Consider the following 288358-nt stretch of genomic DNA (forward strand, 5'->3'; position numbering starts at 1 on the left):
TATAAAATTAGGAACTGGATATAACAGACTGGAACCGTTCAGATGCAAAGTACCTGGGAGCTCAGCACTGAGCTGTAACTTCAGCAAGAAGTGACTTTGTACTGGCAATAGAGGCCAGTCTGGAAATAGAATTTATAGGGATGGATTCCCAGGGATTGGATGCTGCAATCAGTTGGTCTGGGAGCAGCGCTCTGAATGGATGTTTAGGAGGGAACTATACGTTTCATCTACACCTTGGTCTATTAGCATCCATAATCTTTTTCCTATGGACAAACACAACGGTCCCATTAGTGACTTTATTTTTGTGTAGGAGGGACTAACGAGTCATTCTATCAACCACAGTGGTATTGTGACACAATATATATCATTGTTAGTGGCTTATCATGTTATTCTGGACATTTACCTTGTAGTAACAGTATGCTGGAAACATATCATTGTGTTTTATCGTGTATTAAAAAGTGAGTTATTTATTACACTTGTTTGATTTTATGTATGTTTGTGCAGCGCTCTCCATCTAACTTTTTCTAATTTTTACTGTTGGGATGATTGGCAATATTCCCAGGTGGCAAGCGGCAGCCTACATTACATATATATATTTCACCTGATTAGTGACTGCTTGGCGCCTGATATATTGTATTTGCTTATCAACTCTGACATGCAGCCTGTGTGCCATCATGCTGGGAAGACAGGCTGTGAGCAAGAGACTACAGAGAGCTATCTCCATGCTTAGTAACAGGACACTGAGCAGACTGGATAGGAACAGCACAGACAGATGACAGCATCAGCCAGGAGCGATGTGCAGCGTGAATGGACCTTTTTGCTATCCTAGACAAGTACCGGATTGGTAAGAAAGTGGTTTTAATAGTCATGAGTGTGACAAATATTTTACAATAAACCCCTGGACTCCTGATTGAGTTCAAGCCAAAAGAATGTGCTTAATTACTAGAGATGAATGGTTCGGTTTTGAATTGGTTCTTTTGGTGAAATTAGCGGAAGTTGGGTTTTATCTTATTGGCTACTCAAAAAAATGAGAGTCGGATAGCCAATAAGGTGCTGTTTTTAAGATCTAAACATAACTGAGTTAAACAGAACTGCTCATCTCTAGTTATTACAGGGCCCCAGTTTCTCCAGCTCCAAGTGGTTGACTAACAGAATGTCATGTGCGAGACAACAATTGCAAAGTATATATTTCTGTTGGCCCAGAATTTCATTGGTGACTGCAACATATCTTCTCTCCCTGTGTTGTCTGCTTGGAGATATTGTTCCTCTAAGTCCTCCTTCTAGGGAGGAGTACATACAATGAGGGTTTCTAAAGTCATCCCTGTTTACTACCTCCAGGTGACTAGAGGATTATTTTTCTACTGTATCAGCATTACTTCTCCAGAATGTGGCCTTGCTAGTGGACACCTTCTGTGTTTGGCTGCACCAGCCCTCATTTGCAAAACATTTGTCAATTCCTGTCTCAGCTCATCTCCAAGCACAATGTATATGGAGAGTCATTACCTGACCCCCTCCTATATGTACTATAGTTGTGATGATATTCTTAAACCAGCAAATTGGTCTATCTGATAACACCAGTCATGATCACCTTTGCCACATATTTTCATTGGTATTTAACAAATCCCGGCTTCACCTAGTTAATGAAGCCCCTAAATTTCCAATTTAACACCAATACTGACTGCACTTGGTCCAGCTGGTTTCACGGGGTTGGCTGTTGATGCTCAGCTTCAAATGGCAACTCATCATGTCCAGACTCTTCAAGGCCAATTCAAATTTTCTGCAACTGGAACTACTGCATTTTTGTTATTCTGGCCTCTGGCACTAAGGGCCTGATTCAGCATTGCAAGTCTGTGCAATGCTGAATGCAGATTCTGATAATAGGGAATCTGTGCATGCGCATAATCCGATCTGCGAATGTTCACAACAGGTCCTGTGTGATCGCACGTAGACTCTTCTATGCCTCTGCCTGATTGACAGGCAGAAGCATTTAAGGGGCGGTGCGGGGGCAGGGACGGCTGGAGTTCCAGGAAATGGGGGCATGGCGGTCCTGTTTTCCGGGAGTAGCAAGGCCAGGTATAGCATCTATGGATGCGTTATCCTGGCCTCGCAAGCTGGCCAGCCTGAGTAAGCCTCAGCGATTGACGGTCGTGATGGTGAACCCAGCCTGAGACCTCGGTCTCAGTGCTGGGATCATAAATGCAGCAGGGGGTTTCATACACCTTCTGCTGCATTTGCATATTAGCAAAGATGGAATTACAGAGCTGCTTGCGTGCAGTTTTGCAATTTCGTCTGAAGTTGAATCACTCCCTTAGTCTCAAATCTGGGGGAAGCTGCATGTGGTCACTAGCATACAAATTACAAAGCAATGCCATTGATCTTCAAACACTATGTTGAGAGCCTGGGTAAAGTTCTAAACCATGGAGTATGGTGGCCATTATGGTTAGTCCTGCAACAGGTACTCTGAGCATCTTATACTTTAAGATGTGAATTGGATGTGCTTTGGTAGATAAATTGGTTAACCGAAAAATCCCAGAATGTTCTTGCATAGTGGTCGTCTGACCAAACTAAAACTCCCACATGTCAGCTGAACGTTTAAATTGTTCTAGAACTATTAAAAAACCTAGATCTGTTCCTAATTCACTGCTCCCATTCCACTGGCTTATCAAGTGAGATTGTGCTGCAATGTGAGGACAAAGGATCTGATTCTGAGTTGGGAATAAAGTAAGAAAGAGCAGGAAACTGTGCACCTTAGTAAAACCATTTTGTGCTACAGATAGCGCAAATTTAAAATGTGCGGAGGGATTTAGATTTGAGCGAAATGTGTCCAAACTGACATCTAAATTACAGTGATAACATAAACCTGTCAAGCATTTATAGGCTACATGCAACAGAAGCCAGTATTTATCCCACATGCAAAAACAATGTATGTATTTACACCCCATTGCTATATGGTTTGTCCAGGTACATTGAACCAAATTAAGAGATATATGCAAACCCAATGGTTTACGTACATCTCCAATGCTTTTCAGTCTGCGCATGCACAGGATCTGTACTGCATATGTGCACATCTCTATCTGCGACGATGGATGCAGTGGCCCCTAAGCCATTTGGGTTAGCATAGAAGTAGCGGTGATGACCAGCATTCCAAAGAATGGGGCGTGTAGCCCCATTTGAAGCAGCTTCAGTGGGCCCAGCAGAGTTGTTCAGATGACCGATGTTTACGCAGATAATCTGATGATGCATCCATGGGTGCAGCAGAGGATCACAAAAACATGCAGTCATTGTCTTTCAGCTACAGATGACTAATGCTGCTTTTACGTATTTGGACGCAGCTGCTGTGCATTTAGGTCCATCTCAGAATCAGGCACACAGCTACTTTGTCTGTCTTGCTTTATTCCCAAATCAGAATCAGGCCCTTTGTCCTCACACTGCAGCACAATCTCACTTGAGGAGTCAGTGGAATGGGATCAGTGATTTTGGAACAGATCTAGGTTTCAAAATCCATCTAATTCCTTTCCTTATCCATGGTCCTGAAATAGCTCTGACAGTTTCCAAGGTGATTGCAAACATTGGGCCTGATTCATCATGGATCGCAACTGTAACAGCGACACAGATCAGTCAATGGTGCGTACTGTGCATGCGTATGCACCACAGTGCGCATACGTGAATTAGCATTGCGATCACACTGCGATCACTCACACAATAATAGCCATAGCAGAGTGAGTGGCGGGAGGTCAGCGATTGGGGGTGGTGACATGGGAGTGGTCGAAGACACGCAGGTGTGCCTGTCCGTTTGAACACTGTTGCATGAGTGGGCATAAATTAGCCACTGCAATGGCATACACAGCTTCAATACTCACTGCGTGCAACAAGGTTAGCAATTACTAAGTAAAGTCAGGGCTGCTGTAATTCTGCATGAGGGGCCGATGTTACTCAATGTTCCTAATGTATACACAAGACTGCAAGGTATTATGGATGTGAGATAGCAGTAGTGGGTGGTAGTGGGCGTCTCTATGCTGGCGGTGCAATGGCTTTGAAATTGCATTCGTTAGCATATTTTCGCAGCAGACCTCTGTGTGTAATCACAGCTGTGATCTGTAGTAATCCAGGCCCATTGTGTCATGAATGTCTGTGTTATAGATCCATATTGGGACCCTTGGGTCTAGATAAAGCAGGAGTGAATCTGAAACTGGGAACTTTGATAAGCCATCTGCTCATCTAAGAAGAGTAGCACTGGCAGGAGGAAAAGAACCTAAATACCAGGATCTGGATTAGACTACTTAATTGGAACCCCCAACTATAGGAATCTGGAACCATTTGTGGGTAGCTCAACCCTGGAACCTGAATCCAGGAACTCAGAGTTGAATCCCACTACTGGGAACTTTAAAACATATAGCCAATGGAAAGTCAGATCCAAAGTAAGCTAAAACTGGAAATAGGAACTCAGGACTAAGGGCCTGATTCAGAGCCGCTCGTATGCGGCCGCTCGTTCGCTCCGAGCGATGTTTGCCCAACTGCGCATGCGTACGGATCGTTATACGCATGCGCGAACCAGTCAGTGCGGTCGAAATTCATGTGCTCACAAAATAGTGAATGCCTGATAATATGAGTGACAGGAGTAGGCGTATGTGGGTGTTAACGGGGGAAGGTGCTTGAAAATGGGGAGTGGAGATCCGAACGCAGGCGTGCTTAAAGGTCAAAACGGGCATTTTATGGGTGTGCATAATTAAAACAGCAGCGTCATTGACCACGTCACTGAGTTATTTTATAGCCAGAACTGCTCGCAAAATTGTGGTAGCAAAAACCAACCTCAAGAATAGCGAGCAGTTCATACCCTGGTCGATGTACTCGATTAATCTAATAAATAGCGGACATGACGTAGGATGCGAGCGGCCAGGGGGTGTATTTTTAAAAAAAACGACCGCAAGTTTTGTTCGCTCGTTCAGACCTAGAGGCGTGAGCAAAGAGCGAACGGTTGATTTGAATAGCCACCCCTATTTTCTGAGCGAGCGCTAATTGAGGTCCTAAGAGCAGAAATGAGGGGCATAGTACTGAGAGCTGGCTACAGGCACACAGACTTGAAAACTAGACAGAACTGAAAATGGAACACAGAACTGGAAATGGAACCTGAAACTCAGTGTCAGCCCTGGCTACCAGACATTTAGAATACAGAGACTAGTCACCTATCACCAATAGTGTGCTAGTAGATGGACCTATTACTTGAGCCACTTGATATAAGCAGAGCACTTGCTGAGAAACAGGCCCATTGGAGAATGCAAAGTTCTTGCTGAGAAAAAGGCAACAAATGTAAACAGAGCACTAGCTGAGAAATAGGCAATTAGTGGACAACAATAATTAAAACCACCGGACAAGGTTACCCGTGTGTGCGGTGTAACCTAACGTACACTTCGTATGAGCTTAATCACAGGTTCCTATGATTAAGCTGTACGAAACGTACATTAGGTTACCCTGCACATGTGGGTTAGCGTACAGTGGTTTTAATTATTGCTGTCTACTCCAATACCTCCACATCTAGCCATAACGAGTGTGATATATGGATACTTGTGATATCTATTAACAACACACATGGGGAGTCCCCAGTGAGAAACAGCACACAGTGCATTTGAGTCAATGTATCCAATGATGTATCCAATGTGTATTTAGGACAACATTATTGAACAGCAAGCAAACCCAAATTAACACATGGTCTAATTATGCCAGATTAGACCTTGTGAATATTAATTACTTACATTGAGCCTCTGATTTGGGTGTAATAAATCATACACGTTGTGGGCCAAATGTAATAGGGTGCATGTTTTTTGAGCGAGGCAAACTCACACATTCTCGCACATTAAGAATGTGCTACTTTGTCCTGCAACTTGCAAATTTAGTAGAGTTTTAGGGTTGCGTTTTGACTTGCATGCGAGTTAAAACTGCAGGAAAACTCACACATTGTATTGCAACTTTCATTACTACAGGTGCGGGTTACACAGCAGCATGCACAGATCAGTGAGATCAGTACATGCCTATATGTTAAATAACCTATTAAAAGTGTAAATTAAAAAACAACAATGTGGGGTTCCCCCCCCCTAATTGCTTATCCAGCACTGGGATTTTCTTAGCCGGTCCTGATTGTTAAAATATGCAGGCTGGTTCCCTGTAGGCTCAGTGACCTGTCCTGGTTGTGGAAGTATATGGAAATTTCCACAACCAGCACTGGATTCTTTATAGTAAAGATGTAATGCCGCAGCCATGGGACCCTTTCACGGGGTTCCCCAGCCAAAGCATTCATCACCTGACCATTAGTAAGCCCGGGCCAGGGGATCCCTGGAGAGGTGGGGATCCTGCCATAAAAGAGGTTCCCCCTCTCCAGGGCACCCAAGGCCTGGGCTGAGAATCCAGGGTTATTCCTGACACCCATGGGTGGTGGGTGCCGGGTTGATTGTGTAAAAAAATAGATTCAATAACATTGTTTTTTACAGTAGAACTAGAGGTCCCAGCAAGCCTCCTTCACATGCTGGTACTTGGAGAACCACAAGTACCAGTATTCGGGGCATTAAGGGCCTGCTGGTATTTCAAGTTCACCAGTAAAATAAATATTAATATAAACAGGACACAAACATGAAGGTTTTATTACTTAATTTCACATGCACTCACTCATTCACTCACACTCCCACATACTCACCTACAATCCCTGTAGCCCACTCATGTCCTTTTCTATGTGTAGCATCCATGTAACCTGTTAAAAAAATGCCACACTCACCTATTCCTAGTGTAGAGCACGTCCTCTTCAATCCAAGTATGTATCCTAGGGATTAAAAATGTGTCAACACATACACTTCCTCTGAGCAAATGAGGGCGACCCAGGTGACTCCTGTCATTAGAGGAGCCGGCAGCCAACCAGCGGGCAGGCTGTCTGTCAAACTTTCTCCCATAGACTTCAAATACTGCAGGCATCAGTATTTCAACCATTTGGAATTCCTGTGCCGGGATTTCATCCCCCAGCATTCTGTGTGACGGGATCGCATACCCAACCCATTAATGGACCCCTAAATCTTTACGAGGAACCATTGCAAGGTGGTACAGGTTTCACAGCCAAGAGCCCATAAGTCACAACCCTGTAGATGTCCCCCCTTTATGTGACTTGCTTAAAAAAGGATGTGTGTACTAAAAGTGAGATACAGATACTGTACATGGAGAGTGGTCAGAATAAGCATTGTGGACCTTATTCAGAGTCGGTCGCAAGCGCTGATGCGCTCGTAATCGACTCAATGTTTAGTCCTGCGCACACGCAGCGGCCACACTGCGCATGCGCAAGCCCCGGAGCGACAGAGAAACTTTGTCGCTCCGGAGCTCATTACCAAAGGGGAGGCTGTTGATGTTGATCAACAGCTTGCCCCGTTTGGTAGGCGGGCCGGGGGGGTGGTTTCCAAAACGGAGGCGTTCCTTAACGAACGCCTACAATTTTGTGGGCGGTCCGCACTGACATCATCAGTGATGTCAGTGGGGAGCTTCCTGCTCCATCAGAGCAGAAAGCTCCCTGGGGCTTACGAGTGCCCAGATCCAACCTTAGGGTCTGGTCGTAAGCCCCGATGGTCGCTATGGTGATCACCATTGCGACCATCAACCTGGTCGGTCATTAAGCTGTGGGTGGTAACCCACAGCTTAACGATCGACAAGGAGGAGGACGTTCAGGATGCAAGCGGCCGCCCTGATTCAGTGCGACCGCTTGCAACTAACGACTGCCTCTGAATGAGGTCCTAAGTCAGAAACACAAGAACTAGTTTAGAATAGTATACAAGCAAGTGGTCATTGTCACAGGTACAGATCAAGAAATGAGGTAGCTATCCATAGTTTTGGTCACTGACACACTATCATAGTCAGGAACAAGCAATGGTCTTGTACTCAGAATGGTGTATATATAGGGAGAATGGATAGGTAGATGCTGGAGCAAAGAAATCTACGTAATACTGGTACAGGGTTGTGCACAGACTAGCTATTTATAGGCTGTGGGGGGTTGAATTTGGTTGCACAAAGCACTGACCCATCAAGTGATAGAAAGGACAAACTACTTCAGAAGTAATATGCCTACCCCTAAGGTTTCTCCCAAAGAAACAAGATGGAGAGGCCAATGACTTCAGAAGATGAGGCAGTTCTTAAAGGTAAGGGGTGAAGTGGTTGGACATCTGGATGTGACAGTTCTCATCCTCTAAGCGTAGACACCAAACACCCCAAAAGGGCTTGTTGTGAAGTTCCTTGTGAAATTGAGGATATGTGAAGGGTGATAATCTGAATTCTTTACTTAAGACTGCTCTTCAGGGCTGAAACTCTTCCAGTCAACTAGGAAATAAAGGCCCTCATTCAGAGCCGCTCGCTAGCGGCCGTACGCTCATTCCGAGCGATGTTCGCACATCTGCGCATGCGTACGGTTTTTAGTACGCATGCGCGAACCAGTCAGTGCGGCCGAAAATCGTTTGTACGCTATATAGCGAGTGCCTGCTATTTTGAGTGACAGAATGAGGCGTATGTGGGTGGTAACAGGGGAAGGTGCTTGTAAACGGGGGAGTGGAATTCGAACGCAGGCGTGCTTAAAGGTCAAAACGGGCGTTTTAAGGGAGTTCATAATAATACAGCAGCGTCATTGACCACGTCACTTGGTTTTTTTTAACTCAGAACTGCTCGCAAAATAGCGGTTGAAAAAACCAACCACAAGAATAGCAAGCAGTTCATGCGCTGTTCGATGTACTCGATTAATCTAATAAATAGCGGACATGACGTATGGTGCGAGCGGCCAGGGGGCGTTTTTAACAAATAAACGAGCGTATGTTTTGCACGCTCGTTCAGACTTAGAGGTGTGAACAGACTGCAATTTGCGAACGGATCATTTGAATAGCCACCCCTTATTTTTGAACGAACGACCGCAAATAGCGAACGGCTCTGAATCAGGCCCAAAGACCACTTATTGAAATCTTGCACTCAAAGATATTGTTGCCTTTCTATTCCTGTTGTTGTTGCATCAGGAGTGGAGATGATGAGAGGAAGCAAATCGATTAATAATCACTTGTTTTAATAATCAGCCATACAATATATTATTGAATCATAAAGAAACAGGCATATCCAAACAAGTGAGAACTCACAATCATAAAATTCAAATGTCAGACTACAAATTTTAAGCTGAGTATGGCAAATTGAGAGCCAAACTGTATTTCCAACAAGTCCATATAGAAGGTAGGAAGGATTTTTTTGTTGGTTACAAGCTCACCGCCTAGTTAGCCTAGTTAGCCTAATGCTTGGGTTTAAGAGGACAGTGAGTGGAAGCAATGATGGGACCAGTAAGGAGTATCCCTTAATGAACTGTCTTTCTCTTGATCATTTTGTAAGCTAGATCATCACAAATAATATACGAGGGTGAGTCAAAAATTATCCGCACTCTGGCTGTAGAATTTATTTTAATCAACTTTCAGAAAAGACAAACACATTATTTTTCAACATAATCTCTTTGCTTTCAATACACATGTACATCTGTCAACAAGCTTTCGTATTCCCTCATTAAAAATATTTTAGGCTTAGCTGCGAGCCACGAATGCACCGCTGTCTTCACCTCTTCATTAGTCGTGAATCTTCGTCCTCTTAGGGCTTCTTTCAGTGGACCAAACAGGTGATAGCCTGATGGAGCAAGATCAGGAATATAGGGAGGATGCATGCTCAATGTTCTCATGAGTCATGGATGTGGACGGGTGTCCGGCTCCTTCTCCATGGCTGACACTTGTGCAACCTTCTTTGAACTTCTCTATCCATTCATACACACTTCTTCACAAAACACTTTCTCCATACTGTGCACAAATTTTTCAATAAATATCGGCACCAGGCACAAAAAACAATTCACCGCACGCTGCTCTTTTGTGCAAATCACAAGCTGGGCAGCCATTTTTTCTTGCACTGCAGTCAGAAATGAACTGAGGTAAAACATGTTCAAACCTGCACAGCAGTGACTGGGAAGACAGGGAAACAGTAACCTAGTACGGAAAGCATTGATAAGACAGTGCAGCCAACAGAAGTTTTAATATAACTGGAGTGCAGATAAATGGCCATATTCAATTACAGGCAAAAACCTGTTATCAGCGATAATTTATGGCCGATGACGTCATTTTCGCCTATTTTAATTATCCCTGTACTCAATTACAAAGACTTTTTGCTGGTGCGAAAAATCTTTGTAAAAAAATGGGGATAACGTTTCACCACAGAATAGGTAGCGAATAAAAGTGCGGAATTGGGGTTTAGGGGTGCAGGCTTAAAAAAATAGCCTGCACCCCTGGGAAGGTCCCCTGAAATAAATGTGTGTTAAAAAAAAGTTTTAAAAATAAATCGGAACACCCCAAAAAAATATTTAACATTTTGGGGTTAAAAAAAAAATAGGGAACACCCTTCTAAAATAGCTAAATTAAATCCAGAGGGGTTCCAAAGTATGCGGCTGATAGCGGCAGGTGCGTTTTTGAAGAATTAAAAAAAAATATTTTAGGGACTTAAAAATATGCTTGCACCCATTTTCAAGTACCCCAAATTTGATGGCCATAGTTATTTTTCCCCAAAAAAATTGCTAAATGCTCTTCTTCATCACCTTCTTCAAATCCACATTTATGCAGCTGCGGCGGCTATTTAAACACCTCAACTCCCTACAGCAGGCAAAAAGGGGGGTACCCATAGTGATTTCCCATATCTGGACATCTTTAGGGGGGTCCCAGTAACATTTCCTGAAAATTCCCTAATTTTTTCAATACTTACCTTTCCGCCGGCTCCCGTTTTTGCTGATTCCTGATTGAATACGGGGATAAAGCGGGCACGCGCCCGATACTTTATCCCTGTCAAAACATCCGATGTGGAGCGAAAAGTGCAGCACAGACTTTTCGCTCCAAATTGAATACCCCCCCAATGTTAAACTCACCCTGTATAATCCAAGTACGGAACAGATGTCTCGTAGTATAGATAACTACCTTGAAAAGGAGTAAGAGGCTCCGACTGGAGAAGAAGTGTTCAGAATAAAATCAATTTCAAGAAGTAAAAAGTATGTCCTTAAGCTGTTATATATATTGTTTATGTGGTTTATGCAATTTGTCTGTCTGCACTATTATCACAAGATTGAATGGCATTGCAATATTTGTATCACTTTCTAAATCTCCAGCTTCAGCCACCCAATGTCTATCTTGCCCATTGTGTCTCTCCAGCTCCAGCCCCCAGTGCCTTTTCAGCCCCCCAGAGTCTCTGCAGCTCCTTTCCGTCTCGCCAACCCCCCAGGTATTCTACAGATCCAGACAGCCCCCCTCTGTATCCCAGCCCAGACTGCCTCTGCAGCTGCAGCCACCCAGTGTCTCTACAGAACCCTAGTGTATCTCCAGCTCCAGTCCCCTTCTGTCTCTGAGCACCAGCCCTCCAGGGTCTCTCCAGCTTTAACCAGTCTCCTTCCGTCTATCCCACCGTGCAATGTCTCTTCTGCTCCCTTCTGTCTCTCCAGCCCAGAGGGTCTCTCCAACTCTAGCCCCTGCATCCCTCCTGTTCAGCCCATAGTGATTTATCATCTACTTCTGTGTCTTCTGGAAGCTTCTCTTCGTGCCATTGCTCCTCTTCCTTTCAGCTGGGTGGCATGACATCATGACATCACATGAGCTATGCCACAATAACAAAAAACTTGATTGCACCGGCCAGCATATCAGGCAGCAGCAGGTTCCCAGACCCCGTACATGCCTATTTCCTGCTGATCACTGTAGCCACAACATGCTTGGAAACAGGGAGAAAAAGTGGTGGTATGTCATAGCACTATATACTGCCCCCCTTCGAGCACTGCTTTCCACCTCCTGGACATTTATGTTTGATGATTTATGTTGTAAATACCATTCCATGTAGTGTATCAGTACTAGAAGTCTTTAAAGTATTCATTTAAACGTAACCATTATATCTTATATGCAATTTTACACTATAATTTATATAGGTATTATTACTGTTTCTTATATTATTTTTATCCTGTCTATATTTGAATGTACTACAGACATGTCCTCTTGCATATTTGCTGCTTACGCGGCAAATCGTACCATGCATGGCATGAGGTGTGCGCCCCCATGCGGATACGCACACTGCGTTCGCACCCGCGACTCCATAGGATGACATGGTGTGATCGCAGTGCACGGCAAAGCATACGCTGCTGTGGTTAATCACATGGTGAGATGCGTGCACACGTTTGTGACAAGATTGGCAAGGCTGTAAGAGGACACATCTGTATTTATATGCCTATTATATATTATATTTTATTTTGTACCAGACCTATGGTAAATTGCAATTTTTACATCAACATACTGTATCCATAGTGTCGTATGCACTATGCAGAATTTGGGTTGGGTATGATATGTTTACAGTCATAATGTTGGCTTTGACCATATTGACATTCATCATGATGACCACCCCTGGCCAACCAGTTAGAGGCCAACCAGTTAGAGGCAAAAAATATCTGTAGACAAGATAAAGCGTCGATAGCTGTCACAAGGTGATGCCCTATTTTTGTGCACATGCATTTGGTATGACATTTGCAGGAGCATGACCTTGTGTCATACCCTCATTTTTAGTCAACCTGTGGGCAAGCCCAGCACATTGAACATAAACAATTTAAATAAACTTCCCAATAAACATATTTTTTTTTAGCTTTTTACTTTGCCATAATGTTTTATTAGAGGGACTTTTAAAAATCCTTGTTTTCAATAATTTTTGCCCCTTATGCAAAGCCCCCTGTATTAGTGCCCATTATGCAGTGCTTCCTGTAGTAGTGCCCCTTATGCAATGCCCCCTGTAGTGGTGCCCATTATGCAGTGCTTCTTGTAGTAGTGCCCCTTATGCAATGCCCCCTGTAGTAGTGCCCATTATGCAGTGCTTCCTGTAGTAGTGCCCCTTATGCAATGCCCCCTGTAGTAGTGCCCATTATGCAGTGCTTCCTGTAGTAGTGCCCCTTATGCAATGCCCCCTGTAGTAGTGCCCATTATGCAGTGCTCCCTGTAGTGATCCCCTTATGCAATGCCCCCTGTGTAGTGCCCATTATGCAGTGCTTCCTGTAGTAGTGCCCCTTATGCAATGCCCCCTGTAGTAGTACCCATTATGCAGTGCTCCCTGTAGTAGCTCCCCTTATGCAATGCCCCCTGTAGTAGTGTCCATTATGCAGTGCTTCCTGTAGTAGTGCCCCTTATGCAATGCCCCCTGTAGTAGTGCCAATTATGCAGTACACCCTGTAGTAGTGCCAATTATGCGGTGCTTCCTGTAGTAGTGCCTCTTATGCAATGCCCCCTGTAGTAGTGCCCATTATGCAGTGCTTCCTGTAGTACTGTCTCTTATGCAATGCCCCCTGTAGTAGTGCCCATTATGCAGTGCTTCCTGTAGTAGTGCCCCTTATGCAATGCCCCCTGTAGTAGTGCCCATTATGCAGTGCTTCCTGTAGTAGTGCCCCTTATGCAATGCCCCCTGTAGTAGTGCCCATTATGCAGTGCTTCCTGTAGTAGTGCCCCTTATGCAATGCCCCCTGTAGTAGTGCCCATTATGCAGTGCTCCCTGTAGTGTTCCCCTTATGCAATGCCCCCTGTGTAGTGCCCATTATGCAGTGCTTCCTGTAGTAGTGCCCCTTATGCAATGCCCCTTGTAGTAGTGCCCATTATGCAGTGCTCCCTGTAGTAGCTCCCCTTATGCAATGCCCCCTGTAGTAGTGTCCATTATGCAGTGCTTCCTGTAGTAGTGCCCCTTATGCAATGCCCCCTGTAGTAGTGCCCATTATGCAGTACACCCTGTAGTAGTGCCCATTATGCGGTGCTTCCTGTAGTAGTGCCTCTTATGCAATGCCCCCTGTAGTAGTGCCCATTATGCAGTGCTTCCTGTAGTACTGTCCCTTATGCAATGCCCCCTGTAGTAGTGCCCCTTATGCAATGCCCCCTGTAGTAGTGCCCCTTATGCAATGCCCCCTGTAGAAGTGCCCATTATGCGGTGCTTCCTCTAGTAGTAGTGCCCCTTATGCAATGCCCCCTGTAGTAGTGCCCATTATGCAGTGCTTCCTGTAATACTGTCCCTTATGCAATGCTCCCTGTAGTAGTGCCCCTAATGAAGTGCGCCCTGTAGTAGTGTCCATTATGCAATGCCCCCTGTAGTAGAGCCCCTTATGCAATGCCCCCTGTAGTAGTGCCCATTATGCAGTGCTCCCTGTAGTAGTGCCCCTTATGCAATGCACCCTGTAGTAGTGCACATTATGCAGTGCTTCCTGTAGTAGTGCCCCTTATGCAATGTCACCTGTAGTAGTGCCCATTATGCAGTGCTCCCTGTAGTAGTGCCTCTTATGCAATGCCCCCTGTAGTAGTGCACATTATGCAGTGCTTCCTGTAGTTGTGCCCCTTATGCAATGTCACCTGTAGTAGTGCCCATTATGCAGTGCTCCCTGTAGTAGTGCCCCTTATGCAATGCCCCCTGTAGTAGTGTCCATTATGCAGTGATTCCTGTAGCAGTACCCCATATGCAATGCCCCCTGTAGTAGTGCCAATTATGCGGTGCTTCCTGTTGTAGTGCCCCTTATGCAATGCCCCCTGTAGTAGTGCCCATTATGCAGTACACCCTGTAGTAGTGCCCATTATGTGGTATTTCCTGTAGTAGTGCCCCTTATGCAATGCCCCCTTTAGTAGTGCCGATTATGCATTACTTTCGGTAGTACTGTCCCTTATGCAATGCCCCCTGCACTATTGCCCCTTATGCAGTGTCCCTTGTAGTAGTGTCCATTATGCAGTTGCTGTCACAAGGCCATGCCCCATTTTTGTGCGCATGCATTTGGTATGACATTTGCAGGAGCATGACCTTGTGTCATACCCTCATTTTTAGTCAAGCTGTGGGCAAGCCCAGCACATTTAACATAAACAATTTACATAAACTTCCCAATATACATATTTTTTTTTACCTTTTTACTTTGCCATAATGTTTTATTAGTGGGACTTTTAAAAATCCTTGTTTTCAATAATTTTTGCCCCTTATGCAATGCCCCCTGTAGTAGTGCCCCCTATGCAATGCCCCCTGTAGTAGTGCCCCTAATGCAGTGCCCCCTGTAGTAGTGCCCCTTATGCAATGTCCCCTGTAGTAGTGCCCATTATGCAGTGCCCTCAGTAGTAGTGCCCCTTATGCAATGCCCCCTGTAGTAGTGCCCCTTATGCAATGCCCCCTGTAGTAGGGCCCCTTATGCAGTGCCCCCTGTAGTAGTGTCCATTATGCAGTTGCTGTCACAAGGCCACGCCCCATTTTTGTGCGCATTCATTTGGTATGACATTTGCAGGAGCATGACCTTGTGTCATACCCTCATTTTTCGTCAAGCTGTGGGCAAGCCACCCAGCACATTGAACATAAACAATTTACATAAACTTCCCAATATACATATTTTTTTTTACCTTTTTACTTTGCCATAATTTTTAATTAAAGGGACTTTTAAAAATCCTTTTTTTCAATAATTTTTGCCCCTTATGCAATCCCCCCTGTAGTAGTGCCCCTTATGCAGTGCCCCCTGTAGTAGTATCCATTATGCAATGCCCCCCTGTAGTAGTGCCCATTATGCAGTGCTCCCTGTAGTAGTGTCCATTATGCAGTGCTCCCTGTAGTAGTGTCCATTATGCAGTGCTTCCTGTAGTAGTGCCCATTAAGCAGTGCTCCCTGTAGTAGTGTCCATTATGCAGTGCTCCCTGTAGTAGTGTCCATTATGCAGTGCTTCCTGTAGTAGTGACCCTTATGCTGTGCCCCCTGTAGTAGTGTCCATTATGCAGTGCTCCCTGTAGTAGTGTCCATTATGCAATGCCCCCAGTAGTAGTGCCCCTTATGCAATGCCCCCTTTAGTAGTGTCCATTATGCAGTGCTCCCTGTAGTAGTGCCCCTTATGCAGTGCCCCCTGTAGTAGTGTCCATTATGCAGTACTTCCTGTAGTAGTGACGCTTATGCAATGCCCCCTGTAGTAGTGTCCATTATGCAGTGCTCCCTGTAGTAGTGTCCATTATGCAATTCCCCCTGTAGTAGTGTCCATTATGCAGTGCTTCCTGTAGTAGTGCCCCTTATGAAATGCCCCATCTAGTAGTGCCCACTATGCAGTGCTCCCTGTAGTAGTGCGACTTAAGCAGTGCCTCCTGTAGTAGTGTCCATTACGCAGTGCTTCCGGTTAGTATTGCCCCTTAAGCAATGCCCCCTGTAGTATTGCCCCCTTATGCAATGCCCCCTGTAGTAGTGTCTATTATGCTGTGCTTCCTGTAGTAGTGCCCCTTATGCAATGCCCCCTGTAGTAGTGCCCATTATGCAGTGCTCCCTGTATTAGTGCCCCTTATGCAATGCCCCCTGTAGTAGTGCCCATTATGCAGTGCTCCCTGTAGTAGTGTCCCTTATGCAATGCCCCATGTAGTAGTGCCCCTTATGCAGTGCCCCTGTAATAGTGCCACTTGTGCAATGCCCCCTGTAGTAGGGCCCCTTATGCAGTGCCCCCTGTAGTCGTGTCCATTATGCAGTTGCTGTCACCAGGCCACGCCCCATTTTTGTGCGCATGCATTTGGTATGACATTTGCAGGAGCATGACCTTGTGTCATACCCTCATTTTTAGTCAAGCTGTGGGCAAGCCACCCAGCACATTGAACATAAACAATTTACATAAACTTCCCAATATACATATTTTTTTTTACCTTTTTACTTTGCCATAATTTTTAATTAGAGGGACTTTTAAAAATCCTTTTTTTCAATAATTTTTGCCCCTTATGCAATCCCCCCTGTAGTAGTGCCCCTTATGCAGTGCCCCCTGTAGTAGTATCCATTATGCAATGCCCCCTGTAGTAGTGCCCATTATGCAGTGCTCCCTGTAGTATTGTCCATTATGCAGTGCTCCCTGTAGTAGTGTCCATTATGCAATGCACCCTGTAGTAGTGTCCATTATGCAGTGCTTCCTGTAGTAGTGCCCCTTATGAAATGCCCCCTGTAGTAGTGCCCACTATGCAGTGCTCCCTGTAGTATTGCCCCTTAAGCAATACCCCCTGTAGTATTGCCCCTTATGCAATGCCCCCTGTAGTAGTGTCTATTATGCAGTGCTTCCTGTAGTAGTGCCCCTTATGCAATGCCCCCTGTAGTAGTGCCCATTATGCAGTGCTCCCTGTAGTAGTGACCCTTATGCAATGCCCCCTGTAGTAGTGCCCATTATGCTGTGCTCCCTGTAGTAGTGTCCCTTATGCAATGCCCCCTGTAGTAGTGCCCCTTATGCAGTGCCCCCTGCAATAGTGCCACTTGTGCAATGCCCCCTGTAGTAGTGCCCCTTATGCAGTGCCCCCTGTAGTAGTGTCCATTATGCAGTGCTTCCTGTAGTCATGCCCCTTATTCAATGACCCCTGTAGTAGTGCCCATTATGCAGTGCTCCCTGTAGTAGTGCCCCTTATGCAATGACCCCTGTAGTAGTGCCCATTATGCAGTGCTTCCTGTAGTATTGCCCCTTATGCAATGCCCCCTGTAGTAGTGTCCATTATGCGGTGCTTCCTGTAGTATTGCCCCTTATGCAATGCCCCCTGTAGTAGTGTCCATTAAGCAGTGCTTCCTGTAGTATTGCCCCTTATGCAATGCCCCCTGTAGTAGTGCCCATTATGCAGTGCTCCCTGTAGTAGTGCCCCTTATGCAGTGCCCCCTGTAGTAGTGCCCATTATGCAGTGCTTCCTGTAGTATTGCCCCTTATGCAATGCCCCCTGTAGTAGTGTCCATTATGCAGTGCTTCCTGTAGTAGTGCCCCTTATGCAATGCCCCCTGTAGTATTGCCGCTTATGCAGTGCTCCCTGTAGTAGTGCCCCTTATGCAATGCCCCCTGTAGTAGTGCCCATTATGCAGTGCTCCCTGTAGTAGTGCCCCTTATGCAATGCCCCCTGTAGTAGTGCCCCTTATGCAGTGCCCCCTGTAGTAGTGCCCCTTATGCAATGCCCCCTGTAGTAGTGTCCATTATGCAGTGCTTCCTGTAGTAGTGCCCCTTATGCAATGACCCCTGTAGTAGTGCCCCTTATGCAATGCCCCCTGAAGTAGTGTCCATTATGCAGTGCTTCCTGTAGTAGTGCCCCTTATGCAATGCCCCCTGTAGTAGTGTCCATTATGCAGTGCTTCCTGTAGTAGTGCCACTTATGCAGTTCTTCCTGTAGTAGTGTCCATTATGCAGTGCTTCCTGTAGTAGTGCCCCTTATGCAATGACCCCTGTAGTAGTGCCCATTATGCAGTGCTTCCTGTAGTATTGCCCATTATGCAATGCCCCCTGTAGTAGTGCCCCTTATGCAATGCCCCCTGTAGTAGTGTCCATTATGCAGTGCTTCCTGTAGTAGTGCCCCTTATGCAATGCCCCCTGTAGTAGTGTCCATTATGCAGTGCTTCCTGTAGTAGTGCCCCTTATGCAGTTCTTCCTGTAGAAGTGTTCCATACGCAGCTCATTGGAATTTCATGGTCCTTGCCAGAAGGTGGCCACTAAGTCTTCGTTATTCCAGCTTAATTCTGAAGCTAGTGTCCGAAATTGGGGCCTGATTCAGAGCCGCTCGTAAGCGGCCGCTCGTTCGCTCCGAGCGATGTTTGCCCAACTGCGCATGCGTACGGATCGTTATACGCATGCGCGAACCAGTCAGTGCGGTCGAAATTCATGTGCTCGCAAAATAGCGAATGCCTGATAATTTGAGTGACAGAAAGAGGCGTATGTGGGTGGTAACAGGGGAAGGTTCTTGAAAACGGGGAGTGGAGATCCGATCGCAGGCGTGCTTAAAGGTCAAAACGGGTGTTTTATGGGTGTGCATAATTAAAACAGCAGCGTCATTGAGCACGTCACTGGGTTATTTTATAGCCAGAACTGCTCGCAAAATTGTGGTAGCAAAAACCAACCACAAGAATAGCGAGCAGCTCATACCCTGGTCGATGTACTCGATTAATCTAATAAATAGCGGACATGACGTAGGATGCGAGCGGCCAGGGGGCGTAGTTTCCCAAAAAACGACCGCAAGTTTTGTTCGCTCGTTCAGACCTAGAGGCGTGAACAGACCACGAAGAGCGAACGGTTCATTTGAATAGCCACCCCTATTTTTTGAACGAACGACCGCAAATAGTGATCGGCTCTGAATCAGGCCCTTGGACAGCAGGCATGTTTCCTGTAGTTAGTTTGGCCCATTTAATATGTTCCTAGAACTTAAACCAAAACTGAAAGAACAAGTTGTGCAGAGATATGATATATGTACTAGAAATAGAGATATGATATATGTACTAAAAATAGAGATGTGTGCAGACCCCCATGTTTTGGTTCTAATTCATCATCATGTTCTGGTTTTCATTCTGGCAAAACCACCCTCGTTTTGGTTTGGATTCAGTTTTGGTTCAGTTTTGTATACCTTAAAATTGGAAAAAAAATCGATAAAACAGTCTATAAAAACAGTTAAAAATCATGTAATTTGGAACTGTTTACATACAGTCCAAAACCCAAGATTGTTTTTTAAATCCGAGTTCCTACCTGACAGCAGATCCAAGCCAGGACTCGGTTCCACTCGGAACTCCAAAGTGATTCAGAACTGGGACTTGATTCGACTTAAACTCATGTGTTCATATTTCAGGAAAACCAAATAGCATATCTCTAATTAGAAACTATGGATGTGCGCCGACCCCCATGTTTTAGTTTTGTTTTCAGTTTTGGATCTGTATCTCCTTCGCGTTTTGGATCTGGATCTGGTTTTGCAAACCCACCCTTTGTGTGTTTTGGTTTTGGTTTTGGTATTGGATCTGGATCTTTTTTTAAAAAATGATAAAAACAGGTAAAACCACATAATTTGGGCCTCTTTTTGTTCCTACAGTATTATTAACGTTAATAAAATGTATTCCCAGTCATTTGCAGTAAATTTTGACCACCTCACAGCTCACAATATTGATTTTTTCATCTAGGTTAGGCCTAGACGCATAATGCTAGCTGGCTGACTAAACTAAGAGACAGCAGTGGGCGGCACCAGGGCTGCCATCAGAAATTGTGGGGCCCGGGACTGACTAAATAGGCAGGGCCCCTGAGCCCCCATGCCACACCTTCCTCCCTGGGGTCTCCTGCCCCTACCACGCTACCTTTTTCCCTGGATTATTAAATCTGTACCAGTGCTCCTCTGCCTGGCCTTTTTTTCCCACTTCCCTTTTCCCTGGTTTATTAAATTAATGATTTACTTACCTTTTCTCCATGAAGAAGGCTCAGAGTCCTTTCTTCTGGCTTCTTCTCCGGCAGTCCCTGGAGCTGCTCGTCTCGTGCTGCAGCTCCTTCGACTTCTCCCTTTCAGCGGCGCACGTGACATCATGACATCACACGCGCCAACTACAAGATAAACTTTATTGATTACTGGTGGACCTCAGAGCGGCATGCAGGTAATAGCGGCCAGAGGCAGCCAGCCTCCTTTTTAGTGCGGGCCGTGTCGGCGCGGGCAGTAGCAGTGGCCCACATCTTTCACTCAAGGGGGAAGTTTAGGGTTGAATGCTGTGCAGCAGCAGTAGGAGCGGACGGGCCCCCCCCCCCTGGTCTGCCAGTCTCCGGGCCCGGGACTCCAGTGCCAGCAGGCCCCCCCTGATGGCGGCCCTGGGCGGCACTAACATGTCGCCATTTTTAAAAAATAAAAAGGGGCATACAGTAGATGCTGAGTGTGGCCCTTATAATTCCTGGACATTCATAAACAATCAAATTCAAAATGTCAGGCAGCAATGCCCCAAACAGCACATAATGCAGAGAAGAGAGGTGCAAGATGAAATTGTCCTTGGTCCCTCTCACCAACCCATAAGTTTTATATGAAACAGGACAATCACAGTTTAACAAAGCAATCATTTCAGCGATAGGGACTGCCAATTGTGGCTGAAAGCGATTGATGACACAGGCAGCACTAGGTTGCTGCTGTCTGATAATAAGTGTGGCTAACGCACACGCACACACAGAAAAAAAATACACTTTTTATTATATAGAACCACTCTGAAATAGGCGGCACTCGGAGACTTGTAATCCAGTGAAAAATAGGTGTGTTTATTTCAACGTTTCGGGGAATGTATCCCTGTCTTTAGGATACACATAAGTGCACAACAAATAAATGAAACCTTAAATAGGCTTACCTCCCTCACTCCCTCTGGTCGCCGCAGCCACCGCCCGCAGGAAACCACGATCTCCACTTCTGGAATCTGAACCTCCGCTCCAACCAGAAGTGATGTCACAGGGATCCAACAGCGGTAGCCAATGTGACACTGTGAACAAAACATAAACAAACACAGTGTGATGCTCTGTGAACTACTAAATACTACTAAATACAGCTGGTTTACTACTCTAAGACAAAATAATATACTCCCAAAATACACCCCTGACTGAGGCAGCAGCGATTGACGACACAGGCAGCATGCTACCAACCCAGATGGACACAGCACAGCAGCCCAGATGGACACAGCACTAGCCCAGATGGACACAGCAGACAGCACCAGCACTACACTACCCACCTTCCATGTTCACTCTCCACAGCCTCAGTGAAATTGCGCTGCCACGGGGACTCCCTATATAGCAGACATGTGAGGTTTTGCCTCGGTTTGAGATCCGGGGCCGGTGGGGGAACCGAACGCACGTTTGGTTCACGCCCCGGATCTCTAAATTCGGATGGGTTCGGATCTCTGAAATCTGAACCCACTCATCTCTATTAGAAACATAGGTAGCTTTAATTTTTATGATATATTTATTTATTTATTTTATTTTAAACAGACAACCTGTCTCAAGTCTCCCCTATTGCCATTATTGGTAGATTCAGTAGACATAGCAGCAATGGATAAATCCACGAAACATCTCTCTGGCCTTTCCTACCTTTCCTTATAAGATTACTATAGTAACGTAATTCATTATCCTTTTATCAATGTGTAAGCCTAGGCTTCCATGTCAAACTGTGAACAACCTTGGACAGGAATCAGGTGGCGAGGAAACAACTACAATTAATCAGATGTGCCCTGACCCTTATGTGTTGGTTTTGGTTTTGGATCTGGATCTCCCCTGGTTTTGGATCTGGATTGGTTTTGCCAAAACCTCACCTCCTTCGGTTTTGGTTTTGGATCTGGATTTTTTCTTAAAATATCATAGAAACAGCTAAAATCACATAAAATGGGCCTTTTTTGTTCCTACAGTATTATTAACCTCAATAACATTTATTTCCACTTGTTTCCAGTCAATTTTGACGACCTCACAGCTCACAATATTGATTTTTTTAATATAGTTTAGGCCCAAAATTTGCATAGCAAGATAGCTGGCTGACTAAACTAAGCTGCAGCAGTGGGCGGCACAAACACATGGCAATTTAACTTCAAACATGGCACATCAGGAAACACTTTTATTATTCAAGAGAGGCCTGAGGGAGTTGGAGTATGTATGTAGTTGAAGGCAGGGCAGGGACAGGAATGGTTGATTGGTAGTAAATGTAATTTTGTTTTTTGATTCTGAAGAAAATTTATGAGGGAGAAGGGAAGGGGAGGAGGCATTTACAAAAAAAATGTGATACATTCACATAAGTTCTTGCCATAGACAAATCCTTGAGCATGGCTGCTGCTGCTGGGAGTTGATTTTCTCATCCCAGAAGGGGACCAGGAAGAGTGCTTTCCAAAAACAAACAATTGACTTAAATAATCCTTTGCAAACCTTCTATAAAAGCATTTCTGAACCTGTACAGGGACATAAAAAAAACATAGTTAGTTAGTGGCCTTAAAGTGCCACTTAACCAGCACAGATATGTGGACAAGCGTAAGATCTATGATTTAAGGCAGGGGTAGCCAACCCTGATCCTTGAGAGCTACCAACAGCGCAGGTCTCCTCACAGAATCACAACTAAAATAATTAACTCCACCTGTGGATCTTTCTAAATGTTTTGGTGAGTAATGAATGCACCTGTGCACCAGCTAGGTTGTCTGGAAAATGTGAGCTTTCGAGGACTGAGGTTGGCTACCCTTGATATAAGGCCTTACGTTGTGTCTTTCTTGAGAATCATACACCTGCTTTTGTGGCTAGGAGTAGAATTTCATCCAAAAGGGGACTATGAAGAGTGCTTCCAAAAACAATTGACTTAAATAATCCTTTGCAAACCTTTTGTAAAGGCATTTCCCAACCTGTACAGGGACATAAAATAAATCGTTAGTTAGTGGCCTTCAAACTGCCGTTGTTCCCACTGTCCACTTAACCATATCAGATATATGAACAAGCAGAACAGAGCATTAAATGCAACATTTCAGATTTAAGGTTTAAGTCTTACATTCTGTCTTTCTTGGGAATGCCTTCTTGAGCGCCATGCCTGCTTGCTGGGAGTGGATTTTTTTCATCCCAGAGGGGACCAGGAACAGGAAGCATGATTTCCAAAAATAAAAAGCAATTGCCTTAAATAATCCTTTGCACACCTTCTGTTCTATAAAGCAATTTCCCAACCTGTACAGGTACATTAAAAAAACAGAGTTAGTTAGTGGCCTTCAAATTGATGTTGTTATCACTGTCCACTTAACCATATTACTTAGATATATGAACCAGCGGAACAGAGCATTAAATGCAACATTTCAGTTTAAGGTTTAGGTCTTACGTTGTGTCTGGAGATCATTTAGAAAGCAGAAAAAGAGCTCCACCACAAGCGGCAGATGACTAAACTCACACACAAAAGTTTAATAGAAATAGATACAACACCAGATCAGATGTTTACCCTGGAGGATCTGTCTGATTCATCATGGTGCCCCGAAGACCAAGATTGTGCAAATTCTGTCAAAATAGAGACTGACACCACAGCTAAACATAAGAGTCACCTTCTCTACGTGAATTGTCTCATTTGCATGGGGAAAACCCAACCCTCAGATGTGATGAGTCTCAGCCAGTGGACAACATTGAAATCACCATTAAAAAGTCACAATGGAAGACTACAGTGTGGAGAATATTTCTTCACAGTCAGGAGAGGCCTCAGAGAACATGAAAAAAGATGCTCTAGGTGCTGAACTTTAAGGGATTTCTCCATCATGTTCTGCAGTGTAGAAAGGTTTCATTCACGTTTTCTATAAAGCAGTTCAAAGTTACAGCCTTCAAAGTGTCTGGCTATAACACCCACCTTTGCCAAGAATTACCAAAGATTATCACAAGCAAAGGATTCATCTGTCTGGAATCTGTTTGGGAATTCATGGATCATATCTGGCCTGAATGCACTAAGACATCCAGTGATTCTGTATTCTGTAGCTGGCTTTATTCCTACCTGAATCGCAACCTGATATACGGAATAGTGAGCACAGACAACATGGAGGCCTTTGTTATTACACTTCCTGCATGCCAACCAATACCTCCCAGAGTACACCCACTGGGGGGACCAGGTCTTGATAATGACCACTCCCATCTGTTGCTAGGCCTTCTTCTTTCAAACCATCCATCATGAACTTCCTATTTAAAAAGGATGAGCAGGGTACAGAAAGAGGAGCTAGATGTTCCTGATGATATTTTTTTTTCATCTATAGTAGATGATGTGGAGAGAGAAGAGCTTCAGATGTTGGAACAGGGGCTCCCACCTATTTGGCTTCCCTCCAGAGAGCAGAGCTCTGTTCCTCAGGAAGTGTCTATGCCTGGGCTGATAGGTAGTCTCTGTCTGTTGGTAAACAACCTTCAGAAGATGGCAACCCAAAATAACAACAAAAATAATAATGTGTCCACTGATAATCAGCCTGATACCTTAACAGCAACATACCCCATATGGCCAGCTCATAACATGACACCCAGTTTGCAGCCTCCTCTTCCTTATTACACTAATCCAGCCGCCATGGTTGATCAATTTTTGGCCTTCTACATTCTAACATCATAATAACACACTAAGCTTATAATCTTTGCTTTTGTTTATGTTTTTTGAATAGAACAGTTTCAGAATTTAGGATGTCCACTCTATATAGGTTTGTAAATAAATATAGGCTTTAGTTTTTTAGAGAATATAACCTTATAAGCTGTTAGGACAGTGTTGGCTAACCTTGACACTCCAGCTGTTATGGAACTACATAACCCAGCATGCACTGCTACAGTTTTGCTATTAGGGCATGCTAAAACTGTGGCAGGGCATGCTGGGATATATAGTTCTACAACAGCTGGAGTGTCAAGGTTAGCCAACACTGTGTTAGGATAACATTTCTGCTATGTTTAAGATTAAAAAAAAAACTTTTTGTAACCCAATAACTTAATGAAAATAAAGTTTTCATTGCAATATTCATGTTTGCTTTATTTTTAAAAAAGAGATTTTACTATTACTGGTTTTGTTTACAAAATGCAATAAAAATATTTATCAAAATTAAAAAAAAAAAAAAATAATTGTTTTTATTTTTTCACTGATGGTGTGGCTAACACGCACACAGAATTTTTTTTTTTTCACACTGGGGATGAACCCCTGAAAGAGGCAGCAGCCCCTTGACAGACAACAGCACAGCACCCATGCGCAGCTACACCGATGACAGTGACAGCCAGGTGTGGCTGACAAGCACACAAAAAAAAATATTTATTTTTTGGGCAGCAGCCATGACAGACAGCAGCACAGTACCCCTGCGCAGCTACACCGATGACAGTGACAGCAAGGTGTGGCTGACACACACACAAAAAAATGTGTTTATTCATTTTTTGGGCAGCAGCCCTTGACAGGCAGCAGCACAGCACCCCTGTGCAGCTATGCCAATGACAGTGACAGCCAGGTATGGCTGACACACACACAAAAAAAATGTTTATTTATTTTTTGGGCAGCAGCACTTGACAGACAACAGCACAGCACCCCTGCGCAGCTACGCCGATGACAGTGACAGCCAGGTGTAACTGACACGCACACAAAAAAAAATGTTTATTTATTTTTTGGGCAGCAGCCCTTGAAAGACAGCAGCACAGTACCCCTGCGCACCTACACTGATGATAGGTGTGGCTAACATGCCACACGACAAAAACTGTTTATATATTTTATTTTTAACACTGGAGTGAACCCCTGAAAGAGGCAGCAGCCCCTTAACAGACAGCTGCACAGCACCCCTGCACTGATAACAGCTGTGGCTAACACTAATTTTTTTTATTTTTTTCACACTGGGGGTGGGTGAAGAGCACCCCTGAAGGACAGAGCACCCCCTGGGCAACACAGCAGTACAGCCAGCCAGCCCCTATGGACAGGACAACAGCCAGTCCCTATGGACAGGACAATGACAGCCAGCCAGCCCCTATGGACACGACAACAGCCAGCCCCTCTATAGACAACAGCCAGCCACCCCCTCTATAGACAACAGCCAGCCACCCCCTCTATAGACAACAACCAGCCAGCTCTTATGGACAACAGTAGCCAGCCCCTATGCAGAGCATCAGTGTGCAATTAATATTATAAATATAACAAGTAAACAACAGCACAGCACTGGTCCCAGCTCCCTCCCACTTCACTTTCCACAGCTGGAATAAAAGATGGCGGTGATCGCGGGACCTTTATAGAATCCAAAACCCACGAGATTCCGACAGCGGGATGATGTTTTGCCTCGTTTTCAGATCCGAGTCAGGCGGGAAAACCCGAGTCGACTCGTATCTGCCCCGATCCCAGAAGTTCGGGTGGGTTCGGTTTTCAGGGAACCGAACCCACTCATCTCTATTAATCATACAACTTGTTAACCACTGACACTTAATTACAGGCCATGGTTGGGTACAGGGTAATGTCTGTAATCTTTAAAAATCTATATTTTTAATATACTGTACATAAAATACTAAATATTATTCAACAACTAAAATGTAACTTGTGTAGCATATAAAAAACCAGCACCCACAGTTTTGGACAAATTGTCTAAACAGACTAGTAATGTATAGCATCAGTTTCATAGTATAAAAAAAGATGAATCTCTCTCCAGTGTTATAATTGATCTTAAAATAAATGGAGTAACATTGCTTTATTTATTGTATATTCAGCTAATGTATGTGATTTGCATTTACAGAAAAAAACGTTGGGATCTTCAGTGTCTTTTTTTGGTGTAGAGCGTAGGCAAGTACAAACAGTTTATCAATAATCACCATTTGTCATTGCAGGAGCACCTTTGTTTAGCAGGTGACTCTTAATAGGGGACTTATTTAGACATGATGGTTGTGCTGTCTGCCACTGTATTGATATTTTATGCAAAGCAATGGATTATCTAAATGGAGATCTACCTGAGTAATTCAGTTGTAAACTGTGACCGCTGTTCCTATCCCATTATGTGTTGAATAAACATTTTTTTTTCTACAGACCTGCATTCAATTTATATTATGTCCCATGAACTGAATGGAGAAATATGTGTTTTGGTTCTGGTTTAAATCGTCATTGTGTTTTGGTTTCGGTTTTGACAAAACCACCCTCAAGTGTTTTGTTTTGGATTTGGTTTTGGTTTTGAATTTCTTTCAAAATTGATAAAAATAGCTAACATCATGTAACTTGGAACTGTGGGCCTGATTCAGAGCCGGACGCTCTGACCAGAGTGCTCGCTCTGAATCAGGGCCCTCCTACCTAAGAATGGAGCGACCTCCTGGCCGCTCGCATAGCTGTGGGTGACCACCCACAGCTTATGCGAGCGGCCAAAAAGATGGTCGCGATGGTCAAGACCATCGCGACCATCGGGCTTGCGACTAGACCACGCGGTAGGGTCTCGCTGCCGCAAGCCCAGGAGCGCTTTTGGCTCTATCAGAGCAAAAAAAAAGCACTCCCACTGACATTACAAAAGGAGATCTATTGCGCACTGGACTAGTAGGAAGGTACGAGGTAGAGCTGCACTTTAAAAAAGGGTGTCTAACCTTTTGAGTATCACGAAATATACAAATCAAATAAATGCGCTCTATACCACTCCTGAATAATGAATATAAATGACTACATAACATGCATATGTAGGTGGGACTGTAAAGAATACCAAGTCAGCTAATATCAAAAAACTGTGTTTACTAAGTATTAATCATACATGAAGGATATTAAGACAATAGCAAATGATCAAAATACTGTAACAAATACCAATGGAAGCAACCAACTATACACATACAGGTGTATGTATACAGTGTGATCAGTAAATCATAAAAGTTAAGAGGTGTATACCTCTCTGGTAAATAAGTCTCACAATAGGGAATGGTGGAAATATTGATATCAGTGCTGCGGGGACCTGGAGATAGTCCAGCCGGATAGGGTAGATACGTGAATGGATGGGTATAGCTGGTGAGGCATCCTGCACAGCAAAGTCAGTGGACAGTGGCGTGTGAAGAAAGAAGGGATGCCCGGGGTGATGTTCTGGGGTAAGTAGTACGGATACTACCTGGATGGCAGTGGGAGGTGCAGAACACTGACCACTAGGTCCGACCCGCGGACTCGCCGGAGGGCACCGGGCTTCCCCGTGATCACTGGCGTGTCTCGTCGGGAGGGACCTGCTGGTGCTCGCAGGGGTGAAAGACCAGGGACGGCTCGAACTCACCTTCTCCTGCCTCTACTCTTACCCCTTCTCCAGGACTCCGCTCTTACCCCTGCCGGCTCGATGTTCTCTGGGTTCCTCCTCTCTCGTCAGGTGTGCTGTGATCTTCTCTTACTCTGTGTCCTTGCGGCTTGTGTCGGGCTGACACTGTACTATTGCTGATGATCTCCAGTCCTCGCTAACGTAGTCAATGAAAATATGTTGATGGTGCCAACCTCTTTCGACCCGCAAAGGGTCTTCTTCCAGGCAATTCTTTACAGTCCCACCTACATATGCATGTTATGTAGTCATTTATATTCATTATTCAGGAGTGGTATAGAGTGCATTTATTTGATTTGTATATTTCGTGATACTCCCACTGACATCACTAGTGATGTCATTGGGGCCAGCCCCAGACGGTAGGCGTTCCCATGGGAACGCCTCCGTCTGGGCAGCAATGCCACCGGCACGCCCACCAAAGGGGGCGTGCTGTCACTCACCATCGACAGCACGCCCCCTTTGGTGCGAGACCCATAGCGACAGCTTGGCTGTCACTATGCGGGTCTCGCGCATGCGCACGACAGAGCTCCCTCCGTCGTGCGCTTGCGCACTAGGACACCATCGACACGCTTGCGAGCGCTCAGCGCTCACGAGCGGGTCTGAATTAGGCCCTGTGTTTGTTCCTATAGTATTAATAACATCAATAACATTTATAACATTTATTTCCCATCAATACAAGTCAATTTTGACCACCTCACAGCACCTGAAATCAGGAGGGAGGCACCTAAATGCAATCCAAAATACACAAGATCCAGTTTTTAGATCCAAGTTTTGAACTTGCGATAAGACTCGGTTCGGAATCGGTATGCGTTCAAATCCCAATGCCAGAAGACCGGCCAGAGAAGATCCCGATGGGGTAGGCAATTAAACTATTCCTAACCCTCTCCCACCCTAACCCTAACCCTCCCTTAGGGGTGCCTAACCCGAACCTTCCCCCCTAGTGCCTAAACCTAACCCCCCCTCCCCGCACCCTAAACCTAACCCTCCCGGGGGGTGCCTAAACCTAACCTCCCTCCGGGGGTGCCTAACTCACCCTCCTTTCCCCTAGCCTAACCCTCCCAGGAAGGTGCCTAACCCTAATCTACCCCCTAGTGCCTAAACCTAACCCCCCTCCCCACACCCTAAACCTAACCTTCTAAGGGGGGTGCCTAACCCTAACCTCCCCTCGGGAGTGCCTAACCCTAACTCTCCCTTCCCCTAACCTATCCCCCCCGCGCAGCTGTGCATTCCCGGCGCCTGGCTTGCCTTCGTTCGGTATACAAGGCGCCATGATCCCGACGTAGGGATAATGATAGGAGTCGGGATTTCGATGCTTAGCATTGACAGTCGGGAAGACGGCGGTCGGCATTTCGACCACTGGCTTCCTGACTACATACCCTTGGTTCTACTCAGAACTCCAAAGTATTTCGAGTAGGACTATAATAAACAAATATACCTAATCACTCTATATGCAGACTGTTTGTAGCAGCTTATCAATACATTATATTGAGTTTTATTAAATATTTTTAGATGTATATTAGATGTATTTTAAAACCCAAACAGTACCATATTTAAACATCTACCAGAGATCCTCTCCCATTCATTTGCCTCCTACCTTACATCTAGTCAGGGTGGGACTGGCCCACATGGGTACATAGGAAATCCTTGGTGGGCCCCACTGCCTAAAGGCTCACCCCCTCCTCTTGGGGTGAGGCTCCAAACTGTACACTCAAATTGTACATTGTTACTCTATTAGAGAGTTAGTTATCAGGTCCACTGATAAACATGGACACTTGGTTTGCTTCTTTAGAAACTACGCCAAAAGATTCACCTTCCTGCCAATCAAAGTGGGTTTTCACGACACAATCCTTTTCCCTCCTCTTTTTGGTTGTGGGCTTTAACATAATGAACACAGGGCCTGATTCAGACCCGCTCGCGAGTGCTGAGCGCTCGCAAGCGGGTCGATGGTGCCCTAGTGCGCATGCGCACGATGGAGGGAGCTCCGTCGTGCGCATGCGCGAGACCCGGATAGCGGCAGTCAAGCTGTTGCTCCGGGTCTCGCACCAAAGGGGGCGTGCTATCGATAGTGAGTGACAGCACGCCCCTTTGGTGGGCGTGCCGGGGGCATGGCTGCCAGACGGAGGCGTTCCCATGGGAACGCCTGCCGTCTGGGACAGGCCCAACTGACATCACTAGTGATGTCAGTAGGAGTGATTTTGGCTCTGATAGAGCCAAAATCACTCCAGGGCTTGCGGTCACCGAGACCCTACCGCAGGGTCTCGTCGCAAGCCCGATGGTCGCGATGGTCTTGACCATCGCGACCATCATCATGGACGCTCGCATAAGCTGTGGGTGGTAACCCACAGCTATGCGAGCGTCCAGGAGGACGCACCAAAAAAAACAAAACGCCCTGATTCAGAGCGGGCGCTCATTCAGAGCGTCCGGCTCTGAATCAGGCCCACAGCTCCTGCCAGTGATTGGAATGGCATTCTAGCTCTGCATTCATTCACTAACCTACAACTAACTCATCCCAGTAGACAATTTGCACAAAGGCAGGTACTTCGCCTTTATAACACATTATACAGTTTTATATATATATATATATATATATATATATATATTAGGCGAGCCTGCACATCCCTAATATATATATATGTAGTGCATTAATGTTATATGTGCTTAGATATTATAAATATGTTACACTATACTGCATTTCCATGGCTGTGGTGTATTAACTATATTGCATTGCTGTGATCAAACTGGTACATTATCATGCATGCACTATCAGTATTTACTATATACTGTATACAGTATATTTATAAATGGGCCAAGATAATGCACTCTCTAATAGGGATGTACGGTTTGGTTTTCCTGAAATATGAACCCACATGAACTTAGGGGTTCTCAGTCGAATCGATTCCCAGTTTGGAATACATTTTTGGTTCCTATTAGAAAACAAGTCCTGACTTGGGTTTGCTGTCAATTTGGAACTCAGATTTACAAACTGAACTCGGATTTTGGATTGCATGTAAACAGGTCCAAATTACATGATTTTAGCTGTTTTTATTGATTTTTATTGATTTTTAAGGTATCCAAAACCAAACCAAAACCGAATCGGAAACTAAACAGTTGAGGGTGGTTTTGCCAATACCAAAACACAATGATGAATTAGAACCAAAACCAAAATACAGGGGTCCGCGCACATCTCTACTCTCTAATGGTTAGCCAAACCTCTGTGGTGGCTGGCCACACCACCACTGCTGGTTGACCCTTAAACATTGGCTCTGACCACAACATTACTCTGGTCTGCCCCTCATGCCTTAGTCCAACACTGCATGCCGTATTTAAAGAAATTGCTGCAAAAGTACTTTAGATAAAGAGAAAAGTCAATATGGTGTGTGGAGAACAACAAATCTCACCTATCATAAGCAGGGCTGGCTCAAGGCAAATTCGACCAGTGCGGTTTAACAGGGGTGCTACCCCATCCAACCATCCCGATTTCAAGGGAACAGTCCCGTTTTTCGGGCACTGCCCTGCTGTTCCACACGTGGGCCGAAGTGTCCCGCAGGCGGTTGGGAGGTTGGGCATCCAGGACCCTTGAGAAGCTGAATGGATGCTCATGCAACAGAGGGCAGGGAGAGGGCTGGGGGCAGCCCAGCTACTGAAGGACAGCTGAGTTCTCCCCCAGCCTGAAGTTAAATGGGAGGCGTGCCTTATGGGCACACCCCCAAATATGTAGTTAAGGGGGTGTGGCATATGGCAATCAGGTCACGTTCCCTTTCGGACGCGTGCAAGGTTACCGGGCGTCACTGTCCAGAACATGCACAGGGTACGGCAACATCTGAAACCAGAGCCGGATTAAGGTCTGTGGGGGCCCCTGGGAAACAAACATGTGGAGGCCCCTATTAAATATGGACAAAATGGGGATATGCACAATGGGGACCGTGTCGCTCGCAAGTGGTATATTGACAAACAGCAATAAGCTAAGCTTAGCGCTGTTTGTTAAATACGGAAAGGAGGAAATTTAGTGAGTGATATAACCTCTTTAGCACTGTCTCCCCAGAGAAATCAAACTTCAAGCACACACAAGGAAAAAACACACATATGGGCACCCACATGAAATATTACTCACCAATTGCACAATCTTATCAACATTACACTGCACATAGTGCCCCTGATTCACATTACACCACATAGTACTAGTGCTCCTTATTCATGTTATGACACACAGTAGTGCCCCTTTTACACAATGCCCACAGTAGTAGTACCCCTAATACACATAATGCCCACAGTAGTAGTGCCTCTTACACAATGCCCTCAGCAGTAGTGCCCCTTATGCAGTGTCCCAGTAGTGGTAGTGCCCCTTATGCAGTGCCCACAGTAGTGGTGCCCCTTATGCAATTCCTATAGTAGCGGTGCCCCTTATGCAGTGCCCCCAGTAGTGGTAGTGCCCCTTATGCAGTACCCCCAGTAGTGTTGCCCCTTTTGTAGTGCCCCAGTAGTTGTAGTGCCCCTTATGCAGTGTCCCCAGTAGTGACAGTGCCCCCAGTAGTGGTGCCTCTTATGCAGTTCTCCAATAGCAGTGCCCCTTTATGCAGTGCCCCCAGTAGTAGTGCCCCCAGGAGTGGTACCCCTTATGCAGTGCCTCCTATGCAATGACCCATTAGTAGTGCCTCCAGTAGTCATGCTCCCTGTAGTAATGCCCCCAGTAGTCATGCACCCTGTGGTAGGGCCCCCAATAGTAATGCCCCCTGTAGTAGTGCCACCTGTATAAATTCACCAATTAGTAATTCCCCCAGTAGTAGAGCCCCCAATAGTAATGGCCCCTGAGTAATACCCCCAGTAGTAGTGCCCCCAATAGTAATACCTCCCGAGTATTGCCCACAGTAGTAGTGCCCGCTATAATGAAGCCACTTGCACACACACAAAAAATAAATAAATACTTACTTACCTTAAGCACCGCTCCCGAGACCGCTGCTGTCTTGTCTGCCTGGCTGCTCCTCTTAACTATGGGAGAGACGTCATGATGTCTCTCCCTTAGTGCACTGCGGGAGCTTGAAGCCGGACCTCAGGAGTGAGCTCCTGCCTTCGGCTCCGGCTGCCGCTGTGGGGAGGGGGCCGGGCGCCCACTGGTAATAAAACCTCATCACTGAAAACCACGCGCCACGTAAATTAAAAAAAAAGAAAAGTCACTTACCTGTCCGGGTCTCCGCGGCTCCCGGCAGCCTCCCCTCTCTCTTCTTACTGGAGAGGGGGCTGCTGGGAGTCCCGGGGGCTGATGGGAGGAGCAAGGGCTGCTGGGAGATGTAGTTCTCCCAGCGCCCATTCCGGGGGGGCCACACACACCGCACCGGGTGTCACATACACACACTCATGCACTCATACACACACACACATACCACACAGTCACTCATACACACTTACATACACCACACACACTGACATACTCACCGCTGCTGCTGAAGAGCCGGCTCCCGACGCTGGATGCAGAAGAAGATGAGAAGACAGCGCTTCGGAAGGTGAGTAATTAAGGACTAATTAAGCTAATTGGATACTTCCAATTGCTTAATTAGTCCTTTGGGGAGGGGAGGGGTTGTCAGAGCAAGTACACGTGATTTTTCCTAAGAATATTGATTTCTGGAAAAATCCTGCTTGCTCAGGAGGTGCGCAAAAAAGAACCTCCCGGTGTGTGTTTTTATAAAAAACATGCACCTAATAGAATAGCAAAAAACCCGCACCTGCAGGAAATACCTCGCAGGTGCGGGTTTTTGGCTTTTCTCGCAGCCTTTTGAATATGCCCCATAGTATGAGATGTAAAAGATACAAAAAAAACTGTGTACTCCATGTGGTGAAGTGATGCAATCAATTTGCTGGAATTTACTCCCCTTAGCCAGGAAAGAAGCAAACTTAAACTAAAGTTTTCAGTAAGGACCTCACAGGAGACAAATATTCATCCGCAAAAGGTATTCGAAAAAGAAACATAATTAGCTTTGATTTCCGCCATGGCCCTAACTTTGTGGAGTTTGTATATTCTCCCTGTGCTTGCATCAATTTCTTCCAGCTACTCCAGTTACCTCCTACACTCAAAAAATATACTAGTAAGTTAATTGTCTCCCAACAAAATGTAACCCGTGTGTGTTTGTGTGTGAGCATGTGGTAGGGAATATAGATTGTAAGCTCCACTGAAGCATGGACTGATATGAATGAATGAATGAATGAATGAATGAATGAATGAATGAATGAATGAATGAATGACCAGTGGTGTTGGTTTATTGAGAGATAGTAGGTACAGCCGTACTAATTGTTACATGCACACAAGTAATATAACGGACCTTGAGCAGAGTGCTATACAGTTCACTAGCCAGTGAGTGTGTGCTGCAAATGGGAAGCGGTGCATGGATGCTGGAACAACTTTAAATGCAGGTATTCACCAGGTCTCTCATAGGAGCCACATAAAAGACTTCTGTCTCTCACCATGTCAATCTACACACTATGGTCCCTGCACATGTTCAGTAGTAATCATGGCAGAAATCTTGGGACAGGACATGAAGCCTCCCTGGAGAACTGGAATTTTCACAGTAGCGCACTCCTCTTTCAACAATATTAAGCGGATTGTGTAACATATATGTTTTATCTGACTAGTCTTGAAGATGCGTATTGTCTATGTTCCTGCCTCTCTTACCATGTGCTGTCACAGCCTTTGCATCTCTTTTCAGCCTCCTAAGGGCAGCACAGATGGTGTAATGGTTAGCATTACTGCTTCACAGCACTGAGGTTATGGGTTAGATTCCCACTATGGCCCTAACTGTGTGGAGTTTGAATGTTCTCCCTGTGCTTGCATGGGTTTCCTTCAGGTACTTCGGTTACCAGCTCCCACACTCCAAACATATGTTGGTAGGTTAATTGGCTCCCAACAAAAATTAACCCTAGTGTGTATGTGTGTGACCATGTGATAGAGAACATAGATTGTAATCTCCATTAGGGCAGGGACTGATATAAATGAATGGCCTGAGCTGCTACAGTAGATAAATAACCAGTAATAATAATAATACTTAGTTGCTGTTTTTCACACTTTCCACTTTTGTCTATTGTGCCTTCCATCAGCTCACACTGTGCTCTTCTATCAGCTTTGTGTTTTTCTATTTGCAGCACCAACAAAGGTTAGTTACGCTCTCTTGCTTTGGTCTGTACAATGGTCTATGCATATAGCCTAATAATTTACTAGGCAAGATGGGGTCTTTGCATGGTACAGTAGCAATGTATTGCTCTGGATGGTTATCCGATTGGAGCTTTCCCATGACTAATGCTTTACTTGCAGATATGCTCCTCTCCATGCAGCAAGATGCTACATTAGTGTTTAATTGCACTAACAACATGTGAATGGTGTAAAAGGCAGTGGAATTGGGTAAGTTAGCTGGTATTACCTGATTTGCCATTGGTGTGCAAATACACAAGAAAAAATGATAATTTGATGAGGTAAATGAGATAAGATCTTCAGCAAGTTTGAGTGACCCATTGCGTCATCCCCCTGCCATTGTGTTTCTGAAGGGGAAAGATGTATCAAACTTTATAAAAAGGTCAGTTGGAAAAGTAGCGCATAGCAACCAAACAGCTTCTAGCTATCATTACAAGTACATTCTATAAAATGATAACTACAGAAGTATCCACATTTACCTATCCTCAAATTGTAGCAAGTAGCCCAGTTTGGCACTCCACATGCTCTGTGACTAAGCCACGGCATGCATCCCGCCACACATTTCTTCACAAAACATTCAAAGCCATTGCAAGGTTTCCTGGCACCCAAGTCAGAACTTCAGCCTACTGCCCCTCCCCCAATCCCCACTTTCCAGACCCTTGATGCTTACACTCACCTGAGTTCATATGACGCTGCTCAGAGGCTCACTGCTGTTCGTAGGTCTCCTGCTGGTGCCAGCGCTGCCCGAAGAACTGCGGGGACAGAGGAGATAAAGGGGAAAGTTGTGCAGCCACGAGTTCATCCGCGTGGGCATCTTAAAGTGCAGGGGGTCCCGTGGAAGCAGCTGTCCCCGGAGCAGGAGCGAAGGTACCAGGGGAGGACAACAGGTCACATGGGAGGACATGACCTACACAAGCTGTCCCACAGATGTCCCCTCTAGACAATTGGAAGAGACAGGGGCGGATAGGCAGTAGTCAATGGAGGAACGGAATGGATCTCAGAGATCTGTTGTTGCCATCACTGGGTGCCATATATGGTAATAAATGAGAGTATTTGGTGTAGCTGATAAAGTTGATGTCTGAAAATAGAACTAATATGTATTTCTCCCAGGCAGCCTCAGCGGGCCGTACATTCTGGTCCTTGCACCCTTAGGCAGCTGCCTAAAGCTGCCTAAAGGAAGCACCATCCCTAAAAACGTGTAGTTTTTGCTACACTAATGTGACAAAATTACAATGCACTGGTACCCTAGATCAGGGTGGGGAAATTTTTTTCTGCTTAGGGCCATTTTTTGATATATATAACATTATTTGTGGGCCCAATGCAGGCCATGCCCCTCTCCATGTGAGCAGTAAGGGCAGCGGTGTGACCGTCTGAAGTGTCCTAAGGATGTTCCAGAAGGCACTTCTGCATAGATTCTTGCTGCAGATGAGGCTATCAGAAAAAAAGCTCTGAGGGCCAGACCAAATGATTCCACGGGCCTTATACAGCCCCTGGGCTTCAGATTTCTCTTCCCGGCCCTAGATACTGGTGCTGGCATTACATGTATAAGCTATTGGCGACTCTGACACAAACCTTGGTAAGAAGGCAGAGGGAGGACACAAGTTTTCAGTGAAATACATTGTACCATGCATCATTGTGTTTAATCTGGGACTTTATACCAATTCCTCTGAAGCAAAAGTACTAATCTTATGTACGAAGGACATTATAAGTGTCTTTGTATGCTGCTACAATGCTAATAAGATGCTAACTTCAGGAAACAGTACGAAAATCCAGGAAACGCTACCTGTGTCGGAGAGTCTAAGTTGTGCCAAGTTTCTCATGCCATATAGCACTTGTCCTCTTTGGAAGCTTTGATACATTTCCTCCTCTCCACTGTAAAGCATATTTCTTGCCTTTTCCCAGACTCCTGTCTTTGCTGCTTGGCTCATGTCTGTCCACTTCTTTTCCTAAATGTCCTCTTCTCTTAAATCAGCTTCTTTTATGCCTAATGCAGAGCTTCCCAAACAAGGTCCTCAAGGCTCCCGAACAGTACAGGTGACTTAATTAGTACCTCAGTCAATTTGATTTAACACCTGTGCTCAACCAAGGTTATCTCTAAAACCTGTACTGTTGGGGAGCCTTGAGGACTGTGTTTGTGAACCTCTGACCTAATGTCTGCCCACTGAATGTCTCATGTCTACTCATTTTTTAGTCCTAAGCCCCCTCCCCTTCTTGCTCCATAGAAGTACTCTGCCTTTTATCTTGCGTTTTTCTCATATCTTCCCCCTTTTCTTCTGCAATGCTACCAGTGGTGGCTCCAGAGGTGGGGCTGCAGTGCAGTCCAAAATTCAAATAGGGGAGCCACATCAACTGCCAGTGAGTACTTGCCGGTGAGGTTTGGCAGCATTTGGGGTGACAGTTGGTGTGGCTCCCCTATTAGAATTTTGGACTACGCTGCAGCCCCACCTCTGGAGCTGCCACTGAATGCTACCATCCCCTTATGCTCTATGGTCTTTCTTCTACCTTTGCCATGTGCAAGTGGGGCTAATTCATAGCATCAGTGCCAGTGTAGTGTTGTCCTTTATATTGGAGCATATATAGATTGTTTTCTGTATGAAAGCTTGCAATATGAACAGTTCAGGCAAACTGGTATCAAACTTATTACTAGCTATAGAGTGTATTGTAAAGTCGGATTATTAACTACCCTGAAATTCACAATAGTTTGGTTATTTATTTATAGCAAACACATTTTACAGGACTGCAGTTACAAGCAAATTCCCATTTGAACCCTGCAGCATGTATTTTTTATAGTAGCGATTTAGTTTAGCATTAAGGTAGGACAGACTCTTATAGGATATGGTGTTTTGTAGAAACATAAATATATGAATTGTGCTCACAAATGCTAAAAAAGCAAAATAAGATACAATATACCTCTCTGTGTAATAATAAAGCATGGCTTGTTAAGACATATAAACATGGTAGCACAGCCTACACTGACAATGCAAATCATGGAGACATACAAGCAAAAGCATATTTGCATGTAAACAAATAAGGGAAAAAGTCATTTTGGACACACTACAAGCTGTAAAAATGTCCCTTTCTTTCCACCTTTGTACTAAACGATGTGAACAGACTCTATTCACATTTTATTCCATCCTTGGGTGCTGAGGAGATCCATGCTGAAGGCTAACCAGTGCTTTAAACAGCAGGACCAACAGCTGAGCACAAACAACATGGAGGCAGGTTAGTGTGAAATACATGCGGTAACCATATAAGTGTTTGCAATGTGTGTGTACGTGTATACTGCTATTCCTATACACTAAAATGCATGCCTGTGTATTATGCTGATTCTAGTTTATTTTATATGTGGTCACAAAAGAAAATATTATGTAATGCAAATATCACGGTTTGCGCAGACATAACTAATGCTCTGTGTGACAAATCGATGTAGTATGTTGCATATGATCTAAGACACCTGTAGCCTCCAGGGCCTGCTGACACTGACAGGCCAATTTTGTTTAAACTAATTGACAGCAATACCTTAGAGCAGTTCTTCAGCCTGCCATCGCCGAGTTTCCTCTCAGTTTCAAAACCGTGAGAAAATATGTATAGATAACGCATGAAACCAACTAATGCCGGAGGTGAAGACAATGACTACATTTTAATTTGTAATGTTACATATTGCAATAATGACTGGTACATAATTGTTATATGAATGTTAGAGAATACAAGTATCAGTGGATGTTATTGCTTAGAGGAATTCATCTAATTGTTTAATCCAGTATGCATGGGATTAGGGAAATTATTATTATAACATAGTAGTAATAATAATTATTATACTGAATTGTGTAGAACATCTTAATGTTCTGCATATAATAAGCTTAGAGATTTAAAGATATGAAATGTAGGTGGAGAATATATTTTGAGAGTGGGAGAGTTGTTACCTTTCTTTGAATTTCGGAACAATTCAGAAGAGACTCAAGGCCTGGTTCAGAGATGGAAGCAAAGGCGATTACGTACACATATATCGATCATTTGTTTGCCATTGCGTATGCGTATAAGCCACACTCAGCGTGCCCAGTGATCACATTGTGATTACGGACACACAGGGGAATCCATCGCTAAGTGAGCGACTGGTTGTCAGCTTTTGGGGGTGGAAAAGGGGGGTGGTCAATAAAACGCAGGCGTGTTTGATTGTTTAAAAGTGGTCAGGTGAGGCAGGGGAGGCAGAGCCTTTCCTGTCATACTTAGGTATACTCCACAGTTTTGACTATAAAAATGTTAAGAAAAATATAAAGAAAATATTATAAATATCTTCTTTCTTTATTCTAATTGTTTTTATAGTTAAAACTCTGTAGTAAAAAGTGTATGGCAGGTGAGGCACTGCCTCACCTGTCTACCTTTTCCGCACATCCCTGATCAAAACGCACCAAATTTCCATCACTATATACTGCTGCACCTTTGTGTAATCAGGTTTCATATATGTATCTATAAATCTGGCTCTGATACTAGCCAGTGCCTCCCCAGCCATTTACTTTACCGCACATCATTGGTTGCATGGGCATGCATAAATTAGCTCTTGCGATCTCCTATGCAGCATGAAAGCCCTCTGCGTGTCAGGAGAGCTGCCGAGTCTGCGGCTGATCAGACCTGCTGCAAGGGCAAGATGGCCGCTCGATGTGCATCGATGTTACCAATATTTCCGCAGGAAAGCGACGTCATACACACATGAGAAGGCAGCGGTGGGCGTCCCATGTTCAGATAGGCTTTGTAACTATTAGCATATTTTCACAGCTACATCGCATATGAGGTCCCATAATTCTTTCAAAAAGTCCATCTCGGACTTTAGGTCAGTGTAGCTGCAAATGTCAGCATACATATATTTCAAAGCATATGTTTTACCACCTTTCATTTTTTAGCTGTCAAGCCTAAAAGAATAGACAATCAGTGGAAAGCATTTAGGGGGCGATTCAAATGTTTTGCCGGCGGATTTTTTTTAAGACTCTTGACGGAGAAATTCAATTGTTGTTCCGTCAGGGCAAGATAGCCGCCGGCGCTGGCATTTCTGCTCGCACCCTCAGGAGGGTGCGAGCAGAAATGTGTGAGAAACCCCCTGGTTAGGGCGCGCTAACCGCAGTTAGGGCGCCCTAACCAGAACTTAAGACAGGTTTAGCCATTTTACACGGCTAAACCTGGGAAGAAGAGGGCGATAATTAATGAGCGCCCAGAACAATTGAATCGCCCCCTTAGAGTCTGATAGAAATTGGAGTTGCTCTCGGTATATTCAAAGCACCTGCCACTATGAGGAACATTGCAATGTCAGCTCCACTAATATGTTGTAATTTAATGTAAAATATCAGGTTATCACCATTATAAAGGCTTCTTCAGTAAAGTTTTATCTAGTGTAACTTTAAATGTAAGAACCTGTTCTGTGGTTTTACATATTTATTTTTTCGTTGTTTTTGCTGTTGTTCTTTAGCCATTTGTTAGGTATACTTAAATAATTGCAAAATAAATTGTTTTTATGTGTCAATTTGATCATGAAAAAATGTATATGCTTTATTCTCACAAGTAATAATGCATATGATCATCAGTTCATGGTTTTGGTATATACTGTAGTGTGAGTTGGTCAATAAGTGCCATCTATAAATAGAATAAAAGGTCTATCATCAGATTCTATGATAAATTGGAAATTTGAGCTGCTTGACTTTAAAGGGAAAAAGTATGTAAATTGCAAAGTGACATGGATTATGTAATATACTGCTATGTAACAGAAAAAAAAATACATAAGAATGAAAATAAAACATCTTAATGATGAGGAAACAAATATTTAACAGATTGAGAAAAGGGGGGTAAAATAAAATGTGAGACAACTTCAGAATATGGGCCTGTGGTGTATGCACTGCTGATGTCAAACTAATGGGTACACACTGGACGATGGGTATCGGGACAATACTTCGGCCTGTCCGACCGATATATCGTGCCGTGGGTACACATCAGATCGATGTAATGAAGGGCGGAACAATCACTAACGTTCATTAACATGCATGGAGCCGCATGCGATATTAACAGGTTTCATATGTAGTACAGTACATCAAACCTGACGACATTGCAAGCGACCACTGATATCACGCATACACGCTGCACGATATTGGCCAAATCATAACAACATCGTCCTAGCATGTACCAGGCATTAGTGGAGCAATTTTTTGCTACTGTGCATGCATTGTTGCAGTTATAATTGCATGTGCATACAGGGAGAAGTGTATTGAAAATGTAGTGAGTTGACAGGGAGCGCATGTATGCAGATGGTCCATCTTTTGGGCGCGTTATGGGAGTGTGGCGGACAGTTAGGAGCTGATTGACTGGTACTTTATCTCTCTCCACTTTATCTCCATCAAATTCTTAGTAAATAGACTCCACAGTCTGTTAAGTGACATTTAAGAGCCGATTGGTTGGTACTTTATCTCCCTCCACAGCTTGGTACATAGACCCCATAGGTGCGTGACTACTTAGAAGTATTGACTCTTATGTAATAGCGAAATGCATTATTTAAAGATGATGTAAAGGAGAGATTAAAACAATGGACATTATCTTTTGTGTTTATGGTTCCTTTAGCCATACTTGTCGATAATCCTGGAAATTTCAAGGGCCAAATGTAATAGGGTTAGAGTCAGGGCCGTATCTATAATGGGTGCAGGGTGTGATGTGCACACGGGGTCCCCGGGTCCAGAGGGGCCCCGCAAAGCACACCCTGCACCCATATTTTCCAAAACTCACCTGTCCGTGGTCCCGATTCGGGTATCACCGCTGCACAGAACACCGTAAAATGGTCACCGCTGCCATTTTTCCGGTGTTCTGCGCATGCGCAGTAGTCTCTGGGCACACTCTAGTGCCCAGAGTCTACTGACTCTGCAGTGGACGGCCAGATGCAATAGTCAGCTGCCAGCTGCCGGGGAGAGAGGAGGGGGCCTGGCACAGGGAATGCACATGGGACACCTCCTCTCTTAAGACACCCCTGGTTAGAGGTTAGAAAATATGAGAGTTTAGCAGTAAACTGTCACACTATTACATTGCTTAAGTTGAATTTTATTCAAATGGGAAAATATCTTGATGAGAGTTTAAATCGTGACAGTTTCTTGAATCTGAAAAACATGTGAGTTTTCATGTTCTCAGACTCTATTACATTCGCTGAGTTTTAAAAGTGTGTCTCTTCACATGGAAAGTATATCCTCCTATGTATCATCCTCCTGATATGGAAATATACTTGAAGTGGAATGAGTGTGATGGCACAAACGCCATATTCACGTTGAGTTCTGCCCCTGGCATCTCTGTATGGCCGCACTTCAAGGAGATTGTCAGACTCTTTGGAGTCTGGGAGATAACCATTATTTGGTCTCCTGGAAACTCTATGCAACTCCATAAAGAGATCTCAAAAACAAATCTATACAGTATAATTACATTTTGCAGGGGGTTTTTTAAAGTTATGTACAGTATAGCTGCAATGACCATGAATTACAGAAATTATGTTATAGTTTATATTTATATCATATTTGTACTTATTCTCAACAGTGATATTCTCCTTATTTTGATCAGTAAGAAAAGCTATGAAGCATATCTTTTGAGTGTCACTTCCCGTTTTAGACGGTTGATGCAAATAACTCATACATTTAAACTAGCATGTCAAGGATATGATCTTTTAATAAAGACTTTCATCAAAGACAATCTTCAAAGACAATTCACTGGATACAAAGGTTTTGCATGGAGCATAAACAAGGAAAGTCTATTTTGCAGCCCATTATTACTGAAGAGTGTTGTAGGTAGCTGCCACAGATGCACCTACCTCTTGCTCCAGTTTTCTCCAGATAGCTCAGTCTCAGCTCTGTAGGTAGAAAGGGTGAGAAGGGGCTCATGAGCTTGAAAGTTTGACAACAATGTTAGCTGTTGGACATTACAAGTGTAACAATGCATTTTACCTCATGGTTGTTAAATAAAATGGCCACCAGACTATTTATTTGTTGAATTAATGAAACAATCTTCATTTACATCTGGTCGGGTCTAAAAGAATTGCCCATTAGTGACACCTGTACCATATCTCTATCTGATACGATCACTATCCAAAGAATGGTGGAGGATTATTTTCATGACACCGTACAAATAGACATGTCACAGAGTCCCTTCGAGTACTGGAAGGAAAAAAGGCAATTTGGGGGCCCTTTTACAAATTGGCTTTGCATTACTTAAGCTGCCCACACTCCATTGTGTACAGTACTCGGAGAGAGTTTTCAGCACAGCCGGGAACCTTGTGAGTGAATAGCGTAGGAGGCTAAAATGTGGAAAATATTATATTAATCAAAATGAACTGGAAATTCCATGAGGAAGATCTTTCCCGGAAATTACATCACAGTACAGAGACTTCTGTAATGGTGGATTCCAGCGGTAATTAATTAATATTGTGTGAGGATAATGTGCACACTGATGAGGGTGAGAATGGAAATGATGGTGACATCTCGCCACTGTACAGCTGTAGCCTTAAGCCAATTGGTAGCTTGTTTAGTGGGGGCCCAAACAAACCAAGCACTTCAGCCACAAAAGTGTCAGTCCCTGTCGCTGAAGTGCTTGGCTTGTTAATGTGTGCATGTCCTTTTAAATATCCAACATAAGGGTGGGTGGGAGGGCCCAAGGACAATTCCATATTGCATTACCTTTCATTTCTGCTACTGCTGTGTGGCAATGTTTCGTAGATGTGCTTTAAACAGCGGTGTCATGGCTGCTGCTCTGTCGCTTAGCAACCAGCCAGCTCACTGCAGCCTTTGGCCAATAATGGTAAAAACAATTTTTTGAGCTGTGAGGTGCTCTAAATTGGCTGTAAATTACTGAAAATTAATGTTATTGAGGTTAATAATACTCTAGGAACATAAAAAGCCCAAATTATGTGATTTTAGCTTTATTTGTCAATCTTTGTAAAAATCTAAATCCAAATACAAAGCCAGTCATGGCGGTTTGGCAAATACAAAGTCGGACGACGAATCAGGGCCAAATCCAAATGCAGTAAAAATGGTCCGGCGCACTTCTCTAATTGCAATTTTTAAGTGTGTATAAAGTTTAATTTAAAAACACAGTGAAGTGGACATGAATAAACATGAAAATAAATCAGCAGATAGAGAAAAATGAAAGAGTATTGTAATTGCTCACCTTAAAACTACAATAGTAGGGAGATAGAATGCTACTAGCACTGGACAGGTTTTGCAAGCAAAATGTGGGGGAGATGCAGAAATAAATATAGCCTTGTAGGGGGAATGAAAGGGTAGTCCGCTGCTATCTGATGGGTAAAAGTAACTTTTTAATGCCCCCACAGTGGCCCCTTACTCATTGTCACTGAGGTCTCCTGTTGTAGTTACAAACAACAAGGTCCTTTTTATACATAATTAATGTATGGGCCACACCTGTGTGGTTGATATTGCTTCCGGTATGCTTCCGGCCCCTTACTTGCCCAGGTGTTATTTTTGCCTACTTTCAGTACATATAATAGTAACTTATAGTCAATGTATTTTTGAAACGGGTGCTAAAATCAATTATTTGATAATTTGATAAAAGGTCTTGAGCAACCTGAACTGTTGTTTATTGCTTTATGAAACGTAATGTTTATTCCACACTTATTGGATGGTTGTTTACAAAGTGACCAGTTTACCAAATCTGCCCAAAACACTGTAAGTTTGCATGTTGTGGGGGCTGGGCTGGTGCTGGGGCAATGACATTTTCACACTTTTATTTATACTAGTCACTCACTTTATATTACAAAAAAGTACAGAATAATAATAGTTTATTTGATCAACTCAATCCCGGGTATGCCTGAAATCCCGGGGTTGAGATTTTTTCAGTCCCGAATACCGGGATTGAAAGAATGAGGTGGCATTGGCTTCCCTAATCCCCACATACTGTACCTCTAAAGCCACATACTGCTCTCTCTTCTTCCATCATGGGGCAAAGGTGTTTCTTCTACAAATATCTAGTCAATTATATATAATAAAATCAAATGCTCAAAATCAAATAAAAAAATCAAAAGATACCCAATGTTAGATCTGACTCATGGAGATTTTACTATACATTGCGTATCTATTCCATCTCCCTCAAAATGTAGACAGTCAAGGCTTAGACAATCAAAATGTTGACTGATAAAAATTTCGACATGGCCAAAATGTCGACATAGGCACAAAGTCAACAGGATTGTTAAAATGTAGACACAGTCAAAAAGGCAACAATAAATAAATGTCATTAGTCAAAATGTCGACAAGGTCAAAATGTAGACAGTAAGAATGTCGACAGTCATAAGGTCAACAACCAAAATGTCGACATGGCCAAAATATCGACAACCAAAAAGTCAACATGGACATAAGGTTGATAATTAAAATGTAGACACAGTTAAAATGACGACAGTTGTAAGTTCAACAACTAAATGTCGACAGGGTCAAAATGTAGACAGTTAAAAGGTTGGCAATCATAATAAAATAACACAACCACTGCTAAAAGCAAGTGGCTCCTTCAAGCAAGTGGCTGCTAAAAGCTGGCCTGTGGTTCAGATGCTGCTAAAATTTAACTAATTTTGCTGCTCCTAGCCTGGCGGCTCTCACAGGTATCTGAGCCATTGGTTTTTAGCAGCACCTGAGTAGCAGGCAAGCTTTTAGCAACCACTGGCTTTTAGCAGTGGCTATGTTATTTTATAAGGACTGTTGACATTTTGACCGTGTTAACATTTTGGTGTCAACCTTATTATTTGTCTATATTTTCAATGTCGATATTTTTACTGTGTCTAAATTTTTACTGTCGATATTTTGCCCTGTCAACATTCCAACTTGTCTATATATTAATTGTCTATATTATGTACATGTCTACATTATGTCCCTGTCAACATTTTGACAGTCTAGATATTGATTGCTGACATATAGTCCATGTCAACCCTTTGGTTGTCTAAATACTGTACCTGTCAACATTATGATGTCTTTATTTGAATGTCTACATTTTGCATAACTAATATACAGTACCAAACCCTCTCCAAGATGCCGTAGTTTTCTGTCATGGCAATCTAACATACCACCTTGGCCATGTTTTGTTCTTCCCTTTGTTAAGGGGCACATTTTATTTACTTGCACTTCACCCACATCTACTATCTCTGCAAGGTCACTTACTGCTCTGTCTTTTCATTAATGGAGGAAAATCTAATTCTAATAAAATATGTAATCACTACCAAATCAACAATCCAATGTATACTCAAATCAAACATCTTTCTCAAAACATTTGACTTCTGAGCTCACAAAACAATAAATCAATCTATCAATCACATTTTAAATCAATCAATCATCTTCACAAATCAATTATCTTTCTCAAACTATTTGACATCTACTCTTTCAATCAATCAATAAATGTATTAACCTGTTTTCCTATCTGCCACTGCTATACCACTTTCATAGATGTCATATCTTGTGTTAGTGGTGCTAGTCGCTCTGTCACTAATTTTAGACAGCCAGCTTTCAGCGGCATTTGGACAATATTGGTGAAAAAAATTGACATTTGTGCGGTACTGTAGATGTAGACAATGATTTTAATACTAATGGAACAAAGAAATCTTGAAATTATGTTATTTTATCTGCTTTTCCCATTTTTTAATGAAATCCAAAATTTAAACCAAAACACACAAGGCTTTTGTTTGGCAAAACCAAAACCAATACAAAAACACTGAATTTGTTATAGAACGGAAATCAAAGTCGAATCCAAAACATGCTTTATCAAATATCTATTCCATAGTAAAAGCCATACAATAAAAATCAAAAGATTCATATTGTGGGAGAATATGCTATTTACAATCCAAATAGGGTTTCTAGAGCTGGGAGTCCCTATTGGTGAGAAATGGAGGTGGAAAGTGATTTCACTAAACACTGATCCCTACTGCACTTCATTCCATCATAAATCCTAGTAACATACACTATTGTAGTAGGATTTCTACTGCAACCTTCCTGTATATAATCTTGTCTGTTAAATATCACCACTCCATGGGGGGGAATTTAATTAGCCGTGGTAACTTACAGCAGGCTGTGATCCCCTGAGGCTATCCAATTAGCCCTGAAGTCAGCCTGCAGGCTGCAGTTAACGTGTATTTCTTTTTGGGTTTCAGCAGACCCGAAAAGAATTACATGATAATTAGCCTGCTATTGGATGTAAACAGTGGGTTAACACATAGGTACGGGAGCTTTTGCTGGATTCTATGTATTAATGCCCAATAACAGAACATCTATTGGGAGAGAAAAAAGGGCTGTAATTGAAAAGCCCCAGGCGTTAAAGCCAGAGGCTACCACCTTTTTTCATCATCAATACATTATGGGAGCTAATTGAATTATCTTCTATGCCTCTCATATTGTGATGAGATTAGTATACTTAAAGCACATAATGTCAGCTCCTTTGATTTGCTCAAAATTATATAGCATACAGCACTGTATAAATTCCTAAATTATGATTCCACAGACATCTGTAGCATAAAGACACTAATTATCTTAGATCAGTAAAACATTTCAGTTATGAAAAATAACCTCAGACTTATATTTCAAGTAGACAAAATTATTTATCCTTTGATGTGATTTCATTGTGAGTGAATCATTGATTTTTATATCACAGCTTCCCAATATGACTACAAAACAATAAACATATAACTAAATATCTTCATTTTCAACTAGTTACGATTTTATTTTAGTTGTTTGTTTAAAAGATAAAAATGTGAAATAGTGAGTCTTGTTTAAATATAAGTTAGAAATCCTTAAGTGAATGCTGGTCTCTCCTGCCACTAATATTCTTTGGTATGGGAACTCCCAAGTCATCTACTGTATATTGTGTTTTCTCAATTATTTTCTTTTCACCATCCTGTTTTAGAGATGTCCAATTGTGGCATGCTCCATTTGGGACAGAATGGTGGCAATACACTATGTACAGTGCAGCATATATGGTAAAACTATCTCAATATAATATAATGATTATAAACAAAATTAGTGCCCCCCCCAAAAAAAAAACCCACATATTTAATGGAGTGATGCAACAAGTGGTCATATTTTCCAATGTAGATAATTACTGCCACCAAATATGTTAAAGGCTGCAACTACTGTGACAAATTGTGGTATCTTTGATTGATATTTTTCCGTGCATAGTACCTTGGCTTGAATGAGGATAGACTGATGTCTGTATATTATCAAATGTACTGTAGGTGGCCTACACGGATTGTAGATATTTCTGTAGGAGCAAATGTAGAAATCTTCATTGGATGAGGGACCTTCTTATCCAAGGAAAATGTTTGCAAATTGGGAAAAGTTTTTAAATGACCCCTGATGTAGAATAATTTAACTAGTATCTGGAATATACAGTACATTTGATAAACCTAGCTAAATAAGGTTCTTCATGCCGTTTCTAAAGTAGAGGTTCTATGTGAAGGTCTCAGTTATTTTGCTTAAACAGTATTAACGCCTATGCATCAGAGTGACCATTGTTTTGTATTTATTTTAAAAAAGTAAAGACAAACAATTACTTTAAAAAATTTGCCCTAGAGATCGGATAATAAATAATTCACATTTCAAATCAAATTATCCCCTCTCCTTCTAATCGTTTTTCAATGATCATTGCATTTCTTCTTCATAGGTTATATTTAAATGCAAAATTATTGCTCTTCCATATTGTCTTCTGTTTTTTGAATAATACTGAATTGTCAAATGTCTAAAATATTTTTTTATCTCTAAATTAAATATATTTACAGATGGACATTATGTTCTTTAATATACTATTTTGTTATTGTGCCCCTTTCTCTCCTTTTTTCCATTCTGTACCCTGCCCAACTCCGGAGTATATACTGTATGCCCCTTTGGGGTGCGAGGAGAAATGAATGAAAATATTGATCAGAGTGCCTTCACTCATCTGTTCACACCCTCCGAACTGAGATGAACAGAATTGCTTCCTCAGAATATAGAGGGATAATGAGTATCCCTTGCTCCTCATCATACTTAGCTACATGAGAACCAATTTGCTACTTAAAAATAACATAATCCTCATTTGTCTGTCTGCATTTAAAATGCAAATTGCACCAGTACTGTATGTTTAAAGTGATTTTTATTGTTGCTATTGGCCAGGATATCAGTGTTGTATTTAGTAAGCAGTACAATTTTTTTATTTCACAATTAACACTACATGGAGGGACAACAAGAAAAGGTTTGGTGATGTAAAATGGATACACAAGTATTCATTGCAAATCAATAGGTAGTTTTATTACGTAAACTGAAGGCAGGTCAGTTCAGTATATAGTTATCACTGTGTTAGGCTACGAATATGTTTAATTGACAAAATATATATTTTTAAGTGAGTATTTACAGTTTTATGCAGTTTGTAACCTGCTAACAATCCCAAAAAATTAGGAAAAATACCACATTCACTAGTACATAACTTTATAAGCAAATTATAATTTTCCTTTAACTACTTATAGGCTAATATCTATTTCCAAAAATATTCCCCAAATTGTTGATTTATTAAGTAATCATATTATGGAAATAATAGCTACTGTATTTAAACCAGAATCAGTATCATTTTTTTTTACAAATTTTCAGATTTGTACAATTATGCTGAATGAAGTTTAAATACAATGGTGTCAAAAGTTTTTACCCCCTTCCTGATTTCTTCTATATTTTTTCATATTTGTCACATTTATTTGTTTCAGATCTTCAAACAAGACTGAATATAATTACAAAATCAAGTTATAGTATCCTGTGCTGTCTCAATAAAGCTGCAGAGGTCTAACTTGATAAAGGTACCCAAACCTTGTACATACATACACATACAAAAGATAAGAAGGGCCAAACAGCGCTTCACTTAACATTCAGATGATAATACTGTATGGGTGTGACTTTACATATCAATCCTATATAAAGGAGAAAATACAATTCAATTACATTTATGGACAAAGTCTTTCTGGAAAATCCAAATCCTTATGAGAAATTCTCTCTCCTTCTGGTCATTAGCCCACAGTAGGTGGTAGCATTACCTCAAAAAAGTGGAAAAAAACAAATGCACCAATAGTGCATTATAATAAGATTTATTAGGATGCTTACAAGTCTGCACCACAAACTTCCAATATTGTAAAAGCTTAACATACATAAAATCCTATATAGGCTTTGACCTAAATCAATTACCCTAAAGTGTCCAGAATAGGATCCAGTATCAGCACTTTTCCCATACCAGGGAAACAAGAAAAGGCACAGTGGAAACTCCCAATGTATACCACAGCCAGGCAGTAGGGATGAGGTCTTCAACTTCAAACCAACATGTTTCACATATGTTCCTTTGTGAGGTGTGACACTTGTTTTATTTTCTCTTTTTTGAGGTACTGCTAGCACCTACTGTGGGTTAATGACCAGGAGTAGAGAGAATTTCTCATAAGGATTTGGAGTTTCCAGAAGGAATTTATCTGTATATTGTATTAAAATGTGGGACTATGTTTTCTCCTTCATTTAGGATTGATGTGTAATGTTACCCCCATACATTATTATTATTATCTAAAAGTCAAGTAGAGCACTGTTTGGACCTTCTTATCTTTTGTATATGTTTAAAACTGAATAAGAAACAAAGGCAAACTAAGTAGGTAAAAAATACACTTTTTAATTGATTATTTAATTTATTGTAGGAAAAAAAATTCCAACACAAATATACCCTATGTGAAAAATTAATTGACCCCTAAACCTAATAACTGGTTGGCCACTATTAGCAGAACAACTGCAGCCAAACATTTCCAATTCCTGGAGGTAAGTCTTTCACAGTGCAGTAGTGGAATTTTGTCCATTTCTTCTTTGCAGAATTGCTTTAATACAAACACATTGGAGGGCATTAACTGCCTGTTTAAGGTCCTGCCACAGCATCTCAAATGGATTTAAGTCAGGACTTTCACAAGGCCACTCCAAAACCTTAATTGTGTTTCTTTTTAGCCATTCAGGAGTGGACTTGTTCTTGTGCTTCAGATCATTGTCTTGCTGCATAAACCAATTGTGCATTACCTTCAGATCATGGAATGATGACCAGACATTCTCTATCAGAATTTTCCGGTAGAGAGCAGAGTTCATGATTCCATCAATTATGGCAAGTCATACAGGTCCAGAAGCAGTGAGGCATCCCCACGCCATCACACTACCACCAACATTTGTGACTGTTGGTATGATGTTCTTTTTGTGGAATGCTGTAATAGCATACGCCAGATTTAACTGGATCCTTGTCTTCCATAAAGTTCCATTTTTGACTTGTCAGTTCACAAAATATTAACCTAAAAGGCTTGGGGGTTGTCAGGCTTGGGGGCTGTTACCACCCACAGCTTAGCGACCGACCTGGTTGATGGTCGCGATGGTGAACACCATCGCGACCATCGTGGCTTGCGACGAGACCCTAAGGTTGGGTCTCGGTAACCGCAAGCCCCAGGGAGCTTCCTGCTCTGATTGAGCAGGAAGCTCCCCACTGACATCACTGATGATGTCAGTGCGGCCGCCCACAAAACAGCAGGTGTTCCTTAAGGAACATCTCCATTTGTGAAACCACCCCCCACCCCGCCTACAAAATGGAGCGAGATGTCGATCAACATTGACAGCCGCCCCTTTTCTAGAGAGCTCCGGGGCTTGCGCATGCACAGTATGGCCGCTGCGCGTGCCCATCGGCGATTGCGACCGGGTCTGAATGAGACCCAATATTTGACTTGTTTTTGTAAGTATTAGTAAATGTGTGATATAGCCCCAGAAACGCAAATCAATTTTGATCAATTTTGATTGATTTTAAAGTGATCAAAATCAATTTTAGTAAATATACCAATAAGAGTTAAATTCTTAATAATCTAGATTGTGTTTATTATCCTCCTACTAGAAATTAGCAAAATTGCACAAAATTATGTGTTAAAAACGTTTTTCTGTATACCAAGCCGACAGGTGTGAAGTTCTTGCAAAGTAAAAATTCCTTTCAAACTTTACCGCTCCATAAAATTCTATTCCGCACAGTTATTGTTCACAAAATATACTGGGAATTTAATCACCAGTTCTTCTGCTGTGAGGTTTGGTTGAATTACGTCAAATTCTATTTGTGAAACGTGCAAAATTCTTTCAACAAATATGGAATTAGGTTCAAATGTTGTGAAACAGTTTTAGAAAATTGTGCTCACCTCTCATCCCTTTTTTTGTCTTTCTTATCATCAGCTTTGTGCTGAAAGCCATACACTGTTTTTTAATTTAAAATGGCTGCCATCAGGTCAAGACAAAGTCACCTAGTGAAGTAGGTGGCTAAAACAATTAATCATTGGAGCCTAAACAATGACCCACATTCTTTTGCATCCCAACTTCCATTCTACTTTCAAACTCTCTCTGGAAGTGACTGTTCATGACAGCATCCCATCTGCATTGTGTTACACTTTCACAACTTTGAGAACACCAATGTGCTACATACTTCTACATTTGATGGATCTCTATATGTTAGTGTAACTATTACTACAGAATAGCATACCTGGGAACTTCACAAGCCACTAACTATTCTAATTACTTCTCAAAACTGTAAGGCAAAGCACAAATTCTGTTTTGAAATGTTGTGCATCTATTTTTGCACGCATGCACTTGATTTTACAAGATGAACATAAAGAGCCAGATGCTGACTTGTATGTACAGAATACTAGGGATGTGCAGGCTCGGATTAGTTCGGATTTTCCTGCCAAGTTCGGATTTTTCCCGCCAAAAATCTGGTCTCAGAAAGAGGCAAAACGTCATCTTTCATGGACAAACATCATGTTTCATGGACTTTTGTCCAGGAATGATTGTCCAGGAAGGTTGCAGGGTGGTTTCCGAAATGTTGCACCCCAAAACCCTAATTCTGCACTTTTTTTCGCCACCCATTCCTTGGTGATACGTTTCCACAGGATCGAATGCAATATACTTTTCGCACCGGCGAAAAGTTTTCAAATTGAATACGGTGAAAAAGTCAAACTGGCGAAAATGACGTCATCTGATCGAAAACCTTACAGAAACTGCATTTTCGCTCCATATTGAATACCCCTATGTGTGTACAATACAGTATGTGACTATGAGGTCTATGGAGATATTTTAGCTTTTGTTTCTTGGTGCAGAATATTTAATATTAGCTTCAGATAATTTATACGCAGCATTAATAAAATTATCTCCACTGCCCACAATGATATATCTATATAGAGAGGTCTTGATAAGATATGACTATCTCAACTTTTATTTGTTTAATATTTAAATGTATTTCTTTATAAATATTTAAGGGCAGACATATCATTTATACATAGTCTGGACACCCCATAAGTATAAGGAGGTGAATTAAAGGTTAAGTTTTAAATCAATTCTAAATCATTAATCGATTGCAGTAGATTTAATCAATTACAAAGGAGTGCCCCAAAAAGGAATTATCTGCTTAATTAGCTCTTGGTAATTGAATCCCCTACTGAGTACCTAGCAATCTATTCCTGGGTGCATTGCCAGCCACTTGATTATCTAGGGCCACCAGTACCCAAATAAAACACATATTTTATATGTGTACGGTATATAATTTTTCTATAAGTTGGTATTTTTAGCGAATAACATACTTTCCTATACATTTTAAGTCTGGTGCAGGGTCGTCCTATATTCACTGGCTCTTTCTTCTTGCCGACATATGTTTTCTTGCTTATATGTCTAGTTTGTTATTAATAAATTGACTACTGTATGGTTGTGCATTAATGGGATGTTCGACTGGCGCTGAGTTTCATATAAGATAAGATCCAATCAGATATGCAGCCATGAACAGCAGCGGCTTTCCAACAGAGCTCCTCAGATTAACGATAGAGAAAGAATAAGTTGGTTCCAGCGCTTTCTTAGAATCTAAAAACTGTCTTGATATTCCCATCATATAAAAAAGGAAAAACAATATATAGTGTGAACCTGCAAGAATAAATTGTGAATCAAAGATAGGAATCACACTCACCCTATTCAAGTGAGTGTATCGCCTTGGACCTAATAGTGGTCCTACGGTGGTTGCCGATTGCAACGATGGTATCACAGATGGTTTATCTTGATTTCTTCAAATGGTCAAATGAATAAAGACATAGAATACACTTCCATAGTGCAGATCAATGCGTTCCAAAACCAGTACAATTTTGTACTCACCTATTATAGTGTTTCATATGAGCTTTGGACATTCATTTGTATAGACCACGAGGTCCATCTGTTTTCCCCCAACCAGGGTAACAAAAAGCTCACAATAATGTTTGAAGAATATATAATGCATATAAAATATATATTTTTTTATTTCTTCAAAGATATTCTTTTCTTTTTTTTAAAAAAGTTGGAGAATTAAGATGTGTACATATAGTAAAAAATGGTAGTTTGCAAGTAATAAGTGACCATAAAAACACATCAAATATATTAAAAACATATAGACTTATGAAATAAAAATCTTAATTTTTTTAAAATAAAAATAGAATTATATTAAGAAGAAGTGGAGAGTACCAGACATAATATTTTTTTACTATATGTACACATCCTAATGTTGCTGTGTGTTGGGCTGCAGTGGGAGACTGCTCGCTGCTGCTGAGCAGCAGCAGTAGTCTCCTCTGTCTGTGGGGTGGAGCGATCCCATTGATTGCGCCCCCCGTGGATTTGCAGAGCACAACCTCACACCCAAGAGTGGTATATCTATCTACTGTCACTGTAAGACTGGTTCATTTTGGAAAGAAACTGTGTTGTACAGTGAATTGTACTGGCAGGAAATGCTTAATGCCCCTTCAGAGTCAGGACTGGCATATATACGCACTGTTTGCTGTGCTGGATTCTGAAGTGGCTGCTCAGGTAAGTCCTGTTCAAGTTCTTTGAATAGATCACCATTGTATCAATCTTTGGTGAGGACGGAGGTCAGGTCCTTTGAGTGATGAAGTAATTTTGGCATTTATTTACATTTTTTTGGTAGAAATGTGTATTTCAGTGACACACTGATATGAACGTCTGTCAGTGAGGCAGTTATGTGCTGCTTTTCTTTCAGCAGTGTCTCTGTGAAAGATGTTATAGTTTACACTTGTGGAGTGATACAGCTGTGGCTTTTGTGATGAGGTTTTGATAACAGTGGGAAGTAGATGAGGCGTTGGGTGGGCAATAATTGGGAAATTATGTACGGTCATGTGATCTAGTGTGTCTAATCATGTTGGTGGGATCTGTCTCAATATACCACACAATTTAATAAACCTATTTAAATAATGTAAACTGTATAGTGGATAAAATAATTGGAAGCAAGCACAATAGCTCAAAAATTGAGATAAAGGATCTTTTGCATTTACTAACTGAGTGAACTGTTGCCTTTCCATAACTTACATTGATCCCTAATCCTAACTGGTCTTCTTGAACACCTGGTCATCCTGCGTCTGGCTGTTGTAGTTTAGCCACTGGGAAGCTATCAAAAGATAATCTTCAAGAAACCGCCAATTGCAGAGGGACCTCCCGACTCTTCCCAGCCCTTTTGCAAACCAGTACCCTCACCCAGTGTCTACCGTGCAGCCGATCACTGCTGAATGGGCTGAATGGCAGGACCCCCCATCAGGCGACTGTAGATAAGAACAGCCAATAGGGAAATGTAAATCTAGCAGCCTCCACCCCCCCCCCCTCCAATGTATGCCATCTCAACATCGCAGTTTTACATTTCCTTTGGTGGCTGTTCCTCTCTGCAGCCATTGGTGAAATGTATAGCTGCAAAGTCTTAATGGTCCGATCATCAATGGTCCAATATACCATTGATTGATATTAAATCAATATTAATGTTAAGTGTCTCCAAAAAATACAGTTTCTTAATAAAATTGTGTTGGTTAAGTTATAAATAGATGTTCTTGACCTAATTCAGTCATAACCCAGCTGACTTTTAATGTAATTGCATATAAACAGCCACAAACATCTGACGAGAGGGCTGTCTAGCACTTTTCAATAACACAAAAGGGTTAATTTAATTCAGTTTCTTCTTTTTTTTTCATTAACATTTTGTGTCACGTACTGTATGTGGATGTCATTCTTCTAGTGTGTACCACTGTTTTAAAGAGTCCATCCATCTCATAAATGCTGTATATACTTGGAGACTATTGGGTAGCATACTGTACTAAAAGTTGATTTATAGAAACAGTGATAAAGTTTATCTGTAAATGCTACAAAAATACCTTTTTTTCACTAAATTGAAATGCAACTTGACTGATTTGTTTGCAGTTTTCAAATGTTGGGGAAAAAACTTATCACTAGATATTGCATCATAATAAACATACATTTTTCAGAGATATTGTACAGAATACAATCTATGGAAGATGAATACTTTAAACTGAATGGTTTCAGACACTTGACAAAATTTACAAAGCGGCGGATTCTAAGCCCCGGCGGTTTGGTGTCAGTTTGACGGCGGGTTTTATTCTGTTCTAAATGACAGCCCTGTTCTATTCTATTCTAAAATGTGTTTTGATGGCAGTTTTGCAGCGGTTTTGGCCTTAGTAAATCTGCAGATAGCAAAACCACCGCCTAACCGCATTTAAAACACATTTTAGAATAGAATAGAATAGAACAGGGCTGTCATTTAAAAACCGCTGCAAAACTTCCACCAAACCCCCGGGGTTTAGAACAGAATAGAGCCCGCCGTCAAACTGCCATCAAACGCCGGGGTTTAGAAGCCGCCACTTAGGAAATTTTGCCCTCTGGATTAATTCACAGCCAAAGGACTGACCCGGGAGTCCACACGTGCATGCACGGCCATCAGGAAGCGCATGCGCGAGCTGTCGGTGACCCTGGGAGGAATCCTATAGGATCCCTCTTGAGGAATCAGCAAAAGAAACCCATAGGCTTCTATTATGCAATGTCATCTATAGATAGAGTTGCCTAATTGGTAGAAGTTCCAGAAAGTTTCGCTTTCCGGAGCTTGATACATATGGGAAATGTAGTCAAACATTCGAAAACTGCAGTTTTCAGAGTTTTGACCACATTTTGCCATTAGTACATACTGCCCTCTGCATGTACAAGTGCTGAATTGAACGAATACATTCATTTCAAAGACGTGTATTATTATCAAACCTTAATGTACCAATCAATCTTCTTCTAACTGTCATCTTACAGGCTGTGTTTAAGAAATGATATGGAAAATGTACTAAGCCTTGCAGCGTGATAAATTGGAGAGAGATAAAGTACCAACCAATCAGCTCCTAACCAGGGGCGTTTCTATAATGGGTGCAGGGTGTGCGGTGCACACGGGCCCCCTTGTACAAGGGGGCCCCGCAATGCCCACCCTGCACCCATATTATCTAAAACTTAACTCTCCGAGGTCCTGCATCATGTGTCTCTTGTGCGCTGCTCAAAACGCTGGAAAATGGCATCCGCACCATTTCCCCGGCGATCTGCACATGCTGCGATAGCTGCCCAGCCACGTTAGTCAGCTGCCGGCCGCTGTGGAGACAGGAGGGGGCCTAGGAAATGGGAATGCACACAGGACCCTCCTCTCTTAAGATGCCCCTGTTCCTAATTGCCATTTTTCAAACACAGCCTGTAAAGTAACAGTTTAGAGATAATTGATTGGTACTTTGGGATATATGTACTAAGGCTTAATACAAAGCCTTTGAGAGAGATAAAGTGGACAGAGCTAAAGTACCAACCAATCAGCTCCTGTCACTTTACAGACAGGAGCTGACTGGTTGTTACTTTATCTGTCTCCAAGGTTTGGTCCATCTCCCCCACAGTTAGAAGTTGATTAGTTGGTAAGTTATCTCTCTCCACTTCATCTCTCCCCAAGGGTGATACATCTCCCCCATGTAGTTTTACTAGTCAAACGTGCTAGTGCTAGTTATAGATAGAATAGCCTGACATATCTTTCTGATGTTGTCAGATTAATTCAACTGGTCTTGAATGTCTCATTTAATTGTGTATTCCCACATATCTACAGATTAAGAAATATTTCATTAAGTTATTAAATCATTTGTTAGCACTTTATTCATTCTCAATATTAAATCTTACTACTATTTTATTAATGTAATTGCAGTGGCAGTTTAATCACAGTGTTAGCAAATTAATTACCCACTACAGTACTTCTGGATCTATTGATGTGATAAAAAAGCCATTTAATGCTGCTGGGAATGACAGACAAATGGAATAACAAAAGAAAGATTTTTTTGAATCATTGCTTCAAAGATTACAAAGATTACAGATTCAAAATGTCTTGTTTTGTTTCCTTTTTTTATTAGATCTCTCATATGTGGAGTTATGACATATATGACATATGATAATGTTATTCTGTTCTGTATATGAAGCAGTATTACTACAAAGCATCTTACTACAAATAGTAACAACAACAAAGTGGCTGATTCACAGTTGGGAACAAAGTAACAAAAGAGGAGCAACTTTGCACCTGGAGAAAACATGTTGCAAGGGATGCAAATATTTATACATTGCTGTACTTGGCCAATGCTTGTACTCTCCTTCTATTGTCTGTCGCACATCTCTCAGCGTAAACAGGATTAAGCGCAGAATGCATCTGAGTCTACATAGGCAAATATGCGTAAGAATCTTCTGCACACATGTGCTGTACAGAAAAAGCTCACTTTACTCCAAAAATACACAATTACGCCCAAATCTACATCAAATTCTCAGACCTAACATTAACCACTTAGCTGGATAATATTTTTTCCAAAAATGTCCCCAAAATGGTTGATTTATCTTATTATTAAAATATTTAAATAATAGCTATTCAGCCTCCATTTATTAACAAATATGCAGAGTTTATAATAATTTCTATAATCATTTAAAAAATCGACTATTATGGGGATATTTTTGGAAAATATAGTTTTATACAGTTCAAAAATGAGCCGCCAGCAGCAGGGGTGGGTATTCCTGAGGATCATCCACCACTACTGCCTGGGAGAGGGGGAAAGACCGGGGGGAGGCATGGCTGCAGTTAGCCTAGACTGGTGGGCAATCCTACTATGATCGCCGATCACAGCTGCCAATGATTGTGGCCAGTGGAAAGGAGGGAAGCCGTAGCCCCTTTTACAGGAAGATTGTCTTCCATTCAGTCGTGGGTGGGTTTCAAGGAAAAAGGTGGTGTGCTGGCCAGCAGAACATCAGAAGGCAAAGCTTTTCTACTAGGCCCTTCCCCCCAACACAACAGCATCCCTGGTACAATTTCCAGCAAATTAAACTATGTGAGGTTTGCCATCAAGACCTATAACCATAAACAACTTTCCATTAGATATATCTCATACATTTTGATGATTGACTTCTGCTCAGGAGGGCTGGAGATGCAGGATCCTGGTGCCAGTGCTTGGTGTCATTGTCTTGTCTGACTTAATTATGTACACATCAATGAGGTGCAAATAAATCCGCTTTGTATTCTCGATACAGACATTATCATTGGTGCTGGGAGCAGTTCAGATGCTATATTAACCAAGTGCACTGAGCACCAGGCTGCCAGATAATTGTGTGCTTGTATCTAGTGTCTAGCATTACTCCTTGTTTCCAATGCTGTTCTGTGTACCAAACCTTCGGATGGCCATGAGTTCCAGTTCTCCATAGTTTGCATATTTCCTGCACCTATGCCATTAACTCTGTGTGTGCTCAATATACAGATTTTATTTCAAGAAATCACTAATACCCCTTTCAGACATACTGAGATTCCCGGGAATTTGGTCTGAAAGGTACCTACCGGGAACACGTTCCCAGGTAGCCGACCCTCCAATTGACCAGGGAATTTCCTGGGAGTTAAGTCCCGGGTAATTACCCTGATATATCTGAATGGTGCTACCCGGGAATTTACTCCTGGGCTGCAACAAGCAGCTTTTACATTGAGTAGGCAGCACAGAGTGTCCTATAGGACGCTGAGCGCTGCAGCTTACCACCCCCCGCGCCGGTGGCTGTGTCACTAGATCAAGTCAACAACCTTGGCCGAGTCCTTAGGCACAAAGAACCCCAGCCGGAAGCTGGGGACACCCGCCAGCGCTGGAGACCGCCAATGGGTCTCGGCCGCCCGCACTCCTGCTGGACCACCAGGGCAAATAGGTAATAAAACAAATAATTTAATAATTACATAAAAAAATGACTGCATTGTGATTGGCATTTTGATGACATCATCAGTGGCAGCCGGAGAGGGAATAGGCTAGGAGGGGCAGACAGAAGAGGAGAGACAGGAAATCTGAAAAACCCGGCTTATGTCTGAAAGGGGTCTACCTGGGAATTTCCCGGGTAGACGCTGTAGTGTGAAAGGGGGGTCTCGACCAAATACCCAGGATTTTGCACAGGAGAAATTCCCGATTCTGAGTGGGAAATTTCCCGGGTCGTATGTCTGAAAGGAACTGGAATGTCTCTGTCATGACTACCTGGTTTGCCAGATCCTTGGCTTCTGACCAGACCTCTATTACAATCCGCTTCCTGGCATTAATGCTTTGTGTTACTTTCAGCTCTACATCACATATTTTACTGAAAACGTTATACAATTTTTGCTGCCAATGTCCTAACTATCTATCTTTAGCTCTTCTTCTGTGACACTTTCACCAACAGACGTTTTGCTTTGCCACAGAGCTGCAAACTCTGTGCTAACACACAATTGCAAACACAACAAAAATGTGAATCACCCATGTGCTCTCCAGCTTACATAGAGTACTTCTCTTCTGCATCCATGCATCGGTATGCTTCTCTCTTTCCCTATAATATCAGTACTTCAAGTAGAAAAACCTACACCCCTTCAAGATGCATTGCTAAGCCTTAATGCTTGCTAATAGTGGTGTTTTATTATATATGTGCTTTCTCAAAAATATTAACATTCTATATAATGTACATGCAGAAATATATACTGTCTAGCCTGTGTATTGATAGAACTGACATTACTACTGTACAACCTTTCTTATTTAACCAGTATTTTTTTCCAAGATGGGATGGGAGTATTCCTGACACCCATGTTCCCCACAACTTAGTGCTTGTTACTGTAGCAACAATGTACACAGCTATATATCAGCTATATATCAGATAAACAAACGTAACACCTCCTGTTTTTGTCATGCCAATAATTTAAAGCCAAGGAAATATTTAATGCCAAGGCTAACATAATGCTGTAACCTCCTAGTTCTAAATGTATTCAGATAACTATGTAATATGAGCATCTTTTTACTGTTCCTCTAGGCATTAATCAATTCTATTATTTATTGTGAGATCCAACAAATGCTGTAACTGTTCTGTACAAACATGAATTTTACATTCCTGACGATTATGCTACATAAGCAAACACACTAGTGTTGATAATTTGTAGCTCCTTTATTCTGCTGTTAACTGCATTTGCAAGAAATGTTGCTCTTTCTTAACAATGTGCTACATGTTCTTATCCATGTTTGTTGAGCTATAGGGATGCAGCCAACTTGTTTTTAAAAATAATTTAAATATGCCTACTAATATGTACAACTGGGTGTAGGTGAATTTGTGATGTCACACTCAGGGGCATAACTAGATATTTGAAGGCCCCATAGCTAACGTGGATGGCAGTCAAAAGATTGGCAATGAAAAGGGCGACAGTGTCTCGGTAGACAGGCAATAGTTCGACAGATACAAAAGGTTGTCATGGATGAAGAGCGACAGGTACATGGTCAAAAGGTCGACATTGCAATGGTCAACACATAAATGATGGACATATATTTGGAAGGACATACCGGAGGGCTAGGTTTAGGCTCTAGAATAGATGGTTAGGGTTAGGCACTTACCCCGATGGTGAGGGTTAGACACCAGAAGAGAGGGTTAGGGTGAAAATTAGAATTATAAATAAAAATGTGTCAACCATTTTTGTGTTGAGCATTTCAATGTCGACCTTTTGACCATGTTGACCTTTTGTACCTGATAAAATAAACAAAATGCAATTGAGTGCTTGAATGTGTGTATATGTATTATGATATAATTGTTACAAATATGTTAAAATCCTGTTCCTGTTAGGAATAAACCTCTCCTCATACACCAATAGTTTATAGCTCTTTTTTTGAACATATGGTGTGGAGTAGAGATGTCCGTAGGCAACCAGGTGATTGCGGGAAAACACAGCAAATACTGTCCCTAGTCTTACCCTAAAGTGGTCCCTCCGGGGGCTGTAATCAGCTGTTTTGGACAAGTAGTAGCAGTATGAATGTCAGCAATACTTATGTAACCCCATATACAGATGCTCTTCACTTAACGACCAAGATCCATACCTACGACTTGGTCATTAAACAAGTGGTCAATAAGCGAGGAACCACAGTGGCTGACCGGGAAGCAGCAGGGCCCATGTAGAGGGGGACCCACCTCTTCTGAGAGCATGCTGTACCCCCATCCATCTTATCCTCGCCAAAGCCATGCCTTTACCCTCACTGCAAGCAGGGTCATTTGTGTGTTCCGCACCACAGCCACGCCTCCCAGGGTCTGTCCTAGAATGTTCTTTTTAGTTTTTTTGTATCCTGCAACTATTTTGGAACTGCAGTGCATACCACAGTTAGTTGTTGACTTGTTTCCAGCTGGTCGGAGCGTGGGTCAAAAGTCCAAATGATCGATAAGCAGGTAGGTTATTAAGTGAGGAGCATCTGTACTGTTCTCCCTGCTAACCCAAGATTTCTAACAAAAAGTTTTTTACTGATTGAAAAACAACCATGAAAAAAAGGAACCAAAGGATTTCACTACTGCTCTAACTGCACAGGATGTAGACATCAGACTGGATATACAAGACTTATTTAGGAATTTACATAAAATAAAACCAAGCAATCCTTTCCTATTAAAGAGGAAATATCCTGCGAGACAGAGGGAGCAGTATATTTAATTGAATGCCCATGTGGCATCCAGTATGTCGGCCAAACGAAACTTAAAATTAAGACCCGTATATCAGAACATATATACAACATTTAAAAAGGGATGACTACTCATGGTCTTTCAGAACATTTCTGAAAATATCATAACCAAAATCCAAAGGGTCTGAGGTTCATTGGGATTCAGAAATTGGAAAGAAATTGTAGAGGAGAAAACAAAGTAAAAACCCTGAAAAATATGGAAACAAAATGGATCTATTTATTAAACACCCTGGAACCACACAATTTGAATATCGATATAGAACTTAAAGTTTTTTTATAATCCCTTTTCTCTCTCTTTTTCAAATTTTTATATATGATCTACACACTGCAATTACATCATATTTCCCAAAACATATTTTTCTGTATTTTATTTATTTAAACTTTGAAAGCTTTAATTTAATATATATATTTTTTTAAAGAAGCAAATGCTTCCCACCATTTTAGACAGTACTTCTTGTTTTTAACTTCCTGTTTGAATAAAAGTTTTTTAGTAAAATACCCCCTAAAGGGACACTAACAAATATCCTTGACAAAGCACCCATGTGTGTGAAACGCGTTGGTTAAAGAGCGGAGGCATCATCTCTATTAGAGACATCAAGCAAATTTACCCAGAGCTGCGACATTACATCTACTTAGTGTCTGACATCCTTATCGGGAATCACGGACATGAAGTATACTGGAGCAGAGCCGGAGAAACAACATGGGACACTGCCAGGCTCCTACACCGCATCTACCAAAGCAAGGACCGGACGTGGTCTAGTGGTAAGTGCTCAGTATATGAGTATTCTGCCAGCCCAGCTTCCACCACCTTCTCAACAAAAGAGCTTAAACATTTTATTTTGAAGTATATATATTTAATGCTTTCAATTTTAATTTTCTTTGCATTTTATTTTATGTATATTTCCTAGCGCCTGTCTGATATAATTTACATATACTTTAAATGTAGTAAACGGGCTGCTTCTCTCCCCCCTTTCCCACAAGCGCAGACAGTTGTTCTTTTATATACCTGTATATAACATTTATTAGCCTTCATTGAGAATATACCAATGAAAGTTCATGGGCTATACCACAGGTTCTCAAATTCAGTCCTCTGGACCCCAAACTCAGTCCTCTGGACCCCAAACAGCGCATGTTTTCCAGGTCTCCTCACAGAATCACAAGTGAAATAATTAGCTCCACCTGTGAATCTTTTAAAATGTGTCAGTGAGTAATGAATACACCTGTGCTCCTTCTCGGTGACCTGAAAAACGTGACCTGTGTGAGGTCCTGAGGACCAAGTTTGAGAACCACTGGGCTATACCAAGAAAGAATAAGCACTTTTATGATACCATCTATGATAAACACAATATATTTAGATATATGAATATGTATTAAATATGAATTGTAAGTGTGGATAGTGTGATTATTTACTAACCTTATATATTAAGGCATGTTTACAAATTAATAAAAATGGAAACTACTACTAGAATTACCTTTGTGTACTGTAACAGCATGTTTAATTCATTTTTGTAGATTCGTTCATCCTGCATTTATTTGTTCTCTTTAAGACATATTGTCAGGAGCTATGTTCTGAACAGTAGACAAATAGCAGTTTTTTAAACAAAGGTAACACTCACTAGCTTTCAAGCTGATTACAAATCGTTAGGCCAAGTTGTAGCTTGTCTGTGAATTCGCTGACAAAACCCATTGTCAGAAAACAATTTAATCCGCTAATGGATCAAGGCAAAAAAAAAAAAATGACCAGAAAGGGACGTTATTATCAAAGTAACATTTCTCAAAAATATTTATAGTCAGTAAAGTTTGCATTGTATTGGGCGTGTGCAAACATTTTAAAATCTCCTTTTGTTTCCATGATATACAAATATGGAATTGGTGTTTGCTGTTCTGTTGTATTGTTTCTTTATCCTGTTACAAAATGTCTAAAGCATAGTAAAGCCAAAGAGATATCCTAATAATGGAAGGTATATCCTACTGGAAAACACTTTCATTCATGAAGATAGTTTGCCATTCACTGCCAAAGTTTCTTCCAATGTTTAGAGACACAATGCAGGAAGCCTCTTAGTGTTATTCGGAGGATCTTCACCAAACAAAACTACAGCTGACAAAATGAAATTGTATGATACTTTATAACCTTTTTACAAAAGGTTTATTTGTTTCCATACCCACACACAGCAGCTGCAGCTTCTATGCTATAGTATCCTAAGCCTTTGTAAAAAGACTACTATTAATTATTTTTTATTGCGCATCCCCAAGGCAAAACATTCTTGAATATGTTTAAAATGGGACAAGTTTATGTGATTTTTACACCACAATATATTATTACTGCAAATGTGACTTGAATTTGAAATGTTTGCCTTTGCGTTCCATCACAGACTTGGATTTAATTGGAAATGATTGAACCCCGTGTTTTGGTTTTGGTTCTAATTCATCATCATGTTTTGGGTTTGGCAAAACATCCCTCAAGTGTTTTGGTTCAGAATCAGTTTTGATTCGGTTTTGGATTCCTTAAAAAACAATTAAAAAATCGATAGAACAGCTAAAATCATAAAATTTGGACCTGTTTACATGCAATCCAAAAACCGAGATTGGTTTTGAAATCCGAGTTCCGAACTGACTATAGAACTGAATCAAGACTTGGTTCGACTAAGAACGGAATTGTCGTGTGTGTTTGTATTTCATGAAAACAAAACCGCACATCTCTAATTTTTATTACAGAAGGTGTCTGTATCAAATTATATTTTTTTATGTCAAATTAGCATTCAAAACATAGGCTAATAATTTTACACTGGTATTCCTAACATGATAAGATAGTTATAATTTGCAAACATTATTTATAAATTTATAAATTTTCTCAGATTGAGGGTGCAATGTAAACATGTATCGCAAATACATCCTGCCCCTATTTGTGTGAATATCTGCATTTTTAAAAGCCGATATGCAGCAATACTGCCAGGAGAACTCTTCCAATATAGAGCTTTCTCGGGGAAGAATTGACTTCCTGGTTTATTAGCTGGGAGTCCTAATATGTATGCACAGCCATCAGTCAGTGCATACGAGGACTTTTTATGTATGTGGTTCAGAGCTTACTCTATATAGGCACATCGCTGCCCCCATATAATTCTGTGGTTCTTGATGTGCCGCAGGACTACAACAAATATCTCAGATATCTGCCGTGGGTCTTTTGAATACTTATGGGAATCCATATGTTTTGTGGTAAACCTTAGATAACAGTCGTTTTCTGGGGTTTTACTGTACTTTTAGGAATGAAACATCCCACCTTCATAATGCATCCTATGGTAAATAAAGCTTTTAGTATACTATGGCTTACCCTATTACCATGATTGTAAGGGTGAGTATATGGAAAGGCTTAGGTACTGGACATTTTTGGTTTTATTAGTATATTAAAATGTATTAAATTGAGATTATGCTGAAGAGTGTGGCCAAATTGAACACTCCATAGCAGCTCAATGTCCATTTGATGCCAGGAGGTCCCATTCCGGTCAAGCTTCTTCCATACAGGACAGTAGCCAGGGGTATATTAAGTGAGGAGGGGGCCCGTGTTCATTCCCTGTTCGGGCCCCCTCCTCTCTCGAGCATACTGATGTGTCTGACCACCAACCGCAGCATCAGTAGACTCTGGGCACTAGAGTGTGCCCAGAGTCTACAGTGCATGTGCAGGTTGCTGGAGAAATGGCGCACCCGCCATTTTCCTGGCATTTTGTGCAGGGCTGAGACACCCGACACGGGATCACGGAAAGGTAAGTATTAGATAATATGGGTGCAGGGTGTGTGGTGCAGCCCCCCTCAGAACCCCGGGGCCCGTATGTACTGCACACCCTGCACCCATTATAGATATGCCCCTGACAGTGGCATAACGCTATCTTTAGAAGGCATTAGCAAATGAACACAAACTCAGCAAAGTAAAGCTTTTCCTAGCTTGTTTTTATAGCCCCAGTATTGCCATCCCCACAGGCTGCTGTGAACGTTGCTTTAGAGCCTTCTTGAAAACCCATGTGACTTTATACAGCCATCTCCGTCTGTTTTAAATACAGATTTGCTTTGATAAATAGGCTCCTAAAACACATCCATAAACCATAAAGATGATGTGTATATTGTGAACATGTAATGTTTGTTGATTTTCATGGAAATGCTAATATTTTAATATCCATTCATCTCAAATATCCATAGTACAATTTAAAAAAAAAAGCCAATTGAAGGAATACATGCCATTTTTAATTTGACTTAAAATTGTATTTATGATATATTAATAATAATATCTGCATATGTTCATGTTGTGCTTTGTTTGTTTCTATACTACAGTATCTGTACTGATATAATAAGAACATTGTGTCTGTTTGTTCCAAGTTGACTCAAAAACTACTGAAACCATTTTTCTGAAAACTGCATCATTTTGTAGAGGAAATTCCTAGAAATTACCTGCACTTTTTTCTTTCATCTCAATCCCTCACGATAAAGCTGAGCAATAACAAAAACAAAATATACTGGCATCATCAATGTAAGAAATTGGTGTGGCACTATGCCCTTGGATGGTAAGGGGTGGCGGGAGAGGTGCTTTGGGCCCATGTTCACTTGTATAGGTTAGGATACATAACAGTCTGTGCACAGAGCACACAGTGACATTGGTGTGAGTGGTGGGTGAATAGGATAGGCTACATAGCAGTCTGTGCACAGGGCACACAGTGAGATTGGTGTGAGTGGTGGGTGAATAGGATAGGATACATAGCATTCTGTACACCGGGCACACAGTGATATTGGTGTGAGTGGTGGGTGAATAGGTTACATAGCAGTCTATGCACTATGCCCTTGGATGGTAAGGGGTGGCGGGAGAGGTGCTTTGGGCCCATGTTCACTTGTATAGGTTAGGATACATAGCATTCTGTACACAGGGCACACAGAGATATTGGTGTGAGTGGTGGGTGAATAGGATAGGTTACATAGCAGTCTGTGCACAGGGCACACAGTGACATTGGTGTGAGGGGTGGGTGAGTAGGATAGGTTTCATAGCAGTCTGTGCACAGGGCACATAGAGACATTGATGTGAGTGGTGGGTGAATAGGACAGGCTACATAGCAGTCTGTGTGCGCAGGGCACACAATGACATCGGTGTGAGTGGTGGGTGAATAGGACAGGCTACATAGCAGTCCGTGCGCAGGGCACACAGTGACATCGGTGTGAGTGGTGGGTGAATAGGACAGGCTACAAAACAGTCTGTGCACAGGGCACACAGTGACATCGATGTGAGTGGTGGGTGAATAGGACAGGCTACATTGCAGTCTGTGCGCATGGCACACAGTGACATTGGTGTGAGTGGTGGGTGAATAGGATAGGCAACATAGCAGTCTGTGCACAGGGCACACAGTGACATTGGTGTGAGTGGTGGGTGAACAGGATAGGCAACATAGCAGTCTGTGCACAGGGCACACAGTGACATTGGTGTGAGTGGTGGGTGAATTGGATAGGCAACATAGCCGTCTGTGTGCAGGGCACACAGTGACATTGGTGTGAGTGGTGGGTGAATAGGATAGGTTTCATAGCAGTCTGTGCACAGGGCACACAGTGACATTGGTGTGAGTGATGGGTGAATAGGATAGGCTACATAGCTGTCTGTGCGCAGGGCACACAGTTACATTGGTGTGAGTGGTGGGTGAATAGGACAGGCTACATAGCAGTCTGTGCACAGGGCACACAGTGACATTGGTGTGAGTGGTTGGTGAATTGGACAGGCAACATAGCAGTCTGTGCATAGGGCACACAGTGACATTGGTGTGAGTGGTGGGTGAAGGCGCGGCTGTCACCAGTCTGGATAGAGCTGTAAGTCACGTGGGCCACTCCCGCGACAAGGCCCCTATGCAAAGCAAAACAACTGGAACTCCTCAAATTAAAAAAATGTTGTCAGAAGTGATTTCATCGTGAGAAAAGCCGCAGGCAACAGCTAGGAGAACATTTTTTTTTTTTCGCTATGTAGTAAATAAATAACACAAGCACTGACTTAAAAAAAGCAATAAGCTTATTATCTAGAAGCAGCATAAAGCATACATAAAATACACTTAGACATGATTATAGGTAGTTTATGTCCTTCCTTTGGCATCAATATATAAAACCTACACATTTAAAGGTGCATATGGAAAGTGACAAATTTAATAACTTCACCATAACACTTTACGGTATATTCTTTAACTTTGTTTTAATGATCAATTTACACCTGTCCTTTTTAGTAGCCTCATAAAGAGATGCTAGTAACCAATTGGCTAGACATGAACAGGTGTGAGTTAAAATCTTAAGCACTATAAAACAATATGTTTTCTTATATAGTGAATTAATAAAAAAGGACAACATAAAAAAGTCTACAGCTGGGTACACACATTTGCAATCACTCTTTTGATGCAATGGTTCGATCAACTTCCCTCCCAATCGGAAGTCCCGACCACAGTGCCAATACGCGTGTACACACCTGTACAATCTAACTTGCAATGTTTGTTCACCATTTGTCTAAAATATGAGTTGAAAAGACACAAAGGCAGCAACAGCATAGGCAGAACATTTGGGCAGAACAATCGGCAGTGCGTGCACACTTCACTTTTGGTTCGATATGGCACTATCGAATCAGACGAATATTAAACAGCCCATAAGATGCGATCCTTCGATTTTGACCAGTTCTCATCTAACATAACATGGTCGCAGGTGCATACACAATCTTGCAATATCAAATTAACGGGTCTAAATCAAAAGAATGGCCTCATGATTGTATAGTTGTGTACTGAGCTTTTAATAAATTTTCTTCCAGGTTGTACAGAGGATTAAAAACAAAATATAAAAGTTACATAGTAAACAGCAGGATAAATGTGCACGTTATTCAATAGATAGGATTAAATGTTATAAGGTCCGAGTTTTTAAATAATGCAATTTTTTTTTGTGCGATACGTGCTAGTTTGCATTCAACTAATGTAATAGACTATGAGAAAATGCAAACTCGCATTAAACTCGGATCAACCCCATCGTGCACCAGACAAACACGCCGTTTTCTATGTTAAACATACAACTCTCCAGATGTAATAGGTTGCAGTTGTGAATTCGCACAAAACTCGCAGAAACAAACTTGCAAAAGAATAGACTGATTTCCAGGACAGTGAGTTCAGAGGAGTAGCGTGGAACCATGGCGCCCGGAGAAAGTGCACGTCATAGCGCCCCCTGTGGAGGAATACTAAAATGAAGAGAAAGCAGCAAACAGAGGTAGTATCACACTAGGCATTGAGGTCCCATTGGGGTAATAGAATGCTACGGTGATGCACTATCTGATATTAAGGGGTAGCTCCTTTAGCACTGCATTATTTATGTATAGCACCTAGGATCTGACTTTTATCTCCTCTGAATCATTGTTATTAGTCAGTAGAGGAGATTGTATTATATATTCTGATCATTTAACTTAAATTGACAGAATACATGTGCTAGAGTGAGATTCCACAGGGTGCACAGCTTATTACTGCAACTACTGCCCCAAGCAGCTGTCACTGGAGTGGGAACACCTATGGGAAGCTCCATTCTCAGCTATGCTCCTACTTCGTAAATATACATTGCACCTATATTATGTGAGTACTAATCATGTTCTGTCTACCACCATTATTATTATTTCATGTCTCCTAATATTTTTTAAATACCTTTCAAATAACACAGTGTGGTCATGCCAGGGAACACCTCATTATTTTAAATAGCAAAGCAGTGACTTTTTTTAAACTCAAACCTTATAATTGAAGTTTAGGACTTTACCTTAGATGTGTCACTTTTAAGTCCATTGAAGCACAGAATGAGGAGAGAAGGAGGGAGGGGAACAAAGGGGAGATGGGAGGTGACATAGGCCAATAAGAAAAGGAGAGGAGACGAAAGCCAATAAGAAAGGAGATGGGGAGGGGCAAAGAGTCAATCAGAAAGGGGTGGTGACAGAAGCCAATAAGAATGTCGTGTACAGGGGCAATGAGCCGATCTCAGGGTAGTTAGGGGAGAGAATTAAAGAGATGAGAAGTGAATGTAATCAATCTGACAGGAAAGGGGAGGTGACAGAAGGTGATCACAGAGGAGGCAGAGCCGGAGGGGAGGCAACCTGGGCAGCTTTAGGGAGCATGAAATGTACAAACAGATCTCAGATCCATAATTTATTTAGGATATAGAGCAAACAAACCGAGATAAGACTAAAAGACGGCTGTCATACTGTGTAGCGCTCCATGAATTCTGGAACCCTAAGTGGTGCCCTCTGTCCATTTTGGCGCCCGGAGCTCATGCTCCACTGGAACCACCCTCGCTACTCCTCTGAGTGAGTTCAATGTGCAAGTTTAATGAAAATCAGCATCTGAGGCTTTTTATCACACCTGATGGCCATTTACACTAATCAAACCCATATATTTTGTAGGTGCATCTCCATTCTAGTACTGCATATGATTGCTTGCTGTGCCAGTAATACCTAGTGCAATAGGCATTTTGATAACCCAAACATCTACGTATATAGCAAATGGCGGTGGGCTTTCTGACATGCAATGGCTCCTACTAAAATGACTGGACAGACAACAAGGCGGATAGGACCACTGCTTATGGGATAAGTACAGTGCTGTAACAGGGCTTTATGCCACCCTGTTCCCGTTCCCCTGTAATGTCATTATGTTACGATTGGGGTGGGGCCATTGTCCCTGCCACCGGCGTTGTTAAGTAGACCACTGCCTGGAGCATCCCAACAGTGCCATACATTGCAAGGTGCTTGTCCAGAGCATCCCTTTGGGCAGCTCTGCAGCAGTGCTGGTGGCTCAAAGGTGCCATTCCAGGCACCCCGCAGGCAATATGCATGTGCCGTGGGTAACTGATGGTGCTTGTCACAGGGCCCTGCTCTCTGTGCAGTGGCACCTCTCACACACCCTTAGTTATGGAGGGATGGAGTGGGGGCAGGGCAGATAGGGTCAGAGTGGGTTGGGCTGAGGTGATCCAGCATATGCTGGTTCCATTTACTTGTCCATAATCATTAGATTAATAGGGTGCAGGGATAAAATGAGGAAGTGAAGGTAAAAGGGGGGGGGACTTTGTCTGCTTGCAGCCCTTTCTCTTACAAATACCTAGTTGTGACAAAGTGATACCTGCAGGGCCGGATTATAGGCAGGGTGACACGTGCAGTTGTCCCAGGGCTCCCACACATAGGGGGTCCCCACACACTGTCCCCGCCCCCCCAGCCACGATCAGCCCCGGTGAAAATGTTGATCTCGATCTACTGGAATCTCAGGGAGATCCCCCTGGTAGATTGCGACAAACTCGCTTACTTAAAGCAACTGGGAACACTTAAAGCAAACTTCTGATCGCTTCAGAGGCCAGCGTTCCCAGTGATGCAGTGCACGGATGATGTCATGATGTCACCTGTGATGAGAGGAGCCTATACATCTTTAACTGGATCCAATTAGATCCAGCAGGCAGAGGCAACAGTAGTGATGGCGGGCCTCAGGAGCCTTGATGATGTGGAGTAAAGACAGGTAAGTTTCTTCACAGGGGTGTGAGCGGCGAGGGGGAGCTAGTACTGGGGGCACAACTACAGGGGGCATTGGAGAAGAGGAATGACTACTGGGGGCATTGGAGAAGGGACACAACTACAGGGGGCATTGCAGTAGGGGCACAAATACTGGGGGCATTGCAGAAGGGGCACAAATACTGGATCATTGAAGAAGGGGCACAACTACAGGGGGCATTGGAGAAGAGGCACAACTGGGGGCATTGCAGAAAGGGCACAACTACAGGGGGCATTGCAGAAGTGGCATAACTACAAGGGGCATTAGACATCAGGCAGGCAGCCCGATGTGTGTGTGTGTGTGTATATATATATATATATATATATATATATATGCAGATATATATGTATATATATACATATACACATATATATATATATGCAAATAACAAGCCCTGGCACTCCATGCCAATCATTAAGTTCCTTGCTCAGGTGCCACCCTTGGGGCTCGGCACCCTCAACATATAGAAAAACAAAGAGGTGGCACACTGAGTCTGTGAAACCAATGGTGAGCCCTATGCAAGGGTCATTTATTAAGTCAACATTTCAGGGAACAGATCCTCTTCATCAGGACAACATCAATGTTGAGTGCCGCCTCTGTTTTTATATATATTCATATACAGTAGATATATACTGTATATATGTATATATATATATATATATATATATATATATATATAGACAAGAAAAAGAGCCACTCCAGACTCACATTATAGTAGAGCAACGTTTCAGATTTATTTCAAATCTTTTGTCAAGCGAAAGATTTGAAATAAATCTGAAACGTTGCTCTATTATAATGTGAGTCCGGAGTGGCTCTTTTTCTTGTCTGAAAATCCGTGGAGTGCTGCCGTTTAAGGATCCAATGTTTATTCAGCGTGCCTCTGCCTGCTGTCTTCTGGTCTGAGCACCCCGGTCGTTGGAATTGATAACAGTGAGTGCCGGTCCACAATATTCTTTTTGTATATATATATATATGCAACTTTTATCAATAGGTGCCCCTACACATTTGTTGCCCAGGGGCTCCCACAGACCTTAATCCAGTATGTAGTCAGGAAGCCGGTGGTCGAAATGCTGACTGCTGGCTTCTCTACTGTAAAATCCCGGCATGGGACTAATGACAGGCGTCTAAATACTAGGGGTGAGCGGGTTCGGATTTCTGAAATCCGAACCCCCCCGAGCCCCCCCAATCCGAGGCCGATCCGAGTCAGGCTCAACTTTTCCCGCCTGACTCGGATCTGAAATCGTGGAAAAACAACATCATCCCGCCTTCCGGGTCTTGCGGGTTTTGGATTCTATATAAGGTACCCGCGTCAGCGCCATTTTTTCACTCGGCTCTTGACAGTGAAGAGGGAGGGTGGGAGTTAGGGCTGGCTGGGCTGTGTAGTGTAGTGTAGTGTTTTGCTGTGCTGTTGTCCATAGGGGCTGTGTCCACTCCTCCAAAGTCCATAGGGGCTGGCTGTGTTGTGCTGTGCTGCTGTTGTCCATAGGGGCTGTGTCCACTCCTCCAAAGTCCATAGGGGCTGGCTGGACTGTGTTGTGCAGTCAGTTGTCCATAGGGGCTGTGTCCACTCCAAAGTCCTGTGCAGTGTCCCAGTCCTAAAGGGGTGCTGTAGTGTTGTCCAGGGGGTGCTCCCCCCAAGTGCAAAAAAAATAAATATTTTTTGTGTTTGTGAATTGTGTGCGCAGTAGCCGCACGTGCATCAACAGAGTAGTGCCAAGCATTCGCCTGTGTCATAAGTAAAGGGCCGGCTGGCTTGTCCATTAAAGGGTGCTGTAGCCCCCAAAGGGCACTCCTAACAAAATAAAAAAATATTTTCAGTGTTTGAGAATTGTGTGCACTGTGGCTGCACGTGCATCAACAAAGGAGCAGCGCCAAGCGTGCGCCTGTGTCCCATAAGTAAAGGGCCGGCTGATTCATTTCTTAAAGGGTGGTGTAACCCACAAAATGCACTAGTGTCCAACAAAAATAAAAAATTATTTTCTGTGTTTGTGTGCCCCTTAGCCGCACGTATATATCAATATAACATAAATGGAGGACCAAACTTTCTCCGATAAAATAAAAATAGGGAAAGATCAAGAACCACTTCCTCCTAGTGCTGAAGCTACTGCCACTAATCATGACATAGACGATAACATGCCATCAACGTCATCTGCCAAGGCCGATGCCCAATGTCATAGTAGAGGGCACATACAATCCCAAATGACAAAGTTCAGGAAAATGACCTTAAAAAAAACATTTAAATCATCTGAAGAGAAATGTAAACTTGCCAATATGCCATTTACGACACGGAGTGGCAAGGAACGGCTAAGGTCTTTCCCTATGTTCATGACTAGAGGTTCAGCTTCACATGACGATGGAAGCCCTCCTCCTGCTAAAAAAAATCAAATGAGTTAAGCTGGCAAAAGCACAGTGAAGAACTGTGCGTTCTAAGAAGATATCACAAATCCCCAAGGAGAGTCCAAGTGTGGTGGCGGTTGCGATGCCTGACCTTCCCAACACTGGACGGGAAGAGGTGGCTCTTTCCACCATTTGCATGCCCTTTGCAAGTGCTGAAAGGAGCACCCACAGTCCACTTGCTGATATGCAAATTGAAGATGTCACTGTTGAAGTACAACAGGATGAGGATACTGGTGTAGCTGGCGCTGAGGAGGAAGTTGGCGAGGAGGATTCTGATGGTGATGTGGTTTGTTTAAATCAGGGGAGACAGTTGTTGTCCATGGAATGAAAAAGCCCATCACGGTCATGCCTGGGCAGAAGACCAAACTTTCCACCTCTTCGGTCTGGCAATATTTCTATCCAAAACAAGACAACTGTCTTGCCATATGTACCATTTGTAAAGGTTAAATAAGTAGGGCTAGGGACGTTAACCACCTAGGAGCATCCTCCCTTATACGCCACCTGCAGCGCATTCATAAAAAGTTACTGTCAATTTCAGAAACTTTGGGTAAGACCGTAAGCAAATCCCTTTTTCCTGTTTTATCCAAGGAATCGGTGGATGAGGAGGATGAGGACGATAGCTTGCCTCCGTAGAGCCAGTTTGTGCAGGGACACATTAATTGCCAGCTTGTTTTGTGGGGGCCCAAATGAACCAATCATTTCAGCCACAGTCATGTGGCAGACCCTGGCGCTGAAATTATTGGTTTGTTAAACTGTGCATGTCCTATTTATACAACATAAGGGTGGGTGGGAGGGCCCAAGGACAATTCCATCTTGCACCTCTTTTTTTTCTTTGCAGCATGTACGGTTTGGGGCCTAGTTTTTCAAACTGCCTTCCTGTCTGCCACTGCAGTGTCACTCTTAGATGGGCCACATGTTTGTGCCGCCCACTCGTGTCGCTTAGCATAGTCATCCAGCTACCTCGGTGCAGCCTTTTGGCCATAAAAACAATATTGTGAGGTGTGAGGTGTTCAGAATAGACTGGAAATGAGTGGAAATGAAGGTTATTGAGGTTAATAATTGCATAGGAGCATAAAAACCCACAAATTCTGTGATTTTAGCTGTTTATATGCTTTTTTTTTCAAAAAAATACAGATCCAAAACACAAAACCCAGAACCCAAAACATGGAAAGGTGGTTTTGGCAAAACCAATCCAGATCCAAAACACGAAGAAAGATCCAGATCCAAAACCAAAACACGAAAAGTGGCCGGTGCACACCCCTACTAAATACTGATGCCTATCATTAGCCATATGCCGAAATCCCGATGCCCGGCATACCAATCGTAGGTAAGCCGGGCGTCGAAAACAGATAGCTGTGGGGGAGCAGTGAGCGTTAGGGTCAGGCACCCCCCGGGATTGTTAGGGTTAGGCTAGGGGAAAGTGGGGTTAGGGTCAGGCACCCCTGGGGGGAGGTTAGGATTAGGCACTCCTCGGGAGGGTTAGGTATAGGGTGTGGGGAGGGTGGGTTAGGTTTAGGCACCCATGGGGGGAGGTTAGGGTTAGGCACTAGGCGGGGAGTTTAGGGTAGGCACCCCTAAAGGAGGGTTAGGGGGGAGAGGGTTAGGGATAGTTTACTTACTGCCTCTGTCGGGATCTTCATCTGCCAGTCTTCCAGCATCTGTATTTCATCTGCCGGGCTGACGTCTAGTTGTATAACATACAGATTCCCTTAATCCGACCCTGGATACTGGTAGCTTTAGCCAGCTGCTTATTACTTTGCAATCATCTTGATCAGTTACAGAACCTTCAGTTAATTTTGATTTTAAAGTGAGGTATTTGAAAATTCCTTTTCTTAATGTTGGTAGAAACAAAAATGGAAAAACTATTGCAAACCATTAATAGTCAGGTACTCAAGAGCGTAAGGCAAAAAATTGCACAATGAACAAGAGAAAAATCCCTTAGGCATCCATTGGTAACATAATAAAAGTCTTGTTAACGTTGAACATAAAATTTACAGTTACTGGAGACACAGGAATATAAAAAGAGACAATTTGTCATTTGAAGCACTTTATAATCTTAGATTATAAATCTTTAAATCCAGAATGGTCTGAACCATACATTTAGCAAGATAATCCAAAGCAAAATTGCCCAATAAAAGTAGAAAAGTAGTAAAGCTGCTGTAATCATTCTTATGAAACTGCAAATTAATAGTAATTAAATATTTAAACAAAATATTCTACCTCTTCAATAATTAATGTTAGTTAAATAACAATTATTTAAAAGGAGAAATTATTCACATAATATAGCATAATTTAAATAGTCAAATTGCTTAAAAAATATTGTAGGATTGGGACAATCTGTATACATTTTCATTTTTACAATAAGTTTTTTAAATTGTATTTATTATTTGTTGTACATCAATCCAGACCCATATGTGATGTATGTCATTGTTTATTGCACACTACAATTCAAGTTAAAATTATATTACTTTTTATTATTGATGCTATTAGCATTACATGCCAGCATCACTCTTGATCTTTTATCTTCATGTCAACATTTTACACCAATATAAATATAGTTTCCCTTGTTGCTGTAGATGAGCTTGCTACCTGCTACCCCATGGAAATAATTGTTTCATCTGTTACAATACTTACTTGAAAAACTAATGTGTCTGATTCATTGAGACGAACTTTAGATCAAACTAAGGAACCTCCAATGGAAAGTAGAAATGTAGGTACTTTGCTGATAAAGGGACTACTTTTGATGTTAATTTGTTGTATGAGGGTTTTTTTCATTACTCTATTAGCTATGTTTCAATACCATCTTCCCAACAAAACTGTAGGGTATTTTGGGGCTGCTGAATTAAAAAATTAAAGTATTTTTCTTTTTCAAATTGGCTCTAATTCTTGGGATAATATATACCCTCAAATAATAGGGAATTTAGACATAATATGTGTATATGGGAATCTATCAGAACATTCTGGATGGTGAGATACGTGAATATTCTACAGTAGGTGTTCATTCTAGAATACCCCCACCCCCCATATGTAAATGATTAGCCACCCAACCAGTGGTCAGTTGACAGTTGTCTATTTTGTTTTCTTGTTTCTTGTCCATGTATTGTCATATTCGGAATCAGCACCACAAAGTTACCCCAAAATCATTTTAATATGTTTGGGAGTAAAATGAGTGTTGATTAGCAATATCTATGTTAAATAAAATGAGTGTTGATCATTGCTATCTATGTTAAAAAAAAAATAGACAATAGCAGGTAGTCTTTTAAGAGCTTTCCACATACTGAACTCCACAATGTTATCCCAAGTCTACCAAACGGAATTCTTTTAAAAGATTTGAACTATTATTTTTTTGGTACAAAATCTATGATAGCTAGAATCTGGACACCTCCACTGGTTGTCTAGAGAAGGTTTGATCAATCTTTCCCTATACCGCTGCTGTAACCAGCCATTCCCCACCATGACTGAATCTGCACCCTAAGAATATGTAAGGCACAGTAAAATCACTTTTGTCATTTTATCACTTTTGTCATTTTATCACCAATGCTAGCACAATTTAGTTTTACGATTTCTTTATTAGAGAGTTACACTTTGTAAATCAATTGCAAAATACATATTTTTTTTTGTAATAGAATAAATGTCTTTTGGAAAAGATATATCATTAAAAAAAATTGTTCAGACAAAATGTACTAAAATGCTAAAAGAATTCAATACTTTTTTTTCATTTAACTTTTTTCTTTTTAATTCTTATTTCCTTCTCCTACAGAGTAAATAATGTCTAAATATAAAACCGTTGTAGATATTTCAGTGCACTATGAAACCTATGTAAAATAAGTTTTATAAATTATACTGAAAATATTGCTATGAGTACTATATAAAAGTAATAAGGGTCAGTTGCAAACAGTAAAAATATTGAACATGCAAAACATAAATAAAATGTGCACAATCCCTCCCACATATTCAGGATTCAAGAGTGAAAATCTAATTTAAAAATTCTATCTTCAATCACATTTTGACAAATTTATTTTTTCTCTCTAAATTATGTTTATTTGACCCACATTTGTCACTTCACAGTAGGTAAGTATTGGGGCTTTTTCGAAGTGTGAGTTTGTAAATTTTATTTAATATTTTGTTTGTCTATAAATATGATTACATCTCCTTTATTGCAACTACTTAACAATGATCTAACTACAGTCATAGCAGCACCTTCAGTTTGCTGTAAGCACTGCCAGTATGGGGTTAAAGTCTGGTCCCCCACCAGGCATGGTTACCAGGCATTCCAGTTTTCTAGAGTCAGTGTCTGTTTTGTGGGCTCTATACTTGGACAATTTTTGCAGGGAAGTCCCTATACAAGGTGCTCATCTGCTCACAATTGTAGCCTCCAAAGTAACCACAGACAGGCCACTGACATATAATGACATAAAAATCTACCTGATTTGCTCAATAATTTCAAAACAGATGCAAATGATGAAATGATTTTGCCATGAGCAGTCCCATTTTTTCATTTTTGCAATTTACCACTTTCAGTGGCTCATGCAGAAGGGTGGGGGTTTTGAGTACCCAGTTCTGTGTAATTGTCAGTTTAAAACCATTACAGCTAAGCAGATATATGTAGTGTGCAGTCACACATCCAAACCCATGCAGCCACACATTATATAGATCTGCTTAGCTGCAATGGTTTCAACTGACATTTAAAACTAGCTTCATATAGTTAGAATAACAAGGCTTATTATGAAGGAGCAAAAAGCCATTTGTTTTGGGTCTGACTGTAGTGTATGAGATTGAGAGTTTGAGTCCCTAGTATGGCATTCTCTAAATTGTTTTTCAAAAACAGGAAGCTGTAACTGACTGACAAAGTGCACATAAATAATACAATCACTAAATCACCGGTAGCTCACGAGTTTATGAATATATCATAGGAGGTTTACTGTTCAAATACCCTTGCTTGGTGTGTTCTGAACGTGCCACTGCAGCCAGAATTGCTTTCGCAGCACCCATGGAGAGATCTGTTGATGCCCGGTCAACACTGCACTTATCTGAGTAGCCGGTCTTGCCCCCTTCTGTGTGATGTAATAGCAACATGTTCGTGATGGCTCAGTGGGCGGGGCTGGCACAGGGTGCAACTGTGCCCTGTTACAGCTATGCTCTCAGATAAAGCAGTAAACGTCCACTCTAACAAAGCACTCATAGGTGTTGCTTTCACAATCTTCCTGAAATGCTTTTTCAAAACTAGGCACGTATGTGTAACATTGTAGAATACTTTGCAGGGGATGGGACTGCGATGAAATGATTAATAACAAAACATGTCATCCTGCCCTCTCACCCAACTGCTGGAGAGTTGTCCACTCTCCTATGAGCTGGGAGAACTGTCCCAAATTAAGGATTCTCATTTCAAGTATGACATTTTTAAATGATTACAGAATACAGCTAAGCTTACGATAGAATCATAACAAATCTCCAGTAATGAAAATGATACACAAAAAGGGGATGCAATCGGGAAGCCGGCTGACATTATACCGACAGCCGGCTTCCCGACTGTCATATCCCGGCGAGGGTGAAATGACCGGCATCTAGATGTAGATGCCGCTCATTTCACCGATGCCGGGAGACCGGCGCCCTGCATCCCGATCGAAGGGATGCCGGGCGCCGCGAGCGGACAGCCGCGCTAGGTTTAGGGCTCCTGGGTGGGACTTAGGGTTAGGCACCCCCCTGGGAGGTTAGGTTTAGGCTAGGGGGAGGGAGGGATAGGGTTAGGCACCCCCAGGGGGAGGTTAGGGTTAGGCACCACCCCGGGGGACTTAAGTTTAGACAGCGGGGAAGAGGGAGTTAGGTTTAGGCACTTAGAGGGGGGATTAGGGTTAGGCACTTGGGGGGGAGGTTAGGGTTAGGCACCCCTATGGGAGGGTTAGGGTTAGGGGGTAGGTTAGGTTAGTTCATACTTACCTGGGGACGATCGGGATTTCCAGCGCTGTCGGGCTGCCGCTGTCGGGATCTGTTCCTCTGGCGGCCTGACGCTGCCGGGAATCGAACTGCCGGCCATGCGGCTGGCGGTATTACATACTGATTCCCACAAAAAGGACATGATTCTACTTACTCACACACAATATAATAGACCTGATAGTTGGACAATAAGGAAGAAAAGATGGGTGGATTATATAAAACAACAGTACAACGTACTGTATAATAAACCAAACAAATGCCTTTCCATTTCTAGTATACATAATAGATTGTTTCTCTTTAATGCAAAAGAAAGACCATAACCAATGCAGGTGATCGTAGTCACGGGCAATAGCTACAAAGAAAGTGAAAATGTGCCGTAAATCGATATTTCATCTCAGTTACACTCTCTTTTACTTTAGATGTCAGCTGGTTTCAACGTCCCTCAGATTTTGTAAAGGAAATATTTGCACACTTCAGTCACTTTTCAGACATTTATATTATTGCAAAATCTGAAAATGAAGTCTATATAATACACATTACCTCTCCACTTCACTATAACACCTAAATGATGTTTTAGGTGTCTAACCCCTTGACCTCTCCCAACCTTTGTTCTTTGTAAACTGTTTTGTGTTGCTTTTTCCCATTATAAATGCTCACATATCATCAAACACACTAATGAAGGTGTATTCATAATGTTTCTATGTTACACAAGTACTCTAGATGTGGCTGACTGCTGTTAAGAATCTTTTCATATCATAAGAGAAAGAGTTATTTGAACAGTCGATGTATGACAACTTTTACTATCATTAGATGGATGTATTTAATCCCAGTGTTTACTAACAGACAAAACAAGAATGTATGCTTTTTTGGAGGGTGTAACCAAGTCCTATAGATTTCCCTTCATGCTTGGCGTGCACCTGTCACCATGAAATAACACTCTCTGATTGAACAGTGTATAAAATGGCCTTATACACTATGCTTGTTCATTTGTACTTTGTAGATATTAAGTTACCCAGCCTATTGCTGCAATCAGATATTAGTCTGCTATACAGTACATGTATTTTTTATATTCACTATTAAAGTATATTACTACTTTTAAAATGAACCATCTTAAAATATATTTCTACTGATGAAAACATTGTCATCTGATAGTAATAAAATTATTTCAACTTTTTGTTTTAATGTACTGTAGGTTACATAGCCACCTGTAGATGTCACTGTTTACATTGCTGTCAGGTTAGGAACAGAAAATAAGCATCATTACAAGCCACCCTAGAAAAGAGGAAAGCAATAAATATAAAAAAAATTAGATGAAAAAAAATTCTTTATATAAAAAAAAACAAATTTGTTGTAAAAGTTAAATTATGTATAATTTTGAACAACTTTATAAAAATTATTGAAACACTAAAAAAGAGTTATGGAGATAATCAGGTCACTCCAGCTATGGAAAATGGTATGTAGTCACCATCCCAGCGGTCTGGAATTCCAGCTCTAGGATCCCAACTGCTGGCATCCTGATGGTAATTATTAGGGTTAGGGGGATGGTTAGGTTTAGGGTTAGGCTGTGAGGGGGAGGGTTAGGGTTAGGCTGCTGGAAAAAGTTTATGGTTAGGCTGCGGGAAAGGTGGGTTAGGGTTAGGGGGGGGGTTAGGCTACTTACCATAAGGTGTCGGTATTCTGACTGCCGGGATCCTGTACCCAACCCATGGAAAACAAACTACTTAAGAATGGCATAAGAGCCATTTTATTGACTACTGTACTCATACATAAGCTTAGGCCTATTTACATAATAAAAGCTGGAGTAAAATAATAAAATCGCAAATCCATGTGTATGCTAAACTAGATTCACAATACGCCCAGCTCTGCCACTGTGGCATATGCGCTTAGTTTATGCAAGGGGTTGTTTCTTGACAGTGTTAGTAGAAAATTCTACATTCACATTACTCATTTTGTTAACAATTTAATCAATTTAATAATTTTACTGGAGGATGAGTGGAGCTCGTCTATCAGAAATATACAGTTGGACTGCAGAGGATGAGTCTCACTTGTCCTCTGCAGCGAGGGCCTGCATTACATATAAAAACAAACCTTTTACCTCTGTCCCCACTGCTTCTAAGGAATGGTGGGCACTCCTGCCAGCTATCGGGGAAGTGCCGCAAACAAGTGCATGCACACCAACATCACTTTTGTAAAAAAAGAAATGTATTAAAAATTAATGAAAAATGCAGGGAGAGGGACTTTATGCCTATATGCATGTTTGAGCAGTTCTTTATGAGCCACATCTGCCTAAATATGTTATTACTGTACATTGCCTATGTTAGAATGCCCCTTCTCTCCTCCACGCTACCTTACTAGCTGTAGCTCTAATTCACGCAGACTGGTGTAGTGCTCACTCAGGGTCAGCCCTGTCTGCAATGTTCAATGACATTTAAACTTAACATATTGAAAACTTACATTTGATTGATTCCACTTAAATACATACAAATGCAGGAAAGTGATGGGAGAAAATATCTGGTATATCTTAGACGGTGTCATATTTCTTCTAGTTCAATGGCCCTGACCTGAAAGTAATATTTAAAAAGAAAATAACTTTAAGCTGAGAGAAGGAAATTTAGGTCCAAGGCATATGAGACACACAGTGGCTGTTTTGTGTGATGGTGCAGAAGCCTAATAATAATAAAAATAAAAGGTAATACACCTTATGCTAATGCAAGTTTCAGTAGGGCGATGCGGGTGTCTGTGCGGCTACAAAGGGGAAAGCCGCTCTACCACTGTTTTCCATCAACAGACACAACTGTCATCATTAGTAACAGCGCTAGAGCCAGCCCCATGCTGGATGTAAGGTGTCCGGCAGACAATGTCTTCCCTTCTCCTTATGCACGACACAGAATAGCACAGACCTCTAGCTACATGCCAACATCACTGAAACAACACGCCTAGAAGACTGAACAGTTCCTTGTGATCGCATTGTCACTGCATAATTCTCACTATGAAACCCCCATTCACAGAAAGACAGATCCGGCCAAAATCCGTCTGACTCAAAATCTGTGAAAAATGAATAATTGTATGTACAGTACATTTAAGGAGTTATTCACATTGAAGTAGTTGTAGCGTTCCCGCTAGGCTGTTTTAGCGGGGCGCAGCGCCCTGCCCTCCTTCTGGAGGGCAAAAAGCACCCTGCCCTCCAGAAGGAGGGCAAAAAGTGCCCTGCCCTTACAGCCTGCGGGTGCCATCTTCACCCGTGGGTCACAGTGTCCCGCGGGTGGGGAACTATGCAGTGACCCGGTCGGCAGCGCTTGGGGGCTGCCCAGCGTGTTTGTAAGTGCCGGGCACGCCCCTAAGAGTGACGAAAAGGGGAAGCGTCTTATAGAACTGCCCCCTTTTAATTTACCACACTCCCTTTTTCGGTGCGCGCACACCTTCAGCGCGCTCATGGAAGTGCCCTCTCTAGCTCTGGCGCCCTGCCTGCCGCCCAAGCTAGAGTGAACACTATAGTTGCTCAGCTCATTTGTTTGTGAGCATCCAAAGAGATATGCAGCAATCACAGGATAACTGATCCCTATAGCTACAGCTTCTGTAAAGTTCCTGCATGTTTATACTGAAATTATCATAGCTAAAATGTGTAATTCGTGGCAGTGGCAGATTCTACCCCCACCCCATGTAAAATACACCACCTCCAGTGAGCCAGTTGCAGTCTGTGACTGCACTGACTGCACTGTGACCGGCAGTAACTTCCCATTGGAAGTGCTACCTGCCAATCATCACACATAAAACAGGCAGTCCTATGGGGGGGAAGTTCCTGCCAGTCTGGGGCATGATTAGCAGACAGCATGCTTTTACTCTCCTGCCTTCCTGCCAGACTTGCCTGGCTCCTAGGGGCTGCAGCTGATGCAGTCCCTAGAAGTTGGGATTGTGCACCGGACTGCCAGGTGTTTTTGAACCGGTCCCGGTAACTGCAAGATTCATTGCGCATGTGCAATAGGCCAGACAGGTGGCAAGACGCGGGCACTGCAGTCCAGAAAGTAGCACGGCGGGCAGCCCCCCTCCTCAAGAAAGGTAAGGCCACTGGTTAAAAGTAAACATGCTGTAAGTTGAATGAATAAAATAATACAATGCAGATTCAAGAGCATGTTTTTCATGGTGGGTGGGAGCCTTCAGTTGCAAACATTTATTGATATTAAAATTGCAGTCTCACACTGTTAATCTACAGTATATAATATAATAGACAGAGATGATTACCAAATAATTCAGTACATTTGCAATGTAAATTCTGCTAACCCTAAAATGTTTCACAGCTCACCTAAAGCTTTGATAAATCTCCCTCTTAAGGTGTCTACAAACAGAGAGCCCAATTCAGACCCGCTTGCTAAGCTGCGTTCACACATAGCCTGCCGATGTTTGCAATGTGCGCATGCATACGCATCGCAGTGCACATGCGCAAACCAATCCATGCGATCGCAAAGCGAATGCCCCTTAAGCATAGACGCCTCGCTAGACTGAGTGACAGGACGTGCTGTTTGTGGGTGGTGACGGGTTGGTCGATGGAAACGTGGGAGTGGTGGTGCGATCGCAGGTGTGTCTGTGCGTCTTAACGCCGTTTCAGAGGCATGCATGATTAAGATACAGAGTCATAATACACGTCACATAGCTGAATTACACACTGAAGCACTCGCAGTGCTTGCGGTAGGGTATGGTCAGCCACAAGTGCTGCGATGGTACTTAGGACCTCATTCAGAGCTGCTCGCAAAATGCGAGCGCTCGCTCTGAATGAGGGCGGCCGCTTCTAGGTTCAGAGCCGGCCTCCTGGCCGCTCGCTAGGCTGTGGGTGACCACCCACAGCTTTAGCAAGCGGCTAGGTTGATGGTCGTGATGGTCAAGACCATCGCGACTATCAGGGCTTGCGACGAGACCCTTTTGGTATGGTCTCGGCTACCGCAAGCCCCGGTGAGCTTTCGGCCCTATTAAAGCCGGAAGCTCACCACTGACATCACGAGTGATGTCAGTGGAGCCGCCCCCAAGCAGCAGGCATTCCGTCGGGAACGCCTCCGTTTGTGTAGCCGCCCCCCGCCCCGCCTACAAAACGGGGTGAGCTGTCGATCACCATCGACAGTAGCCCCTTTTGTAGTGAGTCCCGGAGCAAAAGAATTTCTCTTGCGTACGTGCAGTGCGGCCGCTGCGCGTGTGCAGGGCCTCAACATCGACCCGCTTGCAAGCGCATAGGCGCTTGCGAACGGGTCTGAATGAGACCCTTAATGTTAACGATTGTTGCACACACTTCCTGGAGACGTCATGTATAAGTGGGCGTCTTAAGACAGGCTGGTGAATACACACCGCAATCGCACTCCAAGACATAGTGGGCATGCTAAAGCCTTGACGTGCAGTCGCGGGAATTGCATACTTTGGCTGCATGCGAACGCATCTAGCGAGTGGGTCACAATGGGGCCCAGAGTCCCATAAAGACTGATCTGCTCAGAAGAGTTAAATGGTTCATTAATGAACATTCTGTCCAGAAGAGTTCAAGTCACTATCATTAGGAATTTTTGTAGCACGTCTAATTTTTAACACTTTAATTTCCTAATAGCTTTTTTTTTTTATATAAGGTGAGTATATTAAAGGTGTGTTTACTTACTTGCTTACTATGTTGAAAGACTAAAAGCAAAATGTTACCCCACAGGAAAAAAACAGCTTATGTTGAGAGAACTAGGACTCAACTCACACCCTTTGGGGTAAATTTAATACAAATTGTGTTTGGCCGAGACTAAACATGCTGAGAAACGCTGGTATTCACATGAGTGTTTTTTGTGACCAAAATCACAGATTTTCTAAGCATTGTGTTTGCCTGTCTATTTAGATTCGATCTTGATACTGATTATGTTTGGTCGTAGGCAACTAGTATTGGCTGGAAATCAATAGATCAGCCTATCAGCAGTGTGTTGTGCTGAAGCACTGCACAGATCAGTGTGATTTGTGCAGGCTTCTGTGTGTTACAGTGTAAAGTCGCAGTGTAAGCCGTCCACTGATTGGCTCTCCAAGTGCTGGGATGCCAGGGTAAGCTCGCTGGGACCTGTAATTCCACTGTAATGGACAATATTTTTTCAAGTTATCAGCACATAAGTCTGCACCCACTGGAAAGGGGTGTGGGGAATAGCCCTGCCTCAGGAAGGGGGACCCATTTTGGGGGTTCTCACTTTCCAAGGAATCCCAGGACTTGGCTGACCAGTTTGGGGCTGGTTAATATGATGTCAGGGGGACCCCATGATGTTTGATCCCCTGTTATGAAATTTTCCCCGGATGGTTGAGCCCGGTGCTGGTTACTGGAAATACTAGTGAACTCTACGTAGTTTTTCTCCATTTTTCCAGTACCAGAACGGCTCAGAGATCCTGGGCTGGTTATGCTTTTCGGGGGGATGGGACCCCACACTGATTACACAGGTGTGCGATGAAAAAGCTTTTTTAACAAATGTATGTGATACTTATAAATTTTTGGCTTCTGAAAACGAAAATGACTCCTGATTTTGCATATCACATCACGTTTTTCTGCAAAACGTGTATTTATGAATACGTAATTTTTTTCATATTATTGAAACTAATAAATGTATTCTGCATACATTTATTATAAAGCATTGTCTTAAATGTTGGTTGTACAGAACGTTGCAATTCAGTTCTCGGAATAAAACTTCCCCCTGCCCAGTGCCAGATTAAGGTCCACATGGGCCTGGAGCTGAAATTCACAACGGGCCTAAACCCCATACTGTCTAAAGGAACATTGCACACACACAACAACTACAACTACAAGGTGAGCTGGCGAAGGTGGAACCAAACACAGCAGATGCAACACAGTTTTGCCCTGTGCCGAAGCATTTTAACCCCTGCCTAAAAAAGTTTAGAAATTGAAAAAATAATGTTATCAAATCCAGTTTAGTAGATCCAAATAAAGTTTTACTTCCACCTCTACATATAAAATTAGGACTGATGAAACAATTTGTAATAGCACTGCCTAAAGATGGAGAAACTTTCAAATATCTTTGCACCAAATTCCCTAACCTATCTGATGCTAAACTGAAGGAAGGCATTTTTACAGGCCCTGACATTAGAAAGTTAATAAAAGATGAACATTTCGGGCGTTTAATGAATATTGTGGAACTTTTGGCATAGACTTCGTTCAAACAATTGATTTCAAATTTTTTAGGCAATGTCAAGGATTCAAACTACATAGAAATTGTCAGGGAATTGCTTAATAGTTACAGAAACCTTGGCTGCAATATGAGTTAAACTTTAAAGGTACTTTGTTTGAATTCCCATATTGAGTATTTCCCGAATAATCTTGGAGACTACTGTGAAGAACAGGGTGAACGGTTCCACCAAGACGTTAAAGATGTTGAAAGAAGATACCAGGGTCATTGGGACATCAGCATGATGGCTGACTACTGCTGGATGATACACAGAGACGACTCAGAAATAGCTTATAAGCGAAAAGCAGCAAAACAAAATTTGAAGTCAAAATAAAAAACAAGATGTTAATGATTTTTTCAATAATTATGGTTTTTTTCTATTATTGTTTGATTTTATTGTTATTTTATTATGTAATTAAGACAAAAACACAGTGATATCATCTACACTTCTTCGTATTTCACAATAAATATGTCAAATACAATTAAACGTCTTGTTTTTTCTTAAAATGTATGTAACCCCCTTGTAGGTAAATGTGACGTGGTAATGTTTTTTAATATACTATTCTTGATGTACACAGGAGTGTAATTAAGAATATAAAAGTATTATTAAAAAAGCATTCAATACCTTAAATTTTGCAGACCTGTTATTTTCCATTTTTTAACTATTTCTTTCCACTATGTAACACACAGAAGCCTACACAAATCATACTGATCTGTGCAGTACTTCCGCACAACACGCTACTTTCAGGCACTTCTATGTGATTCCTCTATTCTGCTGCATGTTTTGTTCATGTTCTATCGTGTTCCCAAACACAATTCTTCGTAAATCTGTGAGTTGTTTTTCTGACCATGTAAAGTGTCCTATGTTTGATCCAATGGTCTATAGCAGTGGTCATGGAACAGGGGTAAATTACCCCACATGGGGTAAAAATTTAATTTCTCGGGGTAATGGATGGACAGCCTGGCATATGCATGCCCGGCTGTGCCACAGGGAGGCTCTAAGCCGGACGCCCGCTGAGATGTTATTACCAGCAGGCGCCCGGCTCCTTCCCTGCAGCTCCGCGTTAGCCGGAGGCTGGAGTTCTCTTTTGAACTCCAGCCTCCGCCTCTCTCCATGCGCACTATGGGAGAGACGTCATGACATCTCTCCCATAGTTCCGAGGAGCAGCCGGGCGTACAGGACGGCGGCGGATGCAGGAGCGGGGATTAAGATAAGTGGGTTTTTTTTGGTTTTTTTTGTACAAGCGGCACTACATGGGGGCACTACTACAGGGGCATTATATGGGGGCACTACTACAGGGGCATAACTATTGGGGCACTACTACAGGGGCATTATATGGGGGCACTACTATATGATTTCCTTCTTTTCAAATCAAGGGGGTATCTAAATATATTTTGGGGAAAAAGGTAAAAAGTTCCCTGACCCCTGGTCTATAGCCATCTATTTGTGTGTGAAATCGTGTTTTGTATGCGAGTTTCATGTCGATTTGCCTTTAGTAAATTTCTGAATTACAATTTTGGCTGAACTCAAATGCAAATACAAACTTTCCCAAACACGAGTCTTAGTAAATGTATCCCTGGTGAGAAAGGTGTTGTGTAATGTTGTAAAAATAGACATGTATTGCCTGGTGACCTCCCTGCAGTCTATGACAGCCTTAAACTGCTTAGGTATGCTAGTACTTGTAGGATTAAAAGCATTGGCATATAAAGCCAGCTGGGACCTGTAGTTCACCATGTAAAAATTATTTTAAAAGAAAAACATGTTAAAATACTTTATTATAATAGTCCCCAACATAAACCCTCTTTCACCAATTTTTGCTCACCTAAAGGCAGCCATACATTGTGCATCTATGAGCGGGATCAGCAAATTATCGGCTGATCAGGTAAATAATTGCACAGTGTTTGGCCGCGACTGAGGAGCAATGATTGCTCTGTCAGGAGTGAGAAATCTTTCAACATGCTCAACAGATGTGATGGTTGCTGCTTGGATCTGACAGTGGATATATTCACCATCACACAGAGAAGCCAATCATCTGGTCTGTCTGTCTAGTGGTGAGTTTGAGCTCACAGTGGGGGTGATTCAGAAGAGGATGCAGGTAAGCCATCAGGAAGAAGTGTCCAATGGCTTTCCTCTGTGCATGCATACAGGCCGTGCAGCGCATGCATTGTGATGGGTAACGCACAGATACACAGATCTAAATTGCATAGAGATCCATTAAATTTTAATGGGTGTTTCTGGATAGTAACTGGGGGGTGGCAACCAGTACCAGCTGCAGGCATGTTGCAGGCATATCGGTGTCAGTGACTTCATCTAAAGTTGCTGTTGCACTGACGCCAGCAGCTAAGATTAATCGGACATTCTGCACCTGCCATAATCATGTGCAATGTCCAATAGTGCGCCAATGTCCAATAGAGCATCTTTGTATACACATTTGCTAAATTGCTCAGCAGCCAGCAATAGGATGCCCATCAGCCATGGCATTAACATAAAGAGGCAGTAGCGGCTGCGCCAAAATCTAATCCGCTACTGCAGCTGTGTCCACTTCTGACTCACCCCCAGTGTATGGCCAAAGTAACTATTGTTGGTGTAGGGAGGGGGAAGTGTCCTCTTCTTGCTTTCTGCTTGCCAATCCATAAATTAAACATAAAAAACCCTTCTAGATCGCAGAAGACTTGGGGCCTGATTCAGAGATGGACGGTTTTGCAGAGCCGCACACAAGTAGTTGTGCAAATCCGTCCATCTCAGATGCAAATGCAGAAGTAGGTGTCAGACCCCTACTTGCTGCATTTGTGATCGCTTGATGGTTGCGATGGTTGCAGTGGTCGCTGCTTTGGTCAGGCTGAGGGAGCTGAAGCTTCCAGCAGCCTGGCAGGTGCCTGGTCATGCAAGAGGCAGACCCTGGCCTCGTCCCCCCTGGAAAACAAGGACAACATGTCCCCATTTCTGGGCATGGTGACTAGGCATGCCCCTGCTCTGCCCCCCAAATGTTGCAGCATGTTAATCATGCTGCAGCTTGGGGGGTCTGTGAGTGAGATCACAGGACCCATTCTGCACAGGAGCAGACCCCTAACCATTGGATTGTGTGTACATCTCTGAATCAGGCCCTTGATCCGTTAGAAACAAAATAGCATTGAGACGCTCTATCTCTTATATTTATTTATTATTTATTTATTTATTTATTTATTCTATCCCACACTTTTAATTATGCCAGGGGGACCCCATGCTGCAGTTGTGCCTGTAGTACCACCAGTTCTACCTGTCATAGGAAATGCGATCATAATACCAACCGCAGGGATTCCGGCTCTCAGAATTCCGGCGCAGGCATTCCAAAGGTAAGTAGCGAGTTTAGGGGGAGGGTTAGGGGTTATGGATTGGCACTAGGGGGAGGGTTAGGGTTAGGCACTACGATTGGAGGGTTAGGTTTAGGGTATGGGGAGGGGGAGGTTAGCTTTAGGCACTAGGGGGGAGGTTAGGTTTGGGCACTGGGGAGGGAGGGTTAGGGGTAGGGAGAAGGGGAGGTATCCTAACACCAAGCGCCGGCATCCTGTACCAAACCCTGTCATAGACTAGTGCTTGAATTTTAATTTTCAGGGTGATCCACACTTTTTTTCTCCCAATTTTGATACCTGCCCAGGCTACTTGTGGGGAGTGGGCGGTAATAAATTTTTATTAATTTATTTTTTATTGAAAAGAAAATACATACACATTGTAAAAAAATACCTGCAGTGCTGCACGCTTCGTAAAATGCATATTTTTGTTCTTGCATAATTTATAACTGTGTTTATTAAGAACATTGCGTCCAACTCAGCCTTTGGCCCACACTGTCTACAAGTGTCTAACACACAAGCTTCAGTAAAATATTTAATTCAGTATTACCAAAAGGGGTACTGCAACTTTAATGTTATCACATGTTTAACTTCCCAAGAATTGTGAGAGGCTGAATTCTATGCACCTGACATGTGCCTCAGGCAATGCCAGAATTTTATAGTTAACAAACCTTCTGAAACAATACTTACATTATGTCAAGGTATAATATATAGCTGGGCCCAGCTGACCTTTTATCTCTAGTCATGTTCTGAAAAAATATTCAAAACTGTTTGTGTTGTGCACACAATGAAAATATCTTGAGGGGAAATAAAGAGGCCTGTGTAGTCCTGCCTATGGGAGCATTTTGCTTTACTTAGATCAGTAGATCATTGAAGATATCATCCATCACTGGAGGCAAGAAAACACAGCAATTTTGGAGAAAATAGGATTTTAGTACACTTTTGGGTCAAAATATATTTAAAACAGAATTTGGCAGATAAGAACCACTTGGCCCATCTAGTCTGCCCTTTTTATTCCTTTTGGTAACCTCAACCCTAGTTCTTTGTAAGGATACTCTTATGTCTATCCCATGCATGTTTAAATGTATCTGCTGTCTGCCTCTACCACCTCTGATGGGAGGCTATTCCACTTATCCACTACTACTGCGAAATTTCAAATGTCAGAGGAAAAGAAGGGCAGGGAGATATCTTAAGCACTAAGTTGTCACTAATAGTTTCTATTCACATAATTATCCACAGTAACATTATTAGTTGAACCCAATTATCTAGGTATAGAATAAATGTAAAAGGGGTGAAGGTGCACCCCTGAGAGTAGATATCTAGTAGTACACAAGGCAGAAAAGAAAACTCTCTTTTTTGGAGGGCACGCTTAAGTTATAGGTTTAATTTAATACATAACTTTTAATTTCATATTCCTTAAATTCAAAAATATAAAAGTAGCACACATGTAGCATACACACAGACAAACATATGGCCGTATTCAATCACAAGTCAAATTGGACATTTTCGCCGTCGTTTGCAAATCTCCCCGTCCGATTGGCCGATAAATCGGCCGCGATCAGCTGATTTGTGGATGATTTGCGGCCTATTTCGCCAACAAAGGCGAAAAACTACAGTTTTTTGCCTAAAAATTGGAGAAAACTTAGGGCAGGCGAAAAAATTTGCAAAATCCCTATTTTTGGATAAAAATGGGGGGATTTCTTACAGAACCCTTTGGATAACCCCCCTAATGAAACTTTAGGGGAAAAAAATCCTAAATTGCGTACTTTGGAGAAAAACGGCCGATGGAAATTTCGGTCAAATTTTTTTTTTATTCTGCGAAAAATGCGTTTAACGTATTGGGTCTGGTATTTTGTAGGGCCATAGGATGCGCCAAGTGTTTTAAACATCACACGTGGCTGGCTCAGGTGGCTTTTTAAAACCACTAAAAAAACGCCTGCGCCTGCCACGTGCGATGTTTAAAACACTTTGCGCATCTTTATGTCTCTCCAAAATTCCCGCCCCAATACATTGAATGCAAGTTTTTGCCATTTTTACATGAAAAATCCGCCAATGCAATAATAACGGAGCTAGCTGCTAATTGAATACGGCCCAAAGACTCTGTATGAGTCTGTGAATATAAATCAATAAATCACTCTAAGAATATGGATAAGTTATAGCCAGGATAAAGATTGATTAGCATACTTGTAACCATATTCATACATGGAGCACATAATCTTCAATATTGTGCAGGTGAAAATATTTAGTTTCTTTTTTTCTCTCTATGGGCTCTATTTACTACAATCCGCATTGGTAATGCAGATTGTAGTGTGATATTACCGGCAATATCACAGGGATTTACTACAAATCCCTTGCAGGGACAGAGCTTGCGAGAAAGCTCTGTCCCTGCGAATCCCATCCGCACACTAGTCACGGTATTATCGCAAAAAAATACCGTGACCAGTGCCCCGCGCATGCGCCGACCGACCGTCACTGCTACCCCTACTCCAATTGCCCTATAGCAACTGTAGGTGCAACTAAAATAATGTGAAAAGGGTGTGAAAATGCCCTTTTTTCACTTTATTTTAGTAAAAATAATGTTAATAAATAGAGCCCTATGTAATAAGACAATTCCACAATTTCAATTATTGCATGTCAGGTATTTCCATTTATCAGCAAGAAAAAGTATATTATTTTCTTTTAAGAGTAATTCATATTTCTTAGCACATCCAATGTACAGTATATTGATCCCAGTCTATTTTCTCAACAACATGGATGACATGATAAATCCTAGTAGTCTTATTAGCAGGTTCCTCTCTCCTCCATAATGAGTCTGACAATTGCATGCAGTGTAACACTTACAAATGCATTATAAACCAAAATAATGTTATTGGTAGACAGCAAGAGATTCTTATTTCTATGCCTTCAATAATTACACATCACATATAGTCCTCCTATTCAGAGAGGGGAAAATACTATGTGCAGAGTATCAGCCAGAAATAAAAATAAAGTTATATCACACAAAACGTGAGCGGGTTTTCCCCTGACTTATGCTGGGCATACACTGCCAGATAAAATGTCTGTCAGACCGACAGACATTTTATCTGGCCGGCTGCCAGCCGCAGATGTCCGCGGTATACACTGTGAGAGAGACCTCACAGTGTATAGCCTGACATCTGCGCTCCGCCCCCGGGGGAGGAGACATTTCCCTGTTCCTTCCGTAGGAAGGAACACAGGAAATGTCTGTCTGTCGGCTGAGCTGGGCATACACTGCCCGATGCGGCTGACAGTTTACCGGGTAATATCGCATCGGACGGGCATGCTGGACAATCCAGCATGCCCGACCGAGCAATATTTAACCCACGGTGGCCCCCCCACGCTACAATTATCGCGGCGATCCGCCGATATCTGGCGGATCGTCCCGATAATTGTAGCGTGTATGGCCAGCATTAGTGGATATGGATAAGTAAATTAGTATCTGCTTTTGCACAATGCTCAGTAAGGGACCTGATGAGATTCAGCGCAGGAACCTGATTCTAAGCATAAATGCAATGAGAGTACTTAAAAAAGGGCAGAATAAATATGTAGTGTGCAATTCTCAGCAAAGGGAATAAAAGTATGCCCAGCTTTATGAGACAGACAAGCTGCTGCTTGCCATTTGCATTTGCATTGGTGGCAAGCTAGCTGTGTGTGTCTGGGCTAAGATATGAAGAAAGATAATGCAGCACTGCAGGTACAAATGATATAAATAAAGAGGACCGTCCTACCTCCAGCAGTGCAAGGGTATCTTAACTTGAATAAAATCAATGTCTGCAGTGCTGTGAAAGGAAAAAGTCACAGGTCTAAAGAGGACCGAAATGTCGGAGATATGTTTTACTATGTTGGAATAAAGAATAAGTTTTAAAACATTGGAAGACTGGTGAGTGCACCCCTATACTACATTTTATATATATATATATATATATATTTTTTTTTTTTTTGTTACACACTACGCATCCCGCACTTTGCTTCCATATCCCTCTGTGCTCCCTATCTGACACTGTACTCTCTCATACCTCATAACACAATGTGCTCTCCTATTCACCATTGTGATCCCCATCCCACAGTGTGCCCTCCCATCACCACTGTGTGCTCTCCCATCTCCCACTGTGCTATCCCATACTGTGCTCTCCCATCCCCCATCCCACAGTGTGCTCTCCCATCCCCCACTGTGCTCTTTCATCCCTCCTCTCACTGTGCTCTCCCATCCCCATCCCACACTGTACCCTCCCATCCCCCATCCCACACTGTGCTTTATCATCCCCCCTCTCACACTGTGCTCTCCCATCCCCCACTGTGTGCTCTCCCATCCCCCATCCCACACTGTGCTCTCCCATCCCCCCTCTCACACTGTGCTCTCCCATACCCCCTCTCACACTGTGCTCTCCCATCCTCCACTGTGTGCTCTCCCATCCAACCTCTCACACTGTGCTCCCCCATCCCCCCTCTCACTGTGCTTTCCCATTCCCCATCCCACACTGTGCTCTCCCATCCCCCACTGTGCTATCCCATCCTCCCTCTCACACTGTAATCTCTCATCCCCCACCCCACACTGTGCTCTCCCATCCCCATCCCCATCCCACACTGTGCTCTCCCATCCCACACTATGCTCTCCATCCCCCCTCTCACACTGCTCTTCCATCCCACACTGTGCCCTCCCATCCCCTATCCCACACTGTGCTCTCCCATCCCCCCTCTCGCACTGCTTTCCCATCCCATACTATGCTCTCCATCCCCCCTCACACTGCTCTCCCATCCCACACTGTGCCCTCCCATCCCCATACCACACTGTGCCCTCCCATCCCCATCTCACACTGTGCTCTCTCATCCCCATCCCACACTGTGTTCTTCCGCCCTCTCGCACTGCTCTCCCATCCCACACTATGCTCTCCATCCCCCTCTCACACTGCTCTCCCATCCCACACTGTGCCCTCCCATCCCCTTTCTCACACTGCTGTCCCATCCCCATCCCACACTGTGCTCTCCCTTCCCTCTCTCTCACACTGCTATCCCATCCCCCTCTCACACTGCTCTCCCATCCCCTACTGTGCTTCCCAATCCTATCCCTCATTTTGTATCCTCCCCTCTCTCCCAGGCAGCACTTACCTCTCTTGCTCAAGCTTCCTGGGCAGCTCCTGCTGAGTCCTCCTTCCCTGTCCAGACTGCTGCTGCTGGGCGAGAATGGAGAGAGGTAGAGCACTGGGGTGGGGCTACTGCCTAATGACTCCTATCTCTCAGCCAGTGATCTGAGGAGCTAGTTCCACTTACATCAGACTCCTCGGATCACTGGCTGATACATCGAGGAGACATAAGGCAGTCCTGCCCCCACCACAATGCTGAGCTTCTCCAAAAGCCTCCGCAGCAGCCAGTAGTAAGTGTCGACACCCTCCCCCCCTGCCCCCATTAGATGTCTGATCTCCAGTGCTCTGTGATAGTGAGGAGGAGACATAGGAGAAGAGCAAGAGGGAGATCTGTATATGGTGTTTGAAGGGATGGTGTGTGTGTGGGGAGGGTCTGTGAGAGGAGGAAAGATCTGAGTGAGGGGGGATCTGTGTGTGTTTGAGAGGAGTGGGTATTGTGTGAAGAGGGGAGTGAGCTCTGTGAGTGGGAAGAGCTGTTTGTGTGTGTGTGAGGGAGGGGCTGAGTGAGGGGGGAGCGCTGTGTGTGTTTGAGGGGAGGAGAGCTGAGTGAGGAAGAAGAGCTGTGTGTGGAAGAGTATATGAGGGGGGAGATCTGATTCAGGGTGGAAGAGCTGTGTGAGGAATATATATATACTGTATGTATTTATATATACATTAATATGGAGCCTGAGGTGTTATTTTGCCTAGGACCCTGTGGGGTCTTAATTCGGCTCTGGGACTGAGAAGAAGTGAGGAGGCGGTCCTCTCCCATCATCACCCCCAGCTTCTGATGCCACATGCCAATAAGGTGCACTGCTGTGGCATAAGGTGTATAAGAGGCATAACTGTGGCATAATGTGTAAAAGCAACACTACTGTGGCATCACATGAAAAAGGGGCACTACTATGTGGCATAATGTGAATAAGGGACACTACTCTGTGGCATTACGTGAATAGGGGCACTACTGTGTTGCACAATGTGAATAAGGGACATTACTGTGGTATAATATGTATAAGTGACACTTCTGTGGTATAACATTAATAAGGGGCACAACTGTGTGACATAATGTGCATTGTGTGCATTACTGCATAGCATAATGTGAATAAGGGTCACTATTGTGTGATGTAACATGAATAATGGGCACTACTGTGGTGTAACGTAAATAAAAGACACTACTGTGTATTATAATATAAATTGGGGGCACTATTGTGTAGCATGGGAATGTGAGGCTTTATATGTGGCTTAATGTGAATTGGGGGCATTATATTACAGTATGCTAATAATTGAAATCGCAAATCGCTCGCACGGACAACATGCAGACGCCCACTACCCCTCTCGCACATCCGTAATACCTTGAAATCCATCCAAAACATTGCTAAATATCGAAGTACATCGGAGCCTCTCACATCATTACCGCAGGTCCGACCTCACTTATAAATTGCTAAATATATTCCTGTATGCAGCTAGAGCTCCTGCTGCATATGCCGATGCTGTGGCTAATTTATACACGCCGCTGTAATGGCGTTGAAATGCACTGACACGCCTGCATTTCTCTGACCACCCCCCAGTCACCTCCCCCTAAACGGTGTTTCCTGTCAATCACTCTGCGATGGGTCTGTGTAGTCACTGCAATCACAGTCCCGATCGCACTGGCTGGTTCGCGCACGCGCACTGCCATGCATACGCTTGCGCAGAACACAACAATAGACTGGGTGCGTGACTTTTTGCATTTGCGATCCTTGCTGAATCAGGCCCACAGTGTGGTCCCACGATACTCTCTGTTGGATTGGTTTCTTATTTGATGTTTGATGTTATATATTCAGGAGTTATTTTTCCCACTTCTGCAAGCTGTGGGAAACCAAATATCTTACAAAATGAAATAACCCAGACCCATTTGATAATGATACTTATACAGTGACAGTGGAAATGTTCCTTTTTCAAGCATGATTGGGGAGTCATATAATTATGAGAGCTGTAGTGGGCACAGAATGATATAACTCCTAGTGAAGTAGGAAATGTTGTTGAACCAGTTGATGGTATGTTTAATCTCGAAGTAAGAAAATACATATTTGTCTACAGTTAAAAGTAAACACCCTACTTTGGTAAAGGCTAGAGAGAATGTAAAAGTGGTTGATGGAAGCCCAGTAGAGACTGATAGTAGGTTGTCATACCCTCACATGGCATTACATCAATATTTGTTGTATCACGTGTCCAAGAATGGAGAAGATGTTATGAAACAATTGATAGTTCCTAAGGAATATAGACTAATCGTGTTAGACATGGCTCATGGTCACATAACTGCAAGACATCTCGGGGCAGAAAAAAACTCTGAAATAAGTTTGCAGTGGTTTTTTCTGGCCAGGGGTCCTCAAAGATGAATCTGACTACTTTGCATCCTGGATGTTAAGCAACAAAAGAGGGCTATTACCTGGGGCACTCTTGTGAAATAATTATAATTGTATTAAAATATAACTTTTATTTTACATCAAATAAAATAATGTAGTACCATACAGTTTGAACATAATAATCAGATGATGTGGATCCATCATCTGTAGAAATCAGACTTCATAAACATAGTGAAATCTGGTGGCAAATTGTTAATAAATTGTACATTACACAGATTAAAGCTTGATGTAAATTGTTGATACTATATAAATAAAATAAATATTGAATTACATTTATAATGCTTGGCCGTGTGCAAAAACAGTCCCAACTTTTTATTTTAACCTACAGCACCTGGTATTCCCAGGAGGTCACCCTTCCAGGTACTAACCAGGCCAATTACTGTTTGGCTTCCAAGATCAGACGAGATTGGGCAAATCAAGTAATGTATGGCTGTAGGTATACTGGTATAGGGAGAATTGCACCATAGCCTAGTCAAAGCAATATATATGTAGGACTAGTTCAATGTATAGTCCATTTTATTAGTAAATAACAACATTCAAAAAAAGTAATGCATAAGCATACTTTATTTGTTACACATGGATACTTAGTATATCAAGGAAATCACCTGATTATATATGCAGGTAATATTGCGTGGTTCTATGCATTTTAACCTTGTTCAATGGAAAGGAAAATCATGTGTTATATACATTCCTAGAAATCGCATTTTGAGCATAATGGATGAGGTGAACAAGCCCTCAGCTAGGTTAAACGCGCGTCCTCTTGGAAATTTACACACCACATGGATATTCAGTCAGTGCACGGGCTGGACCCCGAGCTACTTTATGCTGGAACTGCTATTGTATTTACTCGCACACACACATATATATGCAGGTAATATTGCATGTTTCTATGCGTTTTAACCTTGTTCAATGGAAAGGCAAATCATATGTTATATACATTCCTAGATATCGCATTTTGAGCATATCATATGGTATTCTATTGTTCAAAATAGCATGTAACAAAATATAGTATCGTTTATCATTCAAGCAAAGAATGGTATAGTATACACCAATATGGCAAAATTAAAAGTCAAACTGACTGTTATATTCTTAATGGTGTTTCAGGCACAAATTGCACGACAGGTATCTCCCTATTGGGGTACAAAAATAAAGAGAATATTCATAAAATCGCAGCTAGTAAGCAAAATATCACTGTGAGAAGTCACATAGACAGAGGGCCTGATTCAGACCAGGACGCTATTTGCGGACGCTCGTTCAGAAAAAGGGGCCAGCTAGTTAAATTGAGCGCTCGCTCTTTGCGGTCTGTTGATGCCTCTATGTCTGAGCGAGTGAATGAAACATGCGCTCGCTATTTTGTAAAGACGCCCCTTTGCCGTTCGCATCATACGTCATCTCCGCTATTTATTAGATTAATCGAGTACATCGAAAGGCGTATGAACTGCTCGCAGTGCTTGTGGTAACATTTTCCTACCGCAATCATGTGAGCAGTTCAGGCTAAAAGACAACCAAGTGACGTGGTCGATGACGCTGCTTTGTTAATTATGCACACCCATTAAATGCCCGTTTTGACCGTTTGGCACGCCTGCGTTCTGATCTCCACTCCCCATTTTCAAGCACCTTCCCCTGTTACCACCCACAAACGCCTCATCCTGTCACTCAAATTAGCAGGTATTCGCTATTTTGCGAGCACACGATTTCCGACCGCACTGACTGGTTCGCACATGCATATTACAACCCATACGCATGCGCAGATGTGCGAACATCGCTCGGAACGAACGAGCGACCGCTTACGAGCGGCTCTGAATCAGGCCCAGAGTGCATATCAGGTGTTTCATTAAACAAATAAAATGAATACAAGGGGTTATCACGATTAGCAACTCCTGCCTCTACAAAGATTACTATAGACTATTATAATAAGTCCATTGTGTATATTATATATATATATACACACACACAGTACATATATACTGTGTATATATATATATTGTGATAGGATCACTGGTAAAGTGGTCTGTGGCAGGGACATTTGTCCTAGATTCCTGTCCTATGTGTTTTAAATCCCCAGGAGAAAGTCTGCAGTGTAGCAGGCTTGAGTCTCGGCTTTTTGAAAAGCCGGTTTGGGTCCTGGGAGTTGTGGGTGAGAGGAAGGGCTCCACCCATGGCCACTCCAGGTTTTGGGCCTTTCAGCTTGGTAACAGGCTCATTAGGGCTTCCAGCTGAGAATAGCCAACATATGCTTAGTTTGTTTAGGGATGAGTGTCTCACCTGGGTGAGCAGACAGGGAGTCTGCTCAGAGACCCTGGAAAACCTAGATGTGAGGACTGTGCTGTGCTTTTGTTGCTGGTGAGGGTATTAGGCCCTGCCAGGTTCTTGTAGTGAGGGATATCACTTGTAAAGTTAGACCCCAGACAGGGCTAGGATTTATGTTTGTTTTCTTTATCTAATTTCTGACATTGTACAATAAAGACTGGCGCCGACCAGCTTGTACTCACATCCAGACTGGTGTGCTGTTTCCCTGGCTGCTGTGTATGTAAGAAAGGAGTCCTTCTACCCAGGAGAGGGACCCCTAACCTGCCTGAACATCACATATGGTGGAGAATGCGGGCATCTACACACTGAAAGGTGCAGCAAGAAAATTTTTAACATTTAAAATTTAAAGGGACAGACACTCGCTGGGAGTTCCATGTGGACAAGCCTCCACGTTCACAGATGCATGACCTCATCCATCTGACCACAAAAAGGCTACAGCCCGAGACGCTGACGGGACCGCAGATCGGGGAAAGAGTCGTGATGGACCGGTATCTGCGATCGCTACCTGCATCTTTGTGCAAGTGGGTGAGCCATGCAGACCCTAAATCCGCGGACCAATTGGTCGAGCTGGTGGAGAGGTACATGGCGGCTGAGGAACTGTTGAGTGTGTCCCACTGAGCCCCGATGACGCACCGGCGAACTCCCATGGACACTGGTAAGACTGTTCCAGGGGAGAAGGGTGCTGGGTGGTGGAGTGAACTTAAGACTGAGGGTGTAGAGCCTGGAGACAGGCCTGGCAGGCCAGGAAGGTTCTTACCCCATAAGAGAGTTGATGATGATATGATACAATGTTTCCGATGTAGTGAATTGTGCCATATTGATGTTAATTGTCCACTCACCTCTGAACCTATGCAATGTGATACTGCTTATGTCCGTCACAGAATGTCTCTCTTTGCACAGCCTGCCGACAGGCTGAGACAGATACGCAGATGTGTAAGGTGATTGTAGAGGGCAAACAAGTAGTGGCTCTGTTGATTCTGGCAGCCTGGTTATGCTTATGAAAGCTGAGTTGGTGAGCCCCTTGAAGCGCAGGGGGAAAACTGTTGGTGTGACCCGCATACATGGTGATACTCTGCATTATGTTACTGCAGTAGTGAACATAGGAACACAGTGTGGTTCCACTATAGTTTTGTGGATTTGGTGCTTGGCTTGAAGTATGATATAATGTTGGGGAGAGACTTTACTCACTTCTGGAAGTTGTGGGAAAGTCGATAATAACCCTTACCCATTTGAGAGGGTTGCTGATGCAGTGGCAGGGGAAGCTTCTTCCGAGTTCGAGAAGTTCCCTGTTTCTAGCGTGAGTTTTTAACCAGAGATTAATGAGATGGGGAGGATTGCTAAGCCAGTTGGTCGACTGACTGGTCTTGAGGTCAGAAAAGAGACTTTGGCAGGGGAGCAGTCCAGTCCCTATGAAATTGTCACTAAGTTTAGGAGAAGAAAGCCAGTAAACTTAGGGCCTTTGATTCCTGAAGTGACATTAGCAGGAAGTAAAGGAATTTCCTAGCAAAAATAGTGTTTTGTTCTCAGACGTGCCAGGCAAGGCCGCAGTCGTTGAACATGATATAATCACTGACCCAGGGGATACGATTAACCTAAAGCTCTGTAGGTTAACGGAAGCCCAAAGGGAATCTGGACCTCATTCAGAGTCGGTCGAAGCGGCCGCACGGTCGTATGCCACCGATGTTCGCTATACTGCGCATGCGTAAAGTTCACAATGCGCGTGCGCAAACTAGCCACAATGATCAGAAATTTCTTGAGCACAGCCAGGTTGGTAGTTTGAGTGACAGATTGAGGCATTTGTGGGTGGTAACAGGGGAAGGTGCTTGAAAACGGGGGAGTGTAGATTAGGACGCAGGCATGCCTAATTATGCGAACGGCGTTTTATGGGAGTGCATACGGTTTATGGGAGTGCATAATTAGCAAAGTAGCATCATGGCACATGTGACATGGGAGGTTTTTACACTGACATGATCGTAGAGCTTAAGAGAGGGTATGGTCAACCTTAAGCTCTACGACCAGTTCCGATGGTTCTCGATGGTCTCGATTAATCCTTATATGGCCGGAGATGACGTGTAATGCGTACGAGAAGGGGGCATATTTTTTTGTATTCCGGCCGCTTCCTCCCCTTGGTCGGCCAGCAGCCGATCCGAACTTAGGGACGCAACTTGCGAGGGAATCATTTACATGTCCGGCCCCTTTTCACGTGTGGCCGCTTCGACCGACTCTGAATGAGGTCTTCAGTGTCTAGAGAAGTTAAAAAAAATGTTGGAACTGGGTGTAATGGATCGAAAGTTGAAAAGTGTGTCAAAATTCGATGCCTACCCAATGCCAATGGTGGAAGAGCTAAGTGAAAGGCTAGGAACAGCCAGGTATTTTACCACGTTCGACTTATCCAAAGAGTACTGACAAGTGCCGTTGGCTGAGGATGCCAAAGAAAAGACAGCTTTTCTGACACCAGAAGGGTTGTTACAATATAAGATGTTGCCCTTTGGGGATACGTGGGGCACCAGCGACCTTCCAGAGGATGTTAGACAGAGTTCTAAGATCCCATAGATGGTATGCTGCTGCTTGTTAGGTGTTGTAGTCACTTATAGTCCTGTTTGGCAGTCTCATTTGCCCAGGGTGTAAGCAGTGTTGGATTCCATCCGTAGGGCAGGGTTGACAGCCAGCCCAGAGAAATGTTGCCTACGGATGGAGGAAGTAAAGTGTTTCGGTTACACTGTTGGCAGAGTTATAATAAAGCCACACAGGCGAGGAGGCCAGTTGGCCAATGCAGACGCTTTGTCACGCGTTCATTGTTTGGGGGCTTCAGTTGTTCGGCCCCACAGGTCGAAACAAAGGGGGGGGATATGTGATAGGATCACTGGTAAAGTGGTCTGTGGCAGGGACATTTGTCCCAGATACCTGTCCTATGTGTTTTAAATCCCCAGGAGAAAGTCTGCAGTGTAGCAGGCTTGAGCCTCGGCTTTTTGAAAAGCCGGTTTGGGTCCTGGGAGTTGTGGGTGAGAGGGAGGTCTCCACCCATGGGCCTTTCAGCTTGGTAACAGGCTCATTAGGGCTTCCAGCTGAGAATGGCCAACATATGCTTAGTTTGTTTAGGGATGAGTGTCTCACCAGGGTGAGCAGACAGGGAGTCTGCTCAGAGACCCTGGGAAACCTAGATGTGAAGACTGTGCTGTGCTTTTGTTGCTGGTGAGGGTATTAGGCCCTGCCAGGTTCTTGTAGTGAGGGATATCACTTGTAAATTTAGAGCCCAGACAGGGCTAGGATTTATGTTTGTTTTCTTTATCTAATTTCTGACATTGTACAATAAAGACTGGCGCCGACCAGCTTGTACTCGCATCCAGACTGGTGTGCTGTTTCCCCGGCTGCTGTGTGTGTAAGAAAGGAGTCCTTCTACCCAGGAGAGGGACCCCTAACCTGCCTGAACGTCACAAAATAAATAATTAATATATATATATATATATATATATATATGTATAAATATGTAATTCAGGATAGATAATTCAGCATAGATAATTACCTACATATTTTTTATGTTTATTTTGCCATAAAGACCTTTACTTAATCAACTGTACAGTATCTGGAGAAATTATCCCTATCATTACCTCACACTTCTGTCCACCATGCTGAGAGGAGCAAAGGTCAACACATCACGTGTGAATGCTAAGATGACCACATAATCATATATGTTCATTTGACTGCTCTTTATACTAAACCACCATATTTGATCAAGGGCTTTCCAGAGCATGGACCAGATAGCTAATGTATATTTAAATGGAATTAGCCAACTGTTGCCAACGGGCTACATTTATGAAAAATGTTGGAGATGCGGATCATCCGGTATTATTTGCTTTCACATGGGTGGATGGATGTCCACATTAGCTTTTGACAGGCCCAAACCCAGAAGTAAAGTGATCATGCAAGCATTCATTTTACTTTTTACACATCACGGGGATGGGCTCCTATTGGCTACAAGAAATTTGATTAATGGGGCTAAAATGTGGATGTTAATAAATAAGCCCCTGTATTTTATACAAACAGTTACTTTCTATCCTTAAATCTCTCTTGTGCCATTGTATCTTCTACAGAGATGTATATGCCACGTAAATATATGGATGCAGAATGATCGATTATACAACAATGTTGTTTAGATTTATCTGTATGTTAATGCTGCCATGTCACACACCTATTTCCTAAAGGTAGATTTATTAAAACATCTAAAAGAAAAAGTGGAGATGTTGCTATTAGTAACCAATCAAATGCTAGCTATCATTTTCTAGAAAACACAAGTAAAATTATATCTTAAATCTGATTGGTTGCCATTGGCAACACCTCCACTTTTCCTTTTTAGAAGTTTTAGGAAGTCTAACCCTTAGGAGTGCCAGATCAGTCTAGAGCGCTCACACAATATACACATGTTAATGGCTGCACTGCATCTGCTGTAGACTAGCTCTAATGAATGTGTGCACAGTATCCTGAGTATTTCGATGGCACAGTTATAAATTTTAATATGTATAGTTTTAGAGCAACTCACAACCGGAGAAACTCTATGTCTCATTACTCTGTGCGATCTGTTCTTTCCTAGTTCCAACTGATTTCAACAAAAGGATTTACCAAGGGGTCCGGGTGAAGCATACAGTCAAGGATCTTCTAGCAGAGAAGAGGTCTAGGCAGACTACAGGATCAAGGTTAAATGTGAGTTATTTTCCACATTGTTTCTAAAAGGATAATGTGTTAAAATCTCCCTTTTAATACATTTTATAATAAACGAGAATTATGAAGTTATCATTGCTGTGCTCAAAGTCTAGCAAGTAAGAACTCTCCTTGCTTGATAAAACACAACAAATATTAAAATTTTAATAAAAAAATATACTGTTTATTCAACAGATAATACATCGCTCAAAACATACAGAGGTTAAAGAAAACAAAATTGTTGCACACAGCAAATAACAGGACAATTTTATGGAAAGTGTTATATATATTATTTGACTAGGACTTAGGCAAGACTGATCCTGCCTTTACCTACTTCAAGGCATATGTTTTCATAAATCATAGCTGAGAGCTTTCTAATAATATAAAGCTGAAAACAGTGATTTGGGGTTACTTATCTATTCATTGTTACTTTCTATTTATATTGCATCTTACTCCTGTAATAAAAGATATTACAGTGGTAGGTGGTTGGAAATTGGCTGAAAGATATCTCAGCTGGGGGAAAGGGCAGAGGAGAGTGTGAAGAGGAGAGGACAGACCCCTGAACCTGGCAAATTACCAATATTCTAGTTAGTAGTAATTACAAAACTATGTTAGTCGAAAATGCAAAATAAATTCAGAAAGTATCAGCTACAATCGGTCAGAGTTGGACATCAGAAAACTACTGCCTCCAATCAATCAAAGAATATTATAAATTATAAAAAATAATTTATTTGCCTCATAATTAAGATGAGGAGAGCATGATATAGATAGTGAACAAACAAGACGTAGAAGCAGGCAATGAGAAAGCACAGATGTAGGAGAACAGGTGTAGACAATGCATAGGGAAACATAGAAGGGATATGGTAAGTATATATGACAGCTTGGAGTAGACAATAGGAAGATATAAGATACATGGTGCAGGGATTAAGTGATGTGTAGACCGCAGCACAATTAATAAAGATATGGACAATTACAATGTAACAGGCTAAAGGCCCCCATACATCAGCAATTGATTGCAGCAATCGTGCAATTTGCAATCGATTGTGTATAAAAAAATTTCACTTTCACAATCGATTGTGGCAATTCTGCAATCAATTGAAAAAGGGAAAGATTTTTATACACAATCGATTGCAAATTGCACGATTGCTGCAATCAATTGCTGATGTATGGGGGCCTTAAGGAGACATGCAGGTGAAAGGAATATGAAAGATTGCAGCAGAGGAGGTACAGACTATGCCGGAGTTACACTTAACTGAAATCCACTTTTTGCTTTGTTTATGTATAATATATTTGCTGTTTTTGCTTTTTCTCTTTATAATGTGAGCTACAGTAGGCTGAGAATAAACATGTTTTCTTGAATAGGGTTGGGAGCTTTTATGTTCCTTGTAAGAGGTTTAACACCTTAATTATTCGCCACGGGCAGTAAGAGCTGTAAATACAGCCCAGCACTGATTAAATAGGTAGACCCGAAGATAAGCTGAAATTTCCTAGGCAAACCAGTGCTTTATTTGTAAACCTTGTAGCATTAATAGATGTTGTATTCAAAAGTTATAGTGACATTTACTAAAATTAGTGTACTATAAGAGTGACTGTAACCAACAGCAACAAAGCAGATGATTGCTGTACTGTACTAATACCACCACAGCAATAACATGCTAAATTAAAACTGGAGTCATGAAGATTGCATAACCACTAGCATTCATTTTGTCACTGCCAATGTTCTTCTTGATATACACTCTTGCTATTAAAGATGTGCGAGTCAGGATTCCTGGAATCCAGACAAACCCAAACTTAGGTATTACGAGTCGAACCAAACCCAGGTTCGGGTCTTCCCACCAACTTCAGTTCCCAAAACGAGACAAACGTCTTCCTCTCGGCGTCAGATCTCGCGTGTTTTGGATTGAATAATAGTCCCACCCATGTGATTGTGGGCGCCATTTCACACAAGACAACTGAAGGTTACGGTGTGTGTGGGCAGGCTGCCGTGCGACTGTGACTCTGTGATTAAGGGCTGTGTCACACTCAGAGTGTCCTCACCATCAGTGAAGGTCTGTGGGCTGCAGCACTGTGACTGTGTTAGTGTTAGGAAAACCATCATTATAGAAAAAAATAAAATATGTGTTCAGGACAGGTTCAAACACTGTACTTAAAGAATAACATTCAGTAGGTGCCACCGTTACATAGCGCTGTGAATTGCAGTGTTTAAAAAAAAAAAAAGTGTGTGTTGTTCAGGCACTGTACTTAAAAATAACGTTCAGTAGGTGCCATCATTACTAAAAGCACTGTGAGTCAATATGGATCAGTTGATAGAAGAGCAGGAGCAGTAACCCAGTACTAGTGCTATGGCTGCTGACAGTCATGATAGTACTGCAACATCTACTAAAGGTGGTCTGGAGGATGCAAAGTTTAAGAAAGGGTGCCAGAAATCTAAATATTTCATGATGTTAAACAGAATATCACATCTAATAATAAAGAGAGTGCTTACTGCCAAAAAACGCCATGCACCACATGCAGTGGCAAAAAAAGGCTCAGGCCATGGCCTTTGTTTGCAAGTGGTGGCCTTACTAGTGCTACTGCTGTTTCATGCACTAGAAGAATGCCTATTGCGGAAGCCGGGGCCAAACGCAGTCAAGCATCTTCTTCTGTAACCTCCTATGATGATGATGATGATGATGATGTAACATGTTCTCACTCTGAGGGCCTTATTCAGCATTACATGATAGTGCACACCTGAAGGCCGATTCAAGAGAATTGGGAATCTGAACAGGCGCATGATCCGTTCTGCGCATGCGCAGAATGGCTCTGTGATCCCGCATGCAGACTGGCAGCAGACTGTCATTGATTGACAATCTGCTGCCATATGTGGGCGGGAAGTGGGCGGTGATGGCCTCCATTTCCCGAAATGGAGAAGTGTCGCCACCATTGGGGGGGGAAGAGACCAGGATCTCCGTCGGTTGATGGAGATTTCCTCACCATATCCTCCCATCTGCTGCGGCCAGCTGGTATGACCCCATGGGTCACCTTACCTGGCCAATGTTCCCGCAGATTATCTGATCCTGCGTTGGACAATGCAGCTTGGCTAAGTAATGCAGCTGAAGTCATGATGCCTCCTGTACATTACCATATCTGCAAGGATCGCAATTGCAAAGCTGCCGGTGTGCAGCTTTGCAATTGCGATTCTTTCTGAATCAGGCCCTGAGCCTATTAGATGTGTCACATTTAAAACAGACAAATCAGTGCCCAAAAAAAAGAACACTAGGGCTGAATAATAAACTGTATGTTCACAAGTCCATGAGTAGAGTCTAGGGGTTTCCACGTTAGCTATGTGTGAGTTTGACATTTCTGATATTGTACTCGTAGAGAAGCCTCCTTCAATCTTTTCTGCCCCCTCTGCAAATGTGGGGATGAGCAGTACAAGTAAAGAAGGTGTCATGATAGAAATTGAGGATGCTAGGGTGGAAATGCAACAGGAGGATGAGGGGGATACTATCTGACACTAATGAGGATGTTGATGATGAGGATGTTGTTTCTGTTAGTCAGCCACCAGTGGCAGCATTTCTTGGTTGTGATAACAAGAAAGCCATTGTAATGCCTGGGTATAAGACCAGGAAAGCCACCTCTTGGATGTGGAATTATTTTTACCCAAATTCTGACATTTGTAAATGCATCTGTACCATTTGCGAGGCCAAAGTTATTAAAGGTAGGGACATTAACCATCTAGGCACCTCCTCCCTGTAAGGTCATTTGCAATGAGTTGTTCTTGTTTAACAAAATGATAATAATTTGTAAAATAATAACAAGCAGTCCAGTATAAGCTACCAGCAGTTTGGACCAGCACATGCAATCTCCACCGCCAAAACACTATCACAGTTATAATTATATCAACCTCTTCATTTATGATGGCAGTCCCTGTTGCTGAAGTGCTTGGTTTGTTAAACTGTGCATGTCCTTTTTAATATATCAACATAAAGGTGGGAGGACCTAAGGTCTATTCCATCTTGCACCACTTTTTTTTCATAATTAGCTGTATTTTGGGGGGGCATTGGGGATGGTCTTCTTTGCATAGACAAACATTTTTATTGGTTATTGTTCTGATACAATACTAAACATTTTAGAATAAAATAATAATACAATGTTAATAGCCAAGAAATCCCCACAAGGGTTAGAGAACAAATATTAGGAGGCTGACCTTCTGGCCATGTTACCCCCTCCTCCCTCATACATTTTCTTACTTAATTTAATTGTTTGATTGACTAACTAATCAATACTTCCTTCCCTTACCTGCTTTCCACTAGATACATGGTCTGCCTCCATTTCCCTGTCCTGCCCTAGAGCCTCTGATTTAGTTCTTGATTAATAAAAACATTCTTGGTTTCTATGGGGTAGTATAGTTTATTAAACTGCCATCCCTCTGCCACTGTTGTGTTTAATGTTTCACAGATGTGCTATAGTCTTTTTAACTGTCATGTATTTGTGCTGCTGCTCTGTTGCTTAGTTAAGTGGAAGTCTCACAATATCTGCCTTCAAGTGTGTGAGGTTTTCATGAACTAAAAGCACTGTATTCTGTGACACTGTACTGTTCTTTGACCTGTCTAAAGAAGCTTGCTACGTACTATACCATATGATAACATTGGAGAAACAAGTGGCTGTGTATTGTGGATAAATATCAGGAGTAAAATGTAATGGTTGTGTAACATGCAGTACAGTATGTTGTCACCTTGTTATGTGTCAGGGTGATACAAGTTTTCCATCATTGCAATTATGCCTCCTGTATTTATTACTTATCCGAGCTGCGTTGTACAACGCAGCATCGTATAATCTGCGGGATCCTCAGTCGGCTAAGTGACCCATGGGGTCATGCAAGCCAGTTGCCGCAGATGAGAGAAAAAGGCTGGGAAATCTCCATCAGCTGACGGAGATCCTGGCCTATTCCCTCTCCCCTGAATTACTGACAGTCTGCTGCCAATCGGCATGCAAACCTGCAGGACCCGTACTGCACATGCACAGTACAGGGCAGGCACTTGTGCAGATTCCTGACCATCGGGAATATGCGTTTAGCAGTGCATTAGAGTACACAGCTGAATCAGGCTCATAGTTCGGTGATCTTGATACAAAATTGTTAAATCCTTCTTTTTACAATCTAATGCGTCATTTCTTTGTTGTTATCTATCCCATCTGTCATTTTTGCTATTGTGAAGTATCAATGAGACCAGTATAGCTGTATGAGCCTATGTGCGAATGAAGACAGCCCTGGGCTCATGGCATTTGCATTTGCAGTATTGCTTGGTACAGTAGTAAGACACATTTCAGCTTAATGTAAATCAGTCTTTCATGTCTGTTTATTGTATCATGTTTTATTGTATTTCTAATCCTCTAGTTACAAAATGAATGACTGTCTTGTTGCTACAACAGCTGTAGAAAAAGAAAGAAATGTTCAGTGTGCAAAGTTTATATTGTACTTTATAAGCTGCTGAATATTTATGACATTTGGGCAAGCTGTAGCCATTTCTGAGCTAAGAAATCTTCCATTGGTAAGAGCACAGATGAGAGAATCTATGATCCTTAAATGGTTGTATGTGCACAAATGTTCTGCAAGCCATAGCAATCAGATCAAGTTGGCATTTTTCTGCCAGGTTGCTCTTGGTTACTGCATTTTTAACCACTTACCTGGCATGATTGCATGGAATGCGATTGCAGTCAGCTTAGCTTTCACTGACACAATCGCATGTGATTGCTGCGTCCCCAGGTGATTTCAGAGGACATGCAGAACAGATTTCCTTCTTCTCCCCTGGCCTCCTAGCACTGATGTCACAGCCTATGACCCATGATATCACAGCCAAATTTGTGCCCCAGAATGCCTTACGAAGGCCATACTAGCGCAAACTGAAATTCCTCTGAGCACTATTGTGGATCTCTGAGTGCAAAGATCAGCAGGAGGACTGATGTCACAGTCCCCCATGTGATCTGCTCTTCATGCTGCAGGAAGGTGCAAGAGGTTAAGAGTAGTGGGTGATCTAAGCTCACTGGGGGAGGATCTATGGACACCTGGGAGTGAGGTGTAATATAACAATTGCCAATGGGATTGGGGAGATTCTGTTGGCTTAGGGAGTTTGCTGCCACTGGGAGGAGGGGATGTCGGGGACCCCTGTAGGTATGGGTATACATGTTTAACTCAGACTAGATCAGAGCTAACAACCATATCACCCTGACTGTCACTAGCATTAGGACAGCGATCACGCAGATCCCCAAGTCCTGATGTAGCAAGGACAGAGCCTACTATAATACTCACAATTAATATTCTATCACTCTGCCCATTATACCATACATCTATCTTGTTTCCCACCATCCATGCAAAAATAAAGGGCTATAGGTACCCCAAACACTCTATCGCAATGGCACAGTCTCTGTGACACAAACTAGCACTAAGTTAGTTGGTCCACTGTGCTTCTAGCAATAAACAATAGTTATAGCATAACCTTAGCGATCTAATAGCATCTTTACAGACTGGGTTCTGTAGCATACATGAAAATAGACAAATAATAAGGGAACACTTTATTTACAAAAGGGAGTACAATGCTTAGTTACAAAAATGATATAAATAAAAAGGGTTACAGAATACATAAACAAACGTGTGCTGCAATATCAAAATAAAAATTAAAACTTACACAGAATTACAGTGCCGTAACACTTGGCTTGCACTTGTGTCCACCATTCTCCCTGAGCGCATGATGACATGATTTCATGTGGAAGGGTCGGGACCACCAGCCCCAGTAAGAGCGGCACTGCTCTGAGCATCCTCAGGATGCTCCGGGGAACTGTATACGCTGCAATCTGCATATCTGGAGCATCCAAAGGATGTTCCAGGCATGACTGTAGCAGCAATTCTGGCAGCAGGGTCCCATTCAAGGCACCCTGTTAACAAGATGCAGGGTCGGCAGGACAGCAATGGTGCAACCCACATGGCTTGACACTCTGTGCAGTGGTACTGCTCGCACCCCTACACTGCAGAATTACACTCAGCTTGTTCTGGGCAGGGGAGAATGGCAGAAAATGTAGGCCTAGGCTTCAAATTAGATTTGATCCCTCAAAGTCTGACTCCACACAAATAGCTACCATACCTTTTATCAACCTTTCCATTCTCCATAGTGATATCATGATTAAGTCCCACATGACTGGACAGCTGATTAATAACCCAGGGTCCATGCCAGGACCACCCAGGTCACTTTAAACATAATTACAATTAACAATACATCATTTCCCATTTAGGAGCCACATAAAACATGGTATGTTCTTATTAATCTCTATTATTTGAGCTATAAAATGATTGTAAAAAAGACTACTCTGGGATGTGTGATTAGTTAGATACCCCATTTCTCAGAATCCATATGTTTTAGGTGCCGCCAAATCACACTTAATCAGCACACTAATGTCAGGTATATTTCTATGATTTCTGATGCTCCTAGCTATTGCACAAATAATAATTTTATGTCACAACAGATAAAATATGGTTTTGGTCTTTGTTCCTGTTTAACGTTGAAAACTACTTTTGGTCAGACTGCTGTTTGAATATACCTGCTGTTTTGGTGCCCAGAAATAGCTTTCATGTACCATCTAACTGGCTCCAAAGTCATCTACATACAGACATGGATGAAAGTGCTTTTGTTTTACTAACTTTCAATGCAGATAATTGTTCTTCCTGCTCACAGGATACCATAATTGATGTACATACTAATGAAACTACACAAGCCCTCCTCTGGTTACTTAAGTAGGATTAAAACTCCTATTTATCTGTGTGGGCAGAATTACAACAGAACATCCAAAAATATAACTTGCAGTATACCCTGATATACTCATAATCACATACACCTGAATTACAACAAAACATTAAAATAACATCATTTGCAATATGCCCTGATTTACCCATAATCTCTGCATCTTCCTTCTTAAGAGAAGACAAGAGGGATGACCCAACAGGTCATTCCCCAGGCTTCTATCCAGCACCTCCCTAGTGAGATAATCCATCTGTATTTTTGTGTTCACTGCCCTTTTTATGCTGGATGTTGAAGTCACATACTTATAATGCTAGACTCCACCTCAGCAACTTTCCTTTGTCACTTGCTACCCTGTGTAGCCAGCTGAAGGGGTAGTGGCCGGTTATTACTATGAACTGACTTCCATAGAGACATTACTGCAAATTCTGTAATGCACACACGATGACTAGACATTCCTTCTCTGCTGTTGCATAAGGCACTTCTCTTGGGAGAAGCTTCATCCTCCTTTCATTTACCTGGCTGAAAATAGTTCCCAGACCTAAGGCACTGGCATATTTCTGCACCACAAATTTCCTTTTAAAATCTATGACTTGCAAAACAGCAGTGCTGGCCAGGGAACTATTTGAGGCAGTCTTTTCTTGTCCATGTCCATCAGTGGCATCGCAAGAAAACTATAGTGTTGTACAAACTTTCTATAGTACCATGCCATGCCAAAGAAATGCATCACCTGCTAAACTGTTTTTTTTCGGTGAATGGCTCTGTATTTAGGGTCCCCACCACCCACTCAAAGTCCCAAGTATTGCATTTCGGCCATGCCTATCTGACACTTTCCTGGCTTAATGGTCAGACTAGCTGCTAATATCACCTTAGCGCCTGAGTCAGGTAACCTAAGTGTTCCTCCCAGGTCTGGCCAAACACTGCAATCTCATCCAGATATGCTACAGGAAATTCTTCAATTCCTTGAATTAGTGTTCTCATTATATGCTGAAAAGTGACAGGGACATTCTTCATACCAAAGAGCATTACCTTGGACTCATACAGGCCAAATGGGGTTGTAAAAGTAGATCTCTCCTGCACTTCCTTGGACATACGAATCTGCTATACCACCTACTGAGATCCATTATATTTATGTAGTGTGCACTGGCTTGCTAATCCAGAAGCACTTTTATGTGGGGCATCGGGTATGAATAAAACTCTGTGATGACATTTCATTTCCCACAGTTATTACAGAAGCTGGTAGTCTAGTACTTCTTGGGGATGAGGGCCAAAGGTGAGGCCCACACACTATGTGATTCCTGGATCACTCCCATTGCTGACAACTTCTAGTCTTGCTCTATTTCAATGTTGGCCTTGCCTTCCAGGTATTCTCTGCAAGCAGGCTGTCACGGCCAGGGTTTCTCGGTGGTAGTATTTTCATGGTAATCACCGGGTATTACCTGTGAGGTCATTATGGCGGGGGATCTCTGGCAGCGGTGCTGGTGTTTGGCAAGGGGCATTGGCTGCGCATGGTTCTGTGTGGGCACATTGTCATTAAGCCTGGTGAGGTCTGGCGGTGTTTCCGTTCCATTGGCATGGACGCCGCCATCTTGCCTGCGGCCATGTGATTCCGGCTGTCCAATCCTGGTAGGTCATGTGCTCATTCCAGCCAGTCACAGTGTGGCTTTGAGTATTTAGGAAGGTCCAGAGCCTTCCTTCCTTTGCCAGTGCAATTTGTCTCTCAGCTGCGGCTGAGAGACAGTACTTGTGCCTTACCTGCCTGCCTGTCTGTTTCGCTACTAGCAGGGGTGCCGAGAAGGGGGGGGAGCAGGTACAGATTACCCGGGCCCGGGCTTCCTGGGGGGCCCGGCGGGGGCCCGGGTCCGGCGCCGCTCCCCCTCCCTCACAACAGCAGCCAGCACACAGCGTGTGCTGGGCTGCAGTGGAGACTGCTTGTGACTGCCACAGCAGTCTCCTATGTCTGTGGGGGGGAGCGATCACACTGATCGCGCCCCCTCTGGCTTTGAGCAGGGCTGAGGGGGCACAGAGCGAGCGGAGCTGCATTTCTTTCTTTTTTTTCCTGGGAAGGGGGTGTGGCCACGCCTCCCGCGATTAGGCCATGCCCCCTATTACCCAGGCCCGCCGCGGCTCTCAGCGGGCCTGGCTACTAGCCTGAACCTTGCCTGCTTCAACCTGCTGGATTTACCCTGCACCCTCCACATACCTTTCACCTGCCTGAGAACCTGAACCTGCTGTTCCCTGCACCTTGCCTCCCTTCACTACCAGCTGGACTTCATTACCTCAGCCTGCATTTGTTACAGCTCACCATACCTGCACTCATTACAGCTCATCATATCTGCATTCTGTTACAGCTCACCATATTTGTTTACTGGACTGTTCCTGCCTGTCACTATCTGGACATTTCCCATAAACCCCCACTACAGTTATCAAGTGCACTTTAGTGCTATACCTGGACTTTTTATTTGCCATTTATTTCAAAACTCCACTTTTTCATTTAAGTCTGCTTTTGTGTCTGCTCCTATCACCACCCCGGGTCCACATCGATTTTGATCGACAGCTCGCCCCATTTTATAGGCGGGGTGGGGGGGTGGCTGGACAAACAAAGGCATTCCTGAAGAACACCTGCCATTTGTGGGCGGCCCTACTGACATCACCAGTAGGGCTTGCATCAGATGAGACCCTACCACAAGGGCCTCGTCGCAAGCCCGATGGTTGCGACCATCGCGACCATCACCTGGCCACTCACAAAAGCTGTGGGTGGTCACCCACAGCTTAGCAAGTGGCCAGGAGGCCGGCTTTTTAAAAAAAAAAGTGGCCGCCCTCATTCAGAGCGAGCGCTCGCTTTTTGCGAGTGGCTCTAAATCTTGTCCAATGTTCACTAGAGGGTCTGTTTCACCGTCTTCTGGCAAGCTGCACAATGGCATGGCCCAGGATTCCTTGTCATGATTAGCTTTCATCTTGTTTATCTGAAAGACTACTTGTTTTTTCTCTGCCTGGTCTTTTAACTTTGCTGGCATCAGGATGTATTGCATTTTAAAACTCCTGGCTGTGTGTCTGTCATACTGCCAATCTTTTGGCCAGGTCAGCACTGTGGAGGCACTGAGATTTCTGGCATTCAGTGGGGGACGGAGCCAGTATGATGCAATTCAATACAAATTGCTCAGGGAGTGAGAGGCCTCGGCCGGGGGCTGCAGTCTGCAGTAGACTTGCCCACATTTTTGGGTGACTAGGAGCTCCTCTCAAATTTTGGGAGCATACCGGTCATTGCAGGAAGGTAGGCAGGTATGGTTTATGTGTGCATGCAAAGTTACAATACATGAGGAAGTTTCCCAGTGGAACCTCCTGTGTGTCCTGACAGCTGTGGAGGACATGGGATCACATATGACCCCAGTCTAGGGCTGTACTGTCTGCAGAAGAATCAGTACTCAGACTAAGATCTGAGGCCTGGGTCCTCTGACTTATCATGACGGCAGTTATATATGGGCCTCTCCCATTTTATAAAACATTGAATACATTATTATACCCATTAGATCTATCAGGTTCAATACATATTGACTCATTTTCCCTACATTATCCTCTTCACATAAATCATCAGTAGTTACCATTTAACCCAGAGTCCTTAAACAAATTCCAGAGGCCACAGAAGCATTATTAGTCCAAGATCCTTTCCTAATAAAACATACACACGTTCATTGGAATATATTCCAACACTCCCAGCTCCCTCATACCACTCCATCCCCCCAGTCCAAGAAAAATTGAGCCATAGGGATTGCTGGGCTCACTCCTTCACAAAAAGGGGTATATTTACTAAAGTGTGGGTCTTTAGAAGTGGAGATGTTGCCCATAGAAACCAATCAGATTGTAGCTATCATCTTCTAGAAAGTGCTAGATAAATGTTAAGTAGAATCTAATTGGTTGCTATGGACAACATCTCCACTTCTAAAAACTCACCCCAAAAGTGTCTTTCCTGGGATAAGGTCCTGTCAATTCACCTCTTCTGGTGGTACCAAGGTCAGTTCAGCTCCTATGTATCTCAGTCCTATAGTGACATTATTCTCAATGTTGAATGACTGTAGATAGCCCAAAAAAAACATATAGTGATAACATCACGAAAGGTGAAAGGAAGGCATTGGAACAAATCTCCAAATAGCAGGATGTTGTCATAAAGCCCTCAGATAAGGGCAACGTAGTATTATGGCCAAGACAGATGTACATTGGAGAATTAAATAAACAGCTGAATGACAGCAGTTGTTACAAACCACTTATATTCAACCCAACTCAAAACTTCCTTAAACAATATAACAATATAATCACTACTAACTACAACAATGGGGTCATTAATAAAAATGATTTTGAATTTCTGACAGTGGACAAACCTAAAATGTTGACGCTATATCTTCTCCACAAAATAAACAAAAATGAGAAGGCCCATAGTGTCGGGTGTGGGGTGTGGTAATCTATCGGAGAAGGGCAGTGTATTCTTAGTGTATTCGTAGACCAACACCTACACAAACATGTACTCACCCTACCATCGTATGTGAGATATATACGATGGACATGTTGATGAAACTTCAAGATCTGAATGTGAATCTGGCTGTATGGTTAGTAAAGTGCAATGTAGAGAGTATCTACTTAAGCATAAACCACAAGAATGGAGTCCAGGCCATCAGATATTTCCTAGATATGGGAATTATTATTATCATTTATTTATATGGTGCCACAAGTGTTCCGCATCGCCTTACAATGTATGAATACAAATAAGTGGCAAAAGACTTACAGTATAATACAATACAATACAGGACAAGGAACATGGATTATATACATTGCCACATTAGCAACCATAACACCTACATAAGCTTAAGCAACCAAGTGTTAGGTGCCCTAGTGGGGAGTAAGAAGTAGATGAAAGTAAAGAAGGGAGAAGCACAAGAGGGTAGAGGGCCCTGCTCGCAAGAGCTTACATTTTAAAAGGGTAAGGCAGACATACAGGTGTGACACAGATGGGGTAGACGGGGAGGATATACTCACGGCCAGGTCACCAAGTTCCAGCTGATGACAGTATCCAGGAAATGACTCCAGATCGTACTTTGTTACTATTGCAGTAATTCTGAAATTTTATCATCTCAGCTCCTATCATTTCAATACATAGCTTTAAGAGTTTTGTTAGTGCATCCCATTGTCCAAACCATGTTCATTAAACACATAAAACTGTAATAAATTTAGTTGATATAATCTGGTCTCAAATTTTGGTCAAAGTTTGTTCAACTGTTTGATTAACTGTTATGCATATCACACTTAATACTTGCCACACTTTATATCTTTCCATATGCAGCTGACCCACGGGCCACAGCTGACCCTTCTAATTCTAAAGAAATAGTTGGTCTGATTACAGCAAACTACAGCTGGCCTCTACTGGTCATCTGATCAAAGCAGATAAATTACACTCTGTTAAGTAAACACATGTTCAATAAACTATACTACCCTCAAGAATATCCACAGAGCAAGTAAGACCAATTACAAGCACATTATGACATCCCATACATTTAAATACACAGATTATTTTGCATGAGGGTGAATGCAGATTTGAGTGTAATAATCATGCAGGATGAAAATCACATACCTTATGATTAACTGTTATGCATATCACACTTAAAACCAAATTACTTCAATTACTTCTTGACCACCCTCTTAAATTTTGTGCTGACTAAAAACTATATTCTTTGTAATGAACACCACTACCTCCAGGTTAGTCTTTAATGAATGTCATGAAAAATATACTGAACTTGTCTTATTATACAGTACCTTCGCTACATCGATGACATTCTCATGTTGTGGGAAGGTAATATAGGGGAGCTGGAAGAATTTATGTCAATTCTAAATACGAATGAACTCAATCTAAGATTAACATATGTCATGAGCTAAAAAGAAATGTATTTCTTTTATCTAACAATAAACATTGGGTCAAATCACAACAGACACCTTCAGAAAGAGTACTGCCACAAACAGCATCTTGCACTCAACCAGTTCCCACTTGCTTGCAACCATCAGAGTAATACCAAAGGGAGTATTGATATGCATGAAAATAAATTGTTCTACTTCAGAATCATTCAAAATTAGGCAGAAACAACTGAGAGAAAGACTTCAAGATAGATGATGCAGTCAAAGACTAATCAAGAAACCAGTTAGGGAGACTGACCAATACCCAAGAGAATTGTTATTGAGAGCTAAAGTGAAATGCAATGAGGAAGAAAATATCTGATTCATAGGGACCTTCAAAATACATTATAAAAGTATCAATAATATTCTTCAGAAACATTGGTCAATCCTCCAATCAGACACCGACCTGGCCTCAATTTTACCTCCCAGAATGCAAACTAGCTGGAGAAGGTCACATAACCTAAAAGACAGATTGTAGTGAGATGACTATGAAGTATGAACCAATCAAGAAACCAAATATATAATAAAAAGGGATCCTATAGATGTGGACAATGCAAAGCCTGCAGGTATATGACTCCAATACAATGGTTTCATGACAAATACAATAATAAATGGATCGTACAAAGCTACATCACTTATACCACAGTGGGCACGTTACACCATCTGGAATGTCCCTGTGGCAAGCGATATATAGGGAAAACTTCAAGACCCCTAAAAACAAGGGTCCTAGAACACGCTGGAACCATTCGTAATGCCAGTAGAGACATGGCAAACTTCAAAACCCTTACATCAGCTGCCAGACATTTCCATAAATACCACAACAGTAACCCAAATACCTTGAAAGCCTTTGGAATATGACATATTCAAATGAGGATCCGTGGTGGATATCTAGACAAAGAACTCCTTAAAATAGAGACAAAAATGATTTTCCTTATGGACACCATACACCCTAAAGGCCTCAATGAAAACAATAGTTATACCTCATTCCTCTGAGTCAAGAGATTAATTGTTCCTTTTTTCAACTTAGAATTGGCAAAAACTGCCTTTGAAACTCCGTGGAGTGATATTAACAAGCTTAGTATAGAACCAAATAAATCTGAGTTTCTACAATATATTTAGGAAAAAGAATATAGGTGAGGTACATTGGACTCCCAGGATTGAACCTATGAGAGAATCAGACATATTTATGTTCCCATAATATATCTGAAATATGACCATTTGTAATAAATAATGGGTGTTTGACAAAAGAGAAGAAGCCACTCCTGAGAAATGAATAATAACATACTGACAAAATGATCTCTTACTGTTAATGGATGAACTAATCAATATGTACTTAACCTAATAAGATAGGTATCAAATTGACACCTTTGTAATATTTAATGAATATCATTATGAAGGAACCCTAAATTCACTGAGTTATGTGTTTGTTATCACTTCACTAATTTTTTATATACTGTATATATGTTTTGATCGATTCACTTGTTCTTTCAGAATTCTTCTTACATATCACATACTAGCACCCCTGGACAAACAAAGAATATGAATAACAAGGCCTCCCCTAATCAAGAGTAACACTACACATAGCATTAACTATCTATTTTGATTTTTTACGTGTTATCACTAGACACAGTACACGGCTTCACATAATAGTATTGTATCACTTGAGACTAATTTTGTTAATTATCACAATGCACACGTAAGTGTGCAAGCATATATACACGTATATGGAAGTGTACGTATGTACATGTATACACATAATATTGCATTACTTTGGATCAATTTTATCTATTATTAATATGCACACATTTGTGTATGTGTATGTGTGCACTTGTATGGATATGTACATATGTGCATATATATGCTTAATATACTATCACCCTGGATCAATTTTGTTAAAAATTACAATGCATATGTATGCATGTTAGTGTACGCGTATGGATACGTATGCATGTGCATATATACACATACATATCACCTTTATAAATAAATCCAGATTACAATGGTACACTATATTAACAGATTAATCAGAGAAGTCTCTAAATTAAGAGACTATGGGACCTATTCATTAACACATAAAATACTATGGAGGTAATTAGGTTTAGAAATCGCATTGTGTTCTACCTATTTACCGGAGGAATTCAGCATTCCTCCTCTCCATAACGATCTATTCCGAAAAGCTGTCATTTCTGCGATGACAGTTTTTCGGGAAATAGATAGTTCCCTCTCTACACTAACTTACCACAGCTGGAATCCGTGCTGCGCATGTGCTGTTACATACGTAAACCCAGCGCATGCGCAGCACTACTTAGAGCTGCGGTAATTTTGTGTGCCCCCCCCAAGCCCCTCTCCACCCTCTGCTCACCTCCCCCCCCATCCCGCACTTACCTGTCCGCGCAGCAGCCTCCGGCTCCATCCTGCTGGTCTGTCATGTGGTTTCCCAGCATACCAAAGTACAGATTAGAATTTTCTAATCTTTATTGTGTTCTTCTGGGAGAACACAGTGTCCGACCAGCCTCCGGAGCCAGAGGACGCAAGAGAGCGCAGGAGGGAGACGTCAGGAGACCTGTCCAGCTGTAAGCAGGTAAGTTTCACCTGCTATTCGCCACCACACAGTGGTAGATAGTACCTCCATCAAATTCCGAAAATACATAATTTTCGGAATTTGATGAATACCATAATTTCCACATCCCCATACTAATGTATGGGGAGTGTGGAAATTAACGCAGGGGAACTTAACCAGGAGATATCAGTGATATCTCCTGTGTTAAGATACTTCATGAATACAAATGCCTTAAAAACGTTAATTTAGTGTTTATAAATAGGCCCCTCAATTATTAAATACATTTGAGAAGTCTCTGGAACTAGAGATTAATGAAATAACGTATCAACCAATATTATGAATACATAAATAGTTCCTGACTCATAGCCATCTACTGTTGTCGTTATATCCCTAACATTAAAATTTCCTGATTAATCATTTTTATGATCCTTCTATGTAGACATATTGTTTCAAATATCTCTATAGATTGCAAACCTATTTAATACTTACTACATTCTATTTAATATAGATTACTAAATTCCTATATTCACTTCACCCATCTAAATATATAAATATTGAATCTCTATGACATAGATGTCTTTTTTCTCTTCCTATTATTTCTGTCAGTGAAGGACAGTCTTGGCTAGATCGTATCTAAGAGTAAGATATCATTAAATAAACATTTCCACCAATTATATGAGATTGAGAACTTACTCACTGTTTATAAACAACATAGTAATGAGTAGACATACATTACTTCATTCTGATTCGAAGAAACAAACACACCCCTCTGAGTTACTGAATGAAACACGCAGTACTCACTGAGAAATTAGAGGAAGCTTGTAATTGGTCAGAAATGTCACATGACACGGAATCCTCAATCAGCATGATAGGTGGTATTGGATTGGTCAAAGATATCACGTGACCAGGAAGACACGATTTCATTGGTCCTCCACTATGAATATATTCTTGGTTAGTAGAGGCAATCTGTTTGCCTTGAAAAAGCCTCACTAGCGAAACGCGCGTCAGCAAGCCCGCGCTGTGTGAATGAATAGCAAATACATGTTTTGGATGTTGTAATCCCAACCTAATATGTAATATCATGTAAATGCTTCAGGGGCGCAGAGAGGGGGGGAGCGGGTACTATTTACCTGGGTCTGGGCTTGCTAGAGGGGCCTGGCACTGCCCCCACTCACTCACAGCAGCCCAGCATTCAGTGTGTGCTGGCCTGCAGTGCAAGACTGCTCGGAGCAGTCTCCTATGGCTGTGGGGAGGAGCGATCACACTGATCTCGCCCACCCCCCCGTCTTAGCACAGGGCTGAGGGGCTTACAGCACCCCCTCCCAGTGCGCAAATGATTTTTGCTAAAAAAAATTGGTCAAGGGGGCGTGGCCATGCCTACAGCAATTAGGCCATGCCCCCTTCACCTGGGCCTGGCCGGACTCTAAATGGCCCTGAAATGCTTTGTAAAATGTGTCCTAGTTACATGGACACTGAGCTACGTGTGAGCCCTTGATACACAGCTTGACAGTGACAGGGATAGATATTGGCAACATTGTTGCTATGTCCCTGCCTTGAATGCAGGGGTGTATCTAGGGATCCGAGCACCCCTGACAAGGTAATGGACTGGCGCCTCCCTCCCCCCATAATTTCAGGAAGTGACCCCAGTAGTAGTCCCCCTTATGCAGTGCCCCCAGTAGTAGTCCCCCCCTATGCAGTGCCCCCAGTAGTAGTCCCCTCTATGCAGTGCTCCCAGTAGTAGTCCCCTCTATGCAGTGCTCCCAGTAGTAGTCTCCTCTATGCAGTGCCCCCAGTAGTAGTCCACCACATGCAATGCCCCCAGTAGTAGTCCCCCTTATGCATTGCCCACAGTAGTCCCTCCTATACATTGCCCCCAGTACAGTCCCTCCTATACAGTGCCCCCAGTAGTGGCCACCCCCACCCATAAAAAAAACACAGAGGAAATGAAAAAAAGCAACTTACCTGATCCCCGCTCCTGTCCACCACTGTCCACTCCTCCAGGTCTGCTATCGCTCTGCACTATGGGATGGGAGAGACATCATGATGTCTCTCCCATCACCTGCCGTGGGGGGAGCCGGAAGGCGGCGCCCCCTCCATGGACACAGCAGCCAATGAGAGTCTGTCTGACTCTCATTGGCTGGCTGCTATAACAAACTCACAGCCACTGCTGGTGGCTGTGTGTGTTTGTTACTGTGTAGGGCAGACCACTCTCACTGCCATCTGCCCTACACTTGTGGGGCCAGGGGACTAGCGGGGCTAGTTCAAGTCCCTGGGGTAGTCCACCCATTGGCTGCTGGTGGCAGTGCCCCTGGCGAGTGCCATCCTGGCCAATGGGTAGATACGCCCCTACATGAACGCTCTGAATGTAACCACAATTACTAATCACTAGGACTGCTAAGAGAGATCTTACAATGTTATTTCAGCAATATTAAATAAAGATGAATTGCAGATCTGGATAGTTATGTGGATTAGAGTATAATATAAGAACTCTTTTCACACAGTTTAAGTTCAATGGTTAGGGATCACGCTGTATACAAGTACTTCTTATTAATATTTGTGGAAATACAAATGGGGTTTGGACGCGCTAGTGATTACAGGTGGGGTGGAAAAAAGGGTATTGTAATGAACAAAACAGATATTTGTATAGCAACCAGAGCCATAACTAGACCTTTTGGTGCCCTGTGCCATTAGAGAGCACTGGTGCCCCCCCTCCCCCATTTTTTAAATAGGGATATAAGATAGTGCAACTGAAAAAGGGCCCTGGCCTCATGGGGAAGGGCCAGGGAAGAGATAGGGGAGGCAAGGAGATGCTGGGGATAAAAGAAGAGGAAGCTACAAGTGAGAATGATAATAAACAGAAAAACTGACAGGGCCAAACAGCGCCCCCTGCCGTGCCCTGTGCCATGGGACTGGTGACACTACCCTAGTGATAGCAACCATAAGAATAAATCACTATAATTTGCAGCAGACCCTAGGATACCAATTGGAAACTGTGAAAGGGATACTATTATAAATTGTGACTTAAATATCAATAAGGGTTATAATGCGAACAAACATCAACTAATAAGATTAGATTACCAATATTTGAAGTCATATAAGATTGCCCTGCATGTGAGAGCAAATGGAGGTTTAATATAATATCTTTATATGCGTTGGATGAATCCATATTTTTACATATAAATAATTTTATTCCTACACAGTGTTTGGGACAAATTGTTGGAAGTCTTACCTATTGAGATCTGAAGGTATGTAATTATAATTTAACCCTTACCCTTTCCACGATTCTGAACGAAGTAAAAATATTCAAAATATATGTAATGATGAATAAAAAACCGAGACACACAGCCGGGATATTCTTTACTTTGTTTTAATACACATTTTCTAAAACATATCTTTCTCACCATTCCTATTTTTTAACCATTATTTCGCTGGCCATTGTCCTACATAAGGATATTTTAATGTATATCTAATAAACGTTAAGTTTTTATATTATAAGCAATAATTAATGTGCGCCCACCTACTGGCACAACTTTCTGTCTCTTGTATCATTGTCTAACTATTACCCTTGTCAGTGGGCAGCACCCTCAGGTTGAATAATAATTCAAATGATCATAAATATGGGGTCCTGTATCTAATTTTGAATATGTGTGCAGATGCATATATCTTTTTGTTTCCTGACTGTAGATAGTCCAAGGGAAGCTTTTTGGTCCCTGCCACACATACAACATTTGCAGAAGAGATAGCAGGTTTTGGGGCAGTGACAGGTTTCTTGTTGTCAGGGCCGCAACTAGGGGGGGGGCTGGAGGTGCACGTGCACCCGGTGCCAGTGACCTCCAGCCCGGCACTACAGAGAGGCTCCAAGCCGGACGTCCGCTGGTAATATTTATTACCAGCGGGTGCCCGGCTCCTTCTCTGCAGTGAAGCGGTGTAGCCAGAGCTGGAGGCTGGAGTTCTCTCCCGAACTCAAGCTTCTGGCTCTCCCCACGGGCACTATGGGAGAGACGTCATGACGTTTCCCCCATAGTTCCGAGGAGCAGCCGGGCGAACCGGACGCGATGCTAGATGCAGCAGCAGGGTTCAAGGTAAGTATTTTTTTTTTAATAAGCTACACTACAGGGGCATTATTATGGGGGCATGGGCATTACCATGGGAGCATGGGCAATATTGGGCATTACTAATGGGGCATGAGCACTACAGGGGCATTACTATTGGGGCATGGGCACTACAGAGGCATTACCACAGGGGCATTACTGTGGGGGCATGAGCACTACAGGGGCATTAAAGTAAGGACACTACATGGATATTACTATGGAACATGGGCACTACAGGGGCATTACTATGAGAGCATGGACACTACAGGGGCATTGCTATGAAAGCATGGGCACTACAGGGGCATTACCACAAGGGCATTAATATGGGAGTATGGGCACTACAAGGGCATTACTATGAAAGCATGGGCACAACAGGGGCATTACCATGAGGGTATTAATATGGGAGCATGGGTACTACAGGGGCATTACTATGGGGGTATTAACATATGGGCATTACAATATGGGCATTACTACAGGGGCATTACTATATGGGCACTACTAAAGGGGCATTACCTCAGGGGGCATTACTATAGGGGCACTGCTGCAGAGGGAATTACCAGGGGGGGGCGCCAAAATACTGTCTTGCCCTTGGTGACTAAAGTTCTAGTTTTGGCCCTGCTGTTGTCCAGACTATTGTAGCTCTTGTGTGCCATCTTGTGGCACACAAAACACATGGCAAAAGCGGATGCAGGTCTCCAAGAGGCACCAGGAGGGGGTCCTTCAGATGGACAGCTGGCAAGGTTAAAAACTTTCCTTGCAGGCTTATTTGATCTCTAACTGGCAGCCACTGGCTTCCTAGTAGGGGTGAGCGGGTTCGGATTTCTGAAATCCGAGCCCCCCCGATCCGAGGCCGATCCGAGTCAGGCTCGACTTTTCCCGCCTGACTCGGATCTGAAATCGAGGCAAAACATCATCATCCCGCCTTCCGGGTCTCACAGGTTTTGGATCCTATATAAGGTACCCGCGACGGCGCCATTTTCTCACTCGGCTGTGGACAGTGAAGAGGGAGGGTGGGAGTAAGGGCTGGCTGGGCTGTGTAGTGTAGTGTAGCGCAGTGTAGTGCTGTGCTGTGCTGCTGTTGTCCATAGGGGCTGTGTCCACTCCTTCAAAGTCCACAGGCTGGACTGTGTTGTGCAGTCAGTTGTCCATAGGGGCTGTGTCCACTCCAAAGTCCTGTGCAGTGTCCCAGTCCTAAAGGGGTGCTGTAATGTTGTCCAGGGGGTGCTCTGTCCATCAGGGGTGCTCCCCCCAAGTGAAAAAAATAATAATATTTTTTCTGTGTTTCGTGAATTGTGTGCACTGTGGCTGCACGTGCATCAACAAAGGAGCAGCGCCAAGCGTGCGCCTGTGTCCCATAAATAAAGAGCCAGCTGGCTCATTTCTTAAAGGGTGGTGTAACCCACAAAGTGCACTACTCTCCAGCAAAAATAAAAAAATATTTTCTGTTTGTGTGCGCCTTAGCCGCACGTATATATCAATATAACATAAATGGAGGACCAAACTTTCTCCGATAAAAATAAAATAGGGAAAGATCAAGAACCACTTCCTCCTAGTGCTGTTGCTGCTGCTGGGAGTTGTTCATCATCCCAGAGAGGAAGTAGGAACACCACTACTTTTACTAAACAATTGACCCTCCAACAGTCCCTAGCAAGGAGGATGAAGTACGACAGCAGTCATCCTGAAGCAAAACGTATAACTGAGGCCTTGACTGCTATGTTGGTGTTAGACGTGCGTCCGGTATCCGCCATTAGTGCAGTGGGATTTAGACAATTGATGGAGGTAGTGTGTCCCCGGTTCCAAATCCCGTCTAGATTCCACCTGCATCCTCAAAGCAGCAGCGACAAGCATGCGTCTGTCTGTTAAAGGGTGGTGTAACCCTCAAAGTGCTCTCCACAAACAATAAAAAATTCTTTTTTTTCCTGTCTTTGTGAATTGTGTGGGCTGTAGCCGCACCTGCATCCTCAAAGCAGCAGCGACAAGCGTACATCTGTCTGTTAAAGGATTACATCGGTGACAGCATCCAAGTAGGCATGTCAGACAGTCCGTACCTGTACTGGCAGGAAAAAGAGGCAATTTGGAGGTCCCTGTACAAACTGGCTCTATTTTACCTGAGTTGCCCCCCTCCAGTGTGCACTCCGAAAGAGTGTTTAGTGCAGCCAGGAACCTTGTCAGCAAAAGGCGTAGGAGGTTGCTTCCACAAAATGTGGAGAAGATGATGTTCATAAAATTGAATTATCAACTCTTCCAGGGAGACCAGCCTCCAGAACATACAGTGGGACCTGTGGAGGTGGATTCCAGTGGGGATGAATTAATACTCTGTGAGGATGAGGATGTATACAACACTGAAGAGGGTGAGGAATCGGAGAATGAGGAGGATGAGGACAACATCTTGCCTCCGTAGAGCCAGTTTGTGCATGGCCAGATTAATTGCCAGCTTGTTTTGTGGGGGCCCATACGAACCAATCATTTCAGCCACAGTCATGTGGCAGACCCTGGCGCTGAAATGATTGGTTTGTTAAAGTGTGCATGTCCTGTTTATACAACATAAGGGTGGGTGGGAGGGCCCAAGGACAATTCCATCTTGCACCTCTTTTTTTTCTTTGCATTATGTACTGTTTGGGGCCTAGTTTTTCACACTGCCATCCTGTCTGCCACTGCAGTGTCACTCCTAGATGGGCCACGTGTTTGTGCCCCCCACTCGTTTCGCTTAGCATAGTCATCCATCTACCTCGGTGCAACCTTTTGGACATAAAAACACTATTGTGAGGTGTGAGGTGTTCAGAATAGAATGGAAATGAGTGGAAATTAAGGTTTTTGAGGTTAATAATAGCATAGGAGCAGTTTATACAACATAAGAGTGGGTGGGAGGGCCCAAGGACAATTCCATCTTGCACCTCTTTTTTTTCTTTGCATTATGTACTGTTTGGGGCCTAGTTTTTCACACTGCCATCCTGTCTGCCACTGCAGTGTCACTCCTAGATGGGCCACGTGTTTGTGCCCCCCACTCGTTTCGCTTAGCATAGTCATCCATCTACCTCGGTGCAACCTTTTGGACATAAAAACACTATTGTGAGGTGTGAGGTGTTCAGAATAGAATGGAAATGAGTGGAAATTAAGGTTTTTGAGGTTAATAATAGCATAGGAGCAGAAAAATCAACACATTCTATGATTTTAGCTGTTTTTATGCTTTTTTTTAAAAAAATACAGATCCAAAACACAAAACCCAGAACCCAAAACACCGAAGAGTGGTTTTGGCTAAAACCAATCCAGATCCAAAACACGAAGAAAGATCCAGATAAAAAACAAAAACACAAAACACGAAAAGTGGCCGGTGCACACCCCTACTTCATAGCCACTAGTGTGTGATGGGAGGCATATGTATCTGCAATATGTGGAGCATTATCCACAGTTGCAGGCTCTTGAACCAGAACGTACTGCCTCACAGCACTGAGGTCATGGGTTCGATTCCTACCAGGGCCCTACCTGTGTGGAGTTTGTATATTCTCCTTGTGCTTGCGTAGGTTTCCTCCGGGTATGCTGGTTTCCTCCCACACTCCAAAAATATTCTTGTAGGTTAATTGGCTCCCAACAAAATTAACCCTAGTGTGTATGTGTGTGAGCATGTGATAGGGAACATAGATTGTAAGCTCCAATGGGGCAGGGACTTATGTGATGGGCCAACTATTCTCTGTAAAGCACTGCAGAATATGTGTGCTATATAAATAACTGGTAATAAGTAAGTAATAATAATAGGGTTAGGTTACATTTCCTGATTAAGACCTGCTTTATAGCCTCGTAATTACCATTGCATTTTTGAGGAAGTAGTGCAAAAACTTCTGTTGCCTTGCTTTTTAAACCAGAGGTCAGATACATGGCCCATTCCCTGGGAGCAACTGATATTGGCACCAAGTCATTTCAAATCCATCCCAAAAATATACCCAGGTCCTTATTTTTAGACATATTCCAAACCAGGCTTAAGTGTTACCTCCCTGGGATAACTCGCCAATTCTAGCCTGGAACTCTTTCTTCTCTCATGCCAAGCGCTCTGCCTGCTTTCTACAGGAACTGATAGATAAGTTCCAACTTTGCAGCAGCAAATCAGAATCCATATTAGAGCTATTATTGTACATAGAAAATAAATGTCCAGCACTAGGTCCACCTCTTCTTACCTCAGCAGCCACTGTAGATGAACTCCTCTCTTGTACTAGTCCTCCTTCATCATGCTCTATATCATATTCCAATAACTCGTGGATCAGTCTCACCTTAGAATGGTCTGACCAGGCTAGACCTTGCTGCTTGCTTCGGTTAATCAGCACCTCCTTTTTTTGTCGCTTGCAAACAGCTACCATCTCTCTTCAGTTACTTGCCAAAAAAAAGGTAGAAGAAAGGGAGAGTAATGCTTGCAGGTGTGTCTAGTAACAATCTATAATCATTGAGGGGCCTATTCATCATACAATACGAAAGCTTCCGAATATTTAGGTTACCGGGCTATTCATCATTTGGGGTCCAATAGGACCCCCCGGTATTCAGCAAACTCCAAAAACTTAATGTTTTCGGAGTTTGCTGCCGAGAACAAGCGCCATCTTCAGACGGCCCTTGTTCTCAGAACACCGCTACTTCCTCGCAACGAGTTCAATGCTTCATCATCGCAGGCCATACGGCCTTCAATGATGAATAGGACCCTGAGTCTTGTTCATATAATCAACTTGAACTGATTGTAAGTGTCAGATATAAATTTTTAAGCCCGACACTTAGCTGCTCCAGAAAATAAAAATATATCTTATGCCACCAGCAGCCTACCAATTATGGATTAAAACGACTTTTGTTTCACCCATCTACTGTCGAGGAAATTGCTTTTCCTGCTCACAGGATACCATAATTGATTTACATACAGTACTAATGAAACTACACAAGCCCACCTCTGGTTTCCTGAGAGGGATTAAAACTCATTAATCTGTGCGAGTAGAATTATGACAGAACATCAAAAGAACATGACTTGCAATATGCACTGATATAACCATAATCTCTAAAGGGGTTTATTCTTCAATGGGGTAAAATAAATATGGTGGTGGCAATGCCTCTACAGCTCACTATTTAAAATCTGTTTTGTCTGAAATACTATATGTTAGCAGGATGAAATCCAAGATGTTGTTCATAAATGATCAAAAATGTAGGTATAACACTGTATCTATACTACTATTATAAATGGTTTTAAAGCTGGTTATAATTCTTCCTAATATGATAATTATGGATTTATGCAGAGAATAAATTAAGTGAACGGAGTTACATAATTTGTTAAAATATTCCCCATGTGATCCCTGGACTTGTTGGTCACATATGTGTAGGCTACAGTGGACTAGAAGATGATAATTCATTACTATCATAAATCCCAAGAGGGCCAGTAGCACTTACTAGCTTTATTGGCAAGCACCAAAGGTTTTTTTTTCCTTTTATGATACTGAACATTTGTCAGGCAGATAAATCTCAGTAAGTCAGCATTACCATCCTGTTTTACCCTCAAGTGTTCAGACACATGTGAAGACATTTAGACATCTGATACGTATAGAGACTATAATGTTCCTGCTTGCCAAAAATGCAAACTATCCCACAGACCTGGGGGTAAATTTACTAAGCATCAGTTTGTTTGTTTCTTGCGATTTTCCATCAGATTTGCACATCAGTGATTTGCAGTACTAAAGACTAATTCACAGAAAAAAATCTGACTTCAATAGACGTTAATAGACCATTGGACCAACTATCAATTATATTACATATACAAGTATAAGAGCCGCAGAGTTACTAATGGTCAGCTTAAGGGCCGACCACAAAAATGATCGTTAAATGACAGAAACACCTGCCCAAAAAATAGACCTGCATATGCCAGGCGAGTTTGTATGAAGCAATGCACAGATCACTGTGTTTACATAGCCTTACCAGTTGGGTCCATCCCTAGGGATATATTTACTAAAGTGCAGATTTATAGCATGGGAGATGTTGCCCATAGCAACCAATCAGATTCTAGCTATTAACTTCTAGAAGGTGTTAGATAAATGATAAGTAGAATCTGATAGGTTGCTATGAGCAACACCTCAATTTCTATAAACCCGCACTTTAGTAAATATATCCCCTAGAATCCATGTTTTTTTTCCAGCAGTGTAGGAGGTTATTGTCTGGTGATCACACTGATCATCTGTTGAGGCACCTAAAGAAGATGGGATTCCCCTATTTAAAATAAGATAGCCCCTATCTCTCTAGGTGTCAGGTTGGGCAGATAGAGTGATTTACAGTTCCTGGCATGTGCACTGAGGTCATTTACCTCCTACTACTCCCCACCGGTCATTAGTGCCGGTGGAGAAAATGTAAATAATTGTTTTTCAAATTGGGTTATTTTGCTGCAGGTGACAAGTGGAACTCATCCTCTGCAGTTTTATGGTATATACAGTAACACTGCAAACTATCAGTGAATTAATCCCGTAACATTATACAAACCTGTCTGACACAGTCTAACCTTACGGAAAAATTATAAATAAATTCTTAAGATGGACAAAGCTGCAGTGTAAGGAGATTCTGGACCTCATTCAGAGTCGGTCGAAGCGGCCGCACGGTCGTACGGAAAAAGGGGCCGGATATGCAAATGATTCCCTCGCAAATTGCGTCTCTAAGTTCGGATCGGTAGTTGGCCGCCCAAGGGGAGGAAGCGGTCGGAAGACAAAAAAATACGCCCTCTTCTCGTACGCATTGCACGTCATCTCTAGGCATTTAAGGATTAATCGAGACCATCGGGAACCATCAGAACTGGTCGTAGAGTTTAAGGTTGACCATACCCTCTCTTAAGCTCTACGATCATGTCAGTGTAAAAACCTCCCAGGTCACATGTGCCATTACGCCACTTTGTTAATTATGCACTCCCATAATCCGTATGCACTCCAATAAAACGCCATTCGCATAATGAGGCACGTCTGCGTTTGGATCTCCACTCCCCCGTTTTCAAGCACCTTCCCCTGCTACCACCCACAAACGCCTCAAGCTGTCACTCAAACTACCGACCTGGCTGTGTTCAAGGAGAGAGAAATTTCTGATCGTAGCGGCTAGTTTGCGCACGCGCATTGTGAACTTTACGCATGCGCAGTATAGCGAACATCAGTGGCGTACGACCGTGCGGCCGCAACGACCGACTCTGAATGAGGTCCTCTGTGTGGTGTCATTGCCAATGCAGAATCACATCATTAAGTCTTAAAAACAAATGTGATAGAAAATATCCTGTGATGGAAACAACCTGTCTCCAGAATGAATAAGGGAGAACTACTTGTGTCAGTTGATTGTGTATGAACAACTACTAAACTCGCAACACACCCTATACCTAAGTCATCAAAACCTCCCTGTAGAACAGTGATTCCCAACCTCGGTCCTCAAGGCACACTAACAGTCCTGGTTTTAGTGATATCCAAGCTTGAGCACAGATGGTTAAATCAAAATAACTGAGGTACTAATTAAGTCATCTGTGATCAAGTATGGCTATCCTTAAAACCTGGACTGTTAGTGTTCCTTGAGGACCGTGGTTGGGAACCCGTGCTGTAGAATATATGTTGATGTGTCATAAGATTCGGGCTATTAGAAATGCAGAGGGAGTACAAATATAAATACAGTATACTAATCCCGAAGGATGATTTACCCGTCATGTATTTGTGCAGACCAGATATGAAGACAATACTTGTTTAATATATGATATTAAAGCATAGGCAATATTGTCATAATTAAACTTATAGAATATATGATAATAGAGCACAGAGCTGTTAATCTAGTAAGTTTTTCCTACTTTACACAATCTGTTTTATTTTGCTGCTTTATACTGTATGTACTGTTTTATATTTTTAATACATATCTAATAAAGAATAAGTTTTATTACCAGTAGTCCAAGCTGACCTCCTGCTTTACTTTCTCTTTTTGTGTAATTTAGGGTTAGGAAATACTGGATGTACCATGAATAAAAGTTGTAACAGTCTATTTCACATCAACCAATCACTGGGCTAATGTAGAGTTAGATGTGAAAATCTTAATTGGAATATGTGAATTTCTGTGCAACCATATGTATGCATTTCACTATATGCGTCTGCTTCCACCACACTAGTACATGTGCCAGGTTTAAGTAAGGAGCAGTAGTGGATTTTACCTAGGGGCTTCAGGGTTGCAAACCCCCCCCAGTAATCCACCACGTCAGTGTAGTTAGTGCAGTCCATGACTGCACTGGCTACACTGTGACTGGCAGTGGCTTCCCATTGGAAGCTCTGCCTGCCAGTCACATACACAACAGGCAGTCTCAGGGAGAGGAGTCTCTTTCCCCTGAGACTGCCAGTCCAGGCTGCTATTAGCAGAGAGCGGCTTCCAGCAGGAAGCCACTCCTCTTCATTTCAGCCAGCCCTACCTGGCTACTAGGGGCTGCAGCCAACGCAGACTCTAGTATGCGCATGCGCAGCTCCCTGCCGCTAGTGCACATGTGCCAGTCCCGCCTATTACGCGGGAGCCGACTGGTGAGTATCTCACCAGTCCCCCTCCTCCTCGCAGCAGTGGCAGTCCCCCTGTTCTAAGAGGTTAGGAGCCGCCGCTTGTAAGGAGCCAGTTATGTGCAGTATACATAATGGGTGCAAAGGCAAAACATGCACCATACTCCTATTTACTTATCTGTCCATCAGACAATCCTGTCAGTCATCCGAAATTATATTATTATTATTATTATTATTATTATTATTATTATTATTATTATTATTATTATATAATAAAAAATATGGCACCTGTGCCATATTTCTAAAGTATTAATTGGAAATATGCACTGGAGCCAAAATAATGCTGGCATATACACTATGTAGACAAATGTGATCGGAAACCCTGCTGAAACAAAATGGTGTGCTGTGCTATGGGGCTGTTTCAGCTGGTTTGAAGTTCTGAGAAGTATAGAGATGTTCTCAATAACTCTGTGCTCCTTACATTGTGGCAGTTCTACGGAAACAATGAATGTTTTTATCAGGACAACAATGCCACCTGTCATGTGTCCAGGGAGATGCTGGACTGGTTTACAGAAAATTCAATAATCCGGATGGACTGGCCAGCTCAGAGTACAGATTTTAACCCCAGTGAGGACCTCTGGAACGAATTGGAGCGACAGGTGCTTTCCAGGCCGTCTCAACCTTCTTCAGAGACACAGTTGGTCACTGTAGTTAAGGCGGAATGACAAAACATACTGGTTGCTGTTGTCCAGGAACTTGTTGACAGTTTGCCAAGCAGGGTGTCTGCAGTAATCACTGCATATGGTGGACCTACTAGGTACTGATGTCAATAAAATCTCATTGATCTATTTGCTGTCAGTGACCTATCACTTTTGTCTAGATAGTGTAGCACATGTATAGATGACTCTAGCTTAATGTGTACCTTCTGAAAGTGTTTTTTGCACAGGAATGTGTTAGGGAATAATTCACTGTACATCTGATTCTATTATCTCAATCAATGCTGATACATTTGAAAGGATTGAAAGAGGAGATGCTAAAATGGCTTCCTTAGAGGGTATTTGGGAACAACCCTGTACACAGTGTATATACATCTTGGAATACCTTTGCATTGTTTTTTTGTATGATTATATATCTGTTTACTTTTGGGGAATACGTATTTTACGCCTTTGGCCTTTAACTGTTAACCTCATCTTAATTATGAAGAGATTAGAAAAATCTGGAATGAAGACGAGTCAGAGGCTGTACAAGTTTGTTGACTTCTGAAATGCAAGTTTTATTTTACCCTGAATCCGTTGCCATTAAATGTCACATTAGTGAGTTGTTACTAATGAAATTAATCCTCCACTTTGACCCTAGCTCAATATACAGATTTCCGTACATGCAGGTCCTGTACTCCATACTTAGGGGTAAATTTACTAAAGGTTGATTTAGCATTTTGAGTGATTTGAGGTGCGATTTTCATTCGATTTGCCTTTGGGTATTTACTAAAAGCCAAATCGAATGTAAAATCGAATTTCAAATTGACCTCATAATCGGAGTGCAAATCGAACTTCAAATCCCCAATCCAATAGACCTGCTTCATGCTTTCAATTTGAGCATGAGCAGGTCGGATTGACACTGATACATGTATACATCAGTGTGATGCCTGCATGTATCTGACTGTAAAAAGCAAATAAAGGGTTAAATGTAAAAAAAAAATTGATGTGAGGTCCACCCCCAAAACACAACCAGCCCCGAACTTTGCAAACCCAGTCCTGTTTGACTAAGTACAGGGAAAAATTGCGTAGGGTCTCCCTGTATAAGTTCAACCAGCACTGGGCTATAGGAACCAGTCCTGGTTCTGGAATTACAGGGAAAAATTTGCATAGGGTCTCCCTGTAATTCACAGAACTAGCCCTGGACCCTTTCTAGCGGGGGACTGATGCCACTGCCAGGGGAGCCCTATCACTGGGCCCCCCCAGCCACAGCATCAGCCCTGACCGCTAGTCAACCAAGGCCAGGGATCCCTGGGGAGTTGGGGACCCCTCCAATAAATGGGTTCCCCTCTCCAGGGCACCCCTAGCCTAGGCTGATAGCCAGGGGCTATCCCCGCCACCCCTGGGCGGTGGGAGGCAGGTTGATTGTGTTAATGTAGTGTAAAAAAGAATATGTTTAACATTGCCTTTACAGTAGAACTGCAGGTCCCAGCAAGCCTCCCCTGCATGCTGGTACTTGGAGAACCACAAGTACCAGCATGCGGGGCATTAATGGCCCAATGGGACCTGTAGTTCACCTGTAAAGAAATGTTGAAAGAAACACACACACAACGTACACAGTAAAGTTTTAATCCATACATACACATTCACACATACTCACCTACATTACCTGGAGTGGTCCCCTTGTCCAGTAGGCATCCATGGTCTTCTTAAAATAAATAAATGAAAAACGCGACCCTCGTACTTCGTAATAATCATCCTGGTTAGGATGATTATTACTTCCCGAATGAAGAGCTCAGACGCGGCTTCCTCCTTTGAAGGTCCATGTCTGAGCGTTCATTGGCTGAGAGAGGTCAGTCCCCACCTCTCAGCCAATGAACAGCTCCCTCCATTGAACTCAGTGATGGGAACCGCAGTATAACCTTTAGTTACCCTGCGGCTCTCCATTGAGTTCAATGGAGGGAGCCATTCATTGGCTGAGAGAGGCTGACCTCTCTTAGCCAATAAATGAACCAATGTGCAGACAAAAAAAAGTAGCCAGTAGGGGTTTGTCAGACCCCAAAGTAGATGAGTAATAAATAATAAGATACTAGCGCTATATGATGTTGCTGTTATAATTAATTCATAAATAATATAGAGCTCAGAAACGGATGTAAAAATCACATTTAACACATTTAATACATATATACTCCATTTAATTGATGGCAATAAAAACATTATGAAAGCACAAATAAAGAGGTGCTGGCAATGTAAATTGATTGCAATAAGTCCGCCACTAGGGGGATCAGAAATCCGTGGTTGTAGGATGGATGGACACTAACTGTGTGGGCCATGCATTAGTTCCGATTGATAAGGCACAGCAAATATTTGCCAAGTGGGTGGAGATAGTGTCTCAGTTCTGTAAGCGAAGATCGCAGAGAGATTGACTGGATGGGGATCCACTTGTAGCTGTATCCTGAGTAGGTCGGTAAAGGTTCCCAGGCAGCAAATAATGGGTCCTATAGTATCCAATTGAAGAGGATGTATTAGAAGTCACCCCAAAGAATGTAGCGGATTTTTACATCCGTTTCTGAGCTTTTTAATTATTTATGAATTAATTATAACAGCAACATCATATAGGGCTAGTATCTTATTATTTATTACTCTCTCAGCCAATGAACGCTCAGACATGGACCTTCAAAGGAGGAAGGTCTGAGCGCTTCATTCAGGAAATAATAATCATCCTGGTTAGGGTGGTTATTATTTAGTGCGAGGGTCGCGTTTTTCGTTTTGTTATTTTACCCGCACTCATGGATGCCTACTTTGGACCGAAGAGTACAGAACCACGCATAGGAGACGGTGAGTATGTTTTTTCCCCACAGGTACCCTATGGATTTTCTACTGGAGAAGGGGACCGATGCTACAGGGATACATAGGTGAGTATGTGTACATGTGTGTGTATGTGTGTGTACATGTGTGAGTGTATGTATGTTAATTAAATTTATACTGTGTACTGTGTGTGTTTCTTTCAACATTTCTTTACAGGTGAACTGCAGGTCCCAGTGGGCCCTTAATTCCCCGCATGCTGGTACTTGTGGTTCTCCAAGTACCAGCATGTGGGGGCTTGCTGGGACCTGCACTTCTACTGTAAAGACAATGTTAAACAAATTATTTTTTTATACTACATTGACACAATCAACCTGCCACCCACCGCCCAGGGGTGGTGGGGATAGCCCTGGGCTATCAGCCTAGGCTAGGGGTGCCCTGGAGAGGGGGACCCCTTTATTGGAGGGGTCCCCAACTTCCTAGGGCTCCCCTGGCAGTGGCATCAGTCCCCCACTAGAAAGGGTCCAGGGCTGATTCTGTGAATTACAGGGAGACCTTATGCAAATTTTTCCCTGTAATTCCAGAACCAAGACTGGTTCCCATAGCCCAGTGCTTGTTGAACTAAGTACAGGGAAACCCTACGCAATTTTTTCCTGTAATTAGTCAACCAGGACTGGGTTTGAAAAGTCCAGGGCTGGTAGTGTTTTGGGGGTGGACGTCTCGTCAATTTTTTAAAACTTTTAACTATTTGTTTGCTTGTTACAGTCAGATACATGCAGGCATCTCACTGATGTCTGCATGTATCTGTTTGTGAACGAACTGCTCATGCTGAAAGTGAAAGCATGAAGCAGTTCAAAGCAGTCAGGGATTTGCAGTTTGGTTTGAAGTGTAATTTGCCATTCAATTTGTACATGAACATGCCAAATCGAACAGCAAATCACTGCTCAAAACCGACTCAAATCGAATTTGTTTTGCAAATCGCAAAACAAATCGACCATTAGTAAATTTGGTAAAATAATGGGGTTGTCTCAATGCGATTTGAGTCGGTTTGAGGTGAGCTTAAATCGAAATTTATCAAATCGAACTTTGATAAATTTACCTTAATTTAAAAGGAAACCTTTACATAATTGTGACCCAATGGCATATCTATAATGGGTGCAGGGTGTGCAGTGCACACAGGCCCCTGGGTCCAGAAGGGACCCACACTGCACACCCTGCACCCATATATAGCTATACTTACCTCTCCGCAGTCTCCAGAGTGCTGCTCTGCAGAACGGGGCTGGTGCTGCAAACCAGCAAAAATCACATTGTAAATGGTGGCGACCATTTTCCAGATGACTAGTGCAAGTGCAGTAGATATTTTCCCAGAAATAAGGCGCAGGCACCATTTTTCGGAGACTCGCGAATGCACAGTAGATTCTGGCACCAAACCAGTATCTACTGTGCTGCTAGAGAGGAAGGAACCCGCACTGAGTCTGCGCACACGGGCTCTCTCCTCTCTTAAAACACCCCTGTTGTGACCCCATTAGAATTGTGTCCTCACTGAGCAGACACTATATGGGGTTGATTTATCAATTACTGGGCTTTCAGCCTATGAAATATAATTTATTTTAATGCAAATCGCAAATATAATAAATTATGTATTAAATGTTCAGCAGGAACAGCCGTTACTAAAACAGCTGTCCATACCATGTCCCGATGACTTTCAAAGTTGCTTTGCCAAAGTTGTAGGTGTGAAAGTCATCATCCTTGTTTGATGGCCAATTATAGTTGCGTAGTATATGTTGTAGAAGATCCAGAGCTCTGCGGACAGAGGTGGAATGGAATGATTTAGATGATTTTTTATTTTAAAATGCAAGTGTCTGCAATGTTGCAGACAACTCAAGATACAAGACGAAGAGGACAGGGGAGGACAGAGCCCCCCTCATACTAGACTCAATGCAGCTCAAGGTGATTTTACCTAATATTTTTTCAGAGATAAATTTCAATAATGTCACAAAAACCATTGTAGTTTGTGGTTTCGCTTATATTATGCAATAAATTGTCGATGCTATAATAATGTAGGAGATACATTTGCCAACGTTTCAGCTTTCATAACTTAAGCATGACTTAAATATTGCAAAGTAAATACAGAAACATACGTTTCAAACATGAATATCTGTACCCTTTGTCTATATTTGCACCACACTCAGCTGTCAGCTGATGCATCCATAAACACAACAAAGTGATCCATTGGGTGATCTTCAGTGTGATCCCATGGGATAATTCATCATTAAAGCCAGTGGGTTTGTTTTCTATGAAAAAAGATACTGGTACTATGGGGGTAATTCAGCCACAGGACGGAATTGCATAGCCGTGCACAAGCAGCTTTGCAATTCCGTCCTTGCAAATATACATATGCTGCAGGTGGTGTCTGACATCCACTGCTGCAGTTGCGATCCCAGCACTGTGACCAGCGTCGCAGCCTGGGATAACCATCGCGACCGGCCAGCCTCAACTAACTCAGACTGGTCGGCATGCAAGGTCAGGAAACTGTGTCCTAGGATGCAGCCCCTGGCCTTGCCACTCCGGGAACATGGGGGCGACATGACCCCGTTTCCGGAAATGCCGGACGTCCCGACCACCGCACCGCCCGTAAATGCCTCTGCCTACAAAGGCATCATAGGGGCTGCGTGCTATCATGCAGTACCCATACTGCACATGTGCAGAATGGGTCCTGCACACAACCAGATTCCCGATAATCGTGCTGCCCCCCTCCTTTCCATCTGTGTTATTGTGCTATCCCCCCTTCCTCAGCTGTGTTGTGTCCCCCCTTCTTTCCACCTGTGTTATTGTGCTACCCACCCTTCCAAATCTGTGTTATTGTGTCACACCCTCCTCCTCATCTATGTTATTGTGCTCCCCCCTCCTCCCCATCGGTGTCTGTTATTCTGCACTCTCTCCTCCCTCCTCCCCATCTGTATCCGTTCTGCTCTCTCCCCCCTCATCTCCATCAGTGTCTGTTATGCTCTATCCCACCCCTCCCTCTCATCATTGTCTGTTATTCTGCTCTCTCCCCCCTCCTCCCCATCAGTGTCCATTATTCTGCTCTCCCCTTCCCCTCGCACCCATCAGTGTCCGTTATTGTGTGTCCCCCACCCCCCCTTCACTTACCAGCTTCTTCTCTCTTCACATGATCCCATCTTCTCGGCTCCTCCATCACTGTCACAGCACCCTCAGAAGTGGATAGATCCCCCAGCACTCTCCGCGGGTCTTCAAAGGGCAGCTGGGTGACTGGCGGGACAGCAAGGCAGACAGGCAACGTGGTCTGTGTGACCTGTGATGTCATGCCGCCGCGTCTAGACACGTCCTCGCCGTGTACTCCTCCCAGAGGAGCTCAGCGGCAGCGCTGCCTGATCCCTTCTATAATGTGACCGGCGGCTCTCGCTCCTTGGCAGACTACACAACCACCTAGTGTGCCGCGGCACAGCGGTTGAAAACCGTTGGTCTAGTGTGTATGCGCTTTTACTGTCATTTTATAGACTGCATGATATAAATGACAATTAGAAGCTGATCTGTTGTTTTGGGCAACTTCTCCAATTTATCTCTCTCCATGGCTTGATACATCTCCCCTTAAAATGTTCTATTATGTGTAGATTGTATGTTAGCAGCCCATCAGCTGACATTATAAACCTCTATTACTACTTTTAGATTTATATTAGTTACACACAAATGTTTTAATTGTAAAAAAAAAATGGTCATTAACATACAAGGGCCCTCATTCAGAGCCGTACGCTCCGAGCAGAGCGCACGCTCTGAATGAGGGCCGGCCTCCATGAAAATGGAGCGTCCTCCTAGACGCTCGTATAGCTGTGGGTCACCACACACAGGCTATACGAGCGTGCATTTTGATGGCCGCGATGGTCGTGACCATCGCGACCATCGAAACTGCGAGCCGGAGCCTGCGGTTGAGGTTTTCAACCGCAAGCTCCAGAGTGATTTTGGCTCTATCAGAGCCAAAATCACTCCCACTGACATCACTAGTGATGTCAGTGGGCCGGCTTCTGACGGGAGGCGTTCCCGTGGGAATCAACATCGACAGCACGCCCCCTTTGATCAGACACAACGAGCGAAGGACTTTCCTTCGCTCATCGCGTCTGGCGCATGCGCACGATGGAGCTCCCTCCGTCGTGCGCATGCTCAGTGCAGAACATCGACCCACTTGCGAGCGGACAGCCGCTCGCGAGTGGGTCTGAATCAGGCCCAAGGTGTCCATTGAAGCAGAACAAACTCCTCTTCCTTGTTACTACAAAATAGTCACAGTTAGAGGAGACAGTCTGGCACCACTAAAAGACAAGCTATAGCAGGTATTACCAATAGTGTCACTTAGCAGTCTAGCTGTTCAGCTTTCTGGCTAAAATAAATAAGGGCAAATAAGAACAGTCGGCGCTCATAGGAAGGGAACCAATGTTAAACCACTAGCTGCTCCCTCAGGAAGTATCCCCACTTCCTTAAAACGGTTAGAAATAGATGGATAAAGTGCTCTGTGGTATGGAGTCTTATAACAAAGTGTCGACCAATGGTTAATGACCATATAGATCAGTATATGACACAAATAAAGTAATATGTGGATTTTAATGACAAACTGGTGGGCAACAACTTGAGGCTGGGTTTTCAGGAATGTAGTCCTTTAAGAATAAAAAGTCCAGTAGAGTAGAAAAGTTCACTAATGTCGTAGTTATGTATGTCTCTCCAAATAAATAATTAAAGCACAGTATGTTAATGTTCAACAGCAGAAGACCTATCTCCCAGATGGGCAAAAACTGTCGGCAGGGTGTTCTCAATCACAATAGCTCATAGCAATTGTTTCATCTTAGCAAAAACTGTAGGCTAGAATGTTGTATGGAAAAATGGACCTTATCCAGGATATGTTTAAACTTAGCCTCCTCCTCCTTAACTGCTCCCACCACCTCAGGAAAGGAAGGTAGTATCAGGGTGACAGGTACACTAGATTGCAGTACTTAGGTGAGGAATAATTGCTTACCTGACTGTGAAGTCTGCTGGTCCTGTACGGATCTTTGGGCCTGATTCAGACCCACTCGCGAGCGGCTGTCCGCTCGCAAGTGGGTCGATGTTATGGACTGAGCATGCGCACGACGGAGGGAGCTCCGTCGTGCGCATGCGCCAGACGCGACGAGCGAAGGAAAGTCCTTCGCTCGTTGTGTCCGATCAAAGGGGGCGTGCTGTCAATGTTGATTGACAGCACGCCCCCTTTGGTGGGCGTGCCGGGGGCGTGCCTCCCTGACGGGGGCGTTCCCACGGGAACGCCTCCCGTCAGAAGCCGGCCCACTGACATCACTAGTGATGTCAGTGGGAGTGATTTTGGCTCTGATAGAGCCAAAATCACTCCGGAGCTTGCGGTTGAAAACCTCAACCGCAGGCTCCAGCTCGCAATTTCGATGGTCGCGATGGTCTCGACCATCGCGGCCATCACAATGCACGCTCGTATAGCCTGTGGGTGGTGACCCACAGCTATACGAGCGTCCAGGAGGACGCTCCATGAAAACGGAGCCCAGCCCTCATTCAGAGCGTGCGCTCTGCTCAGAGCGTACGGCTCTGAATGAGGGTCTTTGTCCACAATCGCTGTGTGTGGGTGGGTGTGAGTGGAGGGCTATACTGCTAAATGATGACTAACCAGCACACTCTGCCCAACAACAGCAATTGTAAAAAAAAATGGTCATTAACATACAAGGTGTCCATTGCAGTAGAACAAAATCCTCTTCCTTGTTACTACAAAATAGTCACAGAGGAGACAGTCTGGCACCACTAAAAGACAAGCTACAGTAGGTATTACCAATAGTTTCACTTAGCAGTCTAGCTGTTCAGCTTTCTGGCTAAAATAAGTTTAAGTTTAAATTAAGTTTTTCAGAAGAAATATCCTTAACGGCATTCTCACATCAAGATGTCATTGCTCCATTATGATCAGCGTTGCAGAATTACACAGTACTGAAGTTGTAGACATAATAAAATGCTAGTTTGAGATTATCAGGCTGATGCAGAATTACATATAAACTTTTGCACATCATATTTTGTGTATTTTTGGACTACACATGCCTTTTCAAGAGCAGGCCACCAGAGTGTAATGCATCTCAGTCGCATTTCCTCTTGCAACTGCAGAGGCAGTTATGGAAGATCACAAAGGTAGTGGAGTCATTGGCCTTCAGGTGCCAGCTGTCTGGGGGGCACTGAGGAGTAGGCTCAGCTGCAGGAGGAGTACAAGGGACACACGTATAAATTAGGGGTGAGCGGGTTCGGATTTCTGAAATCCGAACACCCCCAAGCCCCCCCGATCCGAGGCAGATCCGAGTCAGGCTCGACTTTTCCCGCCTGACTCGGATCTGAAATCGAGGCAAAACGTCATCATCCCGCCTTCCGAGTCTCGCGGGTTTTGGATCCTATATAAGGTACCCGCGTCGGCGCCATTTTCTCACTCGGCTGTGGACAGTGAAGAGGGAGGGTGGGAGTTAGGGCTGTGTAGTGTAGTGTAGTGTAGTGCTGCTGTTGTCCACTACTTCAAAGTCCATAGGGGCTGGCTGTGTTGTGCTGTGCTGCTGTTGTTAATAGGGGCTGTGTCCACTACTTCAAAGTCCATAGGGGCTGGCTGGACTGTGTTGTGCAGTCAGTTCTCCATAGGGGCTGTGTCCACTCCAAAGTCCTGTGCAGTGTCCCAGTCCTAAAGGAGTGCTGTAGTGTTGTCCAGGGGGTGCTCTGTCCATCAGGGGTGCTCCCCCCTAGTGCTAAAAAAATAATATATTTTCTGTGTTTGTGAATTGTGTGCGCAGTAGCCGCACGTGCATCAACAAAGTAGTGCCAAGCGTGCGCCTGTGTCATAAGTAAAGGGCCGGCTGGCTTGACCGTTAAAGGGTGCTGTAACCCCCGAAAGTACACTCCAGTCCAAACCAAAAAAAAATTATTTTCTGTGTTTGTGAATTGTGTGCGCAGTAGCCGCACGTGCATCAACAAAGTAGTGCCAAGCGTGCGCCTGTGTCATAAGTAAAGGGCCGGCTGGCTTGACCGTTAATGGGTGCTGTAACCCCCAAAGTACACTCCAGTCCAAACCAAAAAAATATATATTTTCTGTGTTTGTGAATTGTGTGCGCAGTAGCCGCACGTGCATCAACAAAGTAGTGCCAAGCGTGCGCCTGTGTCATAAGTAAATGGCCGGCTGGCTTGACCGTTAAAGGGAGCTGTAACCCCCAAAGTACACTCCAGTCCAAACCAAAAAAAAAAAATATTTTCTGTGTTTGTGAATTGTGTGCGCAGTAGCCGCACGTGCATCAACAAAGTAGTGCCAAGCGTGCGCCTGTGTCATAAGTAAAGGGCCGGCTGGCTTGACCGTTAAAGGGTGCTGTAACCCCCAAAGTACACTCCAAACCAAAAAAATATATATTTTCTGTGTTTGTGACTTGTGTGCACTGTGGCTGCACGTGCATCAACAAAGGAGCAGCGCCAAGCATGCGCCTGTGTCCCATAAGTAAAGAGCCGGCTGGCTCATTTCTTAAAGGGTGGTGTAACCCACAAAGTGCACTACTCTCCAGCAAAAATAAAAAAATATTTTCTGTGTTTGTGTGCACTTTAGCCGCACGTATATATCAATATAACATAAATGGAGGACCAAACTTTCTCCGATAAAAATAAAATAGGGAAAGATCAAGAACCACTTCCTCCTAGTGCTATTGCTGCTGCTGGGAGTTGTTCATCATCCCAGAGAGGAAGTAGGAACATCACTACTTTTACTAAACAATTGACCCTCCAACAGTCCCTAGCGATGAGGATGAAGTACGACAGCAGTCATCCTGAAGCAAAACGTATAACTGAGGCCTTGACTGCTATGTTGGTGTTAGACGTGCGTCCGGTATCCGCCATTAGTGCAGTGGGATTTAGACAATTGATGGAGGTAGTGTGTCCCCGGTTCCAAATCCCGTCTAGATTCCACCTGCATCCTCAAAGCAGCAGTGACAAGCGTGCGTCTGTCTGTTAAAGGGTGGTGACACCCTCAAAGTGTGCTACACAAACAATAAAAATATTGTTTTTTTTTTTTCGGTCTTTGTGAAATGTGTGGGCTGTAGCCGCACCTGCATCCTTAAAGCAGCAGCGACAAGCGTGCGTCTGTCTGTTAAAGGGTGGTGACACCCTCAAAGTGTGCTACACAAACAATTAAAATATTGTTCTTTTTTTTTCTGTCTTTGTGAAATGTGTGGGCTGTAGCCGCACCTGCATCCTTAAAGCAGCAGCGACAAGTGTGCGTCTGTCTGTTAAAGGGTGGTGACACCCTCAAAGTGTGCTACACAAACAATAAAAATATTGTTCTTTTTTTTTCTGTCTTTGTGAATTGTGTGGGCTGTAGCCGCACCTGCATCCTTAAAGCAGCAGCGACAAGCGTGCATCTGTCTGCTAAAGGGTGGTGACACCCTCAAAGTGTGCTACACAAACAATAAAAGTATTCTTCTTCTTTTTTCTGTCTTTGTGAATTGTGTGGGCTGTAGCCGCACTTGCATCCTCAAAGCAGCAGCGACAAGCGTGCATCTGTCTGCTAAAGGGTGGTGTAACCCTCAAAGTGCGCTCCACAAACAATAAAAATATTCTTTTTTTTTTTCTGTCTTTGTGAATTGTGTGGGCTGTAGCTGCACTTGCATCCTCAAAGCAGCAGCGACAAGCGTACGTCTGTCTGTTAAAGGATTACATCGGTGACATCATCCAAGTAGGCATGTCAGACAGTCCGTACCTGTACTGGCAGGAAAAAGAAGCAATTTGGAAGTCCCTGTACAAACTGGCTCTATTTTACCTGAGTTGCCCCCCCTCCAGTGTGTACTCCGAAAGAGTGTTTAGTGCAGCCGGGAACCTTGTCAGCGAAAGGCGTAGGAGGTTGCTTCCACAAAATGTGGAGTAGATGATGTTCATAAAATGAATTATCAACTCTTCCAGGGAGACCAGCCTCCAGAACGTACAGAGGGACCTGTGGTTCCAGCAGGGACGAATTAATACTCTGTGAGGATGAGGATGTACACACTGAAGAGGGTGAGGAATCGGTGGATGAGGAGAATGAGGATGACATCTTGCCTCCGTAGAGCCAGTTTGTGCAGGGACAGATTAATTGCCAGCTTGTTTTGTGGGGGCCCAAACGAACCAATCATTTCAGCCACAGTTGTGTGGCAGACCCTGGCCCTGAAATGATTGGTTTGTTAAAGTGTGCATGTCCTGTTTATACAACATAAGGGTGGGTGGGAGGGCCCAAGGACAATTCCATCTTGCACCTCTTTTTTTTCTTTGCATTATGTACAGTTTGGGGCCTAGTTTTTCAAACTGCCATCCTGTCTGCCACTGCAGTTTCACGCCTAGATGGGTCACGTGTTTGTGCCGCCACTCATGTCGCTTAGCATAGTCATCCAGCTACCTCGGTGCAACCTTTTGGACATAAAAACACTATTGTGAGGTGTGAGGTGTTCAGAATAGACTGGAAATGAGTGAAAATTAAGGTTATTGAGGTTAATAATAGCATAGGAGCAGAAAAACACACAAATTCTGTGATTTTAGCTGTTTTTATGCTTTTTTTCAAAAAAATACAGATCCAAAACACAAAACCCAGAACCCAAAACACGGAAGGGTGGTTTTGGCAAAACCAATCCAGATCCAAAACACGAAGAAAGATCCAGATCCAAAACCAAAACACAAAACACGAAAAGTGGCCGGCGCACACCCCTAGTATAAATCCATCTATAACTGCGGCCCACGTCCTGCTGAAAACTGCAGCAGCACAGATGGCAGTTATAGATAGATCTATCTGTAGGGTCCGGAGAGCTGAGGTCTCTTGTCATCAGGCATTGCCGGTGGTGGCTGATACAATAAAGGGTTTTTTTGTTTATTGTAATTTGCAATAAACAAAAAAAGTTATTGCACCAATGCCAGCAGTGCTTGAAGATTTTCAACACAGCACATGTGACATGATGACGACACACTGGGATGCACCAATGAAAGACATAAGAGCCATGGTGCCAAGAGAAGCAGAGCAGCCTGGAGTGTCAGTGGGCTTGATGGGTGTGGGGGCTGGAGCTAGAGAGAGGATGCGGGGCTACCTGTAGAGACAGTGCAGAGCTGGCTGGAAAGCAATAAAGGGGCTGGAGAGCCAGAAGGGGGCTGGCTGGAGCTGGTGAGATACAGAGGGCTGGAGAACACAAAAGGGGGCTGGCTTGAGCTAGAGAAACACTGTGGGGCTGGAGGGAATGAAGGAGGCTAGCTGAAGAGACTGAAAAGGGCTGGCTGGAGCTGGAGAGACACTGGGGAGCTGGAGAGACAGAAGAGATATAGAAAAAGGAGGCACTGTGGGGGAAAGGGGAGCACCACTGTCTATTTTGCTTTTGGGCACCTGCCATAAACTTATGCCCCTGTGAAGAGGTGTGTCAGGGCCCAGCCGGGGATCGGCATTGCCTTACCGTCGCGCCAGCTTCCTTTGATGTCCCAGGCAGTCAGGCGGCTGGTGCGGCGGCGGAGGAGGAGCTGAGCATTCTCCTTGAGGGCAGGAGACTGCAGGTGGCCCGGTGCCGGGGATCGGAGCTGATGCTGTGCACCTATCAAGGGGTCCTGAGGGGTATATATTCAGCCCTCATTATTCATTTCACTGATTGAACAACGGTTGTCTCCTAGTGCAGATTAGTTGAGTCCCGGTCCAGGTTCCTTGCTCCTTGTGTCAGCTTCAGTATGTTACCATCTCTGCCTGTGTGTCAGCGCATCTAATGATCTCCCATGCTACAGTGCATTACCATCTCTGCCTGTGTGCCAATGTCTTCAGTGATCTCCCGTGCTGCAGTGCGTTACCATATCTGCCTGTGTGCCAACGTCTTCAGTGATCTCCCGTGCTGCAGTGCATTACCATCTCTGCCTGTGTGCCAACGTCTCCATTGATCTCCTGTGCTACAGTGCGTTACCATCTCTGCCTGTGTGCCTATGTCTCTAGTGATTGTGCCTACGTCTCTAGTGATCTCCCATGCAACAGTGTGCTAACATCTCTGCCTGTGTGCCATATCTTCAGTGATTACCCGTGCTACAGTGTGCGTACACCTCAGCCTGTGTGCACGACTACCAGCGTGCTTCCTGTGCTACAGAGCGTCGTCACACTACTGTTGGAGAAGTATTATAAATGCCTCGGATTAGGCACTCCTTCCAGGGCCACTGTTATTTGTGTCTCCATTCCCACGGGGTTCGGGTACCTGGTCAAAGGACCGCAACCTGCTTGCAGGGTGCAGCTAAGCCCATATCCTGCTTGGAGGGGTCACTGGCGAACACCACCCTGTAGGCTAGACTCCGCACCTTTGCCCAGGTCTCGTCAACACCCAAGACGTGTGGATGAGGAGAACTTATATCCAGGCCCCCTGTCTCAGTTTCCTGTCGTAACCTAGGGCCACCGCTTCCAATACCTCAGCTTCAGATGTGACAAGGTGTAATTGAACTAAAGCTTGGTGTTCTCATGCTGGCAAAGTTCAGAAAGTGAGTGCTGATGGAACTGTGGGCTATGCAGAGGTCTGTGTCGGCAGAAATGTGCCTGTCTACAGACTTGTAGTTTGTACCTACAGTAGTATAGGGCTAGTGCAAGGGTGTAGTGATGATGAGATGAGCATATCAATAAAGAAGGTCCATATACACAGATGTGTACAACTCTGCATACAGGCACAAATAAGTATTTAGTTTGTGCACGCTAACCTGAAGCAATTATGGGTAAATTGCTAAGGCTTCTTCTGCAGTGCCTAATTATAGGAGTGAGATTATTGATTAAGGTCTCCAGAGCTGTCACAATACAACATATAAACTAGGGGTGTGCACCGGCCACTTTTCGTGTTTTGTGTTTTGGTTTTGGATCTGGATCTTTCTTCGTGTATTGGATCTGGATTGGTTTTGCCAAAACCACCCTTCCGTGTTTTGGGTTCTGGGTTTTGTGTTTTGGATCTGTATTTTTTTGAAAAAAAGCATAAAAACAGCTAAAATCACAGAATGTGTAGGTTTTTCTGCTCCTATGCTATTATTAACCTCAATAACCTTAATTTCCACTCATTTTCAGTCTATTCTGAACACCTCACACCTCACAATAGTGTTTTTATGTCCAAAAGGTTGCACCGAGGTAGCTGGATGACTATGCTAAGCGACACGAGTGGGCGGCACAAACACGTGACCCATCTAGGCGTGAAACTGCAGTGGCAGACAGGATGGCAGTTTGAAAAACTAGGCCCCAAACTGTACATAATGCAAAGAAAAAAAAGAGGTGCAAGATGGAATTGTCCTTGGGCCCTCCCACCCACCCTTATGTTGTATAAAAAAGACATGCACACTTTAACAAACCAATCATTTCAGCGCCAGGGTCTGCCACACAACTGTGGCTGAAATGATTGGTTCGTTTGGGCCCCCACAAAACAAGCTGGCAATTAATCTGTCCCTGCACAAACTGGCTCTACGGAGGCAAGATGTAATCCTCATCCTCCTCATCCACCGATTCCTCACCCTCTTCAGTGTGTACATCCTCATCCTCACAGAGTATTAATTCGTCCCCGCTGGAACCACAGGTCCCTCTGTACGTTCTGGAGGCTGGTCTCCCTGGAAGAGTTGATAATTCATTTTATGAACATCATCTTCTCCATATTTTGTGGAAGCAACCTCCTACGCCTTTCGCTGACAAGGTTCCCGGCTGCACTAAACACTCTTTCGGAGAACACACTGGAGGGGGGGCAACTCAGGTAAAATAGAGCCAGTTTGTACAGGGACCTCCAAATTGCTTCTTTTTCCTGCCAGTACAGGTACGGACTGTCTGACATGCCTACTTGGATGCTGTCACCGATGTAATCCTTTAACAGACAGACGCACGCTTGTCGCTGCTGCTTTGAGGACGCAAGTGCGGCTACAGCCCACACAATTAACAAAGACAGAAAAAAAAAAAAGAATATTTTTATTGTTTGTGGAGCGCACTTTGAGGGTTACACCACCCTTTAACAGACAGATGCACGCTTGTCGCTGCTGCTTTGAGGATGCAAGTGCGGCTACAGCCCACACAATTCACAAAGACAGAAAAAAGAAGAAGAATATTTTTATTGTTTGTGTAGCACACTTCGAGGGTGTCACCACCCTTTAACAGACAGACGCACGCTTGTCGCTGCTGCTTTAAGGATGCAGGTGCGGATACAGCCCACACATTTCACAAAGACCGAAAAAAAAGAACAATATTTTTATTGTTTGTGTAGCACACTTTGAGGGTGTCACCACCCTTTAACAGACAGATGCACGCTTGTCGCTGCTGCTTTAAGGATGCAGGTGCGGCTACAGCCCACACAATTCACAAAGACAGAAAAAAGAAGAATATTTTTATTGTTTGTGTAGCACACTTTGAGGGTGTCACCACCCTTTAACAGACAGACGCACGCTTGTCGTTGCTGCTTTGAGGATGCAAGTGCGGCTACATCGCACACAAGTCACAAACACATTAAAAAAATAGTTTTTTATTTTTTGGAGCACTTTGAGAGTTACACCACCCTTTAACAGACAGACGCACACTTGTCGCTGCTGCTTTGAGGATGCAAGTGCGGCTACAGCCCACACAATTCACAAAGACAGAAAAAAAAAGAACAATATTTTTATTGTTTGTGTAGCACACTTTGAGGGTGTCACCACCCTTTAACAGACAGACGCACGCTTGTCGCTGCTGCCTTAAGGATGCAGGTGCGGCTACAGCCCACACATTTCACAAAGACCGAAAAAAAAAGAACAATATTTTTATTGTTTGTGTAGCACACTTTGAGGGTGTCACCACCCTTTAACAGACAGATGCACGCTTGTCGCTGCTGCTTTGAGGACAGTATCATATGCAGTGACAGTAGACTTGTCAGAAATTGTTGGCACATCCTTCAGTCCGGACCAGATGTCCAAACCAGCCCTTGACTTATGACACAGGCGCACGCTTGGCGCTGCTACTATGTTGATGCACGTGTGGCTACATCGCACACAAGTCACAAACACATTAAAAAAATAGTTTTTTATTTTTTGGAGCACTTTGAGGGTTACACCACCCTTTAACAGACAGATGCACGCTTGTCACTGCTGCTTTGAGGATGCAAGTGCGGCAACAGCCCACACAATTCACAAAGACAGAAAAAAAAAGAACAATATTTTTATTGTTTGTGTAGCACACTTTGAGGGTGTCACCACCCTTTAACAGACAGATGCACGCTTGTCGCTGCTGCTTTGAGGAAGCAAGTGCGGCTACAGCCCACACAATTCACAAAGACAGAAAAAAAAAGAACCATATTTTTATTGTTTGTGTAGCACACTTTGAGGGTGTCACCACCCTTTAACAGACAGACGCACGCTTGTCGCTGCTGCTTTAAGGATGCAGGTGCGGCTTCAGCCCACACATTTCACAAAGACAGAAAAAAAAAGAACAATATTTTAATTGTTTGGGTAGCACACTTTGAGCTTCTCACCACCCTTTAACAGACAGACGCACGCTTGTCGCTGCTGCTTTAAGGATGCAGTTGCGGCTACAGCCCACACATTTCACAAAGACCGAAAAAAAAAGAACAATATTTTTATTGTTTGTGTAGCACACTTTGAGGGTGTCACCACCCTTTAACAGACAGACGCACGCTTGTTGCTGCTGCTTTGAGGATGCAGGTGGAATCTAGACGGGATTTGGAACACACTACCTCCATCAATTGTCTAAATCCCACTGCACTAATGGCGGATACCGGACGCACGTCTAACACCAACATAGCAGTCAAGGCCTCAGTTATACGTTTTGCTTCAGGATGACTGCTGTCGTACTTCATCCTCATCGCTAGGGACTGTTGGAGGGTCAATTGTTTAGTAAAAGTAGTGATGTTCCTACTTCCTCTCTGGGATGATGAACAACTCCCAGCAGCAGCAATAGCACTAGGAGGAAGTGGTTCTTGATCTTTCCCTATTTTATTTTTATCGGAGAAAGTTTGGTCCTCCATTTATGTTATATTGATATATACATGCGGCTAAAGCGCACACAAACACAGAAAATATTTTTTTATTTTTGCTGGAGAGTATTGCACTTTGTGGGTTACACCACCCTTTAAGAAATGAGCCAGCCGGCTCTTTACTTATGGGACACAGGCGCACGCTTGGCGCTGCTCCTTTGTTGATGCACGTGCAGCCACAGTGCACACAAGTCACAAACACAGAAAATATATATTTTTTTGGTTTGGAGTGTACTTTGGGGGTTACAGCACCCTTTAACGGTCAAGCCAGCCGGCCCTTTACTTATGACACAGGCACACGCTTGGCACTACTTTGTTGATGCACGTGCGGCTACTGCGCACACAATTCACAAACACAGAAAATATTTTTTTTTTTTGTTTGGACTGGAGTGTACTTTGGGGGTTACAGCACATTTTAACGGTCAAGCCAGCCGGCCCTTTACTTATGACACAGGCGCACGCTTGGCACTACTTTGTTGATGCACGTGCGGCTACTGCGCACACAATTCACAAACACAGAAAATATTTTTTTTTTTGGTTTGGACTGGAGTGTACTTTGGGGGTTACAGCACCCTTTAATGGTCAAGCCAGCCGGCCCTTTACTTATGACACAGGCGCACGCTTGGCACTACTTTGTTGATGCACGTGCGGCTACTGCGCACACAATTCACAAACACAGAAAATAATTTTTTTTTTGGTTTGGACTGGAGTGTACTTTGGGGGTTACAGCACCCTTTAACAGTCAAGCCAGCCGGCCCTTTACTTATGACACAGGCGCACGCTTGGCACTTCTTTGTTGATGCACGTGCGGATACTGCGCACACAATTCACAAACACAGAAAATATATATTTTTTGGGTTTGGAGTGTACTTTGGGGGTTACAGCACCCTTTAACGGTCAAGCCAGCAGTCCCTTTACTTATGACACAGGCGCACGCTTGGCACTACTTTGTTGATGCACGTGCGGCTACTGCGCACACAATTCACAAACACAGAAAATATATTTTTTTTTGGTTTGGACTGGAGTGTACTTTGGGGGTTACAGCACCCTTTAACGGTCAAGCCATCCGGCCCTTTACTTATGACACAGGCGCACGCTTGGCACTACTTTGTTGATGCACGTGCGGCTACTGCGCACACAATTCACAAACACAGAAAATAATTTTTTTTTTGGTTTGGACTGGAGTGTACTTTGGGGGTTACAGCACCCTTTAACGGTCAAGCCAGCCGGCCCTTTACTTATGACACAGGCGCACGCTTGGCACTACTTTGTTGATGCATGTGCGGCTACTGCGCACACAATTCACAAACACAGAAAATAATTTTTTTTTTGGTTTGGACTGGAGTGTACTTTGGGGGTTACAGCACCCTTTAACGGTCAAGCCAGCCGGCCCTTTACTTATGACACAGGCGCATGCTTGCCACTACTTTCTTGATGCACGTGCGGCTACTGCGCACACAATTCACAAACACAGAAAATATTTTTTTTTTTGGTTTGGACTGGAGTGTACTTTGGGGGTTACAGCACCCTTTAACGGTCAAGCCAGCCGGCCCTTTACTTATGACACAGGCGCACGCTTGGCACTACTTTGTTGATGCACGTGCGGCTACTGCGCACACAATTCACAAACACAGAAAATAATTTTTTTTTTGGTTTGGACTGGAGTGTACTTTGGGGGTTACAGCACCCTTTAACGGTCAAGCCAGCCGGCCCTTTACTTATGACACAGGCGCACGCTTGGCACTACTTTGTTGATGCACGTGCGGCTACTGCGCACACAATTCACAAACACAGAAAATATTATTTTTTTTGGTTTGGACTGGAGTGTACTTTGGGGGTTACAGCACCCTTTAACGGTCAAGCCAGCCGGCCCTTTACTTATGACACAGGCGCACGCTTGCCACTACTTTGTTGATGCACGTGCGGCTACTGCGCACACAATTCACAAACACAGAAAATTTTTTTTTTTTTGGTTTGGACTGGAGTGTACTTTGGGGGTTACAGCACCCTTTAACGGTCAAGCCAGCCGGCCCTTTACTTATGACACAGGCGCACGCTTGGCACTACTTTGTTGATGCACGTGCGGCTACTGCGCACACAATTCACAAACACAGAAAATAATTTTTTTTTTGGTTTGGACTGGAGTGTACTTTGGGGGTTACAGCACACTTTAACAGTCAAGCCAGCCGGCCCTTTACTTATGACACAGGCGCACGCTTGGCACTTCTTTGTTGATGCACGTGCGGATACTGCGCACACAATTCACAAACACAGAAAATATTTTTTTTTTTGGTTTGGAGTGTACTTTGGGGGTTACAGCACCCTTTAACGGTCAAGCCAGCAGGCCCTTTACTTATGACACAGGCGCACGCTTGGCACTACTTTGTTGATGCACGTGCGGCTACTGCGCACACAATTCACAAACACAGAAAATATATATTTTTTTGGTTTGGACTGGAGTGTACTTTAGGGGTTACAGCACCCTTTAACGGTCAAGCCAGCCGGCCCTTTACTTATGACACAGGCGCTCGCTTGGCACTACTTTGTTGATGCACGTGCGGCTACTGCGCACACAATTCACAAACACAGAAAATATATATTTTTTTGGTTTGGACTGGAGTGTACTTTGGGGGTTACAGCACATTTTAACGGTCAAGCCAGCCGGCCCTTTACTTATGACACAGGCGCACGCTTGGCACTAATTTGTTGATGCACGTGCGGCTACTGCGCACACAATTCACAAACACAGAAAATATTTTTTTTTTTGGTTTGGACTGGAGTGTACTTTGGGGGTTACAGCACCCTTTAATGGTCAAGCCAGCCGGCCCTTTACTTATGACACAGGCGCACGCTTGGCACTACTTTGTTGATGCACGTGCGGCTACTGCGCACACAATTCACAAACACAGAAAATAATTTTTTTTTTGGTTTGGACAGGAGTGTACTTTGGGGGTTACAGCACCCTTTAACAGTCAAGCCAGCCGGCCCTTTACTTATGACACAGGCGCACGCTTGGCACTTCTTTGTTGATGCACGTGCGGATACTGCGCACACAATTCACAAACACAGAAAATATATATTTTTTTGGTTTGGAGTGTACTTTGGGGGTTACAGCACCCTTTAACGGTCAAGCCAGCAGGCCCTTTACTTATGACACAGGCGCACGCTTGGCACTACTTTGTTGATGCACGTGCGGCTACTGCGCACACAATTCACAAACACAGAAAATATTTTTTTTTTTGGTTTGGACTGGAGTGTACTTTGGGGGTTACAGCACCCTTTAACGGTCAAGCCATCCGGCCCTTTACTTATGACACAGGCGCACGCTTGGCACTACTTTGTTGCTGCACGTGCGGCTACTGCGCACACAATTCACAAATACAGAAAATAATTTTTTTTTTGGTTTGGACTGGAGTGTACTTTGGGGGTTACAGCACCCTTTAACGGTCAAGCCAGCCGGCCCTTTACTTATGACACAGGCGCACGCTTGGCACTACTTTGTTGATGCATGTGCGGCTACTGCGCACACAATTCACAAACACAGAAAATAATTTTTTTTTTGGTTTGGACTGGAGTGTACTTTGGGGGTTACAGCACCCTTTAACGGTCAAGCCAGCCGGCCCTTTACTTATGACACAGGCGCATGCTTGCCACTACTTTCTTGATGCACGTGCGGCTACTGCGCACACAATTCACAAACACAGAAAATAATTTTTTTTTTGGTTTGGACTGGAGTGTACTTTGGGGGTTACAGCACCCTTTAACGGTCAAGCCAGCCGGCCCTTTACTTATGACACAGGCGCACGCTTGGCACTACTTTGTTGATGCACGTGCGGCTACTGCGCACACAATTCACAAACACACGAAAAATATTATTTTTTTAGCACGGGGGGAGCACCCCTGATGGACAGAGCACCCCCTGGACAACACTACAGCACCCCTTTAGGACTGGGACACTGCACAGGACTTTGGAGTGGACACAGCCCCTATGGAGAACTGACTGCACAACACAGTCCAGCCAGCCCCTATGGACTTTGAAGTAGTGGACACAGCCCCTATTAACAACAGCAGCACAGCACAACACAGCCAGCCCCTGTGGACTTTGAAGTAGGAGACAACAGCTGCACAGCGCAGCATAGCACAGCACAACACTACTCTGCACTACACTACACTACACTACACAGCCCAGCCAGCCCTAACTCCCACCCTCCCTCTTCACTGTCCACAGCCTAGTGAGAAAATGGCACCGACGCGGGTACCTTATATAGGATCCAAAACCCGCGAGACTCGGAAGGCGGCATGATGACGTTTTGCCTCGATTTCAGATCCGAGTCAGGCGGGAAAAGTCGAGCCTTACTCGGATCGGACTCGGATCGGGGGGGCTCGGGGGGGTTCGGATTTCAGAAATCCGAACCCGCTCACCCCTAATATAAACATGATATATATACAGGAATACTTAGTACCCCGAGGTCAGTTGACATTATAAAGCTTAATCAGGTATATACAAGGAATCCGCAGTGAGTAATATAGAGTTGGACGCATTTTGTGCAAAAACATAGGTGTAAAACGTGGCTGGAAAAGAAAATGCACTAGGTGCTGCCTGCAAATCTGGACGCATCTCCATGGGCATAACTACCATAGGTGAAAGGGGTGCAGCTGCTATGGGGCCCAAAGCTGAGGGGGGCCCATCTTCCTTGTCAAAATTACATGTGTTATATACATTTTTCACCGCTGGGTGGTACATAGGGGTCCTTACAAACTTTTGCTATGGGGCCTTCAAATACCTAGTTACGCCCCTGCAAATCTCATAGTAAAATAAAAACTAAAAACACTAATTAAGTTCAAATAAATACAAGCAATCTTCTTCCAGCAAATATAAAAATCAATTTAGTGCATTTGCTCAGTGCACAAATATGTATTATGTGCAACAAAGATGCTTACATCCAACTCTACATCAGCTCTTTAATTTACAGATGACTAATATTCTTTATTTATATTCATGTTATATGTAATTGGCATAATATGCGCTTAGGGCCTGACAGAGCGCTCGCTCTGAATCAGGGCCGGCCCTCTGTTTTTTTTGAGCGGCCTCCTGGCCTCTCGCATAGCTGTGACCACCCACAGCTATAGCGAGCAGCCATGATAATGGTCGCGATGGTCAAGACCATCGCGACCATCGGGCCTCGTGGGAACGCCTCCGTCTGGGCAGCCACGCCCCCGGCGCACCCACCAAAGGGGGCGTGCTGTCACTCAACATCAACAGTACGCCCCCTTTGGTACGATACTGGAGCGACGGTTTGCCCGTCACTATCCGGGTCTCGCGCATGCGCACGACGGAGCCGGCTCCGTCGTGCGCATGAGCACTGGGCCACCATTGACCCACTTGCGAGGGCATAGCGCTCGCGAGCGGGTCTGAATCAGGCCCTTAATATGCATTATTAAGGAACTGAAATAATACATCTTTTCATTAAAATACATTTCTAAAAAATTTTGAAACAACATTTTTTTCATTGTTTACATTTTTTTTTTATTTAGTTGCTCATTTTTTACTTGTTTATTTGTGGTAGAATATCAATATTTTTTACATGGTTTGTCGTGGCAACTCTACTGTTGCAGGGTCTTACCGATCCAGGCATCTGGTTTTCCAGTAATAAAAGGTTTAAATTAGAGTCAGTTAGTCCTAGCAAGTGGCAGGATAGAGTAACTATTACGAAAATGTTTGCAAGTCACATGAGCTTAACTGGATACAATACTATTCACACTTAGTATATATTGCTTGGAAAAGAAAAATCTTTGGTGATCTTTTCAATGTCACCACTCTTAACAATGTTTATTTTTTGTGTCCCAGTTTCTAGCAGTTAGCCTCATTGTCAGTAATATTATCAAATAACACAAATTCTTGTGAACACTACCAGCGCGCTTCAAAGCAGCCAATGTGACTATTCAGTATAGCAGTGTCACCCCGCACTCCCAAAACAACGAAACATAAAATTATTACCAAGGTGTCTCGAAGGCGCTAAAGTAGAAAATCTCATTCCACACTGGACAACTATCAGTTCAGTATTTTTTAGTGTGAAAGCATCACGCAGGTCCTTCCAAGTGATATACCTCAAAAAGATAAAAACAGACTTCTCATAGTTCAGTAAAGTACATGCTATAAATAACACAGGTAGTAAGTCCATGCTCTATTACTGCATGTGATGGTCTACAGATATCAATTGACAAGTGGGCATTCTACAGGAAAGGGGTTATAACCCAGTCAGCAACCGAAGATCTCTAGTAATGGATACCTCTTTGGCCTCGTGGATCCCACCGATACGCCAGAATTCATATAAAATAGATAGAGCAAACCTCCAATAGTGTAAAACTGTATTTATTCAAATAAAACATAAAAACAACACGGGGTGCAATGGACTCTCACCATGTATAATGGTCTACCAGAAGACATAGTAGACAAAAGCACAATGTTAAAAATGTACACAAGGCAACCCCAGAAATCACATCCATCTACCAGGTCAGGTTCAAATGCATCCCTCAAGACAGTCCTCCGTGCCAACACGTTTCAATACTTCCATGTATATCTTCCTCAAGTCATGTTATGTTTTCATCTGTTTAGTTAACCAGATTGTTTCATATTGTTGTTCAAGTCAATGGGCATGATTCAGACCCAGATGCAAATGGGGATTTGGTCAATATTGACCAATGTTTTGGTTACTGCATCAGAGCCGCAAGGTGCATGTGCCGCAATGCTGCTGTGGCAATGGTTGCATTGTGGTGTAAGCTGCAGCCTGATTTATAGGCTGTGGTCATTTAGGGGCAGCGATGTGGAGGAGCACCTAAAATGCTAGCGTGTTGCTGGCATTTTAGAAGCATTCGGATGCCATCGACTGCATCTTTCGAAGCAGATTTACCTGCCTCCTCAGCTTATTTGTAAAGTACATTCTCAGATGCCGATGGTCTGTTGGTGTACCTGATGGTGATTCAATGCTGCACTTTTGGACCCATGCAGTGGATCTGAGAAGGCACAGGTGGGGGTCTCAATTCAAAAGACTACACCTGCATCATTTACATACCTTCTCAGATCCGCTGCTACCGAAGTTGCAGCATCGATCATTCCTGCATTCACATCTGAATCAGGCCCTATGTACCCTGACATTGAGCCCTACAATATATAACAATATAATAATGTAACCAAAAAGGAGTGCAGCTTGGACCCTAAGTGAAGAACTTTACCTACTGCATGACAAATTAAACTGCAACATTACTGTAAAAAATGTCAATGTTTGTCATTGTTTAACAAACGGTTAATTATGCCTATCCAGTTATATGTATCATGGTACAGTGTGTCCACAAACTGATGTACGGTGACAGGTTTATACAGTGGTGCAAGTAAAAAAAAATTCTTAGTGGTACTGCATATGCAAAAAAATGGTCATGACCACACATTATGAGGGGTACAGCCACTCAAAATGGATTGGAGAGGAATGCACCCAGAGTGATAATGAATGGGTGGCGTGTTATGCTGAGTGTTATTGTGCATGAATCATCAGCCTCCATAACACCACATGTATGAGTCACAAGACTTAAAGGTCAAGCTGATTCGACTACAGGGGCAAGACTTGTTTACTTGGCTTTATAAAAGGGTCTGCATGTGCCCAAACCTATCATTGTGTTTAGAAGCATCACAGTGCTGTACAGCTGTACAGTAGTTAGCCCAAGAGAGATTGATACCTTATCTTATTGACTGCTTTTTATGTTCTATCACCTTTATCCTGTAAGCTACTCTAGTTTGGTATCAACTTGTGCAATGGAAACATGTTCATATTAAAAATATTTTTAATAGCGAGCAACGGGTATATATCATAAGAGATAAGGATACAAAGAGGGACGAGGCAGGGGTGTCCTTTGTCCCCCTTACTATTTGCCATGGATACACAGGGATAAAAATTAATCAAATAGAATTAAAAATAGCATTGTTTGCAGGTGACATACTAATGTTTATAACAAACCCAAAGAAAATGATTCCAGTGATATTAAGACAAATTTAAGAGTTTGTTACATTTACAGGGTTTAAAATTAATACAGCTAAATCGGAATTACTTCCATTAAATCAAGTATGCGTTAATGCAGAAATGTTACAGGAAATATATCCATGTCAAATCATATAAAAAATAAATAAAAATACATGGGGATAAATATAACTTATCCACTACAATATATGTATAAAGAGAATTATGATTCAGTAATTAATGTAATAAAAATGCAAGTAGAAAATTGGAAAAAACTGCCATTATCGTTGCTGGGAAGAGTGGCAGTAAATAAAGATGTAATATTCCCGAAATAAGGATACGTCATCCAAATGTTGCCAATTAGGATAACAAAAAAAGATAGTAAGCAATGTGAAAAATTATTTTCAAGATTTTTATGGGCAGGGAAAAAACCCAGGATATCCATAGTTAAATTAAAAATGAAAAAACAAGAGGGAGGCCTTGCAATGCCGGATATTTTGGGGTTTGTTAGAGCAGTTCATATGAGATAAATAATAGACTGGCTACTAGATAAGGACATATACACATATAGTGAGATTGAACAAGAAATGGTAAAACCGTATTCACTTAGTGCAATAATCCATACCCCGAAGAAACTTATTCCTCCACAAATATTCACAAATGTGATTTTCAAGGATACATATGCATCCTGGTGCGAGATTAACAAGAAGCTAAAAAGAAATCCACATTTCTCTAGATACGTGAAAATTGAAGGAAATCCGTGCTTTGAACCAGCATTAGAAAATAAAACATTTAAACAATGGAAAATAAAAGGGATAAGCCAAATTAGAGATGTGTTTGATCCTGGAGGGAGAATTTTTTTAGTTTCAAGAGTTAATTAATAAATATGGAATAAATAATAAGCATCTGTATATGTACTTGCAATTAAGACATTATGTTCAAAAAGAGAGAGGAGTAGATAATATAATGAAAGATAGTGACCCGGTGATGATACTGCTAACAAGAACCAGAGTAGATACATACAAAACTAAATCTTTATATTGGGAACTAGTAAACAATGATAAAGATATGGAAGAGAACAGTAGAGAAATGGAAAGAAGATTTTCAGGGGGTAACTGAAGTGTCAGATATTATTGGAAATATGGAAAAAGTATTGAAATATCTATATACGGCACAGTTGCAGGAAGTCCAGATAAAAAGAATTCATAGAACTTATATAACGCAGGGACAATGTAAATATATGACACAAGAAGAAACAGGAGAGTGCCCAAAGTCGAGGAAACCGAATGCACTGTTCAAACATAATTTTTGGGAGTGTCCAAAAATTAAAAAGTTTTGGAACAAATTAATTAGAGAAATGAGACATAGAAAGGTAAAAGGAATATGTAAGAAGAGAATGAGGGAGTGGGAGGATAGAAATGAGGAAAGTAGGATGAATGGAAGATGTAATTGTATTGTATTTTAATGAAAAATTGTAAAAATGGGAGATATGATGTAATAATGTAATTGTAAAGAGTTAAATGCAAAGTAAATGCATTAAAAAATAAAAGATAGTAAAAAGATATATTGATGAAAAGTTAATAAAGAGATTTAAAACAAAAATATATTTTTAAATGTAAAACTTTCAAACTTCATGAATGGACCGAACATTTTCCTGCTTGCAAAAAAAAAAAAACCCTCTTGTTTTTGTCTATCATCAGCTCTTTAGTTTTGACAAACGGTAAACACGCAGATCTCACAGCGTCTCTATTTTCATATAGTATTTTTTTCTTTCTGGACAGCTGCTGCTCTTAAGAAACCTCCCATGGGCAAATTTCATTCAAATTTTAACCTATGAATTTGTCTGCCGTATGCAGCAGGAACTTACTGTTTGCTGTATGCAAAAATTGCAAAGTCTGTCATCTCCTCTGTCTCAAAAATAGAAGTAATTGGGCATATTTAATTCTACCGCCCTTTTTTGTTTTTGTCATTTACGTTTGCTTTATTATTAGTCAGTAGCACTGGTTTGTATTATAAAATGTGTTTGTGTATTAATTAAATTTTCTTTCTTGCATATGTGTGTTGCTTACATAATACACACTACAGCTCCTATTGATTCAGTAATAGATAAATAAAATGCAATAGCTCTGAATATGCATACCAAGTTTCAACTGAGCTTAACAAACTTCTATATCAATTGCGAAGATGGCTAAATAAACAGCAAGTGCCAGAGGCGTAAGTTCATACCAGGAGCCGGAGGTGACCGCCTTTCATTGCATCCTGTATTTACATCCTTGCCTGGTGCTGTCTTAAGCATTGTAAGTAAATATTTTCAAAATGACCAAATGCTCTAGATCAGTCCTGGCCAACTTGCGGCTCTTCAGCTGTTGTGAAACTACAAATTTCAGCATGCTTTACCAGCTGATCGGTGGAAGGGAAATGCTGGGACGTGTAGTTTCACATTAGCTGAAGGTTGGCCAGGCCTGCTCTATATGGTTAAAAAAAAAATCTATGATTTCAGTATGGATGAAAATCTACAGAAAAAGGCGCAAAGGAAATAGATACAGGATTGAATGCAAGAAAGTTTTAAAAGCATATCTTGTTTTCCCTTCGTGCGTGGTCTGGAAATAAGGGCCTGAATCAGACCCGCTCGCAAGCGCATAGCGCTCGCAAGCGGGTTGATGGCCGGGCATTGCGCACGCATGGCGTGCCCGAGCCCCTGAGCGAGTGAGAAATTTCCTCGCTCCGGGGCTCGATACAAATGGGGCGGCTGTCGATGTTGATCGACAGCTCACCACATTTTGTAGGCGGATCAGGGGGGTGGCTTGCCAAATGGAGGCGTTCCCGAAGGAACGCCTGCCATTTGGGGGTGGCCCTACTGACATCACGAGTGATGTCAGTAGTGAGCTTCCGGCTCTATTAGAGCCGGAAGCTCACTGGGGCTTGCGGCAGATGAGACCCTACCACAAGGGTCTCGTCACAAGCCCGATGGTCGCGATTTGTCGGGACCCTTGCGACCATCACCTGGCCACTCGTTAAAGCTTTGGGTGGTCACGCACAGCTTGGCAAGCGGCCAGAAGGCCGGTCCAAAAAAAAAAACGCCCTTCAGACCTTCGAGCTGCCTCCGTGTATGCAACTGCTGGTGGTACAAAGTCTTATGCATTTTAGTCATCATTTGCATTCCAAGGGTCTTAACTGGGCTATGATAGGGCGCTGGCATATTGACTAACTTCAGTGAGGGTGTATTGACAGAATTGGGGGCTATGCAGAGTTGGCCAAATGCGTAAGTATGCCTCTGTTGCCCCTTGTATAGGGCCAAGTGTGTAAGATGATGATGACAGGTATCAAATTAAATGTACAGATCAGTGGTGTCACTATAGCTGGTGACACTCGCCGGTGTGGCATGGTGGTCTGCATGCATGCACTGGCCAAATGGGGGGCTTGTTCTCACTGCTGCGAAGCCACATCTGTATGACATTTTGTGGGTGTGACCACATATCATGCCCCACGTTCTCAGGACACACAGTGTGGCTCCTCGGTGACACCATCAGAGGGGGTCACCCCTCGGATGGTGTCACCTGGTGAGACCCGCACCTACCAAGTAATGCCACTGGTACAGATAGTGGCAATCCGGCTACTTAGATGTGTACAAGTGTGCATATGGGCAAAACTATGCATTTAGTGTAGAACATACCATGATTTCTGTCCAACTCAGTATCGGCCTCAGTATGTGCAATCAAAGTGACTGTCCATCACTAACTCTCTATACTATAATCAGTTTCTGGTCTCCACTGAGCATATTATCAGCATATGATATAAAATGGATACACAGAGCCCCAAGTCCGTAATCATACAAGTTGGTGAAAGCAAAGTCGGGTGCAAAAAAATTGTGTTGCAGAATTGTAAGTTTCCAAAGTAGCATTACACCCATTTAGAGTTAGGGAACACAGACACCCACAATAGCATGTATGGAACAAATGTGCATATTCTTAGGCAGACCTGTACTTATCTCTGTAGCTGAACCTCCCCTATCACACCCAAAATCATTATCAGTACGCACATGCTCTAGATTTTTCCTTTGAGTAAGTGATATGTTTGAAAAGAGGCATATTTAAGTATATGATCAGCTTTGTATAGCCTGTATCTCCGCTGACATGCCATCATCTAACTCTACCCCATTGCAGCCAAGTTCCACCCACTCGGTAACAACTGGAGATATGCATAGATATGACTGAATTGTGTATTGCTCTATAATACCGGTACTTCTTTATGCTTGTCCAGTGTGAAATAAATGCAAAATAAACTCAGGGTTCAAAAATCATTGCTTGATTTGCAATTTTAGTGTGTTTTCATGGAATTATTCCATATTACTATTTAACAGCCTTTGTGTGGCCTGAAATTTCAGAATGAACTGTACTACATATTTTATATATATATTTTATTTTATTATGTTCTTTAAGCTTGGATTGTTTATGGGAAAAGTTGAAATATATCTTTCATTTACAGGGCAGTACCAATGTTTCCCAGGCTCCATTTGTCCAAATGTCAAGTAAGTATATTACGTTAGATAATATTAAACAATGCTTTTCGCCCTTGGCAAAAACATAAAGGCATTTTATTTTATTTCTATAGCTGCTATATTGTATTTTTATAAATGTGGATATTGACGCTTTGAAACAATTTAAATGTTTCATGTTATGTTTTAATTATGTTGTTTCACAGAAAATAGTGTTTAAGAATCCTTTCAGGTATTAAAGTTATTATAAATTTATTTGACCACTTTTAGCTAGATACATATGTAGCTTAAAAAAGTATGTCTGATAAAATGTAACAAATATAAAGATACATAATGTAAATTAGTGCACTTACTAACATATATTCGTCCAATTTTAAAAATTAAAATCACTTCAGTTAAAGAACATTTTAAATGTATAATGCATTTCTGGCTAATAGTGTCATCAAAAATACGCAAAAAAGTAATATGTTGATGTGTGATTATATGTAGATAAATAAATTGTGTTTAAACAAGCCTAATGGAATTGTCATTATGAAGGTACTTAATGTTATATGAGTAATTAATAATCACATCATAATTATAAATATAGCAATGAAAAATATAAGTATATTTGTCATTAAGACCTGCCATTCACTGGGTTGCTAGCTATTATTTTAGGAACCCCCTTTCCCATTCCAACCCTTTGTCTATTTTTTCTCTGTCTCACCCCTAACCTCCAGCCCAGTGCCTAAACCTAACCCTCCTCCCCTAGTGCCTAACCCTAACCCTCTCCCCCTGGTTCATAACCCTAACCCTCCCCCTAGTGTCTAACATTAGCCCCTAACCCTTCCCCTAACCACACTACTTACTGTCTGGATGTCAGTGGTCAGGATGCCAGCACCAGGATTCTGACTAGTGTCAAAATACCGGCACCGACATATGAACGCCGGCATCCCGAAAGCCAGGATTTCAACTACCTCCCGTAAAACAGTACATATGTAGAAACAATAGCTATTTAATACCTACAATATGTGTTTATATAGAAATATATGGTTATATTCCATAGACAAAAAACCTTATGGTTTCACATGTCCCGTTAAGGTTTCTTAGACATGATCTGAAAGTTCACAAAACCTACTGAATTTTTGCCACTCAAACTTAAAAAAGCAATGAAATTCTGATCATTAAGGTTGATGCCTTAATGGACATGTTCCTTGCGCAATACAGATATGGTATGCCTCACACCCTGTGGTTAACTGCAGATTCAGCACTTTTACAGATTGAGATTCATCCGCACCAATCTGTCTTTACCCATCTGCGCTGCTCTGTCTTCCCGCATCCATGCCATTGTGTACCCCATCCACATCGCTCTGTCCCTCCAAACCATGTCACTCTGTCTCCCCCTCATCCACGCTGCTGTTTTCCCCCCATCCGCACCAGTTTTTCACCCATCTGCATGACTTTGTCCTCCCATTCGCACCACTGTTTTCCACCCATCTGCATCACTGTCTTCCCCCATCTGTACTGCTTAATCTTCCACTCACTCCATGCCTTTCTGTCTGTGAATTAGCAGCTCCACCATTTTATGAGTGATAGCAATCTCACTCTGTGAGAGTGCTGAATCTGATGTTAACCACAGGGTATGATGGCATACCATATCTGTATTGTGCAAGGAACATGTCCATTAAGGCAACTTAATGATCGGAATTTCATTACTTTTTTAAGTTTGAGTGTCAAAAACTTCAGTAGGTTTTGTGAAATTTCAGATCGTATCTTTTGAAGCTTTAATGGGATATGTGAAACCATAAGGTTTTTTGTCTATGGAATTTCATTGCATATTTACTATTTATTAACCATCAGGGACGGGAGCAGCAAAGGGCAACAAATGGTGCTCTAGCGATGGTGGTGGAGGGGACAGCACACAGGAGGTGTTTTGGGGGAGCAGAGGGAGAGATGGCTTCAGGGGCAGCAGCGGGGGTGTGGAGCAGTGGCAGCAACAGGACAGTGCACAGAGGCAGCAGTGGGGGACAGAGGGGCTCACTGGCGCTGACGGTTTCAGCCGTGAACTGCTTCATAAGGTCACTACACACAGAGTGATGTGCTCACGATGCAATATCATGAATTATTTCCGTTTAACTCTACCCGGCTGCTCCACGGAACTCCAGGCCATGATATGGTGCTTAAACAGCACATTTTGACATAAGAATTATCATGCAAGATCTAAAGATAGCTGACTGCATGCATGGATTAGTGAGATCTGTGATGCAGGCATCTGTGTCAAAAAATTATTCAGAGATGCATGCACGGATCAGTGCGATCCGTGCGGCATTCATCTGAGGGAAAAAAAAAATAAGACACAGATGCATCCGTCCATGCATCTGTGTAAAGAAAATGAAAAAAAACTGGCACCCCTCCTCCCCAAAGCACAACCAGCCCCGGACTTTTCACAGCTGGTCCTGGTTGTGAAAATACAGGGGACAAAAGACATAGGGTCCCCCTGTATTTAACACAACCAACACTGGGCTCAGCTGAGCCGGTCCTGGTTTTGGAAATACAGGGGACAAAAAGTGTAGGAGTACCCTGTATTATCCATAACCAGCACCGGACCCTTTCTAGAAGAGGAGTAATGATTGTGTAAAATGTGTAGTGTAAAAAAATAAAAAAAAATGTCTTTTGCAGTAGAACTACAGGTCCTAGCAAGCCTCCCCCACATGCTGGTACTTGGAGAATTACAAGTACCAGCATGCGGGGCATTACGGGCTTGCTGACACCTGTAGTTCACCTGCAAAAGAAATATTAAAATAAACACAATACACTTTAATATTACAATAAAAGTTCATTATACAGCATCTTCACCTGGGGTGCGGAGGCCTTTAAGCTCTTTTTCATGGCCGCTGCTCAACCAGGGCTTTGGGTGTCTTCTCCTGGGTGGGGGGCGCAGCCTCCCCAGGGCTTCTGGCGTCTTCAATGGGGGGTGGCGGCCTCTAAGCTCTTTTGCATTACTTTTATTATCTGCTACTAAATAAATATTAATTTCAATAAGCTGTGTAGCTGTTCAAATTTATTTGGAAAATAAAAATATAGCTTCATATAAAATGCATAAATGTCTATTCAAGAGTATAAGGGTAACTGATATTATGGAAACAAATTATGATGATACTGTATAAAGGCAGAAGTTCTAAGCAATTTAAAATACATTGGAGACTATTCCTCGAGATATAGCACAAGTTTATTTATGGTGTGTTGGACTAATTCTTGTATTTTAGAAATATGTATTTTAAAGCTTAAAATTATTTCAACTCCAGTTGAACCAGATGAGATTTGAGAGTCTTTGAGGGTTTTATTCAAACTTATTTCATTTTGGGTCTAATACTTTGGCATACCTTTGTGTTTATTTGGGTATATCATTTTTATAATAACTATTTTGCTTGCATTACTGCAGAATTGCTTTTGTAATAAGAAAAATCGCATTGCCAATTTGTATAACTATATTCTTTGTCATTTTAATCTTATTATTCTCATGACTGTGACCTGCAAGCATTTATTAATCATTACTATATTCTGCTAGGTTCACCTGCACTGTCTGGTTATTATGGTGTTAGAAGATCTTTCCTTCCTGAATCTGAGTTTCATGCAGTAAAGCAGTACTCAAATGACATCTACTCTTCATCTCTGGGACCAAAGTCAATAGGATGTGATCCTGCATCTGTGCAGAGCTACCCACCTTTGTTGGATACCTATTTCACTGATTCTATCGGTGACTACAGAAGCACATCAATAGCATCAGCCGGTGGCTCTTTGTTCAGTGCCTCATCACTGCCACCACTCCTACCTCACTTCTCTGGAGACCCAGCTCATTATTTATTGGTAAGCAAAATAGCTAAACTACTTAATGTATAATAACTAGCAACATTTCAGTATACTACTCTGATACTTACAAAAACGAAGGGCCTGATTCAGACCCGCTCACTATCTGCGTGCGCTCGTTGGATGCATATGCAAATTTGTCAAAGTGACGCCACGGGAAGCGAACGCTAGCCAAGGCATAAGCACGCCCACCATGTCTTAGCGAGTTGCCACTTTGTCTGAGCGTACGCCCAATCGCACAGGCAGAGCCGCCCACCAGCACACGTCATCTCCAGGAAGTGTATTAAAACATTGGTACATCGAGCACCATCGGATGCTAACGCAGTGCTTGCGGTTGCTTTACCCTACCGCAAGCATTGCAAGGAAATCAGTGTAACAAAAAGGCAGGTGACGTGTACTATGACGCTGCCTGTTAATTATGCATGCCTCTAAAACGGCGTTGAAACACTCAGGCACGTCTGCGTTCATATCTCCACTCCCCCGTTATTAGTGTCCTGCCCCTTTTACCACCCACAAACGGCCTCTCCTGTCACTCATTACCCTGGGCTGCCTTTGCTGGGCGAGCGAGAGGGTTGCGATCGCAATGTGTAGTTCGCGCACGTGCAGAACGAAGCATGTGCATGCACGTACGCAGAACATTGGGCCGCTTGTGAATGCACAGCGCAAGCGAGCGCTCTGAATCAAGCCCTAAATCTCCTATTCTAATCATGGTCAGTGGGCCATTTATGTACTATTTGGAAAATGCATAAAACGAACAGTTATGAAAAAGATCATATGCTTATATATTATATAAGTCCAATGTTAAAAAAAAGAATGAAATAGCCTCCGATTTTTTGTTTTTTATATATATATATATATATATTCTGGTGACTTTCTATGTAACAGAAATCGACTAGCGGCAAACTCTCCAGACATCCGCCAGAATCACTCTCCACTGGGTACAAATTGGTGTCCAGATTTTTGTACTGTCAAATATACAAGTCACCAAATGTCATAGGCTATGACTTGTAAACTTGATGTAAAACCACCAAAAAGACTTGCAGTATAAAAGGGGTGCCTCTGGCCGGGGAGATTGCTCATACTGCATGCATTTTATGCTCTCTGTCCTTGCAGAGTGGAACAAGAAGCCACTGCCACAGATTGCTTTTATTTGTGGATCCAGACTAGGGTCTGTATGTGACAGGGACTCTGCGGATACTGTTATAAAGGTTGCTGGGCAGATGTATCTCCTACTCCTGTGTGGGACTGGGTACTGAAACTAGTACTGAATATTAGTAGAGACCCAGACCAGAGGTGCAGAGTCTAACATGCTGGTGGTGTTCATCAGAGACCCCCGCAAGGAGATATGGACTTTGCGGTGTCTGACGGGCAAGTCGCGGCTCCCTGGCTGGGCCACTCGGTACTAGCACTGGAACTGGGGAATGGACAGGAAATGTGAGTCTGTGGTTATCGGTAGGATCCGATGATTTGTAGTTATTGGTAAAGTCTGATGAGAGATGGTTGTTAGCAAGAACCGATGAGCTGTAGTTATCGATACGAACCGAAGAGCAGTGGTTATTGGTAAGGACTGATGGACTGTGATTATCGGCTGGAACCGATGAACTGTGGTTATCAGCTGGAACCGATGAACTGTGAATATCGGCTGGAACTGATGGACTGTGATTATGGCTGGAACCGATGATCTGTGAATATCGGCTGGGACCGATGAACTGTGAAACTTGGCAGGGACCAATGGACCGTGGTTATCGGCTGGGACCACTGGATTGTGGTTATCAGCTGGGACCACTGGACTGTGGTTATCGGTTGGGACCTATGGACAGTGGTTATGGGTTGGGACCTATGGACAGTGGTTATCAGCTGGAACCGATGAACTGTGAAAATCATCTGGAACCGATGAACTGTGAATAGTGGCTGAAACCGATGAACTGTGGTTATCGGCTGGGACCAATGGACTATGGTCATCGGCTGGGACTGATGGACTGTAATTATCATCTGAAACCGATGGAGCCAGAAGTGCAAGGTGAAATAGCACAGGAGTCACTCTGAGGACCTAACACAGGAGCGCTCTCTCCACATGCAGCAAGAGCTGTGAATACAGTTGAACTGGCAATGGGAGACTGAATGCAGAATACAGCTGACTCAGTGTCAGCTCCGGATTGGCAGTGATCCGATCAGGTGATCCTGTGGAAGATGGCGGCGCCCTGTCTCAGAGCACATGGAGAATGCCGGACACTGGCACCACAGAGAAGACCCTGCTTCCGCTGACAAAGCTGCACACTGGAGCCATGTAGAGACAATGATCAGCACTAAAGGACTGGAACAGTACATTCACATGATCTCTGCAGCTCAGGTCTTACTCATCAGCTGGATTGCCAAAGACTGCCTGTAGTCAGGAGTTTGCAGCTCTCACAGACAGAGACTCACAGGTGCACAATCAGGGCCTAATGCAGCTTGGATTGCAATTGCTTATATGCACGCAATTGGCCAATTGTTGCGTTCTGCGCATACATATGCATCAGAGTGCGCGTGCGCAAACCAGTCAAGTTGGCTTCACAGAAGCAGCCACTTATTCTCAAAATAGCTTAAACATTATTGCAATCAGCAACCTTATTGTTTTGTTTTAAAAGTTTTTTTTTCTTCTCTCCTTTTTTTTTCCCTCAGTTCTATTTTGATATCTATTACAGTTTTAGTTTATATGTTATTGCTACAGATCATGTTACCATATATATAGTGCTCATATCTTTTTACAATTCTTAATATAAGGCCCCACAAAATAATAAATATCTTGATGGATCATAATTATTTATTTAAATAATTTATTAATTTATTGTGTCGGCAATATTGATAAAAGATAGGAACATTTTAATTAAATTATGTAGATAATAATATTTTATGTTAATTGAGACCATATTAATTAATGACAAAAGTACATCCATGTAAGCACTTGTACTGCCACAAGTTTGAAATATAATTGGTGCTTTTAAAATGAATGAATTGAATTAATTAATTAATTAATATGGCCTCAAGTAATCTAAAAAATATTATAATATGCATACTTTTAAATGTTTTTATTTTTAAACATTATTTCCTCCAATAATAAAATAATTATGGATCATCAATATTTTTATTATGTTTAGCGACCCTTAATTAAGTATGTTTTATTAATTAGTGACAAGTAATCCATATTTTTTAATGTGACTTTTTATTATATTCTGCCCGGTCATATAGCTCAGAATGCTGGTAATGTGAGCAATCTCTCTAAAAATTCATTGCAGCTCATGTTTTTTTTTTCCATATTGAACCACAAACACCAGCATGTACATGGAAAACATTGCATGCTATCACTGGCAGTATTGGCGCTAATCCTAAGTAAAAAAAATAATAATAATAATGCTGACCATCCTCTATAATGTATAAATTAGGGGTGTGCACCGGCCACTTTTCGTATTTTGTGTTTTTGGTTTTGGATCTGGATCTTTCTTCATGTTTTGGATCTGGATTGGTTTTGCCAAAACCACCCTTCCGTGTTTTGGGTTCTGGGTTTTGTGTTTTAGATCTGTACTTTTAAAAAAAAAAAAGCATAAAAACAGCTAAAATCACAGAATTTGTGGGTTTTTCTGCTCCTATGCTATTATTAACCTCAATAACCTTAATTTCCACTCATTTCCAGTCTATTCTGAACCCCTTACACCTCACAATACTGTTTTTATGTCCAAAAGGTTGCACCGAGGTAGCTGGATGACTATGCTAAGCGACACGAGTGGGCGGCACAAACACGTGGCCCATCTAGGAGTGACAATGCAGTGGCAGACAGGATGGCAGTTTGAAAAACTAGGCCCCAAGCAGTACAGAACGCAAAGAAAAAAAAGAGGTGCAAGATGGAATTGTCCTTGGGCCCTTCCTCCCACCCTTATATTGTATAAACAGGACATGCACACTTTAACAAACCAATCATTTCAGCGCCAGGGTCTACCACACGACTGTGGCTGAAATGATTGGTTCGTTTGGGCCCCCACAAAACAAGCTAGCAATTAATCTGTCCCTGCACAAACTGGCTCTACGGAGGCAAGATGTCGTCCTCATCCTCCTCATCCACCGATTCCTCACCCTCTTCGGTGTTGTGTACATTCTTATCCTCACAGAGTATTAATTCGTCCCCGCTGGAATCCACCACCACAGGTCCCTCTGTACGTTCTGGAGGCTGGTCTCCCTGGAAGAGTTGATAATTAATTTTTATGAACATCATCTTCTCCACATTTTGTGGAAGCAACCTCCTATACCTTTTGTTGACAAGGTTCCCTGCTGCACTAAAGACTCTTTCGGAGTACACACTGGAGGGGGGGGCAACTCAGGTAAAATAGAGCCAGTTTGTACAGGGGCCTCCAAATTGCCTCTTTTTCCTGCCAGTACAGTTACGGACTATCTGACATGCATACTTGGATGCTGTCACCAATGTAATCCTCCACCATTCTGTCAATGGTGACAGTATCATATGAAGTGACAGCAGACATGTCAGAAATTGTTGCCAGGTCCTTCAGTCTGGACCAGATGTCCAAACTTGGTCCTGCCTACCCTGCATCACCGCCAGCGGGTTGCTTAGGATACCTAAGTTTTTTCCTGGCAGCCCCAGTTGCGGGAGAAAATGAAGAAGGAGCTGTTGACATGTCACGTTCCGCTTCAGCTGACAGTGTTTTCACCAGCAGGTCTTTGCACCTCTGCAGGCTTGTGTCGGCCGGAAAGATCGAGCACGGTGGCCAAAATGTAGTGGTCTGATTTCAACAGATTGACCACCCTGGAATCCTGGCAAAGCAAATGAAGGGCTTCATCCACAAGTCCCACATGCCATGCGGAATCGCTCCGTCTTAGCTCCTCCTTCACTTTCTCCAGCTCCTTCTGCAAAAGCCTGATTAGGGGAATGACCTGACTCAAGCTGGCAGTGTCTGAACTGACTTCACGTGTGGCAAGTTCGAAGGGCTGGAGAACCTTGCACAACACGGAAATCATTCTCCACTACGCTTGAGTCAAGTGCATACCCCCTCCTTTGCCTATGTCATAGGTGGATGTATAGGCTTGAATGGCCTTTTGCTGCTCCTCCATCCTCTGAAGCATATAGAGGGGTGAGTTCCACCGCATCACAACCTCTTGCTTCAAGTGTATGCGGGGCAGGTTCAAGAGTGTTTGCTGGCGCTCCAGTCTTCAGCACGCAGTCGCTGAATGGCGAAAGTGGCCAGAAATTTTTCGGGCCACCCAAAGTGTCTATGGCATGCCCCTGTCGCTTTTCAGAAAATTCTGCACCACCAAGTTTATTGTGTGAGCAAAACATGGGACGTGCTGGAATTTGCCCAGATATAATGCCCGCACAATATTGGTGGCGTTGTCAGATATCACAAATCCCCAGGAGAGTCTAAGTGGGGTAAGCCATTGGGTGATGATTTCCCTCAGTTTCTCTAAGAGGTTGTCGGCGGTGTGCCTCTTACTGAAACTGGTGATACACAGCGTAGCCTGCCTTGGAACGAGCTGGCGTTTCTGAGATGCTGCTACTGGTGACGCTGCTGTTGTTGCTGCGTAAGGTGATACATCTACCCAGTGGGCTGTCACAGTCATATAGTCCTTAGTCTGCCCTGTTCCACTTGTCCACATGTCCGTGGTTAAGTAGACATTGGGTACAACTGCATTTTTCAGGACACTGAGGACACTTTTTCTGACGTTTCTGTACAGTCTCGGTATCGCCTGCCTAGTGAAGTGGAATCTAGACGGGATTTGGAACCGGGGACACACTACCTTCATCAATTGTCTAAATCCCACTGCACTAATGGCGGATACCAGACACCAACATAGCAGTCAAGGCCTCAGTTATACGTTTTGCTTCAGGATGACTGCTGTCACACTTCATCCTCCTCACTAAGGACTGTTGGAGGGTCAATTGTTTAGTAAAAGTAGCGGTGTTCCTACTTCCTCTCTGGGATGATGAACAACTCCCAGCAGCAACAGCAGCAGTGGCAGCAGTAGGCGTAGCAATGCAGGATCCTCAGGAGGAATCCCAGATAGGAGAGTCAGTCATGCCAGTGACATGACCTGCATGACTACTTCCGATCCTGGCTAAGGAGGAAATTGACAAGGAGGGAGTTGACGGTGTGGTTTGCAGGTACTTGGATACAACAGGACAAAGGGATTTAGGTGTCCCTGGACTGCTTACTGTCTTAGCCAAAGGTTATGAACTTGACAGTAACTTTTTCTGAACGCGCTGCAGGTGACGTATAAGGGAGGATGTTCCTAGGTGGTTAACGTCCCTACCCCTACTTATTTCACCTTTACATATGGTACATATGGCAAGACAGTTGTTGTCCAGATTTGGATAGAAATATTGCCAGACCAAAGAGGTGGAATGTTTGGTCTTCTGCCCAGGCATTACCGTGATGGGTTTTTTCATCCCACGGACAACAACTGTCTCCCCCGGAGCCTGATTTAAACAAACCACATCACCATCAGAATCCTCCTTGCCAACTTCCTCCTCAGCACCAGCTACACCAGTATCCTCATCCTATTGTACTTCAACAGTGACATCTTCAATTTGCATATCAGCAAGTGGACTGTGGGTGCTCCTTTCAGCACTTGCAGAGGGCGTGCAAATGATGGAAAGAGCCACCTCTTCCGTCCAGTGCTGGGAAGGTCAGGCATCGCAACCGCCACCACACTTGGACTCTCCTTTGGGTTTTGTGATATCTTCTTAGAACGCACAGTTCTTCGCTGTGCTTTTGCCAGCTTAACTCGTTTGATTTTTTTTAGCGAGATGAGGGCTTCCATCATCATGTGCAGCTGAACCACTAGTCATGAACATAGGGATTGACCTTAGCCGTTCCTTGCCACTCCGTGTTGTAAATGGCATATTGGCAAGTTTACGTTTCTCCTCAGATGATTGAAATATTTTTTTTAAGGTCATTTTCCTGAACTTTGTCATTTGGGATTGTATGTGCCCTCTACTATGACATTGGGCATCGGCCTTGGCAGACGACGTTGATGGCATGTTATCGTCTATGTCATGACTAGTGGCAGCAGCTTCAGCACTAGGAAGAAGTGGTTCTTGATCTTTCCCTATTTTATTTTTATCGGAGAAAGTTTGGTCCTCCATTTATGTTACATTGATATATACGTGCGGCTAAGGCGCACACAAACACAGAAAATAATTTTTTATTATTGGTGGAGACTAGTGCACTTTGGGGGTTACACCACCCTTTAAGAAATGAGCCAGCCGGCTCTTTACTTATGGGACACAGGCGCACGCTTGGCGCTGCTCCTTTGTTGATACACGTGAAGCTACAGTGCACACAATTCACAAAGACAGAAAAAAAGCGCACTTTGAGGGTTACTCCACCCTTTAACAGACAGACGCACGCTTGGCACTGCAACTTTGAGGATGCACGTACAGTGCACACAATTCACAAACACAGAAAAAAATATATATTTTTTGGAGTGCACTTTGGGGGTTGCAGCACCCTTTCATGGACGAGACATCCGGCCCTTTACTTATGACACTGGCGCACGCTTGACGCTACTTTGTTGATGCACGTGCGGCTACTGCTCACACAATTCACAAACACAAAAAAATATATATTTTTTGGAGTGCACTTTGAGCGTTACAGCACCCTTTAATGGACAAGCCAGTCGGCCCTTTGCTTATGGGACACAGGCGCACGCTTGGCGCTGCTCCTTTGTTGATGCACGTGCAGCCACAGTGCACACAATTCACAAACACAGAAAATTATTTTTTATTTTGTTTGGAGTGCACTTTGGGGGTTACACCACCCTTTAACAGATGAACCAGCCGGCCCTTTTTTTTTGCACTTGGGGGGAGCACCCCTGATGGACAGAGCACCCCCTGGACAACACTACAGCACCCCTTTAGGACTGGGACACTGCACAGGACTTTGGAGTGGACACAGCCCCTATGGACAACTGACTGCACAACACAATCCAGCCAGCCCCTATGGACTTTGGAGGAGTGGACACAGCCCCTATGGACAACAGCAGCACAGCACAACACAGCCAGCCCCTATGGACTTTGGAGGAGTGGACTCAGCCCCTATGGACAACAGCAGCACAGCGCAGCACAGCACAACACTTCACTGCACTACACTACACTACACAGCCCAGCCAGCCCTAACTCCCAACCTCCCTCTTCACTGTCCACAGCCGAGAGAGAAAATGGCGCAGACGCGGGTACCTTATATAGAATCCAAAACCCGCGAGACCCGGAAGGCGGGATGATGACGTTTTGCCTCGATTTCAGATCCAAGTCAGGCGGGAAAATTCGAGCCTGACTTAAATCGGCCTCGGATCAGGGGGGCTCGGGGGGGTTTGCATTTCAGAAATCCAAACCCGCTCTCCCCTAGTATAAATATGGCTACTATGTATGAAAAATGGTGACTATAGGCCTGATTCAGAATTGTACGATGTTAGCGCAGCAATGCTAACATATGCTACTGCCGCATGAGGAATTTGGTGTATATAGACATCTCCTAATGGCTTCTGTGATACGCTGCTGTGTGTCAGGCTTACTCAGATGGTCAGTGGCTGACCGATGGTAATCTAAGTTTTCTCAGGATGGTTTCCGGAACTCCACTGCCGAGGCCAGGAAATCTGCAATGGAAGACACAGACCTTATCCTCTTCACGCCCAGAAAACGGGGCCAATGCTCCCTGTTTTCTGGGATTCAGGCCATCTCCACAAGCTCCTCCAACACAGCAACCAGTGCTGCAGCTGCTTCGCAGCACATTCACACTGCAACTCTGGCACATAAGCAGAGCAGTCAACTCACCATTGAAGCTGTCCCCTCTCTTTTAGAATGTAAGCTCTTACGAGCAGGGCCCTCTACCCTCTTGTGCTTCTCCCTACTTTAGTTTCATCTACTTCTTACTCACCACTTGGGCACCTAACACTTGGTTGCTTATGCTCTGTTGCTTATCTGGGTGTTATGGTCGCTAATGTAGCAATATATATTATCCATGTCCTGATCCTGTATTGTATTGTTCTGTGTGTTGCTTGTCTACAATTTGTTTATGTACTTTGTAAGGCGCTGCGGAACACTTGTGGTGCCATATAAATACATGATAATAATAATAATACACAAACCATCGGGTTTGTGTACATTTCTGAATAAGGCCCTGTAGCCCTTTAGGGTAGTCTAGTTGGATCCCTAGCTGTAATTTGGATGTAATCGTTGCCTTTTTGATTTTTTACATGTAAATATCTATTTTTATAAGCATAGCATAATGCTGCTTTAGGCAGACCAGCTACAATAAGAAGGCGAAATAGCTACACAAATTTGCAGTCTCTGCACACAAACTTCTAGCAGATACAATTTTGGGGAAAAAAAACACAGGTCTCCATATTTGTACGACCTATATATTGAATTATGAAAGAAGCTGCTTAAATCCGTGCACTATCCAGTTATGTTATATCTTGTACAACATAGATATGAATTTGTATAGTTAAATATAAGTTTACGGTACATCATCTTATAACTGTCCTAGTTCCCAGCCCGGCTTCAATATGGTTCTCCATAATATTTTTATCAATAGACGCTGCCATCTAGAGCCAAGCATACAGTTAACACTTGTATTGTTAAACAGTGATTAAGCATCATTTGTACAGATATTATGCTTAAACTGGGACGGAGCTCAGCTGCTTAAGTCACAAGGCGTCCAAACCTAGATTGAAAGGAACAGATAAATATGTAAAAGACCCTGCGGTTCTAATGACTTGTAAATGAAAGTAATTAATGGGAGAGAAAAAAAGGGAGAAAGAAAAAGTGAATGAGGAGGAAGAGTGAGGGAGTTGGTTTATTGAATTTCCAATGTAAACATGTTATTTGTACTGTCAGAACAAGTACACGGAGTTGAATGTGGGAGTCTTAAATCTGTGTACTTTTTATGGGCATATCCAATTAGCCACAGGGTTTAACCTGCGAATAATTGTCGGTGCGGTATCTATGAGTTACCGCACATTGAATATTCCAGGCGTGGAACCCGGAGCTTTTCCCTGCACTATAAACCCCACAACCTAATTGGATATGCCACTTAGTATATGTAATGAAGGGCTACATTTACTAGGTGGCAGCTTTTACAAACTGCCAATTTACTACCGTTTTAAACAGCAATAATACTAAATGCAAAACACGACAATAGGGTAAAAGCACTAAGAATCGGAGCCTTGTAAAAGCCACTGCTTAGTAAATCTAAAAACAGGAAGAAAAGCCAATGGCGCTGCAAAGAGGGACAAACGTACAGTCACAATAAAATCTGGTGTGTCACGCTGCTGTTTAGGGTTGCCAACCGTATATAGAGAAAACAAAAGGAGATAACAGCGCTGTGAGACTCCATGAAATTAATATATTATAACCAGCTATGTCAAGAAATTATTTAATATACATTCTATAAAAATATAGAAATCATTGGCCAATGTAACACATACACAACAATTATATACAAAATGACACTTGTGATAAACAATCACAATTTATAAAAACGCCAAATCACACTATATCAATAAGCTGCAGTCTGCTGATTTTTTGGGGGAACAATAATATTAACCCCAAATTGCTTTTAGTGCATTTATCGTATGTGAGAGAAATTCCAAATGTAATGTCTCTTTTTCTAGACTCAATAGTTCATCGTATTTCACCTGTTTGATCCTGTTTTTGCAATAGCCCCTATTTGGTGATCAAATTGAGACCAGAAAACCCTTTCGGGTGCAAATGTCCTGTATCTAATGGGGATATAGGGATATCAAATTTCAATAGCCTTCCAGCATAAACCTCTCACTTTTTCCGGTTCATGCCTCACCATGATGCGGGGATGGGGATAAATACCACCACAGACTGAGAAGTACCTTATATGAGCTATGGATGATTGGTAGCGGATTCCGGACTCTGTTTACATCGTGACGGCGTGTGTTCTCCAGGCTCTGCCTCAGTCTGTATTGTGCGGCAAGCGCTACCCTTCCAGTGTTGTATCGGAGGGAGCTGATGCAGCTAGCACCGACATGCTCAAGGGAGGACGCTGCTGTCCCGCTGCTGTCTCAAGGCTGGAAATGTTACTGTGTGTCCAAACAAGTTAGGATCAACAGATGATAAAATCTCTCACATAGATGGTAGTTGTAGCCGTTGATGTAAAGCCATGACGTGTTTCTTCCCATCGGGATTTCCTCAGAGTCCGGAATCCGCTACCAATCATCCATAGCTCATATAAGGTACTTTTCAGCCTGTGGTGGTATTTATCCCCAGCCCCGCATCACGGTGAGGCATGAGCCAGATAAAGTGAGAGGTTTATGCTGGAAGGCTATTGAAATTTGATATCCCTATATCCCCATTAGATACGGGACTGTCACACGCCGCCCTGGAGACCCCAGAATCAGACCCCGTCACCTACCTTTGCGGGTGCTGACCCGCGCTGTCTTCTTGCTCCGGCGCTGTGCGCTGCTTCCCTCTATCTCTGGCCAGTCTCCGCTGTCCTCTGGAAGGTCCCGCTGCTCTGCTGCTCCCACGCTGGCTCCTGCTGGTCGCTGGTCCCTGCTGACTTCGTCTGAGAAGCGCTGTCCTCCGGTCCATGGGCGCAGCCATCTTGGATTGCCCATGTGACACACTACCACCAATGAGAAGTCTTCTCTTTCTCTCTCAGCCTGTCAGCTCCCAGCATCCACTATATAAGGTTCCCCAATGCTGACACAAGTTGCCAGTGCAACTAGTTTCCTAGTGAGCTTTCCCACTGTGCTCCAGTCGCTCCACGTACATTCACAGCTACCGACGTCTACCCCACGGCTATCCAGCCGCTCCACATAGCCACCCAGCTACCAACGTCTACCCATGGCTATTTTGCCATTCCATGTAGCCACCCAGCTGCCAACGTCTACCCATGGCTATCCAGCCGCTCCACGTAGCCACCCAGCTACCAACGTCTACCCACGGCTATCCAGCCGCTCCACGTAGCCACCCAGCTACCAACGTCTACCCACGGCTATCCAGCCACTCCACGTAGCCACCCAGCTACCAACGTCTACCCACGGCTATCCAGCCGCTCCACGTAGCCACCCAGCTACCAACGTCTACCCACGGCTATCCAGCCGCTCCACGTAGCTACCCAGACACCAACGTCTACCCACGGCTATCCATCCGCTCCACGTAGCCACCCAGCTACCAATGTCTACCCACGGCTATCCAGCCACTCCACATAGCCACCAACGTCTACCCACGGCTATCCAGCCACTCCACGGAGCCACCCAGCTACCAACATCTACCCACGGCTATCCAGCCAGTCCATGTAGCCACCCAGCTACCAACATCTACCCACGGCTATCCAGCCGCTCCATGTAGCCACCCAGCTACCAACGTCTACCCACGGCTATCCAGCCGCTCCACGTAGTGACCCAGCTACCAATGTCTACCCACGGCTATCCAGCCGCTCCACGTAGCCACCCAGCTACCAAAGTCTACCCACGGCTATCCAGCCGCTCCACGTAGCTTCTCAGCTCCTAACATCCACACAAGGCTATCCATTCTTTCCAAGTGGCTTCCAAGCTACCACACCACTTCTAGCAGTACTCTAATTCCCTATTAGTTCACTGCTTCCTCTCATGTGGAGGAACTTTATTAAACCAAGTCTCCTCCTGCGGGCGTCTGCGCCAAGTGATACAGGTCCAATGCCCTGTCCGGGAACACAGTCTTTAAATCCCACGATTGTGACAGTTTGCACTAGCCAGATGGACTCGGCAGGTGGTCAAGGATCTGGGGTAGATCCCTCGCAGGATGTACTATCTCATCTGGAAAGACAGGAGACCTCTCAGGCCCAGTTGATCCAGTTCATCCAAGATATGTCATCACGCTTGGACAACATCCAGTCCTTATTGGCTCATCCCGCTCCCACTGGCTCCAAAGCCGCCTCTCCTGTGGTGTCACCTGCTCCCCCGATTCTACCTCCTGCTCGTCTTCAGCTTTCCCCTCCGAGCAAGTTCGATGGCAACCCAAAATTATGCAGGGTTTTTTTAAACAATGCGAAATCCAGTTCGAGCTACAATCACCCAATTTTCCAAGAGCCAGAACCAGGGTGGCATATATCATCTCTCTGCTCTCTGGCCAAGCACTCGACAGGGTCTCGCCCCTTTGGGAGAAATCGGATCCTTTGCTCTCCAACTACCCTGAATTTATTTCCACGTTTCGCAAGATCTTTGACGAACCTGGAAGAACCACTTCCGCATCAGCTGATATTCTACGCCTCCGTCAGGGTAGCAGGACCGTCGGTCATTATGTAGTCCAGTTCCAAACTCTGGCATCAGAACTCAGTTGGAACGAGGACGCTCGCATCGCTGCCTTCTGGAGTGGTCTTTCAGAAAGACTCAAAGACAACCTAGCTTCCCGTGACCTTCCAAACAATTTGGATGATTTAATTTCCCTTTGCAACAAGGTGGATCTTCGTCACAGGGAGCGTGCCTTGGAAAGAGGCAAACTTGACCGCGGAAGGCCACGTCCAGCTTCCCATTTACCCTCTCCTCCTATGGGCGAAGAACCCATGCAGGTCAACCACCCTCATCTATCGGCTGAGGAACGACAGAAAAGGCAGAGACAGAACCTCTGTATGTACTGCGATCTCCTCAACACTTAGTTAGATCCTGTCCCATCCATCCAATTTGTCCGGGAAACGCCTCCTCCTAACTTAAGACAGAGAGGTTAAGTTAGGGGTTGCCATTGAATCACATAGGAAGTCTGATTCCACCATCCAGGCTCACTTAAAGCTTCCCCAAGGTTCCAAAGCTGTATTAGCTCTTCTGGATTCTGGAGCAGCAGAGAACTTTGTCACTACGGACTTTTCCCAGAAACATCAAATCCCCATAGAAGCGTTGCCTCGGGTCATCACTTTAACCGCCATCAATGGTAGTCGCATTACTAGTGGAACCATCACCCATCGTACAGCACCACTTAGACTTACCATTGGGGTGCTCCATACCGAACAACTGTCCTTCCTAGTGATTCCCAAAGCCTTGGACTACCCTGGCTACAGAGACATTCACCACAAATTGATTGGACCACCATGCAAATAACCTCTTGGGGTTCCAATTGCTTCAAAGGCTGCCGTCAGTGGGTATTACCTGTCCGATCTTCTGTCATACAGGCTTCTACTGACCTGCCCAAAGCTTATGGTGGGTTTTTGGATGTCTTCAGCAAACAGAGTGCAGACCTATTACCTCCCCATCGTGATTGGGACTGCCCCATGGATCTGATTCCCGGGAAGAATCCTCCTAGAGGCCGAACCTACCCTCTATCTCTCCCTGAGACTCAAGCTATGTCAGAGTATATTAAAGAGAACTTAAGTAAAGGCTTCATTCGGCCCTCCACGTCTCCAGCCGGGGCTGGATTTTTCTTCGGAAAAAAGAAAGACTGTGGGCTGCACCCGTGTATTGACTACCGGGGTCTTAATGAAATAACTATTAAGTATCACTACCCTCTTCCTCTCATAACAGAGTTGTTTGATAGAGTCAAGGGAGCCACAGTTTTTACCAAACTCGACCGAAGAGGGGCCTATAATTTAATTCGTATCCGTCCAGGCGATGAATGGAAAACGGCCTTCAACACCAGGGATGGGCACTACGAATATCTCGTTATGCCTTTCGGCCTCTGTAATGCTCCAGCCGTCTTCCAGTTTTTCATCAACGAAATCTTCCGGGATCTTTTGTACAAGAGTGTGGTCGTGTACTTGGACGACATTTTGATTTTTTTCTCAAGACCTCCAAACTCATCGAGACCAGGTGAAGGAAGTCCTTCTGATATTGCGGTCCAATCAACTTTTTTGCAAATTAGAGAAGTGTCTGTTTGAAGTCTCAAGTGTACCATTCCTGGGGTACATCATCTCCGGAACAGGCCTTCAAATGGATTCCTCAAAACTACAAGCCATTCTTGATTGGTCTCTTCCTTCTTCCTTAAAATCCATATAAAGGTTCCTAGGATTCGCCAACTATTATCGCAAGTTTGTGAAAGGTTTTTCAACACTGGTAGCTCCTATTACAGCTCTCACCCGTAAGGGAGCAGATCCAACTAAGTGGCCCGTCGAAGCTACCTCGGCATTTCAACTCCTTAAGCAAGCCTTCATCTCCGCTCCCATCTTAAAGCAACTGGATTCCACCCGGCCATTTATCCTGGAGGTGGACGCATCCGCCGAAGGTGTCGGTGCTGTGCTTTCACAGCGGTTTGAAGATGAAAAACTTCAGCCCTGTGGTTTCTTTTCCCGTAAGTTTTTGCCTGCAGAAAAAAACTACACCATCGGGGATCAAGAGTTACTCGCCATGAAACTAGACCTCGAAGAATGGCGATATCTTCTAGAAGGAGCCCATTACCCCATTACCATTTTCACAGACCACAAGAACCTGCTTTATCTTAAATCCGCAAATTGCCTGAACCCTCGTCAAGCCCGGTGGGCAATGTTTTTCTCCAGGTTTAACTTCAAACTCTCCTATCGCCCTGGCTCACAAAACCTCAAAGCAGACGCACTCTCCCATTCCATGACAAGCGACCCTGATCTACCCATGGAACAGCCCCAACCAATCCTGAATCCAGCTTTCTTCGCCTCCACCAAATTATTTTCTATACCCCCGGTTGGGAAGACCTTTGTCGCTCCAGAACTCCGCAAGAAGTTGCTGCATTGGGCCCATGCTTCCCGGTTCTCTGGACACTTGGGTATGGATAAAACCCTTGAATTCATCCAGCGGTCCTATTGGTGGCCTTCGATGAAAAAGGACGTCAGGTCTTATGTATCGTCATGCATCAAATGTGCTCAACACAAAATACCTCGGCGGTTCCACACGGTCAACTCCAGCCTCTAGCAATTCCATCTAAGCCATGGACTCACCTCTCTATGGATTTCATCTCTGAGCTTCCTCCATCTCGGGGCCACAACACCATTTGGGTTATCGTGGATCACTTTTCTAAAATGGCTCATTTTGTACCTCTTACTGGGCTCCAGTCTGCACCTCTACTCGCCCAGAGTTTTATAAAAGAGATCTTCAAGCTCCACGGCCTTCCTCAAGAGATCATCTCAGACATGGGAGTACAGTTCGTAGCGAAGTTCTGGAGGTCACTCTCCTCAGCCCTTCAAATTAAACTAAAATTTTCTACCGCTTATCACCCCCAGACCAATGGTCAGACCGAAAGGGTCAATCAAGACCTGGAACAATTCCTGCGCACTTTTGTCTCCTCCTCCCAAGATGACTGGATTGACCTTCTTCCTTGGGCCAAATTTGCTCACAATAATCATTATCACACGTCCACCAACTCAACTCCTTTTTTTACAATTTTTGGTCATCATCCTCGAGTGCCAGATTTTCCTCTTCTTCCAACATTAGATGTGCCCGCGGCCAAGATGTCTCTTCAACGGTTCTCCAACATCTGGGAAAAGGTTTGTTCCTCTCTGACTAAAACCTCAGCCTGGTACAAGAGATTTGCTGACCGCCAAAGACGAGCGGTCCCCAATTTCCAACCTGGGGATATGGTCTGGCTCTCTACCCGAAACCTAAGACTCCGAGTTCCCTCAATGAAATTTGCCTCGCGGTACATTGGTCCATTCCCAATCGTCAAAGTCTTGAATCCTGTGACCTACAAGCTAAAACTTCCTCCTTTTCTTCGCATTCCAAGTTCTTTCCATATTCCTCTTTTAAAACCACTGGTCTTAAACCGATTTCAGAATGTCCTTCCCAAAGCTTCTAGTGTTCAAACACAACAAGGAGAGAAGTTCGAAGTTGACAGAATCTTAGATTCCCGTTGTCAATACAATCGTCTTCAATACCTCATCGACTGGAAAAATTATGGTCCAGAAGAACGAATCTGGATAAATGCCTCCGATGTCCAAGTGCCCCGTCTGGTCAAAGCGTTCCATATGATATTTCCTCATAAACCAAGGAAGTGTCCGGTGGCCACTCATGAAGAAGGGGGTACTGTCACACGCCACCCTGGAGACCCCAGAATCAGACCCCATCACCTACCTTTGCTGGTGCTGACCTGCGCTGTCTTCTTGCTCCCGTGCTGTGCGCTGCTTCCCTCTCTCTCTGGCCAGTCTCCGCTGTTCTCTGGAAGGTCCCGCTGCTCTACTGCTCCCACGCTGGCACCTGCTGGTCGCTGGTCCCCGCTGACTTCTTCTGAGAAGCGCTGTCCTCCGGTCCATGGGCGCAGCCATCTTGGATTGCCCATGTGACACGCTACCACCAATGAGGAGTCTTCTCCTTCTCTCTCAGCCTGTCAGCTCCCAGCGTCCACAATATAAGGTTCCCCAATGCTGACACAAGTTGCCAGTGCAACTAGATTCCTAGCGAGCTTTCCCACTGTGCTCCAGTCGCTCCATGTAGCTTCCCAGCTACTGACGTCTACCCCACGGCTATCCAGCCACTCCACGTAGCTTCCCAGCTACCAACGTCTACCCACGGCTATCCAGCCGTTCCACGTAGCCACCCAGCTACCAACGTCTACCCACGGCTATCCAGCTGCTCCACGTAGCCACCCAGCTACCAACGTCTACCCACGGCTATCCAGCCGCTCCATGTAGCCACCCCAGCTACCAACGTCTACCCACGGCTATCCAGCCGCTCCACGTAGCCACCCAGCTTCCAACGTCTACCCACGGCTATCCAGCCGCTCCACGTAGCCACCCAGCTACCAACATCTACCCACAACTATCCAGCCGCTCCAAGTAGCCACCCAGCTACCAACGTCTACCCACGGCTATCCAGCCGCTCCATGTAGCCACCCAGCTACCAACGTCTACCCACGGCTATCCAGCCACTCCACGTAGCCACCCAGCTACCAACATCTACCCACGGCTATCCAGCCACTCCATGTAGCCACCCAGCTACCAACGTCTACCCACGGCTATCCAGCCGCTCCACGTAGCAACCCAGCTACCAACGTCTACCCACGGCTATCCAGACGCTCCACGTAGCTTCTCAGCTACCAATGTCTACCCACGGCTATCCAGTCTTTCCAAGTGGCTTCCAAGCTACCGCACCACTTCTAGCAGTACTCAAATTCCCTATTAGTTCACTGCTTCCTCTCATGTGGAGGAACTTTATTAAACCAAGTCTCCTCCTGCGGGCGTCTGCGCCAAGTGTTACAGGTCCAAGGCCCAGTCCAGGAACACAGTCTTTAAATCCCACGATTGTGACAGCGACATTTGCAACCGAAAGGGTTTTCTGGTCTCAATTTGATCACCAAATAGGGGCTATTGCAAAAACAGGATAAAACAGGTGAAATACGATGAACTATTGAGTCTAGAAAAAGAGACATTACATTTGGAATTTCTCTCACATACGATAAATGAACTAAAAGCATTTTGGGGTTAATATTATTGTTCCCCAAAAAATCAGCAGTCTGCTGCTTATTGATATAGTGTGATTTGGTGTTTTTATAAATTGTGAATGTTTAGCACAAGTGTCATTTTGTATATAATTGTTGTGTATGTGTTACATTGGCCAATGATGTGTATATTTTTATAGAATGTATATTAAATAATTTCTTGACGCTTAGTAAATCTAGCCTAAAGACTTTATAAGATATCCCAAACTCTGGGGCAGATGTAGTCAGCTCTGGAAAGTGATAAATTGGAGTGTGATAAACCACCAATCAATCAGCTCTTAATTGTAATTTTTCAAATACAGCCTGTAACATGACAGTTAGGAGCTGAGTGGCTGGTAGTTTATCACTTTCCAATTTATCACTTTCCAGAGCTTAGTACATCTCCACCTCAGTCTTTTCAAGTTGCAATGTGTACCATTAAAGACATGTATACTCATATGGAATAGCCTGTGACTTACAGGAACTGGTGTGATTTCGGCCATTTAGCCCATAGATTTAGAGAGGCGATTATTTTAAAGGAAATACAACCTAATTTTGCCTTTTAAGTTATTGCTGCTTAAATCTATTGGCTAAATCACTGGAATCGTGCCGCTTCCTGGAGCTCACAGGCTTATTACATCAGTGCCGGAGTTTGGGACAGCATATCAAGACTTTAAAGCACAAACGAAGAGGCACATGGATTTAAGACACCGAATCCAACTCTGTAACCAGTTCATACACTACAATCAATAGCTGGATTCTTATCTTTGGACATACTGAGTAATCCATCTCCCCATCATTACCACTCCCTCTTTTTCTTTCCACTTTTTTCCTCTCATTAATTACTGTCACCAAAAGTTGTGTCAAGCGCTGGATCTTTTCCATATTTACCTATTACTCTAAAAGTTGTTATGCACAGGTGATTCTGGCTATGTAACCTGACCATCATCAGCCAGGAGTAACTTTGTATCTGGATCATCAAACCATGTTGCAATGCAAGGGGTGTAAACACATTTATTTATTCATTCTTTTTTTGCATGTAGGGAAAATACTGGCTGCTTTGTCTCTAGCCCTCAAATGCTGGACAGCTTTATTATTTAGATTACTGCAATTTAGATTTGAGTTTGGACACGCCACTCTCACATATAAATCTATCTGCATGTTTTAAACCTGCCCCACCTGCAGTGCAGCATGGTTTTGCAAAACTTACTTGCTCTTTTTTACCTTGCTCCCAACTCAGAATCAGCTCCTATGTGTGTTAGTCTGGTAATGTGACCTGCATTCTGGTACCTGTTCCAGTAGAAATCTGAGCAGGAGATGTATTATAGCAGCAGGGATGATGCCGCTATAGCTCTACCTGCTTTGCCTCTTTACTGAGGTGAATCAGGAAGCAGTACAAACTAGGTATTTTAACATCACATCTGCCGGAAGTGGGTGAGTGAATCCTTTGCCAGATCCCACTGCACATCAGCCTAGTGCTCACCTCCCGGCCGGCTCCAGTGGTCATGTGAGCATCGCAAGATCTCTCATGCACAAGCCAGAGCCTAGCAGCCGCCACAGCCAGGGACAGTACTGCGGTGGGGCAACGACAGCTTCAGCTATTGAAATCGTTACCTGCAGCTGTTAGAACGGTCAGTGCCACTGACCATACATACATTGGCTTGCACATCGGCGCGATAACATAATGATGTTCCAAACCTCACAACGTTGGAGCAACTTAAATAAAGACAGAGGCTAGGTTACTGTGCGGGCATGGCAAGGATCCTGGGAGCATACCTGTCACTTCTCATTATGGCACGTACCAATGGCATGTACTGTATGTGTGGCACCCATTAATCTGTGTACTGTATATTGATACTAAAATTGTTAGCTATTATTTATATATGACTATTATTATGTAAAGGGGTCTTTCACGGAATTAAGGCAATATACAGAAAAGCTCATTTTAAGCAATTTTTGGATTATACAGAGCTGTTTTTTCTTCTTAGTGAACTTAATTAGTAGAGAGAAAGGTAGAGTCTTTATTATGGTGCACTAAATTCAGCCCACACTGAGCATTGTATACAGTTAAAACTTTTTATACTTTATTAATTTGACATTAAAATCGTATTACAAGGAATTGCCGATCAGGCGAAATATTTAAAATCCAATTAAGAATTGAATATAGAAAAGTATGTGCATAGAAAGAAGAAATAATGTGTTTAAAACTTAAATTAAATACCACCGGTTATATATATAAATTCCTCCTTGGGATTGGCTTACAATATATTGTAATTCTCAAAATTCTCACAATATTATTTGTTTATTACACATGGACTTATCACTCTGTGTTATTACCCTATATGGGCAGTGTTCCTTTATGGTGAGAATTTCTTCCTACAGCTACTGTGATGTGACAGCTTATATAACAGATAGATAGTTTGTAATGTAATGTAATTATAAGTGACAGTCTGGGGCTGGTTACATTAATAACAATCACTTTCCCCTGCTTCACAGCAGTATAAATGCTGTCTTGGTTCTGAGCTAAGTAGCTCTGTGTAATTTGCACTATGTTTTTCTTCTTGGTGAGTAAGTTTTGGTTATTATATAATATATATATATATATATGTGATCAGTTAATGGAGAAACTAGATATACAAATGAACAGACAGAGTTATAAATGTACCTACAAATGAATCGCCGTATAGTCTCCCGAATTGTTTTCCTGCTGATCCCCATCACATGTTAGTTATAGTTATATATAGTACACTGATTCCCTGGAATGTATTTTATCACTTGATGAAAATGTTACTGTATAAAGTATTAGCATTGTTAGTTATTCATCTGATCAGCAATGGACAATAGTTTCTTTCTGCTGAAGGGAAGGGCCTTGCCGCCACGACTTCACTATGTTGCAATTGCATTCTTACTCCATCAATCATAATGATTCCTGAGAAAAAGTCATTAAGGGCTATATTGATTATGGCTTCAATGTAAAATGGAGAATTTGACTTTTGAACCAGGGATAACAGATATTAGACTGTGGAACCCTCCAAATAAATTGTTTCAGGTGTCTTGGTGGACAGTTGTATGTGCTTTCAGTGCTGTGTGTTGGTCCATCACATTAGAGCTTAAATACTTTCTTGTGCCAATTTCCCCTTTATACCCTCAATTCACCTAACCTCTATCTCCAACATCATCTCACCCTAACACAAGCCGTATTTACAACTTGAGCCGCTGGTATACTCAGTTCAGGATAGCCTAGGTTAGGACAAGCTGTAAATATGGCTTGTGTTATGGTGAGATGATGTTGGAGATAGAGGTTAGGCGAATTGAGGGTATAAAGGGGAAATTGGCACAAGAAAGTATTTAAGCTCTAATGTGATGGACCAACGGAATTGGTATGTAATGTCGACGGCTCATTAACCACCAGATGAAATTCCAATGCCGGAAGCCCGAACGGTCTACATCCTGGCAGGGGCTGGTAAGTACCGTAACCCTCCCCTGTTCCCCCCTAACCCTAGCCCTCCCTTAGGGGTGCCTAACCCTATCTTCTCCCCCGGTGGTGCCTAACCCTAACCTCACCCCAGTGGTGCCTAACACTAACCCCTACTTCCTGCACCCTAAACCTAACCCTCCCAGGGGGGTGCCTAACCCTAACCTCCACCCAGTAGTGCCTAACCCTAAACCCCCTTTCCCCTAGCCTAACCGTGACCCTCCCCCTGGGGGTGCCTAAACCTAACCCTCCCCCCCGCAGCTAACAGCTGAAAAGCCCCGCTTACCTTCATTCTGGATGCCGGCTGTCAGGATTTCAGCGTGGGGCTAAAGATAGGAATTGGGATTTTGACGCCTATCTTTAGTCCTGGATCCGGCTTCCATTGTCGGGATTCTGACGACCGACATTCACATCCCTTATTTATGTTGTGCTGTTCAATTATCCCTAACTAATTGTTTTGCCTGTATTTTGCTAGACCTGCATGGGGTATACATAAGATTTGTCGACACTTAAGTTATCGACAGTCAAAATTTGGACAGCGTAAAGTCAATGGGAGAATGTCGAAACAGTACTAATTTTATTTAGATCATACTAACCATGCCTATGTGGTGCTTTAGAAAGTTATAATGCCGACACGGTTGATATGCATTGAATAACAGTAGTAATACATTAGCATTGTCCTGTCAACATTATGCCGTCAACATTTTAACTACATCCTCTACATAGTATGTAAATCTGTAGGGTCTATTTACTAAGTAGTGTTAGGAGACAGAGTGAAAAGTGATAAGGTGCCAGCCAATCATCTCTCAACTGCCATCTCACAGGTTGTGTTTGAAAAATGACAGTTGGGAGCTGATTGGCTGGTACTTTATCACTTTTCACTCTGTCTCCTAACACTGCTTAGTAAATAGACCCCTGTATCTGTGACTGAAAATGCCTCATAGGAACCCAAACTTGTTATATGAATAGGGCAATTAATGTTTATTAATGTGCCGATTTAATTTTGCCTTCGTAGAGGGACTCGTGGGAGCAGACTGTACCTGACACATTAAACCAGTTGGATGCTTTGTGCACAGACACCTCACAAACTGTATCATCATCCACAAATTGCCTCTCATCTGAAAATGGAGCTGTTCACTATCGCAGTGCAAGCAGAGGTTCTTCTTCCACACAGGGGACGCAGTCTTACTCATTGCATGCTCTTGATGATGTGCATTATTCCTCCAGCTTCCCAGCTACGTCCTCCTATGCATTCTCACCGTTTATGACAGTAACCAATGAACTGACTCCCAAGATGGTTCATCACCTCTCTCCGGAGGACTCCGCGGAGACAAATTCCCTGCAAGACAATACCGCTTGGCCAAAGGATGACGCAAATACAGTATGGGGCCCATATGAAGCTAGAAGGAGCTACTAAAGAACTGTATTATTTATTCCTTAATGTAATGGTTTGTGCAATCATTCTTGCTCTTGTAATACAACGATGGATCAAGCTAACAATAGCAAGTGGTCAGTGGGGTCGCTATGGGGGTGCAGGGGGTGCCGACCACACTGCGTCTCATCCTCGGAGGAGATAACACCAAAATACCGGCTCCTCCTCAGTGACAGGAGCCAGGTGCTGCAGTGTGATATTCTCCTGCAGCAACCGGCTCCTGTTACAGGGGAGGAGCCAACAGTGCAGCAGGCAGCAGCCAATGGGGGCAGCCCAGCATCACCAAGAATGCTGGGCACGCCCCCAGAGGGATTTCCCATAAGGCCACACCCTTTTTTGTTAGGACACATCCCATTTTTGGGCACTTGTGGCTCAGCCATGCTAGGAGAATATAGGGTGCGCACCGGTTGTCACCAGACCCAGTGACGCCTCTGCAAGTGGTTTGTAAAGTTGTACCCATAACAGATTACAAGGGCAATAGAGGTCACTTACTAAGCTGCAGAAATGCAGGTCCACAGCATAAATTATGTTTTGTGAAGTCATGCAAATATTTTTGCATTATTGCTTCTGTTTGGAGTGGCGAGCACGCAAATTGATGAATCAAGATTGTGTTGAAAGCCGGTGTGCAAAATATTGCTCCATCTACTAATATAATATAATGGCGGCACAGGAATGCATTTTATATTACACCCACTTGCAAAAAGAAATTAGATTTCATGTTATTTTAATAAGAGATAAATAAGGCTCAAACAAGCAGTATTTTCTGACAAAAATCTAAAAGGGTATTGTCCCAAATATTTAAACTCTAAGGCCCGTATTCAATTTGAGGCGAAAAGTCCGGATCCGCGATACTTTTTCGCCGATGACGTCATTTTCGCCTGTTTTGCTTTTACCCTGTATTCAATTTGAAAGACTTTCCGCCTTGGCGGAAAGTCAATGCAATGTACTAGGCAAAAAAGTTTCGCCTATTAATAGCAGGCGGAAAAAAGCAGGCGGAAAGGTTTTTGGGTGCAATGTTGCAGTAACCCCCCTGCAGCCTTCAGTCCCCCAAACGTAAACTTTGTCAAAAAAAATTAAAAAACAGTTAAGTACACCCCAAAAAATGACTTTGAAAAAGGGGGCGAAAAAAAAAAAAGTTAGAGTACAAAGTTAAAAACTAGTGAACTTGACTCTGGGGGTTCCCCAAGTATGCCCCATGCGTTTTTTTGATTGCAGGTGCTTGCAGAAGGTGGATTTTTCATGATTTTTTCAACTCCACTTTAGCAACTTTTAAATATGCTGATCCCCATTTTCAAGTGCCCCAAATTTTCTGGGATAACTTATTTTCTGCAAAAAATACTCCTGAATACTATTCTGCACCACGTATACAAAAACGCTATTTAGCAGCTATTGAGCCCATTTAAAAACACCAAATACCTTCAGCAAATCGGGGGGTATCCATATCCAACCCCCATGTCAGAGCATCTTTTGAGGGGTATCAGGCTGATTTCCCCAAATCTGACAGGACTTTCTGCCTGTTCAAGTTTCGCCGGGTCCCGTTTTCACGTACTTTCAAATTGAATACGGGGTAAAGCGGGCACGCGCGCAATACTATTCTGCCTACAAAACAGGCGAAGTAGGAGGACAGTCCGGGCCGTGAAAAGTATTGCGGCTCGGCTCAAATTGAATACGGCTCTATGTGACCTTTTCGCTTTTGCCAGCAATTGCATTCCCATTGGGGCTACAGTCCTGAAAATAGGGGCGCTTTAAGAAAGGAGGGTGCCCGTGTGCTGTCTCCATGTGGGTACCTTCCTCTCTAGCGGAGCAATAGATTCTGGCAGTGTGCCAGCATCTACAACGCATGTGCTGGTCTCCAGGAACATGGCAGCTGTGTCATGTTCCCGATGACCTCTCTATTGCGCATGCGAAAAACCTGAGGGAAAATTGCCAGACCATTTTGCCTGTGTTTTCTGCAGTGCCAACGCTGGACTCCAGCGAGTAAAATATAGAGGTGCAGGGTGTGTGATGTGGGCTCCCCTTGACCTAGGGCCCCGAGTACACCTTACCTCCTGCACCCATTGTAGGCACTGTTTATACAAGTTGATTTAATAGGCTCATTTGCAAAAATAAAAATCTCCTACACATCTGTAAATTTGCGGTTAGTAAGTTACTCATAATAGACTACTCTGCTTTAACATAAATGTTTAGCTTTAATAGAAAACTGGAAGCAATTCCTATGGTACAATACCCAAATAGATGGTGCAATATCCGAAGTTAAAGGAACATTACACCTAAAATGGACGTTAGTCAATGTAAATGAATTACTACTGTAGAAACTTTTACACATACACACATGGAGCAGGTTTACAGTAATCCCAAATGGATTCTTACATGCAGGATTATTTTTACAGTGCACGCTGCTGCCTTAAACTCACTACCATTTTTTAAATGGAAGGAAAATGGATGATTGGTATTGGTAAGACCAATGAGCGGAACAAAAGAAAATTAGAAGAATAAAAATGAATATTATATTATTTTTATTCTGTGGCCCATTGCTGTTATATGTGTTTTCCCTAAATTGCTGTAGCCTTAAATATCTAGTAAGAAAGAAAAATTAATTAGTGCAATGTATAAAAAATGAACGAATAAAATAGGTTTTACATACAGGAAATTTGAATGCTACAAGTTGTATATTTGTATCAGAAAACTTGTGTTTTATACTTAGCGCCCCTTTGATATGTAAGATATATATTTCTAATCTCTCCATTTTCCTTCACAGAGACCCTTTCAAAAGATATGGATCTGATTTCTAGATTTTTTTTAATTTTGACCTTTATTAAAAAATATATAGACTGGTGATAAGCCTATGTCATTATTCAAAGAACGACTAACAAAGACTTCTATTGGTATAAATTGGGATACACATTTGTAATGCCAGTAAATTCACACATAGGGTAAAACTACTATGCTAAAATAATACGAGAACATCCATTCTGACACTTTGTTTAACATGTTTAAATGTTTGACCTGTACTATTAGAGTTTCTGACATTTTTACAACAGATATGGAGAGCTTAGAGAATACTTATAGATCTGACTTTCAAGCGCTCTCTTGGTATAATTCAGGGGCACCAGTCAATCCCGGTACTGGGCAAGCAGGTATGGCAACTACCTAAGCAGAAGCTGCGCTTGGGGTTGCATCATCTTTGGGGTGTTCTTGTGCCTCCCTGGCGGTCTCGGGTGTGGGTTCTGCTTGTACCAGCAAATTCTCAGTGTCCTGGCTATTTTACATTATAAATGTTACATCATAATAGCAGATAAGATAGCCTTAACAGAACAAAACAAATGTATATTTGAAATGATTATTGTAGTTAATGGTAAATACTTATTTCATGTAATAAAACTGGAAGTAGAAACAAAGTCAACCAACACTGGTCTCAGTCTAAAACTGATTGAACACATGATCTTTAGCCAATTAGACACAAATAATAAAAAAAATATTTAATAAAAATGTAAATATACAATAAAACATAGGCTAAGGTTCATTGCTCATATCATACAACTTATGGTTTTGAATGAACCGTCATTGAAGTGATCAGAAACATCCAGGCAATCTAATCCAAGACCTGTATCAGATATCAAAAATCATTAGTCATATAGATGGTCAATGAGAAATGTACTGTAGGCAAGAAGGAAGGTTCGTAATGTACCAATCAGGTTCTTCTTCATTTCCACATTAGATCAAAGACTATCCCTGTGAGGCAGCCCCTGCAAATATCTTAAAGCAATTTAGTATCTATGTTCAGATTTATCTTTTCATTTTTATTAAACAATTTTTAAATGTATGTAACTGTCTTAAGATTGTTTGGGGGAGATTCAATTAGAGGAGAATGGCTATTCTGAACAGCACATTTCGACCAGCGTCATCACTAGTTTTTCATCACATTCCATAGAGGTGCGTAGTAAAACAATCGATGTTGCAGATACCGTATATGGCATATATGTGTGCTGCCAAGAATTGCAGTAATGTTCGGCCGCACATCAAGCTGAATTGAATTGCCCCCTATATTTTGTCAGTTTTAGAATGAGCCCGTGCTGGTGAATTATTTTATCTTTTCGGTTCTTGTTGATTTGAGGTTTTGCAGTGCCTCATACCACCAGCAGAGATTTTGTGATGCCCCGCCAGGTGATGTATACAGTAGGTGTGTTAAGTTGAGTTGTTTGCGTACTTAGCTGTTTGGGGAAGAAATTCCTCTATGCTGTTTCACTTCCTGTTATCTTCTTATTCCACCAGAGAGGTAAGGAGGATTAGTCCAGACAGTTTGGGTAATAAAAGTCACATATACAGCTTCACACAATACATTCAAACAATAGAAATTCACATAAATCAATTAATACACCCTATGGCAGTTTATTTAGCAGGAACTCCAAAGTAGGCTGAGAGGTAAATTGAGTTACACTTCACAGTTCATAAGAAAATTCAAGAACTGTCGCATTCAGAATAAAGTTTTGTTTGCCATCAATTTTATATGTTATGCTAACAACAAAGTAACTATTCATTTCAGGATACATTCACATAAACAATTTCTTTTCAAGATTCTAACGAAAACACAATCATTTTCCCAGAAGAAATGCACCCTTTTGACCAGATACCCTTGCGTTGGTGCACATATGTGGTTAATGGATTGCTGGTGTATATGTGAATGAACAGGACTGTGGGAAGGTTCCTGCTGCTCAATATGTTGCTGTAATGGGGGCTTGCACGGTGCAAGCCCGGGCTTGTTAACTTGGCCGCAGTGAAGGAAGCTGTTACCTGATCCTTGTTGGCAGAAGTATGCAGTTCAGCGCCACCAGAGGCTGGTACAGTGCTCTCTCCTTAGTGCAGAGCCTCAGCTGTCACTCAACTGGAAAGGGGAGGCTTCAGGGGCAGCACCAGAGCTGTCTTCTAACAGCGCTCACTGACAGACCTCTCCTGCAGCACAATAGAGGTCTCCTGCAGCAGGCAAACCTCGGTGCTGACTCTCTCACTGACACTGTCCAGAAGCAGCTGCCTCCATTAGCCACAGCTGACAGTGCTCAGCCAGCGCAGCTACAACCACCCAGCAAGTTATCTCAGGAGTCTGCCCAACTGTCACCAACATCCAACTGTCCCAGGCCCAACCACCTGACCCCGGTCATGTGACCTTCTCATGACCTCTTTAGCAGTTGCAGAGGTTGCTGGAAATTGTCTCTGTGTAATGGCACAATGTCTGACATAATGCCTCACATAGCAGGGTATTACAATTTCACCATTCAATAAGTGTGTATTTTATTTATCCCATACACTTTAATTATGTTTTATTCTATGTAATAAAACTGTTCAGCTCCCCAGTAATATATGTTCAGATCATTATTCGGGATGACCGTGCATCTAGTCCACAGACACTGGAATGAAATCCCATTGTCCACAGCTTGGACCAAGTGATAGAATTGGGTTGTGTTTGGTCAGCTCAGCAATGACAGGACTTTTACTGTAAATACCAGTACCTACAGTCTTGGGTAATTCAGTTTATGTGCCTCTGTCTCTGTCAATCAAATTAATATGATTTATTTTGTACATTCATGTGAAATGGTATCAGCAGAGATTGCATCTTTTGTATATCGAGTCAACTTTAAAGCACAAAAAAATCTGAATTAAATGTGTAAAGTAAAACTATTGTTAAAGGACTATAATGATATAGACCAGGGGTTCTCAATTCCAGTCCTGATCCCAACAGGTCATATTTAGTTGATATCTTTAATCATGCACAGGTGAGTTGATTGATTTTGCAGGGTCAGTATTTATCCCACCTGCTTCCACAGACAGATTTCCACAAAACATGACCTATTGGGAAAACTTGATGGTTAAAATTGAGAACCATTGGTGTAGATGGATAACTGATGGCATAGGCCTCACATGAATGAGCTTTCTCACTTATATCTCCTATGATTGGCAACAACATTTCCTGTGTCACCTTCCAGCCTACTGTAGGTAGGTAAAAATTCTTTAAACAAGTTCCTTCCATTCAGCTCATACAAAGTAGTGTCAGTTCCAAGTGCAGAGATGATGGGGGGAAAAAAATGGAAGATAGAGTCTCTATGTCTGCTATTTACAAAAGAAGATTCAACCTATCTATTCAAGAAGGCTGAAAGAATGATTCAGACTAAGGCCCCCATTTAATAACGAGTTTTGTCACCAAAACGAGTGATAAATGTCACTGTGTATGATAAATGGTGCTCCAGCCAATCAGCTTCCAACTGTTATTTTTATAACAGTTGACAGTTGGCAGCTGACTGGCTGGAGCACTATTATCATACACAGTGAAATTTATAACTCGTTTTGGTGATAAAACTCATTATTAAATGAGGCCCTGAGTTAGGTAAAGACACTGGAGTACCCAAATTATACGTATATATTAGCTCCAGAACGTAGTTATAATCCTGATAGCCGGCATGCTGGTGCTTAGAATGCCGGCAGCGGAATCCCAACACCTGTCACATTTCACAGAGTTGGCATCCCAATGGTAAGTTCTGGGGTTAGGGGGAGGGTTAGGGTTAGGCACTAAGGGGGGAGGGTTAAAGTTAGAAACTGGGGGGAGGTTAGGTTTAGGAACTAGGGGGAGGGTTAGGGTTAGGCAGTGGGGGTTTAGGGTTAGGTACTAGGGGGGGAGGGTTAGGGTTAGGCAGTGGGGACAAAGGGTTAGGAGTAGGGAGAAAGAGAGGGTTAGGATGCTGACTGACAGGTGTCACTATCCTAACCCTATCGGAAATTCCAGTGTAACGAATCTGACTGCCGGGATTCCGTGCGCAGGCAGCCCATACCAAACCCATTAGCTGCATATGTTAATGTATATGCTTAAATCTAAAAGGATGAAAGTTTTGCAAGAACATGGAAATTCCAGACCTCATTACTAATCCCCTCAACTATTCCATCATCTCTATCAAATTTCCATTGGTTGACTGGAAAATGAATGAAGTGCCGAACCCAGGATTAGAGACTGTCTCCAAGAGATGCAATGTTATAAGTGCATCTCTACCCTCAAAATCAATCCTTGATTCTACTCTAAACCTTACTGATTGCTTGGCATATGATAACAGTGTGTTTAAAAATCTTGGTCAATTTAAACACTATAATTATTTTTGAAATTACTGCTAACATCCTAATATATTTTAATTATTCTTACCCTCTGCACTGTTATCTGCTGAATACTAAAGTGCCCACCCTTATATGATATTCAGGTATGTATTCTCTACAAGTAGACCTTCTTCACCACTTCTCTTGATATTATTACTGTATTATTTGCATTTCATTTAAACCTTGCTCTTGATAATTAAGGCAAGAAATCTCTTAGGTAAGTTTTTTTCTCTTTGGTAATCCTGACAACCTAAAGAAGCTCAACTTTACCAGTCGTTGGAGAATTATTTCTGTATATATCTAATTGTATTGCAATAATGTTTTTCAATATTTTCTCCGACAGAATTCAGCAGGGAAAACATTCATCCTTTGATTTATTTTATTTAGATTGTACTAATACTTATGTACAATAGTAGCTGAATGATAAGAGCAAGTTAATAACTTGGCTTTATTCCGTTGTGTCCTTATTCTCTTTAAAGATAACCTAAGTAGTACTGATAAAGGTTCTACTTGAAGTGTCATCTCCACTTATTTTTATGATTATGTATACAGTAACATTCCATTACCTACTATTATCTCTGCTGTTTTAATTTTCCATATTTTTTATGGATGTTCCAGACAATAATTCTTCATCTTATCAAACAGACATTCTTCACTTTTCACTGACAGATTTATGGAGTCCTTCTTTTATGATGTTACATGTAATACAAGATGTCTTCATGACACATCAAAGACAGAGAGGGTGTCTATCCATCGTGTTTAGTCCAAAAAGCTTTTACTAAACTTGATTATTTAATTAACAGGTGTGGACACCTGGACACCATCGGTCATTTCTGTTGTTATTTTTAAAAGTGTCTTATGAAACCATTAGCATAAAAGTGCAAATATATAGTTATTGGTTGATTACCAATAGTTGTAAAGGTTTTAACAGCCCACCGGAAAGGAGAATGGTATATACTGAATACCTCTATACGTATGCAAATCCTTTCTTCAGCATAACAAACACAAATTCTGATGTGCTGAATTACCAATGCCCTTCTCAGCTTCTGCTCCTTAGGAAACTCAAGGAGTAGCTATAGTTCAGAGTAAATATGTTGATATCTTGTTAGATTACTAATGATAACAATGATCATTTTCAGAATGTTTCAGTCCTATTAAATCAGCTAGACTTTTTTTAAGATGTATGTTGCTGTCGAAAACAGACCCTTATCAGCCATTAGCAACTATTATGTCCTTCCAATTATTGCATATGACTTCAACCTACACCCCTTGCTGGATAAATCATCTACTCAATGTCTGTTGTTTTATTTATTAATTATCAGGCCTTGGAGCCGATAATTAAAAAATCTTATCACCACTTATTGAAGCAATAGTAATTTAAGTATTGGATTAATATTCACTTCCAGTAGTAGAAGCTATGATAGGAACTCATCCCTGCAATGTGTTAGACGTATGGTGATCTCTAATGCTTAGCTTATGGTTTATTTATTTGATTTATTATCGTACAGATTAACAAAATATCAATTGAATAAAATATTAAAGGCTGGCCCACCTAAAAAATAAAACTTTTTAAGATATGGAGTTGGTGGTAGTTACTCTCTGTTAATGTTTTGTGTGGTCAATTCCTCAACCAATCCAAAGAGTTAACCCTTGGCACATATCACAAGCAAAGTTCAGGACACCTCCAAAACAAACTGAAAAAAACTCATATGAAAATTTAGATTTTAGGACAATTCCACAATAAATTGAAAATCAGTACCCTGTAATCTCAGAGTGCATTGTATGTAGTATTTTTTTTAAATAAAAAATAATGCAATATTTTAAATTGTAATAGTCCATCCCTATCTTACACCAATATTTCTAAGACTGTTAGGCATATCTCCAGTCCTCACCCTTATAGGCGAGGCGAGCTCAGAGAGGACAGAAACCTCCCGTGGAGCAGAAGGGCATAATAAAAAATAATATGTTTCTATTTCTTTCTGACTTGGCCAGAGACTCTAATGTTGGAAAAACAAGGTGTGTTTATAAAGATGGCAATGGCTTGCTAAGCCTCTAACTCACTTGCCAGGGGGAATTCAATCAAATAAAAAAAAAAAAAAAACATTATTTTAAAGTTTGCACTTTGCCTTAAGATGGTCAATTGAGTTAAATCTGTCAAACAACTGTGTATATAAGAAGGAAATCTGAGCATCATAGCTCTATTTGTGCGATGTTTGTATGTTTTCCCCATGTTTGCATGTGTTTTGTACTGGTACTCAGAATTATTCCTACACTTCAAAAACATACTTGTAGGTTAATTGGATTCTGACAAAAAATTGTAGTGTCTGTGTGTGCACATGTGTTAGATTATTTAGACTGTAAGCTCCAATAGGACAGGGACTGATGTGAATGCAAAATATTCTCTCTATAACACTATGTAATATATATCACAGTCCTATACAAATAAATATATCACCTGGATTTGATCCTTAACGTTGCTATATACATTACTTTACATATCAAAGTCCTGTGCAGAAAATCTCCCCTTTGTTAACCCTGGCTACAACAAATATAAGTAATATTTATCTGTGACATCCACATAGTGCCATTACTGCTTTTAGGATGGTCAGAACATCAGAACCTGGCAGACACCAACATTGACAACTTTTGCTCTTCTGTAAAGTGCCCTAGTCTTCTGCAAATTATACAACCAGACCAGACTGTCTTGTTAAACTGTAGCTATCTTTTGTTCACAGGGAAATCAGCTTCTGGGCTGTTCAGCATATGGTTTAACCTCTAAGGCAAGTGGAGGAAGGGACAACATAAAGGTGTATCACCACCCCAGATGCTACACGACTGGCATTGAAAAGTGATCATGTTCAGCAGATGACTTGGGTTCCCACATAATGGAGAAAACCTGGTCCAGTAAACATGAAGCAGTAAAACTAAACAAAACCAGACAAAAATTTATATATATATATGAATCAAAATAAACACCACCTTCTACCTCATTAGATTTTTCCATTTTTTTTTACAAAAAATATCTTAATTTTCCCTAATGTTGTAGTTCAAATACGGGCTATCTCTTTTAAAGAAATGTCCCTGGATGTCCTTATTTTTAAATGATGACTAGGTGCCCAATAAAATTTATTTTCTTCATACATACCAGTGAAAGCATAGCGGACAGAGCTCCTGAATGCAGAGGAAGTCTTAGGTATGTAATTGTTGAACATTTTTAAGGCACTGATCAAATCTTCCAATGTTATCATAGATGACATTATACCATGCTCCTAACATGTGATTTGGCATCATGAAAATACTTTTTTAAGTTGTTGTAGAAATCAGTGTAGCCATACCAGGTGGACAAATTTAAATATTTTGAGTACAGACAATCCCTCTCCAACATGGTGCTGTAAATCACCATGTTCCTCAATCAATCTTGTCCTTGAATTAATTGTGTGAGTAAAGTAGTGATAAACAGCAGTAGAGGTGGAGCAAAAGTATGAGAGGATGTAACTACATCCTTTGCATTTCCTACCCACTACCAGTCACCAAGCTACACACATAAGGAGAAAGTGCAATGAAATATATGTCTCAGTAACCCCCTGTCACTGTGTATTTGGTATGAGATGCTTCCTCTTCTATGCTTTCCTCTGTCCCATCTAGCTTGTGTGTGAACAATAAATGACCAATGGGTCACCACACATATCGGTTTTACATCAATTTCTTTAAAGGTGTGAAGTTACATGGTTATTCAATGCAATACAACAGATCACAATAAGTTGGGCACTAGAGCATCTCTCTATTCAAAATTGTAATAAATAGGGGTGTTAAAATAAAAGTATTTCTACTTAGAGCACTCTGTTCTAAGGCTTGAAATGATGAAACATTTGGACAACAGGTACTTCAGATGATGAGTTAGCAATTTATTGAAAAAAATGTATTAGCTACAAATTGTGTCACCAAGAGGCAATGTGGCATTACAAATCACTTGAAGGGCACTATTTATTTATTTATTAAGTTTCTTATATATTCCGTTGCGCTTTTCAATTGGAAACCACATTAATAGATCAAAACTGGGTAGTAACAGATAGACATAAAGGTAAGAGGGTCCTGCTCACAAGCTTACAATCTACAAGCACTACAACTGTTCAATGTGTCCTCCTATGTGGTCAACAACAGCTTAAATTTGAAAATCACCATTTTTTATAACAGAACATAACATGTCAGGTGAAATAACCAGCACATGATGTCTAATGTTGTCTTAAAGATCTGAAAGGGTATAACATCCATCCCTATAGGGGAAGCTAGGGATAGTTGTTACAAAAATACAGAAATTGAAATATCTAAAACATTGTAATCACAACCAAACAGAAAAATTTACACACAAAACCATATTCTTTCTTCTATTTATATTAGGTGTAAGTTACTTCCAATAATAATTATTTAATGAAAAACATATTTTTCGGAACAAAAATACCCGTAATAATCTGTCCCCAACAGGGGTAAGTTGTTACTTGGTTGGGGCACATTTTTACTGATATAATAATCCATAAAAAATCTTAATATAAAAAGCGTTTAATAGAAAACTTTGTAAGGTTATCACAAAATCAAATTTGGCATATATTTGGTATATAGTCTCATGACAATGACAGACAACACTCATCGTCTTCACTGCCGATTTTTGAATCGCAGTTAGTGCCAGTAAATGCTACTGCATCACCTCTAATGCAAGCAATGCGAGCCCAGCCTTTACATGCAATACACTGAACCCACTCATGGCCACATTTTGACATATTGTAACCCTTAGCACACAATATACAGAAACACTTGTCTTCAGAACTTGACAAGGTTTTTGAGCACTGATGCTAACATGTGCAAACTTGTTCCCAGTCACACAAACGAGGCCGTGGTTTTAGCTTCATTGTAACAATTTCCCTCTGTAACAACTAGCCCCACCTTTCCCTACACTTGGTTCTTAAAAAAAACAAAAAAAACAACAAAAAGTTGCATGGGGTGAAGATCAATGATCAGGGTTGCCAAAATGTCTGACAGTAGGAGCTGATGATTTGGTCTTTGGTAAAGTGTTTCCTTAGCAAATGTAATGCTCTTAAATTGATTTGTAAAGCTACATTGCCACCTGGTGACAAAATATCTAGCTACTATATATTTTTTTCAATTAATAAATAACGTATCCTCTGAAGTACCACTTGCCAAAATATATAACAAGTATTCAAACTCAATCCATAATGCTCTATGTAGGGATACTTTAATTTAGCAGCCCTGTATTTATTGAAACAACTTCTCCACTCCAACATAGTTGTAGGGCTACAAAATAATAAAGAAAAATATATACAGCTCCTTCTCTTATACTGTACAGTTCTTATGGTCTAGACAAATATGGTTATAGCATATACATCATTTAGCTCCACTCTCCTCCTGCTCAGCTCTTAAGCATGTCTCAGATGACAAATACTAGCAGACACCACTTTTAGAACAAATGAACATGAATATTTCATTGTGAGGCTTATCACTTACTCGGGCACATGTAGGCCTCCCAGGCATGTCTTGCTGATACATGTAGTTCCATGGAACATCGTCTTTCATTTCAGCTGTCTCTCCATGCTTCTCTTAGCTACTTCAGGCTCATGATACCACACTTTCCATATGTAGGCAACTCTGATCCTCAGAAGTGTTCCTCTCATTTTACTCTCGCCTCTCCTCTGCTTGTACAAATCCAATCTGTGTTCTTACACTCTCCTCAGCATTATCTCATCTCAGAGTTCACGAAAAGAATTACAGTCATGCAAGCTCTCTCTCTTTGCTCCTACCTCACTTCAATGGCTGGCAATGAACAGACAGGATTGTAGTTGACATTGGCATTGTGGTTGCCATTCAACCTTGTTGCAGCTCCTGAGGCTACGAGGAAAACAAATACCCATTAAGGGCACTCTCTGGGGCTTAACCCAGGGGAATGCAGAACTTATTTGAATAGCTCAGAGCAGAGCAAAAAGCTGCGGGTAAACCTTAATTAAATCTGCCCCTATAAGGTGAATCTGGGTTTACAAAAAGGATCCTGACATTTTGTAGGAAGCAAAGTGGCTGCTAGGCTAATGTTTAGGTGGTTTTACATTTTTTTGGTGTCAGTCCCAAATTGTCTCTATACAGTAAGTATAATGATAGAAGACCTTAGGGAAACGGTTGGTTATTATTTTTATGGGAACAGTTTTGAATTTGCTTTTTTATATGGTGTAGTTTTTTTAGCAAGCACTTTTTTAATTTTCTTTATATTTATTGTTATTAGATAGGTTCCAGTGACATATATAGCTAGAACATTTGATTGAAAAGAGTTGAGAAAAATTTGGTTTAATATTGTAGTAACTGTTTGGATTGAGACTGACAATAAATCGTTTTATGTGACATTTGATGTTGGACATGTTAAAAGGAATTAAAATGAGGCATTATATGATTTTTAGAATTTTAATTTAAAAAAGTGGTCCAAGATAAATTCAAAATAAGGTCATGAAATGTACAAGGTATAAACTCATTATATGTAATTAGAAAATAATTACATATCTCAATTTAATAAAATCAGATCTATCCTTTATTCAGGAGACACATCTAACTGAAAGCATAAAACATTATCTATGCCACAATAACAAGTACTGTATTTGCCTCAGCATCATACAATATGAAAGCATAAGGAATAGCTATCATGAAACAAAGGAATATTTCATTTGAAGTTCACTATCAGATCCCAGATACAATGGTACATTATGTTATGGCAGAGGTTATGATTTATGGGATAAAATATGTATTATGTAATGTATATGAACCAAATGTCTATGATAAGAAATTCTTTATAACGGTTGTAAATGCACTTTATTCTTATGTCACATCCTCCTCATTGTAGGAGGAGAATATAATAAAGTAGCATCACTATATATGGACAGGATGTATTCAATAGTTCGACAATGTCAGTGTTACCTGACCCAAAAGTCAGTCACATTACCACCAGGACCCAAAAGACGTAGTTGAAGCTGCTGCAGCCGTAGGGAGCTGGTAATTCACCACTGGGCCCCCCAGGAATGATATGTCTTCATTTTATCACTGTCTTCATGGTGAATGTTGACCTGGTCGATGACAGTCGACATATCATACCCAACCCTATATGGGCACACAAACTCAGGCAAATGGCCTTCCACAACAGTTTAAAATTGGAATTCAATATGTGATTAAACAATTGAACTTAAGTGATATTTGGCGATTAAGACTTCCAACAGAGAAAGAATTTACATATTATTCATTGGTACATAAAGCATATTCAAGATTAGATTACCTGTTGCTAGCAGAATCTTTGACTACTAGAACTCGAAATCCTAAAATGGAACTATAAAGCCTTTCTGGCCAAGCATTGATATGGGTTGAATTGGAGGATTGAGACAATGGCGTTTTCCTAACATTATAGACACAAACAATACATTTTAAAAAATAATGAAATGGTCTTGGCACGCATATGCACAAATTAATTCAAAACACATAGAAAACCCTAAACTTTATTGGCAAACCGCAAAAGCAGTCAGTCGAGGGGAGATAATCACATTTACTTAGAAATTTAGATGTTTTCATTTAGAAACCTATAAAAAAAAAACACAGGAAAATGCACTTAACTAGTATGAAACAGACAGGATTGTAGTTGGCATTGGCGTTGGCACCCCAAATAATAGGAGTAACACCAAGAATGCAAGATACATTTTAATACCTTAGTACAAGTAGGTGGAAAAAAAATAAATAGAAGCAATTACCAATTTCATCAGTATGGAGATAAAACAGGTTGCATGCTGTCAAACCTTCTTAAAGGAAGTAAAACTAATTCTGGCATAAAGACTTTATGGGATGAAAAAAAAATGTATGTCATAAAGGGAAAAAATTTATATTCTTAAGAACTTCTATGAAAAATTATATGAACAAGAAACTATAGACTATCAAAAAAAGGCTATTCTGGGAAATAATTCACCTCCCACAGCTTAATGAAACTCAAGCAGAATCCTTGCCCTTACCCATAACTCCTCAAGAAGTGACAGAAGCTATAAAAAAAAAATATAAATCTACTAAATATAAATGAAATTGCTGAATTGTCTGGATATTTTTTTTTTAATTCTTCAAAAACAAATAACAGAACCACTTACACAATATTACAGCATGATTATATAGGAAAAAAAAGATTCCAAAATATTTTTGGAAGTTATTATCAAGGTGCTTCCCAAAGTGGGTAAAGAATGCATCCCATATTGACCAATATTACTGCTTAATGTACTGTAGTTTATAAAAAAATAATTAAAATCTTAGTAGACCAACTGAAAAATACTCTTCCTCGTATAATACATTAACATCAAATAGGATTTATATGTGGTCAGAGCTTTGTGGTAAACATTCGTGAAGGTTTTGGTGGCACTACACCGGATGGAAGCATTTAGTGGAAAGGACTGTAATTTGTTAGTGTCATTAGACACAGAAAGAGCTTTTGATTCTCTGTTATGGGATTATTTATATGAAGCTCTAAGTAAATTTAATTCCCTAGCACAATTTCTAGAAACAATACAAACTTTATACACGAATCCTCAATCATAAGTAGTATCCAATGGTTATAGATCTACTTCTCTTCAGATGTCCATTATGTCAGCTTTTATATGCAATAGCATTAGAACAACTGGCAGATAGGCAAATAAAAATTGTGATTTTTATGGTATTAAGATTGGTTTACAGACAATTATGTTGTTGCTGTTTGTACATAATATGTTATTATTTGTTTCAAAACCTTTTATTTCGTTACAGGCTATATTGTCAGATATAACCCAATTTAGTTATTTTTCTAACTATAAACTCAATATACAAAAATCAGAAATTCTTGCTTTTTTCTGGGTTAGAAAACAAATGAATAAAACAGATTAAATTAACAAAGAATAAAATTAAAAATACATGGGAATAGATATTCCCACCTCTATTAAAGATCTTTATAAATGTAATTATATTTCAATAATACAAAAATAAAGATACAACTACTAAATTGGAGAAATCTTCCTTCATCCTTATCAGGATGAATAGCAGTAATAAAAAGTAATATTACTATTATATATACTTAAAATATTACCAATGTTACTAAAGAAAAAAAAGGGATGTAGTCGGCATCCTGGCATGCGGGATGCCGATGGTCTGAATACCGGCACCGAAATCTCGACAGGTCAGGATCCCGGCACCAGTATCCCAACCGCTAGCATCCCGAAGGTAAGTATTGAGGTGTTAGGGGATGATAGGGTTAGGTAGTAGGGTTAGGGTTAGACATTAGGGGAAGGGTTAGGGTTAGGCACCAGGTAGGGAGTGTTAGGTTTAGGGTGCTTGGAGGGGGAGGTTAGGTTTAGGCACCTGGGGGGAGGTTAGGTTTAGGCACCGGGGAGGGGTTGTTTGGTTTAGGTTGCGGGGAGAGGGTGGTTAGGTTTAGGCACTAGGGGGGATGTTAGGGTTAGGCACCGGGGAGGGTGGGTTAGGGTAAGGGTTAGAGCAGGGGTTAAAAAAATACTTACCGTCACTTCCTATGGGTGTCGGGATTCTGGCTGTCAGGTATTCTGACCAGTGGCATCCCGATAGTCGGTATTTCATACACAACCTAACAAAAAAAAATCCTACAGTGTGCAAGTATATTTTCTAGTGTTATTTGGAACTATAAAAAAATTAAAATACACAAAAATCAACTGATACAACCTAAAAAAAAAGAAGGAATAGGACTACCAGATATACAGACATTTCTATTGGCTACACTGTTTAGATATATAACGGATTGGCTATTAGGGTTAATATATTGCACAAACTGACAATTTTATTTATTACTTTGAACACAGAAAAAAAAGAAGGGATTTGCCCTCCAGCACACTGCAGCAAAATCAACAAAAAATACTTAAATCCTACATGATAATAGAGATTCAGAGGTATTAGTTACATACATTTGCAAATATATGAATAAGTGCCAGGCCATCGTCAAGGCTCCTGTATACTGGCATCCCTAACATTAAGGGGTTCATGTCCGAGAAGCAAGGTACCCCAAAAAATTCCAGCCAAGGATCATCCCCAGGGCATCACACGAAAAAGGGAATAAAGGTCATAGTGAAGTGTAAAGAATAGATGTGTAAAGATAAATCAATAAGTGTTAATGAAATTAGAAAGAATTAAAATGACATAAATAATAAACAAACAATTAGAAAAGTGATAAAAAATATCTATGTGAATTAAGTGATGATGCCTGAAAAAGGTCCAGCCAGAACAACTCCGGGGGCCACACTCCCAAATGCTCACCCCAAAATACTTATGTAGAATTTAAGTATTTTTTGTTGATTTTGCTGCAGTGTGCTGAAGGGTAAATCCCTTTTTTTTCTGTGTTCAGTGTAAACCCCACCCTTTACAAGCACCTGTGCTATCACATTAAGCTGATATAAGCGACCACCATACTTTTTATTTATTATTTATTTACTCCATATTCACCAGCTGACTTACAACATTTACCTAAAAACGTATTTTTAAATATATCCAAGACTATATCATATTTAAAGATACATAAAGTATTCAGTATGGAAGACAATCAACAAAAGGTTTGGAACAGATAATTGTACTACTAAATATATATAATTCTGGGGAGTTCTGGAATTTGTTCTTTCATTAGGTAGTCAATACTATGAGATGTGGAAAGTAAACGGGATTGGAAAAAGGGCATCTTTGATCCACTGGTACAATGTTAACTTTTCAACAATTGAAAGAAAAATATATTTCAAATTTTCTGTTTTTCTGTGTCTTCAGCTAAGACATTATGTAAATAGGGGAAATAACACTCATATGATAGATAGAACAATTATTGGTAGATTACTAACCCAGACTCAATATAAAAAGTTTCTGCTTAAATATTTATATAAAGATATACTTCAATTTAATGAGGAACAAATATGGTCCAAAGTGTGGTACGGTTGCAAAAAAGATTTTCTGGATTTACAGAATCCTTATCAAATTATGAATTATATGGGTAAAAATATTAAGCCTTTACGCTTTGCTAAGTTACAAGACATACAAATTATACAGTCGGGTGCATAAATATTGGGACATTGACAGAATTTTTATATATGTTGGCCTCTATTCACCACCACAATGGCTTTGAAATGAAACAAACAAGATGTGCTTTAACTGCAGACTTTCAGATTTAATTTGAGGGTAATTACATCCAAATCAGGTGAACGGTGTAGGAATTACAACGGTTTCTATATGTGCCTCCCACTTTTTAAGGGGCCAAAAGTAATGGGACTATCAACTCAAAAGCTATTTCATGGACAGGTGTGGGTTATTCCCTCATTATTTCATTATCAATTAAGCAGGTAAATGGTCTGGAGTTGATTCTAGGCGTGACATTTGCATTTGGAATCAGTTGCTGTCGACTCTCAATATGAGATCCAAAGAACTGTCACTATCAGTGAAGTAAGCCATCATTAGGCTGAAAAATCAACACAAACCCATCAGAGAGATAACAAAAACATTAGGTGTGGCCAAATCAACTGTTTGGAACATTCTTAAAAAGAAAGAACGCACCGGAGAGCTCAGCAACACCAAAAGACCCGGAAGACCACGGAAAACAACTGTGTTGGATGACAGAAGAATTAATTCCCTGGTGAAGAAAAACCCCTTCACAACAGTTGGCCAAATCAAGAACACTCTCCAGGAGGTAGGTGTATGTGTCAAAGTCAACAATCAAGAGAAGACTTCACAAGAGTGAATATAGAGGGTTCACCACAAGATGTAAACCATTGGTGAGCCTCAAAAACAGGAAGACCCGATTAGAGTTTGCCAAACAACATCTAAAAAAGCCATTACAGTTCTGGAACAACATCCTATGGACAGATGAGACAAAGATCAACTTGTACCAGAGTGATGGGAAGAGAAGAGTATGGAGAAGGAAAGGAACTGCTCATGATCCAAAACATACCACCTCATCAGTGAAGCATGGTGGTGGTAGTGTCATGGTGTAGGCATGTATGGCTGCCAATGGAACTGGTTCCCTTGTATTTATTGATGATGTGACTGCTGACAAAAGCAGCAGAATGAATTCTGAAGTGTTTCGGGCAATATTATATGCTCATATTCAGTCAAATGCTTCAGAACTCATTGGATGGCGCTTCACAGTGCAGATGGACAATGACTGAAGCATACTGCAAAAGCAACCAAAGAGTTTTTTAAGGCTAAAAAGTGGAATGTTATGCAATGGCCAAGTCAATCCTCTGACCTGAATCTGATTGAGCATGCATTTCTCTTGATGAAGACAAAACTGAAGGGAAAATGCCCTAAGAACAAGCAGGAACTGAAGACATTTGCAGTAGAGGCCTGGCAGAGCATCACCAGGGATGAAACCCAGCATCTGGTGATGTCTATGCGTTCCAGACTTCAAGCTGTAATTGCCTGCAAAGGATTTGCAACAAAGTATTAAAGTGAAAGTTAGATTTAGGATTGTTTAGTTTGTCCCATTACTTTTGGCCCCTTAAAAAGTGGGAGGCACATATAGAAACCGTTGTAATTCCTACACCGTTCACCTGATTTGGATGTAATTATCCTCAAATTAAATCTGAAAGTCTGCAGTTAAAGCACATCTTGTTTGTTTCATTTCAAAGCCATTGTGGTGGTGAATAGAGGCCAAAATATGAAAATTCTGTCAATGTCCCAATATTTATGCACCTGACTGTATGTGAATAGAATGCACAAGCTGCTTATGCTGATTAAAATTATATGCAGCATGTCTATATTCTGTGTGCTACCTTTTAGAAACTTTGTATTTAAATAGATTAAATAGATTAATAGATGAAAATCATGCATATACATAGAAAAATGGGTAACAATTGTTTTTTATAACAAATGGAAAATAAATTTAGACTCAAGTTCCAATAGAATCTAAAAATGAAATGATAAAGATAATGGATCCAACAGAAGGTTAGAATTAGAATTACGAGATAAATATTATGCAATCGGAACTCGGGTATATGCACTATGGTGTTCTCTTTTGATCTTACATCGTGTTTTTTAGTGTTATTATTTAATGTTCTTATTTATTTTTATTTTATTTTTTTATTGAATTAACATATGTAGATGCAAACAAATGTGTATCAAATTTGTGCAATTGATTTTTGTATATGCATTATACATAATAAAAATTGTTAAATAAAAAAAAAAACACTTAAACTTATTCTAAAAAAAATTACTCTGATATAGCACATATTTGGTATCCCTAAAAATAATGTTAGGCTTCTGTTTCTGTGATTGCAATACTTGATACATTTGTGTACTTTTAGTTAAATGATATAACATTAAAATATTTATTTTAATGTGCTACCATGAGCAAGTCATATTTCACTATTAAAAACAAACTAAAATCACATGTGCAGGCAAAACAGTCCATCAAGGTATATATATATTTTCTGAGCACATAATTCCAAAATGGTAACTTCCCTTGATTACTCACTCCATGTACTACCGGATCATTGAAAAAATGTACACAAAATTTTTTAATTGATTTAATCATGCCTCCCAACTTGCCTGACTAAGGTGTGTACTGTTTACTGTCAGCAGCAATGGAGAGGTATTTTCAAGGGATGAGACAGGTGTTGAGGGCAACCTACAGAAGAACAAGCCACAGTGCTGTCTTATCAAGTGCCCCCTGATTGGCTAAAATCGATATAATTCTTAGCCAATCACACCTGCAGTGCAGGAAACCACATTGGAAATTACATTTTGGGATGCAGTACTGTATACAGTGCAGTGGGTTCAGCATGGAACATATGCAAATGAGAGAAAACATTTTGCATGCACTTGTGAAAAATAATTTTGCAACCATCTCTGGAACAGCCCCTAGGTGTCACTGTAGTAGCAAATTAATGCAGATTTTAAAATCCAGCACATACTGTACAGTAAATCCCCATTTGGTCATAAGCATCTACAGTATAAGGTTGTATAAAATGAAAAAAAAAATTATATATATGTATCCATACACGACTCGGTGGGCACCCGGGTTCTGAATACTAATGACATGGACGAGTGCCGGGCTATTACCCCAATATATGTATTGGGGAAATAGCCCGGCACTCGTCCGTGTCATTAGTGTTCAGAACCTGGGTTCCCTCCGAGTCGTGTATGGATAGATAAAGAAAAACAGCGGCACTCCGGGATTTGATAAAGCAGTTTTGATTATAGTTCAAAGCATGCACATAATAAGCATGATTTGAAATATAATTGCACCTGCTTTATCAAATCCCCGAGTGGTACTGTTTTATCTATCTATCTATCTAAATTAGGGATGTGCAGGCTCGGTTCTACTCGGTTCCGTTCGGTTCTTTTTACCGAATCTTATTGGCTATCCAAAACTCGTGACAGCTGAAACCCAATAAGATCCGGTAAAAAGAACCGAACGGAACCGAGTAGAACCGAGCCTGCACATCCCTAATCTAAATACACATATATACAGTCAGGTGCATAAATATTGGGACACTGACAGAATTTTCATATTTTGGCCTCTATTCACCATGGCTTTGAAATGAATCAAACAAGATGTGCTTTAACTGCAGACTTTCAGATTTAGTTTGAGGGTAATTACATCCAAATGAGGTGAACGGTGTAGGAATTACAACGGTTTCTATATGTGCCTCCCAATTTTTATAACTTGACTGTGCAGGTGTTATAACTTGAAATATTCTGGTAAGCATCATGTTTAACACCTGCTTGGATAACAGGCTGTTAGGAGCATTAAACCCATGTTGCGATCCTGGCGCTGGTGTTGTGAGGCCGACATACTCACTTAGTGAGTGTGGATCTCATGACCACATAACCTTTTAAGGACCACTAAACCTAGAATTCAAACATTTACTAGGTAAGTAACAAACACACACACACACACACACACACAACCTACCAGTATGTCTTTAGACTGGTGAGTATTCAGAAGTACACGGAGAAAGTCCACATGAACACATGAAGCATTTCAGGATACTAAATGGCTGGTAACAAAAGATACATATATACAGTATTTCACTTAGGTTTAGAGCAAGGGTACATACAGTGTTAATCATTTTTAAAATTCATCATGGTATGTGAAGTTTTAAATATATATGTAAAATGTACAGTAACACAACACTTTATCATTTTAGATTAGCTTATACTTTACTTCTAGCATCCTTTCAATGTTGCTCTTATAAAATATCTTAAAAGTAATCATTTTGAAAAAATTCCAATTTTCCAAATTAAATTGCTATTTTTTGCTTTAGGGAATTTTTGTAAATACCCTTTTAGTCATGTATGCATTTGCATTATAGGAAGAGTATTACAGTTGAGTGCAGATATAGAGGCATGTGTATGATTCGGAACCTGTGCTAATATAATGCAATCCATCGGGCTATAACTTGTGCCATAGATGCAGTTTAGGTGATGTCAAGTATTGTATATGCACAGGCTCAAATAATCTGCAATACTGATTGACATTTTAGCATCCATCAGAAATGAATTTAGGCGTAGTACAAACTTTGGTTAAGCGATAATCACAATTTTACAATGGGTGTGATCATCAGCTACCGCACTTACTGCATCCATTCATTTTAGTTACCCATGTTGCTGGCCATATTGGTCAGAGATACTGTTGTTCGGTGCCTGGTCCACAGCAAGACCTCCACCAATTAGAAGTGTTGAGCTCCTCCGATTAGGAGTGTGGTACTTGGCTGTGACTTCAGAGCCATTGGCAATGCCCCCAGCTTAATACTGGTATTGAGGAGCAGCAGCCAACAGCTTCACAAGTTGCTGACTACTTCTTCTTCATGTCAGAAGTAAGGACTCCATGTGGGGCCACCAAGGTGTAATTATAAACAAGGTTTTAGTGATCTCAGGAATCAGCCTAGGTTACCCTGAAGGCAGCACTGGCAATGCTAAGTGCAGAAGCACTAACACTAAAGTTCCACTGGATATGCACTGAAGTCCTTCATTTTCAATTGCAATAGCAGTCTGAGTCCTCATAGGTTCCCATGGGGCTACTAAAATGCCAAATTTACTAAACTGCTTGGCCATGGCCAACAAGACCATCTTCAGATGGTGTTAGCCAGTGTAGCCTATAGGCTACATTAGGCAAAATTTCAGATCACTCCCCAGCAATAGCTGATTGCACAGAAGCGGGGCCAAGTCTCAAAACTGGAAGTACTGTAAAGTGATCACATTAGCGATCACTTTGCTTATACTCATCACAAGGATCACAAGGATGGGAGCCCCTGTCTCTGTATGTGATCTTTCAAACATCCCGGCAATCCTTATGCTGGGTACACACTGACAGATACATTGGCCGATCAATTGATCAGCCAATATATCCGCTGCACTTCAGCAAGTGTGTACCTGTGATATGTCGATGAACGTCGTCGTTCACCGTCATATCACATTGGCTGTGCTGCACAGCCGATAGACAGATATGTCTGCAGACATATCTGTCTATCGGCAAGTGTATACACACAGCAGCAGCTACGAAGAGGGGCACGGGATACGCCCCCGACTCTCCCACCGGCCACCGGGTCCCGCCCCCCTGCCGCCGGGTCCCGAGTGCACAAGCATTTGATGGCCGTTCAGTGTGTATGAACGACCATCATCTGCAGATTTGTCTGCAGATCACTTGCTCTGCAGATATATCTGTCAGGTGTGATTGTCACCTTTAGTTTTTTATTGCCATTGTAAAAATTATAATTATCATGACCCGATAATTAGTAAATATGCACCTGTGTCTCCTCTACAGCTTCCAGGTGTATGTTGTTTTTTCTGTTCTTACATTGACATAGAAATGGGAGAGGCTTGCCAGAAATATTTGCCATATTTTATTGTACCAGATAGAAGCAGCAATTTCTATGCTAATAGGGAATTAATAATTGCTGGGATTGCGCAGTTTGAGCACTAAAAATTACTGATTAAATTGGTGTACAAGAAACTTACTTCTCATACACAGGGGCCTCAACACACAACTTCAATCCAATTCAACACTCTTCACAGATTTACAAAGGTGGATTAATATAATTGGTATGATTTACTGCCAAACCCATGCCCGGCGGTTGGAATCCCGACAGCGGCATCCCAGCAAAGAAGGAAATCCCGATCGTCCTAAGGTAAGTATTGTCTAACCTAATTCTACCCCCTAACCCTAACCCTCCCGTAGGGGTGCCTAACCCTGACCTTCCCCCCATTGCCTAACCCTAATCCCCCCTTCTCCACCGCCTAAACCTAAGTCCCCCTGACCTACCCCGGGGGTGCCTAACCCTTACCCTCCCCCTAGCCTAACCCTAACCTCCCGGGGGGGTGCCTACCCCTAAGTCCACCCCCCCCCCCCCCGGGAGATCATTTTGAGCCAAATAGCTGAATTTTTAAAGGGTACTCCCAGTGTTCCACCAGAGCGATACCAACAGGGGGGGGTTGTCAGAACAGCAGAAAGGTGGTGGAGCCTGACAGACTGGAGGGCAGGATATATACAACTGACAGACAGTGGGAGATCTGATTATAAAAAATTAAACTATATATATTCACACGAACATGCACTAACCTTGATATCATTGATTGCACAGGTTGCAGCACTGTTAACTGATCCAACTTCTTCTTCTTCTTCTTCTTCCACTGAACTTGGTCTGCAGGTCCACTCCGGCAGTACTCTATGGGCACACCGGATGGCCAGCAGCTGAACGTTCCCCCGTCCAGGTCTCTTAGTCCACATCTCCCAACCAAATAACATTATTTTAGCTATCCTTTGTCCCATGTGCCCTGTCCTCCATCCTTTACCTCCTACTCATTCCCTTTCTGTTTACTCTCAGCTCACTCTCTTGTTTCCTCCCTATTGTTCCCTCTCCCCTACCAACCCAGCTAACCATTTAGTTGTAAGCCTCATGCTGCTGTCCTTTCTACCCTAGCTGACCCTCTCTGTTCAGCTTCTGTCCTTCCTAAGCTCCCCCCACCCTAGCAAACCCTCTCTCTTCTCATGAAACTGCGCCCCCACCACTCATACAGATCACCCTTACATTTCCTCTGGCCCACCTAACTACTAGTCCAGCCCATCCCCTCTTCTCACCTGGCACACCCCCTCTCCCTATCCAGCTCACACTATGTCCTCATGCTATGCAGTGTGTAGCAGGCAAATGCACGACTGAGGGGGGCCCCTGAGAGGGTGGAGCCCGGGACATGTGCCCCAGTGAGGTCTTTAAAACCAACTCTGCTGCAGTGCTACCTGCCTTGCTGGAACATCTACGCCTCTTCCTGTGGATGTCCTAGGAGGGCAAGCAGCACCACATCAGCTAGTTTTGTTCTATGACTGTTGCAGTACTACGTGACTGTTTTCAGGGGGAGTGGCGATCGCTGGAGCAGCCGCACCGCCTGCATCAATGATATTGAGGGTGAGTATATATATAATATATTGGTTCCAAATTGATCTACACCATGGTAGCACCACATTGTATCTCCTACTATATCATTATGGTGTAAGAAAAATGACTGGACTGCACAAAGCAACCGCCATAGGACAATGGTGTGAATTCATTCCAATGCTTGTTTACCCCCAATCAAGGGTGAGTTGATAAATTTACATTTACAGGTTATACGAAAATCTTTAAGGTGCACAATATTGTCACACCTTATTTCTCCACATATTCCGGGAAATTATTAATCATTCCAGGGAAAGAGAGAGCGCGAGTGCCAACCCCATCCACCCACTTCATGTCATAGAATAAAGCAAAGAGACTGTGAAAAGAGATCAATTATTGCTTATACCCCAAAGATAATCTAAATGGCCTGGACAAATTTGTTGGCAACCCTTAGAATAGATAATAACTATTTGGATTATAGTTATATTTTAAACTAATTGCTTTCTTGAAATGGCATCATATGTATCATTAAACTTCTAATCAGTCATTCAGCTTAATTAAATAAAGAAAAGTAATCACTCTGCTGTTTGCTATTATTGTGTGCACCACACTGAACATGGACCAGAGAAAGCAAAGAAGAGAGTTGTCTGAGGGGATCAGAAAGAAATCTATAGACTAGCAAGTTAAAGGTAAAGTCTATAAGACCATCTCCATGCAGCTTCAAGTCCCTGTGACTGCAGTTGCAAAAGATACGGACTGGGGCTGTAGAACAGCCCTGGCAGTCTGCCCTGTGTGCGCTTTAGGCGAGCTTGCTCGCAAAGGGGGCGTGGTTGTTTAAAAGGGGCATGCCACGAGTCACGGGGGGCTGGACTTGCGGCATGCCCCCCGTCTCTTCCCGGCCAAACAGAGTGCCCAGGCCCATCACTACCACCACCCCTTTTGTCTCCCTGAGCTCACATAGTGAATCCGGTGGTGGAAGGTGGAGGTCGGGGACACTTCTGCCCTCCTCAAGATGGTCCTGAAGAAGTGCCCGATGGCCAGTCCGGACCTGGTTGCAAATATTATTAATAAGCTTAAAGTCAGTGGGACTGTAGCCAATCTCCCTTAAAGCAGCTAAACGAGGAAAATCAACCCCAGATTAAACGGATGTAGTACGATCTGACGACAGTCATGTTGACATTTTTCATATAGACACTGATAGAATATCAACATATCGTCCCTGGTGTTCCAGCAGTGACTTACCTGCTCCTGATGGCTGCAGCAGCTCCAGCAGCCTCTTTCGGGTCCTGGCAATCATGTGACTGTGACTTTCACATAGACATCTGACAAAGCAGTGGTTCCGGTGAGTTTTCTCCCATTATCACTAATCCTAATCCCTGCCCCTAGTCCTAACACTCCCCGTAGTGCCTAACTCTAACCTCCCCCTAGTGCCTAACCCTAACTCTCCAGTCCCACAGTCTAATCTTAATATCGACATTGGTAAAATGTCGACTTTTCACATGTCGACATTCATGTTTCATGTCAACATTTTAACGATGTCGACATCATAACTGTCAACATTGTGGTGTCGATGTTGTGAATGTTGATGTTGTTCATTTCAACGTATGGACTAATTAAACAGAAAGATAGTGATAATGGTAAGAAAGGAACTAAGGAAAACTTCCGTAGAGATACGAGCTGACCTCTTAGGTCAAGGTACGTCACTGTCTGATTGCACCATCCAACGCATTTTGAGCGAGAGTGGGTCCCATGGAAGAAGACCCAGGTGGACTTCACATTTGACAAAACAACATAAAAAAGGTAAAACTGGAATTTCTTAAAATACATATCAACAAGCCGCAATGCTTCTGGGAGACAGTCATTGGCAAGTCACATCAGCTCTATGTTCACAGGCGAAAAACATGGAGGAGGCTCAGCTATATTGTGGGGCTGCTTTGTTGAATCTGGCACGGGGGTTGGGTATGGGATCCTGGTGGTGATGATGCCGATGGTCAGAATCCTGAAAGAATTTGGTAAATATCCTAACCCTTACCCTAATCATAACTCACCTTGCCCGCAGCCTAGCCCTAACCCCCCCTGCATCTTAACGCTAACCCCCCCACAGCCTAACCCTAACCCTCCCCTCCCGTAGCCTAACCCTAAACCTCCCCCTAGTGCCTAAGTCTAACCATAATACTCACTTTCAGGATGTCAGCGGTCAGGATTCTGGAGTTTGGATTCATGGCGGCTGGCAATATTTCAGCGCTAGGATTCTGAACGGCGACATTCTGACCGTTGGCATGCCAGTTACATCCCTGGCATGTGGTGCTGTCAATCTGTGCAGGACACAATGAAATATCAAGACTATCAAAGTATTCTGGAACGAAAACATACTACCTAGTGTCAAGAAGCTCTGTCTCAGTTGCAGGTAATGAGTTCTCCAACAGGATAATGACCCAAAACACACAGCTACAGTAAAAGCACTCAAGAATGGATAAGAACAAAAGACTGGAGGAATCTGGAGTGGTCTTCTTTGAGACCTGATCTGAATCCTATCGAACATCTATGGAAAGAGCTGAAACTTGCAGCCCAGAGAAGGCACCCATCACACCTGAGGCATCTGGAGCAGTTTGCTCAGGGGGCCAAACTACCTGTTGACAGGTGTAGAATTCTCATTGAGAACTAAAGAAATCACTTGATTACAGTGATTGTCCCTAAAGGTTGTGCAACAAAATATTAGGTCAAGGATCCCATCATTTGTGTCCGTGCCATATTCATTTGTTTTATTATTTATAATATTCTGTCGAGAATCAAATGCAGAGTCTGATTTCTATTAAATATAGAATAAATAATGATGGAAACCAATCATTTTAATCAGTTTCAAGTTATTTCAGAGAACAATATGGGGTATTTGTTTGTGGAAAGGTACCAACAAATGTGTAAACATCTGTACTGTAGATCAGTGTATATCAGATGTGTGACATTGGTGTGACCAGTGCATATAGATTAGTGTGTATCTGGTGTGTGGTGATAACGGTGTGTGGGGGAGATGTACTAAGCCTTGGAGAGAGATAAAGTGGAGAGAGAAAAAGTATTAACCAATCAGCTCCTAACTGTCATTTTTCTAACACAGGGCCTGATTCAGCAATGATTGCAAGTGCAAAAACTCACGCACGCGGTCGATTGTTTCCTTATTCGCATGCGTATCCATTGCAGTGTGCGTGCATGAACCAGCCACTGCGATCGGGACTGTGATCGAAGTGACCATGCAGACCCATCACAAAGTGATTGACAGGAAATACTGTTTTGGGGTGGTGACGGAGGAGTGGTCAGAGAAACGCAGGCGTGCCAGTGCGTTTGAACGTCGTTACAGGGGCGTGCATAAATTAGCCACAGCGTCGCCATACACAGCATGAGCTCTAACTGCATATGGGAAGTTTAGCAGTTTGTGAGTGAGGTCTGACCTGCCTTAATTGTGCATGAGGCTCCGATGGTACTCGATGCTACCGATGTTTTCGCAGACTTGCAAGGTATTACGGATGTCAGTAAAGGGAAGTGGGCGTCTATATGTTGTGCTGCGGCTGCATTGCAATTGCAGTCGTTTGCATAATTTTGCAGCAAAACTACGAATGCATTTGCTGCCGCGATTGCATCGCCATCCTTGCTGAATCAGGCCCACAACCTGTAAGCTGACAGTTAGGAGCTGAGTGGATGGTACTTTATCCCTCTACAAATCTTAGTACATAGATTCCTGTATCTGGGGTGTGATATCGGCTTGACATTTGTATACTGATCAGTCTGCATCAGGCGTGTGATATTAAAGTGACCTTTGTATAGTGATCAGTGTGTGCTATCCGTATAACGCTGTAAAGAGCATAACTAAGACCCCATACTGCTCTACGCAACATACTGGCTTGGGAACACTTTTAGTTCTATTGTTTGTCATAAAAATAACACATACAGTTAGAACTGGTTACAGCAATCTGGTCTCCTCATTACCCATTGTTCTCTATTACCCCTTTCACACTGAAAATTAAAATCCCGGGTAATTCACTTTTACCCAGTAATTTGCTAAACAACCCGGGATTTTTCCCTCTGTGAAAGGGTCATCCCGGGACTAAATTCCTGGGTCTCTGACCCTGATTTTTTGCAGGGTCGTAGACCCGGGAATTAAGTCCCGGGTTGACCCTTTCACACTCGGAAAAAACCTGGGTTGTTCTACAAATTACCGGGTAAAAGTGAACTCTGCTCAGACCCGGGAATTTCTCCTGTGCAAATTCCCAGGTATTTGGTCGAGAGCCCCCTTTCACGCTACAGCGTCTACCCGGGAAATTCGGAGATAGACCCCTTTCAGACATAAGCAGGGTGTTTTAGGTTTTAATATTATCTGCCTCTCCTCTGCCCTTCCTAGCCTATCCCCTCTCCGGCTGCCGCTGATGATGTCGTCATCATACAGCAAGCAGCCGACCAAGCACTACAGGCATTTTTTTTAAATTAAATTGTTTAAATATGCCCTGGTGGTCCAGCGGGAGTGTGGGCGGCCCGCTGTGGCAGAGACCCGCCGGCGGGTTGTCCCCGGCGCTGGGAGTGGTGAGCAGCAGCGCTGAACTTCCATGCTGCCAACTCAATGCAGCAGCGCTGAGCATCCTATAGGACGCTCTGCACTGCCAAATCAATGTAAAAGCTGCTTGGTGGAGCCCAGGAGTAGTAAATTCCTGGGTAGCACCATTCAAACATAAGCAGGGTAATTTCCCGGGACTTAATTCCCTGGTCGATTGAAGGGTCGGCTATCCGGGAACGTGTTCCCAGATAGGTACCTTTCAGACATATGCGGCAACCCGGGAATTTGGCTTAGGCAGACCAAATTCCTGGGATTCTCGGCATGTCTGAAAGGGGTATGAAAGTGGTATATGTGGCAACCTAGGTTGCCTAATGAATGATCCATCCAAGCCTATGTAGAGTGGTCAGTATCAGGTGTGTGATGTTGTTATAAGATGTGTATAATGATCAATGTGTATAGTAGATAGAGTGGGATAGGCCAATCAGATGTGGGTAGCCCAAAACTAGTATCTTGCCTGGGTCCCATGGAACCGTAATTTGGCTCCATTTTGTGATCTCTTATATTCATAACCATGAAGATAAGTTAACAATTAACAAGTAACCACTGACATCTGTGATGTACTTGTTGCTAGTAAATGACTGGCTAAATTATCTAAATGATAGTTCGGACCACAAAATGTCTGCTTCCACTATGTATACTGCATTTGCTAAAACATTGTGACTATTATTTACTTGGCATCAACGATTTTATTTCCTTGCAATTTAGTTGCTTAAATTCTTTTGAAAACTTATTGTAAAGGAATGAACTACGATTTACAGAACAGACACAGTACTTACTTCTAGCAGTAGGTGGCGCTGAAACCATTTATTAATCCTATAACACAATTTACCAAATAAAAAAGGTAATTGTTTCCAGTTATCAGTTCATGAAATGTGCTGAATAAAGTCATTTTTTAATTTATTTTTTTTATATATTCCACGAATAAGTGCAAAATGTCATCAAAATCATTGTATATATATATATATATATATATATATATATATATATATATATATATATATATATTTGCCACCATAATAGCCAGTAAGATGTATAGAAAAGAGTAATCATCTTGGTCCGTCACAGTGTATTTTCCTGCATGCTACGCTCAAGGCTAGGACCAGAATGATATTTTTTGCTACTCCTGTAATAAAGAAAAGTTTGTGTGAACAGTTACCGTACAGCTTAGAACACTGACACTTGGGCAAACTTCGTGCAAACCTGATGTTGTCACCTGTAATATTAGTCCTTGTTCTTTACTTCTATTAATTCAAACGTCTTCCCATCGTGTGGAGTCTATAAGTACAAACACAACACGCAATGTGTAAGGAGATCAATAATGATTCATACACACGTTTTGCAGCAAAGGGATCTGACTCCCTGTGTAGCAAGGTGTGCGCAATGCAACAGTTTTAGGGGCATATAGTTACCGTGTCACTGTAAGGTGTGTATATATATATAAATAAATAAATATATATATATATATATATATATATATATATATAAACACGGTAACATTGTCAGGTATGTATATATATTTATATGGTGTACATTGCCAGATCTATGTAAATATATGCATGCATGTGTGTATATTTATGATACATTCACATACGTATAGATACAGGCATGCACTTATATATTTATATAGGCATATATATATACATATATAAATATATATATATATATATATATATATATATATACATACACACACACATGTAGGCATACACATACATGTAGACACAGCACTAGTGATAATGGTGATTGGATTACCCCAGTAGAACTGTGAGCCACATCTGCTCATATAATACTGTATGCTGCTATCACGATTAATATTACTCTAGAATCCTCTTTTGCAATAGACGAACCTAAACTACACTTTACATTTTCTATATAGACCAGTGGTTCTCAAACACAGTTCTCAATGCATCCTAACAGGCCAGGTTTTAAGGATTTCCATTACAGAGTACAGATGGTTTAATCGTAATAACTGGGGTACTAATTAATTTACCTGTACTCAATTATGGATAGCCTTAAAACCTGGACCGTTAGGATCCCTAGAGGACGGAGTTTGGGAACCTCTGATATAGACCATTTCACATCTGTAAATTGTTCTAGGACACAGATTACCCATCAAACAATAACGGCCATAACGGTCACACATTAAAATTAAAGTGCACACGTTTACTAACCACATGGCTATACATGGCTCCAGAAATCTACTGTATGCCCCCAGTTCCCTTTCATTTTAAAATACCCGCAAAACAATTATTTTAAATATTTCACAAAATAAATCTGAATTATATATATATATATATATATATACACACACTATATATGTGTGTGTATGTATATATTATTTATATGTGTGTGTGTGTGTGTGTGTATATAATATGAATATACTGTCTGTAGTGTGAGGAATGCTGTTATATAACATGTTCATTGTATATAAAGGCCAGATTAAATCAATTAATTCGTTCTGTAATACAGCCTAATAATAAAGCTATATATTCTGCACAGATAAACGCGCAGAAGTCGTGCGTGGAAGCCACAGTGTGCACGCAGAGCAGCCAGCCAAGCTGCAGAGTGGCTGAGGCGTCCGGCCTGCTCCTCTCACACAATGACTTGCTCAGCACTGTCTGCTCTGCAGCCACGCCCCTTACATGCCATATCCCAGCCATAGATCCCCCAAAAAAGCCAAAATCAGCCCCACCTGACCCCCCAAAACGTCCCCACTGCACCAGCACATGACAGACTGTTAGACATCACACTTCCACAGCTCTCTGGCCACCCAGCTACCTGGGTGCTGCAGACAGGGGGTTCTTTGTGAGCACACAGCCAATTTGGGGGAAAGGGGTATAAAATGTGGAAAAAATTGAAAAAAGAGGGACAGTGGGAGGGATCGAGTGCAAATCTTATTCCCAAAGACCCTCTGTTATATGTGAAAGTGCTTTGTTTCAAGGAAAGATCTCCCTTTTTGTTAGGGCTTTGAATATTCAAATTGAAACTATCGCGCAATCATTGATTGTCAAATCATTGGTTTCTAGAGTTTTTAAATAGGTGGCATGTTGGGGGAAAAATTCAATCATATATCTGTAGGTATAATACATTTGTATTGTATATCTACTGTCTGAATTTCTGCTAAGTGACTTGGTGCATTTTAAGAACTTTGAAGAAATTACACTCTTTATGCCCTATTTTGCCTCTATAGAAGAGGTGCTGGGGCTGATCCATACAGCAGCATCAGTGGGATTTTATGATATATTTTTTTTTCTTTAAATAAGGAAAACCTCGATTAATCTTCTCAAATGTCTGGTAAGTTATTTTTGCATTACTCTTTTTTTCCCCTCTTTTGCAGTTTTGTGTGTGTGTGTAACCCTTACTGCCAGTCTTCTGTCTATGCAGTTACCTTTAAAGAAATGAGAGACACATTAATATGCAAGGCACCCCAGTGCAAATGTACAGCTTTAAAAGTGCACCAAGTAAAAAATATCGTTTGCATATTTACATGACAATATTGGACATGATTTTATTTATTTATTTAGCACTAGATATCTTTTTATTTTTAAGTAGCATTAATGCACATTAGTGGAATATGAATCAGACACATGCAGTACTGGATGTTTATGTCTCCCTATGGGTGTAAATGTTCCTCTGAGCAACCCCAAACCTGCTACAGAGTATTATTGCAGTGTGTTAGACATTTTTAGTATCAGACAAGGTAACCGATCCTGGTGCACTTTCTCCAGCTATTGTCCCAGGGCATGCACACCTCGTGCAGTGATAAAATCACTGATCGGTGTGAATGCAGATTGAAATCAAGTGATTTTTTTTTTTTTGTGACATCGTAGTGAAAAAAAAATAGACACAGTTGCACCCAAAAAAAAAAAAAAAAGAGATTAGAAATAAGAGTTTTGTGGATCCCCCCCATCTCTGACCGGTAAAACTGGGCGTTGCTGATTTCCCCTATGGCTAGGAGAAGCCACCAGATTCCCAGCGGGATCCCCTCCTCCCTCCCCCCTGTAGCTGGAGCCTGCGAGGGGGTCAGCGTGCAGTCCCTCTGCCCCGATGTCTCTGCTGGGCGTCCCGGGGCTGAGGTGCCCTCTTCTTCCAACTGTGAGATCGCAGCTGGCTGCTAAGCCATGTGCGGAGACTCTATGCAGCTTGATACCGGCAGGGGGCGCACTCAGCGGGAGATCTCTAGTTCATATATCCGCCTAGCTGACTGCAGGCTGCGGACACTAAACCCTTCCTGACCAGGGTCGCAGCATTTATTTGCTAGTCTTATTATACAAATCGATTTGCTTGGCAATAATACACACAAACACAAACACCAAAGTAGTAATTTTATTCTTCATAAATGCGTTATAGACCTGATTAATAGGATTGTCACAATATAATTTACAACATATGGCTTTAGCATAATTATAATTCACTCGTAAAAATAGATTGTATTATGCGTCCAGTAACCAGCGTATGATCACACAGTTACAAAGCGTTTGCGTTCTACACAATAGACAGGACCGTACTAACATTTAAATGAACTTTCAAGAGATAGATTACAGTGCACTAATCATGCAAATGAGCTACTACAAGGCTGTATTTTCCTAGTCTCCTACATATCACATTTATATACACACAGTCCAGAATCACAATTTTAAACTATTTAATTAAAACATTGTGCAGAATGCTTTTATATACTTTGCTTGTGGAATAAACAAAGCAATTGTGTCTCCTATCTATCTCTACACAATTACCTGCATCGCTTCACCTCCACTCAGGAGGTAATTACCTGCTAAAGACTGCCATTATCTTATCCAATCAGTACATTACCATACTCTTAATGTCACATAATAATACGGGGATTATGTGATGATTACCTGTCTTATTATTGTTCCTACTTAACAGAAACACGTATGGGGCATATTTACTGAGCAGTGGGTTTACTAACCCTCGTGTTATACAGAATTTGCCTGCTAGATTTAAAAGTGCAATAATACTTAATGCAAAACTAGACTGATTTTGCATGTACTATTATTGCCCTTTTACATCTGGCTGGCAAAATCTGTATAACACGAGGGTGTTTGGTAAATATGCCCCATAGCCAACAAGTAAAATAACTTAATAAAGAAATAAATACGTAAATATCATAACCACGTTATACTTATACATTGACATTATAAAGTGAAGTCCATATAATGGGTGTTATTTTGTTATCAGACTTCCCTCTCCTCCACTATTCATGTACATAAACGTTTAAGGTCTATATGATCTATATGACCCAGTGTATTATGCACCTGGCAATGCAATCTGATTATAAGTAAGTGGGAGGGGTCTGCTTCCTCCTTTACTATTCCTGTTTATATGACCTCTTACATAATACAGTGCTATTTATTACTGACAGACCTGTCTCGCAGGGATATGCTGCAGAACGTATTATCTGGTGATTTGGGAATTACATAGGACACTAACATACAGTAACAGTATGATCCTTATACAAGAAGAACATCTGTCCTGACTGGTGCCCTCTCTGATCACCTATAATACAGATGCTTTTACAGCCAGATGAGATTATAGAGAGGGAAATGTCATCTTCTTATATAACTGCTATAGTATAAAGTTATTATTACACATAGGTGGCTGCTGTTTGAAATGCCTGACTCACTTCCGCACACACACATTGTACTGCCCTTACTGACATCCATTCCTGTACTCTGCCTCTAATACATTAGGCATCATTACTTACCTAACAGTCGTCCTGAGCCCGGGCAGTGAGGGTCACACAGGCTATAATCAGGGTGCACCCACTATAAGTAATGAGTAAGATCTCTCTCACTGCATGGAAGCTTTCCTCCAGGACTGCAAAGGATGTTTTCCCCCCTGTTGTCGTAAAAGCTCCAGGTATATCCGAGACTTTACGTCTGTATCACTATATAACAGCAGTGTGCAGCTATCTGCCTGAGCTACTTTGTTGCTGTGCAGAGAGAATGTTGCAACATTGTTGCTGTTTAAGTGAGAGTTTGTTAGATTTTCGGAACTGTCGTTTAGAGCAAAGTAAATAAACTTTTGGATTATCTCCTAGACTCGGATTTGATTTATTTGCAGAGATATTCTCTTTATTCGGTCTTTCTTCAGGCTTCAAAGCAGCCTCACAAATCGTGACTGTAATCTGAATCGCATAATAGTGACAGTAATCATGAGACTATTCTCGATCACATATCAGTGATAGTACTCTCTGTCACATATCAGTGACAGTAATCCCGATTTCATATCAGTGACAGTAATCTCGAACACATATCAGTGATAGTAATCTCGATCACATATCAGTGAGGGTAATCTAAATCACATATCAGTGACGGAAATCTCGCTCATATATCAGTGATAGTAATCTCTGTCACATAGCAGTGACAGTAATCCCGATTTCATATCAGTGACATTAATCTCGAACACATATCAGTGATAGTAATCTCTGTCACATATCAGTGACAGTAATCCCGATTTCATATCAGTGACAGTAATCTCGATCACATATCAGTGATAGTAATCTCTGTCACATATCAGTGACAGTAATCTCGGTCCCATATCAATGATAGTAATCTCTGTCACATATCAGTGACAGTAATCCAGATTTCATATCAGTGACAGTAATCTCGAACACATATCACTGATAGTAATCTCTGTCACATATCAGTGACAGTAATCCCGATTTCATATCAGTGACAGTAATCTCGAACACATATCAGTGATAGTAATCTCTGTCACATATCAGTGACAGTAATCCCGATTTCATATCAGTGACGGTAATCTCGATCACATATCAGTGAGGGTAATCTAAATCCCATATCAGTGACAGTAATTTCCATCCCATATCAGTGCTAGTAATCCCGATCACACATCAGTGATAGTAATCTCGATCACACATCAGTGATAATAATCTCGATCACACATCAGTGATAGTAATCTCGATCACGCATCAGTGATAGTAATCTCGATCACACATCAGTGATAGTAATCTAGATAACATATCAGTGACAGTAATTTCCATCCCATATCAGTGATAGTAATCCCGATCACACATCAGTGATAGTAATCTCGATCACACATCAGTGATAATAATCCCGATCACACATCAATGATAGTAATCTAGATAACATATCAGTGACAGTAATTTCGATCGCAAACTGACTATAATCTGCAACATAATTATTTTTATTTGCTGAAATATGGTACTTTATGGTCATTATTCTGGATGAGTTATTGCTATACATTTACCTCAACGAGCAATGCTAAATATAAGGTATTGCAGATACCTCTCCATAAGTAAATATGGATGACAGTGGTAGGTGGGATGGACTTTAAACCACTGAGAATAAAATTAGAGGCTATGGACAGTAACGCCCATCAAGCTAAAACGTTTTGCTTTTATAGCTATAACTAAGATTTGGAATTAATTTCCCATTCCATGGTTTTCCCTTTATGCCCGGAGCAGATCTATGTTAAAAGGAAATCTAATGGGACTGAAATGGAGTGAGGCAAGCTTGGGCAAATGAGGGCTCTCAAACTGTTGTCAATCAACCCCTGCAAAATGTGCCCCCTATTATGACATGCTGTGACTTGAAGTAGAGCGGATAAGAGAGAGAGAGAGAGAGAAGAAAACCATACAAATTCATAAGCTCAATAAAACAGCTTTTAAACTTGTATCATTGTTATCTCTGTTTTGTAGATATTTTATAGAAAATATAAATGTATTTTCTCTTCTCTCCAGCCTGTTTGGAGAACAGTGGAGAGTCACAAAGAACAGGTAGCTACGTAGTCACTAATTAGCTCAGAGAGTAGTTTATAGTGTGGGTAACCTGGGCCAAAGTATTTACAAGCGCTCTTATAGCCTTATCCTTATCACACAGCTTGCCCTGCTTCTGTTACCTTCACCATAATGCATTTGTCATAATGATTAACAGATAATACCAGAATAGGAAAATGTGCCTGTGAGTACAGTACATACCCTTACTGAGTGAGCAGCAGGGCAACAGGCACCAACAGGTTAAGACTTGACAGCTGTGTAAGGTACATGTGATTACACAGTGAGCCTGCAGATACAGTACATTCAAATCTACAAATCAGTGATAAAATATCACCTTTCCTTTTACTTTGTAACATTGGCTATAACATATTAGCTTTTGGTTGATTGCCCATATTAGAGGTAAATCATGTCGGGGGCATACAGTGATACAGCTGGCCTCTAACTTCTGCTGCCATGCGGTATCTAGACTCTGAGCTCATGCTCCTTCTTATAATATATAAGGTACCAATATCATTTGTTTTAATACAATTATACCATTTCCAAACTGACCCTCTGTAACCCAACAGGTAGTTTCTAGGCACATTTTATTTTTTAGGATTAATTTTATGTAAATTAGTTTATATGACAGTGATAAGAAGCAAAACCATACAATTGGTCCTAGCCTTAGATTTATGTGCTAACATTTACTTATATAGCATCAAACTATTCCATTGTGCTTTATAATCTGCAAGACATATCTTCATCGGTTGTGCTGCAGAGCAGATCAGATATGTCTGTGAACAATGTTATTTAGAGACATATCCGCTGTACACACTCTCAGGTGTATCATAGATATATCGCCCGTTCAATGGAATGGGCGATATATCTATCAGTGTACCTTACTTAAATGAAGTGGTCTAGATTGTGATCTGTCATGATGGGCTACACAAGGTGCCATGGTCAGCTCATTTGGTAAAACAATTGATAGGAGGCTGTTTTTATTCTTTTTTTGTGTGATTTTAACCCCTAGGTACACTTCAGAGCAGGTAAGTGACCACACAAGCTGTGCACAGGACAAAGCTCAAAAGCTGGGTGCACATTAGATGATAGTTCAGCCGATCTGACGGATGATGCAAAATATTGTCAAAATTTCCTAATGTGTACCCTTTATGTTGGTCCATGCTGCTCCCGTTTGGTCGTCAGTCGCATTTTCACATTGTCAGGTCAGCCCTACATGCAGCTCAATCTGACAATGCGACTGAAGACCCCATGCAGTGGGCGGTCGGACAACGTATCGTCTAATGCAGCGGTTCCCAAACAATGTCCTCAAGGCACACTAACATTCCAGGTTTTAAGAATAGCCATACTTGAGCACAGGTGACTTAGGGCCTGATTCAGAGCCACTCGTAAGCGGTAGCTCGTTCGCTCCGAGCGATGTTTGCCCTACTGCGCATGCGTACGGATCGTTATACGCATGTACGAACCAGTCAGTGCGGCCGAAATTCATGTGCTCGCAAATTAGCGAATGCCTGCTAATTTGAGTGACAGAATGAGGCGTATATGGGTGGTAACAGGGGAAGGTGCTTGAAAACGGGGAGTGGAGATCCGATCGCAGGCGTGCTTAAAGGTCAAAACGGGTGTTTTATGGGTGTGCATATTTAAAACAGCAGCGTCATTGACCACGTCAATGTTTTTTTTTTAAGCCAGAACTGCTCGCAAAATTGTGGTAGCAAAAACCAACCACAAGAATAGCGAGCAGTTCATACCCTGTTCGATGTACTCGATTAATCTAATAAATAGCGGACATGACGTAGGATGCGAGCGGCCAGGGGGCGTAGTTTCCCAAAAAACGACCGCAAGTTTTGTACGCTCGTTCAGACCTAGAGGCGTGAACAGACCGCAAACAACGAACGGTTCATTTGAATATCCTCCCCTATTTTCAGGACGAGCGAGCGCTAATTGCGTCCGGCTCTGAATCAGGCCCTTAGTTAGTACCTCAGTTATTTTGATTTAACCATCTGTGCATAAGAATGGATATCACTAAAACCAGGACTGTTGGTGTGCCTTGAGGACCAAGGTTGGGAATCACTGGTCTAATGTGTACTGGCCAACCAATATGTCAGACTGTAGCCCCATCGGTTACTCGTCGCATCACTGGGTACACATATCTAATGCACAGGTTCTCAAACTCAGTCCTCAGGACCCCACACAGTGCATGTTTTCAAGGTCTCCTCACAGAATCTCAAGTGAAATAATTAGCTCCATCTGTGAATCTTTTAAAATGTGTCAGCCAGTAATGACTACACCTGTGAACCTGCTGGGTTACCTGGAAAACGTGACCTGTGTGGGGTCCTGAGGACCGAGTTTGAGAACCACTGCTCTAATTTGTACCAGCTTAACTTTTCAAGTGCCAATCATATTGGGTGCACACAAGTTTGCTGCAAGTGATATGGAAGTGTGTCTGCAAGTTTGTCTTTAGCCAGTAAAGTGAACACAAAGTTCAACTAATCTATAACAGTCTTACAGATATAATAATATTAGCTAATATTTGCTAAGCTTTGTTCTATATAAACCTGCAGTGTATGTTGTAAAGTATCAAATATAGTGAATGGCCAGTAAAACTGCATGAACTATGACTCAAGGAAAGGCCTCAATCATCCTATTGGGTATTTGCTTTTCTCATAATGCATTTTGGTAACTGTACCTATTATCTGTTTTTCAGCCAAACCAAAGATATACCAGGGAGTTAAGGTTAGGATGACTGTTAAAGAGTTGTTGGAACAGAAAAGGGCGCTTCAAGCAGAAAAGAATGGCTCAGTAAGTTTTCCATCTCTCACATGTGTAGTAGCCACCAGACTAGCACTAAGTGTTAATACTAATTTGTGCATTGGAATAGGCACACACCACTGTTTGTTTTTCTCACCTGTGTCTATCTGTGCCAGATATATGTAATTATTAATAGGCCAAGTTACTGTAATGTTTAAAGAGCACAACGTCTTTGTGTGACATGTGTGAGCTTTAAGTCCTCCGCCTTCATATTAAGATAATCTATCTGCATACACTGTGAGACTGTCTGCTATTATTATTATGACAGATCCTATCATACTTTGTAGTGTGAGTTCAGAAATGGTCTGGTGATTAATATCAGCTAAAGACAACTCACCCCAGTGGGACAATGAGAATTCACACAGAAGTAGCTTAAAAGAGGAGACAATTTAGAATTTATATGACTAAATTAGAAAATGAATAATTAAAGTCAAAGGAAGAGATGTATCAAACCTTCTAAACAGTGGAGAAGAGGGCAAGTGGAGTAGTTGCCCATAGCAACCAATCAGCTTCTAAGTATCATTTTACAGAATGTAATTGATAAATCCTATCTAGAAGCTGATTGGTTGCTTAGATCATCTTCTTCATTCTTACACTTGTCCATTTTTCTGCTTCCAAAATATCAACTTCACTTCAATAACTGAGTGTTCACTTGCTGCCTAATATTTATCACCACTCTACAGGTGCCATTGTAGTGAGATAATCAATGTTATTCTTTGTCAGTCAGTGGTTTTAATGTTATGGCTGATTGGTTTATAACATGAATATATTATGCATGTTACCTATTTAGCTACATTAAAAATAAGTGATCCCTAATACAGCTGTAAATGGCTATTTGTCAAATCTACAGACGTTAAAATAAAATGGGAATTGGTATAACCCATATCAGTCCTCTCATTTACAGTCAATAAGAAAAATTGTTCTAAATACTCATTTTATTCCTGAGTTATCTACAGAATTTGACACATTTCTCCAGCTGATTTTGGAAAAGATGTCCAACAGTGAATTCCCCCTATCATTTGTGCCCACCCATTAAATATGTGTCACTATATATCCCATCCACAGCACAGCACAGAATGATTGCCCACTGTCACCTAATTTGTTTATAGACTCCTCCTCCTGTCTATATTTCACAATTGGCTTTCCAAAAATTAGAAGCTAGAGGATAGAATTTATGTAAATAACTTTTCTGTAGACACTGCGATATAACATGATGGCAGTCCCCAATCAGAAAGCATTAAGAAAATATATATTTTAAAAATACCATTATCATACAGTATGTGCTCATAAATCTATACTACAGTATAGAGTATTGCAATAAGTGGTTTCATTGTTTTGTTTATCTTAAAATAAACAATTCTCATTAATGTAGCTATCCACATCAGTGACATCACAGACAAATCTAAGCACCAAATAAAATAAAATATGTAATTGACTATTGCACATGAATAATCTATGGATATTTTAAGTAAGACAGAAAAAAAAGTTAAATATCAGTAGCCTACTGAAATCAGTCAGATATTTGCTCGTATTGACTAACTTTCACAATGAAAGCTAATTGGTAACTATTGCACACCCCAGCATTATCTTAGTGGAAGAGTGTTCAGAATGTTGCAGTAGTGATCATTTTAAATACAGTAGGTGACTTATGCAATTCTCAAAATGCAAAGGTTCTGGACTTGTCTGATCTCTAAATTTTAAATTTCAGTTCTATGATGCCAGAACTCAGAGACAACTAGAACACACCTATTCCCTACACTAAGCACCTGCCCATCTCTGGATCGTTTTCTAGACTAGCACCATTCAATTATATTAACCTAGTGAGATATCATTGAAGTATGCTGCTGTTTACTTTAGCTAATAAAATATAAAGTAATTTAAAAGACCTCGTTAAAAAATATATAAATACATTTTGAAGGGATCTATAGCCAGCTATATTTGCATTGGGGGCTGCCAGGTAAATCATTACCTCTTCCTGGTTCATGACATTGGAAACCTAAGGTATGTCTGTGCTGGGAACAATACCTGAGGCTGCAGCCTCTCCTAGCTAGGGAGTGAGGGAGCAGCAGGCCGCCTCCTCCTCCAGTTATCACGCCAGCAGCACCTCAGTCCCTTTAAACATTAACCCATTCCACCCAGGAGCAGCTGAGAGAGCCCCAGAAATTGAACCTGGTGTCATGCAGGAACCAGTTAAACCAATTATGGAGATCCAATACAAGATTCAGTAATACAGTACTTATGTTTTTTTTTACTCTATAATATCCTATTGTAACTGCATACCGATTTGATTTTCATAGGTTGTGGAGAAAATCTAATCGTTGGGATGAGGGTGGTCAAGATATACCAGTGCATGTTTTATATAATCAACTAGTGATAAGAACTTATGTAAGACACAAATGAACCCGCTTTCAGAACATACAGCTGTAAAATAAAATAAATGCATACGTTTGTATCAGCCAGTGCAGAGTAGGCTGTTCCCAGGGTTGCCTCTCTCGTCTAATGCCTGCGGTATGTCTTTCATGTCTTGCCTTAATATGCTTGTTCTGCAAAGAGTAGTGAGATCCGCTTCCTGCAGATACAATGTAATTACTAGTAAGACGATAAAATGAATACAAGGGAAATCAAAATATTGACCCACAGCAACATTGTACATAAAACGATATAATTGAAAAAATAAACAAAATAAAATAAATGTATTACTTACCCCGTCATTTTCAGTACATGTAGCAGCCTGGTAATTATTGTTCTACATATAGAGGTTTACCACCAATAATACATATCTTTTTATTATCAATCTTTTTTTGCAGAAACCCCAGCAGGACAAAATGAAGGTTTCTGATCCAATTCCTCCTTCAGGTTGGTGTTAAAAAAAAAAACAATTGAAAACAAAAAAGAAAACAAAAATAAAACAAAAAAAAATCACAAAAACAAAAAGTCCCCAAAACATTAGAAAAGTCACAGGGAATTCTGTATACATATAAGTCTCCCAGAGCTTACAGCTCAATTTACGATCCACTTAATAATTATTCCAACCAATCAGATTCGATAAAAGGAGTAGGAATGCAGATGAGGAACACAGGATCACCATTTAAGGGTTTTTTTTTTCCCTTGAAATAACCCAAAGTGACATTTTTGATCTGCAACTCTTAAACAGAGGTGTTAAATGGCTTTTAAAATCGTATATTCCCGTTTTAAAGAGCAGATAGTTTTCTTTGTTGGAGAATAAAAGAGATTTAGTCGTGTTGTCTTTTCTTCCTAGTTAATAGTACTGCCTTTTTTTTATTCTAAAGGCTAAACCTCATTTGCTGATCTTTTATCTTTTAGATTGTAGGCTTGTTTTGTTTTTAGGGGTTTTGGTAGAATAACCTACAAGATAATAATGAGGATTCTCTATCAATTTAGGGTGAAATGAAAAATAAAACATTACATGACCTTACTCATGACGTAACACAAATTATTTTTATGTCAATGTAGTATTAAGTACAGCTATCTGTTTTATCATTTCTTTAGCTGTGGACAGTTTACCCATCCTTTCAATAGCATTGTGTAGTTTCCAATCATTTATTTAACATACATAATAATAATATAGTATCTAAGGTAACTCGTTTATTTCAGTCATCATGAATAATAAATTATAACATAGCCTATAACTGCCAGTATATTGATTCGGGACACTGATGAAGAACTAAGAGGCTTTTTATTACATTATGTTCCCCCATAGATAAGTTGAAAATATTAACTCCATTGTAGAAAGCAAACAAGATTATGCAAAATAGTTACTGCTTGTTTGATCTGCAAATATTCCATTGTATACATAAAAACTAACCGTGGCCTTGTATTAATCCTTAGACATTTATAGTGCGTGTGAACATACAACATCTGTACACAGCCACCAGCAGACCAGGCAGTCCCCAGTATATGGAGCCCAGGAAGATAATTTGAGTTTCTTGGATCAGCTGCTGGTGGATGCCTACCTTGAACCTGACCATATTACAGACTCCAGCATTAGCGTCTTCCAGAATCAATATATGTGCTTCATGGAAGAAGCCATCCAGCCATCTCCCATCTTCCAGCAGAACATGGTAACTTTTATCACTTTTCCTGTTATGTACTAACAATGGAGCATCTACCAGAACAGCAGAGGCCTGATGGTCTCATACAGGGTGTCACCCGGGTCGGTCTGACCATGGTATGGTATGTCAGGGCACCGAGGATCTGCAATACCTGCTCTAAGAAGAATCTGTAGCTGAAAGCTCCTGAGAGATATTGTATGTAGGATAGCAGGTTTGAGAAGGTTTTCATGAGTACATAGCAAACGCTTTATATAAGCTCTGTGTTTCGTGGAAAAGAACCAAACATAAAATATGTTCATTTACTAAGTCAGTTTCATGGAAACTGAAAATATGAAAATGTTATCTGTGACCTAAATGTCACAAAAAAACCCCATCTGCCCAGTGTCTATATTTCTGTCTCTCTCACTCCCTCATTCCTTCCCCTATGCACTCCCTTCACTTACTCATCCTCCCTTCATCTCTTGTCCTATGCTCTTTCTTTCTTTCTTTCTTTCTTTCTTTCTTTCTTTCTTTCTTTCTTTCTTTCTTTCCTTTCTTTCTTTCTTTCTTTCTTTCTTTCTTTCTTTCTCTTTCTTTTTCTTATCTCCCCTCTCTCTCATTCATTATCTCTCTAAATATCTTTTTGACCATCTGTCACTGTTAGTCAGACTCTCTCTCTCTCTCTCTCTCTCTCTCTCTCTCTCTCTCTCTCTCTTTCTTTCTCTCTCTCTCCCTCTTTTACTCTGTCAACCATTCTATCCATCTCTTTTGTTGACTTAATCAGTCTTTCTCTCTTTCTTTCATATATATATATATATATATATATATACTGTTAGCCTCTTCCTTTCTCCATTTCTGCCTTTCTCCTCTTCTCCTGCTCTCACTCTCTCTCTCTCTTTGTCTTTGCCAGTTTCTCTCACTTTCCTTCTGTCTCTCTCTCTCTCTCTCTATTAGTATTTTTCTTTCAGTCTTTTTATTTCTCTCACTAGGGGAGATATACTAAGCTCCGGAAAGTGATAAATTGAAGTGATAAAGTACCAGCCACTCAGCGTCTAACTGTCACATTACAGACTGTGTTTGAAAAATGATAATTAGAAGCTGATTGATTGGTAGTTTATCACTCTCCAATTTATCACTTTCCAGAGCTTAGTACTTCCGCCCCACTAGCTCTTTCAGTCTCTCTCTCTCTCTCTCTCTCTCTCTCGCACTCACTCGCTCTGTCTCTATCAGACTATCTCTCACATTTGTTTCCCCTTGCTAATATTACATACTGTAGATAATAACTTTATTTATTTTGCCTACATGGTGAAAAGTCTTATTTAACTTCAATGTATGTTAATTTTTTATTATAAATCCTACACATTGTATCCAATGCTGAGTTGGACGCAGTCACATTCAAAAAGAGTCCACGAAACCAAGGCAGATTTATGGGAGACAATGGAGGCACCTGCCACCAGGCTCCAGCTCTGAAGGGGCACCTCCTCAATTGTTCACAACATATTCACCACAGTTAGGGCTGTAACTATGTACCCGGAGTGTACCGTCACAGCCACCAAATACATGGCACCCCTTCCCGGCACCTGAGAAGCCACCACAAACTAGAAGAGAGCTCCATGTCAGACCATCAGCTGCTGCCTTCCTCTATCTATAGCCTGTCTGCATGCAAATTGCTACATTAGTGTCAGCGGCTGTGACGGGGGGTAACAAACTGTAACTCCGGGCATCTGGGATGAACTTACGCCACTGCCACCAAAGATACTACATATTCATGCAACATTGACTACATTGTGTGAAGGTTTATACCTGGAACATGTGTACCAGATTTTTGTCCGGGTACATCAGATACATTTACCTGCAATTGTTTTAAACATCTGCTTTGATAATAAATTACACATTGAATATTGGGAGTGAAAATGCAATTGGCTGCATTTCAAGCCGCACAGTCGCAGGCCTGGGATGCCCTGGCCAGATGGTAATTCTGGACCTGCCTTAGGGCTGGTTAAAATATTTATTGTGCGACCGATTGTGGTGTATAAGCAGGGCTGGCGCTAGGCTTCGCTGCGCCCAGTGCTGTCCTGTGTTGCCGCCCCTTCCCTCCTCTGCTCCCTCCCCCTGAGCATTTATCATCAAAATAGCACTAGGTGGGAGGGAGGGCTTTTCCTGCGCCCACCGGATCCCATTGCGCTCCAGGCGACAGACCGGCTTGCCCATGCCTGGAGCTGCTACTGCATATAAGATGTGCCAATTGACATTACAGCATGTATGACTGCTAAATGTGGGCATCTCATTTGGCCAAGCAGAAGTACACAAGGTATACAGCGGCATTTGCATAAACTCACTCGTTGACGAATGAGACCCGTAAAGTGAAGTGCTAAAATTGCTAACTTTTTTGTAGACAAATAGTTAATTAATTAGATTCTTCAGGCCTTTTGCCGCAGTATACTCAATTATATATGCATCACATGGCCAGTTGCACAATCCAGCGGCTCCAAGTAACCTATTGCTAGTGCTCTCAATTGCAACTGCTTCTGCTCCCGAGGATCGGCACTCACCTCTTACACACTGTTGCCAGGTTCTTGACTGGGGCATATGGCACTACAAACACCAAAATGATGTGCATTACTTAGCAGTGTAAAATAAGCACCCATGAGGCTCAATCAGATATGTGTAGATATGAGATCACTTTCACACACTTGTACCAATCTAACCTTAACTAGCTTGGTATAAGAAGCCCTTTTGTTGGTTTCCTTATTGTTTCCTAGTTGTGTCAGATTAATTACAAGTTTTGGCTGGCCCCTGGATTCTATCATTTTGGCTACACCCAAAGCAATTTTTTCAACTTATTTGGCTGATGTAGACTAAAATGTCCTGAAGTTGTGATGAGAATGGAGTTAAGCACATGTTGAACAAAGCAGAAGAATAGTTACCTCTGTCACTATTAAGTAGATGTATCAAGCAATGGGAAGTGGTCCAGTTAACCATAGCAATCGATCAGCTTCTGCCTATCATTTTATAGAATATACTTGATAAATGCTACCTCAAATCTGATTGGTTACTATGGGCAACATCACCATTGGTCCACCTCTCCAGTCTTTACACTGTGATACATATCCCCCTATATGTGAGTATTCGATTATCCACAATATGCATCATGACCTCGAGGCAATCACCGATGAATGAATCCCTCCTTTTGTGTGAGATCAGCAATCAACTACAATAAATAGAGAGTGCAGGCAAATTGAATATAACTACATAATGTGTGCAGCTTGTTCTAATCCTGTGCCTATTTTTCACATTGCCTCTCGCTATCATAATTCTTCATATTTTTATTTTTTTATTTTTTGGGGGGGGCAAAATACTAAAAAGAATACTAGATTCTACAGTGCACTTTTATTACCCTATAGGCTTCTCAATACTACAGTACATCTTACGTTTGTGTTATTTTGTTGCAGACACCAGAATCACCATCAGATTCATCTGATTTGTCAAATTCTTTTGAGTACTCTCCAACTTACCAAAGCCCAGAGTTTGTTCCTCAGAGCTATAGCTCCCCTTCCAACCAGGACACCAGGAGCTGTGCTTATGCCGGCATGGATCATCATCTTTACCAACACCAGAACAATGCCACATTCTGTTATTGTGCATATTGTTGCTCAGTGGACTATCAAGAGTCAGTAAAAGTCCAGGATTCTTGTGCTTACACTAACACAGACTGTATGGGATATCTTGCCTCATTGGAGGATGTCGTTACGAGGGACCTGACCAACTATGACTTGTGCTACAGATAGCAAATAACCTTTAAACCTTGCTCCTAAAAATGTGAACTCATTCAAGCATTAGTTACACAAGGCATTAATTCCTTTAAAATGGTGCCCCCACCATATGTAAACTAGTACCATTCCCATGACATCAAGGGTACCAAATAGTGCAGTATGTTGTTAACCACACCATCACCACCACCACGTGCAATGATGTAGATATAGATGAATGGTACCAAATCTGTATTCTCAAGAAAAGAGTGTGTGCAGGTTTCCAGTGACTTTGATATATATGTATATATATATATATATATATATATATAAAACCTACATCACATAAAATAGTTCAACTATAGCATGATAACTTGAGATCTATATATCTCAAGCCATTATGCTGTTGTCGAAAAATTTGACATGATATAGGAAACCTCTATAGTTGCAGAGTAGTTATGGGAAATTATATAGTGTTAGTTTTGCTTTTGGTCTCTTAAACAGCCATTTTTTTTTAGTATTTCATCTATTTTTATATTTGAAGGATGTATTTTTTACTATATTGTGTTATCTTCACTCTTTGTTTATTATTGATATTCATTTATTTGATACTGGTGAGTACCTAGGTCATTGAGCAGGTGCAGTGGTACCTGTATGGCATGGACTCATTTGTAGTGCAATGAAATCTAGAATTTATATGAATTGTGAGATTTGGGAATCGGGTTTCAAATCCTACTGAGGAAGATTTGAAAGAGATGAAACGCGTATGGGGTCTGTACGGGATTATCTATGATGTTATCTGCACAAGTGTGGTATCCTGTGGTTGAAATGATCTGGGGTTACAGTACTATAAAACCAGCAAACTCCATAAAGACTCTAGAAAAGCTCTATGACCTTTGAATGCATATGCTATTTTAAAGGCTTCATTAAAGAGTTTAGTTTTGCTTTACAACTTACTGATTTCTTACTTTTCTGTAAGTTATTACTGTTGGAACTTCTTTACAAGGCTAAAGAAAATGAACTTGGACAGACTAAAAAGACAACAAGATAAGCTTTAATGATTACACACCTCATAGGCACTACCTATAACCTTCACAAGGTCATAGTGTGGTTAACATACTGGATTAATTGGTTCCCTCTAAACTGGACTAATAGGTTTCTTCTAAATGTATTCTTTTCATAAGTCATGTATGTATCAGAAAAAGTTATTTTATCATAATCACAATGTATATGACTGATTAACTTTACTACACTGCCACCAACAACAGGTACAAGGCAAAAACAATAAAATAAAATTCTGCTCACCTGGTAGTGATGCTGGTTCTATTGCTGCCTATTAAGAGCAATAATTCCTGAGTGCAACCATTCATGCTAATCAGAATCCTAACACTTAATGCACTAGAGTATACTCACATTTCTTGTCAGAAAAAATATACAGTACTTATTAACAGTACATTTGTTTCCTTAAAATATATCTCCTTACATCTAACATCCAGTTTCCAAGTAGGTTAAACCCAGTGAAAGTGTCAAAATGCAAGTCTATTTCTTATACAAAATCATTTGAATTCCTAGATTGTCAGTACTTGAAAGATACTTTTCTCCTTCTTTTTAGTTAGGCAGTCATTTGAAAGTAAGAATTGACAGTAGCTAATTTCTGATCAAAAATATATAGCCTTTGAAATGTTGAGGAAATAAATGCAAGCAAACCGTTTTATAAAGTACAATTTTAATTTTACAAAAAAATACAAAACAAAAATAAATAACACTAATAGCATAAACTGAAAAACTGATGTTTAATTTACTTTTTAATTAATTTAGTCATTGCGAATCAGGACAAACAAGTTGTTTTATAGTTATAACAATTGTGTTCTTTTTTATACATGTTTTTATATGTGATTTTCTCAATTGTAATGCACAATGTTTTTAATGAATGATGAACAAAACTACCATTTTCTAATAAATAAATAAATAAATATATATTATATATGAAATTTTTACCATAGAGTGAATTTGAGTGTGCATTTTGCAAATAGTGCTATATAGTTTGTTATACAATTTGTGAAGGACTTTTCAATAGATTCTAATGCAGATCTATGTATCCTATACAGTGGCAGGCTGGGCCGGGGGGCAGGGTGCCATGTGCCTCCCATGCGGGCCACGGGCCGCGGGCAGTCTGTGTCTCTGTGACACAGCTTCACGGTGCGTGTAGCGGTGACCGGACAGAGTTCGGTCAGCGCTACACAGTGACAGACAAACACACAGCCGCCAGCGCCGGCAGCTGTGTGTTTGTTTTAAGTAGCAGCCAATGAAAGTCTGTCAGACTCTCACTGACTGCTGCTACGCCCACTGCCGACGCTGCTCCATCTTCCAGCTCCTGCAGTGGGTAATGGTAGAGACGCCATGACTTCCCTCCCATAATGCAGAGCGGCCCGGCCCGGGAGGACGAATGGAGGAGCATGGCGGCGGCGGCGGGAGCTGAGATTCAGGTAAGGTTTTTTTTTTAAAAAATTATTACCTGTGTCTACCGCACTACAAGGGGGAGACCACCACTGGGGGCACTACAAGATGGGGCGACTACTACTGGGGGCACTACAAGGGGGAGAGCACTACTGGGGGCACTACAAGGGGGGGACTACTACTGGAGGTGCTACAATGGGGAGAGCACTACTGGAGGCACTAAAAAGGGGGGAACTACTACTGGGGGCACTACAAGGGGGGGACTACTACTGGGGGCACTACAAGGGGGAGAGCACTACTGGGGGCACTACAAGGAGGGGGCACTACAAGGGGGAGAGCACTACTGGGGGCACTACAAGGGGGGGACTACTATTGGGGGCACTGCATAGGGGTACCACTACTGGGGGCACTATATAAGGGGCTGACTACTGGGGGCACAAGGGGCACTGCAGAGGGGGGACCATTACTGGGGGCACTGTATAAGGGTCACTGCATAGGGGGATCACTACTGGGGGTACTACTGGAGGCCTGCATAAGGGGGTCCTCTCCTGGGGCACAGGGGGCACTGCATATGGGCACCACTACAGGGGGCTGCCCCTAATCTTCATTTTTACTTTACATTAATTCCATATGGACCCGCCTCCTCCCTGGAACACTTGAGGGGGGGGGCATAGCACTCACGTGCTCCGGGCACCCTGGCTACATGCTACTCCTCTGCCAGGGCCACCTGCATGCATTTGGCCCCCAGGCTAAAAGTTGCCAGCCAGCCCCTGATCCTATAGCTTTTCAAATCATGTTGAACTACAACCATAACAGCTATGGGATGCCTGAAACTGCTGTCATAAAACACAATGCTTTCTGACCAGAAAATCATACAGAATGGACAAAATACTTTTTGGTCTATATAGAGATGTGAGGTTCGGTTCTCCAGAAATCCGAACCCACCCAAATTTCATGAATCCAGATGAATCCGAGTCATGGCTCTGATCTTTTCGCGGTTTCTAATTTGGATTTTAAATCTGAACTTCGGGTTTTAGACTGCATAAATTACATGATTTTAGCTGAGTTCTAAAACTTTTTCAACTTTTTTTTAAAAACCAGATCCAAAACCAAAACCAAAACCAAAACACTTGAGGGTGGTTTGCGAAACCAAAACCAAACTACAAAGATGAATCCAGATCCAAAACCAAAACCGAAACACAGGGGTCAGTGCACATCTCTAGTCTAGAGCTGACCGCATGTCAGCTCAGCAGATGTATCTTACACTGTACATGCTCAGGAGCTGAGAATACACAACTATGCCATTCAGTGACATCTATGTTAATGGTAACAGTGAGTTTGCATGTAGATAAAGTTCATTGAGGGCAAGTCAATAGAATTCCAGCTTATGCAGAGCTGGATGCCTAATTATACAGGTTCTCAGAAGGATCTCTTGCATCGGGTATAAGGCTGCTACAACAGTGCACTGACAATGATGACAGCTGTAAAACCATTGACTATAATGGTCCATAAACAGGCAGATTGAACCCAATCTTTTAGCTTAGACTCAGTGGGATTTACTCTTTAACCATTTTGGTATCACGTCTTTAAGTCCATTTCGAAAAGGTATGGCCATCCAACCTTCAGGCTAAACAGCCAATTCCTTTTGAACCCAATTAGTGTAGCTGATCTTTGGGCCTGATTCATATGTGGATTGTTAGCCATGGTTCATGCATGTAAGCTACACTGCACACGATTAGTGATTGTATTGCAATTCCACTCACACAGAGGATTCACTTGCAAAGTGACAGGTAGTCAGTGTTTGGGGGGGGGGAATGGGTGGTAGTTAGAAAAACACCGGCATGTCGGACATTTACACACTGTTTTATGGGTGCCCAACAATTAGACATTGTGTTCTTGCTCGTAGGAGGAGAGCCCTCTGCATGTCTGGAGACCCTTTATGTCTGTGACAGCTATGATTTACTCAGAAGGCTGATGGCCGACTGCTCTGCATTCAATGTTTTCGATGCATCCGGTTTTATATGTCAGCGGCGGATGAGAGATGCTTTCAGTGGGCGTCTCTAAGCACTGCGCGGCAAGTGACTCATTAGCATATTTTCGCAGTTGCGAATCCGTGAGACTTCACACCTGCAATGGCATTAGCGCTCGTCTCTCTGAATCAGGCCCTCTATTATACGCAGTGATTTGGGGCTACTTTAAAAAAATTACCGAACTATACAAACCAAATGCTTTGATAAAAGAGATTTTCACAGAGGAGTTGATTCACCTGCAGCTCCAGGCTTCTTGTACGATGAACCCATACATATTAGCACATGTTATTTATTTAGTGGACCATTGTGGGTTTTCATTGTATTGGGAAGGAAACCAATAACTACTCAGTTCACCCTGCAGGAGAGAGAGTGGGTGCTCCTCTTCCGGGAGAAATTAAGTCACTACTGTAATTGCGAAGGAAGGAAATAAATTTTTTTTTTTGGCCAGCATAAGATACTATTTAATCACTCTTTGTGGGAAAATGCCTATGAAATACTGTAGGAAGCAGCACCGTGAAACAAGTCAAACCAGTCCAGTCATCACTATATTCTAACTGTTCGCTTCAGGCTAATTAAGTTGTTAATCAGTCAATGAAAAGACCAAACCTCAATATCCTGGATTATTTCTCAAGCCAATCTTTTTGCTTGTTTATTTATAATGCAATGAGTATGTCTAACTATTGTGTAATTTATGCTATTGTAATATTTCAGCAAAATCAAATCATTCCTACATTAACAACGGGTGAAACTGGACTTTAATAGATGTTACCATATCTAAGGAGCAGCAAGTATAAGGTGCCCTTTCAACAACCAGTAATTTATTGTAGAGATATACAGTTCTGTTCTTCAGAAATCCGAATCCACCTGAATTTTAGTGAATCCAGACAGACCTGAGTCGCGGCTCTGATCTTCCAATGGTTCGGAATTCGGATCTTAAATTAGAATTTCGGGTTTTGGATTGCAAAAATTATATGATTTTAGCTATTTTTAAAAACTTTTTATCCATTTTTTTGAGTTAAAACCAAAACACTTGAGGGTGGTTTTGCAAAATCAAAACCAAAACACAAAGATGAATCCAGATCCAAAACCAAAACACAGGGGTCACCGCATATCTCTAATTTATTAATATTGGGGGTCATTCAGACCCGCTCGCGAGCGGCAGTACGCTCGCAAGCAGGTCGATGTTCCCCACTGCGCATGCGCACGACAGAGGGAGCTCCGTCGTGCGCATGCGCGAAACCCGGGGAGCGACGGGCTTTCCATCGCTCCGGGTCTCGCACCAAAGGGGGCGTGCTGTCGATGTTGATTGACAGCACGCCCCCTTTGGTGGGCGTGCTGGGGGCGTGCCTGCCAGACGGAGGCGTTCCCATGGGAATACCTACCATCTGAAGCCGGCCCCACTGACATCACTAGTGATGTCAGTGGGAGTGATTTTGGCTCTGATAGAGCCAAAATCACTCCAGGACTTGTGGCAGGGAGACCCTACCGCAGGGTCTCCGTTGCAAGTCTGATGGTCGCGATGGTCAAGACCATCGCGACCATCTTTTTGGCCGCTCGCATATGCTGTGGGTGGTCACCCACAGCTCTACGAGCGGCCAGGAGGCCGCTCCATTTTCATGGAGGAGGGCCCTGATTCAGAGCGGGCGAAAGGTCATAGTCCCTACTCATATTATCACTGTGATAACGACTCACAGTGATCACAATATATTATTGAAACAAACTTTGATTCCCCCTCTACCCTAACAGTGATTTTACCAAGAAGCATACACATTTTTGTACATTCACCTAAAAAAAATATAATTTATTTTCAGAAATTTACCCTATTTAAAAAATTAAGCCTTTTTTTGTTGTTGTTTTAGTTCCTAGGTTAGCTGTATTAGTTTCATTGTTGGGTTAGCTAGACATTTTTTTTCTTTTACCTTTGCACAAGGCCCTGTTTACCACAAATATGACAGAAATAATATGTATGTTATTTATCATGATCAGGAAAATATTTAATAACACTTTATAGTAATTGTATTTGGTTGACAATTATGTAAAGTCAGTATGCTATTTTTTGTGATTATGTCTGTTAGTCTTTGTCTAAAACACATAATTAAAAAAAATAAATTCCAATATGCTACCAAATCAAAGCCATATATAAAAAATACTATACAAATTGCTTAGTTGGAAATAAAAGTGATAATACAAAAGATTGGGACACAGCCAGGGTGGAGTGTGTGTACAAAGTGGCCAGTCCCAGGCTTGACAGGGAGTTCTGACCATGCCCCGATGCCTGGTGTCACTCCCTAATACCAGGACCTGATGGATCACCCGGCAGCGATGACTGCAGAACAAACATTGAATGAAATGCACAAATGGGTCATGTCATTTACAGTAGGTGCAAGCAGTCTTATGTTCATGAAAAACCAGAGCTCTAACAAGGGGTGTGCGATCATTGCCATCAAACAGAGTGAAGGCAATGGGGGCAACATAATTGCTCCCATGACGGTACCATTTTTCACCTTGAGGGGAGCTTTGAGAGGCACCCCAATACATTGAAAGGCACGTCCTTAGGACACACCGGGCACCAATATTACTGCTCTAGTGCGACCAGGTCCATGTTCTGTGATGTCACAATATCACCTGTGCCAGGGTGGTGACCAGTGGCGGCTCCAGAGGTGGGGCTGCAGCGCTGACCAAAATTCTAATAGGGGAGCCACACCAACTGCCCTTCTAAACATCGCCGGCCGGATCACTGGCAGTAGGTGTGGCTCCCCTATTTGAATTTTGGACAGCGCTGGAGCCCCACCTCTGGAGCTGCCACTGGTGGTGAGTGATGGCACACTGCGCTTCTGTATCCTGCTACACAGTTTAAGCTTTTATACAGAGCACTGTCTGCTAACAATGTCATAATAATATTCTTCCAATTCTGTTTATAATATAGTGAAAGTGACAGGTCCTTGGGTTTGATTTACAGAGCAAAATAAGAACAGCTGCAGCTCTGACCTTAAGGATTCGTCCTAACATGCAGTACTGTATGTCTCACTGCATTTATATCAGAGAGGTCAGAATATACCACTCAGTAAATGTAATATGACAGCCTGAATGTAAATGTAAGATGTGGGCTGCAAAATTACATTCTTACCATGCAGACATAAATACAGTCTTATCAAGATAGACTTCTAAGTGTTACTTGCTCATCATTGGGGATGGTTGGAGATATAAGTATTTTGAAAAAGAAATAGGACCCCCCCCTTCTTGTTATGTCACCACCCCGTCACCAGATTCCATTGAAAACAACACACTCTTTGGGGAATATACAGTGTGGGATCACATCTCTCAGCCGCAACCAGCACTTAGGAACCCGGCAGTCAGAATCCTGATGCCGCCATCTACCTAACTCTTCCCCTACCCCTACACTAACCCACCTTCCCTGGTGCTTGAATCTAACCTCCCCATCCCCGCACCCTAAACCTAACCCTTCCCCTTATTGCCTAACCCTAACCTTCCCCTTAGTGCCTAAAACCTAACCCCTAACGCTAACCCTCCCCCTAACTACGCTACTTACCTTCCAGATTCTGGCGGTCGGGATGCCGGCATTCTGAGCATCGGAATCCCCAGGTTACTTTAAGAAAGAAGAAATAGGTTTTAGGAGTAGAAATGTGATGGTAAAGAGGAATTGGGGAGTATTTATTTAAAATTAGGTGTTTATTCAATGATGACTTTTTGTACTTTTTTAAAGATATTTTGTGTGTGGAACAACAGGTAACAGTGACCCGTGGTTGCCAAGACATGCTAGTGCTTGTAGTAATACAAGTAATAGAATGCTTTGGCAGCCGTTGGCATGCTGCCAGGACTTAATGGGACTATTAGTCCCATACATAAAAGTAATATTATTCTGTATAGATTGTGTACCATTGTAGTGCCCAGCAGGACATTTCAGTTTTGTCCAGTGGCACGTAACAGAGGCCCTTATTCAGAGCCGGACGCTCTTACAGAGCGCTCGCTCTGAATCAGGGCTGTCCCTCTTACTTTTTGGAGCGGCCTCCTGGCCGCTCGCATAGCTGTAGGTGACCACCCACAGCTATATTGAGCGGCCAAAATTATGGTCTCGATGGTCAAGACCATCGCGACCATCGGGCTTGCGACGAGAGCCTTGTGGTAGGGTCTTGTCTGCTGCAAGCCTTGGAGTGCTTTTGGCTCTATCACAGCCAAAATCACTCCCACTGACATCACTAATGATGTCAGTGGGGCCGGCCCCAGACAGTAGGCGTTCCCATGGGAACGCCTCGGTCTGTGCAGCCACGCCCCCGGCACGCCCACCAAAGGGCGCGTGCTGTCAATCACCATCGACAGTATGCCCCCTTTGGTGCGAGACCCATAACGACGGGCAACATCGACCCACCTGCGAGCGCTCAGTACTCGCAAGCGGGTCAGAATCAGGCCCAGAATTCCTGTGATCAGAGGAGTAGCTAGGTGCCATGGTGCCCGGAGCAAGGGTATGTTTTGGCGCCCCCCATCCCCTGTACTGAATTGGGGGCGTGGCCAGCATGTGGTGGGATGTTACATTTGAAAATAAAAAATATTTTAAAATCCTAAATTGGTCACAGAGGGCCTGATTCAGCAAGGATCTCAACTGCAAAGCTGAATACAGGCGATCCTTGCAATAAAGCAAATGCAGCAGGTGTATGACACTCCCTGCTGCATTTGCATTCCCAGTACTGCGACGGAGATCACAGGCTGGGATCACCATCGCGACCATCGGTGGTCAATGATTGCGATGGTAACGGCGCCGGGCGGCAGCCAGCTGAGTAAGCCTCAGCTTACTCTGCCTGGTTGGCATGCGAGCCCTGAAGACTGCGTACGTCCATGCAGTCCCTGCGCTGGCCACTTCCGGAAAACGGGGTGGACACACACTGTTTCCGGGAACAGCAGGCGCTCCTGCCCAAGCACCACCCCTTAAATGCCTCTGCCTGTCAATCAGGCAAAGGCATTCAAGGGTCTGCGTGCTGCCTTTACTCCTACTTTACACACACACAGACGAGAAGCAGCGTTCACTTTAGTTCACACATTTTTTTTATATAGTATATACATTTATTTTTATATAGTACAAGCATTTTTTTATAGAGTAAATGTATTTTAATGACTGAGTGGCGGTGCCTCCACTCCCCCTCCCTGATTGTAGCAGGTTCCCATCCCTTATATTTATTATTGCACCTATAAGCCAGTGTCTTGTTGATTATATATCAGTGGCCCACTGATATATAATCAACAAGACACTGGCTGATGGGTGCAATAATAAATATAAGGGATGGGAACCTGCTACACTCAGAGGGTGGGGGGGGGAACTGCCACTGACTTTCCTCCCCCTCACTGACCACCCCTATAATTATATAGTTAATACGTACTGTATTAGCCTGCCGAAGGCTATAAACAAAGTGCAGCCGAGTCAGTGAGCAAGAACACACTTTTTTTTCCCCCCGATGAGGTGCAGCGTGTCCCAGGCGGCTCCTCTCTCCACACTCCGGTCTGACTCTCCACCCGCCTGACGCCAACCAGTCACTGCGATCGGGACTGTGGCATGCCAGTGCGTTTCAGCGCCGTTGGAGGCGCGTGCATAAATTAGCCACTGCGATGTCATACACAGCCTGAGGCCTGATAGCATGCGATTAAGTTAGTAATTTCTGAGTAAGGTCAGAGCTTGTGCAACTGTGCGTGAGGCTGTTTCACAGTCTTGCTAAACATTATGGATGTGTGTAAGGTAAAGTGGACGTGCTTGTGTAGTGCTGCAATGGCATATCGATTGCAATGGATTAGCATACTATCGCAGCCAGACTGCGTGCTATCCGTAGTCAATCAGGCCCTCAGTACGGTTAGTAGTAGTGACACATGGCAGCTGGGGAATGTAGTAACTTGGGGTAGTATGAGTAGTGATACATGGTAGCTGGGGGAGGTGGTGGGGTTGATGGAGGTAGTAGTTGGAGGGAATGGGTAGTAGTAGGGACACAGATGTCATCTGGAGCTAGCACTGGTATGAGGGACACATACAGGATGACTAGTCCCCCCTGAATCCTCCATTGCCCATTACGCCCATAATAATTCTGGGTATAACTCATCAGCAACCTTCATCAGTCCCCAGTCCCACTGTCTGTCCATCCGTCCGTCAACACTTACCTGCTGCCCGCTGCTTGTCTGTAGAGTTGCTTGCTTGTTGCGATTATGCTGGAGCCTGGGCCGGGCAGAGGAGGGGCTGGAGGCGGAGCCATCAGTGGTGACTGACATGCTCCGCAAAGGACTGTGGGGGAGCTGCTGTGGCTGTGCATGCGCAGCAGCTCTCCCCATTAGCTGCGACTGCTGTAGTGTGTAGAGCTGCCCGATTGGAGATCTCCGATCGTGGCAGCAGCTGTGGGGGTTCCAGCTGTGGATGAGTGGTGGGCACCCACCGGCCGCACAGTAAGGAAACTTATGCGCGGCCCAGGCGGTAGGTGCTGCACGGCGCCAGAGTCAGGCTGCGGCGCACCCTCTATACTTTTCGGCGCCAGAGTCAGGCTGCGGCGCACCCTCTATACTTTTCGGCACCTGGAGCTTGTGCTCCACCGAAGCTGCCCTCCCTACGCCCTGTGATCACCAGACAATATCACTCTCGGTGACTGAAACCATTAATTTTCCATAGATGGGAGGAGTGCACTACATCTACCCTGTCATCCCCATATGGGACCTGCACATATAGGGGCAGTAGCATTTAAATGGTTATCAACTGACAATATTACCCCGTGCTGCGGAACAATTAAATTTTCCATAGAAAGGTGGAAGACACATTTTCACCTATGTTCCCCATGCAGGCCTACATACATTTGGGGGCACCCTTGTTTGAGAGAGGAGCATTCCCTATTTAAAATGTTGTGCCCCCTTAGGGCCTGATTCAGAGGTGATCGAGTGTTTCATCTGAAGAAGCAGCATCAGATCACTTTAGAGAACATTGCCCAGTTGAGTAACCCTTAGGATGGCCGGGCTGTTCACGCTTATGGGGCCAGAAAATCTGCATTGGAATAAACAGATACTGGCTTTGGCACTCCCAGAAAATGGGGCTGACGCCCCCATTTTCAGGAACACAGCCCAGCACCACCCTATCCCTAAATGGCTGCAATGCAACACGTCAGTAATTTAGTGCTTAGGGGTACTATGACTGTAGTCACAGAAAGAGACTTACTTGCACATATGCATGTACAGATCTCTAACCATCGGAGATCTATGTAAACCATTGGGTTAACAGACATCTCTGAACTAGGCTCTTAGTTATCCCAGACTAAAGGGTACATTTATTAAGATTCGAGTTTGGTTGAGATTGCAATCTCAGGTGAGTTTAGGCATTTTTTTCAACTTGCAAAATTACTAATTATAAACTCGGGAGAGATGTCTCTCTTTACACTGAAAAATTGGGGAGATTGCAAACTCGATTAAACACACCTTTCAATAAGAAAAGATACAACTCGGGAATTTACTAAGAATCGTGATTAAAATCACGGGTGTAATTGTTGCAAACTCGCAGCTAAATAGAAGTTTCAAATAGACCACCTCCTGAGTTGCGAGTTTTGCAGAAACATACACAGAACAGTGTGATTTGTGTATGTTTCTGCATGTAATCTACCTAAAGTGTTCATTTAAAAAAAATATATTTATATAGGGTCCCCCCCAAAAAAGCATAACCAGCATCGGGCTGCTCAGCCAGTCGTGGTTCCTAAAAATATGGAGGGAAAAACAAGTAGGGTTCCCCAGTATTTTAGGAACCAGCACTGGGCTGCTGAGCCAGTCCTGGTTTTAAAAATAGGGGCAAAAATTGTGTAAGGGTCTCCCTATTTTTAAAATTAGCACTGGGCTCAAATCCTGCTGGGGTGTAATGCCTCAGCCAGGGGACCCTTTTACTGGGTCTCACAGGCCAAAGCATTATCACCCCAAGCCGGTCAGCCCAAGCTGGGGATCTCAGGGTGGTGGGGATCCCCCAATAGAGGGGTTCCCCCTCTCACGAGCACCCCAGGCTTATGCTGATGCCTGGGGCTCTTCCCCGCACCCCTGGGCTATGGGAACAGGGGTAATAGCAGTGAATATAAATATAAACTATTGTTTTTACTGTGAAACTACAGCTGCCAGTGTGTCTGCCCTTTGACACTTGTGGAACTACAAGTGCCAGCAGGGGGGCAGCACCCATACCCCCACTGTGAAAAAAATTGTTACAAAAACACAAGACACACATACAAAGTAGATTGTACAATTTTATAGCGCACCTGCCACACTCACACATTCTTACCTGCTGCCAGCTGTTCTGTCCCCTTCTCCAAGTAGGATTCCAATGGCTTACCTGTAAAAAAAATCCAATACTCACCTACATCCTGGCGCAAGTCGGTCCCCTTCTCCATGTAGCATCCAATGGGTCTTGGCAAAACAAAAAAAATGACTGTCCCGTTCCACAAGTATAGGTATATGTGTTATCACATATACCTATGCTACGTGGAATGACAGAAGATGCAACTCTAATTGGCCGCCAGCCAATTAGATGCCACTCTACATGAAGTGGCTTCTGATGGCTGTGACCCATGTGGTGTAGAGTGACAGGCACGTGGGTCACAGCCAATCAACGCCTGCTACATGAAGAGTGGCCACTGATTGGCTGGCAGGTCGTGTGAATTTCAGAAGAGTTGCATCAAGTATAGGTATACCTATACTTGTTCTAGGTGAAATGGGAGAGTGTTTTTTTTGTTTTGCCAAGACCCATTGGATGCTACATGAAGTAGGGGGCCGACCTGTGCCAGGACAGAGGTAAATATGTGTGAGCATGCAATAAAATTGCACAATCTACAGTGTGTATGTCTTGTGGTTTTTTTTTCAATTTTTTACAGTGGGAGTACAGATGCCGGCCACCTGCTGGCACTTGTAGTTCCAGAAAAGCAAAAAGGGCAGCCTTGCTGGCACCTGTAGTTTCACTTTAAAAAAACAATATTTTTACTCTATTTTCACCACTATTACCCCTGCACCCACCACTCCTGGGAGACGGGGAAGAGCCCCTGGCATAAGCTTAAGCCTAGGGCATTCGGGAGAGGGGGGACTTCTTTATTGGGATCCATACCTCCCCTGAGATTCCTGGCTTGAGTTGATAATGCTTTGGCCGGGGAGACCCGGTGAAAGTCCTTTGGCTCAGGCATTACAACCTAGCCGGATTGAGCCCAGTGCTTGTTTTAGAAATAGGGGGATCCCTACACAATTTTTCCCCCTATTTTTTAAACCAGGACAGGATCAGCAGCCCAGTGCTGGTTCCTAAAATATGGGGGAACCCTACATGTTTATTTCCCAATATTTTTTGGAACAAGGCCAGGGTGAGGAGCCCAGTGCTGGTTATGCTTTTTTTGGGGGATGTAATTTTTTTTTAATTAACCCTTTTTTCACAGGTATAACACACAAGCAGCCTTCACATATTTCACTGATATTCGGGAGTGTTTTGCTGTGGTCAGACACTTGCAACTTGGGTGAGAAATCTCGATCTGATAGATCTGATAGACCAACGGGAAACTTGATCTAAGCTAAACACACTTCTTGGTAAATTTGAGAGATTTAGAAGCCTCAAATTACCCTAGTTTCAGCGATGCAAATAGAGTGGGAAAAAAACAAAACTCGATCAGACATGATTCTTAGTAAATTTACCCTAAGGGTGAATTATATTAAGTGACAAAATGCATTACATCCTCTGAAAACTTTAGAAGGATTGCAACATCACATATGCATGCAGTGATGGTTCTAGGGACAGGCTAATAGGGCCGTTGCCTGGAGCGCCGTCCCCTAGAGGGCACCACTGAGTCCCCAGATGAAAAGAAAACCTAGAAAAAAAAGAAAACTGCTCCCACCCCTCCCCCACTAGCCACTGCAGGGAGGCTCCATTTGCTGGGTGCCCGCTGGGTTTTGTTACCAGTAGGCACCCGGCTCTCTCCCTGCAGCGGCTTCCAGCAGAGAGCATTATGGGAGGGACATCATGACGTCATGACATCTCTCCCATAGATCCGAGGAGCCAGAGCTCACTCCTGAGCTCCGGCTCCCACAGAGATCACTATGGGAGGGACATCATGACGTCATGATGTCTCTTCCATAGATCTGTGGAGCCGCGGTCAGACCGGACAGCAGTGGATGCAGGAGCGGGTATTGTGTTTATATTTTAATTGTATTTTTATTTTCAGAAGCACCAGCACTGGGGGCACTACTATAGGAGGCACAGCTATAGGGGCATTACTACTGGGGCGATTACTATAGGGGGCATTACTACTGGTGGCACGACTATAGGGGCATTACTACTCAGGGCATTGCTATTGGGGGTACTGCTATAGGGGCACTACTAATGGGGCATTACTAATGGGGTACTACTATAGAGGGCATTACTACTGGGGGCACTACTATAGGGGGCATTACCATTGGGGACACTACTATTGGGGGCATTACCAATGGAGGCACTACTATAGGGGGCACTACTACTGAGGGCGTCACTATTATAGGGGGCATTACTACTGGGGGCACTACTATAGGGTGCATTAACACTGGGGACACTACTATTGGGGTTAATACCAATGGGGCGCTACAACTGGGGGCATCACTACTATAGGGAGCATTACTACTGGGGAGCTCACTATAGGGTGCATTTTAATAGGGGGCATTACTACTGGGGGCACTACTAAAGGGGTCATTACCAATTGGGGTACTACTATTGGGGACATTACCAATTGGGGCACTACTACTGGGGGCATTACTACTGTGGGCATTACCAATGGGAGCATTACCACTGCGGGCACTACTAATGGGAAGCAGTCGGGAAGTCAACGGACGGAATCCCGACCGTCGGCTTCAAGACTGTCTAATCCTGGCAAGGGGTTAAATGACAGGCATCGAAATCCTGACTCCTGTCATTTTACCTATGCTGGGAGGCCGACACCTGGCTTACCGATCGTAGGTAAACCGGGCGCTGACAGCACAGGGGGAAAGGGTTAGGTTTAGGGTTCCCGGGGGGGACTTAGGGTTAGGCACCCGTCGGGAGTTTAGGGTTAGGCTAGGGGAAGGGAGAGTTAGGGTTAGGCACCTCTGGGGGTTAGGCTAGGGTTAGGCAACCTCCCGGGGGACGTAGGTTTAGACGGCAGGGAAAGGGGGGGTTAGGTTTAGGCACTTAGAGGGGGGATTAGGGTTAGGCACCCTAAGGGAGGGTTAGGGTTTAGGGGGGGAATTAAGTTAGTTATACTTACCCATGCGGCCGGCGGTAAATCATACTGAATCCCTACTAATGGGAGCACTGCATGGGGGGGCACCACTGCTTGGGCCATTGTGTAAGGGGCACCACTGCTGTGGGCTTTGTATAAGGGGCACTACTACTGTGGGCATTGTATTAGGGTCACTACTACTGTGGGCCTTTGTATAAGGGATACTAATTTGGGCATTGTGTAAAAGGGGCACCACTGTGTGTCATAACATGAATAAAGGATTACTGTGTGGTGTAAACTGAATTGGGGATAATGTATTATAAAGGGAATTACTGCGTGTGGCATAATGTGTTATACAGGTCATTACTGTGTGTGGCATAATGTGTTATACAGGGAATTACTGCATGTGGCATAATGTGTTATACAGGTTATTACTGCGTATAGCATAATGTGTTATACAGGTCATTACTGTGTGTGGCATAATGTATTATACAGACTATTACTGCATGTGGCATAATGTGTTATACAGGTTATTACTGCATATAGCATAATGTGCTATAAAGGGCATTACTGCGTGTGGCATAATGTGTCATAAAGGCTATTACTGCATGTGGCATAATGTGTTATAAAGGGCATTACTGCGTGTGGCATAATGTGTTATACAGGGTATTACTGCGTGTGGCATAATGTGTTATAACGGGGATTACTGCGTGTGGCATAATGTGTTATAAAGGGCATTACTGCATGTGGCATAATGTGTTATAAAGGGCATTACTGCGTGTGGCATAATGTGTTATAAAGCGCATTACTGCGTGTGGCATAATGTGTTATACAGGTTATTACTGCGTGTGGCATAATGTGTTATAAAGGCCATTACTGTGTGTGGCATAATGTGTTATAAAGAGCATTACTGCGTGTGGCATATTTTGATATACAGGGCATTACTGCATGTGTTATACAGGGCATTACTGTGTGTGGCATGATGTGTTATAAAGGGCATTACTGCATGTGGCATAATGTGTTATTACGGGCATTACTGTATAAGACATACTCAGGGCCAAAACTAGAAGCTTGGTCACCCGGTGCAAGGCAGTAATTTAGCCCCCCCCCTCCTTGTCTCTGATGCGCAGCCCCGCCCCCTCATGAGCACATTTTTTTGGGGGGGGGCTGCACATCAATGGCCTGGTTAATCAGTGTTCGGGAATCTGTGCAGGCGCATGACCCGTTCTGCGCATATCAGGTCTGCGAGCCCGATCGTAAACTGTCAGCAGACTGTCAGTGATTGACAGTCTGCTGCTGTTTGGGGGCGGGGAGGGGGCGGCGACAGCCTCCATTACCCGAAACGGAGGCATGTCGCCATCGTTGGGGGGTAGGGAAGAGGCCAGGATCTCCGTCGGCAGATGGAGATTTCCTGGCCTCTTCCTCTAAACTTCAGCGGCCAGATGAGTGACCCCATGGGTCACCGCAGCCAGTCGATGTTACGCAGTTTATCTGATGCTGCGTTGGACAACGCAGCTTGGATAAGTAATGCTCAGGAGGCGTGATGCCTCCTGCTGCACTGCCATATCTGTAAGGATCGCATTGCAAAGCTGTCTGCGTGCATACAGCATATTTATAGCCTGCGTGCATACATCATATATCTATAGCCTGCGTGCATACATCATATATCTATAGCCTGCGTGCATACATCATATCTATAGCCTGCGTGCAGCTTTGCAATTGCGATCCTTACTGAATCAGGCCCCATGTCTCTGTTCTCGTCATGCTGGGGGCTTGGCCAGAGCTCTGGGAGCTGTGGGGCAGCCCCTGTCACAATTCGCATGACGGGCACATGCGCGACTGTGGCCTGCAGGTGGTGCAATGTCCAAAAAGTCAGACTGTCCCACTGAAATGGGGACAGAAGGTATGTATAAATAATACATACAGTATACACAAACACACACACATATATATGTATATATATTTATACACATATAAATAAAAAGATTTAATTTACTATTTGCATTAGCAGTCAGAGCTGGGCTGTGATGTGATCTGCAGGGCTGGGATGGTCTGGCAGGCAGGCTCTTCACTGACTACCATGGAGGTCTTCTTGCCGGGAACTTCAAAGTCCCGACCGCCTCTTTGCAAACCAGGAACTCCCAAAAAGGGGCATGGCTTTGCTACCCTTCAGCAAAGCCATGCCCTTTTTCGGGAGTTCCTGGTTTGCCAAGAGGCGGTCATGTGACTGCGACCCGCATAGCCACGCTCATTATGTGTGCCGATATTGTGACGCCAGTGCTATTATGAGTCAGTCTGACTCATTATAGTACCTGGCGTGCCACTGGCTGCAGGCCCCTCCACCTCCTAAAATCTGTCACCCGATTCACATGCACCCCTAGCCCCCCCCTAGTTGCGGCCATGACATACTGTGTAAGGCGCTTTACTGTACATGGCAATTATTCACCATGAGGGGAGAGCTTGGGGGAAGCCCAGCACCTCCGTAAGTGCCCCACAGTGTGATGAATTGGGGGTGTTCTGCAAGGACACGCCCCCTTTCCAGAAGCGCGCGCAGAGGAACTTTCGCCCTGAGCTCCACAAGGTCTAGAACCCGCCCTGTATGCATGCAAAGGTTCCTATCTGCTGTGGCCCCTCATGCACATGACATCACCTGTGCAGGGCTGGCACCGCCATTTGGCAGCTTTAGTCAGCTGTTTAGGACGCCAGCTAATAGAGGGCACCGCTGGCTCAATCAAACTAAAAAACGGATGTCTCTAAAGTAGAGGTGGGCAATGAGTGCCTCCCCAGCTGTTGTAGAAAAACACATCCCAGCATAACCTGCCACAATTTTGCTATTTGGCCATGCTAAAACTTTGGAAGGCATGCTGGGATTTGTAGTTCAACCACAGCTGGAGGGCCACTTTTTGCCTACCTCTGCTCTAAAGGTAGAAATAAAAAAAACTATGTAGCTTTTAAAACTAAATAGTACCTGTTGGCATTACTGAGGGCAGATGGAAGAAGAAAAGAATCTTTACTGGGTGCTTTACAATAACCAATAGTACATAACTTTAATTACCTTATTTTCTAAGACTAGAAAGTATTAAAACTAAACATGATGTACAGTAGTGTTGAAAACTATCCATTATGAAAATCAGTATCAAAGTGAGTGTCTGTTTAGAAAATACATCTATGTATAGCTATCCCTGAATTTGCTCTCCAACTGTGGTCAGAGCTAGTAATTGATTCACCTTGAATGGTATTACATTATTATAAGGATTACAGAGATCTCCAAATCCTGATGTAGTGGGGGCAGAGCAAAATATAATACTCCCACTGAATATTTTATTACTCTGCCCTTTATATCATACACCTCTCTTTACAGCCACCACCTGTTGTAAATATGCAAAAGGCCCCTAGTACTGTATCACAATTGCATAGGCTCTGCGACACATACTACCATGCAGTTAGTTGGTTACACTCTGTTTCTAGCAATAAATTACAGCGTAGACTTAGCGATCGAATAGCATCCTCAAAGACTGGGTTTTGGAGCATATATGAAATAAACTAATAAATAAACACTTTATTTACAAAATAAAGTACAATGTTTAGTTACAGAAATTATATAAAAAAAACGGTAACAGATTACAGTACATACTGTAGACAAACATGTGTTGCAATTTCAAAATAAAAAGAAGAAACTTATACAGAATCATACTCAGCTTATTCTGGGCTGGGGGGGCATGATAGGAAAATGCAGGTACATACTTCAACTCAGTAATGATCCCCCCCAGTCTGACACAGAACAAAAGACTCCCCTACCTTTTATCACTTAAACCCCCACGTACATGATGTCATGACCAGGTCTGTGATGACTGGCTGACTTGTTAATTAACCTAGGATTGTGTAATTTCCGCACAAGTAACTTTTAACTTAAGTACAAATAACTGTACATAATTCCCCTGTGTAATAGCTACAAGACATATGGTATGTTCACATTATTCTCTATTATTTAAGATAAAATATGATTTCAAACTCAACTGTTCTGTGATGTGTGATTGGTTATATACCTAATTTTTCATAAACCATACAAACCATACATCTTAGTGACTCCAAGCTCACATCGAACCAGTGTATAAATTCAGGTATATTTCTATGATTTTAGGATCCTAGCTATTGTAGAAATATAAATTTTATAACAAAAGGGAGAGAATATGTTTTTGGTCTTTGTTCCTGTTTGAAAGCTGAATACACCTTTTGGTTAGATGGCTCATCATTTACCCCATGCTGTGTTAGTGCCAAAAGAGCATCCTTACATCATCTATATGCAGACTTAGGGCCTCATTCAGAGATTTAAGCTAACCCGATGGTTAGTATACATCTCTGATGGTGAATGGTCTGTGTATGCGCAGGATCATTCTGCACATGTGCAGAATGAATCCTGCAATCTTGCCCACAGACCCTCTTAAGCTGCATCATGATTGACATGTGTCACCTTAGTCTTCCAAGAAAGATGAGGCCAAAGTCTACATCAGTGGATGCAGATTTCCTGACCTTGCAAGCTGCCAGGAGCAAGTCAGGCTGCGGTAAGTTTTATCTACTGCAGCCTCGCCAAAGGGGCTGCGATGGTTGCAATGGTGATCCCAGGCTGTGACCTCGGTCACAGTGCTGGGATTGTAGTTGCAGCAAAGAGGAGGTGTCTGTTTACTACAGACACCTCCTGCTGCATTAGCATTTTAGATGGACGGATTTTCACAGCCGCTTGTGTGCAGTTCTGCATTTCCATCCATCTCTGAATCAGACCCTCAGACAAAAGGGTTTGTCCACCAATGTCCTGTGAGATGATTGCCTTTTCCTGCTCACAGGACATAATAAGGGATGTACATTTTAAATGAAACTACATAGGATAACCTCAGGCCTTCCTGAGGGTAATTGAAACATCCTATTTTTTGTGTAGATAGAATTATAACACAACCTCAAAAGAACATAACTTGCAATATGCCATAATAGGTCCATAATCTCTACATTTGCTATAATAACGGCAAACAATTCTGAACAATGGTCCCCATATTAGTATTCCACAATTTCCTCATGATAATGTGCAAATGTTTCCTATATAGTTTACTTATGGTATGCTAATGATCTTAGTGTAGGGAAATTACCCTTTTACAGGGATGACACGTGGTATGACTCTTGGCTTCTGAAAGTCTACAAATCACTTCTGCCTTAAGATGAAACCAGACAGTGCATATGATCATTATTTTAATATAAATTTCTGCAGGAGAATACCCCACAGGTCCCGCATGTAAGTCACCTCCCTGGTAATTTGGGTATTGTTGATCCCATCATAGATGTACACAGGAAACAGCAAGAATAATTTTACTAATTTGCTAAACATCTCTTGCACTGAACTCTTTCTTATCTTTAAGCTTTACTCAGGATATTGGGACAACTGGATGAACATAGTATTTCTTTGTCGGACTGCAGATGGCACTAGCTATTTGGCCGAGTTAAACTTTTTGGAACTTAGTAAATCGGCTTTGACCGCATTCCATATTGATAATAAAGGGGACTTGGTAATGCAACATTAATTAATCTCTGATATCACCTGCATTAGGCATTGCTTAAACAGCTCCATCACCCCCACCCTAAGGTTTTATAATACAAGTAATATAAGGAATGATTTTTCATTTGACGCAGAATTACTGGGCAGTTTTGTTTTACACTGACATTTAGTATTGAGCTAGGTACCGTGTTTCCCCGATAATAAGACCTACCCCGAAAATAAGCCCTACCCTTCATTTTGTAACCTGGTCCAAATTAAGCCCTACCCCGAAAAAAAGACCTGCCTGAATCTCATTTTGAGCTGGGAATGCTGCAGAGACCAGCGTTCCCAGTCATGCAGTGCGCGGGTGACGTCATGACGTCACCCGCGCGCTGAGGATCCTGTGTGGCCGTGCCTGCTGGATCATGTTAGATCCAGTCAGCGCGCAAGTGAGAGCGACATCCTGGACGGCTGCGAGTCAGGTAAGTGCACTGCAATAAGGGACACTGCTACAGGGGGGCCTGCAAGGGGGGGCCTGCATAAGGGTCACCTCTACAAGGGGGCCTGCAAGGGGGTGGCCTGCATAAGGGGCACTTCTACAAGGGGGCCTGCATAAGGGGCACTTCTACAAGGGGGCCTGCAAGGGGGTGGCCTGCATAAGGGGCACTTCTACAAGGGGGCCTGCATATGGGGGCACTGCTGTCAATGATAATTAATATAAGACCTACCCCGAAAATAAGCCCTATGGTGTTTTTTTTAACAAAAAAAAAAATAAGACAGTGTCTTATTATCGGGGAAACACGGTAGGAGTCTTTCCATTCTAAATCCGTATGCTCATTATAAATTTGCCCCCCTGCAGTCTCCTTTTTTTCTCTATTTTTGCTTTGATCCCAACTCAACATGAGGCCCATAATGCATAACATAGCATAGGTTACATGTATACATGAATGCTAAAATTGCATTTAACTTTAGTATTGGTTAAAAAGAATTCTCAAAATCCTTTCAGATGATGATTCTCCTGTCCTGTCCATGAGTAAAAATATATAGTGGGCAGGGAATTCTGAAGCCGGGAAGCAATCTGGAAGCCGACTGCCTAAATACCGGCAGCCGGCTTCCCGACTGTCATATCCCGGCAACGGTGAAATGCCGGGTGTCTAGATGTAGACGCCCGCATTTCCCCGACGCCAGGAGACCGGTGCCCGGCATCCCGATCGTAGTGATGCCGGGCGCTGCGAGCGGACAGCCGCGGGGGAGAGGGTTAGGTTTAGGGCTTCCGGGGGGGACTTAGGGTTAGGCACCCCCCCGGGAGGGTTAGGGTTAGGCTAGGGGGAGGGAGGGTTAGGGTTAGGCACCCCCGAGGGGGACTTAGGGTTAGGCACCCCCCCGGGGGACTTAGGTGTAGGCAGCGGGGAAGGGAGTGGTTAGGGTTAGGCACTTGGGGGGGAAGTTAGGGTTAGGCACCCCTAAGGAGGGTTAGGGTTAGGGGGGTTAGGTTAGTAGATACTTACCTATCTACGATCGGGATTTCCAGCGCTGTCGGGCTTCCGCTGCTTCTAACTCTGCTCTTGTCGGGCTGCCGCTGACGGGAATCGAACCATGCGGCTGGTGGTATTTCATACCCATTCCCTGAAGACTCATCTCAAGTGAGGAAAACATATACTGTAGATAAAAACAGAAATAAACATAGGCCGACAATAACTACTTATTTTATATAAAGGGTTTACTTTAATTTTTTTAATGAAACTTTTTTGTGTATCTTTTAATCTTTCTACAAAAGTAGAATTGGATGCCTATTTTTGAGCTTAAAGTCCACTGCGCATGTGTGAACCAGCAAAGTGAGGTTATGTATGCACATATGGATCTAGACTTTCCAGTGAAACAATATATTTAGGGGTAAATTTACTAAGAATCGTGTCTGGTCAGAGATTGCTCGAGTTTAAACATGCAGAGCTTCGCAGGAACACATTTGACGTTTGTCAGCTGAAACACTCAAAGTTACCAAAAATTGTGTTTTGCTGAATCGTATCCCTGTGTTCCCCATAGCCAGACACTTCAAAACACGCAGCCTGCACATATCAGTGAGATACGTTCAGACTGCCTGCTTGTATTGTGTCTACAAAAGTGTTAAATTTTTTTTACAAAATGACGTGGGGTCCCCCCTCCTGAACACAACCAGCACCAAGCTCTTTGAGCTGGCACTGGTTCACAAAATATTGGGGGGGGGTAAAAAATGTAGGGTTTCCCCTTATTTCTTTAAACAGCACTGGGCTCTTGGCCTAGATGATAGTAGTAAAACTAAAAGGAAACAAAAAGGCATGGGGTCCACCATATTTTTACTACAAGCACCGGGCTCCACTAGCTGGGGTGTAATGATACAGCCAGGGGACTCTTTCACTGGGTCCCCCAGCCAAATCATTTACACCTCAAACTAGTAAGCCCAGACCAGGTTCCCCTCTCCTTAGTACCCCAGATCTGGGCTGAAGCCCGGGGGCTATGCTTAGCATCCCTGGCTAATGGGTGTGGAGTTCATGGAGTAAATAATGTTGTAATAAATAATATTGTTTTTGTAGTGGTGCAGCAATCCTCCTTCACATGCTGGTAATTGTCGAACTACAAATACCAGCATGCAGGACATTACGGGCCCGCTGGTGACACTGACCTTCCTGTAAAAGAAATATTAAACAAAAGAAAGGACACACACTGTAGGATTTAGTCTTTTATTACACATCCCCTCACTGATTTGCTTATTCACACTCACACTCACCTGCACTCACACTACATACTTACCTTGCCCTAGCACCAGTCTGTCCCCTTGTACAGTAGAATCCAATAGGGCTTCCTGTAAAAAAAAAAACATACTCCCCAACCCCTTGTATCAGGTCCTCTTCTTTCCATGTAAGCATCCAAAGTTTTCACAAAGTAAAAGAACGGACAACAGACCCTACGGACATTGGGCCTGATTCAGACCCGGACGCTATTTGTGCCCGCTCGCTGGCTAAAAGTGGCCGGCTATTTAAATCATGTTCTCGCACTGTGTTGCGCAAAGTGCGAGAACTAGTTATAGTGAGCGGCCGCACTATGCGTTCGCACTGTATAAAGACGCCCCTTTGCCACTCGCAACACGCGTCATCTCCAGCAGTTGTAGGATTAATCGGGAACATAGAGAGCCATCGGAGCTGCTCGCAGTGCTTGTGGTAGCTTTTTCCCACCACAACATTGCAAGCAGTTCTTGCTAAAATACAAACCAGTCACGTGTGTAATGACGCTACTTTGATAATTATGCGCACCCATTAAACGCAGTTCTGACGGTCGGTACGCTTGCGTTCGCACATCCACACCCCCATTTTCAAGCACCTTCCCCTGTTACCACCCACAAACGGCACTATCTATCACTCAATATAGTGGCCCGTCTGTGGGTTACAGGCGAGCACTTTCCCATCGCAATGACTGGTTCGCGCACGCGCATTGTGACTCATACGCGTGCGCAGATTGCTATAAATCGCTCAATGCGAGCACAGCATAGCGTCCGGGTCTGAATAAGGCCCATAGTACCATCCTCTAAGGATGGTACTTCTCGAATGATGCTCTTGCCAAGGCATTTTCCATAGAAATGCATTGGCTGAACGTCCATTGGCTGAGACAGGCGAGCCTCTACTTCTCAGCCTTTTAGAGGTTTCTCAATTGACTTCAATGGTGGGAACTGCGGGGTTATTAAAGTGCGTTCTGAATATATATATATTTTTTTTTAAATAATATTTTAAGAGAATGGGTAATGTGACCTCATGTTGGTCAGCTAATGCATTTTTGTTTGGAGTTGTAAATACAGTTATCTTACCTTAAGTGATGTCAGATGGCTTTAATGGGTTTAGATAGGTAATTCTTATGTTGAGGATTGTCATTTGCAAATGATGATTTGGAGTTCAGTTATGTTATTATTAGAGATGTGCAGTTTAGTTTTCCTGCAAAATGAACACACCCAAACTTAGGGGTTTCAAGTTCCAGCTTGCATCACTTTTAGGATTCAGAGTCAAACAGAGTCCTGGTTCGGGTCTGCTGTAAGTTCAGAGCTTGGATTTAAAAACAAAATCTTTATTTTGGATTGCATGTAAACCTGTACAAACATGTTCAAATTACATGATTTTAATCAGAATCTGAACCAAAACACTTGAGGGTTGCCAAAACAATAACATGGGAGTTAGTGCACATCTCTAGTAGTATGGGCCTGTATTCCATATGGGACAGAGATAACTTATGCGCCTTTGGATTGGTAATGTCATTTTGGTTTTCACTGGAGTCCTTTGAGGCTGTGTGTGTTCATTTGAGCCAAGTGGCGCTGGAGAGTTAATTTTCTTGAAGGTTCTCCAAAAATATCTAATTCGTCTAATAACCTTCTAAAACATGTAGGATAATTTCATTTATCTCACAAGAAGTAGTCCTCAATAGATTTATATAAGCCCACTTTGAATATTTGTAAAGACAGATTTTGCATTAATGATATTTTTTGTAGCAAGAGCTGTCTTTGCCAACATGGTGCAAACCTGAGCCTCTTTTCTTGAAAGGATAATTGAAAAAACAGAGGATTAAGTTGTGCTATAATTGCAGTTTAGCTGCATTATGCTTCTTCAGTGATTTTCCCTCTAACTATGCTATCTCATTGAACCCGGTTAGATATAATACTGTATATGTGTTATTTATATATCTTCATGAAAACACTAAAACAAAATTTTTTATTTTTTTCAGTTGAATTTTCACCATGACAGACAGAAAAAAGAAATTGTCTGGAGCACACTATCAGCAATGGGAAAGTCAAAGGAATAAGCCAAGCAAGAAGGTTCCTTTCTTAAATATCTTCAGGCACAACATCAGGATGATGAATGTACAGTAGCTCTACTTCAAAGGTTCAACCTGAGACTGCAGTAGAGATAACAGTATTGTTTACAGTCTTAGAAGCTGATAAAGCATATGAGGAACATACTCAAGGTGTTGAAGAGGTATCAAGTGGATCAAAATATGATAAAGGGGGTGATGCAATAGCCTGTGACTTGCTGGCATCTGTGATATCCCAGAGAATCTGTCTGATGTTTTAAAGTGGTAATCACTTAAAAAGTAAAACCAGGTTGGTATCTCACTGATGCCTGCAAGTTGATTGATACTAAATTTCCCCCAGAAAGTGAAAATAACTCCAGCTTCAATTTTAGTGACCTTGCTCCTTGGATACTGTGATGATAATATGCAACAAATTTTGGTGGAACATGGGCCATAACAGGTTTAGCAGATTAATTTACATAAAGATGCTAATCAGGGAAGATTTTTAATCAATCACTACAAAAGAAGACTTCCCAATGAAGAAGTAATACACCATCAGTGGCTACAATATTTCATATTACTTAGAGATGTGCAGTTCGGTTCTCCAGAAATCCAAATCCACCCAAATTTCGTGAATCCGGGTAAATCCGAGTCGCGGATCTACTCTCTTGAGGACATCCGGGTAAATCCGGTCGCGGTTCTGATCTTTCTGCAGTTCGGAATTCGGATTTTAAATCCGAATTTTGGATTTTGGATTGCATAAATTACATGATTTTAGCTGTTTTTAAAATGTTTTATCTATTTTTTATTTAAGAAATCCAGATCCAAAACCAAAACCAAAACACTTGAGGGTGGTTTGCAAAACCAAATCCAGATCCAAAACCATGAAGAAGACACAGATCCAAAACCAAAACCAAAACACGGGGGTCGACGCACAACCCTAATATTAATAGGACTCTGTATTTTGCTTTTGTTGCAAGTTGTTTGGCAGATACACAAACCTGCCATTATTTCTCCCTGATAAAGGATTAAAAGATTGGAAGAACATCACTGCAATTCTATCAATGCATGAGAGAGTTAAAGCACATTTGGTAATTTTCAGAACTGGAAGGAGCTTGAAATTCTATTTTAAAACAGAAAACAATTGATGAATACAATATTCACCTCATTAAACAAACAGTGATGGCAGCAATTCATTGAATGACTAAATGCTCTTCTGAGAGTTCTTGGTATGCAAAATCTGACCTTACGCAGAAACAATGTAAAACTGCACACAGTTGGAAATAAAAACTTCCTGAAATTTATAGAATACTTCGCTTTGTTTAACCCAGAATTGAATGAGCATATTCGGAAAATAAGAGATAAGGAGACCCATGTACACTAACTTGAGAAAGATATACGGAATAAAACTGAATCAACTTTTATACAACATCATCAAAGAAGAATTTCTCAAATTTGCTCAGGTTGCCAAGTATTATTCATAGAGATGTGCAGTTCGGTCCTGCAGAAATCCCAATCCACCCGAATTTCATGAATCTGGATAAATATAAGTCACAGTTCTGGGCTCTGGAGGAGATCCAGATTAATCTGAGTCGCGGTTCTGATCTTTTTGAGGTTCGGAATTCAGATTTTAAATCTGAATTTGAAGTTTTTGATTGCAAAAATTACATGCTTTTAACTGTTTTTAAAAACCAAAACCAAAATACTTGAGGGTGGTTTTGCAAAACCAAACACGAACACGAACATCTCTAATTTTTCAATAATTATTCATTGTACATCTGATGTAAACACATTGAACAAATTACCATAATCCTTCGCTTTGTGAACATAGCTAATTATTGTGAACTTGTACCCATAAAAGAACATTTCTTAGGATTTCCAGCATTAATGGAAACTAGTGGTCCGGGTATAATAGGCCTGAGTGCAGACAGTGTGGGCCCCCTCCTCTCTCCAGTGGTTCCGCGGCGCAGCACTGGCTGTAGATTCAGGCTTGGTGCCAGAATCTACTGCACATGTGCAAGTCACTGGGAAAATGGCCATCGCCATTCTCCCAGTGATCTTTGCTGCTCAGCGCTGCAGAGCAGCACTACGGACAGGTAAGTATAAGATGCTATGGGCACCCATTATAGATACACCCCTGCCTTCACCAGTTAGAAGAGATGTCATTGTCCGTTGAAAATTTACATGGTCAAGTCTATGATAATGGAAGCCAGTGGTTCCAAACGCTCCACCATCGGCGCACCATCACTATTGACACTTGCACCCGCCTTTGACTGGCAGAGTGTCTTCTTCTGCACTCTGGATAAATATGGCCTCTGTGGCCGCAGCTCTGCATCTAATAATACAACCGAGTTTACTGACAGCCCCATAACACATGACGTAGCCTTTTTTTCCCAAACACTTCAGGCCACCTACCAGTCACCACTCAGGAACATTCCTGTATTTGTCTCATCGGTTGTAATGCCAGTGCCTCTGTACGCAACAGCAAATGCTGTTTTGTGAAAATGCAGTTTTCGGGAGTTTTACCACATTTCTCAAATGTACTAAGCACATGACGCGGCTTGTGTACTTCTGTGCATGCGCAGAAAGATGCCAGAGGGACCTCTCGGTGTTAAATCTGGAAGACCCTTTGTCCAGAGCCATCGCAAAGGACAGCTCTTATTGGGAGAGCTGTCATTTGTGATATTCTTGGTACATACCACGGTAATGAATCGCAGTATGTACCCAAAGACAGGCGGGATGTACCGTATCACAGATGCCATGCTTAGTACATCCTACCCCCTATGTGCTTAGGGATAGAGCCACAGTTCTCTTAATTTATTTTCTTTATTTAGCAGATGCATTGGAAGCCGTCTAATAATCCATATATCGCTCTTTTTTGTTTTGTTTTATTAAATGAGGCCAAATTGAAACATGAGCATGTAACCAGATTCTCTAGTGTTTTCTGTCTTTTTAAGGACTTACAGCTGTGTAGAATTAGTGCTGCTTTCTTCTCAACTGAGGCCGATGTCATTTCAGGGGAAATTAGTTTACAAACTGACCTTAATCAAAAGGTTTAAGGTATTCGCTCATCTATAAAAGATTAATTTAAGACAATGCTTTTTTGTAATTACTAATACAGTAAATGCTGAAATTCATGAGTCAAAACATGTCACTCCCATAAGCACCTCCTTACAGGAGTAAATTGTGTAGTCTAATTTTGCCCTAGCATGGTCCATGACCTAGGATTTACCTGTGACATTATACAGACACTTTTCCTTCATAATGTAGAACAGTGATATCCAATTATTTTTCCTAGGCTAGTCTAGTATTATAACACCTATAATTTCCTCCACTTGAATGAGACTTTAGATTAAACTGATCTGGACAGGTTTGAGATACATGTAAATACAGACAATTCAGAGGGGCTGAACTGATGTACAGCCAAATATTTGGTGTAAATGGACTAACACAAACGTTGAAATGAATATATGATAGCTGATATCACTAAGCACCACACTGTCACATGATGCTATTTTACATTTTAATGCAAGAAGCCAATAAAAAATAATGTGGGTGCAGCATAGTCTTACATTTTCAGGAAAATAAAAAGGTAGATTCAGAATTCAATGCATAGTCAGCATACAGTACATATAATACTCAAAACAAACATGTACATAAACATAGTGTATTCTCTCTCATTCACAGCTTTTGGATGTTTACTGCAATAAAAATTGATCCCCGTATGTATTAAAAAGGTCCACAGCAGATGACGGGAAGCAGTCGGGAATCCGACGGACGTAATCCCGACCGCCAGCTTCCCGACTGTCTAATCCCGGCAAGGGACGCCTGTCATTAGACCTACACTGGGAGCCCGACACCCGGCTTACCGATCGAAGGCAAGCCGGGAGCCGACAGCCGCGGGGGGAGGGTTATGTTAGGGGCTCCCTGGGGGGACTTAGGGTTAGGCACCTCCCCGGGAGGTTAGGTTAAGGCTAGGGGAAGAGGGGGTTAGGGATAGGCACCCCCTGGGAGAGGTTAGGGTTAGGCACCTCCCCTGGGGGACTTAGGTTTAGGCTTCGGGGAAAGGGGGGTTAGGTTTAGGCACTTAGGGAAGGATTAGGGTGAGGCACTTGGGGGGGAGGTTAGGGTTAGGCACCCCTAAGGGAGAGTTAGGGTTAGAGGGTAGAATAGAATTAGTGAATACCATGCAGCCGGCGGTAAATCATACTGATTCCCAGATGACAGTGATATCTGCTGTGGACAAGTGGCACATTAAGCCCCATAGAATTCTATTGGGCTGTAATTGCTCATATGCATCAAACTCTGGAAAGCCTAAACTCTGAAGTTTGTGCCCGATAGCTAATGCGTTGCCTATTGTAGTCTACTGGCCACAATTCTGCAAACTGTCCTGGAGAGGGATCCAAAGGATTCTCCTGTGACAGTGGCCACTAGCCCATTGGCCCGCCCATTTCTCAGGCAGTAATATGTGCTAGTGAAGCACTCACACTCTATTACATTGCCCTAGTTCTTTCTAGAGAATGGGAAAACATCTGCATGTGAGATGCTTTTTTGCAAGTAATAGTAAAACCTGAAAAATGCGAGTTTTACTATAGTCGCACCGTATTACATTTGCGAGTGAGTAAAAAATGCGAGTTTAGTTTTAAACTCGCATTTTAAAAAAAATTGCAACCTCTTACGTTTGGCCATAGCTATTTCTAATCAGTATGATCATGTTGTGGATGATACAGTGTACCCACACTGAGTGATAGTACAAGAGCATCTACAAAGTCATTGAATACTTAGGATACAATATATATGCAAATTGGATGACTTTAATACTGACTCACCTGTGTATAATAGTGTATCAAATGCAAGTAATACTACTGTAATCCATTCCACCTAATAAGTGTGACGAATAAGTACTGCAGATACCACGCTGCTTATAAACACACAGGGCCTGATTAATTACAGATCTAAATTGCAACCGTGTACGCAGATCGGTCGATGGTGCGTACTGCGCATGCATATGCATCGCAGTGAAGCATGCGCCTGTTAGCATTGTGATCGCACAACGATCACCCTCGCAGAAAGAAGGCCATCGCAGAGTGAGTGAAGTGGGGGTGGTAACGTGGGAGTGGTCAAATAAACGCAGGCGTGCAAGTCTGTTTGAACGCTGTTACTTGGCCATGCATAAATTAGCCACTGCAATGGCATACGCAGCTTGAGTACTCACCGGGTGCGACGAGGGTAGCAATTTCTGAGTAAGGTCAGACCTGATGCAATTGTGCGCGAGGGGCCGAAGTTAAATGATGTTCCTGATGTATACACAGGACTGCACTGTATTACGGATGTGAGATAGCGGTAGTGGGCTGTAGTGGGCATCTCTATGCTGGCTGTGCGGCGTGTTGATTACGTTCATTGGCATGTTTTCGCAGCAGACCTGCGTGCATAATCGCAGCTGCAATTGCAATAGGAATCCGCAGTGAATCAGGCCCACAGAACAATCTGCAGAGAAACTTTGACATGAAGATTTTCAATCATATATAGAGCATTTAAGTAAATATTACAATTTATACTTTAATCCATGCTAAGGGGTCAATTCAATTAGGGATTAGGCAGTACACCTTGCGGGTAAGTGTTGCCATATGCCGCTCTTACAGTAACTCTGAATTAGCAGATATTTGTTTCCAGCCTCATTGGGCTGCTTAGAAAATTCCACAAGTTTGGAATGAGATTGGTGCAAGATGGGGGTGAGATGAAGGGCCATTGCTGGTGCTTCCATGTGGATGCAACGGCAATTTGCCTCCTCTCAATGAACTGAATCAACCCCTAAGTGTCTAATAGATAATGCAGTAAGTGACTGCTCATTGCCTAACATTTGTATACACAGTTGAACTGGGAATAAAAATTGGCCATGGTGTTTATTTCTATGGGAAAAGGGGGTGTGGTCACATGTCACCGAGGTTTGGCCCTGTATAGAAGGAGGCGTGGTCTTGCATTATACCCTGGCTAAGCATGCTGGTTGAGAGAGAGCTGCTTTGCCAGGCTTCCAGAGGGCCAACCTAGCCCACCAGGGCTTTGCCAGAATTGCCAGATGGCCAATCCGGCTGTGTTTGTTTACAAATATCTACGCAAGAAAATATTACAACCATCCATAGGCCTGGCAAGTAGGTGTCTGTATCTGTTTAAACTAGAGATGTGCACTAACCCCAGTGTTTTGGTTTTGGACCTGGATTCATCTTCGCATTTTGGTTTTGGAAAACCACCCTCAAGAGTTTTGGTTTTGCATCTGGATTTCTTTTTTAAATAAAATGATAAAAGTTTTAAAAACAGGCAAAATCATGTAATATTTGCAATCCAAAACTCGAGATTCGGATTTAAAATCCGAATTCCAAACAGCTGGAAGATCAGAACGCGATTTATCTGGATCGCCTCAGGAGATTAGAACCGTGACTCAGATCTGTCCGGATTCACAAATTCGGGTAGATTTGGATTTCTGGATTTGGATTTCTGGAGAACAGAATTGCACATCTCTCGTTTAAACAGACTTTATTGCTTCTTGTGAGCTATTGAGACTCCACCAAATGAAAATGACCTCTAAATCTTGACCCTTAAAGGCAGAAGAATATACTGTATCAAAAGGGGTATTATGTTTTTTATATTTCACTGATTTCTGTCTATATCTATATGTTTTATTTCTATCTATATCTATATTTTTAAATATTTCACTGGCACAAGACTCGATCTGCAGTATTTCATTTAAGAATATAAATAAATGTTAAACTAACTAAACTATAAGTGACCAAACATTTTAGTCCCTTCTTTGTTTGTATGTGTAATAGTGCATATTTACACAAGTTATGCAAATCGGCATTCAACTCTGCATCAACCCCTACATTTTTATATTCCTTCTCTATTATTTGCCCATCTACTTGAGAGATTGAGCGAAATCTAAAGCAGGGTACACACCTAACAGATATATCTGCAGATGATGGTTGTTCATACACACTGAAGCAGGGACGTATTTATAATGGGTGCAGGGTATGCGGGGCACACGGGCCCCTGGGTCCAGGGGGGGCCAGCACCACACACCCTGCACCCATACACCACTCAGTGCGCTGCTGGCCGCCGGACAGAGAGGAGGGGGCCCGTGACGAAGACTGCACATGGGCCCCTCCTCTCTAGAAACACCCCTGCACTGAATAACCATTATATGTCATCTGGCCACGGGTCTCGCTGGTCGGGGGTCACATAGCACCCCCCTCCCCGCGGCCTCTGCTGCAAGTGTATGGGTGGTCGACTGAAATCCCGTACACACAGCACGATGGACAGATACTGTATATCTGCTATCGGCTGTGTAGCAGAGCCGGTGCAATATGTCTGTGAACGACGTCGTTCACAGACATATCACTGGTACACACTGGCCGACGGGCACACAATATATGGATCGATCAGTTGATCGGCCGATATATCTGACAGTGTATACTAGGCCTTATGGCAGCAGCATTAAAAAAATGCAAGGTAATAGAGGCATTGACGTAGTGTAAGACTTGCTAGCTTTTTGGAGCAGTACAGGTGGTGTAATGGTTACCACTACTGCCTCACAGCACTGAGGTTTTGGGTTTGATTCCCCCTATGAGCTTAACTGTGTGGAGTTTGTATATTCTTCATGTGCTTGCATGGGTTTTTTCCACTTTATGGCTGAGGGGGATCACAATGTTGCAATTCAATGGAAATTGTATCATCAGACCGCCAGCCCACCCACTTCACTTCAAGTGGGCAGCATGTGGAAAACTGGCCCACGAATTCAAGAGTCTGGGACAGCACCCCAAAATTTTTAACTTTCCAAGTTTTTTTGCTAGAGTTGGTAAGCAAAGTGTAAGGGGGGAGTTAGAAGATGGTCTGGCTGGATTAAGTAATCATTTTTGTTTGTCACTTATGTTAGTAATTTCTCAACTGTTATTTCATACAATTTGGTTAAATTATCACTCCAAAACAAGATCCAACATCCAGTTTTTACTTTTTTATGTTGATCTATATAAAAATGAAATATTAGAAGAACCTTAGAGTAGGAGAATTATCTGTCTGCTCTGCTGTCTGTACAGTACTAGGCACATGGTCCGTGCTGCAGCTGTTGCAGGTGTTGGTGTGTATATATTTTGTCACTTGGCACAGAGATGTCAGACACATTTCCTTCGCTGCCTGCAAAGAGGACAAATAACACAAGGGCCTTGCAATTCCCAATAAAAGTATAAAAAGATATTTACTATGTTTGTATAGTTACCAAAGTTGACTTTGCCAAAGAAAATGCACAAAGATAAAACCTGAAAATTGATAACACCAAAAATATTTGTAATCTTGGCTGTTTTCACTGTAATCCTTTTCCAACAGAATGTATTGCAGATGGTAATCTCCCAATATATCCTTCGGGTATAAATTACTGCCAGGATGTAAATGAAAAATGAAGGAAAGCAGTGAAAAGAAAACAGAAATGACAATACATGAGAGGCATGGGATAGAGGCGTTAAAGGTCATCAAGATAAGGGGATAAAACATCACAGCCAAGATAAAGAGAGGTTGGCCATTCATAACACAATATCACTTGTTACAAAATCACTAGGCAGAAATCTTGTAAGATAGTAGGCACAAAGCCTGGGCTGAAAGTTAATAAAAATTGGAGCTGTGTGCAGACCCTGTGCTTTGGTTTCGATTCTAAATCATTGTTTTTGTTTTGGTATTTAGTTTTGGAAAAACCACTTTCATATGTTTTGACTTTGGTTCTGGATTTCTTGTAAAATTGATAAAAACAGCTAAAATTATGTAAGCCCGGCATTGTCTGTTAGATACTGCTGCTCAAGGCGATATACCCACCAGTGGGCTGACACAGTCATGCAATTTTTAGTTTGACCAATACCGCTTGTCCACATATCTGTAGTTAAGTGGATAGTCGGTACAATGGCATTTTTTAGGCAATAATAACTTTTTTATATATGTCCCGGTACATGTGATGAATTGTTGCTCTGGTAAAATAGAATTAAGATGGAATTTGGTAGCATTTACACATGACTTCAACTGATCATCTAAAACCAGATGCATTGATGGTAAATATAAGATGCAGATCTAATGCTAATATAGCCATCATGGCTCGAGTGATCCGCTGTGCAAAAGGATGGTGGCTGCCTTACTTGGTTCCTCTTGCAAATGATTGTTTCACAGACAATTGTTGGGTGAAATTACTAGTCTTCTTCTTGGTCCCCTTATGTGATGAAGGTTCACCCCCAGCAGCCGCAGCCCTAGCTTGCAAGGATTTTTCTTAGGAATCCTGGATAGGGGAGGAGTCAGTTTGCCTTTGCACATTGGATGCAGGAGGACTACCTCTGGTCATTAATGAGGAGGGTGATGATGAAGGTGTTGCAGAAACAGTTGAAGGTGCATAAAGGGTTTATTCTAGAGAGCACATATGAAGGCAGGGTATGTGGAGCCCTTGAAGGCAGGAAACTATGCAGGTCTATAGAAAATACTTGCCAAATACCCTTGAAGTGTGCAGTTATGCTGAATGCTGTTAGATTTCAGGATAACAATGGAAACAGACATGAAGTATCTGACGAACATGTGAATGAAACCTTTCCACACTGCAGAACATGATGGAGAAATCCCTTGAAGTTCAGCATCTAGAGCATCTTTTTTCATGTTCTCTGAGGCCTCTCCTGACTGTGAAGAAAGATTCTCCACACTGTAGTCTTCCATTGTGACTTTTAATGGTGATTTCAATGTTGTCCACTGGCTGAGATCCATCTCATCTGAGGGTTGGGTTTTCCCCATGCAAATGAGACAATTCACATCCAGAAGGTGACTCTTATGTTTAGCCATGTTGTCCGTTTCTCTTTTGGCAGAATTTGCACAATCTTGGTCTTGGGGGCACCATGATGAATCAGACAGATCCTCCAGGGTAAACATCTGATCTGGTGTTGTATCTATTTCTATTAAACATTTGTGTGTGAGTTTAGTCATCCACCGCTTGTGGTGGAGCTCTTTTTCTGCTCTCTCAATGATCTCCAGACACAACATAAAACTTAAACCTTAAACTGAAATGTTGCATTTGATACTCTGTTCCTCTTGTTCACATATCTAAGTAATATGGTTAAGTGGACAGTGGGAACAACGGCATTTTCAAGGCCACTAACTAACTCTATTTTTTTTAATGTCCCTGTACAGGTTGGGAAATTCCTTTACAGAACAGAAATTTTGCAAATGATTATCTAAGGCAATTGTTTATTTATTTTTGAAAGCACGCTTCCTGTTCCTGGTCCCTTCTGGGATGAAAAAAATCCACTCCCACCAAGCAGGCATTATGCTCAAGGTAAGAATTCCCAAGAAAGACACAACGTAACACTTAAATCTTAAATCTGAAATGTTGCATTTAATGCTCTGTTCTGCTTGTTCACATATCTGATATGATTAAGTGGACAGTGGGAACAATGGCAGTTTGAAGGCCACTAACTATCTCTGCTTTTTTTAATGTCTCTGTACAAGTTGGGAAACACCTTTACTGAAGGTTTGCAAAGATTTATTTAAGTCAATTGTTTTTGGAAGTAATCTTTCTGGTCTCCTTCTGGGATGAAAATCAACTCCTAGCTGCAGAAGCAGGCACAGGATTCTCAAGAAAGACACAACGTAAGGCCTTAAATCAGGGGTAGCCAACCTCGGTCCTCGAGCTCTCACGACTTCCAGACGAACTAGCTGGTGCACAGGTGTATTCATTACTCAGTACCACATTTGAAAAGATCCACAGGTGGAGTTAATTATTTATTACAGTTGTGATTCTGTTAGGATTCCTGGAAAACATGCACTGTTGGTATCTCTCACAGACCAGGGTTGGCTACCCCTGCCTTAAATCACAGAATTTACGCTTGTCCACATATCTGTGCTGGTTAAGTGGCACTTTGAGGCCACTAACTAACTGTTTTTTTTATGTACCTGTACAGGTTAGGAAATACCTTTAGAAGGTTTGCAAAGGATTATTTAAGTCAATTGTTTATTTGTTTTTGGAAAGGACTCCTTCTGGGATGAGAAAATCAACTCCCAGCAGCAGCAACCATGCTCAAGGATTCTTCTGTGGCACGGCTGCTGCCCGAAAAAGAAATAAGTAAAAAAACATTTTTTTGTGTGTGCGTGTTAGCCACACCTGTCATTGTCATCTGCACACCTGTCATGACATCGTGCCTCTGTAGAGCCAGTTTGTACAGGGACAGATTCAGTGCCAACGTGTTTTGTGGGGGCCCAAATGAACCAATCATTTCAGCCACAGTTGTGTGGCAGATCTTGACGCTGCAATGATTGGTTTGTTAAAGTGTGAAATGTCCTGTTTATACAACATAAGAGTGGGTGGGAGGCCCCAAGGACAATTCCATCTTGCACCTCTTTTTTTGCATTATGTACTCTTTGGGTAGAGTTGCAGCCTGTGACTGCAATCGCGTACGCAATAACAATGGCATCTCAGCTCAGGCAGCCATTCTGTACAGCCATATGGTTACTCAAAAGTCAATAATTGAAGGATCTGTGGACACAGATGCTTGGATTTGCAAAGCCGCAGGTGGGCGTTTCAATACATATTATGGCAGCTATGGCCTTAGCATTTTTTCACAGATCCTCTGCGTACACATTTGCAGGAGCAACGGTAATAGCGTACAACTCTGCATCGGGCCCTGTATCCCTGTGGAAAGAACTAAAATGTTCGGAAACATTGGCGTAACCCTGTTGCCTGGTGTGAGATTTGATATCCCTATCTATGATAAAATTGGCTTTGGCCATCAAACTGCACGCTCGTATAGGCTGTGGGTGGTGACACACAGCTATATGAGCGTCCAGGAGGACGCTCCATAATTATGGAGGGCGGCCCTCATTCAGAGCGTGCGCTCTGCTCAGAGCGTACGGCTCTGAATGAGGGCCTCTGTCAGCTAGCATGCCATGATAGTTGTACGCTGTTTGAACAGTGTAATTTCCGGCTGCTGTACCACATACGCTCAATTAGTCCATAAATTCCTTGCTGAGCACTACAGGCTACTTTTGGAGAGTTGACTTGGGTCTCTGGGCCTGATTCAGACCCACTCGCAAGCAGCTGTCCGCTCGCAAGTGGGTCGATGTTGTGCACTGCGCATGCGCACGACGGCGGGAGCTCTGTCGTGCGCATGCGCCAGACGCGACGAGCGAAGGACTTTCCTTCGCTCGTTGTGTCTGATCAAAGGGGGCGTGCTGTCGATGTTGATTGACAGCACGCCCCCTTTGGTGGGCGTGCCGGGGGCGTGCCTCCCTGACGGGGGCGTTCCCAAGGGAATGCCTACCGTCAGAAGCCGGCCCACTGACATCACTAGTGATGTCAGTGGGAGTGATTTTGGCTCTGATAGAGCCAAAATCACTCCAGGCCTTGCGGTTGAAAACCTCAACCGCAGGCTCCAGCTCGCAGTGGCGATGGTCGCGATTGTCAAGACCATCGCGGCCATCAAACTGCACACTCGTATAGGCTGTGGGTGGTGACACACAGCTATATGAGCGTCCAGGAGGACGCTCCATAATTATGGAGGGCGGCCCTCATTCAGAGCGTGCGCTCTGCTCAGAGCGTACGGCTCTGAATGAGGGCCTCTGTCAGCTAGCATGCCATGATAGTTGTACGCTGTTTGAACAGTGTAATTTCCGGCTGCTGTGCCATGCTGGTATTCTGTGGTATTCTGTGGTATTAACATGCTCCTCACTGCACTTACAGATCGCGGCCCTCAGAATAGGTTCCCCTATACAGGTACTGGTGAACTCTGGATGTAGCAGAGAAGACTTTCAGCATAGTCGACAGGCCGGGTCAGAATCAAATGGACAAGATGGTACCAGGGAGCAGACGTATGCAGGTCATGGAGGATAGCCAAGGTAAGAACCGGATTACCAACACAGTACCAGGGATCAAATGAATTCAGAGTCATGGACAAAGCCAAGGTCAGGAACAGGTAATGAGAAATGCACAGGAATGCTGGAGTAAGGTATTGGAGCCTATACTCTGGCACTGTCTGATGCCAGAGACTCCCTCTTATAGGGAGGAGTTCAAATGTTGCACCAAACGTGACTACACATTTGGAGCATCTGTCCCTTTAAATTCCTCTGCAGGTCGGTGCGTGCACTATTAGGAGAGCCGCGGCCACCTGCACTTACAGTCACACAACGAGGGGGACCAGGAGTGGTTGCCTCAGCAGCGGGTGCCAGGGACTCCCCGCCCGCTGCCCACCGCCGATGGAGATTCCAGAGCTGCCAGACCCAGTAAGTAATAGCCAGTGCCCGGTGCACTGTGACATTTCCACCCCCCCTCTGGGGGTGGGCACCAAACACCCCACAAATGGTTTGTTAGGAAACTTCCGTTGGAACTTCTGAAGGAGCTGAGATGCATGAATACCTGAGGCCTTGACCCAGCAGCATTCCTCAGGGCCACACCCCCTCCAATCCACCGAAAACTGAACAGATCCTCTAGAAACCCTGGAGTCCAAAATTTGTTTCACTTCATATTCCTCCTGATGGGCTACCGGAATCGCAGCAGGAGGGCTGCAAGGAGTTGAGAAACGATTAAGTACCAGGGGTTTGAGAAGAGAAACATAAAACACATTTGGTATTCTGAGAGTGCTTGGAAGTTTTAAACAATATGCTACTGGATTGATCACTTGCACAATCTGAAAGGGTCCAATGAATCTGGGAGCAAATTTCATCTTTGGAACTCTTAATCTCAGATGCTTGGTTGACAACCAGACTTTGGGCCTGATTCAGACTTGGGAATAGAGGACCTCTTTCAGAGTTGGTCGTTGTGGCCGCTCGGTCGCAAGGGAAAAGGGGCCGGATATGCAAATGAAGTGCTCGCAAGTTGCGTCGTTAAGATGGGATCATTAGCTGAACGAGCGAGGGGAGGATGCGGCCGTAAGACTAAAACCACGCCCCCTTCTCGTTCTCAATACACGCCATCTCCGGGCATATAAGGATTAATCGAGACCATCGGGAACCATCGGAGCTGGTCGTAGAGCTTAAGGTTGACCATACCCTCTCTTAAGCACTACGACCAAGTCTGTAAAAACCTCCCATGTCACATGTGCCATTACACTACTTAGTTAATTATGCACTCCCATAAAACGCCGTTTGCATAGTCAGGCGTGCCTGCGTTCGGATCTCCACTCCCCCGTTCACAAGCACCTTCCCCTGTTTCCACCCACAAATGGCTCAATCTATCACTCAAACTAACGACCTGGCTATGTTCAAGGAGAGAGCAATTTCTGATCGTAACAGCTAGTTTGCGCAAGCGCATTGCAAATTTTACGCATGCGCAGTATAGCGAACATCGGTTGTGTACGACCGAGCGGCCGCAACGACCGACTCTGAATGAAGTCCAGAGTGAGATATCTCTCTCAACTGTGAACCTGAACAAACCATATTGCAATGCAAGGGGTGTAAATACATACAATTTTTTACATGTGGGTTAAATACAGGCTGCTTTTCCATGTAGCCCACAAATGCTGCACTGCTTTATTATTACTCTACAATTTAGATGTCAGTTTGGAAACACTCCTCCCAAATCTAAATCTCTCTGCACATTTTAAATCTGCCCCACCTGCAGTGCAGCCTGGTTTCACCAAGATGATCTAGATATCTCTCTCTATTCCCAAGTCTGAATCAGGCCCTTTAATACCAGGACTCAGCACCGGACCCCTCCTCCTCTTCCTGTCGGCAAACAGCTTATACCTTGAAGAGGCTTTGCACAAATTCCTCTTTATCACCTTCCAGATCCTAAAGAACCAGTTCACTGTACCATGCACAGCTGGAAGTGATACTGATCGAAGGCCTTGTGACTCAGGTAACACTGGATGCAGACCATACTGAATAAAAAATGGAGAGTGTCCCGATGTTTCATGATACAGATTATTGTGGGCAAATTCAGCCCAAGGCAATAGAAATACCCTGTCATCTTGATTGGCTGAAATATACATCTGAATGAATTTCTACAATTCTTGGTTTATTCGCTCTGTCTGGCCATTACTCTGGGGATGATAAGCCAAAGAGAAACTCAGGTTGATACCAAAGCACCTGCATAATGCTCTCCAGAACTTAGAGGTAAACTGCACCCCTTGGACAGAAACAATGTCCTTAGGAAACCCGTGCAACCTAAAGATTTATCTTCTAAACACTTGTGCCAACTTTAGTGCTGAAGGTAGACCTCTTAAAGGAACAAAGTGAGTGGCTTTGGAAAACCTATCCATCACCACCAGAATTGTGTTGAACCCTTGGCATGAAGGCAGATCAGCCACTAAGTTCATAGAAATGTGAGTCCAAGAACAATCAGGCACTGGTAGTGGGAACAGGGGACCCAATGGAGTGTTCAGTGGAACCTTGTGCTGAGAACAAATATGACAAGCTGCCACGAAGTCCTTAACATCTTGATGGACCGTTGGCCACCAGTACCTCCTGAGGATCAGCTCCAAAGTTTTTTTTGACTCCTGCATGCCCACTGAAATGTGATGAATGTGCCCACCAAAGTAATTTGGACTGGAGTTCTGGTGCTATGAATAATTTTCCCAGCGGAATCTTGACCTTGTTGGTGACAGCTATGAAACAAGCAGGGTTTAGAATGGGCTTGTCCTCCTTTACTTCCTCAATTTCAGCAGAACTAAATGTTCTTATTACCCGGTCGGTAACTAATCACTAGAGTAACTCGATCAAAAAATAACGACCATCTGGACTGACAATAATTTAGACAATGGGCTGTCCTGAGGTACATCAAATTCTTATGATCAGTATAGACTGTCACTGGAAATTTAGCTCCCTCTAACAAGTATCGCCATTCCTGAAGAGCCAACTTGATGGCTAGTAGTTCTTTATCTCCAACAGCATAATTCCTCTCTGGTGCAGACAACTTCAAAAGAAGAACCCACAGGAGTGGAACTTATTTTCTTTATCCTTCTGTGAGAGTACTGCCCCAACACCAACCGTGGAGGCGTCCACCTCCAAGTAAAAATGTTGGTCACAATTCGGTTGTCTCAGGCTGGGTGCTGAAAGGAAGCATTGCTTTAAATGGATGAAAGCCTCCTCTGCCTCAGTCGACCATACACAAGTGTCTTGACCCTTTTTGGTAAGAGCAGTGATGGGAGCTGCGATGGATGAGTAGTTACTGATGAACTGGTGATAGAAGTTGCAAAAACCCAGGAAGCATTGTATTGCTTTCAACCCAACTGGACAGGACCAATTGACAATGGCGGCAATCTTTTCTGGGTCCATTTGAAGGCAGGAACCCGAAATGATGTACACCAGAAATGTTAGTTCCTTTTGTTCAAAGGAGCATTTCTCCAGCTTGCAGAAAAGCTGATTAGTCTGGAGTCATGACAGCACCTCACAAACATGTTGGTGATGACTTGCTATACCCTCAGAGAATATCAGGATATAGTCCAGGTATACCTCTACGTACTTATATAACAGATCCCGCAATATATGATTCATGTACTTTTTGAAAACAGCTAGGGCATTGCTTAATCCAAAAGGCATGACTAAGTATTCGTAGTGGCCATCACGAGTATTAAGGCCATCTTCCACTCGACACGGAGGTTTGACAGATGACAAACAGGACCCATGGCATTGAGAACCCATGACAGGATTTGAGGTCCTTTCCAATCTAAAACAAGAGCATGTTTGCGGAGCCAAGAAAGACCCAGGATAACCAACATTTCAGCTGACGGATGTATATAAAATGCTATCAATTCCCAATGGAGAGCACCCACTTGCATGGTAATCTTGCTCACCCGAGAGTGGATGATAGCTGTGGGAAGTTTATTCCCATCCACACCAACGGGGTTTGTAGCGGCACACTTGCAATTCTTAACTCTTGAACCTTCTTAGCCGTAATGAAATTTGCGTCGGCCCTCAAGTCCAAAAAGGCATTGAGTACTTCAGAGACATTTCCCACGACCAGTGTTACATCGATGGAAAACTATGAAGTAACACTGCCTTTTGGGGTGTGTTGAAACTCACCTAATCTGACCACCCCTTGATAAGTTAGGCCTTCTCATTTTCCGGACATTTTGAACAGTCAGAAAGAAGATGACCTGGTTCACCACAGTACAGACAAACTTTATTGTTGAACCTTGTTTCCCTTTCTGCGGCAGGAAGGCGATCTGCATGGGCTCTTCTGGAGGCTCAACTGGTGCCAAAAAACGTGGAGCAAGCTTGAAGGTGTAGTGACAAGACTGTTCCTTTTCTCATGCTCTTTCTCTGTGACAAAGATCTACCCGGATACACAAGGATATCAAACCATCAAAGGAAGTTAGCAATTCCCTGGAAGCGAGTACATCTTTAATTTGATCCAACAGCCCCTGCATAAATGCGGCGACTAAAGCTTCATTGTTCCACCCTAACTCTGAAGCAAGGGTTCGAAACTGCACAGCATACTGTCCTGCAGATTGGTTGCCTTGTTTCAGCTGCAAGATAGCCGACCCTGCAGAGGATACTTGTCTGTGCTCATCGAAGACCCTCCTGAAAGCTGTCAGGAACTCTGCGCTGTTGACCAGTGGATCATGCCTCTCCCTTAATGGAGATGCCGAAACCAATGCCTGACCGGACAGTAGTGATATCACATAAGCCACTTTCATCATCTCAGAAGGGAAATTTGCCGCATGGACAGCCTTTAAGGTCCCCATCATACTTTGTAAGATTCAGAATACGTAATGGCGCGGAAGCACCTGCAGCTTGTAAAGTCACCATAGGAGGTGGGACTGGATGTACCTGAGGTTGCTGAGCAGCACCGACTCATTGCAATAGGGTCTGCAAACGCTGCATAATCTGAGTCTGGTCTTGTTCTTGTTTCTCTACTCTTGCAAAGAGGTTCTCAAGCAAGTCACGTGGGGGCAGGTTACCAGCAGCATCCATGTTTTTTGGGCCAGAGTGTTCTATCACAACTCTTGGGTAGATAATTTACAGATTAATAACTGGCCGCCGCATCGGGCACTTTAATGCTGTCTTGTTTTATAGACACAAGGACTATTTGGCTTGCCTCTGATGTTAGTGAACAATTACCATTTGATTTGCCAGCTAATGCAGCGGGCATTGATTGTCTTGTTTATCACTAACTTACAGTTTACTCATTTAATGTTGTATTCAAAGATCTTAACAGATACATTGTATATATTGGGGTATATATTGGGGTGCTCCTCATGGTTACCATGTGTCACAACTCTCAGGTAGATAATGGATGCAACCCATATTTAGGGATTGGCATGACCTATTTCTGAGGTGTGGAGTCTAATGTGCCGGCGGTGTTCACAAGAAACCCTTGCAGAAAGGTATGGACTTGGCTGCGTCTGACACACAGGTCGCAGCCCTCAGAATAGGTTCCCCTATACAGGTGCTGGTGAACTCTGGATGAAGCGGAGAAGACTTTCAGCATTATCGACAGGCTGGGTCAGAACTAAACGGACAAGAAAGTATCAGGGAGCAGACATATGCAGGTCATGCAGGATAGCCAAGGTCAGAACCGGATTATCAACACAGTACCAGGGATCAGATGAAATCGGGGTCATGGACAAAGCCAAGGTCAGGAACAGGTAATGAGAAATGCACAGGAATGCTGGAGTAAGGTATTGGAGCCTATGCTCTGGCACGTGTCTGCCAGAGACTCCCTCTTATAGGGAGGAGTTCAAATCTCGCGCCAAACTTGACTTCACATTTGGCACGTCTGTCCCTTTAAATTCCTCTGTAGGATGATGCGCACACCCCTAGGAGAGCCACAGCCACCTGCACTTGCAGCCGCACAGCGAGGGGGACCAGGAGCGGATGCCTCACAGGAGGCGACAGGGACTCCTCGTCCGCTGCCCACTGATGACGGAGATTCCAGTGCTGCCGCACCCGGTAAGTAATAGCCGGTGTCCGGCGCACTGTGACACCATGATGGTTTATTGCCCACTATGTTGACTATGAGCATACAATGGGTGCACAGCACATCCAGCTGTGCTCAGGAGGCGATGCTCTTAACTTAATCATTTACCTTTAGGCCAACCACACCCCCGCCATGCTGGTTACCCCCCGCTATGCTGGTCAAACTCACTGTGGAGGCACACTATAGGCCCTTCATAAATTTCAGCTCCCGGCCCATGTGGACCTTAATCTGACACGGTCCACCCACCCCATTGTTAATCCAACCCTGGGTGTATCCCAGAGTTTTAGTCATATGTCTTTGGATTATTGAAGAATTATATAGGTTAATTTGTGGTTTCTAATGTAATGTACCTCCAGTATGTGAATGTTGTTCATATGGTAGTGTCATTTGTAAAGGTAAAATTTCATCCCCTACACTCTAGCTTTCTTTTTTTTTAGCTTGATCATATCCATTCTTCATGGCCTTGTCCTGCTCTCTGCCAACCTTCATAGGCATCCAGTTTCTGCTGGTCCTGAGTGTTGTCATAATAATTGGGAACAACAATAATAATAATTATAATAATCATCATCATCATCGGGAACAACAACAATAATAATAATCATTATAATAATAATAATAATAATAATCATCATCATCCTAATAATAATTATCATAATAATAGGGAACAACAACAATAATAATAATCATCATCATAATAAGGAACAATAATAATAATAATAATAGGTTAAGGAAAGCATGATCATTACATACTTCACCCTATTCAATATATCATGAGCTCATGAAGGTGGAAATAAAGGTACAGGGTTAGGAGGGAAGTTGTTTCAAAACCATAACCCACCCCCAACACCCTCCTCCTAAATAGAGCCTTAATTAATCCTGTTCTACTCATACTTAAGTCATCTATGCACAGCTTCTGTATCATCCCAAATACTTATATTTCATTGTATCTGACTGATGTCTCAGATACATTTTAAATATGTGAATCTTGTGTAGTATTTTTGCCATATTGATTCAAAATTCTTCTATTAATTTATGAAACTAAATCAAAAATTCAGAAAACAGTTTGAGGTTTTTAAAATGTTCTAGGAAATTAGTACAATTTATAATCTGTATTTAAAATAATAATATTTTGTTACCCTGTTAATTTTGCTAATTATATATTGCTAATTGTGGACCTCAAGATATTTACCCAAATTCTAGCTGATTAAACACCCTTCTCCCATCTTTGATTCATCCCAAATCATGTTGTTTTTGTTCCAGGCCATCAGACACCAGATAATATCAGCCATCCAATTGACTTTACTCCAACCATAAATAAACATAGCCTCACTGGGGCAGATGTATTAAGCACTGGAAAGTGACAAAGTGGAGAGTTATAAACCACCAGCCAC

The 288358-nt window shown here is 42.7% G+C and overlaps 2 protein-coding genes and 1 pseudogene across 5 annotated transcripts; 2 read left to right on the forward strand and 1 right to left on the reverse strand.

The window, feature by feature from the left end:
* The first annotated feature begins 38905 nt into the window (after positions 1-38905).
* POU2AF2 (POU class 2 homeobox associating factor 2) lies at positions 38906-193479 on the forward strand. Its single transcript, XM_088481409.1, has 5 exons — positions 38906-38926; positions 106395-106504; positions 166371-166413; positions 169928-170226; positions 193078-193479. The coding sequence occupies exons 1-5, from the start codon at positions 38917-38919 to the stop codon at positions 193477-193479; spliced, it is 864 nt and encodes a 287-aa protein (XP_088337535.1). The 5' UTR covers positions 38906-38916.
* LOC148513762 (5S ribosomal RNA) lies at positions 99816-99934 on the reverse strand (annotated as a pseudogene).
* A 40645-nt stretch (positions 193480-234124) lies between the features above and the next one.
* Positions 234125-243856, forward strand: POU2AF3 (POU class 2 homeobox associating factor 3). 4 transcript variants are annotated; one of them, XM_088481413.1, is made up of 4 exons: positions 234125-234217; positions 237034-237082; positions 238076-238308; positions 241731-243856. In XM_088481413.1, exons 1-4 carry the CDS (start codon positions 234158-234160, stop codon positions 242064-242066), a joined length of 678 nt encoding a protein of 225 aa, XP_088337539.1. In that variant the 5' UTR covers positions 234125-234157; the 3' UTR covers positions 242067-243856. The 4 variants fall into 4 exon arrangements, with proteins under 4 accessions (XP_088337539.1, XP_088337538.1, XP_088337536.1 ...); XM_088481412.1 differs by lacking the exon at positions 234125-234217 and adding an exon at positions 236217-236227; XM_088481410.1 differs by lacking the exon at positions 234125-234217 and adding an exon at positions 236362-236450.
* The last annotated feature ends 44502 nt before the right edge of the window (positions 243857-288358 follow it).

Source organism: Taudactylus pleione, unplaced genomic scaffold, assembly GCF_031769625.1.
Source record: "Taudactylus pleione unplaced genomic scaffold, aTauple2 ptg000270l, whole genome shotgun sequence".
NCBI lineage: Eukaryota > Metazoa > Chordata > Amphibia > Anura > Myobatrachidae > Taudactylus > Taudactylus pleione.

What these genes read in the sequence shown, in the direction of transcription:
- POU2AF2 (XM_088481409.1), top strand. An exon ending in CTACAGGATCAAGGTTAAAT is followed by an intron (nt 106,505 to 166,370) that starts GTGAGTTATTTT and finishes TTTCATTTACAG; the next exon opens with GGCAGTACCAATGTTTCCCA. An exon ending in ACCCAGCTCATTATTTATTG is followed by an intron (nt 170,227 to 193,077) that starts GTAAGCAAAATA and finishes TTGCCTTCGTAG; the next exon opens with AGGGACTCGTGGGAGCAGAC.
- POU2AF3 (XM_088481413.1), top strand. Translation starts at nt 234,158, where the DNA reads ATGACTGTTAAAGAGTTGTTGGAACAGAAAAGGGCGCTTCAAGCAGAA. An exon ending in TGATCCAATTCCTCCTTCAG is followed by an intron (nt 237,083 to 238,075) that starts GTTGGTGTTAAA and finishes ATTAATCCTTAG; the next exon opens with ACATTTATAGTGCGTGTGAA. An exon ending in CCATCTTCCAGCAGAACATG is followed by an intron (nt 238,309 to 241,730) that starts GTAACTTTTATC and finishes ATTTTGTTGCAG; the next exon opens with ACACCAGAATCACCATCAGA.